At 42.5% G+C, this 288,358-nt stretch overlaps 4 protein-coding genes across 7 annotated transcripts; 3 read left to right on the forward strand and 1 right to left on the reverse strand.

Annotated features, from left to right (window-relative positions):
* Positions 1-12,301: 12,301 nt before the first annotated feature.
* LOC111153576 (transmembrane protein 131-like) lies at positions 12,302-168,471 on the forward strand. 4 transcript variants are annotated; one of them, XM_022512696.1, is made up of 35 exons: positions 12,302-12,433; positions 13,132-13,202; positions 21,177-21,220; positions 91,814-91,882; positions 96,866-96,989; positions 98,024-98,140; positions 99,014-99,124; positions 120,075-120,152; positions 120,362-120,515; positions 121,822-121,880; positions 122,197-122,305; positions 124,143-124,236; positions 124,740-124,893; positions 125,430-125,600; positions 126,925-126,994; positions 128,086-128,203; positions 129,571-129,715; positions 131,171-131,280; positions 132,317-132,389; positions 134,857-134,984; positions 137,253-137,395; positions 138,967-139,153; positions 139,365-139,550; positions 140,130-140,279; positions 140,598-141,223; positions 147,249-147,397; positions 155,847-155,971; positions 157,679-157,845; positions 158,917-159,099; positions 161,719-161,797; positions 162,949-163,031; positions 163,682-163,802; positions 164,838-164,929; positions 167,243-167,382; positions 168,060-168,471. In XM_022512696.1, exons 1-35 carry the CDS (start codon positions 12,310-12,312, stop codon positions 168,333-168,335), a joined length of 4,830 nt encoding a protein of 1,609 aa, XP_022368404.1. In that variant the 5' UTR covers positions 12,302-12,309; the 3' UTR covers positions 168,336-168,471. The 4 variants fall into 4 exon arrangements, with proteins under 4 accessions (XP_022368404.1, XP_022368413.1, XP_022368429.1 ...); XM_022512705.1 differs by having other exon boundaries at positions 164,841-164,929; positions 168,060-168,465; XM_022512713.1 differs by lacking the exons at positions 12,302-12,433; positions 13,132-13,202; positions 21,177-21,220 and adding an exon at positions 88,188-88,284 and having other exon boundaries at positions 168,060-168,465.
* Positions 168,472-177,400: 8,929 nt separating this feature from the next.
* LOC111152822 (transmembrane protein 131-like) lies at positions 177,401-200,768 on the forward strand. The gene is made up of 11 exons (XM_022511486.1): positions 177,401-177,536; positions 179,553-179,701; positions 188,149-188,273; positions 189,981-190,147; positions 191,219-191,401; positions 194,021-194,099; positions 195,252-195,334; positions 195,985-196,105; positions 197,141-197,232; positions 199,546-199,685; positions 200,363-200,768. The coding sequence occupies exons 1-11, from the start codon at positions 177,401-177,403 to the stop codon at positions 200,636-200,638; spliced, it is 1,551 nt and encodes a 516-aa protein (XP_022367194.1). The 3' UTR covers positions 200,639-200,768.
* A 25,742-nt stretch (positions 200,769-226,510) lies between these two features.
* LOC111154734 (toll like receptor 2) lies at positions 226,511-237,248 on the forward strand. The gene is made up of 2 exons (XM_022514615.1): positions 226,511-226,690; positions 234,752-237,248. Exon 2 carries the CDS (start codon positions 234,768-234,770, stop codon positions 237,123-237,125), a length of 2,358 nt encoding a protein of 785 aa, XP_022370323.1. The 5' UTR covers positions 226,511-226,690; positions 234,752-234,767; the 3' UTR covers positions 237,126-237,248.
* Positions 237,249-242,356: 5,108 nt separating this feature from the next.
* Positions 242,357-285,055, reverse strand: LOC111157537 (ring finger protein 175). The gene is made up of 9 exons (XM_022519039.1): positions 284,990-285,055; positions 278,565-278,602; positions 275,706-275,847; positions 261,374-261,528; positions 255,304-255,411; positions 253,782-253,902; positions 248,105-248,238; positions 244,892-244,993; positions 242,357-242,656 (listed from the first exon to the last, which is right to left on the reverse strand). The coding sequence occupies exons 1-9, from the start codon at positions 285,053-285,055 to the stop codon at positions 242,536-242,538; spliced, it is 987 nt and encodes a 328-aa protein (XP_022374747.1). The 3' UTR covers positions 242,357-242,535.
* Positions 285,056-288,358: the final 3,303 nt, after the last annotated feature.

A 288,358-nucleotide genomic window follows, 5' to 3' on the forward strand; every position in this document is an offset into this window, starting at 1 on the left:
AGCTTCTCTTGCAACTTTCCTGAATGAATGAATGAATGAATGAAGTGGTCATTTTATTTAAAATATTAAGACTACAAAAATCCGTGAGCCAATCATGACCAAATTGGTGTTTTTAGACTGATTCACTAATTCACAACAGGATCCATTTAATTAGGGCTGGCTTATAGGTTACCAAAGATCTGAAAAGAGCCAACATGGTTAAATGGCCAAGATAAAATCATAGCTTGAGTAGAAAAAAAGATAATGATTTTACCAACCCTTCTTCAAAATTAGAACTCTAAGAATTTGTAAAATCAGCTATTGATTTAGAGCTATAGCTAAAGAACACAGTGGCTCATTTTGCAATCTTTTTTGTCTTCTGTTTTGCTTTGTTTTGTTTTTTAGCGTGAAGCCCCAGTCTCCAAGGCTTTATAGTACTTAAAAAGCATTTCTCAGTTGGCAAAGCACTTCTGTACACATTATTTCAACGAATCTTCTTGGCCTCTTACCTTTTATTTATTTATTTATTTTTTAGATTATTTATTTATTTATTTATTTATTTGACAGACAGAAATCACAAGTGGGCAGAGAGGCAGGCAGAGAGAAGGAAGCAGGCTCCCTGCTCAGCAGAGAGCCGGATGCGGGGCTCGATCCCAGGACCCTGGAATCCTGACCCGAGCTGAAGGCAGAGGCTTTAACCCACTGAGCCACCCAGGCGCCGGGCCTCTTACCTTTTTGTTCTAAGATGACATCTGGGCTTCTTCAGAGGTGACCTGAAGTATTTGGTCTTATTATTTGAGCAACATTTTCCCAGAGTCTTGTCTTCATTGCATCAACTTCCTCTGACAACCTGAAAGACTGTCTTAGCCATTTCCTGCCCAGAGCCCTGTTCCTTTTGTGCCACTGGCCTGCGTACCAGCTTCCTGCTTTAGGGATATGTTTAGTTATCTGCTCACTCAAAGAACAGAGGAAAATTCAGTCATTGATTCCCCTTTCCCATTTAAGTAACCAGCACTGACTGGCCCAAAGACCTGTGCTGTGCTCTTCCAGTACTAACTGGAAGTTAGTTTTTTTTTTTTTTAAATCATTTGATAGGAGAAGGCATAAACTAATTGTTTATGACCATGGCTTCCCAAGGGCTGTTGGTTTGTGTTTGAATTGACCCAGCCCATCCTTGATCCTGACACTCACACCCCTTCCAAGTGGAGCTGGGTCTATCTTATCCTTTCGTGGGCCCCACATTCTGCCCAAGTACAACACAGTCCTCCACCGCATCCTAATCTCATTGCCTAGAAATCCTTTCTTTCCAGCATTATGTGTGCTTTTTTCTCTTTACAGCATTTAAAAAGCCTATCTATAGATATAACTATCATCGTTATTTTTGCCATTTCCACATTCATGGATTTATTTGGACTGTTTCCAGTTTAGAGCTATTAAATAACATTGCTGTAAATATCTTGCAAAATAGCTTTTATTTAAAATTATTTTCTCAAAATATATTTTAAGAATATTAGTGTGTCAAAGATTATGGTCATTTTCATGGCTCATAGTCTGTGTTCAGCTTGTCTTTAGGAAGAAGTCCCAACTCATCCCATCCCTAGCACTGTAACTGCTGGTTTCTTTGAATCCTTCCCAAACTGGGTTTTATAATGATTTTGGGTTTTTTGTTGTTATTGTTGTTAATGTAATCATTAGAAAATGATACTGCAGTTATCTTAATTTGCATGTCTAAGTGAGGTTGATCTATCAGTATAAAATTTCAGGACTGAGATAACTTTTAATAGAAAGCAAAACCAATTTCCAAGGGAGTGGGATTGATCATTCCTTCAAATCTATTGGGCATTTGGGGCATCTGGGTGGTTCAGTCAGTTAAGCGTCTGCCTTTGGCTCAGATCATGATTCCAGGATCCTGGGATCGAGCCCCATGTCAGGCTCCCTGCTCAGCAGGGAGTCGACTTCTCCTTCTCCCTCTGCCCCTAACCTCACTCAGGCTCCCTTTCCCTCTCTCACTCAAATAAATAAATAAAATCTTTTAAAAAAAATATCTACTGGGTATTTGCCTGCATGTTGGCAGAGGAGAAACTCTTGACTGCTATTTAACAAAATAGCTATAGTCTAGATACTTCTTTCCTCACACACAGATGATGATGATTGCCAAAGTCTTTTAACCAATTTAGTAACCTCCAACTCTCCAAGTTATTTACCCACAACTTCCAGTTTAATGTGCTGCTTACAGAGGACATAGGGGAGGGGGATGAGGGCACAGAGCCAGCTAGGACTGGACCCTCTGTCTCCCGAGTCCCAGACATTGCCCTTTTGCCTCCATCTTGCCCCTGTCACTTTTTTCTGGGACTCTAGGTATCGTGAAGAGCTGCTGGCTGAGGTCGGAGGCTGTCTGTACAGCTTTCTGCCTGCGGCAGTGGCAGCCACTACTTGAGGTTCACACACCCGCTGTTTGTGATTCTGCCCCTTTGCCTCCTGCCGGCCCAGAGTCCTAGGGCATGCTGGCCGCACTGCAGTTTGAGCTGTTCCTGCTGTTACCTCTGAGCTATTGTTGGCCGCTGACTTGCCTCAGGTTGTGTTCCATGCCTTCGGTTTGTGTCCCCCCCGCCCCCCCCCCCCGGTTTCTCTTCCGGAGCCATGGGACCTGCTGCCCTGTGTGGCCACCATGACCAGCCAGCACACTCCAGGGGGCTTGTGAGTTGCATGGAACTGACTCCCTCCGCTGGTGGAGGCCCTCCCTGATCAGGGGTCTGCTGCTTTTTTCCCGAGGGAGGTGCATAGGGGCCTAGAGTCAGCACAAGGCAGGCAGATGTCACGTTTGGTGCTCCATGCGAGTATATTTTTCAATGATCCAGCAGGCCTTCCTCTCAAGCCCTTTAGGGTGTACATTGCTTTCTTCTTCAAACACACACACACATGCACACTGAATATAGTCTGTGATGCAGCAAAATGCTATGGTTACTAGCCCATGGGGGCCCACTCTGGAACCAGACAGTTGGGTTCGAATTCTGTCCCCATCACCTAGCTCTGGGACCTTGGGAAGTTACTTCACCTCTACCTAGGTCAGGGTTTTTTTGTTGTTGGTGTTTTGTTTTTTTATAAATTTTGAACTTTCGCCCCCCTTTTTTTTTTAAGACCGTATTTATTTATTTGACAGAACACAAGTAGGCAGAGAGGCAAGCAGAGAGAGAGGGATAAACAGCCTCACCGCTGAGCAGAGAGCCCAATGGGGGCTCGATCCCAGGACCCTGGGATCATGACGTGAGCCAAAGACAGCCACTTAACAAACTGAGCTACCCAGGCGCCCCATAGGTCAGGGGTTTTGCCTATTATTGTTTCTTGAAAAGGGAGGGAGATCATACAGGAGCAAACAGATCAGAACTTACCCCAGATATTCCTTTTTTAATTGGTGGTCTGCTTTGCTTTGCCATTGGGGGAAAAGTAAGGCAGCCCTGTATTGGCTTGGGAGCTGAAATCTAACCACGTGTCTTAAAGGAAGAACTGAAGTGGGGGCGTTTTCACAGTATGAGGGCTCTAGTTTCACGTTGACCTGGCATTCAAGGTAATGTGGTAGAAGCCTTCTAGAGGCCATTGTGTGAGCTTCTCTCTTGCATGGCCATATAAACTCTTTGGCTTTACCTTCTTCGGGTTCTCATCAAGGTTCCCTTAATACAGGAAACAGGAATGAAACAACATTCTGTAGCATTTGCTAGGTGCCAGGCACTCTTCTATAGACTCGTCTCCTGGCCACAGCTCGTGAGGTTGATGATGATCATCGCCAGTTTATAAATGAGAAAGTAAGGCACAGAGAGGTTAAGTAACTTGCCCAAGACCCCATAGATAGAACACTAGATTCTACCAACAGTACACTTTGCTAAGTGGCCCTACACTGGCAAAACAGGCGTGCACCTAAGGAAAGGGTAGGTCACCCCTTCCTACTTCTTCTCCATAACATCTGGCTCCCTGCTGCTGACCTGGCAGCTTTTTATTTGAACTACAAGGTCCAAACTTAACATGATTGTGATCTCAAAGCATGCAAGTTCAGGAAGCTGTGAAGTTGCTTTACTCAGTGGGTTTTGAAGTAAAAATAAACAATGACCAAAAAAGTTCCAGCTTCTTGCTTCCAAGCTATCAGGTCTGGACAGAAAATCATATAATGTTAGACATGGAAAGGACCTTAAAGATCATATTGTTTTATGGCTTCTTTTTACCAGTAAGAAAGCAAGTGTAGGGAGGTGAAGTGCTTTGTTCAAGGTCATGGAGCATATTTTCTAAAATTGCAGTTAGATTGTTTAGGTGAGTGGGTCAGGTAAGTTTTATTGAAATACTACTGTTGAGGTTCTATCTGGTTATGGAAATTGGCAGATGGGATTAGTTTGTGAAGCTTCTATAGCCAACATGGGTTCATATAGCTTAGTTCATCTATCAAGTTTACCTCACCTAGACAGACCCATTTCCACTACTGGGAATGCCATTGTTTTTGGAACAATGACACATTCAATGACTAGAAATTGGTTATTCAGCATTGATGTCCTTTTAGCAATTTTTTAGATTTTTGGTGCCATGAAGGCCTTTATTTTCAGTGTATTCTACAGACGATTCTAATGATCACCAATGGTACAGAAGTGCTCATAACTAACCTCCCAATCACTTGAAGTTATAAAGCTGGTATTGCTCTGGTGGTCAAGAGCATGGATTCCAGAGACAGACTGAGTGGGCTTAAATTTTAGCTCTGCAATTTACTGGTTTGTGACATTGGGCTGCTATACCTTAAACTATCTGTGCCTCAATTTCTCCATCTGTAGAATAGGGATCATAATAATACCCCCCACCAAGGGTTGTTGGAAGGACTAAGTGACTTACTATATGCAAAGTACTTAGGATAGGGCTTGGCATGCTATAAGCACTATATTATTATTTCTAGAAAAGGAAGTTGAGTTACAAGGAATCACTTTGGACCATGAAATGCAACTGAAAAAGTACTCACTATTTCTGCTTCCCAGACTAAGGCTAGGCCTGCTTTTATAGCATAAGTGGGACCTTAAAAAATATTTTCCCAAGATCATCCATGGAGAAATTGACTCAATTTACAGAACTGTGATTCCTGCCAACCTTCTGAAATCTACTTCTCTGTCTTTTTAAAAACAAGGAAGAAAAAAAGCCAGAAAAGAAGAGAAAAATCAATCCTACTCATTGGTCTGCTTTTTGACTTCCCTAGTAGATCTTCCTTATAAGTGTAAACAAATAGGTTAATGAAGCCACTATTTTAGAAGTTTATACACATAACTTTCCCAAATAGAGTAAAAGTATGTACAGAAGTCAGAAGGATAAGAACTGAATCTCCAAAAGTGTAGAGACTCAAAAGAAAAATGACAGGTTTTACTGGATTTCATATTGACCTTAATTTATTACCTTGAGGGTGTCTAGGTGGGTATGTTTTGTAGCTCTATGTAGTAATAGTAATTTATACTTAATGACTATAGTTGGGCCTTTGTAGATTGTTCTAACCTTCCTACAAGCATCCTTAAGTAAGAAGTAGAATTAAAACATGAAAGAAATGGAAGTTTCCAAGTGAGTTCTCACTTCTTCATCTTTAGAGATAGTTTGGTACATTGGAATTAGAGTCCAATTTTAAGTCTGGATTAATAACGTACTCTTCTCAATCTCAGTGTCTAACATGTAAAATGGTGACAATAAGATTAATCCTTGTTGTGTTTTTACATAAGACATGCAAGTAAAATTAGTGTCCAGTGATAGCTAGTTCTCCCTTCTTCTTAGATATAAGAAATAATATTTTTATTAGAAAATGTTCCTCCCTCCCTCCCTCTGGGAGGACACAGCATAGGCATGTGGTTTGGCCATGGTCAGTGTTTTTGTGGCATCAGAAGGCAGCTCTTCTTACTCCAGGCACCCTGGAGCCAGAGCCCGTCTTGGTGACTTACAGAGCTGAAGTTAGGCCCTACTCCTCACACTCTTCACACACAGCCTACTCAGCAGCCCTAAGTAGATGATGGGAAGGAGCCAGAGGTGTGCCAATCAGACAAAGAGCTTCTCATGTGGAGGAAACAGCAAGTGTGAAGGCCTGGAGAAGGGGGTCAAGCCTGGTGAGCTTAGGGAACACCAAGGCTCCTGAGCTGAAGAACAGTTACCAAGGGGAAGACAGGTAGAAGATGGAAGTCAGAATGTTGAGGAGGGGCTAGATCTCACTTCCCTGCAGGACAGGGATAGGAGTTGGGATTTTAGTCTAATTTTAGAGGAAACCACTAGAGTGTTTTGCACATAATCTGAATTCTGATTTGTGTGTGTGTGTGTGTGTGTGTGTGTGTGTGTGTATTCCTCTATTTGCTAAAGGGAATGCTGCCCGATGAATTCTGCTTTAAAAAGATCATTTTGGCAGGACGCCTGGGTGGCTCAGTTGGATAAGCCGCTGCCTTCAGCTCAGGTCATAATCCCAGTGTCCTGGGATCGAGTCCCACATTGGGCTCCTTGCTCAGTAGGGAGTCCACTTCTCCCTCTGCCTCTGCCTGCCTCTCAGCCTGCTTGTGCTCTTTCTTTAAAAAAAAGAAAAAAAAAAAAAGATCATTTTGGCTATTGTACCACCAGATGTAAGGGGCAAGAATGGAAGCAGAAAGACAGGTAGAAGGCAACTGTCAAAGTCTACCTGACGGATGAGCTACTCTTACATCAGGGTAGTGGTTGAGAAAGGCTAAGTATGGGGAATATTCTGGAGGTGAGCACCCTAGGACTTGATCAATCTAAAGAGTATAAAGGAAAGAAGGATTAAAGATGACCTCTTGAATTTTGCCTCGAGAAAATGGGGAAATGGTACCGCAGTGGGCTAGAAGTTAGGAAGATGGGGGATGTGCAGGTCTGGTTAGGTAGAAGCAAGAGTTTGGGACATTAGGTTTGAGATGTTTATTAGACCTTCTGGTGGAGATGGAAAGTAGGCAGTTGGGAATATGAGTGTGAACTTCAGGTTAAGGCTAAAATTGTAACTTGGGACTCATTAGATGGTACTCCTACTTTTAGAAGTTGAACATTGAAAGAAGGGACTGCAAAGCCACTTGAAGAGGGATAGATGGGCACTCACAGCTGTATGTCACACGCATCATGAGGGCCATTCCCAATGACCTAACATGACATACCTGGTGATGACACTGTCCGTTGGAGAATGAACCAGTTTGCTGAGTGATAAGCATCATTTCTCTGGAGCCATCAAATCTTTTTTTTTTTTTAATTTTTGTTGCTTTTATTTATTTTGCTAATTTAACTGATATAAAATGATGCATCATATTTTAATGCACTTGTAAAATAAGCCACCTGCTTGTTTGCTATTTTTTCCCCTTGTTATATGAGCACTCTGTTAATATCTTTGCAACTGGCTATTGTTAGTGATGATTGCTTACTTTCATTTTGGTTTTGGTTGACTTTTTTTTTTTCACTTGGGACTGTTTTTAGCTACTAATAAAAGAAAACTTGAGTACAGTGAGAAGGAGTTACTTCTGCTTGCCCAAACAAGTTATCTAAAAGCAGGTGATCTAGCAATTCCATGATTCCAACAAGGCTCCATACTTCTGGGTTTCCAATCCATTGTCCTCAATGTGTAGCTTTCTTTCTCAAGCTTGCCTGATGGCTGCAGACCTCTGCTCATCACATCTATATTCCAGCAGGAAGAAGGACACAGAGTAGAAGACTTGTCCTAGCTGAGCCTATCACTTTTCATCATGAAAACAAGAGATTTCTTTGAAGCCATGCCAGTAGAGGTCTGCTTATATTTCATTGACCAGAAACAAGGCAAACAACCATGCCATGTTACAAAGGAGACTGGGAAGATGACAATTTTTGTATTTTTTTTTGTTATGTTTTATTTTGTTTACTTCTTTGTTTTTCACTCATGCATCATTCATTTAATCATATTTAAGCCTTTAGCATGACCACATTCAGGGTATCCTGTATAAATCACATTTTAATCTACCTTTAAAAAATTTTATCTTTAATTTCTTAAAAATGTATTATTTATTCATTCATTCATTCATTCACTCATTTGAATTGGGGGGAGAGAGAGTATGAGCAGGGGTAGGGACAGAGGAACTAGCAGACTCCCCACTGAGCAGAGAACCTGATGTGGGGCTCGATTCCAGGACCCTGGGATCGTGACCTGAGCCAAAGGCAGACACTTCACAAATTGAGCCACCCAGGTGCCTCCAAAATGTATTTTTTAGGTAAAAACTTTTATTATTTTTAACTTTAATTTTTGCACAAAATTTATCCTTTTCATTGTACAGCCTTACAAGTTTGGAAAACAAATCAGAAAATAACTGTTTTTAACTGTGAATACCACTGGTTGGTGTTTTCATAATGGAAAAGGACCATTACTGAACACAACAGAGTCATTTGAGCAAGGCGAGAACCCTTATTAATGCACCTAATCAAAGTTTCCTGAGATGAGATGAAATGGAATAAAGTTAGCGAACAATTGGTCCCCTTAGGTCAAGGGGACAATTTGCCTCTTAGGAGTACTTGATCATAACCACTAGGCTTCTGTATTCCTAAGAGCCATCCTTCTGGGCCTTTTCTCCCAGTGAAGATGAGGTTAGGATCCCAGCAATGAAGGTGGTGGTTGTTTGACGAAACACTTGGTTTTATTGTCATGATTGGATGAAGCCCAAAATGGATGTATAGCAAATAGTTGTTTAAGTACATTTTCATTAAGCATTCCCATTTCCAGTATGTCTAAGTGATAAATGATCAGTGATGATGAATAAGTAATTCAAATAATTGAATATCAGTATGAACCTTACCATATGAAGGAAAGGTCAGGCATGTCCTCACAATGTGAATACATGATAATATCATTACTAGCATTTATTGAGCACCTATACTAGATGCTTACCATATAGTATTTCGTTCAGTCTTCACAACCACTATGTGACCTGGTGTATTGAATCTTCTCTGGACTAGAGACAGATGATTTCGACTTGACACTTCACTGTCAATTTTATGTAAAATGTGTTGAGATGTAACTCACATTTATAGACTTGCTTGGTTTTCATTAATACTCATTAAGAAAAAACAAACAAGGGTGAATGAAGTCAAAAGCATGTCAATATCTTGTATATTTCAAAATAAGAGTAGATTTAGTGAGTTTTAGGTGTGCGTGTGTTTTAAGTTTATTTAATTTTTTTTTTTTCAAAGTTTTTTTTTTTATTTATTTGAGAGAGAGAGAGCATGGAGGGAGGGGCAAAGGGAGAGAATCTTCAAACAGACTCTATACTGAGCGCTGAGTCCAAGTTGGGGCTTGATCTCATGACCCTGAGGTCACCATCTGAGCCAAAACTAAGAGTCAGACCCTTAACTGACTGAGCCACCCAGGTGTCCCTTTTGTTCTTTTTTTTTTTTTCCTTTAAGATTTTTATTTATTTATTTTGGGAGAGAGAAACAGAGAGAAAGAAGTTTATTTAATTTTAAAGTAATCTCTACACCAAGTGTGGGGCTCCAGCTGAGAACACCAAGATCAAGAGTCATGTGCTCTTCCAACTGAACCAGCCAGATGCCCCTAGGTATATATTTTTTTTAATTTAACTTATGTGGATCTAATTTAAAATTGATTAACTCTAGTAAGCTATCTCCTTAGTGCCTCTTCCATGCTTTAGTTTTGTGTAAATAATTTGCATATTGAGTTAATTCATGTTTATAATAATTGTTTTTTTCAATTAGACTAATTTCTACATAGTTCTCCACAACTTTGCCACTAAAACTTGGATATTTCCAGGGGCACCTGGGTGGCTCAGTGGGTTAAGCCTCTGCCTTCGGCTCAGGTCATGATCTCAGGGTCCTGGGATCGAGTCCCGCATCGGGCTCTCCGCTCAGCGGAGAACCTGCTTCCTCCTCTATCTCTCTCTCTGCCTGCCTCTCTGCCTACTTGTGATCTCTGTGAAATAAATAAATAAAAAATACTAAAAAAAAAAAAAACTTGGATATTTCCAGCCTGACTGGGCTTCAGTTTCTCCTTCTATAAAATTAGGCAGTTGGGCTATTATTTCATGGCCAAAATTTTTCCAGCTCTAATATTCTGTGACAATTGAATATTTATTACCTACAGGCAAATAATGGAGTAAATGACAAAAGAGTCTTCTTTGGAGAACAAGTTTACTTCAAAACATGGATGCTACTCAATGGGCCCTAACTTTTCTGTTGTTCATGAGTCAGCATGAAAACTACCTCCAGAGAAGGCTAAGTAGGTCAGATTTATCTAAGAAGACAGCTGTGTAATTCCATATCCCTCTCCAGCCCCATGGCACTGTAGATACATACTGCTGGCTTTTTGAACAACAGTCAAAGAGCATTACCCACTTTGTAAAGTACACAAGACCACAACCTGAAAATGAAGCTGGCCTTCAAAAAATTTCAGAAGGAGAACAAAATAAAGCTCTTTTTATATATGGTCCACAGCAATTTTCCTCTATCTTTAAGGTATTTTCATTGATTCTGTGATACTGGTTAGTGTGGGCAAGACTTTAAGTAAAAAAAACAAGATAGTTTAAAAATCAGTCAAAAAGAAAAAAAAATAGTAAAAAAAGTTTTGTACCATGACTGCTTATTAAACCTGTTTCATAAAACCTGTTAGGTCATCAGTGTTTGCTTGCTTTCCTTTCTAAGTCCTAAGAGGACTTAAAAATACATATTGTAAATAAATAGGCCAATGAGAGAACTTTCATTTAAAAACAAACTTGGAAGGTGTAGTTACTGTCTACTTTGGCTATGCAATTTTTTTTTTTTTTTTTTGTCAGAAGAGGACCCCTTAACACAGTGGGAAAACCTTCAGAGCTCAAGGGGCAAATACAAACCTAAGAAGTAAAATGAAGAAAAAAAAGGACACATTAGAATGGGATTGAAGATCCTTGCCACAGAAAGGAAGATGCCAGCAGGAACACATGGAAAAGGCAGGGAACAGAGTGAACATTGGAGGTGTTGAAGTTGGATAATGCAAAGTGACTTTTTCCTTGGGAGAGAGAGGACCCATAATTGACTTAGTCCTTCTTTGGCATCTGTCCTGCTCTTTGACCACTGCTTTCCCATTGTCTGGACTGTAAGGCACCAGAAACAATCAGAGAATCAGCGTAAGCAGACAGGTGTGCCCCAGCCACTTCCCCGCTTTCTTCTACACTGCTCATATTCTCTACATTTCATACAAACCACTCTGGAAGCAGCAATCTAGTTAAAAAATCTTAAGACTGCAAATACTTCCAGGTTATGCAAAGCGATTGCTGAATAAACCTTTGTGATACCGTTCGCAAAGGCATGATCTTAAAAGAGATCTCAGACATTAGGCATACTTTTGGTTATAGGCATCAAAATACTGCGGCTAGAAAATCCATTCTCAAGGGTTCCGTGTTTCAACCAGTTAATGTTAGAAACAGGCAACTGACCACGTCCTCGATCTCAACCGTGTTTCAGAAGAGGCTAGCTGAATTTTACAATATGAATCTTCCGGGGAGTATCTGCAGGGTGTTTGAAGCTATCAGTGCCCTAGGAAGAGGCTTCCCCACCTGTCACAACCTGGACCGTCTCCACGGAGGCTGCCGGGCACACCACCGCCACGCCTCGCTGAGGTCAGCCTCTCGAGTCTTGGGAGAGCTCTTTTTATTCTAAATTACAGACTTTGCAGCCACCGGATATCCTCGCTGCATAACTGGCAGTAGCCATGTGGCTGCACTAGCGTTTCCTGACAACCACAGCATTATTTCCACTAATATCCTGTCTGAGGCCTCTGGCCGGGCGACTCCCCGCTCCCACCGTCCAGCGCTACCCTCTCGCTCGTGGATAATAACCCGACTGTGCCCGCGTGCCCAAACAATGAGGAAACCACCCGAAAGTTCCTCAGATCGCACTTGGCGACAGTGGCCTGCTAGTGCCTCTCGACAGTTCTTCAGAGACCCCGGCACGGCCGCAGACAGGGCCCGAGGAGCGCCGATCTGGGAAGGACGCTGCCGCTTGCTGAGGGGCGGGCCCGCAGCCGTGGGGTCCGCGCCCGGGCGGGGCGTCCTGGGCCGCCGCGTTCGCATTGTCCACGTCCCCCCGCGCCCCGCCGCGTTCCGTCCCTCCCTATCTGTGGCGCACACGCGCGCAGAGCGAGCGGCGCGCGCGGGGACAGAGCAGCAGCGCCGGCGGCAGCGGTGGCGGCGGCGGCGGCTGCGGCGGCGGCGGGGCGGGGCGGGGGCGGCGCGGGGCGGGGCGGCGCGGGGGCGGGCCCGGGGCGAGGCAGCCCCGGCGCCAGCGAGCGAGCGGCGAGTGCGGCGAGCACCCGAGAGGAGCGCGAGCACCAGCATGGCGGGGCTCCGACGCCCGCAGCCGGGCTGCTACTGCCGCACCGCCGCGGCCGTGAACCTCCTGCTGGGCGTCTTCCAGGTCCTCCTGCCCTGCTGTCGTCCGGGAGGGGCTCAGGGACAAGGTCAGCCTTGCGCCGCCTGTGCTCGCTCGCCTCTCCACCCCGCCCCCCCCTTCTCTTTCTTTTAGGGAACTGCTGAAATCTATAAGAGGGCGAGGGGAGGAAGGGGAAAGGGGCAGGAGGAGGAAGGAAAGCGGTTGCAATTCTCGGCTGATAACATTTTCTGACCGCAGCGTCCTCTCCCGCGCTCCCTGCCCCCAGACAAACAGAAAGCTGGGCAGTCGCGGAGCCTGGGGACAGCGGCGCGGACCGCTAGCCGCACGCGCTCCGGAGCCTTTGTGCGCGGGCCCCGGGCGCCCCGGGCGCAGCCCCCGCTTTGTGTGGCGCGCGCTGGGGCCCCGCCGCGGCCCGGCTTCCTGCAGCTTTGTTCCACGAGCCTGGCAGCCCGGGACCCATCCCGCAGACGCCCGCCCCAAATGCTGCGGGATGCGGAGCGCCGAGTGACCGGCGGGGCGGCTTCCCCGTCTCCGTATCCCCAGTACGAGAACCTCCGACCTTGCACGCTCCCCGCGACAGGGGGGCCGCCGACTTGCACCCGTTCATTGTGCTCTTGTCCCCGGCTGGCTCCTCTGGGGGCCGGCGCTTTAAGGAGAGGGTGACTTGTTTTGGTGAGGCGGGTGCTTGGGGGCACGGCAGGGAAACAGGAAGCGTTTCTTTTCCTTGCATTAAAACGCGCTGTATTTTTTTGGTTGTTCGTGCAGCGATTGAGCCCTTGCCCAACGTGGTGGAGCTGTGGCAGGCAGAAGAAGGGGAACTCCTACTGCCCACTCAGGTGAGGACGGCCAGGTGACAGGGCGGGTGTGGGTGTGCGAGGGAGGAGCGGCCGCGAGGGAGGCCGTCGGCCCCCCAGCGGCACCAGCGCTCGGGCCGCTTTGCAAGGCAAATAAACGGTCGGGCCAAGCCTGAACACCTGGCAACGGTGGCCTTCCCAGCCTCCTCCCGCGCCATGTGACAGGGCGTGAGTCACGCCCGCCCCAAGTTCAGGAGGTGGGAGCCCTGGCCACCTCAGCAGGGCCGCGGTCGGCCAGGGCAGCCTTGTGCAGGGGAAGGGTGGGCCTTAGGGCGGGCTGGGGGCCTGGGTGCGCGAGGGGCGTGTGCCCTGTTCCCTAAGTGAGCCAGAGCCCTGTGCCTCAGGACAACAAGGAAGACTGATTGCAGAAGTGTTAGTGAGTCGCACTTGCCATTCTCGTGAAGTAGCTTTGCAGTGAAGATGGGACTTTAAAAGGTTGTAGTCTTGGATTTTTTCCAAGTGCCTTTAATTCGTGTTAGAGACACCCTCTTAACAACTTGAATTTCAGGTTTTGGGGGTTCTCCCCCCATATGATACAATGATTGCATGTGGAAAAATAATTACTAGCATTTCAATGAGAATCCGTGGCATCATACAGGGTTTATTTAGGGCTGCGGTAGATACAGTTCTGCAAGGCGTTGTGTTAAGGTTTAACGTATAACGTTTGACTGCAAATGTGCACATTAAAATATAATATTGTCAACTGCTTTTCAGCAGCGACAGTAGTGACCCCTGAATACTCTTTTTTTGGAGAGGGGAGGGTTGAATTATAAGGGAATATTCAGCTTGTGTGGGGTAATTTTTAAGATGTTCATTACTTCCCACATTGGTGACAGCACTTAATTCTATGTTGTCTCTTGCGGCTCTTTGGAAAAACAGGATGTTTAGCTGTAAGTCCACGGCTGTGCAGTTTTACATTTGAGTTTCTCCCTCCTATGTGAAGTATTAGAGTGCTGGTTTTGAGATATTCAGAATATTCACTTTAACCAGGACTAATGAATAACAGCTTCAAGGCGGAGAGGTGATTTTTAGAGGAAAATTTTCCTGGACCTTCCCTGAAGGCCAGCATGCTGAATGAGACCAGTCCTTTGAGAAAAAAACCTCATCGGGATGGAGAGCAAATAGTCTGTCCTTCTCTTAAAAGTTTATTCCCAAATGGATTTTTTTTTCCTGATTATAAATAACAGATGTGTATTGTGGAAGGTTTGGAAAATACAGAAAGATAAAAAGAACCAAATAGAAATCGTTAATGACTCTGCTGAGAGATCCACATATAAAACTTGACGGTTTTACTTTTTAAAAATATAGTTATATTTGTGTGTATCAGAGTTGTTTAAAAGCAGCATCCGTGACATTCTGGGCTGGAGACTTGTGTCTTGCGGAGACTGTCCTGGGTGCAATTCTGTGTCTTGGGGGCTACGAGATGCCCAGCTGTTAAAGCATCTCCGTCTCTACCCAGTAGATGCCAGTGGCACTTTCTCCTCCCTCCCCACCCCGCCTTGTGACAGCTAAAAATGTCCCCAGACATTGCCAGATGTCCCTGGGGAGGAAAATTGGCCTGGTTGAGAAGCACTTGTGTATATCTATATGCATTTGCATTTTTTACTCAGTTTTGGTCTGTGCTCCTTACTGGTTGGTGTTGGAAGCCAACCCAGACAGAAAGGAGAGTAAATTATAGACACTTGTTTGTTGTAGCATTAGTTGAAGATGTAGTCACTGTGCTCAGAGATGGGAATGTCAAGGCCTATGATGTGATTAATGATTTTATTTATAGCCTTCAGAGTTATTTTATACAATTCTTAATTTGTGGTTTTGTTTTGTTTCATGTAGAACGCAGTTTGTTTTGGTAAAAAAAAATGCACACAATTTAGAAACTGTCTTTCTGGAATACTCACTATAGAAGCATTTATAACTAAGCTATTTTAATCAGAGCTATAATGAAAGTGAAACTGATATTCAAAAATAATTTTCTAAATACTTCGCCTCTGTCTGTATGTCTGTCTTTTAGAGACTGTTTTACCCTGCATGTACTTGGGTGGGGGGAGGGGATGTATATGGATCTATCTATGTAAACTGTGGGTAAACATGCATATGGATCTCTCCAAGCTGCATATATACACACGCACACGTATGTGTATAAACTGTAGAGGGTTCTGAAGAAAGTTATTTTTAGAGGATTCTCTTCAAAGTATTTTGACTTTTTTCCCCCCAAAACTCCCCTATGTGTCATGGAATCAGCTGAAAAGAGTATTTATAGGTGTTTTTTGAATTTGAGCATTTCTGCTTAATTAATCTGTAGGTTGGGCTCCTTTCAGTCAGGAAGACTCCAAGGCAGAAGCTAAGATTTGTCAGGGATAGGTGAAATGGGAGCACCAGAGAGCGTGGCATTAAAAAATAGAATATTAACATTTATCACCATGAATTATTTGAACAGTTGTTTATTTTGGAAATGTTTTCTGGTGATTGGGTCTTTTTTTTTTTTTCTTTTTCTTTTTCTGATGGGTCTTTAAGTGACCAAGGACTAGAAAAATGCATCATTAGTAAAACCAAATATAATAATTAAATTGTTATAACCTTCAAGACCCTCTGGATAGGCTTCCAGGTTTTGACTCCTGGTTCCATCCCTTTTCTCAGTTTCTTCATCCGGAAAATGGGGGTAATTCTCTTAAGATCAGTAGTGCTTGAAGTATCTGGAACTTAGTAAGCACTTCACGTATGTTACCTATTCTTTTGGTATATTTCTCAGCTGACTCCTAGATTTGGTTGCTGGAGGGCATGGGACAGCTTTCCTGCTTTCCAGGGCCGAGAGTTCAGTACTATCATATGTCTACAGGTGTATAGATATGTTATGTTATTTGTATTTTTTTGTTATGTGCTGTTTTATGTGGTCAATACATAGGACGTAGGAACATAAAACACTTTATCCATGATAATAATGAGAAAGAAGGAAAAAAATGTAGTTTTATTCTTAGATTTACAGAACTTTTCCTCTCTTCTGACTTTACTTATCCCATCCTTCAATACAAAGTGGTGATGGTTAGGAACCAGACAAATGTTTTCATTAGCTTATTATCAGGAAATAATGGCCTGTGTGCGAGACACTGCATTGTGTACCTGCTCAATTCACCTTCGAGGTACAAACCCTTCTGTGATCCCCTTAACCTGCTCTGACTCTCAGGCCCTTCCTGACCTTGTGTGTCGTTCCAATCAGTCCTCCGGGATGCTCTGGGATGCTCCCTCTAGCAGGCCCCACATGTATCTGTTGAATGAAAGGACAAATGCCCATTGGAGCCAGTCCTTCCAGACCTCTAACTCAGCAGTGGCACTGTTGTCATTTCTCTCTATGAATTTCTTGAGTGTCTGGATTTTTTCTTTGCCTTGCCTGTACCTTCTTGCCCTAACTGGATTCCCTGTAAGAGAGTTTGGGCTTCTAAGCTTGGTGGTCCCATTGTGGCCACAGTTGAGGAGAGCCAGTTATCAGTGTCTTGTCCTGTTTGTGAGGTTAATTTCAAAGGTGGCTTTCGGAATGCCTTAAGTGTTGATTTCCTACCGTTGTTCTTTGTTTTTGTTTTTGTTTTGGTGAGTGCTAGCAGCAAGAACGCAGTCTAGAATTTTTTCTTCTAATCCATTCAGACTTTGCTGAGATGAGAAGCCTCCTAACACCTCTGGTTAGATTTGGGACACTGACATTTTTGCTGAGTACAAGCAGCTGTTACCTGATACAGAATCGTATTGGTCTGGTTTGGGGTGGCTAGGCTTAGTGCTTTTCTGGCCTTGTTTGTTCATCTAGCAGACACTTAGCATGGGCCTGACCCAGTTAGGCCCCTGGGATACAGTGATTATAAGTAAGAAAGTCTCTGCCTTTAAAAATCTCATGTCTTACTCCCTTAAGTCTGATGGTATAGGTAACAGAAACTGGTAGAAAGTGAGACAGGGAATAGTACATTGAATATCTGAATTCTTTATTATCTCAGGTACTGTGTTATGTAATCGCATCTTGCTCCAGTCAGTGAATCATCGACTGGTATTTGGAAATCTTTTTGTCATAGAGATTTATTTTTGGTTTAATCTACTTCCACTGTCAACATAAAAAATAATACCTAACATGAGTTGAGTATCACTGGCATTGTTTCAGCACTTTATGCATTACTAATACTCACATTCATATACTTAAAAGTGTGAAGTGTTATGACCTGACTTTACAGATGAGGAAACTGAGGCACAGAGTCATTAGAAAAATTACCCAAGGCTGAAGGAATGGGCCAGTGGTATGATTTGAATCCAGGAGGCGCTGAGCTTCAAAGCCCATGCTCTTGGCTGCTAGGTCACTGTGTGAGTTTTTGCAGTCTGAACAGTATTGTGGTGGTAAAGTTCCTGGGTCTGAGGGAGATACCTTTGTGTTTTGTTTTGAATTAGAAAAATTTGTTTCGTGAAGTTTTTAAAAATGGTCATATCCACTAGTATTTTTGAAATTTTTGTTTAAAATTTTTTTTATGGAGGCATAATTGACATATAACCTTAGTTTACTTTCAGGTGTGCAACATAACAGTAAGTCTAGTTACCATCTGTCACCATACATAGTTATAAAACGTTTTTTTTTGGCTTATGATAAAAACTTTAAAGATTTATTCTCAGTAATTTTCAAATTTGCAGTATAGTATTATTCACTGGTTGCATGCTATACATTACATCCCCAGGACTTCTGTACTTATTTTATAACTAGAAGTTTGTACCTTTTGACCAACTTCAACCATTTTCCCCGCCACTCCCCAGCCCTCTTGGCTCCCCAGCAATCACTGGTCTGTTCTCTGCATCTGTGAGCTTGGTATTTGTTTTTGGTTTTTGTTTTTAAATTATTTTATTTATTTATTTATTTAGAGTATGAGCGGCCAGGGGTGGGGTGGGCAGAGGGGGAGAGAGAGAATCTTTGGCAGAGTCCATGCTAGCACGGGGCTCGATCCCATGACCTTAGATCATGAACTGAGCTGAAACCAAGGATTGGAGACTCAACTGACTGAGCCATCCAGGAGCCCCTGTTTTTGTTCTTGTTTCTGAAATTCTGTATCTGAGAGCAACCACAGGTATTTGTCTTTCTCTGTTTGACTTATCTCACTTAGCATAATGCCCTAAGGGTCCATCCATGTTGTTGCAAATAGATTTCATTTTTTTAATGACTGCATAGCATTTCATTATATGTATATGTACATATATGTTTATATACCGCATCATTGTCCCTTCATCTTTCAGTGTACACTTAGGTTGTTTACGTATCTTGGCTGTTGTAAGTAATGCTGCTATGAACATGGGGGTACAGATAGTTTTTTGAATCAGTGTTTTCAGTTTCTTCAGTTAAATACCCCAAAGTGGAATTATTAGATCAATTTTTAATTTTTTGAGGACCCTCCATACTGTTTTCCAGAGTAGCTGCCGCAGTTTGCCTTCCCACCAACAGTGCATGGTTGTTAATTCTTGTCTTTTTGGAAGTAGCCATTCTAACAGGTGTGAGGTGTATATCCACTAGTATTTAAGGAACAGCTAGACTGTACTTAGCTCTGCAGACATTTACTGAGCATGTACTGTGGGCGAAGCACTGGTCTAGGGGCTGCAGATGTCGTGTTGAACAAAAAAAACCCCTGCCCTAATGGAGCTTGCAGTCTGATGGAGGCATATAGATGGTAAATAAGAAGTAGAATAGATTATATGTTCTTTAGTCTGTTAGAAAGGCGTCAGTGCTGTATGGTGGCAGACCAGAGGAAGATTCAGGTGATGGGAGCTGGAGTTTTAATTTAACAAGTTGAAGCAGGTTGGTTTGAGAAGACCTAGAAAGCAGTGAGAGATTTGGAATAGCTAGTGCAAGGGCCCTGAGGCACTGCCAAGGGGATGCTTAGCGAAATTATAAGATTTGGCTCCCGCCCTTTGAGAGCCTGGTGGTGGTGGAGAGATAAGGCTGGTACTACCCTGAGATAACATTCAAGTGCTGAAATGTAGGAACTGAGAGGAGGGAGGAGGAACAGTGTATCTTGGAGGAGCCTATTACTGGCTTAGGGCTGGGAGGGCTGCTTAGAAGCCTGCATTAGCAGAGGTGTGAATGGGACCTCCTCTAGATCCTTACTGGAGTGACTGTTTTTAAGCTGATGCTTCAGCTGGGAGTCCAGAGCTCCTGATGAAGTGTGGCTGTAGCGATTGGGATGGGTATGTCAAGGTCATTTGACAGTTGCCAGGTTAGGAGCTTAGAGTACGTCTGTCTGACTCGCAGCAAGGGAGCGGTGGTAGGCTCTTGATATGGGATGCTGTGTCCATACCAAGTGGGTGGAAAGTCGTGACTGATGTTGCAGAAAATTGGTCATGCGGAGACACAAGGGGTGGACTGGAGGCAGCAGCCTTAAACAGAGTGAAGAGCCCCATCTGTGCTGGTCATGGAGGCCTGGGGTACTGATGGTGTGGGCTGCTTTGCTGGCAGAAAGGATGGAGAAGAAAGCACAGGTCTATACCGTAGTTCAGTTGAGTGAGTAGGTCTTAATGGCTGGAGGTGAAGGAAGGAGAGCAGTATAAAGTGACCCTAAGGTTTGTCCATAGGTCAAGGAGTGCAATGGTATCCTTGACAGAAGGAGACCTGTTAGAACAGAAACCACTTGGCAGGGGCCCCGGATGTTGCTAAGTCACTGTTGATCATTACTGTTTCGGGGGAAGACAAAATGCGTATGTGCTAGAGGCATTTGTGTTGTGGGGCACCTGCCGCGTGCTGGCCACAGCCTGGTGCCGGGCTTCCCAAAGCGGTAGGAGTCTTGCTTTCTGGAAAGATAGGCATTCCCTGAGCAACTATATTGATGATTGAGGAGGAGTTGGGTCCAGCGGTGGGGATTTGGGCCCCACGGTGATAAGCTTGCGTCAACATTGTGAGTGAATTGGTTAGGGAGTCTGGGCCCAGGAGAACTGGTAGTGACAGGTAGGAAGGCAGGGGGTGGAGAGTCAGTAAGTACCAAGAGCAAGAAGCTGGAGGACCAGGAAGGCTGGGTATTCCTGAACCCAGCAGTGACAAGCTTTGGGAAAGAATGGTCAAGACTGTGTCTGCCAGGCAAATACGTGTAGTATTTAATTGGATCTACCCTTGTGGTTCTGTTTCTTTTCTTTTCTTTTTTTTTTTAAAGATTTTATTTATTTATTTGTCAGAAAGAGAGAGAGAGAAAGCACACAAGCAGGCAGAGAGGCAGGCAGAGACGGAAAGAGAGGCAGGCTCCCTGCTGAGCAAGGAGCCCGATGCAGGACTCCATCCCAGGACCCTGGGATCATGACCTGAGCCGAAGGCAGCGGCTTAACCCACTGAACCACCCAGGTGCCCCTCCCTTTTCTATATTATCATTAAACTTTATTTTATGCGATTCAAGTTAAATGTTAAAAAAAAGGCTCTTGGAGAGAAGAGATGTCTAACTAGTTTTGAAATTATGTTTAGGTCATGACTTTAAGCAGGGAGAAACTTTATTTACACTATCTGAGGGATTACATGGCAATTTATGGCTTTTAGGAGTATCATTCTTTCAATAATCAATAAATATTCATTAATATACCTGCTGCTATCAATATCCATAAATATTCATTGAATACCTGCTGTGTTTCAGGCACTATTTTTATTTTTATTTCACTTTTTAAAAAATTTTTTCCAAGATTTTATTTCTTTATTGAGAGGGAGTGGGAAAAAGGGGAGGAGCAGAGGGAGAAGGAGAGAGAGAGAACTCAAGCAGACTCCATCCTGAACATGGAGCCTGATGTGGAACTGGATCTCACTACCCTGAGATCACGACCTGAGCTGAGATCAAAGGATGGATGCTTAACTGGCTAAGCCACCCAAGTGCCCCTAGGCACTAGTTTTAGACATTTAAGGATTGTTTCTTCTGGAGATTTTTGCGTTGTTTTGAAATAACTGTTAAACCATGTTTTTTTGTTTGTTTTTATCAATAGGGTGATTCCGAAGAGAATATGGAGGAGCATTCTCAAGAACAGAGGTAAGAAAAACAACAGGAGCAAATACCTGCATTCTGAACGTTGCTGTCCACTTTGGATGCTGTCTGAAGTCTTGGTATATGTACGTTTATGTTTACATGTTTAATAGATCAGTGATATACCTTGCTCTTTGGCGTTGGGGTGTCTGTGGTCTCTAATAATTAATATGTCTTTGTTTGAAAATAAGGTTGTACAGAAAACTGTTAGAAATATCTCCCCCATCCCCAATATTCAGCCTTGCATTTTCCATGGCGTACTTATGCTGCCCCCCTTTTCACAAATACCTGTTTAGCATCAGGCATAGTGCTGGGTGCTGTGTGTAAAATAAGGACCCAAACCTGTGTTGATTGTAGTGGTGGAGTCAGACATTACTGTAAATAAAACAAAATGGTTGTGATTACACTATCAACAATCACATTGCTGTGGTATAGAATAATGAGGAAGGTCAGGTGGGGCCCCTCTTAGCAGGTGATATTTGAGCTGAAGGCTGTGGAGGACTAGCCACGCAGCAAGCAGCAAACAAAGGGAGAGTGGTCTGGGCAGAGGGAGTGGCAGGTGCAAAGGCCCGGAGGTGGGAGGCACTGGCAGCATTCCAGAAACTTGGAGAAGGCCAGTGTAGTATGTGGGATACTAAGATAAGGTAGGACCTTAGAAACCACAGTAAGGAGGTAGGGTTTTATTTTTTTAAGGGTGGTATGATTTGTTAATGGATTTAAAGCAGGGGCTAGCAAATCTAAAGGTGTAAACTAGATTTTTAAGAGAATACTTTGGGACAGTTGGTTAAGAGTTTGCCTTCAGCTTCTTTCATGATTCCAGGATCCCTCTCCATTTGCCCCTCGCCCCTGCTCATGCTCACTCTGTCTCTCTCTGTCTCTCTCTCAAACAGATAAATAAAATTAAAAAAAAAAAAATACCTTGGTGGTGGAGCAGTCTCCGTCACTTGTCAGACTGGGATGTCTGGTCGCTTGGAGGTACACGGAGACTGGGCACAGGGATTTCTTTCGGAGAGTCAGCTTCTAGATCTCATTATCCATATAGTCTCCTGATACTGATCTGAGGTTACAAGTTATCCTTTTCTACCTCCTCTTTTGTAATCTCTCTTTTCCACTTTATAGGAGAAAGCCAGACTTCTTCCCCAGCCCCCATCTTACTATGTGCTCCATCTTGGGCAAACAGAGGCGTGATTTGAAATACTGGCATTGGTTAGGAGAAGCGATTAACTCTGACTCGATAACAAATTCTTTTCTAATGCTGGTGGTTTTTAAACCTGTCCACAAAATTGAAGGGCACAATCAAATCAGCAATTGATAGATCATCAGAAGTTATTTTTAATGATAGATCACTGTGCTTTTTGGGTAAACAGTGAGGGAGTTTAGAGACTATAAGGATAGTAACAATTCTTCCATTCACACCCATTTATGTGAACAAGCTTTTTCAGGGCTTACATTTTAAAAAAGAAGTAGACAAGAAAAATACTAGTCACATGAATCAAGGATGGGGGTAAGACACTTTCATCCATTTCTTTAAGGAATGCATTTTCAGTAAATTTGTTTCCTTATGTCTAATCACCTATTAAGATTTATAGAATTTGTTGGTTTGATCGGTTGTGTACTAACGAAAATTATACTGGTAATTCAGAAGAAAAAATATTTAACACTTAAACCCAGTAGTCACAGGAAATTTTTTTTTTTAAAGACTTTATTTTTTTCATTTGAAAGACAGAAATCACAAGCAGGCAGAGAGGCAGGCAGAGAGAGAGGAAGGGAAGCAGACTCCCTGCTGAGCAGAGAGCCTGATGTGGGGTTTGATCCCAGGACCCTGGAATCATGACCTGAGCTGAAGGCAGAGGCTTTAATCCACTGAGCTGCCCAGGCGCCCCAGCACAGGAAATATTTTTAAAAGCCCAACATTTCAGGTGAAACACATAGTTTTGTTTCAGAAGTCTTTCAACATAATGATGTACATGTTAGGTTAAAATCCTTGGAGGGAGGGGCTCCTGGGTGTCTCAGTTGGTTAAGCCTCTGCCTTCAGTTCAGGTCATGATCCCAGGTCCTGGGTTGGAGTCCCGCATTGGGCTCCCTACTTAGTGGGGAGCCTGCTTCTTCCTCTCCCTCTGCCTGCCATTTCCCCTGCTTGTGCTTGCTCATTCACTCGCTGTGTCTCTGACAAATAAATAAAGTATTAAAAAAAAAAATCCTTGGAGGGAATATCCAGCCATACAAGAATGCCTATTGGTGTGTTTAAAAATATGGACAATGATAGGACAGCTGGCTGGCCCAGTTGATACAGCAGGTGACTCTTAATTTTGGGGTCATGATTTGGAGCCCCATGCTGGGTATAGAGATTACTTAAAAAAAAAAAAGAATGATAGTAGATTTCATTGAGTAGTGTTCAGATTCCATTGCATATATATATTTTTAAAATATTTTATTTATTTATTTGACAGAGAGAGAGATCATAAGTAGGCAGAGAGGCAGGCGGGGGGGGGGGGAAGCAGGCTCCCAGCTGAGTAGAGAGCTTGATGCGGGGCTCCATTCCAGGACTCTGAGATCATGACCTGAGCTGAAGGCAGAGGCTCAATCCACTGAGCCACCCAGGCACCCCATCCATTGCATATATTTTTAAAAGTGATGGTGAGTTTTATTTAGAAAGCTGTTATTTATAATATGGCAGAAATGACATTCTTTGCAGCCATTTAAATTCATAATATAAATTTTTTTTTTTAAAGATTTTATTTATTTCTTTGACACAGAGACAGATCACAAGTAGGCAGAGAGGCAGGCAGAGAGAGAGGGAGAAGCAGGCTCCCGGCTGAGCAGAGAGCCTGATGTGGGGCTCGATCCCAGGACCCCGAGATCATGACCTGAGCTGAAGGCAGAGGCTTAAACCACTGAGCCACCCAGGCGCCCCCATAATATAAAATTTTAAATGTGGGATAAATATATGAGGCAGAATTCAGTGTTTGTCACTGTCTTCTGTTTGAGTGTAGGGGAGGGAGCAAGGAGAGGTGAGGATTGCTGGTGGTGGTTCAGACGAGGCTGGTGGGAGTTGGGAAGTTCTGAGATGGATTTTGGGGGTGGAACAGATTCATCGATTGCTGAATCAGTGGTAGAGAAGGAGGGGAAGTGAAGTCACAGAGGGCCTCTAGAATTTGGCTTGAGCATCTGGAGGGATGAAAACTGAGATGGGAAAGGAAGTAGGGGAGGGAATCAGGAACTTTGTTTGGTTGCCTCATAGGAATGTCAAACTTGATTTGACAAGTTCCTGAGGCAGTGGTACTGTGAGCCCCGAGCTAGGAAGCCCTGGGCAGCCTCTAGGGGTGGGCGTATCCAGCCTGTAGGCAGCCTGGTGTGCGCCTTAGCCTTTGTTCTCTTCTGTAGATTGCTGTGCTCTCTTCTTTCTCATCAGTCAGAATTGGTTACTTTCCTCCGTTTTCTGTCAGACTTGAAGGTATCAGTAGATGTTATCCCCGTGGGTCTTTTTACGTAGTGTCAGAGTGCTAGGGAAGGTGTGTGGGGTGGGAGGAGGCAGTTATTCAGCACAGTGGCTTTCGAACTTTCTGACAGTGACTCATGGTAAGGGATATATTTTACATCATGCGCACCTAGCTGCCCATACACATATATCTGGATGTATGAATATGTGTGTGCATGCTTTATTTATTTATAAAAGTGCTTACCTGTACTACCTGAGTCATACTCTTTTTTCTTTTTTTTAAAAAGATTTTATTTATTTATTTGACAGAGATCACAAGTAGGCAGAGAGGCAGGCAGGGAGGGCTGGGGGAAGCAGGCTCGCTGCTGAGCAGAGAGGCCGATTCAGGGCTCAATCCCAGGACCCTGAGATCATGACCTGAGCCGAAGGCAGAGGCTTTAACCCACTGAGCCACCCAGGCGCCCCTGTCATACTCTTTTCTATTTCATTTTTTTATTGTGATGAAATATATATAACAGTTCCCATTTAAACCATTTTTAAACGTCAGGTCTGTGGCATCGAGCTCATCCACACAGCTGTGCAACCATTCACTACCATCCATCCACAGACCTTTTCGAGTTAATTTTATTTCATGTAAAAAGAAATGCTGGTTACCTCTACAGGAATGGTTTTAAAATTTCTTAATCATGAATCCCATTTTGATCAGCCCTGATTTATATGTTTCAATCTCTCAATATTAACTATTTTGTAGTATTTTGCTCTTACATTATCGCTAGTTGCTTTCCTTTTAACTTGGCTTCCAAGCCTCTTCCTCTGTTTCTTCTGGCTTTTTTTCCCTCCCTCCCTCCCACCTTGGGATTTGTTCCTCATGTGTAAAGACTAGATCATGACATGGGTTGGATAGTACTGTTAGAGAATTTTCTTTGTGTCTGTTTCCTGAAGATGTAGGTTCTGGAGCTCTTTCCAGGAATTCTCTCTGTAAGTGTAATGTCCTGTGATAGGTAAATGAATCACCTAAGTACTTAGTATTCATTTACCTTTACTGCACTGTTGAGAAATTTTTTAAATGAAAATTTTAATACCTCCAAAGCTCATATAATGCCTTGCTATAGTTAAAGTAAAACTTCTGTTTTAGAATATATTTAGATTTATAGAGAAGCTGTGAAGATGGTACAGAGAGTTCTCATAGAGCCCTCATGCACTTTACCCAACTGCTGACATCTTCTGTTACGGTGGCACATTTGTTAGAACTAAGAAATCAACACTGGTGCGTTACCGTCAACTAAACTCCTCATTATTTGAACTTGACTTGTTTTTCCCTGATGTCATTTTTTTGTCCAGGATCCCATCCAGGATGCCGCATTACTTTTAGTTGTCATGTCTCCTTAAGACCTCTTGGTTGTGACAGTTTGTAATATTTTCCTTGTTTTTGAAACCTTGACTGTTTTGAGGAGTACCGCCTCAGCTCTTTTGTAAAATGTCCCTCTGTTTGGGGTTGCCTGATGTTCTGTCTCCTGGTTAGATTGGGGGTATGTGTTTCTGGGAGGAAGAATACAGCTATAAATTGATATTGTCATCACATATCAAGGATATCCCCTGTCAACGTGGCTTATTGCTTTGATATTGACCTTAATCACTTGGCTTTTTCATCTCTTCTAGTGCTACACTCTTTGGAGCCAAGTCATTGAATGGAGTTAAACTCCACCTACAGAAATTATTTGGAGTTCTTCTCTGTGGGAGACATGTTTATTTTCCCTCATTTATTCATTCAGTCATTTATTTATATCAGTATGGACATACTTATTTTACTTATTTTACGCTTTGGATTATAATCTGATATTAACTTTGCCCTGCTAGCTTAATGTCCTGCCTAAATCTTATTGTGAAGTTATTACTGCCTCTTTACACATGGTTTTAAACATTTTTGTGATTTTTGGTTTTAATTATTACCCCACATGCTAACTCTCAGTTGATAAATAAGACTCGAAGTCAGTAGAGGCAGTGCTCCGGAATTCTGCACCACAAATGCCTCGTCTCGAGAGGCACCATCTAGAGGACCACACTGCGACTCCAGATAGCTGTGGCCATAAAAGAGAGTGTCAAAATGTCCCAAGAAAAGTGGAGATGGCACTGACATCTATCCCTGATGAGAATCTGAATCTGAAGAGGGCTCTGTGTCTCAGTCTGCAGCCTACCCAGGGTGGGGCCCGAAGCAGACCACCATTTCTCTTGGGGTGGACGGTTCTGGAGTTGCCACCCTATGATCTCAAACACACTTTGGGAAAGCTTTCAGGGAAATTGGCCTCAGTGAAGATTTTGTTTGTATTAACTTGACTTAATCTTCTGTGAATGCTATGTAATTGCATTTGGTTGAAAGCCAGGAAAGCAATATCTGAAAGACTTTCTCCCCTCTTGCCTCTGAGTCCACGTTTTCCTCCCGGGTGTTCTCAAATACCAGCAGTAATCTGTTCCTTCGCTGAAAGTGAGAGATTGCATTTGGGACTTAGCGATGAGAGCCAGTGAGAGCAGACTTCAGCTCTTGTGGGAATCGAATGCTCTCTGGGAAGCTCGTCTGGCTCTCTGTATGTAGCTCCCACAAGCCTTGCTGGCGTACATTTGTTAGAATGTGAACAGTGTGAGCAATGGCGAGGCGAACAGTATAGTGTATCAGCGTTTAAAAATGGTGATATGAAAGTCGTAAATACCGACTGGTCAAGTACAGTGTGGGACCTGTCATCGTGTTGTGTTTTTTTGATGTGATTTTATATGATCAGTTAACAGCAGCAAACTGTGTTCTCCTGAATCCGTTTTTACATCAGGTAAGGGCTGAGCCTAAGAGTCAGGACATGAAGAAAGTCTTGTTAACCTTTCAGCAACATACTGAAAGATATAATTGCAGACAAAAATGACTTAATCGCTAGGGAAACTTCCTTTTGGCAGTGAAGGGGATTTCAGAGCCCCCACAGGGAATGGAACTGCTTTTCACTTTTCTTTGTTCTCCTTTAGAAGTTGAAAGCTGTTTTTTCAGTATAACCCCCCAGTTCCTTACCTGTTGACAGGATGCTAGCTTTTTAACCTGAGCATGCCTCCCCAGGGTTCCACTGTGGACATTATTCTCTTCCCATCTGTCGTTTCCTCCGAGGTGATCTCACCTGTTCTCTTGGGGCTTTACCTAAATAGAAAGAAGTTGAACTTCGATTGTACCTTCTAGCCAGGGGTCTTACCTGTCCAGCTGCCCACAGAGAACTCCTTTTAGCTTTCAGATGCTGCTAACTTACCGAGCTCTCAGGCTCAGTTCCTTCTCAGCCCTCCCCCCCCCATTGTGCACCATACATTAATTTGTGTAAGCCAGAAACCAGGATGCCCCCTTGACTCCTTCCTACTCCCCACCCTAGTGTATGACCAGGTCGTGGCTAGATCTTCAGATGGTCTGCTACCTCCATTTTATAGCTACCCAAACCTGTTTTCCACCTTCCCACCTGAGTAATGTATCTCAGTGATACCTCCTTTCCTGTCCTTACTTCTACACACAACCTTGCTCTTTGTGGCCAAGTGTAGACTTTGGAATATAGCATAGAAGGCCTTCTGTGATCTCGGCCCTGCTCACTTCTTCACCCTTCCTGCCCCTGCTTCTCCCTTCCCTCTTTCACATGGACTCCTGCTCTCTTCTCTTCTCTTCTCTGGCTAAGCCCCTTACCTGGCCAACTCCATATAGTACCGTCGCACTTGTAACACAGGGCCTATCTTTGTTTAAAATCACCTGTCTTGGCATTGTCCTGAGTCTCGTTCCACTAATTCCTTAGCACCCAACCTAGTACTTAACATCTAGGTGAAGAAATGCTAAATGAAGGGAGGCAAGCTCCTGATATAAATTTAAGTCTTTTAAATTGATAACTTGTATTGTTTCACACGTTCTTTGTATCCAAGCCCACAGACCATATTTGCCATCAAATTCAAAGCAGTGGTATTAGTATTAGAGGTTGTGGTTTTTAAATTAGGTCATTGCACTTGGTGTGTTTTTAAAGAAAATGGGTTATTAGCTTTATTGGTGCGTGCCCCGTGGTACCTTCTACAGAGTCATGTGGGCCCTGGGAAGGTTGCAGAATGAATGCATTCAGTCATGTTCTGCATGGCCCTCACAGTCTAAAGTAAATTTTCACTGACTATAAGAGAGCTGCTAATATAGATATTCTTAGAATTCAAACTTTCAACAGGGTTCTTGGTATATATTAAAATTGTTTTCAAGTCACAAAATATTTTTTTTGGTTTTTTTTTTTTTTGGTTGTTTGTTTTTAGGTTTTGAAATTTTCAGCAAAGCTTTTGAGACTTATTTATATAATTGTTTAGTCCTCAATTAGAATTAATTAGAAAAAATAGTATAGTAGGATCAGTATCCTAATTCTGATTTTCATTAAAATTATTACTTCTAGATTTATTTTTTACAGACTTTGGAGTGATTAAGCTTGTGCTAATTTATATCTTTATATTGAAAAAGATATTTGAACCAATTTTAATAATTACAGGTATATTTTAAAGGGTTATTCTAGATTAAAACTAAGCAAAACATTTCATTAATACTCACGATCCTGAAACCATAAAGTAGAATCAAAATCTCAAGAGTCGGGGCGCCTGGGTGGCTCAGTGGGTTAAGCCGCTGCCTTTGGCTCGGGTCGTGATCTCAGGGTCCTGGGATCGAGCCCCGCGTTGGGCTCTCTGCTCAGCGGGGAGCCTGCTTCCTCCTCTCTCTCTGCCTGCCTCTCTGCCTGCTTGTGATCTCTCTCTGTCAAATAAATAAATAAAATCTTTAAAAAAAAAAAAAAATCTCAAGAGCCTGGGTATGGTCCCTAAATGTGGCATAACTTGTGCCAGAAACGTCCCTAAACATGGTGTAACTTGTGCCAGAAACTTGATGTTCATTACCTTAGACTAGAAATTGCCTTTAGGCGGAGTGTCTTAATCCAACACTCAAAGTCTGACTCTCAGCTCGCTTCACAACTGTCTCAGCTCCTTGTCACAAATATTTCACAGTCAGGTGTCTTCTGAAGTCTGTTCAGTGGGTGTGCATCCTGAAGTAAGAGCTAGGCAGATTCAACAGCTCAGGAAGACTTGCCCATGGAAATGACAACATGGGTATTAAAAAGTACGTAAAAGATTTGTAAGGAGCTTCTTTCAGACCAGAGCAAAGTTACCACTGTGAGTGAAAGAGAGACTTGGATGTTTTGCCATTTCAAACCCAACCTCCATCTTCAAGAAAGCTTACAGCTGTATAGTTAGAGATGAGCTGACACTGTGGTTGTCTTAGGTTTCTTTGATGCTGGGAGAATTGTGCTTTGGTTGCTCTTTACTCATCACGATGTGCTGATGAGAAATAAAAGTACTTTTCAGAAGGATCCCAGTATACTGACAGCAGTATCCATCAATGCTGTGGAGGCATTCTGGATGTGCTGGGATACCAAACTTCATATTGTTTAAGAGGGTGACAGAGCTTGGGATTTCAAGGTTCAAAGGAGAAATAGAATTTCCCAAGGCAGTATTCTCTGTCTAGGAACATAAGTATTAAAATAAGAGGGTCTCCTGGGAGCTCGTTACTCTAGTTTTAAATGAATTGTCATCAGATTGTTTTGTTGTTGCAGTCTTCCACATATGAAATAAGAATCTGGAGTAATAGTGATTCCCACTCCCACTCCAGTAGGTGTAACAAAAGAATGTTGCCACTTCATAAATAATTAACTACAGTAGTCTAGACAGTATTTCACAGATGGTGTGCTCAGTAAAGATGCTTCTGGAACCATTGTTTTTGAATTGCTTTGCAAACTCATTTATGAATGATACAGGGAAAGTCTTGTTTATTGTAGCCTTTCCCAATGTTTTCTCCCAAGTAGTGGGGATGTAGTTTTAAAAAGTCTGCTATGAACATGAAAATTCTTTGAAATTAAAAAAAAATATATTTTTAATTCATTGAGAATTTTAAGTCATTTTAAAATTACTCACTGATCGCTCTTTTTTTTTCTTTCAAAAATCTTTTAGTAAAATGTGTGTTTTGGGAAGATTGCTGTATTTACCTCATGGGATAATTTTCTGTGCTACACACATACATATCCCAGTTGGAGAAACAAGGTTTTAGTACCATATATGTTTCTTCCCTCACGGCCAATTCCTGTAGTTTTTACCCAGTTTGTTCAGATATTTCAATCAGAAGACATAGCTCTGGATGGCATGTGGCTCTTGGGCTAAATCTAAACATTACCTATTAATAAACTGTGGGGACAACACCAAACTAAAAAGCTTCTGTACAGCAAAGGAAACCATGACCAAAACAAAAGGCAACCTGTGGAATGGGAGGAGATATTTGCAATGACATATCTGATGAAGGATTAGTATCCAAAATATATATCGAACTCATACAACTCAACACCCCCCAAAATGAATAATCCATTCGAAAACAGGCAGAAGACAGGCAGAAGAAGAGACATTTCTCCAGAGAAGACATCCAGATGGCCAACAGACACATGAAAGATGCTCTATACCACTTACCAGGGAAATGCAAATCAAAACCACAATAAGATCCACCTCACACTTGTCAGAATGGCTAAAATCAAAAACACAAGCAACAACCAATGTTGGTGGGGATGTGGACAAAAAGGAACTGTTGTGTACTGTTCGTGGGAATGCAAGCTTGTACAGTTACTGTGGAAAAGAATATGAAGGTTCCTCAAAAAAATTAAAATTAGAGGGGCACCTGGGTGGCTCAGAGGGTTAAGCCTCTGCCTTCAGCTCAGGTCATGATCTCAGGGTCTTGGGATTGAGCCCCACATCGGGCTCTCTGCTCAGCAGGGAGCCTGCTTCCTCTTCTCTCTCTGCCTGCCTCTCTGCCTACTTGTGATCTCTGTCTATCAAATAAATAAAATCTTAAAAAAAAAAATAAAATTAGAAATACCATATGATCCAGTAATTCCGGCACTGGATATTTACCCAAGAAAATGAAAGCACTCGTTTGAAAAGATATATCCACCCCATGTTTGTTGCAGTGTTATTTACAATAGCCAGGATATGGAAGTGTTCCATTGAGAGATGAATGAATAAAAAGGAGGTTTTATATCCATATCCATATCCATATACATAAAATGGAAGAATATTCAGCCATAAAAAAGAATGAAATCTTCCCATATGTGACAACATGGAAGGACCTAGAAGGTATTATCCTAAGTGAAATAATTCAGATAGAGAAAGATGAATACCATATGAGTTCTCTAATATGTGGACTCTAAAACACAAAACAAATGAATAAGAAGAAAACCAGACTCTTCATTACAGAGAACAAAAACAGGTGGTTGCTAGAGAGGAGCGGGTGGGGGATGGGTAGAAGAGGTGAATGGGATTCAGAGGTAAAAACTTCTAGTTATAAAATAAGTCACAAAGATGAAAAGTATAGCATAGGGAATATGGTCAGTAATATTGTCATCCTATTGTGTGGTGACAGATGGGGACTATACTTATTGTGGTGAGCACTGAGTAACGTATAGAATGGTGGATTCACTATGTTGTATGCCTGAAACTAATATAGCATATGTCAACTATACTAAAGTAATTCTTTTAAACTTCAGAAAAACTTCACCCCCCCACCCCAAAACTAAATTTTTTCTATAGGAAAGATGATTTGCCACCTGTGAAATGTCCAAAGACAGCCACTGCTGCATTTGAAGGTAGTTCCCGGAGAACAGCTTCAGTAAAAACCAAACATTGTGTGTGGCTCTCACGTTGACCATTGTGCAGATGTACATAGTAAATAATTCATGTTGATGTAATGCCTTGTACATTGTTAACTTTTTGGGTTGTACTACCTTGTGGCTGTTGGTTCCTTTAGCTGACACTAAATTACTGGTAACAGGTGAAGTCCAGTTTGAATAACAATCCATCGTTCCAATGAACAGTTATGGCAGATGTATGTAGCGTGAAGCTTTGGTGAGGTAATTCCTCTGGGATCAAGACTGATCTATCTCGCTCAAAACCAGGTCTTACTAATCCAGTTAATCCATTAAAACCTGGATTTAAGTGGTTGCCCTTGTATTATACTTTATAGTTCACAAAGTATTTCTACATGCATTGTCCTTAGTTAACTAGGAATTCCATTTTATAGACGAGGAAACAGATTGAAAAAAGTAAATCAGTTTAAGATTACAGAGCTACAAAGTGGCAGAAAAGCACATAGTCTGAGGTGTCCTCTCTCAAGAAACACTTGTTTACCTTCATCTAAAGTGATATAGGGGGTGCCTGGGTGGCTCAATCAGTTAAGCCTCTGTTTTCAGCTCCCTCTCCCCCTCCCCCCTTGGTGGGGGGAGACCTGCTTGTCCCTTTCCCTCTGCCCCTTCCCTACCCTCACCCTCCCTTGTGTGCTCTCCCAAATTAATAAATACAATCTTAAAACAAAACAAAACTGATACAGGTTGGAACATGATTTTCCCAATTAGTCTGATCTCTGTAGAAGGAGACCAAATCTAAGATTGATATGTGGGAGCAACTGAATTTTTTTTTTTTTTTAAGTAACTGAATTCCCTGGTATTATATGGTTCCTAGCAAACCGCTGAGAAAAATGAGTCTGCCTCTTGTAAAGGAGACCCAGAATTGAGACTCGAGTACAATAACAGTTTACTGTGTGTTAGAGAGTTTCTTTCATTTTCTATTCTTCTTTTTTAAAGAATTCTTAGAGAGAGAGAGAGAGAGAGAGATCATGTGCATGCGCACATGCACACACACGCACAGAAGTGGGGGGTGGGGGGTAGGGGGAGAGGGAGAATCTCAAGTAGACACCCTACTGAGCTTGGAGCCCTAAGCTGGGCTTGATCCCATGATGCTGAGATCATGACCTCAGCCAAAATCGAGAGCTGGAGGCTTACCTGTCAGGGCCATCGAGGTGCCCCACCATTTTCTGTCCTGTTCTAAGTGCTGCTTATCCCCTGACATTCAGCGGCATGGCTTTTGAAATCATTGGAAAATATAAATCTGGAATTTTAGAATTACTCTGTGGAACACATACCACTGTAATGTGCACGGAGCCGTCTTTAGCCCTCTGGATGGGCATGTTACCCTGTTTGCATTGCTTTGTGATTAGATATTTTCGGCTTCAAGTAACAGAAAACCCTGACTCAACCAGCTCAAACAATGAAGAATGTGTTTTGTCACCTAACAAGAAGCCCGGAGGCTGGGTGGGTCTAGACTGGTTTACTAAGCAGGTGAGCGTCAGCACCAGGCAGCTGGGTTCTTCCAACTCCCTGTTCTGTGGCTAGCTCATGGTGCTGTCTGGCTCCCTTCAAGGTTGCAGGAGGGCTGAGGCCTCACAGCCTCGAGTCCTCCCCTGGAATCACCAAAGGCAGGTTCAAAGAACCTTCATCCTGTGCCTCTTTCTCAGGAGCGCCCCTCAGCTGACCTCCCCTTCCATCTCACAGGTCAAAAAATGGTCCATGCTCACCTTGAACTATGCCTTGAACTACCCACCCTGGTCTGCAGGGTTTACACAGTCACCAGGGAGTGGTGCTTACTGACCCTGCTGAGGCTGTCCCTGCTGAGGCTGGCCCTGTGTGGGAAAGGGGGTGGATGGTGGGAAGGCCGGTGGAGGTGCCTGCTGGCTCCAGCCTGGGGCTTGTTGTCAGGGAGGAGTGACAGGTCTCGGGCAGTGTTTCTCAAAGAGGAGTTCTGGACCAGCAGAATCAGCTCAGCCTGGGAACCTGTTAGACCAGTTCCCAGAGCCTACCCCGGGGCCTACTGAATCAGAAGCTCCAGGGGAGGGGCCTGTGATCTGTTTTAACAAGCCCTCCAGATGGTAACACTGCATGCTCAAGTTTGGGAATCCTTGGTCCAGTGTAAGGCATCTGAGGAAGAACATTCCAAAATCCACTTTGGCTCAAGATTAAATAATGAACAGCAGAAACTGTCTTGTTCGTAAAACAGTGGGGTGGAAGTTGGGAGACAGAGGTTACTTTTTTTTTTTTCTCTCCAGCCTGGCTTACTGTTACTGGCTCAGTATTTGAGCAAACCTAGAATACATATTCTTTTCAGATGGTATCATGTTTCAGCCAGTTGATTCAATTTTTCTAAAAGAGCTCTATCATGGGTATGGGGCTAGAAGGTGGGGTTCCACTCATCGAGGTCTGCCATGCTCTGGCATGCCTAGTAAACAGGTGGGCGAGGCCATTGCAGGTCAGCTTCCAGGAGAGAACGGAGGAACTTTCTCAGGGATAATTCATTCATTATAAGGGAAGTAAGTCTGGCAGAAAACCTTGGCCCTGTAACAAAAAGTCTCAGTTATTGGATGGGAGTGGCCACTCACAGTACAGGCTGGTGTGTGTACTCAGATCTGCCTCCTGGCCCTGCTCCCTCTGGGCACGTGGCTGTGTGTGTGAGACAGTGAGAGTGTGTGAGCCTGTAGAGGGGATGTTGGGGCATGAGGAAGGATATTATTGAAGTAAAAACTGAAAGAACTGTGCTGAGAATTCTGTGAGAAACGGGAGTGGGTGGAAGCGAACCGGCACCGCCTACAGGGAAGGGAACTTCCCCACCGCTGGTCACGGACACTTGGACAGGAGCAGGGTGGCGCCCCAGGGACATGGTGGGAGCTGGAGGGAAGGAGTAAAGTCTGGATGAGGGCCTAGGATAGCGTCACTTGTCCTGTGACCCTTTAAGAGAGATTCCCCAACCAAACCACAGACTGGGGTTTCCCTGCAGCCCTTTCTTTCATGGTGCCATGGGAGGATTTGCCGGCTGAGGGGCAGATGGAGGAAGGCAAGAGAAGGAAACCTAAGTTCAGGTGCAGTGTATTCCTTTTCCTGGGACTGCCATAACAAAGTACCACAAACTGGGTGGCTTAAAACAACAGAGGCTTGTTCTATCCCAGCTCTGGAGGCCAGGAGTGTGAAAGTAAGGTGTTGGCAGGGCTGCGTTCCCTCTGAAACCTGCAGGGGAATTTTCCTTGCCTCTGCTTCTGCTGGTTTACTGGTAGCCTTCGGTGTTCCTTGTCTTGCTGTTTACATACATCATTCTGGTCTCTGCCTTTGTCATCACACAACATCCTCCCCATATCTCTCCATGTCCTCTCGTGGCCATCTGTTTAGAGGGACAGCAGTTGTCTTAAAGGAGGGGCCCCCTCTTCTCCACAGTGGCCTGATCTTAACAAATGTCTGCAGGGCCCTATTTTCAAATAAGGTCATGTTCTGAAGTACGGGGCAGGGGGTTGTCCACTTGTAACACACACTCATTTGTGGGCCCATGTAAGGGTCTCCTCATCTCCCTTTCCTGCTCTCCCTCAAGTCTGGGGTTCCTAGGAAATAACTGGTGTTGGGCTGGTGCTCTAATTGATTGGCGGTGATTTTTGGTTTCCTGGAGCTGCCCTTACAGACCTGTGGGAGCTTGAGATTGCCAGAGCTCCAGGGGCAGCAGCAGGCCCTGTGCGTTTTCTGACCCAGCTCATTGAACCTGGCCTTTTGGTCCAGTGGACTTTATTTCTGAGTCATTTTTTTTTTGCACATTTGCAAGAGCATATCCAGGGGAATTCTGTATGCTATTTACGCAGTCATGAGTGTCAGAAACAAGTATCTTCTCTAATGGATTTTTTTTTTTTTTTTTTTTTTTGCCTTATGGGAAGTAAGTGGGAAGATTGATGAGCATTTCAGTATGTACTGAAGCATCACGGGCAAAGCTTTGAAATCAAGCTGCACTCCTTTGATGAGAATCCAGAAACGTGTGGTTTCTGAGACCCCCTGGCAGGCTGTGCACGCTGTGCTGCGTCTGTGTGTGGCCTTGCCTGTGACCTGTTTCCTCATCGGTTTCAGCTCAGCACAGAGGAGTGTCTGCGGGTTGCCTCACAAGCCGAAGCAGATTCCCGGGACCCATTTAAGGGTTTGGTGGGGGAATCCTTTTGCTGTTTCCTGGAAGCCCGTGCCTGAAGATGAGTCCCTTTCTGCTTCCATGTATTTTAATGGCAGATGGCTGGGTGTCTCACAGTGTAACCCTGAGGAGTAGCTGTATCATCGTGAACTTAGACACTTCTGTCATTCACTTTCAGGTGGATGAATGGCACATCCAAATTGCCTGTGAGTTTGGCTTTCATGTAACTTAATTAGCAGATTTGTGTTTTGGGAAAGTCTGATCTGTGATCTTGAAATTGGTTATGGTTGGTGTAATTCATGGGTAATTGGGCGCCTTCACAGTGACTCCTCCCATCATTAGAGGGCTGGGGTGGTTTGTGGTGGCACTGGGAGAGAGGGAGAAAGCACTGGCTCCCCATGCCTTAATCTTTTAATCCATTTAACCTGGGTTGTCAGTGCCGGCTTTGTTTTAATTTGAAAGTTTGTTAAGGTAGTTGGGAAGGGGTTTCATTTACTCACCACATTTAGACCATAATTAAGGGAGGAAGGTTATCCCCAATTGCCTACATTTCTTAAAGTTACCGTGGATTCAGTAAGGGTCCCTTAAAGTTACACTTCTCTTTGTTGTAAACCAAAATTCTAGTTTAAAAAAAGAAATGAGGCTAAAAGCAAACAAAACAAGCATAGCAAAACCAAACCCCAGTTCAGAGATGTTACGTGGGTATGGTCCTCATGAGTTCCGTAGTGTATCCGTGGCACATGGACTAGGGTTTATGGACGCACAGATACCAAGTAACACACATCAGTTTCTTGCTGAGTTCAAGGTCTGTCACTTGAACACGCATTCTTTACAATGTCTTTTTATTCCTGCTTTTGAATTGGGGATAAAAGGGAAAACTGGAGAAGGAGAGAGATGCTCCAGGAGACCTGAGCACCTGTGATAGTGACTAGTAAAAGAGAAGGGGGAGTAGGTAGGAAGTAAGTGCATCAGGAAACTGGTTAAAGAAAAGGAGAGTCTGGATTGTGGGTGTTTTTTGTTTACACCCTTCGTTAGGGATTTTGATCAGATAGGTGGTGATTATAGTGTTAATCTTATGAAATTAAGTCACCAGTGTTTTGTGTTATTTTCTCAGTGGTCCATGTCATTTTTCTGTCCTCTGTAATCATTCAGGTGATTAGTAAAAATCACTTTTACTCCTCTAAATCTGTTGAGGGACAACTTTATAAATATTTTTTTCCATTAGTCATTTTATTCCAATTTGTATGGTTTGTGTATTTGTTTTTTTAATATAATGTGTTTTTTGGGGTGCCTGTATGGCTCAGTCGGTTGAGTGAGGTCAGGTCATGAGCCCATGAGTGATCAGGTCATGATCCCAGGGTCCTGGGATGGAGCCCTGCATTGGGCTCCTTGCTCTGTGAGGAGGCCAATTCTCCCTATGCCTCATTGTATCTCATGAATAAATAAATAAATAATAAAAATCTTTCAAAGAAAAGTAATGCTTTTTTAAAAGTTTCTTTAAGTGATATCTACACTCACTGTGGGGCTCAAACTCACAACTCCAAATCAAGAGTCATGTGCTTTACCAAGTGGGCCAGTCAGGTGCCCCAAAATCTTACCTTTTTTTCCCTCTAACCCAATCAGTTCAGTACCTTTTTTTTTTTTTTTTAAGGTTTCTTTTGGTCTTCTGAGTAAATACTTTTAATACCAAAAAATTATTTAAGCTATTATATAATATTAATTTTCTATACTAATACAACTTTTGGAGTATTTTTTCTTGTAATGGCTAGTTTTAGATATATTTGGCAGAACTCAATAGATGGCATTTCTACCATAAAGTAGAAACCTGATTAAGAGACTTTAGCATACTTATTATAGCAAATAAATGAGAAATAGCTAGCTTTTAATTTTTATGGAAATCGGAATCCTAAAATTTTCATAGACGTTGAAGCTCTGGAAAGTTAAGTCTGTTCTGTCCTTCAGGGAGGGGTGCTAGGAGGGACAGGCTGACTTGAGCATTTTGCTTTATGCCACTGAGCATGGGTTGTCAGACTGGCCTGCTGCCCTTGGGGTGACATCCTCCCAGAGAGGGTGTCTTACTTACATTTGTACAAAAGCACCATATGGGCCAGTCCTGAACTTAACTCTGCCTGCTCCAGTTTTATTATACTAAGCATGTGTTTCTTTTGGAGCCTAAACAATTCATTTAGAAATTAAATTAAAATGTTAATTATTAAAACTAAGTATGCCTTCACATACTGGGTTTTCTATGCAGACTAACTTTTTAGTTTAAAGCACATGGCCATGTGTTCTCATTTGCTCTAAGCTTGTAGATCGTATCTCATCTGGAAAAGGGGGATAATGAAACCAAGATTCTGGGTGTAGAAACATTTATTAACATTTAACATTTCTGTTTTTTTTTTTTTAAAGTAAGTACTAGCTTATTTCATTCATAGGAACCTCTCAAGAGACAATAGCCTTATTTCAATTTTACCCTGACTTTTGAGACTCATGCCTCTCAAGGTTTCAGTTCTCACCACGAATGAGAGGTGTTGGGGCTGAGACTGGAGTCCAGGGATCAAGGCACCAGACTTTGAATTTCTCACACTCATGGGTGTGATGTTAGTTGAAGTGATTAGAAAATTCTCACTTGCTCTCATTTCTTCCTTTAGTTTCCCTCTATTCTGAGATGAGTAGAAAGAAAAACAAGATAGAATAGTACCATCTAATTATATATACTGAAATGTTAATTCATGTAAACTGGGGAAAAGGCAGAATGGAGTTATGGAAACTTTGACCTAAAGGTTATTAAAAAGAACATTTTTTTTTTTTTAAGAGATTTTTTTTATGTGAGTGATAGTGCAGGTGCCAGCCAGGCAGGATGTGGGGGCGGGGAGTGAGAGAGAGAATCCTCAAGCAAACTCCAAACTCCCAGCTGAGCGCAGAGCCCTGACATGGGGCTGGATCTCACAATCCTGAGATTACAACCTGAGCTGAAATCGAGTTGGACACTTAACCTACTGATCCACCCAGGTGCCCCTAAAAAAGAACAGTTTTTAGTAAAAGTATATAAGTTAGCTCAAGGGGGCTGATCAAAACATCCATGATGATGGTAACCTGTAATTAACATGCTGGTTTGATTGTAGATAATTCTTAATAGTTAAATGACTAGTACTAAAATATTTGTCTTTTGAATTCACCCTGGATTAAAAATAGAGGGACCTTGTTGAAAATTTGAAATTTTTACTCACCCCTGTCCAAATCATTACATTTTCCAAATTAATGATGCTTCAACTGGAGAGATCTTCAATGACTATTTTGAATTTATATTAAATAATAAATATGCACAAAAATTTTGCTTAAATCATTGTCTGAGTCTCAAGGTTATGTATAAAATATCTCAAGCTTGCCAAATTAGACTGGGGAAAATGAATGTTATGCTGTAATTACTGATTAAAAGGCAATATGCTCGTAATAGGAAACTGGAATTGATGGTTACTAGAAAGCCCCCAGAAGCATATTGGTTAACTAGTAGCTTAAAAACACAGGCTCTAGTCTCAAGGAATGTATAGTTTGAAGAGAAAGAACACATGATTTTGGTGGCACATGTACTAATGTATGTTTATGAGCAAAGTTTTTAGTTTAGTTCTTTTTACTTGTCTTTTTTTGGGCTTCATACCTATAATGTTGGGTGAGGGCTGGGGGCAAGGTGGAAAAGAGCCGAAGAGAAAATGGGATGAGGATAGGTGAGTGGAAGAGTGGTAGATGGGAGATGAGCAGAAGGCAGAGGTAAGGAGGAGATGGCTGGACTGGAGTCCCTGTCTTCCCCCTACCCCCACTTCACAGGAAGCTAAAGAAATGAGCCAAGGTCAGGAACCTGAAGTGTTCACGTGGGCAGGGCTGTGAAATACTATGGTAAGACATAGGCAGATATGGTAATGTTTACCTGGGGTCAGGTATTTTTTCCAACCTCAAGGTAGGAAGTCACTCAAATGATGTGCAAAATGATGTGCTTGGGGCCAGACCACCTTGATCTGAATCAGACATCCTACTTCTCAGCTGGCTGCCTTTGGCAAATTGCCAACATGACCTGTGCCTTAGTTTCCCTTCTTTAAAATGTGGATATTCTTAGTAGTACCTGGTGGCAGAGTTTGTTATAAGAGTTATATAAAGATATGTAAGGCATTCAGGACGGATCGGGGCACAGAGCTGCCGTACACAGCTGGCGGTGGGACTGAGATGGCCCTCACCTGGTGGGCAGCGGCTGTGCTGGAACATCAGTGCATGGCTCTGGCCCACACCCTTCCCTGGCTTCCAGGAGAGACCGCTCTTTTCAGGAATTGTTGCATTTGAAAAGCTGGAACTAGTGTGGGGAAGGCCCTGGGCTCAGGGTGTGACCCCATCTCTGTAGTAGCTAGCTTCCCAGCTGCATGATCTTGAGCCTCTGTTCTCTCATCTGTAAAACCGAGCACCCACCTCACAAGATTGTGAGTATTCTTTAAAGGGGTTACATATACGTTGGCAGCACCTATCAAAGTGTGTGTGTGCTTTAAAGATACTATGCTTTCAAGAGTTTCTTGAGACAGTAGGATATGTTTACAAAGATGTAAATGTATATTTACATGGGGAAAAACACATTTTCCCCTATTTATAAAAAACTTATATAAAAATATATTTTCCCCTATATATAAAAAACTTATTTTCCCCTATTTATATAATCAGCCTACTTTATGTTGGGAAAGAAGTAGAAACAATTATACCGAGGACATCCATGTAGATAACATAATAAAGTATTGGAGAAAGATGTTCATGACACTGAATTTTTGACAGAAAAATATGGACAGATTACTGGGGTGATCATTTTGCCACGTGTACAAATATTGAATCGTTATATGGTATACCCGAAACTGATGCTATTTGTCAGTTTTATCTCAATAAAAAAAAAAAATCTTGTAAGAAATTTTGTCATGGCCCCTCTGACAGTTCCATCTCCAGCCTCCAGAACGTCTGCTAATGACATAGCCCTTCCTAGGGTTCCCTTCTCCAGACCCATAGTCACTCTTGTCCGAGAAGACCACTTCCCACTCTTCAGGTGACACTGCCCGAAGCAAGGGTAACAAAAGGAACTAATGTTGACCGAGCCTGGGCCAGGTTGTATGATAGAGTTCCCCACATACTGCTTTGTCTTGTCCTCATAATGGCTCCCAGGGACATAGTTCAGAACTCAGAATGACCGATATGCCACAGGGCACACGGGCAGTCTTCGAGAATGCCCTGGGCAATGGTCAGTGTTTTTGTTTGGGAGTAAAAGATTATTTTTATTTTTGCTTATTCTGCCATAAGGTACATTACTAAAAAAAAAATAAGATATCTTGAATTAGGGAAATTCACAATAAAAAGAGGAAACCGATAAAGAAATAATGACTTGTAATCCTTGATACTCTGAGTGCTGGGAGCCAGGGAGAGCCCCTTCCGCCAAGGTGGTGTTTATCCATGGGATGCCCTTGCTTCAGCTAGTGTGACGTGAAGACTGGGAAGTCATCTTCTTGGACATGAGGAGTGACTGTGGGGTGGGGAAGGGAACCCGGGGAAGGCCTACGTTGTTAGCGTTAGCAGGCATTGAGGAGGGTGGAGGTAGAGCTGTGGGAGGGGCTGTGACAGGGCTGACAGCTGTGGGCAGATTCTGGCGAAAGTCTAGACCCAGCTCTGAGCCAGGGTGCTGGGAGTAAGCGCAGTGTGGGGGGTGGAGCTCTGCCAGGTGTTTACCCGTTAGTTGCTCAATCCTGGGGAGGTGTGAGGGGGTCCTAGGAGAGGAGAAGTAGCTCCTTGGCAAACACGTTGGAAAGCATCTCAGCATGTTAATGAGGGTGTCTGGACCGGTGCTTAGGGAGTGGATGTTAGCCCAAGCCAGAAAAGAAGTCTGAAGATGAATTCCTAGAATGCCAAGCCAGCCTCACTGCAAGGGGTGTCCCTAAGAACCGGAGAGGTGGTTGATGGAAGAGAATCCCATGCAGAGTCAGGGTATCAAAGTAGATTAGGCTATAGATTTAATGGATAGAAGTTCTTTAAAAAGGATCAACCAGAACTTGTCCAGGCATTATTTCAGAAGACTGGTCTAAACTACAGTTTCAAAAAAGGAAACACAAGATTCTTAAATCACTGAACACTTTATTTAGGCCACTCTATTACAGTGGGGATGGGGAGACCCACTGAGCCAAAGGGACGGTTACCTTCCAAGAACCACCCCGCCCCCGCCCCCCCCCCAATCTTATTATTCAGCTGCAATGGCCATGCATGGCAGGGAGGACTAACCCTACCCCCAGCCCCAGAGATGTATTCCCGTTTAAGTCATCCCCTTTTGCATAGTTGTGTGTCTTGTGTGACCATGACAGTGTCATGATTGTCCCCTCCATTTTGCCAGCAAATAATTTAGGGTTAGATGTTTATGAATGACGGTTTTGAAGGCAGTGTTATTTAAGGACCTGAGGGAAAGTTTTCCTCACCTCAGCACCAGTGAGAGTATGCTGCCGAGGGGATGGCAAGGTGGGACATTCCCACAGCTGGACCTGCCTGTCCTAACTGTCTAGGACTTCATGTCCTAGGAGTCATGTGAGAGAAATCCTCTTATTTACCTTCTTCTGAGTTAGGCCTCATGCTGCCTGAAGCTGAAAACATCCTGTTACTCCTGTGTCTTAGGCACCCCTGTCAAGTCCTTGAGAGAAACCTGTGACTCTAACCCAGTTTAAAGCTTTTTGCTCCGTGGAATCATCGACCTAGAGAGTTAATTTCACTAAATTGGGTCTTCCATTTTGTTACTCATATTTTCAGAGACATGTTTTTAAAGTCTTTGTCTCAGGTAAAGCATTTTCCATATTATAGTTGAATTGCCGGTCTGTTGGAGCTGCTTTGTCCTGTTCTGGAAAAGAAAGTTATTTGTGTGCTGAACACACAGATTTGAAATTATAGCATGATGACACAAATACCTCACACAGAACAACCACCAAATGAACCACGCAAACATGTACATAGCAAGCACAGCACACACAGCCCACACTCACACAACACACGCATACCCACAGAAGACAGGCACACACCATGCACGGACAATAAACGTGCTCCCCAGAAAAACTGGCTCTTCTTGTCATGGACTTCATTCTTTCTACTCCTTTTTATTTTGTTGTTGTTGTTAGATTTTATTTATCTATTTGAGAGAGAGGGACAGAACATGGGCATATGAACAGGGAGGAGCAGAGAGAGAGGGAGAAGCAGTCTTTCCCCTGATACAGGACTCAGTCCCAGGACCCCGAGATCATGACCCGAGCCGGAGGCAGATGCTTAACAGACTGAGCCACCCAGGAGCACCTGTATTTTTTTCACTCTTTACTGTTTTCTCTGTTTTTACAGATACAGAAATACTTAAAAGTGTATTCTTTTTCTTATGAAACATTTCAAAAATAAAGAGAACTTGAAAGGACTATGCAGTGAGCACCCAGACACACATCTCCTGGATTCAGCTTCTCCTGACATCCTTAGAGCTTTCACGAGCAGGGGCCCATGTCTGAGCATTTTGAAGTTTTTGGCTAAAAAAAGAAAAACGTTATGTTGCCTTCTCTTTTCATTTTGTCAGCTTGAAGGCACAGTTCCCTTTCAGCCTGCCTGCCATTCCCTGAGTCTTTGTGAGTTTGAGGAGGCGGATGGGAGAAGGTGTAGGAGGATGGAAAATGAGCATCTTGCTTTCTTCACAGACATTGCTCAGTGGGTTGTGGATGGAGCCAGGAGTTTTGAGGAGTCCTGTGCAGGAGGCCCTTCCCTTCAGCCCTGTATATGGTTTTGCTGCTCCCCATGAGAATGAAGAGACTGAGAGGCCCTCCCCTGCTGGGAACTCTTCCTAAAAGTCCACTTTGGGTAGAGAAGCAGATTATAGCCACAGAGCCAAGAGGGCCGAGGCCAGCCTTCCCTGCTCTCCCACTCATTTCCGGCTCGCTGTTTAATTTGAAATCCTGGAACATGTGTTTTAGTGAATCGGTTCATAAAAATGTTTTTGCAGGATTCTAGAAGGCTAGAGGCTGTGCATTCTTTAGTACGCCATACATGGATAATTGCACTGTGTGAGTGTGTGTGTGTGTGTGTGTGTGTGTGTGTGTATGTATGTATGAGAAAAAGACAGAGACAGTGTGTGTGTATGTAGATTGTATTTTTGGAGGTGGATAGGGAGGTAGAGGGTGAAGACAGTTCTTTTAAACTCTCTCTGCACAAGATACAATATGTTTTTTCCCTTAGCACTTACACGGAGGGTGAACAATGAAGAGTTGAGATCCCTTGGCCCTCTGGAACCCCAGGGTCTTCTCACTTGGCCCTGCTGGGCAAGGCTGGGCCTCTTCTTTTTCTGTTTCAGTCCCTTTGGAAACTAGTTAGAAGCTGGAAATTGAGAAGTTGCCGTTTAGAAGTTTATACAACATATGCAAGAGAGAGTCTGTTCTAGACTTTGCAGTTATGTCCACTTTGAGCTTTTCCCAACCTCTCATGCCTACTGGAATTAAGTGAAGGCTCACCATACTGCATAGCATAGCTCATTCTGCATTGGTAGCATGTATGTGGTGTGTAAGTCTGGACTGGGTTGTTTTTTTGCTTTGAATGCAGTCTTAACGTGGAGAACTTGGACTTCCTCGCATTTTCTGAAACCTTTACCTGGCTTATCCTAGACACAACCCATTTTTTCCCTCCTTTAGTATTTAGAGAGGTGGGTTAGACCTGAACTCATTGTTTTATCTTCTGAGCCCTGGTCCTGGGTAGTGACTTTCCCACAGAGACAGCAGGGTTAGGTCAGGCTGTGGCATATCGTTCTCTGGTGCATCGGTCTGGACAGGAGTCATCTAGCCCTGCCAGTGAAGAAGTGGCGCCCTTTGATGACACCTTTCGCACTTGATTGATGATTCAGCTTCAGCTTGAATACTTCATGTGATGGGGAGTTCACCACCTTGGAAACTCACTTTCCATTTTGGAGCCTATCGCTTTGTTAAGCTGATGTTCGACTATGATTTCACATTTGCCATCAGAGGCCTTCCAGCAGTTGATTCTAGCCTGCCCTCTGCAGCAACACAGAACGAGTCCACTCGCTCTGCCATCAGACAGATGGCAGTTCCACACAGATCTGGAGACCATTATCAAATATCATCTCTAGGTTGATTATATCCAATTATTATTTTGATACTTCAGGCTAAATCATTCCTCACTTTTTTTTCCAGTACTGTTATTTTGATCTGAACTTTTTTTTTAGTGTAAGTTTGTCCAATACTGGATAAAATGATTCAGTTGAGATCAAAAGGGTGCCATATGCAAAGAATTCTTTTTTTCTTCCTTTTCTTTGGTCTCGACTCTGCTTATTTTAATGAGGACTAAGATTTCATTAGTACTTGTATTATTCTCTTCCCACAGGGTCTGTGTTGATTTTTTGGCCAGACAAAACCAAGAACAAAAACCAAAACAAAACAACTCCTTAAGACTTTCTTTTTCTCTTTCTTCTTTTTATCAGGAACTATTAGGTTCTCTTTCTCAACACAGACTTAAGTATTTGTCTTCTCAAAAAAAAAAAAAAAAAAAGCCTTCAAGTATTTACATTTGGTCTTGTTAGGATTCCATTTTGTTGATTCGGACCTACCTTAGCCTGTTGTGACCAAAGGAAGATACGCGCGCGCGCGCACACACACACACACACACACACACGCTTTTTTATTTCTCATTGTGAAATCAATTCCAGACTAACCACATGACTTAGTCTCCTCTCTCCCAAGGCCTCATCTGATATGACAGGACAGGAATTTAAAAGGTAGAAAAAGCTCATAATGAATAAGTGTTTGGGAGAGGAGCTCTTAGTTGTTAAGGAATGTCGAAAAAAATTCTGGAAGATCAAAAATGGGTGAAGATGATAACTGACGGGAGGAACTAGAGAAAAGCCTACAATGGGAAATATAAGGGGATCTACCAAGCATGACAGGATAAAGAGAAGATTCTCCAAGGTTTTAGGGGGAGAGTGGGCAGGGTTTGGCAGGGTGCAGTTCACTAATGAAGACACCACCGTGGGAGCTAGGTGCTTGACTGGGGATAGGGGCTTAGCACTCCCACCTCCCAAGGCTGTTGCCAATATTAAAGTAAATAATGTACGTAGTTTGTTTTCTGGCACATGGTAGGAACTCTAAGGATGTGTGTGCAGGTGTTAACGCCTCTCCTGGCCATACCTGCTACTACTACGAAGGTGAAAACCTGGTGGCATAAACAAGGTAGAAGTGGAGTGAATGGGAAAGGAGTTTGCTTCTGGACCGCTCATCAAGTCGTCAAGCTCCATGGTCCATGGTTGTCAAGGTTTGGCTCCTTCTGACTCCCACTTCAAAATGACTGCTCAACCTGCATGATCCTGTTCCTGTCACTTCCAGGAAAAAGAAAGGAGCTTCAGTGGCATTTGGCCTTCAACTTCCCTTTAAGGTCACGTCCTGGAAATAGCCCCAGAGTTCTAATACACATTTCATTTCCAGAACTTAGTCAACATGATGGCCTCTTCGTTGCAGGGTCGGCCGGGAAAAGGAGTCTACTCTCCCACCATGTGCCTGGTTTAAGAATGTAGGGAGAGGGTAGTTGGGTTATGGACATTGGGGAGGGTATGTGCTATGGTGAGTGCCTTGAAATGTGTAAGCCTGATGTACCCCTGGGCAAATAATACAATGTATGTTAATAAAAGTAATTTTTTAAAAAAGGAGGAAGGGAAAACAACTATTGATGTTGGCAGCTAGCCATTCCCTTTGTCACAACAAGCCTTTACTTACCAATATGTTAGGACCTCAACTTCTGGAATATAAGATTTGCTCCAACTCTTTGGGATGTAACACAAAGGTCCATTAACCCAGAAACGTAGACTTTGGTTGACCTGTGAATTATTATGTGTTAGACTGGGCATTGAACCGCAGGAGCTTTTAATATGGCTAACGTGCCTTTAAACGTACCCTGCTGAAAAAGCTTAACATTACTTTTGAAAAGATCTGCAGATAAAGGAAACACTGGAAATCACTAAGGCTATCTTGTGCGGCTGGTAATAGTCAGACATTCCTCTCTGGTATGGAGACAGTTCCTGCAGATTGCTTTGACTGCTAGCAGCATTTGGTGTTCATAGCTTGTTACTTGATCTCTCTGCCCTGAGAGTGCTAACGCTGCCGTCACTCCTGGGAAATCTACATCTTAGATTTTTCACATTATTCCCTTGTGTTTGGAGGATAGCTATGGGGTCTGTGACCTTATTCCTAGATATGAAATTTCTAGAAAGCCAGTTATTGTGAAGTCTCATCTTGCTGGATGATTTTTTTCCCCTAATCTTTCTGACCATGTTTATTTCTGTTGACCCAAATACTTGAGATTTATTTTTAGTTGGAACAACTCAGATGCCTAAAGGTTAATCTTAAACTCTATAAATTGTACATTAAAACAAAGACACAATTTCAGCTTCTCACACTTAACTTGGAGAATGCTTTCTCACTTAGGAAACTTTTCAAGAGGCTTCACACTTAGCAAATGTTCATGTGATGTTTTCCATTGCTGTAACTTTTCTTGTTTAATTCACTTTTTCCCATTAATCATTTTTAAAATGCAAGGGAATTTTCACATTTCAGGGATCTGGTTATTATTCCTTCCTGCCCTTGGAGCATAACCTAGCTTTTATTTTTATTTATTTATTTATTTATGTGTATAAGTATGTATTTATTTATTTAAAGATTTTATTTATTTATTTTACAGAGAGAGAGACAGAGAGATCACAAGTAGGCAGAGAGGCAGGCAGAGAAAGAGGGGGAAGCAGGCTCCTCGCCGAGCAAAGAGCCTGATGCGGGGCTCAATCCCAGGACCCTGAGACCATGACTTGAGCGGAAGGAAGAGGCCCAACCCACTGAGCCACCCAGGCGCCCCATAACCTAGCTTTTAAACATAAACTAGGATGGAATTAACTGAATTAAATAGGAAAGAATTAAGGTTCGGTGGCACAAATGGGCAGCTATTTGAAATATAGACAAAATAAGTAAATTCTATGAGTTACCATCATATTTCAAATTGAGACATTATGCAACTGCTGGGATACAGCTTTGAAAAATCTGTTAGGATGTCTTATTGGATACACCGAAAATATTAATAGGTAAGAAAAAAACTTTGAGTATATACGAAATCAGTGCCTTAGTTCGGTTTGTGGCCAGAGCCAGGACCAGGGGTTGGAGAACCTGGGTCCTGCAGGTTACTAGTTAAGTGGTTTGGGGCAAGTCATTTGACTTCTGAGTATTTCATTACAAGAAGCAAAATAAGGCTGATGTCTGTCCTGCCAGCCTTATTGCAAGAATGTAATAAGACACTGGTTGTAAAGTGCTTTGAAAATGATTAAGGTCATAAAATGTAAGGTTATGTTATCAAAGAGTCATAACTGAGGCTAGAAGCAAAACTTTAATAAGAAAACAGAAAACTCACTGCTTTTCAAAATACATTGTTTTCACTACACATATTGAGGCCTTTGCTTTTAAATGTAGAATGAAGGCTAAATGTTTTGATTCTTTGTGTTTTATCCTACCCAAGAGAAAAATTGGCTTATTAGAATGATAATTATTGTGTTGCTTGGCTAGTGTAATATAAATTTTCTTATTAATGATAACTTTTTTCATTTATACCCTAGAACTAGCAAAATGTTGTGATTCTTTTAGCTGGGTTATAAGATTTGTCTCTACAAAAAGGCCTTTTTTTTTGTAATGAATGAGTGAAATTTAGCATATATGAGAAGTAGAATCCTTGACTTTTTGCCTCTTCATCACTGGCAACATGCCACTTCAAGGATGGCTGCATTCCCTTGAATCTCAGCTAGTTTTTCCAGAGTGACCAGCTAGGAGAGGTTAGGGTTCAGGGAGCCGTGTGGGAGGAGCCGTTCAAGGTTGGCTAGGTGTAAGATATAAGGATGTAGGGTGAGTGTCAGGGACAGGATAAAGACAACTTAGGTGTATTTTGTGTGTTCATAGATATTTGCAAATAAAGTATGCTAGACTGTCATGAACTCCAGCACTATAACTTCAGTCTTAAACTGCAGTGTGAGTAAAAACATGTTTGTGCATCATTTGAATTAGTGTTTGAAAGCATATTATGTACTGAAGGGAAAAAGAAAAATGTCCTGTTTGTCAGTATTCAAGTTCATGTTCTGTTTGGAGGATAAGTTTTGAGCTCATGACCTGTTAATGGATATGGGATAGTACTACAATTTTATCACCCAGCTAAAATGTCTTATATCCCTGAAATGAGTTGGTGGTAAAATTCTAAGAATTCAGAAGAAGGGAGCCAGTTTGGGGTGAGAATGGTGAGTAGGGCATGCTCAGGATGTCAGGAGGGGTGCCTGGCCAGAGCACGGGGCACATTTTGTGGTTTCAAACATAAGTCTCCTGGAGAGGTCATACCAGATTTCGATAGCTTGAATTCTTGCCTGGGGAATGAAACTATTCCAGGAAGCAAAAAGGATCAGAGGGAAAGTGTTGGAAATAGAAGACGGTAACAAAGAAACAAGAACTTACGTATAATTGAGCTGTGAAGAAGAAAAATAGAATTGTGCAGTGGTACTCTTTTTTATTTATTTATAGATTGTATTCATTTTTAGAGAGAGAACATACACATGGGGGAGTGGAGAGGGAAAGTCATAAGCAGACTTAGCTCTAAGCATGGAGCCAGACATGGGGCTTGATCTCATGACCCTGAGATCACGACCTGAGCTAAAACCAAGAGTCAGACGCTTTAACCAACGGTGCCACCCAGGCACCTGAGTGGTACTAATATTTAAAATCCAAGAAAACGTTCAGAAAAGAAAAGAAGACTTGAATGCCCATGAAGTACTTGGGCAAATTAACCCAAAATGACCAGCTTGGAGATGCTGTCTAGATAAAGCATTAGACTTCAGAGAAAAGGAAACAATAGTCCCAAGGATTACTTGCAAAAAGATTAAATAATATGCAAAGGCAAAACAAATTTAACAGTCCTCACCTTCCTCAAAATGACTTTCAAAGTGAGGTCACTGTGGAGATGCCTTTTCAGAAGAGCTTATGGAAACTGATAACCACGCAGTTAAATCCAGTTAAATCCAGCCCACCCGGCCCTCAGTCCCTCAAGTATCAAGGCTAGAAAACCAGCTTTACACATAGGTCACCTCAGGGAAGAGTGTGCTTTGGAGCTGTTGTTGAGGAATCTGTTAGAGGATGGACTTCATTTAAGCAAGAATGACTAGGGAAACGTCAGCAAGGTGACTGAGCCCCAGCATTTCACGTTTTGTTTGCAGATCCTAAGACTAAAATCTTTGGAAGGGGGCTCCTGGGTGGCTCAGTTGGTTAAGCGACTGGCCTTCAGCTCAAGTCATGATCCTGGAGTCCCAGGATCGAGTTCCACATTGGACTCCCTGCTCGGCAGGGAGTCTGCTTCTCCCACTGACCTCTCTCCTCTCAGGATCTCTCTCATTCTTTCTCTCTCTCTCTCAAATAAATAAAATCTTTTTAAAAAATAAATAAAAAAATAAAAAAAATAAAATCTTCAGAAGGGCCAGGGATGGAAGAATGAAAACCTTCCCTGTAACTGTAATTGGCTTGTTTTCTGCCTCTGTGTGTGTTCCTTAGAAGCGGTTGCTGAGACAGAGTTTGTTGTACAGGATATTTATGAAGGATTAACACCTGGGGAAGGGAGGGAGCGGACGCAGGGTTGGGTGGATGGAGAGGTCAAATTGCAGTATAGGTCTGCAACTCTGAGTCCAGTACCATGGGGAGCTTTGGAGTATTTATGGCCCGTCAGGGCTGTCCAGTGTTGGGCGCAAATGGTTGGGCTTTTATACCCTTGTCTTCATCAGTCATTCAGTGTGGATGCCATTTGAAGGGCATGTTTTTGGGTGGGTGGCGGTCTGTGGCCGAGGCACACCTTGAAGGAGCTGCCTGGTAGAGGCTCTCTGCCCATAGCCATGTGGGTAGCACATCTCCAGGTCTGCCATGCTTGCTTTTTCTTTAGTAGGAAGACAGCTGTCAAAGCAATCATTCAGAAGATGAATTTCTTCTCATTGGTAATGGTAGCCACTCCCTTACCAGACCAGTTCTAAACATGATTCAGCCTTGATCCTAGGACTGGCTGTAACTTAGTATCCTGCTGCAGTGAATGCCTTTAAAATTTGTAGAATCGAGGGGCACCTGGGTGGCTCAGTTAAATGTCTGCCTTCTGCTCAGGGTGTGGTCCCGGTGTTCTGGGATCGAGCCCCACATCCGGCTCGCTGGTCAGTGGGGAGCCTGCTTCTCCCTCTGCCTCTGTCCCTCCCCCTTTGTGCCCTGTCTCTCAGATAAATAAGGAAAATCTTAAAAAACAAACAAACAAACATGCAGAATGGATTCTATGATTGGCAACTAAGAACTTGACACATGCATAGAACGGATTGTGTGGAAAACATCCTAGAGGCTGGGGAAACAGTTAAAAGACCACTGCATTGTCCGGGTAGGAACTAGTGAAGGCCTGAACTAGAAGAGGCTTAGTAGACCATAAGAATGCATTTAAGAAGAGTGTAAAAGAAGGAATGAATCACACTTAAAATGGTTAGGATAAGGAAATGGTGGGGAAAATCAGATCTCATTCAGCATTACCTCTGGGGGATGGGTTTGGGTGTGACATAGGGATGATTGGGTGTGTGTAAATAATAGGCAGACATACTTTTCAATTTATACCCTACCGTATGCTGTATTTATTATATGCTTAAAATATTTTTATGGTTTAAAAAAGCTCTAAGTTTTGAATCAGGAAGATTAGAAACATGGTAGTGTTCAGATATCAAATTCTGGTATGTATATTGTACGTGTGTTTGAGCCTATTTTTTTCTAATAGGAGAAGTCACAATAAGTCAGATGAAGGAAGGCTATGAAGACCAGAAATGTAAAGTTAGAAAATTAGATACATGTTCCATCTGAATCTTCCATTCAGAACTTGAAAAGCACAGTGTGCTAAGGTCCTTAAGTGTTTTCTTCTTACATCTGCATTGTAGATGATATCATCCACTAAACAGATTCCCAGTGGAGATTGAGGAATGTTATTTATTTAATGTTTGCTTTAGATGGCCTTTTGAAGCAGAATCAGGCCTATAAAGGCAGAGAACAAACTGATGGTTGCCAAAGAAGTAGGAACACGGGTTGAAGGGGAGTGGGAGATACAGGCTTCCAGGTATGGAATGAATTAAGTCACAAGAATAAAAGGGTACAGCCTAAGGAGTATAGTCGGTGACACTGTAATAGTGATGAAATGGGAGAAGTGGTAGCTACACTTGTGATGAACATAGCTTAGTGTATAAACTTTGTCAAATCACTAAGTTGTACACCTGAAACTAATGTAATACTGTGTGTCAACTCTACCAAAAAAAAAAAAAAAAAAGAGAGAGAGAAGAGGCCTCTTTTCATAAGTCAAAAAGATGGTGCATTTTATCTGCATAGAACTCTACCACATATAATGCTTTTTAAACCATTGGTAATAATATTGGTGGGAATGCAAGCTGGTGCAACCACTCTGGATAACAGCATGGAGGTTCCTCAAAATGTTGAAAATAGAGCTACCTACCCTATAGCTCTACCCTAGTAGAGCTACCAGCAATCGCACTACTGGGTATTTACCCTAAAGATACAAACGTAGTGATCTGAAGGGGTACGTGCACCCGAATGTTTATTGCAGCGATGTCCACAATAGCCAAACTATGGAAAGAACCTACATGTCCATCAACAGATGACTGGATAAAGAAGAAGTGGTATATATATATTTTCAATGGAATACTCCTATGCAGCCATCAAAAGAAATGAAATCTTGCCATTTGCAACGATGTGGATGGAACTAGAGGGTATTATGCTGAGCGAAATAAGTCAATCAGAGAAAGACAATTATATGATCTCCCTGATGGGGGAGGAATTTGAGAGGCAAAGTGGGGAGTTTGGGGGGTAGGGAAGGAAAAAATGAAACAAGATGGGATTGGGAGGGAGACGAACCATAAGAGACTCTTAATCTCACAAAACAAACTGGGGGGAGGGGGTCAGGGAGAGGGTGGTTGGGTTATGGACATTGAGGAGGGTATGTGCTGTGGTGAGCGCTGTGAAATGTGTAAGCCTGACGATTCACCGACCTGTACCTCTGGGGCATATAATACCTTATATGTTAATAAAAGTGTCTTGGTTTGGGGGAAAAAAAAATTAGTAATAGATCTTAAAAATTAAAATAGGTTAACCTTGAGTTAATCTATAGATCAGAAATAAACATCACTCCTCAATTAAAAACTAATTTTATATTTAGATAGTAATTAGTTCAGTGGTTCTCAACCCTTATCATACTATAGAATCACCTGGGAAGTTTTTTGTTTTTTGTTTGTTGGTTGGTTGGTTTGTTTTAATACTGATGTTACTGGCCGTAGCCTAAATTGATCAAATCAGAATATGGACAGTCAGAGTTGAGACTGCTGCATCAGATTGCTTTTGTAATAGACCGACAGCTGCTTCTATGGTGCCCTTGTTTTGATCTTGCTGACTGGAATATGATCTGTCAGGAAAGGAATGACAGTGTTCATTTTGAAGAAGGCCAAATTTTCATTTTAAAATGAAAACACATCTGATGATGTGAAAAGGTATGACAATACCTTTCGATATTAAGATTTTGATACCTGATTCTCATTTTTCGAAAAGTATGTGTATGAAACAGCCAAATTAGAATCTGGCTTTGCATAATTTTTTCTTAATTTTTATCCTGTGCTTCCCTGTCATTCCCATCTGCCTTTGACCTTGAGGTCTATCCATGTAGGAGTCTCAAGAGCAGTGGCCTTCAGATCTAAGACGATGCACATCTGGGGATACTTGGGGGCCTTTTCAAGGGAATATGCATGCACCTGTAATTGAAAGAGAATCCATTTCAGATTCTTAGACCTTGAAAGTAATCAGTCCTAAAATTGACCTGTGTCAGAAAGATGCTCTTGGCCAGGTGGTTTGCTGGTTCTCCTTTCATACCTCGTACCCTTTCAGAATTACCTGTCTTTAAAGGAAAGACAACTTCACACTTCCCCTAATCATCTAGGTGCCAAGCAGAGGAATGAGGAGAATATTGGTGTGGCTGCTGAGAAAGGGAATGACTCTAATAGAAAATGGTCCTTTTGCAAATAAGTTTCCTGTTCTTTACTGTCCATAAAATTGAGAGAAGATTTATTGAGTGTTCAGCTGATAAGTTATTAAATATCACACCCATGGATGCATATTATTACTCTTTGCTACAAAAATCTTCCACCTCAATCTGCCTATTTATGTGAACCCCTTTTCTCAATGCCTACATCTGTAAGAACTAAACATAATAGATTTCATGTGGAATCTTGTCTCAATCCAGTAATAATCTACAAAGAATAATCTACAAAGAATGAACTAATATGAGGGAAGTCCCATCCATGATAGACATTATTGATTATATATTGAATAATTATTTTCAATTATATTGAATAATTGTATTATTTTTTGGTCACTTTGGTGACCAATAGTAACTGTATCGAACTCAATTTAAAAGAAACTGTTAACATTGAATTTTATGGTTAAATACCCAAATCTCAGTTTGTTTACAGATTTTTGTTACAGAGAGGTAGGGTAGACTTAGGCATAAAAGTATATATAGTAAGACGATTGTAGGGAAAGTAAAACAGAAAGATGAGCTCAAGGAGAAAGGGATATGATACACAATTTCCAAGTTTTGAAGAATTTATTTATTTATTTTTTAAAATGAATGTTGGTATGTGAAAAATGCTGACGGAATTTAGACTAGAATAGATACTTTTAAAAGTGATGTAATCGTTTTATCTAAAACTCAGTATTTACAAAATGCCAGAAATTATATTCTTTGCATCTGTTTCAGCGTGCAGTTTTGAATGCTAACTTCAAATGGTGTAGAGTACATAGTTTTTCGGAAACCTTTTTGGGATTATGCAAACAAAAATGTGAAGAACCCTGGCCAGGCTTATTGTGGGGGCAGGGTAATGAGGAAGACAGGGTTATTTTTTTCCTTGGTTGAAATACCTGGAAAGAGGATATGGCTGTGCATTTTTAAGCCTCTCAGCAATAATTTTTTTTTTTTAAAGATTTTATTTATTTATTTGACAGAGAGAAATCACAAGTAGGCAGAGAGGCAGGCAGAGAGAGAGGAGGAAGCAGGCTCCCCGCTGAGCAGAAAGCCCGATGTGGGGCTCGAACCCAGGACCTGGGATCATGACCTGAGCCGAAGGCAGCGGCTCAACCCACTGAGCCACCCAGGCGCCCCGATAATTTTTTTTTTTTTTTTAAGATTTTATTTATTTATTTGACAGAGAGAGAGAGAGAGAGAGAGATCACAAGTAGGCAGAGAGGCAGGCAGAGAGAGAGGAAGGGAAGCAGGCTTCCTGCTGAGCAGAGAGCCTGATGTGGGGCTTGATCCCAGGACTCTGGGATCATGACCTGAGCTTAAGGCAGAGGCTTAACCCACTGAGCCACCCAGGTGCCCCATCTCAGCAATAATTTAACAAAAGAAGGTAGTTGCCAGATTCTAAACAGGACATCCAAAAATGCACTCTCTTTTCTAAAATCCCTTAACTTCTTAGTCTCACAGCCTTTAGGCCATTCCTGACATCTCCAGGTCTTCCGCCCTCCTCCTGCTAAAAGATGAATCTCTTTTAGAGGCCTTATTTAGATAAGCAGGCCATTTGTGTTATCAGTAGATGTTAATGGCTTTTGTTTTGTTTTTCTAAACAAAGACTTCATTTTTTTACATTTATTTTTGAGGTTGTAACACTGACACGCAATGTTATACTATGAGTTTCAGGTGTACCACGTAGTGATTCTACGAGCGTATCTGTCATGCTATGTTCACCACAAATGTTAACTATCAGTTAACGGGGTTTTAACTTACCAGTTTGTTATATGCAGATACGTCTTCCTGTTCTGCTAATTTCCATTTTTTATCTGTTGGTTTCAGTTATCAAAGAGTCTAGAGAGATTGGGAATGCCTAAGGAAGTAGCTGGAGCCCCTGGAGAAAGAATTCGGATATACCGAGGTCTAATTGTGGCTCTATTGCCAGCAATCTGCTTGAATTTACAGTTACTTTGCAGATTGTCTTGTTAGCCTAAGGGGGCGGAAATCGGCGTTTGCCTTTCTTGTTGCCTTGGCCAGAGCACATTTGTGTATTTATTAGGTAAAATTGCAAGTCTTAACTACAAAAGCTTATTTCTGTTGGTTCTAAGTCTCCACACACTGGGTAGATGAGGAGCTCTACTCTATCATTTTGGGGTTCACAGTTTCAAAGACAGAACCAGAAAATATTTATCGAATGAGTAGACCGAAGATTGAAAAATGGCCCATTTGGTTTGGTTTTTATATTTTGTGGGCAGATTAGGTATTGGGGAAACAGTATAGGTCATCTTGTTTTCTTATATTTATTCTGAATTCCTGTACTGATGTTTCAGTAGCTGTCGTAACATAAAAATATTTAATAATATAACCCTTGTAAAATTGGTCTCCATTCAAACATGTCTTCCTACTTAGTGTTAGCTTATGTTCACCGATTTCCCATCTGGTAGGTAGCTAATATCTTTGTGTTGGCAGTTGAAGACAAGAACATTGACAAAGAGTGACTATTTGATGCTTCAAAAGATAGCCGTTTAAATATCAAAACATTAGGAGATACCATTGTGAAAATTACTGAGGCCCTTAAATGTTTTAGCAAATGTAACTCCTTCTGTGTCCTGTCTTACTAGATTTGTCAAGAATTGTGCTAGAAATTCTCAACTCTTGACTCATTCTTTGTTCCTGTTGAGACTTACTTAGGGTACAGTTGGGATTATAACAACATTTGTTAAACATAAAATGCTTATTTTCATAACTTAGTTTTGTTTTTTAAGACGTGAAGCCCCAAATAATTCATAATTCTCTTCTCTCTCTCTCTCTCATACTGTTGTGGATTTTAAGTGGCTTCCTTTGAGTAGCTTTTTTTTTCCCCCCAGGTACTAATTTTCCCTCAAATACAGCACCACACAGGCTTTGGCACCATGTATGTTGGTTTGAATCCCAGCTTACCCCCTGGCCATGGGCAGCCTTGGCCGAGTAAATCTGTGCAAGCTTTAATTTCCTCCTCTGTAAAGTGACACTAGCTGTAGCTTTCTTGGAGTGTTGTTGAGAAGGTTTCCCAACAGCATGCGTGTAAGGCGCTTAGGGAGGGCCTATGTGATAGCCAGGGCTCCATGCTGGGACCGGAGGCTGCCATGAGGTATTGGCCATGTTACTTTGGTATCTCCGTCCCTTTGGGCTTGGCATTCGTCTCAGCTGTGGCGAGAATTGCTTCTTCTTCTTCTTTTTAAGATTTTATTTATTTATTTGACAGAGAGAGACATAGCCAGAGGGGAAGTGGGAGAGGGAGAAGCAGTCTCCCCGCTGAGCAGGGAGCCCAATGCAGGGCTTGATCCCAGGACCCCCGGATCGTGACCTGAGCTGAAGGCAGACGCTTAACGACTGAGCCCAGGCACCCGGGGAATTGCTTCTTAATGATGTGAAACAAATCAGGAATGCGAAGTAATGGAAGTAGGAGGGCATGTTTCTGTTTTCAAAGTGGAAATACAGTAGTTGTTTTATTTTAAAGGTTATAATGGCTAATTTTTGAGTGCTTGCTTTGTGCTGGATACTCTTTACAGCCCTCGACAAATGGAAGCTCATTTAACTCTTCAAATACAACTGGGAGTTAAATGCCATTACGATGGGTACCTATCACTAACCCCATTTTAGACTAGGAAGTCAAAGGGAGTACTTCCTCAGGCCCACCTGGCAAGTGTAATGCCTGGTGTTAAAAAAGTTTTCTCAGGAAATAATACATAAAGAAGAAAACTAAAGCCACCGTAGAGTACTGAGATCACTGTTTTAAAAAATAGCTGTATTTAGATAGAATTCACAGTTCACACAGTCCCGTGTAAATGTACCTGTTACAGTGTATACAGTTCAGTGGTTTTTAGTATATTGGCCCTTGTGCAACCATCACCATAATCTCAATTTAGAACAATTTTATCGCCCCAGAAAGAAATCTCATACCCACCTCCAGCCACTTCCCATTACCTCCACTGCAGTCCCTGGCAAGCACTACTCTATTTTCTGTCTCTCTGGATTTGCTTATTCTGAATATTTCACAGGCGTGGGATCGTACAATAGGCAGTCTTTTGTAACAGGCCTGTTTCACTTAGCATCATATTTTTGAGGTTTACCCACATTGTGACATATATCTGTACCTTGTTCCTATAAATTAGAAACTAATATGTCATTGTTTGGATATATGGATTTTGTGCATTTGGGATGTTTCCAGTTTTTTGGCCGTTATGAATAATGCTGCTGTGAACATTGATTGGTGTATAGGTTTTGGAGTGGACATATGTTTTCAATTCTGTTGGCTATGTATCTAAGAGTAGCTTTGCTGGCTCCAATGTAAGTCTCTGTGTAACATTTAGAGGAAGTGTTAAACCGTTTGCCAAAGTGTCTGCACCATTTTACATTCCCACCAGCAAGGTTGGGGAGGTTCCAGTTTCCCCATCCTCACCAGCACTTAATTACTGGACATTTTGATTCTAGCCTTGCTAGATGTGCTGTGAAGTGATCTCTCATTGTGGTTTGGATTTGCATTTCCTTAATGACAAGTCATGTTTAGCATCTTTTCATGTGCCTAGGGCCCATTTGTGTTATTTTCTTTGGAGAAATATCTATTCAAACCCTTTGCCCACTTTTAATTGGATTAATTGTATATTGTTTAGCTATACAGTTGACCCTTGAATAACTTGGGTTTGAAATGCACAGGCCCACTGATGTGTGGATTTTTTCAGGAAACCCAGTACAGTACTGTAACTATATTTTCCTTATGATTTTCTTAGTAACATTTTCTTTTCCCTAGCTTACTTTTTTGGTGAGAATATAGTATAATATATACAACATACAAAATACATGCTGATCAACGGTTTATGTTAGCAGTAAGGTCAACAATAGACTGTTAGTAGTTAAGTTTTTGGGTAGTCAGAAATTACCTGTGGATTTTCATTGTGTGGGAACAAGCCCCACATTGTTCAGGAGTTAGCCATATACTGTGAGGTTTTAATGTATCCTGCCAGAACTTTTTTTCCATTAATAGTGTGTATTGTTTTTACTGTATATTTTTAAATGGGATTATTTGACATGTACAGTTTTGTAATTTTTTCTTTTTTTTTTCCAGTTTTATTGAGAAGGAACTGACATATGCCACTGTTCATACAAATTCAAGGTGTGCAGCATGATGGCTTGACTTCTTTCTGTATGTTGTGATTACCGCAGTAGGTCTAATAAGTGTCCATCATTTCATGTAGATAAAATAAAAAGAAAAAGCAAAAAAAGAAGAACAAAATTTTTTTTCCTTGTGATGAGAATAACTTTAAGGATTTCCAATCTTAACAACTTTCCCATATCTTACTATACAGCAGTGTTGACTATAGTCATCACACTGTATATTACATGCCTCCTAGTTATTTATCTTATAACTAGAAGTTTGTATCTTTTAAACACCTTCCTCCAGTTCCCCCCACGTCTGGTAACCACAAATCTGATCTCTCTTTTTCTGTGAGTTTGGTTTGTTTTCCTGTTTTAGATTCCACATATAAGTGAGATCATACAGCATTTGTCTTTTTCTGACTTACTTCACTTTAGCATAATGCCCTCAGGGTCTACATGTGTTATCACAAATGGCAGGATTTCCTTGGGGGTTTGTTTATTTGTTTGTTTAAGGCTGAATCCTATTGCATTTGTGTGTGTTATGTGTGTCACAACTTCTTTATTTATCCGTCAGTGGACACTCAGGTTGTTTTCATGTCTTGGCTCTTGTAAGTAGTGCTACTAGGAACATGGGGGTACAAATATCTTTTTAAGTTAGTGTAACTTTTAACCTTAATATATTGTGACCATCTTTTCATGTCTGTATCTGATCACGTCACTTGTAATGACTGCTTTGTAGTTCATTATATGAATATTCCGTAATTTAAAGTCACATACTTTATATATGGGACGTATTTGAAAGGAAAAACAAAACAAAACCCACGACACTGCATCTCCCGCTTTGAGGACTTATGCAGTCATCTCTTTAGGATACCTTCCTTACTAGAACTAGAATTGCTGGGTCAAAAGGTGGGCAGGTTTTAAAGCCTTTGAAAAGTATTCCCTGAGGCACCTGGGTGGCTCAGTTGGTTAAGGGGCTGCCTTCAGCTCAGGTCATGATCCCAGGGTCCTGGGATGGAGCCCCTTATCAGACTCTCCGCTTAGTGGGTAGCCTGCTTCTCCCTCTCCCACTCCCCCTGCTGTGTTTCCTCTCTCCTCGTCTTTCACTGTCAAATAAATAAATAAAATCTTTAAAAGAAAAAAAAATTCCCTAAGTGCCCTCCACGAATGTTGGGTTCAAGTTTATACTCTGCTGGTTTCCACACAACCTTCCTAACGCTATCAGTATTTTTGTTAATTTTGAGTCTGAGGGCCCCAACTGGTATTCCATACTTCTTTAAATTTGCATTTATTTATTAATGAAGTTGGTTGCAGTCTTTGTTTCCCACCATTGTTCCCTGAGCCTGTGGATTTCCTTCTGTGCCTCTTCCAGATAGCTCTCTGCGTGGGCTCCCCGATCTATGAAATTTTCCTACCTCTTCCCCCACCTGCACAGACCCAAATACCTTCTCTCTCTCTTATTCTCATTTGCCCACGTCCTTCCCAAAGCCCTGGGAGGAATTGGAGGAAGGTGTTCACATAGATAATGTTTTTTAATTAAATTTTCAGAAGTGAGATATATTGTGTATTTTTTCTTCCTTGAACCCCTCCAGTAAGTTTCAAAACCCCATAAAAGCTGGATCTCCCTGCCTGGGACATGTTACATGTTCAATACAAAGTTGGGTTGAATGGCACCCATGAAGTTTAGTGCTCATTAGCTTTTTTAGTATTTGCAAGGGAACTTCGTTCATCAGAGAGCATTGGTTCCTAGTAGGGTCATGAAAAATATGGTAGTAGTGAAAGAAATATGCTCTGAAGGTTTTTAACAGTTAAGATTAATTTTGTGGGCGGTATGTGTGTTTATGCAATCATGTGTTCCCAAACCTTGTTAACCAGAAGTCAGATATCTATTTTGGTACATTCCTGATTTCCTGTGATAACCCAGTCAAATTACTCATTGTCCGTATAGCCTCTATCTTAACTCACTCTGATTCACCTCTTTTAAAGCCTTTAAACAGAGTAGGAATCTTTTAGAACCCTATTTTTTAGGTCTTGAAAATTTGCCCAACTTGAGTGATGGGGCTTCAATGTGATTAACTTTACTAGTTTTCCACATTTCCTGAACTAACCATGTGTGTGTATTGACTAATGGGGTGAAAAAAAACTCAATAAACTGTTTAACAGAAAGTTTCTGACTTGATTTCAGTGAGAGCTGAGACCTGGAGCTTGGGGGTAAACACCCAGGGCTTTCTGTGGACTCCAGTCTGGTTTGCTTTTAGAAGTGAGGTTGGTCAGCAGGTGTTTGAAATCTCACGGGTTCCCTAGAACGTGCTGTACCCTATGATTGAAGGATTGAACACATAAACTTTAGAATGTCTCCTCTCATTTTCCTGAACATCTCTGGGGAGGGAGCTCTGGTGGATCCTGCAGAGTATTTCAAAAGACAGTGTTTGGGGTATAAGAGAACACTGTGGCAGCCAGCAGCGAGGCGGGATGTGCAAGAGCAGATCCAAAGAGAAAACTGACTCAGAAGAAGCTGAGCCCATGTCAAAGTCTGTGAAAACAGGGAGCAGACACAATTAGCTGAGAAACTGTTAATGGAATAGAAGAGCTTGAAAACGGTGAATAAATTAGTTTTTGTTTCAGCACTAGATCCTTCTGGGGAGAAAAATGTACGTAACAAGTGTGACGTTGGAGGGTGAGGGTGTAGACTAGTGAGAATCTAGCGTGACACGTGGTAAGGGAAAATTGGGTAAATTATTAAGAGATTTCCTCATGATTAAAGTCATGTGTGACAGTTTCAAAAAATCATACCAGGCTTTGGTATATGTTGGCATATGTTGACTATAAAAATGAGTAGCCTCACTTGATGTTCAGACTCTCTTTTCAGTATTCCTAGGATATACCAGAGCTAGTTTTCAGCTTTCAGAAGGAAGCTGTGACTCCAGGGGACGCTACTTAGCTACAAGTCGATTGGGCCTCCTCTCTCTTTTTTGCTCCTTGCAGGGCGGGCACCTGGAAATCCTGGTTGTTAAGGCCCTTACGGATCTTGAGAGACTTTAACCTGTGGTTTACTTGTTATGGTTGAAACTTTTGAACACCCTTCTTACATTTCCTATGATCAGTTTTTAGCCTCCGTGTGTGGTACTCTTGTCCCTGCCCTCCTGGGGGGAGAATTCTATATGTAAAGGACTTGCTGAATTGGTGATATGGTCAGACAATCGTAGGAACACGTGAAGCATGTGCTGGTGAGTCAGAGAGGTGTTGTGGCTCTGTGGGCTACCTTTTGTTCTTCGTAGGTTGAAAGCTTTGGTAGGGAAAGTTCTTTGGGATTTCGACAGCAGTTGTTCTGATGTCATATGTAAATATTGTCTTTTTCAGTTGCTTGCTTGGGTCCAAGCTTTTGGTGAAAGTTGCTGAAGTGATAGAGGCCGCGATAGAAAATTATTTACTAGCATTGCATACTTATTTTTGAGCTTGAATCTGTATACATAGGTCTCTCACTTTAAAAAAAAAATATTTCATTTATACATTAGAGAGCGAGGAAGCTCAAGCAGAGGGAGAAGCAGACTCCCTGCTGAGAAGGGAGCCTGACCCAGGGCTCCATCCCAGGACCCCAGGATCATGACCTGAACCAAAGGCAGATGCTTAACTGACTGAGCCACCCAGGCGCCCTGGTCTCTCACTTTTTATTCTTGGCACAGGGAATGTAAAGTTTCCTCAAACTTCAGGTTACATTAATACTGTAGAACAAGAAAAGCTGAGATAAGATTATGCAGACACTTTAAATTGCCATGGAAGGAGTTTGAGTGTATGTACCTGTCCAGTTCTTATTAGCCAACACATTTAGACTATGGAGAATGAGTAATTTTAAACTTTTATCCTTGGCTCTACATAAGAGGGGAACAACAGGTGCATGGAATTTTAAAACAGATGCATGAATTTAGTACACACGTAATTTGGCCAGTTCCCTTTGGCAGGGACAAAGGAAAAAGGGCTCCATCCAACAATAGGGTAAATGGCTGTTCTCCCCCTCAGAAGTAAGGGGCTTATCAGGCTTTCAGACAGAAATTCAATGTGAGTCTCTAGGAAGATGGCCCATTGGCTCCTTACACACTTTTTTACACAAGGACCCTGGAGAGCCTGCTGTACTGGGACTCTGTGATGTGTCAGAAACAGGATTCAGTGTGGTGGACAGATAGGGAAGTTTGGCCTTCCTCGATCACAGGGAGTTTACACATTTATGCATGTGAAAAAAAACCCACCAGGGTAAAGCCCAGTCCGTAAATGCCAAGTGAATGATACAACTGCCATTTGCTCAGGGAGAGAGGTGTACGCTACGTGGGGGCCCACAGTGAGTGAGAACTCACATGGGGGACAACCAGGGCCGGTTTCCTCATCTGGGCTAACTCTGGGGCTTTTGGGGTCTCTGGGGGCCTTGAACATACATGGTTCATCTCTGTCTGTTGCCAGTTTTTCTTAAGACTCAGAAGGAAGGGGCGCCTGGGTGGCTCAGTGGGTTAAGCCTCTGCCTTCGGCTCAGGTCATAGTCTCAGGGTCCTGGGATCGAGTCCCGCATCGGGCTCTTTGCTCAGCAGGGAGCCTGCTTCCTCCTCTCTCTCTGCCTGCCTCTCTGCCTACTTGTGATCTCTGTCAAATAAATAAATAGAATCTTTAAAAAAGAAAAAAAAAGACTCAGAAGGAAGATTTTTAGAATAAAATAAACCCAAAAGTTCAGAGTATTGTGGTCAGTTTGCATCCATCTTAAAAATAGGGGCGCCTGGGTGGCTTAGTGGGTTAAGCCTCTGCCTTCGGCTCAGGTCCTGATCCCAGGGTCCTGGGATCGAGCCCCACGTCGGGCTCTCTGCTCAGCAGGGAGCCTGCTTCCTCCTTCTCTCTGCCTGCCTCTCTGCCTACTTGTGATCTCTGTCTGTCAAATAAATAAATAAAAAAATCTAAAAAAAAAAAAAAAATAGACAACTAGGGCACCTGGGTGGCTCAGTTGGTTAAGCAACTGCCTTCGACTCAGGTCATGATCCTGGAGTCCCAGGATCAAGTCCCACATCAGGCCCTCTGCTCATCAGGGAGCCAGCTTCTCCCTCTGCCCCTCGCCTCTTTCATGCTCTTTCTCTCTCTCTCATATAAATAAAATCTTAAAAGAAAAAAAAAATAGACGACTAGCCTTTAAACATTTGCACACATCAGGTGGGAGACTGGGAAGACCCTAGATCCCTGGTGCATTTCATTCCCCACTGTCGGGGTGGTTAGTGGGGAAAGTTTGAGAAGCGCTGATGAGAGATTAAGAAGGATCAGCTCCTGAAGTCTCCTCTCCTTTCCCTAGTGACTCAGTGGGTTTAGGGAGCAGTGGTTTTGGTTGGGTGATAGAGGACTCTGTTGTGCTGGGGTCCTTGAGCGAGATGGATTCATTATTAAATGCAAAGAATTCAGGGGCTCCTGGGTGGCTCAGTCGGTTAAGCGTCTTCCTTCAGCTCAGGTCACGATCCCAGGGTCCTAGGATTGAGCCCTGCAATGGGCTCCCTGCTCAGCGGGAAGCCTGCTTCTCCCTCTCCCTCTGCCTGCAGCTCCCCCACTTGTGTGCTCTCTCTCTCTCTCTCTCTGTCAAATAAATAAAAAAAATCTTTAAAAAAATTTTTTTATTTATTTGACAGAGAGACCCAGCAAGAGAGGAAACACCTGCAGGGAGAGTGGGGGGAGGTAGAAGCAGGCTTCCCACCAAGCAGGGAGCCCAATGTAGGGCTCGATCCCAGGACCCTGGGATCATGACCTGAGCTGAAGGCAGATGCTTAACTGACTGAGGCTCCCAGGTGCCCTGAAGATTGTTTTTTTTTTTTAATTATTTAATTGTGATAAAATATATATATACTATAAAATCACCATTAACCAGCCACATCACTGGGCTACCAGCACCATCAACTATCCATAGGACTCTCTTCATCATTCCCCCTCCCCCAGCCCCAGACAGCCACTTTCTATCATTATAGATGATACTCTAAGCCCCACATGTAAGGGGAGATTTATTTCACTTAGCATAATGTCCTCAGGGTTCATCCATGTTGTAGCATGTGTCCCTTGTTCTGATTGGTCCTTGTCTTTTATTCCTTATGCTAAGTACAGGAGAAATACACGTTTTCTTTACAGTCTTTCAGCAGTACAGAGAAGAAAAACGTTCCATGATTCTCCTACCCAACATAAATCTTGCTGTGTTTCAGTTCGTGCTTCTGCTAAGGCTGCCTCTTAAAGCAGAACAGTCTAGAGTGAAATCCTGCCTCTGCTGGGGCCTCTGGCCTCTTTGGATGTGAGGGAAGCTGTTGAATGTAAATTTGAAAGACAATGAGAAATGAAGCGTTTAAATGTCTGTGGAGCTGTGGTGACAGGGGGGTGGTGGGGGAGAATGTGGAGGGGTGAGGTGGGAACCCGCAACCACCTTTTATGAAATGGGACATTCTCATCTTTGAAGCTTCAGCTTGTGGGTTTTGAGTTCCTGTTTGTGCCCTTTAATTTCAACTTTCTAAGTTCATCAGTTTGTAATAAATAGATGTCCTGGCTTTCATTATGTGCAAATATGAAGGAGACCTCCTCAGAAGAGCAGTCTCTTCCCTGCAAGGTGGGCGGGTTGGGAGAAGAGCTCTGTGCTAACAAGCACGGGGAAGGGAAGAGACCCAGCATGGAAGGAAGGATATATGCAGTGCTGAGAGGCTGTGCTCTCTGGGTCCCCTGAGACTCAGCCCCCCAGTCGCTTCCAGGAAGTCCCAGAGCCTTGCTTCTTCTGCCAGAACTTCTGGTGCTCTGCCTGCCTGGTTCTCTAGTCTTTAGTTTGCCTCCACGTGGTGAGATGGAGTTCTTTAAGAGCACAGTCCTGTTACTTTCTTATTTTGGTGTCCCTGGTGTGCTTAGCTGGGTGCTAGAGCCGGAGATCGTCTTTCATGAGTGTTCCCTCCAGTGAATGGAGAGCCTGCCAAGAAGGTGTCTGCTCCTGGGTCTCACATGGGGCTCTGCTGTCTTGATTGTCACCGCAATTCTTCTGTCCCCCAGGGCTCCCTGCTCCCCCACTGCTCCCCTTCAGCACCAACTTTGTTAGGAGCCCTGCCTTTGGTGAGTTAAGTGACTTAAAAAAGGCGGAGGAAATCCCCGTCACCTCTACCTCAGGGCTGCAGAGATCCTGGGTTTCCCCTCAGCCCTCTGTGATACTTGGTGGTTAGACTGGGACTGGACAGGACTTAGGGATTGAGTAGGTTTTTGTGGCATCGTCTAATTAACTTAACCATCGTGTAATATTTCCATGGTCCTGTGTTTTTCTTTGGTCTGGAAAAGTGCTTAAAGGCCATGTGACTGTAGGATGACCTGTATTTTTGCCTTTTACATTTGTCGTGTCTTTAGCGTTCTATGTCAAATTAAGACCTGAAGTCTCCTGTGAGTGTAATTCCCAAATGTTATGGCAGGCATTGGCAAACCCTATTAATTAAAAGTACCAGAATTATGTTGCTTTTTAAGGAGTAGTTTTGAGCCTTAAGTATTTTCTGTGTTTGTCTCTCTTTTGCTGTCCTTTGAATGGAATTCCTTCTGTAAGATGCAAGGTTAGGAGCTTTGCCTTAGGTTAGGGAAGGGGGTATAGTTGTCTCAAGAATGAAACAGACAGCAGAGAGAAGCATAACAAAAAATTAAAAATTTGAAGGAAAACATCATTGCATTGTGTAGGAGGAAACAAAATCTGATGCACACGTGCTTGTGGCCAGGAGAAGCGGAAGTGTTTGAGGAAGAGGAATTGAGGCTTTACAAATGCAGAGGCAGACATTTGCAGAGTTGGTTGGCTGTTTTGCAGGATGTGCTGAGGAGAGCAGTCAAAGGGAGGTTGGCTGTATGCTTCTAACTCACCTCAGGTTTTGTAGTGGAGTTCTCAGGTGATCATTGTTTAACAAATTACTGTTGATAGGATTGTGGGAAATGTCTACAGTTAGCTAGTGTTAAAAGAAAATGAAAACTTACCTCCAAATCAGGACCACACCCATAAATGAAGCTATCACCTAGATTATAGGGAATGTTTTATTTGTTTTTTAACCCTGGCTCAGGGTGATACCCAAGGTTCCATTCAGAAGTCTTAGACAAGGGAATCCATTCTAGTTGAATATCAACCCTGCCCTTCCTTCATGACAGAATTTTCCCATTATATTTCTCATTACCAAATTCATGTTTGTAATAGCAAGCTTAGGTAATTCAGAAAAGAACAAAAAGGATAGAAATCATTCTGTGAGCCCCACTCTGCTCAGTAATCCTGTCTTGCCTGCACCTCTCACTTTAGGTACGCAAGGCTATCCTTTTGTCCTTCCCAGATTTCACTTCTGTTTGACTTTTTCTGTCCCTCCTGCAGAGAGTCTAATGGGGAGTTTGGTCTCTGGCTGCACAGGAGTGCCCTTCTCAACCTTTCTCAAAGCTTTGCACGCCAAGGACTCCCTTACAGTTCGCGTGGTCTGGGGAAGGGCACTATGAACCTGCGTTGGGTCACATGCAAGTCCCCGTGGCAGGGAAGAGTGGGTCTCTAACTGGAAGGAGGGAATGACCAAAAGTCATGGATCCTCTGGGTTAGCAGTTAAGTATTCTCCCACAATACTTTGTAAATTTAAAAAAGACCAAAAAAAAAAAAAAAAAAAAATCATTGTTAATAATGAGCACACAGATATGGCATCTTTAATGGCTGGCATTGTTTGCAGGTAAAATGTGTTATATGGGAGTTACACTTTTTTGCTTTATCGTTGTCTTATTTTAGATATAGCTTAGTAACAGTGTATGCTTCTTGTTTATGTTAAGGGACTTTTGTAAAGAAAGTAAGCTTGTGTGGTAGCACAAGGGTTGGTTAATAGGAGGTCCAGGTTTGTTTCTCAGTTGGCTTCTAATGACATTTCTGTTGTTGGGCAAGGCGTCATTTGGGTTTTCATTTACTGGCCGAGAGAAGGAGAGATTTAGAGAGATTTAACATCAAATTCCAATGCTACGGCTTGATTTTATCACTTTATATTATTTAGAGGGTTTGGAGTTGTGTCATAGATTTTGTGCAACATGGTCATTACTGTGATTTATTTGGTGTCTTTGGCCAGGATGTGACCCTTCGATTTTACTGCACTTCCCATGGGAAGATATGGTAGGCTTTATGTTATGGTTTCTAGGAATGTGCTGTGAAAGTAAAGCAGGGATTGTCTCTGGGTAAGAAACTTCATTGGGTGGCTCTTCTGATGAAGACAACAGTATTTGGGTAGTGACACACACTTAGCATGCTAAAACAGCATGGCTCTCCAAGTATTTGACAGGTGGCTTTTTATAGTCCCTTGTGTTAGTTTTTCCTGCCTTAGTGGAGCACCTTACATTTATTTCTCTCTAGTTTCATCTTTTTGGTACCACATTTTTATAATCTGAGAGGCTTTGATTTTTTATCTTGTTTATTTTAGGGTGTTAGCCACACCATTAGTGTGAGCAGCTTCTTTTTCCTGTGGTCTGTTCTGAATTTCCTGGCCATGCTGAAAGACATTGCGTACTAGGCCTGTGACGTCCATTCACTCATTGAGATTATCTTGTCTCTGTGAAATGGAGAGCATTGTGGCTACGGATGGAGCTGTAGAACTGGGAGTAAAATATTGTAGCCTCAGCTTACTTCGAGAATTTGGCATTAGATAATATAAGATGTATTGCAGCCTGCCTCTTTGAAAACTGTATTGTTGAGTTGTAAAAATGGAAATGTATTGATAGGGAGAATCTACTAGATGAAAACAGAACGGAGAGTAAGGCTGTATTTGAGCTCCTAGCAATTGGCATTGGTAGATTTGTGTGGGTTGAAAACATAAGTTTTAAATTTAGTGTATCCTCTTCCAGTGACTGGAGAAAACTATGTGGCATGTTTTAAAATACTGAAAAAAGAGGACCAGTCTTAAAATAAGGAATGTCCAGTCTGGTTGTAGTAATGCAGATAAACCCATCCACCTGTGGAAATTTAGGGGGAAACCTCTAGGTTTAAAAACAACAAGACAGTTAAAAACAAGGTGAGAACAAGTGTCAGCTTAAAGCAGGTAGAGGAGGAAAAGCCTTATTTTGGAACTTAAGGAGGAAATAACTGTCGCTTCCGTTTTCTCTTATGTTGTTCTTTCTTTAAAACACTGGTCTTGTCTCTGTGGGTTCCCTTCCTGGACCTGTCTCATAAAATGTTTGTATTGAAGTTGCTGTGTATCAAGCAAAGCAGTTGACAATGCACGCTTCAGTTTTAGAGTTTCCAAGACTAAGGGAAGTAGCATAGGGGAAAAAGGAATTGGTTTGGGCTTGGGGGAGCTGACTCCTCCCTCAAAGAGTATGGCCTAGAGATAGGTTAGAAACTCAAGAGAAATGATAGCCAGAGTCCTTATCTGATGATATGTGCTACAGGTCACACCAGGTATGGATTGTTGCTCCCTTTCTGTAGGGCAGCTTTGCATTTAGTCTGATCTGGGAGGATCACATCGTCTGGAAGTAGGGTTCTGTGAGGTAAAGAAGAACCTCCCATTGCTTTTACCCCACTGTCCAGACGGCTTCGGAGACCATTCATCAGTCATCTGTTCCATTATCTTTAGTGATCTGCTGGATAGTTTGTAATTGTACCTTGATGCTTATGAGGAATGACATTTAATCCAGTGCCCGTGAACTTTGACTTTCATCTATAGAAGGTGGAAATGTACTATATGTTGGCTAACTGAAAAAAAAATAATAATAATAAGAACAATAAAGTGGGACTGTTCTGTTCCATATTGAGTTGGTTGTATTTGCAGTAGTAAAAGAAATGATTGATGACGCTGTATTTTCTTTTTTTTTTTTTTTTTTTTTTTTTTTTAGATTTTATTTATTTATTTATTTGTCAGAGAGAGAGAGAGAGAGAGAGGGAGAGAGAGCAAGCACAGGCAGACAGAATGGCAGGCAGAGGGAGAAGCAGGCTCCCTGATGAGCAAGGAGCCCGATGTGGGACCCGATCCCAGGACGCTGGGATCATGACCTGAGCCGAAGGCAGCTGCTTAACCAACTGAGCCACCCAGGCGTCCCGATGACGCTGTATTTTCTATTTAAGGAAATTGCATACAGCATGCTTATAAAATGGGGAGGATGGGATGGAATCCTTTTACAAAAGAAATGGAAGTGAAGTTTCCACTTAAAACAAATTAGCAAGTTTATGTGGGTATGCCTCTTCTACCTTGAGCATAACTTGAAGAGAAACCTACTCTATGTATATGTTTCCACTTACTGAAAGTGAATGTGTACAGTGAGAAACTTATGTGCATTCCTTATTCAGAAACCGGTGCTGCTGCTTTGGAAGGCAGTAGGCCAAAAGATGTGAAAAGACAATGAGAAGAGAAAACTGAAACCCTCTGGGGGTGGGGGGGTAGGATCTTCATGTAAGCACAAATATGACACCAAGTTAAATCTAGGAGTACAAGTAGTTTGCTCACAGGAGAAAATAAATTAAAAAATTAATGTGCATCTTACACTATAGTGTGCTGTCTGGCCTGACTCCTTGTGTTAGGAATGATTTTATTTGCTTTAAAGCTCTCTCTCCACTCCTCACCCTGGCCGGGTAACTGTGGGAGATTTTCCATTATTCGACATATGCCCATGTTTTGAAGTCACACGGTGGTATTGTATTAAGTAAGATCTGATTGCAAAAATGGACACTGTGGGCTGTTACACAAGATGTTACCATATGTTCATTCCACGAGACCTCACACATGCTTTAAGAAGAGAACAAACGTTTTTCTTTAAAATCTGAGTAGTTTGTAGTTAATATTGGGGTCAAATATTTTAGTTTCAGCATCTAAAATTCTTGCTGTGTGTGCTGTTCTTTTTCCTTGGGTCTCTGCTGCTCCTCCGAGGAGAGCAGCTCCTCGTGGTCAGAGGCCTTTATCCTCGTGCTATGTTGGACATACGGTTTAGAAAATACTGCATGAAAAGTACTGGTTGAATTTGGGCAGATCTTGATGATGTGATTACTAGCGTTTTCTTGTGAAGGTGGTGGTAGCATATTTTTTGTTAATCCTATCCGCTTTGTTTAAGTGGCATTGATTTGGTAAATGATGGGATTTGGGGGCAAAGGTCCAGTTTTGGATGACAAAAATCAGGACCCTATAAAATACCTAGAGAAGGCTGCATTATGAGTGGAATCAGAAAAGAAGAAAGATACTAGGTTTGGTACTGGGATCTGAGTGAGCTGTCGTCCCCACAGGAAGGGGACATGGAGAGAAGAAAGGCCAGAGGAGGTCCTGTGGGTGAGGGAGACAAGAGAGTGTTGAGGACTGTGGAGTGGGGGAGTGCCTTCTCAGTTGGCTGTGGAGCTGAGGTCCTCTGCTCAGGGCAAGGCTGGCATGCTGGACTTGGCTCTGGTGATCACTGTTGACTGCAGTAGCATCAGAAGCACGTTTAGCTCATGGAAGTTGGCCTCTGGGGGTTAGCAAAAAGTGAATGAGTCTTCCCTACTTTGACTTAGGGGCTGTGTGGTGTAGGACCAACAGTGGTGGCAGAGATAGCTCTCAGGTCCTGTGATCCCAGCTGATGGGATGTTCCTGACTCGGTAGTCCTAGAACTGCTTCCTGGAGTGGTACACCTCCCCAGTGTGACAGGTGGCACACCTCCCCAGTGTGACCAGGATTCTTGCTGGGGCCGCTTTCCTCTTATTCTGGGAGTCCCTTCTAGAGGCCCAGCAGAGAGACTGCTCCCTTGAACCTTCCAGCAAGCTCATAAGCATCTAATTCCCTATGTGAAAATCTCTCTCTGCTTAAAATAGCTAGCTTATTTCCTGATTCTCAATGAGACCGAAGAATTTTATGATGAGAATGAATGAGCTGTATTGGAAACAGACGTTTCCCTGGAAGAATCCCAGAATGAGCAGCAGAGAGATGGGTAAATGGATCTGTGGTTCTGTCATGCACATGCGACTTCTGTTTTCCTAATGGGGGCAAGAAGACTGGAGTTGCCGGAGGGAGTTGTTCTAACAGTGCGGATTTCCAGGCTCTATCTCCTGAGATTCTGACCCAGGAAGAGGTGATGCAGTCCTGAAGTCCATATTTAAAAAAAAGCTGTTCCTGGTTATCTCTGAAGGATGCATAAATTGGATACCAGTGGACTAATTTCTTGAGTCTAGGAGCTATGCTCATGATGACCCCTTTTTTGGTTTTGTTTTTAGAATTATTTATTTATTTGAGAGAGAGCACACTTGCCTGTGCCCGCTGTGTGCTAGAGGGGGAGGGTAGAGGGAGAATCTTCAAGAGAGAATCTTCAAACTGACCTCTGCTGAGTTCGGAGACTGAGGTAGGTGGGGCTAATCGCACCACCCTGAGACCAGGACCTGAGCAGAAACCCAGAGTCCGAGGCTCAATTGATTGAGCCACTGAGGTACCCCATCATGATCCTTTTTAAAGATTCCACTGCTGAGGATTAACCTTTTCTTGAATTTAACAGGATTAATTCTGTGACTACCACCAGAATGTGGTAGTATTTCTAGAGTGGAGTGCACAGGATTTCCTTCTTTTGTTATTACTAGAGGAAAGAAAAGTACTTCTGAAGTGTTACTGAATATAGGATAAAAATTGAGTTGTTTCTAGCAAGAGTTAACAATTTAAGTGTGAAGTTTCCGTATTTTATTTATTGTATAACTATGGTATTTTACACTATAATACCACCGTTTCATTGTATAAAATACTATTAGTACATTTTTTTAATCTCTGTTTATAGTTAAGGGAAAGTCACAATGAAAGCTATTTAAAATACAGAAGTGCCTCCTCAGAAGAGAGGTCAAAGGATTATTTGGAGAACTGGCAAATTAGGAATAATTTAGTGGTTTCGGGGTTCACCGAGCTCTGTAGACCAGGTGATTTAAGGATCAGGGCTCACATGTCCACGTAGATTACTATGGGGATGGAGACAGCAGGCGGGTAGAGGACCTTTCTTGGTGTAAACAGTGTTCTGTTCTTCTTTGATTTCTTCACCCGGCACCCACCCCCACCTCCACCCCCAGAAACAAAAACACCAGTCCTGATTTCTGCACCTGTCCTTCATCCTCTCATGCTGGCTTTTGGAAGGTACAAGCTAACAGATGAAGCAGGAAGTCACCACTATTCTGTAGTCTAATAGTGCCCACTTGATTGGAATTGATTAGCCCTAGAAGACTGGAGTCCTCATAGCAGCGGGGGCTGTATGTCACATGGGCCTCCACGGACGGGCAAGACTGCTTTTCCTCTGCAGCTGCCGGGCTGCTCGAAATTAGGCAGAATGATTTGGCACTTGGATAATGGGCAGGAATTAACTGCAGCTCACCAAGTGCTGCATAATGATGGGAAATGTGGAGGGCGCTAATCAAATGCATCTGCATATGGCATTCTCATTATGTATAAGAGGCATCTGTGTGCACAGAAAGGCAATCAGCTTGGAGGGCTTGGGTGGGTGTATGTTGGGGAGGAGGAAGGGGCTTCCTCTTTCCCTTGCCACCCTGAATCCTGACGGAATGACTGAACAAGGACGCTGGCACTGTGCGGTTGCTTAGGTTCTTAACAAAAGCACAGCTTTATTGAGACATAATTCATATACAGTATGATTCAACCATTTAAAGTACACTATTCACGGTTTTTAGTCTATCTGCGAGACTAGGCAGCCATCACCACAATCTAATTTTAGAACATTTCTGTCCCTCTTAAAAGAAGCTGTTGGTTCTTTTGTAAAGAAAAGTTAGTTTGCACTTTTGAAGAGACACTTTTTTTCTGTTTTTGTTTTTGTTTTTTTTTTGTTTCTTTGGTGGGGATGCAGATGACGTTAGGCCCTCTGCAGAATCAGCGTATTTCTCAGAAAGCATGTGTTTTTATATATAGTCATAAAATAGATTTTAATGTTCCAAAGGTTACTTGCTTTTCTGACTTTTGGACCCAACCTCATTATGAGTTACATTTTAGTTACTGGGCTTGTCTAACTACTAGTTGGGACCTTTTCAGCCTCAGGTGACAGACTCCAATCATTAGGTTAAGCATCAAGGGAATTTGTTAGTCCTTTTAATCTGGTAGAAGGAGGGTTGTTGGCTCCAAGGAGTAAGTGAATTTCGGGATTCTCCCTCCCTCTCTTGGATCTTTTACCTCCATGTTGGCCTCATGGAGGACTAGTGTGGAGCTGGGGTGCACCTGGGTTCCCAACTGGTGCTGATCCAGGGCTGAAGCTGAGGGTGTGGTTTTAGGGCTCATCTCAGCTCGACTTGGGTTTTGTGTACCCGGTATTTATAAATACAGTAGGTTTTGATTTCTTCATTCTGGAATTATGAATCTACTCGTTTAAGCAGCGGGACAAAACAGCCATCTCAGGCATGCTGTGGTAATTAGTGATGCTGATTCGGATGGTGTCAGGGATTTGAAGCAGGCCCAGGCCCTGGATGCTGCCTTCTAAAAGATTCTGCCCAGCCACGGGTGAACAAAGCGGGTCTCTTATGTTACTAGCTTTACTCTTCCAAGATGTTCCGTGCCTGATCCACTGCCTTATTTTCCTCAAAAGGTTCACTATCCTGTTTTTTTAAAATTTCTTAGTTGTCTTCTTTTTATGATTTTATCTATTTGAGAGAGAACAAGAACAGGGGAAGGGCCAAAGGGGGAGGTAGAAGTAGGCTCCCCACTGAGCAGGGAACCCAGTGCAGGGCTCAATCCCGGGACTCCGGGATCATGACCTGAGTGGAAGTCAGACAGATAGATGCTCAACCTCTTAACCAACTAAACCACCCAGGTGCCCATTAAATTTCTTAGTTGTCTTGATATCTAGACATTTTGTATACCCTTGACATGACTAGGCCTGACTTTTTTTTAAAGATGAATAAAAAATACAACTTAACTGATTTCTAATACAGCTTAACTGGTTTCTAAGACTGTTGTATACATCGTTCATTCATTTGCTCTTTGTTTTCCTTAGAATGAAATTCGGTAAAGGTTTAAATTGAAATTTGGAATTTTTTTTTTTTTTTCATGATCCTGTGGTTCTGCTGTGTTATGGCGAGGCTGACTTCATACTGGATAATTAAAAAGGTATTCTGAGGCCTGAACTGTGATTTTATAAATCCGTGGCATCAGCTGAAAAGGTTTTCTTTTACTTACCAAATCCTATCCAGCAACTGTTCTCTTGGGACACGTTGGCCCACAAGACAGACCAAAATCCCTGTCCTGGTGGAACTTGCCTTCAGATCGGGGATGGGAAGGAGGCAGCAAACCTAAATACAATAAACAGCTGAAACTAATGGGTGTTTGAAGACCCTCCGTGGTATGGAGGAGGTTGGGCAAGGGCGAGGGAAAAGATGAGGACTGTGGGTGGGGTGGCGACTGTCATTAGAGTGGGGCGGCTCTTCAGAGGGAGAGATTTTTTAATACAGATTTGGAGGAGGTCATGGGGTTGGCCATGAAGTTGTGTGAGGGAAGAACTTGCTGACAGAAGAGCCCCTCCAGAGGCTCTTGACGGTGGGAACTTAGGCCCGGGAGTGCTCACAGAGCAGACCACCTACCAAGGAGGGGAAGGAATTGAAGGCAATGAGGGGGTGTGTGTGGTGTAGGGTTCAGGGGAGACATTAGCAGTGGACAGTCTTTGCGGGGGTTCTGAGCAGAACACAGTGAGATGATCTGAGTTAAATGTGTAAAGGCTGGTCTGGGGCCTCGACAGCAGGGAGAGCCCTTGAGGTCAGTTGAGGCCTGGCAGCCAGGAATCAAGACAGGGAGATGAGCATCCTCTGGCCATCCTGGAGGCGGTGAAGGTGGTGAGACTCTGGATATGCTTTGAAAGCAGAACTCATAAGATTTCCAACAAACTGATGTGGGGGGAGAGGCGGAGAACAGTCCAGGATGATTCCAAGAGTATTGGCTAGAACAACTGAGCTGAGATGGCTATCGACGAAGCCAGTGGGGTAAAGAGTTTTGTTTCAGACTTTTTTTTTTTTTTTTTTAAATGTCTTGTAGACATCCAGTTGACCTGGGGGTGCATAGCCAAGGGGTGGGACTGGAGAGAGGGCTGGGCTGGAGATGTAAGCTTGGGGTGATGTTTGGATCCTGAGATTGGACCAGATCAGCCAGTGAGGGCACATAGGCCGGAGAGAGAAGGCTTTCAGCCTGGGGGTCTCTGTCTTGATGAAGTAATGAAGGAAGAGGAGTCCCTGGGGGACTGTGGGGTCTAACTAGTGACTTAGGGAAGTAGAACAAAGTAACAACCAAGTGTTCTGGAATTGAAGCTTCTCTTAGTTTTAAAATAACTTATAAATGTGGAAATGTGTTCTTGGAATTGATCAAAAGAAATGATCATAAGTGATGTTTAAAAAGAATGCCTTCCTTTTGCTCTTGAGTTTCCTAAAACCACATAACTGAAAAATATTCACTTTTCTCAGAGACGTTAAGCCGCTTAACGGTTTTGGAGAATCGAGGGAGAGGGAGATGTTCCTGACATTGCCCTTAATTTTAGTCCTGCCTTCTCCTGTTCTTATGTGTATTTTTTTTTTTTTAAGATTTTGTTTATTTATTTGGTGGAGGCAGATCAGAAGTAGGTGGGGGGTGGAGGTGGTGAGGTAGGGGCTGGTGCTCAGTCCCAGGACCCTGAGATCATGACCAGGTGCCCCCTCTGTGCATTCTTTGGTTGTAATTATTGTGCATGGGACAGTTTTGTTTCTCGTTATTTGTTGGCAGCATTTTTTTCGTGGTGCTATTACTACCTGCAAAACACAGTTTTTATTAGGTCACTCCACTTTTTTGGGGATGAGAGCACCTTGACAAAAGGATGGAGTGGATCAAACTGTTGGCACTGGTTATCTCTGCTTTCCCCTCCCTTCTCTGCTGGGCCCTGGAGTCTGCTCTGGATTCATCCTGGGCTTTGTCTAGGGGTGGAGAATGCCTGAAGCAAAGGGGGAGATATTAGAGATGGAGCTGGGCTGCAGTGCTGGGGCCGGTTCTGACCAGTGGGAGGGTTAACAAGCCCGCAGGGCCAGACAAAGGGAGGGAGGGCCCATGAAGAGGGGCCTCTCTCCTGGGCTTGAGTGACCACAGGGCCGCTCTTTCTTCCTGACATCTTCAGCAATAACACTTGAGTGCCTCAGAGGTTTGAAAGAAAAATTACAATTTAAAAGGACAACCTCTCATGCACTATTTGCATGTGAGTGGCGCCTGTATAATTAAGAACAATTAAATTCCCTGGGCTGAAATGAAAGGGTGGCTGCAGCTACTTTTGTTGCTGTTCCAGGGGAGTGCAGCCTGGAGCTGTCAGCTCTCTTGAATTAAGTTGGAGGCATTCTGCCTGCCTGCCTCCCCCAGCCACCTAACCCCCCACCCACCCACACACACACAGACACAATAAATTCAATTCTAAAACAGACTCTTTTTTCACCTTGTCCTGATTTGTTTCTCTGGAGTCTATGGAAATCAGAATATCAGTCTTTACTATTTTGCTTTTCTTCGACCTTAGAACTGACACTTCTCGACACTTCTCTACTCACTGAGCAAACACTCTGCTGGGTGCTTTGCAAGCTCTTTAAATGTAAATTTCATTTAATCCTTGCAGTCGACCTACCTACCTATCTTAATTTTATAATAGTGAAAACTGAATTCTGGCCACAAGAACAGTAGGTGATCTCTTATACTCATCTTTCTGGTTAATTCCGCTCTTGTGTGTTGGTTTCTCATGGGGATCGTCACCTACCTGTAGGCCTTGGGAATGCAACAACCTTCTTTCATTGCTAAAACCTTCTTGATCCTTGGAGTCCTTCCTCCCAGGACAGAGTAGGAAGCAGGACACCATTATCTCTGTTCTTCCTCTTCTGGCTTTGCAAGAGCTCCACAGTTTGTCACAGGGTTGAAGGACTTTGGGTACAGCAGGAGGGTCGTTGCTTTCTGACCTGGGGCTCCTGACATCCATCCCCAGGGAAGGAGGCAGTGCATGTCAATAATTGAGTGTGTTTCAAGCAGTCTTTGAAAAGTAGGCTAGTTTTTATTCCTTGCCTTCATGGCAATGTAAGTGGTGTTGGGCTCTTATTGGCAAGGCCCCTTCGAGGACTTACTCCTAGCAGATCAGGTGGGGACAGCACCTGTGTGTTCCTTCTAGCACATCTTATATTTCTGGTGTGGTCACATCAGTAGGGACTGCCCTCCTACCCTGGGTTCCCTGAAGTGTATCATAGGGGTCCTTCCAGGTCCCTGCATGGGATTGTCCCTTCATGTGTGCTTAGGAGCAGAACGATAGGTTCTAAACTATAAGGTAGTTTCTGTGTGCCCAGTCCTAAAAGTGGTTCATACACAAGCATTTCTCATTTTACACCAGCTTGTGAACAAAGCTACCGAAAGCTACTACCACAGTCAATGACTTCCCAGTAAAAGGCGGCCAGGAGCTATCCTTTCTTTACTTAGAAGTTTCTTTGTTTTGCCATCAGATTTGGGTTACTTTTATTGCTTTAACTATGTAGCCTTCTGATTTATTAGGAAGCTGTGGTTCTGGACCACATGAAAGGGAGGCGGCACTGGGAGCCTGTCTCCCCCGGGGCCAGCAGAGGCTGGAAGGGTGGGTAAGTTACCTGGTATTAGTTCTGTTCAGCAGTGACTCCTGCCATTTCTGGTGTTTGAGAAGGGTGAGAAGCTGTTTTAGTTAGAATTAAGTTTTTAGGTAACAGAATTTTAAGATACCAGAGATTTAAAACAAGATGGATCAAAAATATATGAAGAACTTACCAGACTCAACACCCAAAAAAACCCCAAGTAATCCAATCAAGATATGGGCAGAGGACATGAATAGACATTTCTGCAAAGAAGACATCCAAATGGCCAACAGACACATAAAAAATGTTCCACATCACTCGGCATCAGGGAAATACAAATCAAAATCACAATTAGATACCACCTCATACCAGTCAGAATGGCTAAAATTAACAAGTCAGCAAATAACAGATGCTGGAGAGGATCCAGAGAAAGGGGAACCCTCCTATACTGTTGGTGGGAATGCAAGCTGGTGCAGCCATTCTGGAAAACAGCATGGAGGTTCCTCAAAAAGTGGAAAATAGAGCTACCCTACAACCCAGCAATGGCACTACTGAGTATTTACACCAGAAATACAAATAGAGTGACCTGAAGGGGCACATGCACCCGAATGTTTATAGCAGCAATGCCCACAATAGCCAAACTACGGAAAGAGCCCAGATGTCCATCAACAGATGAATGGACAGAGAAGATGTGAGATATATACACACAATGGAATATTACTCAGCCATCAAAAGAAATGAAATCTTGCCATTTGCAACAACATAGATAACTAGAGGGTATTATGCTAAGCAAAATAAGTCAGTTGGGGAAAGACAAATACCATATGATTTCATTCATACGTGGAATTTGAGAAACAACAGATGAACATAGGGAAAGGGAAGGAAAAATAAAATAAGATTAAAAACAGAGAGGGAGGCAAATAATAGAGATTCTTAACTCCAGGAAATAAACTGAGAGTTACTGGAGGGGAGGTGGGTTTGGGATGGGGTAACTGGGCGATGGGCATCAGGAGGGCACCTGATGTGATGAGCACTGGGTGTTGTGTACAACTGATGAATCACAAACTCTACCTCTGAAACTAATAATACACAATATATTGATTAATTGATTTTATATAAATTTTTAAAAATAAGGCAAAAAAAAAAAAGAGATAGTTTTATATCTTCTATGTGAGTCTGGACTTCCATAGCCTTTAGCGCCAGGAAGTGTTCAGGGACCCCTGCTCCCTCCAGATCATGCATTGCCTTCCCTAGGGTCCTGGGCCTGGTACTCAGGATGCAGGGCGAAGAGGCTTGTGTCCATGACAGCAGGTAGGAGGAAGGAATGAAGGAGAGGTCCAGAGGGTTCCTGGAAGCTGCTGCACAATACTCCAGCTTACCTCCCATTTGTTGGAACTTGGTCCCATAGCCATATCCAGCTGCAAGGGAGCCTGGGAAAGGTGCCCAGCAAAAAATGATATGCAAGAGGGAGAGAAGAGATAATAAGGGCTGAAGAACAAATTCCTGTCACACAGAACCCTGGGAAAGAAACCATGAAACCTTTACCATTATCTCTCCAGGGGAGATTGTTTTTGACATAACACATTTTTAAGCCTTCCCCACTCACCCGCTGCAGTCCCTAGGGGAAAAAAAATAACCCAGCCCTTCTGATTTGTAGTAAGGTGTACTTGTCTTTCTGGGAACATTCTAGTCTAGTTTCTCCAGTGTCAGTATTACTTGGGTTTCACATGAGAAAAATCAGCGCTTGAGACATTCTGACAGTGGGATTCTATCCTACAAGACGTGAGCTTGGCAGTCCTAAGCGATGCTCTGTGGGCAAGTGTGTGGTGTGAGCCATGGTGTTTCGTAGACAGCTTGACAGGCCAGTTAAAAGAGCTGCTGCTACATTAACAACAACAACAAAAACAAACCAAAAAATCAGAGGGCAGTTTCACTTTTTGTTTCACTTTTAAAGAAGACCTGACCTTGTTGGAGAGTGACTTGTTGTCCAGGTATTCTGAGAAACAGGAATGCCTGGACATACAAGTTAGTATTGGGCGAGACTAACCATCGCCTTGCCTTCCCAGTAAGCTGATGCCATGAGTCCTTCACTTGCTCTGGCCAAGAAGGCCGTGAGAAACAGTTAAAAAGTGTTGACATTTTTCATTAGAGTTTTCCAAAGGGATTGCTAATAGTCTCTGTAGTTGCCTGAAGATGATTTTGATATATTGCTCACATTGGGAATTAAAAAAAAAACTGGGGCACCTAGCTGACTCAGTTGGTAGAGCATCTGATTCTTGATCTCGGGGTCATGAGTTCAAGACCCACTGTTGGGTGTAGAGATTACTTAAGTGAATAAAACTTAACATTTTTTTTTTTTTTTAAATGAGTTCATTGTGTTTGAATTAAAGTGTTGCTCTGGGATGTGAAATGACATAGTATTATTCTTTCATTCTACCAAGAAACTAAGAAATTGCTTTGCATATGTCAGTGTTTTTCCTTCTTTGCCTTTCTGTGGTCTGTGTGCCTTAATTTCTGTTTCTCCCCTTGTCTGGAATTCCTCCTTCATTTCACCTGAAGACAGCACATCCAGCCTTCCAAGCCCTACTCTGTGCCACCTCTTCCAGAATACTTCCTAACCTGCTCCACACCCATTTTTTCCATCTCAGGGACTGTGCTCCACCTTGTCTTATATGCAAGACCATAAGCCTTTGGTTCAAACTGCTTTGGCTATTGTCATCTCTTAATGCAGGGAAACTGAAGAAATTAATGGCAGTGTGATTTGGCATTGCTGCTTTTATCATGTGAATAAGTATAGCTACCCAGTTGCTGAAAGGGTTGTAGATGAGCTTTAAAAAATAGCTGGGTCTTATGTTCAGAGAACTAATATCTAAAGTAATATGGACACTTCTGTAGCTCAAATTTGGTTTTCTAGAAATAGCCACAGTATTGCAGAAACTTGGATTGTCTGCCTGTGACTGAGAAAGATAAGTCCTTCATCCTGAGTCTCCCCATTCCCTTAGTGTTCTTGTGAATTTCTGCCTTGGCTTCCACTTCTGATTGTAGCATCTGGCCAACTCTTGCTGCTTAGAGACTGAATTCCTTTTTCATCCTAACTTGGTGTCCTAGAAATGAAAGGTAGTGCAAAATGCATTTGGTGTTCTGCAGATATAAAAGTTACAATTATTTTAACATATAGTAGAATCTAGGAAAATGTGTTATTACATCTTTAAACTGTAGATGGAAAGCCATAAATTGCACTAAGGCTTAAGTTGGAACAGGAGTTAGGAAACATGGGCTTAATTACTGGCCTCTTCTTTCATTTATTTATATATTTATTTTGCCTTTTCTTTCTTTCTTTCTTTCTTTCTTTTTTTTTTTTTTTTTTGCAAATTTAGTCACTTAGCTAAAGGAGTTCTTTATGACATGTGGATTGTGATGTAAATACAATAATATATTTTAAAATTATTTGAAATGAAAATACAGTGCTCTTTGAGGGTTACCAGACCCAATTCCAGTGTGCGTGGGTGTTCCCCCAAATATAACACCAAGCAATTCTAGGACACCAGCAGGATGTCCAAGAATTCAACTCAGTTCTGACTCAAAGATCGCATAAGTTAAGGGGTCAGACCTACAAGACAGCCCTCTCCGCTGGCCCCCACTTCAGATGCCAGTCACAAGCCTGTTGGCATTGTGACTGTTACTTGTGCTTCTGACTGACAGGTTCAGATTGGTGGTTCCAATGACCTTCTCCTTAGGTTTGATTAATTTACTAGAATGCTGTCAGAAATCAGGAAAGCACTTAGATTCATAAATTTTTTAAAGGATATGATAAAGGATATGAATCAACAGCCAAAGGAAGAGATGCATAGGGCCGGGTCTGGGGAAAGGGCGCTGAGCTTCCACGCCCTCTCCACACCTTCCACTCTTCTGCCTCCCTACCAGTTCACCAACCCAGAAGCCCCGGGAAGTAGTCTCTGGTTTTTTGTGGAGGCTTGCTTGCTTTCTTTCTTTCTTTCTTTCTTTCTTTCTTTCTTTCTTTTTTTTTTTTAATTTTTTATTTTTTAAATTTCATTGTAACAGAATTCATTGTTTATGCACCACACCCAGTGCTCCAAAATAAAGATAGACTAAGTCCTTGGCCATCAGCTGAACCAATCTCCAGTCCTATCCCCACCCCTACAAGAGGAGGTTGGGGCAGAGAAAGTTCCAAGTCTCTGATCACAAGGTTGTTTCCCCTGGCAACCAGCCCCCCCCCACTAGGTTGGGTTCCAACATTCATTAACATAACAGAAGACTCCTTTATCACCCTTAACACTTGGGAAATCCCAAGAGTTTGGGAGCTGTGATCCATAAACTGTGGACAAAGACCAAATATATATGAGAAATAAATAGTAACAAACGACAATATTGCAAATGCCTTTTGAACATAAGGTCCTGTTAGTGCCAGTAGAAGGCAGGGACAGATCTGAGGGGTGTGAATGTGTCAGGTCCCCACAGGGCCTTCAGCATCCATTGCATGGGGAGTTAAGAAGAGTACAGGAGTCAGAATCTCCACAAGTCTCCCCGCGGGCAGGTAGGCCATCAGTCACCAAGATGGGCACACCACAGCCCTATATCCACTGAGGATAAATTTCAAGAGCCCCCGTGGATGCCTGAAACTGCAAGTAGTACTGAGCCCTATCTGTGCAGTTGACCCTTGAACATAATGGGGCTGGAGGTACTTAACTCCTGGTGCAGCTGAAAATCCATGTATAACTTTTGATTCTTCCAAATCTTCACTACAGATAGCCCACAGTTGACTGGAAGCCTTATTGATAACCTAAATAGGCTGTTGACACATTTTGTAGTTTCTGTGAATTACACACTGTATTCTTACCATAAAGTAAGCTGGAGGGGGAAAAATGTTAAGAAAATCACAAGGAAGAGAAAATTCATTTACAGTATCAAATTTATTGAAAAAAAAAATTTGTGTACAAGTGGACCCATGCACTTCAAACCTGTGTTCAAGGATCAGCTGTGCTGTTTTTATTCCTAATCATACATACCCATGATAAAGTTTAATTTATGAATTAGGCACAATAGCAGATCAACACCAATAGTAATAAAATAGAACAGTTATGACAGTATACATAAAAGTTAAATGAATGTGATCTCTTTCAAAATACCTTATTGTACTGCACTCACCCTTCTTGTGATGATGTGAGATGTCAAATGCTGACCTAGTGAGATGAAGGAGGTGAGCGCTATAGGCTTTGTGACTTAGCCTGAGGCTGCTATTGACTTTCTGGCTATGTATCAGAAGAATGATTATCTGCTTCTGGACTGGGGTTGATGGCAGGTGACTGAAACCACAGCAAGGGCAACCATGGCCTGGGGGAGACTAGTGGGCGGTGCTGTGTGATCCGACGGGGGAGTCCGAGCCAGATGCTGAACTCTGCCATGGATTCCATTGGGACGGGGCTGGAGGCCGTCTGTGGGATGGTGTCTGGTACATTTGGAAACCCAAGGCAGGAGCTCAGCAGAGGGGTCTAGGCCACAGATACACAGTCTTGGGAAATGAATCAGTCAAACCACAGAAACCAGTTCTGGCTGATTGAAGCAGAAAAGGAATTTATTGAGAAGATGTTGGGCAGCTCTCAGAATCTCTAGGAAGACTGAAGAACCAGGCTCAGAAAACAAAGCAAGGAAGCGGGTTGTAGCAGATAGAAGCACAGCCAGGATTGTGCCATGGAAGCAGATGCCGAGGACACTGCTGTCCTTGACTCCTGCCCTGCTGCCTGGCTGCCGAGCTCATTCCCAGAATGATTCTCTGCTTCCTTCCCTTCCATGTGGCCCCAGCTCCCGATGCCCTGCTTCTGGCAGGAGAATCTGGCCAAGTCCCAGTCACATGTCAGCATCTTGACTACAAGCAGGGCTAGAAAAATGAGTAACTGGCCCTTTCAGAATCCAGGAGGGGTGACACTGGGAAGTCTGTGGTTAAAGTAAGGAAACCTGGATGCTGCACAAGGAGATGACAGATGTCATCATAGGAAAGTGTCACCTAGCTGGTGATAGCTGAAACTTGGGGGTAGGTGTGACAGGACAGAGGGAGAGTTTAGGGAGCACTGAGGGGACAGTGATGTGGGGGAGAGGAGTTTGACAGGGAGCTGAGAAGGAGCAGCACAGAGGAAAAAGGGAGACTGGGTGAGATTTTCTAGAAACCAAGGAGGGACCCTTCAGGAGAAGAGCCAGGCAGATTGAGTAACATCAGCACTTGCTGAGGTCACTGATGACCTCAGCAAAGCGTTTCTGGGAGAGTGAGGGGGCAGGACACCAGCGACTTGGATGGGAGACAGTGTAACACAGGGGCTTCTTCCCTGTCAGCCACCTGGCAGCGGAGTGGGCATTGGCTGGTTGTTTAAACGCCCAAAACGTCGGTTTCTTTGGGTATGGAAATGCAATAATAATGGTGTCCACACTGGGTTCTGAGGATTACATGGGACAGTGCTGGGCTCAGCATCTGGTACACTATGAGTGCTTAATAAGTGTACTTGCTGTTGTTACCTTTGCCCAGAGCTAAAGGGATGACGGTCAAAGGGTTTTCCCAAGTGACAAGAGCATGAGTCTCTCCTGTGTCTAAGTGGAGAAGGAGGAGAGCAGGAGGGGACGTTGAACATCCTGGAGAGGGCAGGGTGGGTAAAGACCTGTCATCAACCCAGGTTCCATCCAGAAAGGTGCCTTAGAACCTTAGTCTTTGAGAGAAGGAACGCCTGCCTCATCCATGGGTGGTATGAACTGGGAGAACGTCTTTGCAACTCGAGGGACAGATTGGTGTGCACAACTTTTGTCCTGGCCTTGGGAAGGCCTGCCCATCAACACGTGGATATCCCATTACCAGTGAGAGGGTCTCTGACAGACTGCTGCTGGTATTATTGCTCCAAGGACTTTCCTCTTGACTTTGACCTTGAAGTCTGAGGCTTTCTATAATAGAAGCTAGGAAAATCATGTCCAACCAAATGATTTTTTCCCCCCATTTTGGGAATTCCAGGGGGAAAATACTGGTTTCTGCCTTCACTCTCAGGTGGTTCTTTGCCAGTCATTACTTCGCCAGGAAAAATGGCAGTTCTGACCTTAGGAGATGTGCGTGTGTCTATCATATTTTTCTTCTGTAAACTTCTGGGAGAAGTATTTTTTAAGTTAAAAGTAAGAGCTGAAAGCAGTTTGTAGTACTAATATTATGATGTGGAATTTCATAACTCATGTAGTTCTAGAACTTATTTCATAAATCATGCAGTTGGGCTTTTTCACCTTGATCTGTAAAGCTGGGCACTATTGAATGAATCACAGGAGTGATCAGGGAGGGCCGCTTCTGGGCTTCCTTTCCGTGGGGACCTGTGGAGGTCTTTCGCTGGCATTGGCATGCTTCCGTAAGGGCTGCCCCAGGCAGGAGCTGCTTCTGTCTGTGCAGGGGTCCTTCCCAGTTCTGCTGTATAACGGAAAAGTACTGAAATCCCTCCAGGTTCATGGGAATAACAGCTGAGTCCTGAAAATACCTGCTATTGGCTCAGGGTCCAAGGGGACTGACAGTGCACGAATCCCTACCTTTGTGAATCTGTAGGTCTTTTCCAGCATTGGCAGTACTGGTCTCTGATGGGCACTCCCAGTTCTCGCAGCTAGGGAGAACAGCCCGGGAGGTAGCTCAATAGCGTAACAGGTCTTTCCTTGAATGTTTCAGAGTCTAGACAATAGTGTTATTTAGCTACAGTCTCCTTTGTTACCTTTCTCAGGCAGAGAGGGTTTTGCAGAACACGTGGGAAGCCAGTCCTCTTGTCCTGGTGCTCATCCAGTGGCTAAAGCCTGGTCATGGTCCTCTCTCGAGGGACTGAAAGAAAGAGTTTGCATGGAAAAGGCAGAGAGCTGTAGCTGTTAGGGCTTTGAGAGGCTAAGGAAAACCAGGCCATTTAGGAATATGGAAAACCAGACCGTTCCATCCTCCCTGGAGCTGGTCACCATTGTTTCTCAGATCCCTGCCAGAGGTTAATTTTTACCTGTTCAGCAAGGATGACAACAGCCTGTGTGGGCTGTTTCGGAAACAAGTTTGTCTTCTCCAGAAACTGATTAAACCTTCAGGTACCTTTAGGAATAAAGGCCCGGTACAGACCCACAGTGCACAAGACTGTTTTCAGGGCACATCGTGGCGCATGTTAGGCTCGTGTCCCCACCCAGCGTTCTTGTCCTCCAGCAAGGCCTCATTGTTGGCTGCCCCCCTTTCTGCTCCCTCCTGTCCTCCCTCTTCCTGCTCAGCACTCCACCATTCAGAGCTGCCAGCCCAACTGTCTAGTGTGTTTTCCTCGCTCAGGTGGTGTGCTCCAGATGTGGCCAGTGCTCTCCTTAGCCTCTGTGTCTTCCCTCCTGCTGTTAGCTTTGTTCAAGTGGCCTCCCTTCAGTTTCCATTCGAGGTCACTGTTCTTTGAGGCCCCTGACTCCTCCCACCCCCAACCCCGAGCTTTCCTGACCATTTCAGAGATTTCTGTTATTCTCTTTGAATTTTCTTGATCTTTGAGTTTGGCTTATTGGCCTGCAAGCCTTGTCTGGTGTCCTGGATCATAAGCTTGAGGGGAGAATCTTCCTCGAGCTAAGCCCCTGCCCCAGGGCAGCCAGTCCATACTGAGTGGAGGCCACGAGGCCCCGTCTGCAGCTGCTGGGCCCTGTTTCTCATTCCAGAGAGGTGGAGCACTGCATTTGCCCAGATGCGTTTGTTGGTCAGATAGCATTTCTGAATGGCCAGAACAGTTGGTTATAGTTAATCCATTTCCATATCGAAATCACTGGACTGAAATGTTTCAGTGGGTGTGTCTGATTTAATTTTCCTAGGAATACGGAGTCCGGGCATCTGAACGCTCCTGTAAGGATGTCAGAGCCGTGCTCCTGCAGTTTGCCAAAGAGGAAACTCAAAGCGGACCTGGGACCTGAACCAAGGTCATCTCTTTTCCACAGAAATTCCTTTGCTCTTATTCTACCCACTTTTTGGAACTGTTTTTGTTGTTGTTTTGTTTATTTTTTATAGAAAGAGAAAAGAGTTAGCTGAAGTTTCTGAAAAAAGAAGAAGATAAAAGAGGAAAAAACTCAGATAATCTTAGGCGATGATATTCTTTCCAAATATTATGTGTAGAATTCCTTGTCCACATGTCCTGCCAGTGAGGGAGGAGTCAACACTGGGGACGGCCAGTGTCCTCAGAAGGGCTAAGAGAGTGTGGGGGGCAGGGTTCATATAAACAAGAGCTCCCTCACCTCAAATAACCGTCACCTCGACGTCCTCTCCCTGTGCTCCTGTTAGGGAAGCAAAATGGCTCCTCATTTATTTTTCTCTTCTCATAAAGGGCTTTTCCTTAGAATTATCTTGTTGGTGGGACTGGGGTGAACATTAGAAATATGTGGCATGAATTTATCATTTGTTTTTATAAGATATCTGAGTTTCTTTTATGCCAGATGAGGGACATCCTAAGAGTGAAAGAGGGCAAGTGAGCTGTGGCGTAAAGGAAGCATTCACGCTATTGAGGGCACACATATGAAAAGTTTAATGCTGACTTTTTTAGTAAGGGAGAAAAAGGAGGGAATTCTGTCTTTTACTGCTGTAACTCCTAAGGCTTAAGTTACTTGGATGTCATCGAGTTGGAAATGAAAATGTTGGCATCTTTAAACACAGTATAATTTCTTTGCCACCAGTGATATTTGAGGATGGTTGTTGATGTCCACAGTTGACTTAATTTTGGCAGTTTGCTCTGTCTTTTCCCCCTTCAGTCTTTAACAAATACTTGAGGGCGTGTGTGCGTGAGTGGGTATTGTCCAGGGCAGTATCTACACTAAAGCAGTTTTATCTTTGAGAACTAACTTTTTAACTTAAGACAGTGATGTTAAAGCTCCTTATAACTTGATCTCCTTTCCAAATTGTCAAAGTCAAGTGAGCTGAAACTGACCAAAGAGAAAAAATAAATCTGTTCTGTGAGTTTTAGAGAGAAATAGTGACATGATTTTACTTCTCCATGATGAAATTAAAATAGGGTTTTTGTTTTCTGAAGTTAGGGAAATGCTGACCATGTGTAGTTTATTGCTTTAAGGTGGACCATACATAGCTGACTTCTGTTGGGTTTGTAAAACTTCCTGATTGCGGGATTTAAAAATCTCTGTTATGATATGAGATGGCCCAGGTTTATGTTTCATTTGTTCTATTCAGAGATAATTACTGCTACCCGTTTGGAACTTTTAATTCCCCAGGTCAGCTCTGACTCAAACTCGATCGGCTTCTCCATCTGCTCTCATTACTTTTCTTGTCAGGTGACAGTCTTCCTCTTAGTAACATGATCTAATATTTATTGCACTTTTAACTATGTGCCAGACACAAAGCAAAGGCATTATTATCTCATTTTAACCTCAGGGTAATTATATGGTAGATACTGTTGCCATCTTAATTTTAAAATCGTAAGGCTGGGACTTGTGAGAAGTGATTGACCTGCCAGGACTAGAGAGTGGTGACCTTGGGCCTGGAATTTAAGTTTGTCTGCATTCTGAAGCCCAAACCCTCACCCAGCCACTAGACTGCCTTGGATCCTTGGGTGGGTCCTGTGAACTTGGATAAGCCTGAACTATATACTAGCTTCAAGTTTCTGACCTCAACAGACCTGCATTGGAATTCTGGCTCTCTTAGTAGCTATGTGATCTTGAGTGAATTGCTTAAATCCTTAAAACCTTGTCTTCATTCTGAAGTTGGGTGTGAAATCCAATGTAAGTCTACTTTCGGTGCACAGGACAAAAGAGACTATAGTTATTTTGCTTAATACTTATGCAGTAGCCTGACTTTTCTAAGACAGTTTTTGGCATGTGAAGTTGCCTGTTTTGTTTTTCTTCTGGGATGCTGAGCCCTGGCCAGCTAGATCTGATGTTCACATTTCTTTACATCTGTCACTTCCTGGGATTCTCTGAAACATTTCTGGAGGCAACTAGGTGAGTTAGTGGCCTTTTTGTACACAAGTTATGGAGGGAGTCCTGGCCTTTTGGGGTTGGAGGGAGACCAGTAATCAGCATGCCTCTTCTCTGCTCAAGTTCAATACAAGTGGAGAAGTGGCAGAAGTTGGGCTGGTGAAGACTGAGCTGTCACCTTGATTTAGATAGGGGCAATGAAGTGGAGGGAGGAAGGGAAGATTGCAGCCAGGATTCTCCCTGTCAAATGAGGGTTTGGGAGGGGTTCTCTGGTCTCTGTGTTGTCTGCACCTTAAGGGAAAATGGGAGACCGGCTTGCTGAAGGTCACAAAGCTTCTATTGGCCAGTGGCTCTGAAACTCAGATGTCCACTCCTGGACCCAGTCTTGGGACCATGTTTGGTGGAGCGCTAGGTGGAAAGATTGTATTTTGCAAAGTTTGCTGGAGTTTTTGAAAATAGCTACACTTGTTACATTTTGGGGCTTCTTCGGTTAAATGTTTTTGGATTACATGGCTTTTAGAAGGGTATATAAACCGGGTACCTGGGTGGCTTAGTTGGTTAAGCGTCTAACTCTTGATTTTGGTTCAGGTCTTTATCTCTGGGTCATGAGATTGAGCCCCGAGTTGGACTCAGTGCTCAGCATGGAGTCTGCTTAAGATTCTCTCTCTGTGTCTCCCCCTCCCCCACCATGTGTGCATGCTCTGTCTCTCTCTCTCTCAAAGAAATAACTATTTTTTAGAAAATAAAATGTCATATGATGACTGATAGTTTCTTGGTGTATATATCACACATACACACACACATACATATACATGTGCTTTGAGTTTTATGTCATTAAGTGTATTTATGTATGTGTATTTGTATGTATATTGTGTTATTATGTTATACATATGTTTTTCTTCTGTTTGTTTTCTTTATATGTTTTTTGGTATGTTAATTTATGTATTGGTTCTAAAGAAAAATCATCGTAATGATTAAGAACTGCAGAAGAATATGACCTGCCATGTGAGGTTTTATGTAATGATTATTCTTATAAGTACAGATTTGGTGATGGTTTCAGCATTGAGGAGCAACCCTGTCTACACTCCCCCATCCTTTCCCTGTTACAAATAGTCTACTAATTTAGAGACCAAATCTCTTTCCCTCTCCAGCCCCTCACCCCCACCCACCTTACATGTATGTCTTGTCTTGATTTAAAGTTTATGAAAATAGTCATGTTATTCAAATGCATCCAGAAATGAAGCCTGTTAAAACTTATATGCAGTCCCATTTTTTGTTGAACGCTTACAGAATCTGTACATTTGATATGAAGTTACATTAACTATCATCTAAAAGTATCTTAAATTTTTGCAGCTGTAGAATTATATTAGACTTCTCATAACTCAGTTTTTACATTTAAAACCAATTTAGACTCATCTATAAGGAAGGAAAATTATAGGTCATGAGAACCATTGGCCTAAGTATATATTAACTCAGCATTTAAATCTCAAAACTACAACAAAATTAATCTGTCTTGTCTTTTCTTTTTTAGCTTTTCAGACAAACTATTCAGTGGAAAGGGCTTACATTTTCAGCCATCAGTTCTAGATTTTGGAATTCAGTAAGTATCTTTTCTTTATAATTCTTAATAACTTGTTTTATTTGCATTTTTTGTTTTCAGGATATCATTTATACATACTTAAATATATTAATATATTTAAAATGTATTTATATATAGCACATTTATATATCTATAAATAAAATGTTAAATACATTTTAAGTATATTAGTAATATGAGGGATATTGATCCTGGGACTTGTTCAGAGGAATATTTTTGTGGAAGGGAGAATGTAAGATTGTTTTAACCATTTCTTCAGTTTTTGTTTTGTTTTTTTTTTAAGATTTTATTTATTCATTTGACAGACAGAGATCACAAGTAGGCAGAGAGGCAGGCAGAGAGAGAGGAAGGGAAGCAGGCTCTCTGCTGCTGAGCAGAGAGTCTGACGCGGGACTCCATCCCAGGACCCAGAGATCATGACCTGAGCTGAAGGCAGAGGCTTTAACCCACTGAGCCACCTAGGTGCCCCGATTTCTTCAGTTTTTAATAAATACTCCTTATAATGTGATTGGAATTTAATAAGAAGTGATTGAAATTTAATAAGAAGTCAATATTAAGTGACTGGAATTTAATAAGAAGTCAGTATTGTTTTTCTATAACAAATCAAGTTATTTTATAGTGAAAAACACTAAATATTAATGGTTTTGGAATTCTTTGCCTTAGATCCATTTGCTTGTTTTTACTGCTTGTTATGCTTTGTTATGCGCAGTGCAGACATTAGTTACTCCATTCAAGACTTTGGAACGAAGTGGGAAAGACAGCATATAAGCTGCAGTTACTTACTCATCCTAAGTACGATGATGCCTTCATCACGTTCAGAACTGTGAAGACGAAGGGAACGTGACTTGATTGTTGGTTGAGGGACGAATCTGGGAACTTGGAGAAGTTAGAAGGGTGATGCTGAGCAGAAGGAAGAACTTAAGGACTCTCTTGTAGGCTGTAATGCTTACAGTGGTTGAAGTTGGAAACCTCGGGTGTTAAACGCCCTGGATGTAGAATGTCTTGGCTCTGAGGAGATACTGTGCCACGTTCGTAGAGTTTCAAGTATGGAAGTAAAAGTGTTTCAGGTGTCAGAGCCCCACTTGCTTCAGTAGCCTGGAACATTAATTTCATGAAGAGCTGTTTTGAGTTACAAGAAGAGTTAGGTGAATGAATTAGGCATGGTGCTGGGAGAGCATCTGGGGTGCCCTCCTTGACTCATCTGGATTGCCTTCTTTCCCTTTCCTTCTGGTCAGCAAAAGGTTAGAGCTGCAGTAAAGGAGAAGGAATGTTAAATGTAAAAGTAAGTACCTTGTTGAGTTTTTTTTTTTTTTTTTAAAGATTTTATTTATTTATTTGACAGACAGAGATCACAAGTAGGTAGAGAGGCAGGCAGAGAGAGAGAGGAGGAAGCAGGCTCCCTGCTGAGCAGAGAGCCCGATGCGGGGCTTTGATCCCAGGACCCTGAGATCACGACCTGAGCCGAAGGCAGAGGCTTTAACCCACTGAGCCACCCAGGTGCCCCCCTTGTTGAGCTTTTAATGGTGATTCTGTAAAAGGAAGAAGAGAAGAAAGTGGGAAGGGTGCTGGCTATCTTTACAATATTCTAGGTGTCTGCCTCATTGTGTTTGAATTTGCACATTTTTACTGTTCGGTAAAGAAGTGTTCAAAGCTGAATTTATGATAAAACTTCACTGGTTTGAGATTCTGAGAGATCGCTTTACTTAGGTGAAAAGTCTTTATTGTAAGTGGGAATTTTAATGCAGGACCTACTTTTACAAATACATAGCCTATTACATACAAATACAACATTAATACATACAAATACAACATTGTCTATTACACTGTATGTTAACTAACAAATTTAAATAAAGATATGGAAGAGAAAAAAGAAAAAAATATTACAGTCTGGTAGACATAGTAAAATGAATAGTAGTAAGTAAAGTTAGATGAGGGTAACAACTCCAGTTGATGAGACACTGGCTATGATATATTTCCTCTTCAGTAAGATAAAAGTCCTGAGAACAGTGCACATGGATGGATGGATGTCTTGGCTACAAATGTTAACTGGCTATTTGCATCCGTTTCTGGCCCTGATAACTGGAAGCAGGTTGAAAAGCAAATGTTTTAAATGTTTTATTTACAAAGGTTATCACACTTTAGCCTTGTCTCACCTTTGGATGATTCAGTTTTGTTTGTGTAGTACTTTATAGTTCTCAAAGTATAGTGTATCTCTTGTCAGCTGAGTCTTCTATCAATCCTAGAAGGATAGTGGAATAGTGGGGGGGGGGGCAGGCATTATCTGAGAGAGAGAGAGAGGCAGAGAGTTCTATGTGTGTCATTTTCAAATTGTACTTGAACATGAACTACAGATGCTCATGAATTTGGTGCTGAGCAGTAATGTTTTTTGCCCAAGGGCATTTCACTAGAAGTGACAGAATAAGTCTTCTCTAGCACATACCTTTTTTTTTTTTTTTTTTTTGGATGAGCTCTAGGATATGATTATGGGAATAAATTATTTTTGCTAAAGTTTTTTAAAAATCTCGGTAAGAACAAATGGTAACCTAAATTAGAATGCTTCTTTATTTTTTTTTTTAAGATTTTATTTATTTATTTGAAAAAGAGAGAACATGAGTGGGGTGAGGGGCAGAGGAAGAAGCCAGCTGCCCACTGAACAGAGAGCCCAATGTGGGGACTCAGTCAGGTCCTGGGATCATGACCTGAGCTGATGGCAGATGCTTAACCGACTGAGCTGCCCAGGCATCCCAGAACACTTCTAAAATTAGTCAAATTCTTCCTTACTTTTTACATATGGTCTATTTTATAGGCATTAGATTCAGACTTCAGCCAGAGAGTTCTCCTCCTGATTTCTTCACTACCTTTATTCAGCTTTTGCTATTGTTTATTTCAAAGTTGACCTTGGGCAAACCCGTTTCATCCCTTTTCATCACTGCAGTTTCCCTCAGGGATGCAGAATCAGGATCTTGTTACTCACCTGCGTTCTGCCCACTTCTTAGGGTTTATTATAAGGGTTAATATTCCGCTGGTCCGGAGATTAAAAGTGCTAATCATTCATAAGAGATTTTAATCATTCTTCTGTAGTATTAAATTAGTAGAGTATCTTCCAGTTGTCACTTGTGACTGAAATTCTTATCCTCATAACACTTTTAAAAATAGAACTAAAAATATAATAAAAATAGCACAGTGGTAACTAGGTCTGTGCTAGGTCTGGTGCGGTTTCTGGTGGATGCCAGCCATCATGGGGCTCTGTAGAATTACAGTTTGGGGTCTGATTTTCTAAGATGTTTTTGTTTGGGCAACATCTGTATTTTTTTAAACTAAACATCTTGTATTCCAATGATACAAAGCTTTGAGGTTAAGTAGTAATAACTTTGCTGATTGAGTCTATTATTTACGTAAAACCTTAAATGATGGAGTCTTTGTTTATTTAACTTAACTTAGTGAAGGGAGAAGGCAAATGTGAGCCCAGTACACCCAAAGCAGAGCTCTCAGAGGTGACCCCTTATGGTAATATAAAAAATTTTAGTTGTATTAGGTAAGAACATTAAAAAAATAATAATAATAAAAAGTTTAAAAATCAAGAATCACATTAGTGTGTATTTTATTTATAACTGGATGTAAAGGACTTATTTTTTAAAATACACATTGGTTGTATTAAATCTTTAATCACAAGTAGAAACTTGTGATTAAAAGTACGAAGTGTGGGGTACCTGAGTGGCTCAGTCGGTTAAACATCCGACTCTTAATATCGGCCTCAGGTCTTGATCTTGATCTGAGGGTCATGAATTCAAGCCCTGCACCAGCCTCTGTCCTGGGCATGAAGCTTACTTAAGAGAAAAAAAGGAAGAGGAATATGAAGGATTTGATGGCGGGATATGGTAGTTTGGAAATCCCATTGTCCATAAGACAACATGTACTTCATTTTCTCTAAAACACACAATTCTTAGTATCAGAGAAATCAGAATAAAATCAGAGAAATACAAGTATAATGTAGATGAATTTTTAATATAGAATATAGTTTTATTTCTAGGCCATGTTAAGGAGCGCGGTATATTTGGGTCTCTGCCTCTGAGGGCATTACGTCTGGAGAAGGGGCTTCACTGAAATGTGTGTGGCTCTCTGTGTATGACCATGTGAGTTAACTGGTAGGAATCCGAGGGGAAGGATTCCAGGGACCATGGCAGGGAGGTGGGCCCAGGTGGGCCAGTGATAGCTCCATTCCTTTGCAGTTCCTTTGCTCTCCTTGCAACGGGTGGAAAAGAGGAGGAAGGAAAAAATCAGCGTGAGCATCCTCATCAATGAGGGTGTTTGCTGGAAAGCAGATATCCTTACCTTAGTACGCGAATGTTTTGAAATTATCTCTGAAACTTCTGTGTGTGTCTGTCTGTGGAGGGAGGAGCCAGAGCTTTCATTGGAATTTTCTAGAAGACTCATGATTCAAACGGATAAGAGCAAGCACTGGAAAGTGCTGCTGAGTTTGGTTCTCAGAAGAATGGTCTTTAGCAACAGTTAAGTTTTCCTTTCGTGAGACAGGATAAAGTCTCTTTGTGAGTAGAAATCCATTCCCCCCCAAAAGCCTCTTTAAACTTATCACTCAGAGATGAAACTCTCAAAAAACCTGGATTTTTCTATGAGTACAGTTTCTTATCCAAACCTTTTTTCATTTGAATTAGAGCCCCATTAGGGGCGAGTACCTAGTTCCTACTCTGTATTTGCAAGCATTTAACGGCCTCTGCGGGTCGAATTCTTCCAACACCAAAGTCGGGGAGGTGTTACCATTGGTTGGCCTAAGTGTCTCATAAAAGACTTGTGAATTAAATGTTTTATTAATAGCCGGATTTAATCACTGCTGCTTTTAGCTTTAATGAACACCAACAGCTTTCTGGGTTGAAAGCATATACATGTTGCGTGGGTGGAGCGGTGGGTGGATGGCCGTATTTACGACCACACAGTCCATTGGTTTTTTTCTCCTTGTTCCCCTCCTAGGTTCCTGGGTCACCCTGCAGCAAAGATTCTCTATGCTTATAACCCTAGTAGGGATAGGGAGGTCGTGGTGAATTCAGTGTTTACAGCTGCTAGACATTTTCATGTGCCTCCTGTTCATTGCAGGGTAAGTGTTGATATACTCTTGGAAACTATGCTGTGGCAGGCTGCCAGACTTTCTTGCTTTCTTTGGCCTGCAGTTTTGACTTTCTGCTCCCTGTCTCCCCTTTTCCTGCTACCCACACTCTTTCCATCTGCGTGTTTGCTTTAGCGTTTATTTTTTCAGTTGTCCATAATTTTGGTGGCTCTTGATATCTCCATGGGGAAAAAAAAAGTTTAGAGTCTAAACAAGGTATAATATTGTGTATCTAATAGGACTTTTTCATGGTTAAAGAAACTTAATATTATGGATCTTGAAATGACGACAAATGCTGAACCCTTTAGTAATCATTACAAGTTTTAGAGTTGTGATCTCTGCCTGGCGAACCTACTAGAACAAGACTCCTTTCTAAATATAGGAATAGGAAGGAGTGAATGGCTCCTTATAAAGTTAATAGGCAGCAGAGAGCTACCCATCTCTGTTCTTCCTCGTTGTTTAGATTTCAGTGGTCTTTAACTTTGAGGGAAGATCCCAGTTACTAGAGGGTTTTATTTGTTTATTTAGCTTACTTATGTCTACCCGATACACTTTTTTTCCTTTTAAATATGGGACCAAGGAGATGGTGCAGCAGGGAGCCCAGTATTTTGTTAATGATAGTCCAGATACACGCAGCTCCTGACTTTCTTTAGGAATTGGCAAGTTTGTACATTGGTGGCTCCTTTTACTTAAGTGGAGTTAGAACTGTGTTTGGTAAAGGCCATTGAACACATGGGTGCATAAGAGGAAGGAAAAGGAAGAAGGTGAGGGCATAGGATTCCCAATCTGAAGTGAAAGGACTTGGCAGCTACCTTGTGGTCAGTCTGTGGTGTGTTCTTTGGTAACATTCTCTATGATTGTTGGATTTTGATCCATTTGGTGATTCTCAGGGATTCATGATACTTCTGAATCAAGAGTACAGAATAGGCATCTGTTAAGGGGAAATTGTCAAAAAAGGAAGTCTCTGAAAGACATTTTTTTACAGAGGTTCATTCCAAATGGCTAATTTGGTACCTTCCCCTCAGGTAATTCCAGCAATGGGGAAAACATCCTTCAGAATTATTTTCTTACCTACTGAAGAAGGAAGCATTGAAAGTTCTTTATTTATTAATACCTCCTCCTATGGAGTCCTTCCCTATCATGTAAGTAACTTTCCCCTCTCATCCCTTGATTTGGTTGTTGATTTAACAGGGGAGTTTGGGTATTTTATAAAAGACTTTTGTAAATGTTGCTGCCTGGTTTATGTCATTAGAATACAAGATTGTTAGTGATGTAAACTCATCAGCTTTCCTGCTTCTTCTACCTGCCATGCTATACATAGTTGGCTGTCTTGGGCCCAGAGCACAGAGCTGTAACTCTCACTATGGATCTTTGAAGGGCATTGGAACAAAACCAGGAAGTTCACCATATTATGTTTTTATTATAAAATCAAGTGGGCTTTCAGAGCTCTGCCCTGACCTCATGCCCAGTCCAGAGGGAGGAGCTATAAAGGCAGTCCCTAGTGCTTCTGCTTCCTTCTCTCTTGGGCTCGGGAATATTTCTGATCAGGGGATATGGATTTCATGTTTTGGGAGGGCCAGTTCTCAGGGAGCTCTCTGTTTATATCAAGGCACCAGGGATGGAGGGTGAAGAATTTTTTTGTTGTTGTTCACGAAGTAGTTAGGAATATTTATCTTAAGTGGTATCTGACATCTTTAATAGGATGTGACATCAAGCCAAGATCTATCATTTTTGTGGTTAGTTCTTACTGGTTTCCATTAAACACTTGGTTCCATATCAGAAAAATTGTTTATTTCTGCAAAGGTTTGCTACAGTGAGGAACATTCAGCTTAAATATAGCAACTTTTGTTGCTTTCTTTTGTAAACAAAAATACATGTAATAATCGGATTAATAGAGTCTTACAGGCCACAGTGGTGAATACAGATTTCCTTTCGAAAGGTATTTTAACATTACGGCAAATATGTTTCAAAATGAATAGGGAAGTAATTAACTTTCCCCCCCCCCCCCCCCGAAGGTATCTGGAATTGGCACTCGAAGAGTCTCTACAGAAGGGTCTGCAAAGCAGCTACCAAACGCTTACTTTCTGCTTCCACAGGTCCAGAGCATTCGACTTTCACAGACACAGGTAATTTTAATAGATTTATTTTGAATTATGGTATGCACTAAACTTCGTAGTCCTCTAAATTGAGGTATCTTTTGCTGCCCCTTTTATATAGGATTGTTAGAGATATTAAACTCACCAGGTTGCAGAATTGGGATTTTACTATTTTTTGCTTTTTTGGAAAAAAAATCTGATATATATTGAAATAATATACATATGTGAAGTGTTGGTGGAATCCACGTACTTCTTGTGAAAGGCTGTATAATCTATGGTGTTGCTTTCCCATAGTTAGCTTAATCTTGTTTTAGATCATTTGAAATGTTTCCAGTTTCTCATTATTATTACCATTAGGCCATGTACAAGTTTTATAAGTTTCTTTAGTTCCTTTTTGGCTTACCTATTTCCTTGGGGTATGTTTTGTAAGGAGAGATTCCGTAGTTAAAGAGTATGAACCATTTTATAGAGCTTGTTAAATCTTGCCAGGTTGCTTTTCAGGAAGACAGAACCTCTGTGGTCACCAGTAATGGTATTTTTTCAGGAATGTCTTACTGTCTTCCCCCTCTCCCTGCTTCCAGTCTTTCCTGAGTGGATCTTAGTGGAAAGAAACGTTGTCGATGTTTTAGAGTGTGTATCCAGTTGACCCTTGAACAGTGCAGGGGTTCTGGGGGCCCACCCCCTATGCAGTTGAAAATCTGTGTATAACTTTTGACTCCCTAGAAACTTAACTACTAATAGCCTACTGTTGACCAGAAGCCCTACAGATAACATAGTTGACTAACATGTTTTCTGTGTTGTAGATGTTATATACTATATTCTTACAAAAAAGTAAGCTAGAGAAAATGTTATTAAAATCATAAGAGAAAATCCATTTACAGTACTGTACTCTATCAAAAAAGAACTTGCATATAACTGGACCTATATAGTTCAACTTCTGTTGTTCAGGGGTCAAGTGTAATGATAATTTAATGTTCTTTCAATATGCATTTCATTAATAGGGTATAGAGTTTGATCAGTTTTCCCCCTTGACTTATTTCCTGGTGACTACAGATAACTTCGGAAATGGAGAAAACTCTTGAACCAATGTAGGATAAACTTTTCCACCTTACCTACCCTTTTTTTTTTCTGATTAGTGAATAAAGAACATTGCTTAGAACTTTGTGTGGGTCACAGTAGTACCTGAGACTTTCCTTCATTCAGTAGTCTTCTTGAGCCTCTACTATGGGCATGCACTGTTTTAGCATTTCCATCTTCCTGGAGCTTCCATCCCAGTGGGAAGACAAGCAAAACTAATTTACCTGTAATGGAATGTCTGGGAGATTTGTCATCATTTTAGATAATTCTTGGGGATTTTTAGTATTATTTTTTTAAATTTATTTTTTTTAAAAAGATTTTATTTATTTGACAGACAGATCACAAGTAGGCAGAGAAGCAGGCAGAGAGAGAGGGGAGGAAGCAGGCTCCCTGCTGAGCAGAGAGCCCAATGCGGGACTGGATCCCAGGACCCTGAGATCATGACCTGAGCCGAAGGCAGAGGTTTTAACCCACTGACCCAGGCGCCCCTATTATTTTTATTTTTATAAAATTGAATAACACCCCTTCCTAGGATTTTAAGGACAATTACTTAAGGTTTGCAAATTTGGATTTGGTTTAAATCCTAAAACCAGTGGGGATCTATTGAAAGGTTTCAAGCATAAGAATAGCATGATCTGACTTGCATTTTTTGTAGGGGTTGAAAGGCTGGAGTAAATGTAACGTGCATATGCTGATAACGTAGGTTTTTCCTGCTGAACATTTTTAGCCTTATCTCAGGGCCCTCCTTCAGCAAAGGGGCCTGCGAATGGCCAGGTTTCTCTGGTTACTGAGACTGGAAGCTTTGAATGCCAGATTCCGTATTAGTGGTTATAAAAGTATTAAGACAGAGACAGGTGTTCAGATATCTTAGTTAATAGGGGTTAAATTGAAGGAAGACAAGGGGGTAAGTAAGGGAGAGAGGCAATGACCCTGGTGGTCTCTCCACGAGATCTTCTGGAGACTTTGTTATAAAGAGAGCTTGCACATTAGGCGCTGTACCTGGCAGACCTTGTCTGCTAGCTATGATGCCACTGCCCTTTCTTGGGTCCAGGCTGTCATCATCTCTCTCCCAGGCAACTCTGATGGACCCGTAACAGACCTGCCAGTGTCTACTCTGGCCTTTTCAAAAGTCTCTATCCCCCAAATGCAAATTGGACCACACGTGGGATGTGATAAAATGCACTACATTTAAGAGTTTGTAGCTAAAACTCAAATTTGGGGGGGGGGGTGATCTTTTGTTAGAAACCAGTTATTTTGAAGATCTGAATATCAAAAAATATCTTTTAAAAGGCGACTATTTTAATCTTCTATTTTTACAGTGATTCAGAAAAAAGGAAACTATATTTTTCAAGGCTTACTATATCAAAAAAAACAAACAAACCCTACAACATTAGACTAAAGAAATCATTATGGCACTCCTCAGAAAAAATTCTGACTGTGATATTTCTGCATGGAAACTGCATACATATATTTGTGTGTTGTGTTTTAAGTGGGCATAAAATTGCCAGCTAACCTTCCTCAGAAAGAAACGTCTTCATTTTTATATTCTGTCTGTCTCAAGTTTTCTTCATTCTGTTTTTTTGGTCGAGAACCCAACATCTGGGTAGTGGTTGAGTTCAGCTTCCTTCAAAAGGGAATAGAGGGTCTTTTTATGAGAAGGTACTCATAAAATCACCTCTGGCTCAGTTTAGAGCTGGAAGGTAGATCTGCTAGAAGGCTGGGGAGTAAGAAGGCTTAGGCAGAAATTAGGATGTCCTCAACTTTGCTTTCACTTGCCTCCTTTGCTCCAGATGAAAAGAAATAACTTTATTGTGTTTAGGAATAAAATTTGAAGTTGAGAAAAGAAATACAACTGCTTCATGTGAGTCCATTGAATCCTAAGAGAACTGAGACTAAGGTGATAACAACCATTTAAAAGAATTCTCACTCAAACAATAAGAGGGCCAAATAACTTTTAGATTTCTTTGTTTGAGTAAAAGGTACAACCTGCTTATACGTTCCGGTTCATATCACATCTGAGCTTAAATAGAGTTAGATTTCAGTTTAACTGCGTATTAAAAAAAATTACCTGGCTCAAACATAGGTAACAGGAGACAAAGACATGCACACAAGGATTCACCCAAGGATTCCTGAATATAAAGTGTCTAGAAGGTGAAGGCTCCAAAATGAGCAGATGCTGCTTGATTCTGCCGAGCTATAGACTTGCTGATCAGAGAAGGAAAAACAGCAGGAGTATTTTACAAAGCTAGGAGTGTTGTTCAGCAAATGCACTTCTGGTGCTATGTGGAGGAAATACAAATGAAACGGCATTTTTAACATGACCATGAGCTATTGCTTCAAAACGTCAAAGAAATTTGAGTTGTCAACATCCTGAGTTGTCAGGAGGATCACGGAAGGCATCAGCTGTTTTGCGGCTGCAAACCCAACACAGTTCCATGGTGAGAAATTAGGTTGAAAGTAATCAAGAGACAGCTGTGTATAGTTGCAGATCACTGTAACATGTGTATGGCTTCACACACCTGATGCAGGTGCCTCCACTGTAACTCAGACGTCAAGAAGCAGAATGAGGTTTTGGTCATGTGCCAGGATGGCTAGGAGCATGGGGAGCTCAGTACGAATAGTGAAAGCTGTTCGTGCCTGTCCCTCACTTAGAACCTCAGCTCCGCAGGGCAGAGACTATTGCTCTACTGACCCATCATAAGTGCTCAAATAACAGGCATGGGCATGACTGTGTGAAAGTCATTTTTACACATCCAGGGATAAACAGGAAAATTCTTACCAAATAAGATTATGGAGTACAAAAATGTACATAGTTTCAAGGAGGCTTTAGGGAGATCGCTAGAAAAAAGTATTTAAATAGGTCATTAATGGAGAGCTAGGGCTACACAGGGAGGCTTCTGGAACCTTTGGGTTAAATTGCATGATTATAAACCATTTTTCCCAGGATGCTGTGCATTACGTCTCCAGGACTTATTCCTTTTATAATCCTTTTATAAAGGAGTTTGTACCTTTTCACCACTGTCACCCACTCTGCTGCCACTGCATATCCCACCTCGGGCAATCTTGAATCTGTTCTCTCTGGGTTCAGTTGCATGCGTGTGTATGTGGTTTTTTTTCCCATAGAGTCCACATATAAGTGAGACCATATTTGTTTTTCTCTGTCTTATTTCACTTAGTATAATGCTCTCTGGGTCCACCCATGTTGTTGCAAATGGCAGGCTTTCCTTCTTTTTTATGACTGAATAATATTGCATTGTATATACATATCACATTTTCTTATCCATTTATTCATTGACAGACACTTAGATAGTTTCCCTGTCTTACCCATGATTAAAAAAAAAAAATGCTGGGGCGCCTGGGTGGCTCAGTGGGTTAAGCCGCTGCCTTCGGCTCAGGTCATGATCTCAGAGTCCTGGGATCGAGCCCCGCATCGGGCTCTCTGCTCTCTAGGGGAGCCTGCTTCCTCCTCTCTCTCTGCCTCTCTGCCTGCTTGTGATCTCTCTGTCAAATAAATAAATAAAATCTTTAAAAAAAAAAAAAAATGCTCAGGTGGCTCAGTCGGTTAAGCATCCAACTCTTAATCTCGGCTCTGATCTTGGTCTCACAGTCATGAGTTCAAGCCCCGTATGTTGGGCCCCACCCTGGGCATGGAGCCTACTTAAAAGAAAATGCTACAATGAACATGAAAGGGCAGATATTTTTTCCCAGTTGGTGTTTTCATTTCCTTTGGATAAATACTCAAAGTCGAATTGCTGGATCATAGGGTAGTTCTGTTTTTAGTATTTTAGAGAATGGTTGTATTGTTTCCATAGTGGCTGCCCCGTTTCACATTCCCACCAACCACCAAAGGTGCACTAGAGCTCCCTTTTCTCCGCATTCTTACAAACTGTGTATATGTGTATGAAGAAGTGAATGTTGATGGAAGACAGGGGAGCTCTTTCCACTGGGGATCTGCTAGCTATACTGAGTTTTTCAGATACAGGAGGTTGTCACGGCTCTTCTCTCACACTTCCTTAAAATTGCTTCGTGGGGTAACAACTAGAAATTTTATGGCATCAGAACACCTTCGCTCACATATCCTTGCCAGATTACCTCATGCGAATATACTATGACGGCCGTCAGTGTTACTCTCACCAAAACCATGGAAAGATTCAGGTAGCTGGGGCAACTGGGTGGCTCAGTTGGTTAAATGTCCAGCTCTTGATTTCAGCTCAGGTCTCTTGGTCGTGAGTTCAAGCCCCAGATTAGGCTCCATGCCCAGCATTTATTTATTTATTAATAAATTAATAAATAAGATTCGGATAGCTGTGACAAAAGTTAAATTTAGGTAATGCCCCAAAATTATGGATTTACTTTAGGGATACAAGCTGGAGGAAAAATTAATTTCTTGTATGAGATCAAAAAGCCAATCTTATACCTCTGTGTGTTTCCAGGAAGCCTTGGATCTTTCCACTGAGCCACACCACCGTTTTTGGAAGCATTAAATGAGCGTCTGTAAAGCATACAGGATAGAGCTTAACCTCCAGAGTATAATTTTATTAAAGTACTCTGAAAAGGGCGTTATTTGGTATTTTATTCTCCTTTTCTAAAAGAGCGTATGTTTAGGAAAATTGGTCCAACTGTCCATTTTATTTAATCTTCTCTCTACTATTAGGGGAAAAACAGTGTTCATATTTGTATTGTCATATAGATCATAATTGCTTCTGCCCTCTTTTTTTTTTTTTGAAGATTTAATTTATTTTAGAGAGAGCAAGACAGTGCAGTGGGGGAGGGGCAGAGGGATAGGGAGAGAGAGAATCCACCAGCAGACTCACTGCTGAGTGTGGAGCCCGATGCAGAGCTCAGTCCCATGACCCTGAGATCATGACTGAGCTGAAACCAAGAGTTGGGTGCTTAACTGAGAGTGCCACCTGGGGAACCCCTGCTTCTGCCCTTCTAATATGAATATCCTAAGCTTAAGATACCAGTTTGTTTCTTGGAATAACAAAAAAATGGGTCTATCTCATGGAATAAACTAGGGTGTCAGTGAACAATTATTACCTCATTTTTTTTGCAATATGGGCTCATTTTGGTCTTTTTTGTTTGTGTCTTTCACCTGTTGGTATCTGACTTTTGCATTTTTCCTGCTCAGTTGAATCAGATGAAATGGCTCGCTCACTTCTGGAAACAGAAGTGTGTGTGTGTGATTCGTCTTCTCTCTAGATTCTTACTGGCCTGGTGTGTGGTAGTGTCTGCCGAGTTCGTGGAGAGGAGGGTGTATGTTTCTGTCAGTCTGCTGCACCTGTGTGTCTGTCCTTAGGAAGAAAGTAGGGGAACATGAGGACTTGAGATTGCTTTTAACTTTTTAAACCTTCTCATCTGGCCCTTCTTTTTCATTCATTTTGCCCTTTATGAAGTAAGGGTTCCTAGCAGGTGAGAAGTCACTGTTACAGTGGGTCCCAGTAAGAGTCTGACGTTCCTCTCCTTTTGTTGTAGTTTTGTCGTTATTTGGCCCTTGGCTTTTTCTGGTCATTCTCCGCTCCAGTGCATGTGCCACACCGCTGCTCCAGCATTCTCCAAAGCAATGTCTCTCAGTGCTTCCCTGGGCTCTGTACTAGCTGACTCCTGGAGCTTGGCGTAGGAGGCCCTTGGCCTCTGCTCCAGCTTCCTCAGCAGCACCAGATGTCCCCCACTTTCCTCCTCCATGCTGGCCTCCACAATTTCACTGTCAGAATATGCCATCCCTTCTTACATACTGCCTTCCCTTCATAAGCTCTCATCCCCTGTAACTCTCACAGTCCTTCTCATTCCATCCTTTGAGACTCAGTTCGGGTATCACCCCCTCTGCAGGCTTCCCAGGGTCCCAGGTGAACCCGTGCTCCAGGCCCCACGGCACTTTTTTCAGGCCCATGCTTGAACATTTGGGGCCCTGGCCCTCTATCGTCTCCCTCCCATGCTTTTCCATGAGGCTGTCTGGTATAGGGCCTGTTTCCTTTTCCTTTTTACAATCTCACCATCAGTGTAATGTTTAGTACACTGAGGGCCCCAGAGTTTTTAATAGATAGGTGAGTCAGTGGGCATCTGACTTGAGATCCCCAAATAGCGTATCTACCTGTTGTTCCCTGTAAGATTTGTATGACTTCACCTTTTCACTACATCAGCCATGCTGACCTTCACCAAACTTACTCCTAGGGCAGGTGGTAATATTCTTATTTTAGAAATTGTAGAAGAGACTCAAGAGTTTAAGTTACTTGGTGGAGGCTGAGAGCCTAATAGGGATCCATAGCACAGCTCAGTCTGCTGTAGGATTTTCTCAGATGTAGGAAGCATCGTGATGACTCTCATATCTATGGAGTCTTTAATTCATGGTCCACAAAACACAAACAGCAAGTGAAATGTGGTTTTGGGCCACATTTTTGTAATGGTAATAAAACCGTAGAAACATCTTAAAGGCTCAACAATAGAGGGAGGATTTGATGAATTTGATTACATCAGTATGGCAGACTATTTTTTTTCTTTTTAAAGATTTTATTTATTTATTTGACAGACAGAGATCACAAGTAGACAGAGAGGCAGGCAGAGAGAGAGAGGGAAGCAGGCTCCCCGCTGAGCAGAGAGCCTGATGTGGGACTCGATCCCAGGACCCTGAGATCACGACCCGAGCCAAAGGCAGCGGCTTAACCCACTGAGCCACCCAGGCGCCCCAGTATGGCAGACTATTAAGTGATTCTTCTAAGTTATAATCATGGTGCTTAATCTGACAAGTGAATAGTAGAATAGAAGGTAGGCTCTACTTGATGATTTTAACTGTAAGATAGAAGGTGGGATAGAATACATAAATAGAGTTGTGTTAGGCTTGTGAAAAGTGAAAGTTTTTATTTTTAAATTTTTTTACAGTGCTATTTTGGTTCTAAACCACTGAGATTTGAGGAGTGTTTCTGTGGTTTATTTGGGCATAATTCAAATAATATTTGAAACTGGCATTGTCTCAGAATCTAGCCTAGAGTCTCACTGTTGCAATAGGCTTGTCTCCGAGATTTACAAGGACTTAAGTTATTGTTATTAGGATCATTGTAAAACAATGTTTATTGCTAAAAATGAAATGGTAAGTCAAACTGGGAAACCCAGAGAAGTTTTGAAGTGAGAGGAAAGCCCATGACACACAGTCTCACCAATTAAAGGAGTGTATCCTAACATGGTATCATATTACCAAATTATCTAAAAGTGAGATTGTGGTTACAGACAATTACATGTAATCATTGGATAAGGTGGGGGGGACCAGAGGACTGAAAACTTAGAGGTAAGACCCAAGACCACGGTCATCCTTGGCAACGAGAACCAGGACCAATGTTTTATGATCTGCTCTCAGTGTGCTTTCTGAGTGTGCATGCCTGTGATAAGGGTTCCCCTTCCCCACCACAGTCTAGTGTTGCTGGACGGTGTGAAGGAGAGCTTCTCTCTGGGTGTGCAGTGTGGTACCTAATGTGCTTCAGACCAGGAGTTCCTAGCCTTTTCCGATGGACACAGCCCTCACTTTTGGAGTGGTGATGTCAGGCCCTTGTGCCTGCCTGGGACAGGTGTCGGGCAAGTGTTGCTTGGAGCCCCATGCCTGCCAGGCTGGGGGAGGGTGCCCCGGGGTGCTTTCCTGCTTCTCGCCTCCAAGGTGCTAAGCCCTGTTAATTAAGTGTGGCAATCTGAAAGGGAATCTGAAAGAGAATCTAAAATCACCATGGGGAGGGGACCAAGGGAAAGTCTTTTCAATCACAACTCCACAAAAAAGAAGGGGGCACATTTCTCACTAAGTTGCAAGAGTCTGATCTAGGATTTGGAGATGGAAGATAGAGAACCAGGAAATGTAACCTCTCTAGTGGCCCTGTTTTCTTGATGGGCATCCGTAATTAGTTAAATGGAAGAAACAGATTTTCTGAATGTGATAGCTGAGAATGCGTACAAATCTGTGTGTCATCAATAATGTATTTAGTACTATTTCTTTGTGTGATAAAAGTTATTTGATTTTTTTTTTTAACATAATACGATACAGTGTTAGTCTCTGGAAAAGTATTACTATGTGTTAGGTAAATGCCATTACTTAATTTTTGTCTGTATACTTGCCTCTGAATATGGCTTTTATTTTGTTTTTATTTTTTGGAAATAGAATCTTTATAAGGGATGTGTGCATTTTTAAAGTTGATACTGGACATTAAGAGAAGGACAAAAGAGTATTAATATATCAATAATGAATACAGTGCTTAGAAAATAGTACATATAGGGAGCAAGTGAGGAGCATTTGCATGAATGAAAATGGCTTTTAAAAGCAAGGGAATTGGGGGAAAAAAAGCAAGGAATTTTCCTCTTTTTCATCTCATCTCAATGAGGATGATTCAAGGGGGTGGGACTGTGGGAAGTGGAGAATAGGGGGCCGGTGAATGGAAGGAAGGGGAGGGAAAGACTGGAGGGAGAAATGCCTAGATGTGTGGGGGTGGGTATCTCTTCCTTCTATTCAACAGAGCAGGGAATGCCTCCCCTCCGTCTTCTCCCTGTTGTTTCTCTAAAATCTCTGCTGTCTTGGAAGGAGCGAACAGTGTTCTTGGAGAGCAGTTACCTGGTCGATTCTTTAACTCGGTGCTTACCTTGTTTCTTTTCTGCCTCCCAGGAGAATTGGCTGGCTCCTTACGGAAAACCCCGAGAGATCCCTAGCATAATAAATACAGTATTCAGAAGTTTCTGTTTTTAAATGTGTATTTTCCTTCGCCGAGATTATAAGCTCCTCAAGAGCAGGAATCCTGTCTTAGCCAGTATTTGTTTTATTACCTAGCACAGTTTGGCCATATAACACGTGGTGAAAAAATAACCTTCAAAGGAAAAAACTATAATTTCAGCTATTTATGAACTTAAGAGACAAGAATCTTTTTTGACTTCTTTCAAACATTCATTATGTTAGAATATTCTAGAAACTTTTGTCGGGGTATTTGAAGATGCCCAACAAATAACGCCTGTATTCCTGGCCAAGTTCTAAACTAGTGGACGTGTAGTTAGGGGTGGTGCCTGGGTGGCTCAGTAAGTTAAGTGTCCAACTTTTGATCTCAGTTCAGGTCTTGATCGCAGGGTTGTGAGTTCAAGCCCCACACTGGGCTTCATGCCAGGCATGGATAATACTTAAAAATAGAAAATGAGAAGTCAGGGAACCAAAATGCCACTGTCATATTGCTGATAAGCCACATTCTTGTGTATCAGCTGAGCTCAGAGAGCAAGTTACCAACTCTCTGTTCCATTGGGTAGATCACAGCGTGGCCCGTCAGAAGGGGGTTTTGAGTCTGAAGGACAGACACTCTTCTTGAGAGTAGAGAGGAAAGAAACCAGCTCCTCTGTGAGCCCCTACCCTTCTCTGTGCTGTCCTCAGCACAGCATCATGTTCTGTTGCCCATGACAGGCATCCCCCCTCTACCTCCAAGGGGAGAGGAAGAAGTTGGGGCAACAGGACAGGTGAATTTAGGGAAAGAGAATCCTTTCCTTGTAACATTCCTCAGTTTTTGTACCTGTGACCCACTGGGCTTGCCTGTTATCAAGATGGGGTTCTCCTTTCCTCTGGCAAGGAGATCAGCAGACTCCTGGCAACTGTGCTCCCACTGTCCGTGGTCTGTTCCTCCTCCCACTGGAACCAAACCCCCATTTCTTTGATCCTCCTCAGACTGTTGGGGAGCATTGCTGAGTTTGCCTCTTGAAAGCTCTGAGACAGATTAGAATAATTCACTAATAGTCCATTCCAAAGGCACACTGCAGTCAAGGTTGAAAGTTCATGTCCTCATCTGTTTCCCATTCTGAATTCTTTTCAAGTATGATATTGAATACAGCTTATCAGAGTTTTTGCAGTGGTATCAAATAACAGAATTAAGATACTCCAATTAAAAAACACCAGCCATATAAGTATGTCCCATCATAGAGATTATAGTGTAGTGAATAAGGTGAATTCTAAAGCCACACCACCTGGGTAAAAATCTTGGTCACCTCTGAGTGACCTTGGCCAAGTTACCTAACTTCTTTGTGTCTTAATTTATCTAAAATAAATAATAATAGAGTACTTCATAGGATTGCTGTAGCTGTTGACTAAATTCATGCTTATAAAATGCTTAGAACTAGTACCTTGAACCCTAACTAAAATTTGCATTCATCACTTAACTTAAAAAAAATTTTTTTTTTTTACTATAAACCTTCTCCTATTGTGATACTCTTGGAGAATTTTTAAATTCAGAGATTCAGTCCTCTGGCAAGATGTGAAAATTCAAGTCTATAGTCCCATATCAAATTATTTTGGCTTGTGAGTTAACATTAAAAGAATTTGAAGCCCTCCCCAGTTTCTTATTTTTTTGGTCTTAGTCCGAGAGGTTTTCCACGCCTGTGTGAGCTGGGGAGCCTTCAGCAGCTAGAGCCCGGGCCTGCTCTTGCTAGAACGCAGGAGTCTTCCCCAAGTTATACTGACTTAATATTAAGTCACCCCGGGCTCCTGGCTGGCTCAGTCGGTAGACCATGCGACTCTTGATCTTAGGATTGTGAGTTCGAAGCCCATGTTGGGTGTAGAGATGGCTTAAAAATTAAAAAGAAAAAAATCTCAAAGTGTATCAAGTCTCTCTTGAGCCTTCCTTGAGTCTAGACTCTTAAGATACACAGGAATATCAGATATCAACCTTCCATCCACCAGATTTGGAAAACATGCCTCCCATCCCAGCCCTCAAGGGACTAATTCTAAGCAGAATGATTCCCAACACTTCTTTTTGCCAAAAAGAGAGATGGAGGATGGAGAGCATCACCTTGGTTTTGGCTTCAGTTTATGCCAGTTGTTTTGATTCCAAGACCTTTGTATTTAAACTCAGTGAGGAGAGATTGCCCATCAGGAGGCTGCCTTGGGACCTCAGGGGCTTGGGGAAGTGCCACTTGCACAGACCACTCCTCTCAGGAGGGAGCCCCAGAGGCACTCTGGTCTTCCCTCAGAGTGAGCACTTGGCAATGGTGGCAGCCTGGTGACAGGTGTGTCTTTGTTCTCCTTCCTGCAAGAAGCCCTTGTTTCTGGAACCTCTGTGCTGAAAGGTGGGGACACCCTGTTGAGGACGGAGGGCTGCAGTGGCTGGGCAGGGGCACTAGGATCTGTGAGCACACTGGTTTCCACAGCTTCTTACAGTAGACTCACTTAGGCTTCTGGAACCTACTTCTTCTTCTTCTTCTTTTTTTTTTTTTCTAACAAGCCAGTCATAACATGGTGGGATTCCAGCATTAACTTGTTAGTCGTGGCAGTTTTTACTTCACAATGTGAGTTTGTTTTTTTCTTTATTAACATAGAATGTATTATTTGTTTCAGGGGTTCAGGTCTGTGATTCATCAGTCTTACACAGTGCACAGCTCTCACCATAGCACATCCTCCCCAGCGTTCATCACTCTGGAACCTACTTCTTAGAGAAGGCTTTTCCCTTTCAGCCCCACCTGTTTCCAATGGAGCATTGTTCTCACCTGATTCCTGGAGGGGAGCTGCTACTGACATTTAGGAAGCTTGGGGCCTGGTGGGGATAGTGTGTTGGCTGTGAGCCACTCACAGTCTCCCCCAGGTTGTGAGCTTGCCCCTCTTTCTCTGCCATTTGGGGCTATTCCTCCAGAATGTGCTTGGCTTCTTCTGGCCCCTCTTCCTCTCAGGAAGGCTCAGTTGAGTTTCCAGCTATTTAACCAGCTTCTTTTGTTGGTCTTTTTCTTTCTCGAACATCTGTAAGGCTGCTACTGTTTTCTGGAATTGGCTAAGTCCTTTTTTTTTCCTTGTTTTTTTTGATCTGTATTTTATATATATACACATATACATGTACATGTGTGAATATACATATATATGTATATATATATATACACACACACACATATATATATATATATTTTCCCCTCTAGATGTTTCTTTAGATATTTTCTTGTGAGTTCTCCTAAAGGAAGAGAGATGAAAATCAATGAGTTCTGGGTCTGCTAAAAGCATCTGCTGTTCAAACAAATCTTCTCTTCCCTGTGTTGGAGAGTCTTCCTCCGAAGATGCTCCTATCATACCAACATCTAAGTCAAGCCTGGGGGTCAGTCTGTCTCCAAAGTCTTGCCTGGCTCCCCTTGAATGGGTTTCCTCTTCTTGCTATGCCTTCTCTTAGACTGAGTCCTACTTCTATGAACTTCACAAACACGTTCCCCCAGGGCATGGGCCGTAGCTGTGTCTCCACCTTGTATTCTCTGAGCATTCTGCTCTGAACCTCCTGTCCCCTGTACCCCTGAACCTCTCCAGGTCTTATGTAGTCCTCCTGGGTATAGCTGTCTCAGTCCTCAGCTGTTCTTACTGGGATTCTGCACCTGGCTTTACAAGTGCCTTTCTCCATACCTCCTGTAATGGAAGCCTGGTTCCTTCAGGGGGAGCAGTTCCTATCTGCTAAGGTCTTGCTTTTCTTCTTTTATTACATTTTTTATTTTTTAATTTTTACTTTTTATTATTAGTATTTTTTAGAATTTTCTTTTTAAAGATTTATGTATTTGAGAGAGAGAGAGAGAGCAAAAGTGAGAGCGAGCGCAAGCAGGGTGAAGGGCAGAGGGAGAAGCAGGCTCCCCACTGAGAAGGGAGCCTGATGTGGGACTCGATCCTGAGACCCCGGGATCATGACCCAAGCCGAAGGCAGATGCTTAACCAACTGAGCCACCCAGGCACCCTATTCCATTTTTTAAATGCTCCAGTGAGCACAAAGATCTCTCTCCCTCACTTCAGTTAGCTACCAGGCTATGTCCATCTCTCTGTATTCTGTTGAGCTGGACTTTTGAGGCCTTGTTTTCTCAGTCATGTTCTGTCTAATTGTTCTCTAAGAGGTTAGTCTTTCTCTTAAGGGGAGCTCTCTCTCCCGCCTTCTTCCTCCATCTGCCTTTTTTGTTCATCTTGCTCTGATAGGAAAACTAAATCATGTGTCCCTAAGCTTCCAGCACTTCTCTGATGTCCAGAGTGAACCGGATTGTTCTAACCTTAGTGGTTGCTTTCTTTGTGCATGCAGTTAATTCTGTCAAATTGCTTGTCTGCCTCAACCCAGGATGAGAGCATCTCTTCTATCTGATTAGTTTATTGCTTCTTTATTTATAAAATCTGCCATCTGTCTGTGTATCTGTCATTTTGGATCTTGAGCATCTAAAACAGTGGTTAGCATTTAGATGATTAATAAATCTGGAGCCAGTGTGATGGGGAGGAACTTCTGAGTCTGTAGACTGGCCCACATGAATTTAAATGAGAATTTAAACTCTTTCATAGTTCCAGCTCTTAGCCACGAAGATAATGCATAAAAAAGGAACAGAATTTGGAGCAGCCTGTCTGTACTGTCTGCCTGGAGTTGGACCCAACAGTTTCTTCAAGATCTGGCAATAAAAGCAGATGGTCCAGCTCTGGGAGCGCTCTTTATTGTGAGAGGAGTCCTCACTAGGACATCTTTTCCTTTCCTTTTTCCTTCTCCCCTTCCCTTTCCCTTTCTAGTGGTGAAGTATATGCGCCATAAACTACCATTTTAAGTGTACAGTTGAGTGGCATGATGAAATACATTCACACTGTCATGCGATCATCACCATCATCCATTCTAGAACTTTCTCATCTTCCCCAACCGAAGCTCTTACACCCACTACATAGCAACACTCCATTAACCTCTCTTCTCAGTCCCCCCCAGGACCATTAGTCTGCTTTCTGTCTCTATGAATTTGACTATTCTAGGCCCCCTCATATAAGTGGAATCACAGAATATTTGTCCTTTTGTGTCTGGCCTATTTCACTCTGTTATAATGTTTTCAGGGTCCATCCGTGTTCTAGTATGTGTGTCAGATCTTCCTTCTCTTTTAAGACTGGGTAACATGCCATTGTATGGATACACCATGTTTTGTTTAGTCATTCATTCATGGATGGATTTTGGGTTGTTTCAACTTCTGACTACTGTATGTAATGTAGCTATGGATTTGGGTGTACAAATATTTGTTTGAGTTCCTCCTATCACTTTTGGGCATATACCTAGAAATAGAATTACTGGATCACTCAACAATTCCATGTTTGATTTTTTTGAGGAACCACTATACTGTTTCCCACTGCGTCATCCTTTCTTCCATAGCCATTTGCCATGGCTACTCCTATTTAGGTAAAAGCTACACCCACATTGCTCAAGGTCTAGCTTCCACCGCCTGCATCATGAAAGTCCGAACTTCTGCAGAACCTGGGCCCAGGGTCAAGGCCTGAGCCAGGCCTTCAGGACCTGCTTGCCATTTGCTCAAGGCCCACAGCATCCAATTGTATAAAAATAGCTGCTTGCCTTTGGATCAAGTCAACATATGCCACATGACCTACCAAGGTGAAAATCCCACAAAGCTCTCCTGAAACTGCCAACCCAGCTTATAACAGCGAAAAGCCAGCTACCCAAGTGCAAAAGCTGGAGTATTGCACCATATAGGCCACTGGCACTTGGTCCAATTAGATACTGAGACTGACAAGTCTCAGTATCTAAATGCTAACTTGCTTTCCACATTGCTTTTTGCTAACTTGGTTTCACAGTTTCTGGCGCATTTCAGGAGGGTGGAAGCTTGTGGGCAACACATGGCTCTTCTCTTTTCTTGGGTTCTAAACCAAATGTGAAATAAGACAAAAAGAACTTGAAGTGTTTTAGAAACAACAACAACAACAACAACCCTCTTCTCTTAGAAGCCAAAAGAGTGTGGAAGAGGAGTTTCCCCCTCTTACAACCTTGATGTGGGAAAAACCACTTCCCAGAAACATTTAAGTTATTTTCTGTGAAGTTTTACTCATTTAATGCATTAATTGTGAATGACCAAGTGAAAACAACAACACTCCCTTTGGAAGGTCTACCGTGTGCTCTTTGTGTGTCCTGTGGGTCTCATTTAGGGCTCATAACATGGCTGTGACCTCACTAACTCTGTTTTATTGAAGAGGAAGCTGAGTCTTAGGCAGGGTAGAGGATGCCCCTAAGGTTTTTTGTTTAAGATTTTATTTATTTATTTGACAGAGAGAGGTCACAAGTTGGCAGAGAGGCAGGCAGAGAGTGGGGCGGGGAGGGGGGGAAGCAGGCTCCCTGCTGAGCAGAGAGCCTGATGCAGGGCTCAATCCTAGGACCCTGAGATCATGACCTGAGCCAAAGGCAGAGGTTTAACCCACTGAGCCATGCAGGTGCCCCACCCCTAAGGTTTTGTGGCCGGGGTTTCATCTCCAACTGAGTTAACAGCAAAGCCTTTTCTGGAAAAGATGTGGATAAGAGAAAATGCAGCACATGTGCTTTCATCCCTCTTCCCTTAAAACAAAAATGAATTTCAGCCATTTCCTAGGTTTTTACAGATATTTTAGCAAGGGGTCTGGCAGGGTAGGTGAATTTTGTTTCAGTGGTTAAATATCTGAGGATTAGCAGGGCAGTGGTTAAGGGGAGGGCTGAAGCCCAGTTGCTAGAGAGGAGAGAAAGCAACCCTACAATGCTGACTAATAACTCCACTGAGGCCGGCTGTTGTACAGGAAACACTAAATTAGGAGTTGGGTTACAGAGCGTGGCTGTTGTGTGGAAGGGACCCAAGAAAAGGCCTGTTTTATGCAAACTCACTTGCTGTATAGATTGTGTTGTACCTAGCACTATAGATGGGGCCACTGTCTGGAATGGTCACGTGGCTTATACAGAATCTGGGTTCCTGCTAATAGACATTTACCTGGAAAAGAACCTTTAAAATTTAGCATTAAAAATTGTAGAAGGGGAGAAAAGTGAGAACTAATATTGGAATTTATCTGTAATTCTTTTATGTATTCCTCAAATATTCCTTAAATGCAAGGTTTCTGTGTGTGGTCATTACTGCGAACGCCCTGATTTCAAGGCTCTTGATCACTCTGTCCGGATCAGTGTATTATAGATTCTCATATATTTTTGCTATGATATTGGTTTATTCTTGTTAGTAGAAGTCATCTAAGAGGGCTGGATTTGAAGTCTATCATTTCCTTTCCTCTTTACTTGTACACGATACCCCCAGATCACACTCTGCCCAGGCCTGCTGCCCTAAGACCAGTTTCTTAGCTAGAAGAGAACTAGGTGATTTCTTCTCTCTCAGATCCAGTCAGCTAGAGTCATAACACAAAACCATGGGAATATAAGCCATGACAAAAGGGAGTTTTTAACCCTGCCATTTTCTGGACTGTTGCATTTTCTCCTGGTAGGGTTTTCTAATACCTGTTTCCATGGTGAAGAACTTTCCAACTTTTAAATTTAGGAGAAGTATACTTGGTCTGTTCTGATTTACTTAGAAAAAAGTACTGACCTGTATTAAAGACCTGCTTTTTTTTTTTTTCCCCCCTGGTTTCCACTAGCTAACCTTAGGACCTTTGATAAGTCATTTAACCCCGCCAAACCACATTCCCCCCGCCCCCCGGCTTCTACAAGGGAATAATACTACGAAACAACCAAGAAATTATTCTGTTTTTTGGCTGTGAAATTTATGAGCTAATTTGTTAAAGTGATTTTGGAGGGTTTGAAAAGTAAAGAAGTAGGTTTCTCTTTTCCTTTTATAATCTGCCCAGGCCCACTCTTGAATAAGGGGATGTCCCACCGTCTTAACACATGTGCTCAGCTGGGGTCCTTTCAGAGAGAATTTAATCCGTGTGTGTGTGTGTGTGTGTGTGTGTGTGTGTGTGTCTCCCAGGTGGCTCATGTTTTGATTATAGTTTACTTTCTTAAGTCAGGATTACATTAGTTTAGTTTTGTTCTTTTGATGAAGACATGAGCCTTTAAATTGCTCTTTGAGAAAAATTGGCCTGCTTCAAGGACAGTTTGGAGGTGTTGGGACTCCCCCTTGTGGGACTCTGAAATGTTCTACAACAAATGAAACAATACGGGAGTTTATTTTTGTTGCCCTTCCAACTAAGAGAGGAATCTTACTTAAAATGGTAAATAAGAAATTCATCCAGAAACTTACCAAGAATGACCAAATACTGGGCTTTATATTACATCAGATCACTCTGCAAATTGGATTGTTTCATCGTGTTCAAAAATCCTAATTCTGAACTTATAATTTTTCAACATTTGAAAAAATATTTTAGGTAAGAGAATTACCTTGTGAGGTTAAGGCTTATAGTTAAATTGCTGTAAGTTTTCAAAAAACACAACTATTATAAATGCATATGTTGAAAATGTGTTGATACGGGTTTTTCTTTAAACTTTTTTTGTGGAGGGGAGTTTTAGGTCAGAAGTACATGTCAAGAGACAGGTTTTGGTATATTCTTTTATTTTGTAGCCATTGTTTATTATTTTTCATTTCTTGCCTATTTCAAGCTTACCTTTTTCAAGCAAGCATCTGTGGCTGTGTGCCCACTTCTCTTTATTCACTAACTGCATATTGAATTTAGTGGTAGGCTCTCTGGTAAAAGCATCAAACAAGGTGCTTGCAACCTTCTGGGGAAGACAGAGCTGGGCAGGTTGTCAGGGGAAAGGTGCTGTGGGTGTAAGTAATGGGCAGTTACCCCAGCTACGGTGTCAGGGAGAACCTTGGTGAAGGGGATGTTTAAGCTGGACATGAAGGTTTAGCTCGCTAGAGGAAGGCTGGATTTGGGGATGTGAGTTCACAGCAGAAGGATAAATTCAGAGGTTGAAGGCAAACAGCAGAAAGTAGACTAGTGAGGCGGGAGCATAAATAAGGTGGTGAAGACTGGGGAGGTGCCTGAGTTTTGAGGCTGCAGTAAAGTATTTGGTCTTTGATGGGCTTTGAGCAGATAGTGGTGTCACCTGATTTGCATATTTGTAAACTCACTCTTGATGCAATGTGGAGACCGGAATGGAGAGGACAGAGGTAGACACAGGGAGAACACTAGCCCACCTGTCTCCTCCCTCCCTCCCCTCCCTTCCACGAGGACAAGTGTCCCTAAACTTTTTCTGTAAAGGCCTAGAGAGTAAATTTTGGCTTTGCAGGCCATGTGATTTCTGTTGCAAGTAGTCATCTCTGCAGTTGTAGCATGAAAGCAGCCATAGACGATCCACAAAAGAATGAACATAGCTGGCTTCCAATAAAGCTTTATTTACAAACACAGGCAGTAGGCTGGATTTGGCCCATGGGCATAGTTTGCCGACCCTTGATCTCCAGGGTGTTAGGAATGAAGAGAAGTGAATGGATTCAAGGGTACTGAAAAGGTGGGGTCAGTATAACTTGGTTATGGGTTTGTTTGAGAAGGGTAAGTGAGGAGGTAGAGCGAAGTTGGTGTTCAGGTTTCTGTCATAAATAACTGTATGAATAATGGTGCAGGACAACACTGTGCACAGCAAGGTAGCTGTCTTGGCGAGTGTGAGCATTGAGGAGGAGTGGACATGGGTATGCGGAGAGGGCTGAGCTGGAGAGAGAAGTGCAGGCAGCTTCTGTGTCTCTTCCCTGGGGGGAGAGAGTGAAGAGGGTGAAAGACAGAATCCAGAACAACTCTAACATCTTGAGAGGAGAGAGGGAAGAGCCTCAAAGAGGAAGGAGAAGAACCAAGAGATATGGATAATGGGGTTAAATTAGCAGAGGAGTTGGGCAAAATGAAAAGTGTCTATTGGATTGGTGTGTGAGCAGGTCTTTTATAACTGGCTAAAGCAGTTTCAGAAGTGGTGGGCTTTTTCTTTTTATGTCTTTGATGGTGGGACTCGTTTACAGAAAGACAAATTCAGAAATCTAGTTCTTAAGATTTTAGGTTCCATTTACAAATGGTATTGTTCTGTTTAAGTCTAGCAGATACTAGCAATTACTTTCTAAAAGAACTTCTGGTTAATATTTGGTCCCGCTTACAAGCTTGGTTAAACTTCTTAACTATTTTAAAATGCATTATGCATTTAAACTATTTTAAAATGCATTTTAAAATGCATTATATTTGGCTCCAGTTTGGCTACTTTAATCGCTGAATGACAATTGCAGTTGTTAAATATGTGTTTTTTAACATAATAAACTTAAATAATGCTTAATAAATCTGACAAGTCAAACACCACTGTGGTTCTTCTACTTGATACTGAATCTTCCTGGAGTGAATAAATGCTTACCCACAATTAAGTCAGCCACGGATTTGGGGAATGCCTCTTACTGTACTGAGATTTCTTGGTGTCCTGACTGTGGCTGCCAAGCCGAGTGCCTTTTTAAATTTTATAATCACTATGCCAGACACATCAGACCTAGCAAAGCAGGAACTCTCGCAGCCCTTTGGATATACATGCCTCACTACCTGACTGCCCTGTGCCTTCACTGTCTGCAGCCCCCTCCCACCCACCCACAGGGCTGTATTCCTGGATTGGGGTTTGCATTTCCTCCTCTTAAAGATACATCAGTTATCATCCCAAGCAGCTGTTACAATCTCTGAGCTTGATGAAATTCTGCATTCTTTTCCTTTGCTTTGGTCTCTTCCATCGTAGCTCTTTCACATATTAAAAAGGATGATGATGGCCAGTGGAATGTTAGACCCCTCTGGGGGTCTTGTTACCACTTGTAACGTCATTCCACTAATGGAAGGCAGGCATAAGAACAGTAATTGGCTGGTACTGGGTGAACCTACTTTGAAATGAAAGACTCCTATGTTGAAACAGAATGTTCAAAAGTATATGAAATGCCAAACTACAGTGTTCCTGTGTATATTTAGAACATATTTATCTCCTTACTGCCTTAATAGGAATTTTCATGTTGCCCAAGGGAGAGCTTATGATTTCCATTAGAATGTAAGCTCAGTGACAGATTTTTATGTCTTATTCATGTTCATTTCCAGCTACTAGAATAATACCCATCATTTAGTAGATACTCAAATATTTATTAAATGAATCAATGAATTTCCTGAATAAATGATAGATTGCTTACTGTGAATATGAGATTGAACTTTTTTGCCTCTTTTAAGTTTTTAACCACCTTCTTCTTTTAGGCAGAAACCACTAATACTAGCCTCTTGCAAGTGCAACTGGAATGCAGTTTACATAATAAAGTGTGTCAACAATTAAAGGTAAAATAAAAAATTCAGTGTTTTTATCTTTCCTTTCCTAATTTTTGGTTTGGAAACCAAAAAGAAAATGACACATTCTTTTTTCAGAAATACACATGTCCTTACCATAGTGTTTTTCTTTTTCTGAAATTTGAAATCACAAAGCTTTGGATGATTTTTTTTTTTTTTTTTGAGTTCTTCCTTTTTTTTTTCCATCCCTCCAATATCAGAGTTGTTATATGGAATCCGATGATGTTCTACAGCTACAAATGAGCATAATTGTCACCATGGAAAACTTCTCGAAAGAATTTGAAGAAAACACACAAGATTTGTTAGATCATCTTTCTATTATTTACGTAGCTACAGATAAATCTGAGACCTCAGGTAAGGTGGAATCTTTTAAAATTTTAATATGGTACATTTTGATTAGCCTGCATCATCATTTACCTGAAGATTGTATCATTGCAGTGCAAAACAAAGAGCCTTTGCTTTCACTCTTAAGAGGTTGAAACAATAACTGATCCTCAACCTGCAGGTGCTAGTAAGTCTATATTATTTTGGAGTACATTAAGTGGCAACCGGGAATCATTCTGAATTTCCTTGGGAATAACTTTTTTCGGCATTCTGGAGATCGTGAACAAGTTAAACAGGCACAACAATCTAATATAAATATTCACAGAGTATTTTAAGTCTCACGTCTCGCGTTCCATTGTTACTGATTTGCAGAAGCTCAGTTAAATCACGCCGTTTCATTCTTTTAATAGTTGATTGGGTGCTGGTTGCTCCTAGATGCCTGGCAAGTTAGGATAGTGTGAATTTTAGTGTTCATTTCTGTGAATTTTGTCTTGGAAAATGTGTGTCCTGTGTACCAGAAGTTGCCTAGTTCATCACTTTAAATTTCTAAGAATTTTGTTAGGCAACACATATTATATGGTCCTTGACATTTATATTATCCATTGGTTAGCAAGGCTGTGCTGGTATATATGTATATATATGTACTTGTCTGTATATATATATACATACACACATGCACACACATATAAACACATACCATATACATATTTGGAGAAAGAATTGGTAGCAAAGCGTGCTTTTATTTGGGAGTCTTAATTGTCGGTCAAGCCTCATTACTTTCCATTCCTCAGAATTGGTTATAGTAGTAATGGTTCAGCAGGAAAGCTGCCCTGTCCTTGGGTTCATAGTTTTGGTGATTCTCAGAATGGCCAGGTGGACAACAATGGAGAGAAGACCCCTGTCCCATGGGAGCACTTTTGATGAAGGTGAAAAGGAAGACTGTGCTTTGAGATCTGAGGGTTTTGCTTTTCCTCAAATGTGACCATCTAAATAAGGAAATAAGGGGCTAAGCAACAGAAGAATATAGCTTTTTTAAAGCTGTCCAATTAGTTAGTCTCATCTACAGGAGTAATAGTATGACCTAATTTCTCCACTGGCAGTTCATCATTTAGGGATCCTGTATTGGTAAGTCAGTCTTTTTGTGTAGATCTTTTTCTCTTGTGACTTATTTATAAGGATACCCAACAGAAAATAGCTCCCAGTTTCAATTGTAGTGTTGAAAAGCGAGTCCTATTTTGTATAGAACTGTGTAATATGGTATTTGAACTACTATATTAAGGTGCGAGAATGAGTTGCCTCTTTGTTTTAATCTCGTCTCTCTGATTCTTTTGGACAGATGATTCGGCAGTAAATATGTATATACTACATTCAGGAAACAGCCTTATTTGGATACAGGTAATTGTAAATGCTTACAGAGAGTGAACTTTAAACTGAGAAGTGTGTGTTTAATTGCAGAATGTGAGAATTTTTCAGGGACAGATACAGGAACACTTGTTTCAATTCTCCTTTGTTTTAATTTACACCCATTTTCCCTTGCTGGACCCCATATTAGGATGAAGGTTGTCAGCACCCTCTTCATACTCTTATAGACACATATGCTGAGCAGTTGCTCATACGCCAGTCTGAGCTACTTAGCTCTTTGAACAGATTTGATTCAAATTGGATAAATACCCAGCTGAGAATAGTAACTTGGATTTTTTTTTTCCTGTAGGATGTACATCATTTCTCACAGAGAGATGCTCTGTCCCTGCAGTTTGAACCAGTCCTCCTACCTACTTCTACGACCAACTTTACAAAAATCGCCTCTTTCACTTGCAAAGGTACAGTTTTTAAGAATATCAGTGATTGTCTTTCTTATTTTCATTATCCAGTTATGATCATTCTTTCCGGGAAATGACTTAGAGCTACAGAGTAATAAGCGAGGTTTTCAGAAAGTGAATGGGTTTGATTAAAATACTGCAGCCTTCAGAGGTCTAAGAGAGAGAATGACGGAAAAAATGATTGTGGATTCAACTTTTATTCTGCCACACGTGTAAGATTTTGCATTTAAAGGTTAACTGAGTTGGTGATTTGAGAGAGCAGGATGTACATGTGTTTGGTGGAGGGGCTGCTTTCACAGATCGAGAGTTCTGCTGCCCTTGTTGTATTTCTTGGTGTAGAATGCAATACAGATCTAGTGAGCATAAACCCAGTCCTTGCTTTGGGTTCTTATTTATTTATGGCAGAATTCTGTAAAGAGATGCAGATGGTTTTAAGCATATGAAAACATGCCCTGCTTCACTTATATTTCAAGAACTGTTAATTAAAGCAGCAAGTGAAATATAATTTATTACTTAGATCAATAAAGATAAAAACATTGTCAGTATTCTGTGTTGGTAAGAGATTAGTGGAAAAAACAGATATTTTTAACAAGAGTAAAAACCAACACAGGCTTTTTTGGAGGGAAAATTGACAATCTGTGAACTTTTAAAATGCACATAGATGCTCTTTGATCCTTCTCCATCAAGGAACCATCTACAGATACACTCATGTACGTATGCACAGCTGTACCTGCAGAAATGGGCACTGCCAGGGAAGCAAAGCAGTGTCACCATCCATCGGTAGGGGGCTGGTGAAATTGTCATGCATCTCCAGGAGGGTGTGCTCCGCAGCTTTTAGGAGACACACGTGCAAGCATTTTGTGCACACTGGGTGTTGTTTAAAGGGTGTCTGTGTACTTGTGTGTGCGCAGAACACTGGGTGAATGCATGAGAACCTGCTAGCAGTTGTTTACAATGATTGGGGCCTCAGGGGTGAACGGTAGACTCTACTTTCACATTTTTGTTAGTGTATGAATACTTTTTGGAGCCATGTATGTAACTTAAGAAAAGAAAAAAAAAAAAAAAAAGACCGGGGGATCCGGGGTGGCTCAGTCGGGTAAGCATCTGCTTTCAACTCAGGTCAAGCCCTAAGTAGGGCTCCCTGCTCAGCACGGAGTCTGCCTATCCCTCTCTGTCTGCCCCTCTCCCCCCTTGTGCTTGATCTCTCTCTCTCTCTCTTGTCTCTCTCAAATAAAGGACTTGAGTATTATAAGAATTCTGTACCAGTGCCTTACTATTACAGCCTAGCTCATGGAAAGCTTAAATGTTGTTTTGATAATTCACAATGTTTTGGACTTCATTCCTACTTTCACTGTGAAGCTCCTTCTTGCTATTTTGGTTGTCTTGCTTTCTTGCTCATGTCACCACGTGCTTCTCTTCACCCCACCCAGCGGAGCGTCATTTCTCACTTTTGTCATCCCTGGCAGAACTACTTTCCTATATTTAAGGTGAATGCAGAGCTTTGTAAAGAGAAGCCACAGTGTTCACTCTCTCTCTCTCCCTCTTTCTCTCTCTCTTTTTTCCCCCAAAAGAAGAAATGAGAGGTTGGTTTAAAAAACGGGTGGATGTGGGGGGAGGGTGGAAAACACCATGTTCCAGACGATTGGCAACAAGCCAGTGGAGAAAAAGGAGTGTTAAGAAAGGATTTTACCACTGATATCTGATGCACGGTTTTAATGGAGGCTGAAAAGTGGAGTAATTAGGAAGTTATAAATAAAACATAGATATTGTTTTCGTTCAGGGTAAGGAAAGAAAAGAGGGTTACACTTCACATTTATTTCTTTGTGTCTCAAAACAGCTACGTCATGTGACAATGGAGTTAAAGAAGACATGAAGAAAATAAAAAAGACTTCAACACTAAAAGCATGTCTGTCCTCTCCTGTGGTTCAAGGGTAGGGTGATTCCACTTTCCCTCAAATCATATGTTCATTTGTTTGCTTTCATCTCACAGGAATTTGAAAATGTAACTCATAAGATGTGTATGATTCTCTCTCTCGGGACTTGCCTTCCATGCATTAACCCTGCTAACAAGCAGTCGGGGGGCTGGCTGCAGAATGGGAGAGAGGAAACGAATGGTTCAGTTTGCGGCATAGGTCCTGGGCCAGGGAGCCAGGTGTGGGAAAAGGAAGAGGATGTGCCTTTGGGTCCTGGCTTTGCTCTGGCGGCCTCCATGAGCTGGTCTGGTCCTGGCCTGCTCCCTTATCCTCTGGCCTTCGGATGCTCCCCTTGTGGGCATGAAGGTTGAAGAAGGCCATCTTGAAGCTTGTTTCCTAGCACTCCTAACCTTCATTCTCTGACATTTTATGATGCTCTTCTTTCTGCACTCAGAGGCACAGTGAATGCTGATGGCTGTCTCACACTCCGGGCTGATGGCATGCATGTCCTGTGTTCACAGGTATTTTAGAATGGACTCCTCTGCAACCCAGTTTCACATAGAGGCTCACGAGAACACCTCGGGAGTTTGGTCAATGTGGTACCTCAACCATTTTGACCGCAGTGTTGTATTAAAGGATGTGTTTGTTTCCAAGGAGACCAAGCATGTTGTAAAGGTATGAATGGTATTTTTATCCAGGTTTTATCCTATCTGAAGCTTTGTATAAGGTCAGATGCTGTGGAATTAATATTTATAAAAGACCATTTTACTTCTGATTTTTAAAGCAGGTATTTTTCTTTTAATGTTTTCAGAGTTACTTCTGGGATCTCCTTTATTTTATTAAACTGTTGTTCAAGATATATTCTGAAATGATATTCGCTCTTAGCATTGTTCAAAAAGATTACAATGTATAGCTTATACTAAAAAGATTATATTTATTAAAAGTAAGCCTAATTAATGACAAAGTAAACTTTTTCAAAATACCACACATGAAAATTTCAAAATCGCTTTCGTGAAATTTAAAAATAGTAGCATATAAAACATTTAAAACCTGTCATTTGTATAAAAAAAAATTTCAGTCTTTGACCCCGAAATAAGTGAGTAAGATTATATTTTTAAAAGTACAGAAGAACTTTAGTATCATGCTTTCTAAGGGTCTTAACATAATTAGTGTTAGGAAAAGTAATTTCTCTTACTTTTTTTTCCTTTTAGATTCTGAATTTCACTGGCCCTTTATTTCTACCTCCAGGCTGTTGGAATATATTTTCTTTGAAACTTGCTGTTAAAGACATTGCCGTAAACCTATTCACCAATGTGTTTTTGACTACAAACATAGGTGCTGTTTTTGCAATACCTCTACAGATTTACTCAGCCCCAACCAAGGTATCGTTTATAACACTATGTGTTATAACTTTTGTAATAATTACTGTCTGTGAACTTAACGGTGCTTGGGTTTTATTGGCAGAGTCAAGCTTATGTTCTCTAAGACTATCTAAGAAATTTGAAGGGTAGTACCAGGCCATTTTTAGATGGTCAGTTGTTTAGATAGGGAACTCTTTATTTGGAAAAAGTTTCTATTTTTCATAAAGTAATTTGAGGTTTTTGAATAAAATAAGATAATACAAATAGACAAATCTCATTTTCATTTGTTTCCAAAATTTGAAGAGCAAGAAATTTATGCTTGGTATAGAAGGCACAGTTGAGCTTTTATTGCATATCAGCAATGAATTCAAGCAAACTAGATGGTTAAATGCTTTAGTTGGGCCTCTGGTAAGTGACTCCCAGTTGCTTGTAATCCTTGCATTTCTTTAGTGGGCCAAGCCTAAAACCTGAAAGGGTTCTCAATTTAAATGCTTTCTAAAATCTGGGTAAGCCTATTTAATTTAGATCTTATCTTAAACATGTCTCATTTTTTTCTTAATGTTTATTTATTTTCATTTGGTTACTGTTATTGCTTCTTTTTGATCCAAGCTCTTACTGTATAACGCTGGGTTCTAATTTTTCACTATGAGACATTCACGCAACCATCTTTATGTTTTTCTCACTTATTAGCATTGGTGTTTCATAGGTAGAGATACCTCATGCTTAGCTACAGGCTTAAAGGTAGGACCTTAAACTACACAAGATGTAAGGTTAATTCCATTCATCTGTATTTCGAGCAGGGGAGATTTCTTAGAAACTTCCTTTTTCCTTAGAGTCGTATTTTAAGAAGAGCTACTTGTGGGAGAGAGGAGGCAGGTTTCACATATATTTGGAAGTAGCAAGTCTGTGCTTTCCCAACCTGTAGGAAGTGAAACATCAGTTTAAATGTCCCAAGTGGTTTAGGAATTACTATAGATTGTTATACTGCTTTTCAGAAGATTACAGTTTCAAAAAACAAAAAACAAAAAAACAGAAAAGCCTATCAGGAGTGTCCTGAAATTAACCTCTACTTCAGAAGGCACCTTTGTGTTTTTGGGACCCAAGGATTGACACTATGGGCATTGATGTCTGTGCAGAATCCCCTGCTGTGATCCTTCCTCTAAGAGGGAGTTCACAACTCTCATTCTAGCAGAAGGGAAGCCAAGAATTCACTTTCTTGTTTGGCTTCCAGTTAAAGAGAAATTCGCCGAGGTGGAGGCCATTGTCTGCTTCGCATTTGAGTGCATTAGGATTTTTATGTTTAGTGTTGTGTTTTAAGTTATTCATATATTACTTTTCAATCTAGGAAGGGAGTCTGGGTTTTGAAGTGATAGCACATTGTGGCATGCATTATTTCATGGGAAAATCAAAAACAGGTAAGTATTTTGCCCTTAGGCTTTCTGTAGAAATCTAGTTTGGGGCTGGGTGGGAAGTAGTGAGAAAAATAGCATTCGTAGATGGAATAATCAATACTATAAACATAATTGTATATTTTATGCTTAAAGAGCATGATCATTCATGGAATGACTTGAAATTGTTAAGAATCCTCTAAAAAAATCCCCCAACGTACTTGGGTAAATGATGTCCCCTTCAAGAGCTTGGATTTTTTGTTTAAGGGATTTTTTCCCCACACACATAATTTGATGGTCACAGCAACCTTGTGTCTAGGAAAAAATGGAAGGTTCTGGTTCTTTTATAAAAGGTCTGACTATAAGTTAGTAAAAATAACCTGTTGGAATTGTGTTTGAAAACTTTAGTTGTAGGAGCCTAAACATCTCGCGGGCAGTGCTAGTTGTGGTGTGGGACTGAAATGCACAGTGTTGATATAGAAGCTCTTTCTAAGCCTTTTCCTGCCTTCTGGTTGATTAAAATATTTAATGTAAGGAGACTGTTACAGTACAATACAAGATGTCTTTGGGGAGATTCCCACTTGTTCATCCTGGTACGATCATTAGCACAGATCAGACAGAATGGATAAGCAGAGAGAGCGAGGTGAATGGGAGGCCAGGTTGTAAGTATAAACACGCATCTTCTCCAGGCCCAGCCTTTGGTCTGTGCCCTTCTTTAGGAGGACCGCCATTGGTCCAGCAGTACTGATCATAGTAACCGAAACACTTGGGTGACGACCAGCTCTGTTTGCAGGGAAGCAGTTTAGCCTGTTAGACTGAAAGCTGTTAAAAATGTTCAAAGAATAATTTTAACTTGTTTCAGGCTGTATTCATGAGCCATGTGTCTTTTATGTTATTACCTTTACATAATTCGATTTAGTTCCGTTTTATACATGTTTGTTTGATTTGATATATCATCTGCCATTGGGTTAGAGGGACTCCTAGTAAACCAGTCAGAGGAAAGGGGTGGGTGTTGATTTGCTTGGCAGTCTTCTCAGTTTGAGAAGTTTGACAGCATTCTTTCCTAACTGAACTGCATTTCCTGTACATCTAAATATTACATCTGATCTAACTTGTAGAAAATCCTAATTGGGAAGGGAGTCTTTCTCTGGATCAGTCTACTTGGGACGTGGATTCGGAACTTGCCAATAAATTGTATGAAAGATGGAAGAAATTTAAAACTGGTGATGGCTGCAAGTATGTCTTCTGTGTTCACCTTTCCTTCAGCACTGGGTTGGGGAAGAGGACACTACTGTATAGTACGTCATTGAAATTGCGTGACTGAGTTTTCAGTAATTAGTATTTCTCTCCAGCCTTTTATTTTGACAAATTTCCAGCCTCAGAAATGTTGCAACTATAGTGCTGTGAATACTCAAATATTCCTCATTTGGATTCAGCCATTGTTCACATTTTACCACTCTTGTTTTATTTCTCTCTCGACCTCTGTATCTTTGTATACACATATGTTTTCTTTTTGCTGAGTCATTTGAAAGTAAGCTGCACATACCATACTTCAACCCTCAATAGTTTATTAGGGACTATTTTATTTCCTCAGGAGAATATCCTCCTACATAGAACTACACTACCATTACATACCCCACAAATTTAACATTGATACAGTCAAATTACCTAGTTACACAGTCTGTATTCAGATTTCTCTGTTTGACCCACAGATATCCATTATAGCTGTCTTTTTCTTGTTCCTTTTTTAAAATCCAGGACCCATTCAAGGGTCATGCATTGCATTTGGTTGTCATGTTTTCTTAATTTTCTTTAGATATGTATCTTTGCCCCCCCTTCTTCAATTTCATAATGTTGACACTTTAGACAGAGTCTTAGCCAATTGTCTTATAGAACCTTCAGCACCGTGGGTTTTGTGAATTGTTTCTTCAAGTTTACACTCACATTAAACAGTTTTGGGGAAGAGTGTTGACTACTTGGTTGGTCTTGGAAAGGACATACACATCAATTTGTCCCACTATTGGTGATAAGTTGAATCACTTGACTCTCCCCACTGTATGTGTGACAGAGCTCTCTCTGTTATAGATGGATTTTTCCTTTAATAAGTAATTAATAAGTAATACATGCTTTGATAATTTAAAATCATAAATTTCCTGTTCCCTAAGAGCATGTCACTGATAATTCTTGTGTGGATTCGGTAGTTGTTAGAGTGATGGCTGCAAAATGGTGATGTTTCTAATTATTTTGTTTATTCTACATTCTTTTTGAGCATCCCTGTAGATTCTTTGTTCATTAACACCATCTACCACAATTATTATTTCTGCTGCTAAGTTGTCCCAGATTTGGCCGATGAGAGCCCCTTTAGGCTACCTTGTGGGTCCTTAAACATTCTTATCATTCATTCTTTGAGCATTCCCTTACTTTCCAGTAAGACAGGATGTTTTAGGATCATTTTGTACTTTCTCTTCCCCAGACTCAGAATAAGCCCTGTTTTCCCCCCAAGAGCCCTTGATCCTTTTAGTGGGATTGATATTTAGTGATTTCATTTTTTTCTATGTCAGAATGATTTTTCAAAGTAATTTCTTTCTTTATGAATTATACAGGAGGACTGTTTTAGGAATGACTCGGTTTGGTCGCTTGAAGAAATCCAAGGAGTCAGCAGAACCCTTTGTTTTCCTTCTGCCTCGTTTGATTGCAGAGCCCAGCCTGGTGTTAAACTTCAGCGCAACTGCCCTGAGGAGCACCGTGGTGAGGGTCGCGGGTCTCGTCAGGGACACCTCAGCTCTTGCGTTCTTGAGTTACCAGTCTTTCCACCTTGAGAATACTGTCCCAGAACCAAAGATAATTTAAATTCATTTTAAGCGGCACACGTAAGCTGTTTAGTGCATTTAGTAGGGAGATACCAGAAGAACAAAATGAGTAAAAGTCGAAACAGACTGAAAATGCATGAAACAAATACGCTTTCTGAAATTTGTTTTCAATTCAAAATCTATCTGCCCTCTTGGTGTTCATAGTGTTCAACTATGAACAACAGAATAAATCTTTTTTTAAGACTTTATTTTTTTTTATTTTAAATTTATTTTTTAAGACTTTATTTATTTATTTGTCAGAGAGAGAGAGGGAGAGAGAGAGAGAGTGCAAGTAGGGGGAGCAGCAGACGGGGAGAAGTAGGCTTCCTGCTGAGCAGAGAGCCTGATGCAGGACTTGATCCCAGGACCCTGGGATCATGACCTAAGCCGAAGGCAGATGCTTAACTGATTGAGCCACCCAGGTGCCTTTTTTTTTTAAAGTAATTTCTCCACCATCATGTTGCTCTCTGTCCTTAGTGTGCCGACTCCCTCCCTCGTGTGTGTCTCCCTCGAGGAGCTAGGGAGGCCCAGAGGAAGGCCCAGGCAATGAAGGGACAGCAGCAGGCTTCCATGTGTGTCCCCAGTCTCACTGCCAAAGAGCTGCCTGCGTCACATGTGGTCTGGGTGATAATTTCCACGCTGTAAGGCTCTCACTGGGTTTCTTAGGGGTGGCATCTGAAGACTCTCAAAAAGATGTTCATTTTGAAATCATTTCAACTTAAAAGTTTCCAGAATAGTACCAAGAACTTCTGATCGTGCTTCACCAGGATTCACAGTTTTCTACGTTTGCCACATTTGCTTTATCATTGCTTCTCTCTCTCTGCACATACATACCACACGCACTTTTGTGAGCCACTTGAGAGTGTCAGATGCTGTGCCCCTCTTACCTCCACTTCCATGGGATTTTCCTAAGGACAGGAGCATCTTCCCACCTGCCAGAGTGAAATTATCAGAATCGGAAAATGTGACATCAATCAGCATAATTGATGGTCTGCATCAATATTCACTGGTCTGCAGTCTATATTCAGATTTTCCCAATTATCCCACTCACATACTTTATGGTATGTTTTTTGTTTTTTTGTTTTTTTTCCCCCAGTTCAGGATCCAGTTCAGGATCTTGAATTGTGTAATCGTGTCTTTTTTGTCACCTGTAGTCTTCCTGAACCTTTTGTTGTCTTTCATAGCAGAGACGTCGTTGAAGAGGGCAGGCTCTTTATTTTCTAAAATGTCCCTTGATTTGATTTACATGATGGTGCCTCATGAGCAGATTCAGGTTATGAATTTTTTGCAGGTTTATTTCAGGGGCAATGCCATGCCCTTCTCTGGGTTTTGATTTGCCTTTCCCCGTATCTAGGTGAAGTACTTTGTGGTGAAGAATCCTTCCTCTTGGCCAGTCTCCATGCAGCTCCTGCCTCTCTCCTTGTATCCTAAGCCTGAGGCTGCAGTGCGTCTGCTCCATAAATGGTAAAGCGTCCGGTAGAAGACTTTCTGACAGGGTTTGGGAAATGCTGTTACAACTCAGGATTATTCCAAGTCCTTCACATTTTTTACCTGGAACCTGTATGTGGGTGTAAACAGTATTAATCCCGGTACCTGGATCCCCACCTCCTCGGGGCATAGGCCTCAATGGAAATGGCCACTTCCCTTTGTCAGCTTGTGGCACCATGTGGCAGCTTCACTGTTACTATGTCAAGGCTAGTTCCGAGCAGATACTATTTTCTTTGGCCAGGGAATCTTTACAACTGTGATTTTCCCACATATACTCCTAAAATTTAGAATCTAAATCACAATGATCTCTGGGCAATTCAAGAAAATGGGTGTAGCATGTGAGTACATTTTAATCGAGCATTAAAAAAGAAAAGATGATAATCCTTTTCGTTCATGGCTGAAAGATGTTAGATATTCACATTCTACGTGATTTTTACGAAGCAATCACAGTTTCACTTAGAATGTTTCCTTCCTTGGCTTAGTAGAACCTACTCTGATCCCAGAGTTTCTCAGTTTCAGCACTATTCACATTTTGGACAAGATGATTTTCTGTTTGGGGGAGGAGGGGCTGTCCCGTGTTTCGGAGGATGTTTAGGAGCTCCCCTGGCTTCTCCCCAAGAGGTGCCAGTAGGACCTCCCCAGCTGTGGTAAACAAAAATGTCTCCAGATACTGCCAGTCATCCCCCGGGAGATAAAATTGTCCTTGGTTGAGAGTTACTTCCTATCAGGTTCCGAATGGACCATTTGGAGAAAGAAAGTGCTTCATATTTAGAACTTTTTTTTACCACATGCTTCTTTACTTTCTGTGCTGCTAAAGTTATTCATTCAACAATATTTATTGAGCACTCACAGTACACCAGGTACAGTTCCGGGGGTGGGACATGGTAGTGCCAGGACGGGGTGAATTATGTATGTAAATAGATGGGCTCACATAATAGGTGTATGTGTACACATCTTAGTCTTTCTTTATTGGCAATCTGAATGTTATTTCAAACGTTTTTTCTCTTTATAGGTTTGGCACCGATATGCAGATGATTAATTTCACAACTGGTGAATTCCAGCTCACCAAAGCTTGCCCTTACCGGGTAGGATGTCCTCTTTAAATAGAAAAGGAATGCTAAACAAACTATACACATAGTGTATGGGCTTTACTGATTTGTGTTTCAAGTGTCTTTAAATAATATATGCAGCTTTCTTATTTTTATATTCTAGACATTAAGCATACATAGCAGATTTTTCCAATTAATGACTGCAGCAGGAGCTGCACGGTTCATGTTAGCCTGTAACTTATTTTAATTTGATAGTTTGGATTCATGTGACTGAAGAAATAACAATTGAATCAGGGCTATGTGGAAAACCATAAAACTTGAGACCCGGGAATTTACAATTCTTTTAGATTCCCCATCCAATTTTTTTTTAGGGCCGCATAAGGTAAAAATACACTTAAAAAAAATCTTCTTCCACCAAACTGGCTTCATGTTTTTAGCAAGTCACCCAGTTACTGTGATGTTCACCTCATCTGTAAAAAAGGATTTCTCTGAAATACTTAAGCCCCTGGGCACTCATGAGGTCTTGCACAAGTACTTAGGAGGAGGAGTAAACCTGTCACATGGTGAGGATGTCGTCTGGGAACTTGGCAGCTTGTTTCTTAGTTTCCACTCAGTAAAGTTCCATGGCTCTTTGTACGGACCTGAGTGTTTCCTTACAAGTATCTTATGTGTGAGATCAAGTCAGACACAGAGCATCTGTTGAATGAGTACAAACGCACATGCAAGCACACACAGACACACAACTGTATCTCTAACACACACATATTTAAATGCCTTGGGTATTTGCTTCTTTCTCCTCACTTAACCCTCTGAAGATAGACTGTTGGCTCTAGGTGACCTTGGATAACAAAAAGAGGGAAAACAGATAACCTCCAACTCAGAGTTAAAACTCATCAAAGCAAGTTTTTAAGTGGATTTTTAACAGAGACTTAAAATAGGAAGTACATTACAGCAAATGTTCTTTCTCTTCGTAAGTGGTCTAGGCGGCAGCACGGTCTTGTTTTTGTCAGCAAGCCTGCCGGTGCTCATTCCCTCTCATTCTCTTTTCCACCGAGCAGTCTCCCAGAGCCACTGGGAGGTAAATTTGTCCAAAATACTAAGACATCTTTTGCCCCAGTGGTTGAACCATATATAATTTAGGATTCCAAAAATGATGCCAAATTTCTTTTACATATAAATGTTCTGTTCCAATTTGAACAAATGGTGCAATTCATTTGGAAAAGGTTTTCCATCTGTAATCAAAGGTTCCCCAAGGAAACAAAAGGCACACCTTTTGCCATCAAGGACTCTATTACCATCAAAAATAATAGGAATGCCTTTGAGACACTTAGAAGTTTACTCAAAATTCTTATTAGAACTCTGTCATGTAAAGAAAGGCACGTGTTTTTATGATGTTGGTGTGCTTTTAGAAATGTAATGCCTTTAGTGAAAAGCAGGGGGAATTGCAGTCAGGATTCTGTACCCAAGGTCATAACATGGGCTTGCTATGTGACCCTGAGCAGATTCCTTAACCTCTCTATAGCCTCCTCTCTCTTGCTTACAATAATGCTAGAAGATTCAGTAAGGTTTATGGAATGTTCAGCATCTTACAGACCTTATCATATTCTCGTGCCCAGCATATAAGAACTATTTAATAAAGAATGTTTTTATTAGAGTTTTAATACTAAAATTCAGCAGCTTTTTATTCAATATTTATATTAAATCTATGTAAAGCCGGGTTTCTCCCCTCATGAAGTTTATAATTCTAATGGACACGAATCAAGTACCATCACTATTTCTTCTCTCAGATAGCATGGGGACATGCCAGCAACAGTTTCAGGATAAAACACATTGAAAAATGAAGAATACATTGTTACCGTGCAGATTGTATGATTGTAGCCCTAAGAAACTAATAAATTATATTTAGTGAGAAGGAGCTGGGGAAAGCAGTGGAAAGAAGAAAAATAATGAAGAACTCAATTTTGGATGCTAAATTCAGAACACAAGATCTAGTCAGAGTTAATCTTGGGGAAAGTCTAGGAGGATGTGAAGAGAGATCTTTCTCCTGAGTGCGGAGACCGAATGTAATAAAAGATGGTTTCTGTATAAACTGAAGCTCAGTATGAAAGAGAAATGTAGGGGTGTCCAGCAGCAGAGAGGTATCTGGTCCGCTCCCCGTAGCGTTCAAGCAGGGGCTGTTTGGTCTGTTTTCCGAGGGATGTGTTACAGTCAGAGCATCTTGGCAGAGAAGGCTGCTTCTGACCACAAGTCCCCTCTGAGTCAGGAAGCAAATCCCCTTTTGGACATCCATGGCCAGTTGTCCTGCAGCCTCTTCCTATACTTCTCAGCTGTGGTTCGGGAGTGCTTATTGGTGTGAGCTCTCAGGGTAAACAAGCTCAGTAGGTCAACGGGGGTAGTCTCATCTGGACATTAAAAGAAGAGCCGTCACGGTCATCCTCAAAAACGCATGTAGACAGAAGCTTGTCTTACAGGATTCACTGACTTGTACGTATTAAATTTGCAGGGCATGCATTCTGAGGAGTCCAGGGCTGGTATACTCCACTTAAATTTGCAGCCTCTGGAGATGAAAAGGGTCGGTGTTGTGTTCATGCCAGCTGACTATGGGAAAGTTACATCACTCATACTAATCCGGTAGGTGTTTCCCCATCCCGGAGCCCGTTTCTTTCCCATCCCTTCATACATCCAAGTCTCGTCTCAAGAATACGTAGTCTCTGGGGCGCCTGGGTGGCTCAGTGGGTTGAGCCGCTGCCTTCGGCTCGGGTCATGATCTCAGGGTCCTGGGATCGAGTCCCGCATCGGGCGCTCTGCTCAGCCAAGAGCCTGCTTCTCTCTCTCTCTCTCTCTCTGTCTGCCTCTCTGCCTACTTGTGATCTCTGTCAAATAAATAAATAAAATATAAAAAAAAAAAAAAAAGAATACGTAGTCTCTTTAGTTAAGGGCTGACATTAGTCTCTTAGTCAGGCAGGTAGGGATGAGGCCATGTTGCAAGGCAGGAAGAGTAAAGGCTGCCTGAGGCTCTGTGCTTACTTCCGTGGGGCCTCTGGCCTTGTAAGGTAGAGGCCGCATGCCCTTCTCCCCAAGAGTCACAATGTATTTTGCTTACCATCTCCTCTGCTGCTGTCTCCAGGGGCAGAACACACACATACATAGACACACACACACACACACACACACACACACACCTCTGACCTTAGCTTGGAAAAGTAATTGAAACACTGCTGCGTACGTTTTCATTCCACAGTGTTTGGATTTACTCCACTCTCATTGCTGCCTTGCTTGTGCAATTCTCTGTAACCCCGAAGGACAATGGACTAAGGATTATTGAGCCCATTGGCTTTTTTTTTTTTTTAAGATTTTATTTATTTATTTGACAGAGATCACAAGTACGCAGAGAGGCAGGCAGAGAGAGGGGGAAGCAGGCTCCCCGCTGAGCAGAGAGCCTGACGTGGGGCTTGATCCCAGGACCCTGAGATCATGACCTGAGCCGAAGGCAGAGGCTTTAATCCACTGAGCCACCCAGGTGCCCCCCAACTGGCTTTTTTAAACTTCTTTTTCTTTCTTTTAAATGACAGAGGTTGCTAACTGATTTAAGCACCTAATGTTTTTCATTGTTTAATCTTTTTCATCTTTAGGTAGTCTGTATTGAGAGTCTTCTTTCAAAAATTTACAGTAAATACAGATCTATGTTGATGTTCTCTGCATTGGTGAGAAGTCTAATTTTTAATAAATGACATTTTAGTTTCTTTTTAAAGCTTTGCTAGTATCACATCAGCTGGCAAAGACTTTTTTTATTCTGAGCTTCCTTTAATATATCACATGAGTTTTTTCTACAAGTGAGTGCCCTGAAAAAGGAAAATGTACTAAAGTTTTTAAAGGAGTGTATTCTGTTAAGCATTTTAACTTCTCATGCTCTGTAGTGTCTTTCATTTTAAACCCATTCTTCTTTGAAAATCTAAGGTCTGGGGAAGTGCAGAGGTCAACTTTACCTCATCCCAGGTTAAACTCTTCCTGGCTTTGAAAAGTCTAAATTATTTAGAGTACTTAACTTATTTTTGATGTTTCTGTATTGATAGTATTTTTCTGTAGACAATAGCATAACGTAACTTAAAGCCTTTTTAATGGTGGAAGATTCTTAATTCTTTAGGTAAAGATAAGATATTGGTGTATTTTGCATAATTAGGCATGAATTCCTTCTCTGCGTCTACAGTATTTATGTTAATGAGGACTGGCTTTCACTCTAGTCTGCATCATTTAAACATCTGTCCATTTAACTTTTTATGTCCTAGCAATCATGCTTTGAGTTACTGAGAAGGCAAAGCTAGTCTGAATTTGTGTTTGATGACTAAGAACTCGAGTAGTTATAGGTTATTTATGGGGAGGCATTATAAATCTTTGGTTCAATAGAAACAGTAGGATTCTATTTCTAGAATTATCCCAAAAGCAGAATTTCCTATAGTCACGATTACAGTGTAAACTCCTTCATTCACTCTTGTAAGCACTTTTGGTCAGTTAGTCTAAATTTGGTATTATTTCTCAGAGGTCTCCAATTTTTCAGGTTTTTTTTTTTCCCCGCCTCTTAGAAGTCCAATCACCACCCTGGTAGCTGATTATTAGAAAAACACGGCTTTGCATTCCTGGGCCAGGGTAGGAGAGTGATGAAGAGCATTCACTCATTCTTACTGTGGGCAGCCTCAACCTTCCTGGTGTTCGGGCAGCTTCCATTGCCCATGGACACCCTCTAATTCCAGGAGATAGCCAGAGGTATCACACTATTTAAACTGATTTCCTCTTTGACAACAATACAACTGTTCATGTCAGCAAGGAATGTTTAAGTCCAAATGCACTGTGTCTTATGATTCTGTTGTAATGCCTTTGTGTTTCTATGTGTTGCCCTAATAGGAATAACTTGACGGTTATTGACATGATTGCTGTGGAAGGGTTCGGAGCCAGAGAGTTACTGAAAGTGGGTGGAAGGCTTCCAGGTGCAGGAGGTTCACTCCGATTCAAGGTGCCTGAGTCCACGCTGATGGACTGCCGGCGACGTGAGTTCATGCGCGTGGCCCTCCAATGGGGAAGGCTTGGTGCTAAAGGCAAGGGCAAAAGGATTCCATAATTGACAGTAAATTCATGGCATTGATCCAGATAATTAAATCAGGCGAACATTCGAGCATATATGATAGGCTAGTACTACTTAGAAAAATAGCCTTAGATATTTAATCCAACTTAAATGATATCTATATAAGAAGTATAATTGCTAAATCATCAGCATAGTGATAGATATTTAAGATAAATAGCATGAAATGTCAGTTTGATTATCAGCTACATCTTCATAAAAAAAAAAAAAATCACACCAAAATGATGAATGTCAAGAAGAGTAAAGATCTGCTAACTGGTAGAATTTATGCAGTAATGCAAATTCTCCTTATCTGTGTCACCCAGGACAGCAGACATGTGTGGTTAATGAGCATATAAAAATATAGCTGGTGTGAGCTGTTAAATTTACTTAATTTTAATTTTGGCCATGTATATCTAGTGGCTACTGTATTAGACATTGCAGATTTGGAAACTTATCTAAACATTGCATTAGAAATTTCCAAATTGTGCATGTATTTAAATCAAATGCTTCTAAATTATTTATATTAGTTTCAAGAACTTCCTCAGGAACCAAGACAAAAATCAAACAATAGATGTAAAATGTTTTTGGTAAATTCCTTGTATTCCTATTATTATCTTGAATTTCTGGAACACACTGAAAACATTTTAGTGTAACAACATGCATCCTATGGAGAAAACTGGTTGGTGAAAGTGTTGGATAGTTTGTAGCACTATCTAATGCCTGATGGGAATTTCTTTTTTAAGAAAACTATGCTAATTGAGCATTGAGTTTGAAAAGATTTACTGACCTTTTGCATTCAAAATTCAGAGTATTTACTTTTTTATTCATTCATTCAGTAATTTAGAGTTGACCTTGAAAGATGATATTAAGGAAAATTATAAAAACTACAGACCTAGATAAAATTTTAGTTGTTATATGGAAAAGATTGCAGGTTATAAATTTATAGGAATAATTTAAAATTGTGGTAATTTTTTTTTTAACTTCCCATATAAAATATGGTCTCACTTTTTTGCAGGGACTTAGTGACTTACCCTCTGAATGTAGTGGGTATTTGAACTGTGTTTCTAGAAGCACAGACCCGTGCCCTTAACCGGTCCCTGTTCAGTATGAGGATCCCAGGAGTGAAGTATGCATGGTGTCTAGGGGTATCCCAATTACTTGGCTTCTGAGAAGAATAAACTTGTAACCTTAACTTTTAATAAGTACAAGAACAAAGAAGAAATTCTGATTACTTTTGGTACCTAGGAAGGTCTTTTAACTTAAGAAAAATCTTAACTTGTTAAATGTTTTTGTATCCTGGTAGTGTTCTACCAGTTGTGTTCTATCAGAGCAGTTCTATGACTGTTCTAGAAATTAGATAGAAGTCATACTTTGAGCTTACATTGAATTTTTTTTTCACATTTTAATAATATAGGTCATGGTTTATTGATTCAGTAAATTATTCTGAATAAATTTTGCAGTTCATACATACTAAATATCACTTTTTGTCCTCACTAGAACTGAAAGACAGCAAGCAAATTTTATCTATTACAAAGAACTTTAAAGTTGAGAATATTGGACCACTTCCTATAACTGTGACATCTCTGAAAATTAATGGGTATAATTGCCAAGGTTATGGATTTGAAGTGCTAGATTGTCGTCAGTTCTCCTTGGCCCCAAACACATCCCGGGATATCAGCATTGTGTAAGCATTGGGTTTTAACCTCATTTAGGTTTTGTGGTGCATTTAATAATGTGGGGGAAGAAAACCTTTTTTTACATTGGTAAGACATGTTAAGTTGTTTTTATATAAGCGTTTATTGTAAGTAAGGAATATGGCTGCTGTTGCGACTATTTTGTTTTGTGCCTAAAATTAAAACAATTTAAGTTCATAAAGATGCATCTTTGCTTATCAGGTTTACTCCAGACTTTACCTCTTCCTGGGTCATCCGCGAGCTGACGCTTGTAACGGCAGCAGACCTCGAGTTTCGCTTCACTCTCAATGTGACCCTCCCTCATCACCTGTTGCCCTTGTGTGCAGATGTGGTTCCAGGACCCAGCTGGGAGGAGTCGTTTTGGAGGCTTACGGTCTTCTTTGTCAGGTACGCTACAACCTTCAGGAGCGTCGCATGAAAATGCATTTTGCTTGGGTGTAAAAAGCATATGAATCATCAAACAGCATATTCAAAGACTGTGAAAGTGAGTGGAATTCACAAAGAACCTCAACATATGTGAAGTAGAGTAGTAATCGATGAGCTTTAAGACAATAGTAAACTTACTGTAGGAGAGTCACAAGACCTTGAAGTGTAAGAGATCATTGTGCTCCCTATACTTCTCTTAGCAGTTGCAGTGAAAAATATGGATGTTACTGCTGTTGGCTTGGCGCAGTGGCAATTTGAGATTGGAAGACTAGGATGACCTTTCTGGATTGATTTTATCATGAAAATGCCTTTGAAAATGGAATTGGAATGTCAGACTTACAAATGTGCACATTTTTAGGAACTCGGAGCTTTTTAAATCTTTAAGTCATATCAGAATTATGATGTGATACATTTTATGGAATTCAGTGCTCTATTTTTAGATCTTTGCATCAACCACTCATTGCTCCTCTGTAAAAGAGCTGTTCTTTCTAATGTCGGTCAGGACCATGCAGTAATGAACCTCCTTGCTTTCTTCCTCAGTTTGTCCCTGTTGGGTGTAATTTTAATAGCCTTCCAACAAGCACAGTACATTCTTATGGAATTCATGAAAACAAGACAGAGGCAAAATGCTAGCTCATCTTCACAGCAAAACAATAATCCGATGGATGTAATTAGCTCCCATTCTCACAAGTAAGAATTCTTGTTGTCTGTGTATGTGTGTGTGTTCATCCTTTGATATTACTTGGTTCTGATTTTGAGATAATATAAATAATACTCTGATTCCAGGTTTGTCTTCATAAAATTTTCTTGAAGTCATGGTGTGGCAGCTATAACCATTTTTATAATAAGATAGACTTCATAGACAGACTTAGTTTGTTAAACTCATGGGCCTTTGGAAGAAGGAGAGCTAGGACCCCTTAATATACTTCTTTCTCCTGGGTCTCGAACCAGAAGGGTAGCGTTTGATTCCATTTGGCTTTCTGTTAACTGTCTTTCTTTTTAATTCAGAAGCAACTGTAAGAACTTTCTCGATACCTACGGCACCTCCGATAAAGGCAGAGGAAAAAGCTGCCTTCCAGTGAACACTCCACAAAGCAGGATCCAGAATGCCCCAAAGAGGAGCCCAGCTACCTACGGTCATTCTCAGAAGAAGCATAAGTGCTCAGTCTATTACAGCAAACACAAACCCAGCCCATCCATCACCAGCAGTGCCAACGCCACTACTGAGGAGAAACAGACTCCAGCCCTGGGCAGCTCCCTGTCTGCCCCGAAGGAGGACGTGTGCACTGAAGTCATGGGTGAGAACTGGATCAGCCTCAAGTATGCAAGTAGCATCAGCGTTGACCTGCAAAAGAATTTAACCCTTTCTAAAAACTTACTGAATAAAGAGGAAAACACACTGAAAAACACAATTGTTATCAATAACACTTCTTCAGAATGTCACATGAAGGAGGGAATACAGACATGTATGTTTCCTAAGGAAACAGACATTAAAATTTCAGAAAACATAGCTGAGCTCAAGGAACGAGAGCTCTGTCCTCTGAAGACCTCTAAGAAACTACCTGAAAATCACTTGCCAAGAAATTCACCTCAGTACCAGTCAGACTTGCCAGAGATTTCCAGGAAAAATAATGGTAATCTTTTCATCCTCCTGGATGATTCTTTTTTCCCGGTTTGTCTTCCATCTGTTTGTTACAGAATTTGATCTCACCTGTGACTTTAATTTTAATCCCAAATGCTGCATTTTTAGTTCACGCACAAAGTTTTAGCAAAGGTAAAAATGTTGAAATACGGTTTGTAAAATGAGAAGTTGAGGACGAGGCACCACAGTTTTAGAATGTCGTGGGTAAAGAAGCTTACTTTTTATTTTTAGTACATATGTTGAGAGTGATGTGAATGTCGTGTTTTATTGTTGGGAGACTATGGACGCTGTTTTTAATTATTTTCTATCATGGATTTGCAGACTCTTGGTGAAAATTAATCAGCCCATAAAATATTTCTGACCGAACAAAACTTACCAACTTTCTATATTTAACAGCTGCTACCATCTCATGTTTCCTGGCTCTGGTGCTTCTCTGATTGTGTCCCTTGGTTAAAAGAAGACAGATGTTCTCTCACAACAAATACAGTTAGTGAAAGCATAAGCAGGACGAGACTCAGAAAACCACCCACATGTAAAATCGTCATTAAGCTGTAACTGACCCCTTTGGCCTTTGGCATAAGAGCTGATGCTTATTTTTCTTGGCCATTCTGACCATTTTAATACTCACACTTCTGCACCCATTGCAAGATTTGGGGAGCACCTGGGTAGCTCAGTCATTTAAGCATCCGACTCTTGATTTTGGCTCAAGTCATGATCTCAGGGCCTTAAGATCAAGCCCTATGTCGGGCTCCATGCTCAGTGGGAATCTGCTTGAGATTCTCTCTCTCCCTGTCCCTTTGCATCCCCCCCCACAATAAATAAATCTTTTTTTAAAAAGTCAGATTTTTGACACTTTTTAATCTGGAACAGGCAGTTACCTTTGCTCTTATTTGAAACATCTAAGTATAAATAGCTTCGTATTTATACTCCCTGTTATCGGAGAGAAGGTACAAAAGTGTTAGAGATGGGCCAATTCTGATGAGCTGTAGGCATTTAACTAAAAACCCAAACTGAATTGCAAGTGTTCCATAAGAGGACCTCTCTCGTTGGAGAGAAAGCTGGAGTGCCCTCAGCGGAACGTGGTTTAGGCAGCGGCGCCTGTACTCCTGGTGCCTCTCGTTCCATCCGGCTTGCACCATTTCCCCAGCCTCAGGGTGTGCGGAGGCAGACTCCCGTCTGCGAGTCAACAGTGCCCCTCCTCCCTCGCCCCCACCGTGTTCTCTGCACTCGGCGTGGGAGGACACACTCGGAGTGATGCTTTCAACCAGATCTTCAAATGACATCCTATCGTACGTTGTCCAGGCATGTTTCACGGTGGGGCACACAGAGTGCCTCTCATTCCATTTCTGTAGGGCCCAGACCACAAAACCTTTGTGAAAGGGTGAAATTAGGGGGCGAATCCTACAGGGTTTTTCCTTGTTTTCTGCCATTGAGGCCCAAGCACAGTATTTGACCTCAGCTGCCTTGACACAGACTTAAAATCACAGTTGTTTGGGGTGCTCCTCTGATCCATTGCATCCCTGAGTTGTCTGCATAAATGTGGCCCTGAACACCATGGCCTTGGCATTGTGGACAGATTGGGGGGAAGGACCTTCTGCTGCATCGTAGTACGCGGAAGTGGTTGAAATGTAGAGGCGTGGACCCAAGTTGCAGGCCCGAAGTGGGTCTGAGGGTTTGAATTTGTGCTTTAAAACTTTCCCGTCCAACACCGATATTTAATGCCCAGAGTCGATCCTTGATGACCCCATGTATTAGCACTTCTGCAAGTGTGAGTAAACTTAATATGGAGTCCAGAAACACAGGATTTGCTTTTATCACCATAGATGGTGGTTCTGCCCAGAATCTACCCCTCCGGCACAGATTACTAGCCTCTTTGTGTTTTAAACAGAAACATGTATCTCCCCATACGAAGTCTTAAAATTGCTCTTTGGTGGGATCGGTAGCACGCTAAGTGCTGTCAGAGTGGTTGTTGATCAGATCAAATAAGAATCGTTGAAAGAACTTTGGCTTCCTACCAGGTTCAGGCCAATGCATTCAAAGGTGCTAATTCACAGGGCTGTGTTTCTCTCCAGAATGAAAGTGTAGGCAGGAGAGTCCTCACAGGGAAAGCCGCTCACTGACATGCATTTTGTTCTGTTTTCCATTCACAGCACTAGTCTAGGAAATATCAAAGAGGTTAAAAAACTAAACATATTGCCTGCCATCATTTTACAATTTAAACATTTTAAAGAATTGGCAATGTTAAAAATAAGAAAGGACTTAATAGAGGAATAGTTTGAAGGCAGGATGTGGAGGAGTTTTTCCTTTTTTCTTTCTTTCTTTCTTTCTTTCTTTCTTTCTTTCTTTCTTTCTTTCTTTCTTTCTTTCTTTCTTTTTCCCCAGTAACATCAAGGGTCTGGGGTTCTTTTTTCACATTTTAAAGGAAAACATTGTCATAAACTGGCAGATGGTGAACAGGCATATATAATCGGCAGGGAATCCATAATGTGTGAAGAATGCTCAAGGATGAGGAAACCGTTTATACATGAGAACTTTCCAAGTTTTTGCTTCCAACTTTGAGCTTTAGTTCTTTTTTTTGAGAAGTGTTTTACTTTGTGAAAAACGTGTTTCCATCTTAAAATCATTCTAGAATCTGAAGAAAATAGCTTCAGCCTTAGTAGCTGAACTTCGCCCAGCCGATGGCAGGAATCCTCAGTTCCTGCACTTCGTTTTCCGTGTCCACCACCAGAACGGGGATCTTCACTTTGCTCAGGGGAAACCAGCCAGCGTGTTCGCCACATCCTAGCTGTTTCTCCTAAATGACACAAATCTTCCCGTAGAAACAAGTCTAGTGATAAGAAAAGGGGAAGAGGGCAGGCGGTCGGTTTCCTACGAGTGCCTGAAGTTATTTTATTAACCTGACAGATGTCCTTGAGCACTTGAGGAATTGTGTCTTCTATTCTGAGGCTTTTTTATTTTTCCTGACGGTAACATATCATGTGAGAAAAAAAATGTTCCAAAGCATGTATTACTGGGCCCGGTGCTACTTGCTCATTTTTTTTGTTGAGAAACACAGAATATTTTCTGAATAACAGAAATGTGCTTATCCCTTTCCTATGCTTTCTCTGCCCTTCTTCTGAGAGGCCTGTGATAAATCATAGATTAAAATTCCCCATAGAAATGAAGTCTGTTGACAGATGCTTCAGAGCTCTGTTTTCACACACTTGTTTTTGGCATCCACCTGTCAAACAACAGTTCAGTTTTTCAAACATTTGTTACACATTCCAGAGTCTCTTGAGCATCTGACAAGAGTAAAACTTTATATGTCATGTAAATGATCATTTAAATATGTCTGTTTTCAAATACTTATTATTTTCTAATTGTACAATCAGAATTCTAGATCTGTATTATTCTGATCACATAATCAAAGAGTAATAGCTCTGGAATTAAGGCTAAAGATAAGCAGCTGGCCTCAGCGTTACAAAAGAGGAACAGAGGAATAGATTATTTTCTTGCTTTCTGCTTATATTAATGTGAAGGATAATAAACTTTTAAATTTAATAATGCCCTAAGCCTTGGAATTAATACTACATGAAAGATTTCACTGCATTTGATAGATACCTCCAAATTCTGAAATACCAGTATTTGAGAAATTAAAAAAATATAGCCTCATTGTCTTATAGATACTAGTAACTTGAAGATTAGCAGTTTGCTCAAAATAAACTTGATTGGATTTGATACCATAGAAATTTAAGCAGGATTCTGGTGAGTTCACTTGTTATTTGTTTTATTCCCTTTTTTATCTTTATGGCTCAAACACAGATTCTGTGAGATGGGTGTGAGAAAATTATATAACACCATAAGTAATCATGCTTAATAAGACGACATGGCTTGGCTTCACGAAATTTCTAAATTCTTAGATATTGTCATGCAAGAATTTGTCAAAGACTTAATGAAGAACTTGTTAGAATTCCTTTTACTATTGGTCCTGATTCCCAGCCCCATGGAAGGCGTTACTAAGAGTTTGTGTTTTACCGCTTTTGGGGGTAGTTCAGTATTGGATATTAAGTTTAGGTCCTTCCTGAGAAAGTTTAATGATTAATACTTTTACTGCTGTTCTTGGCCTGAAAAAAGCTCAAGGAAATACATTTTTTCATGAATCTAGGAAATTTAGTGGCACATTTTGGGGGAGAATATATGTGTTCTGTTTCATATGTATGGTTTCCAAAATCCAAAGAGATATCCTTAGTTATGATTTATTTTTCTGTTTCGGACCCTGTCACTTTGGCTCTTGGCTCTTTCCTTTACCACTTCATCATGGTGGATATTTTCCTCTGTAGGTGTCTTAACACCCAATTTGTGTCATAGAGGAATTAATGCTTCCCAGTGTTTTTATAGTTACGTAATACTTACACAATTTTCCATTAACAAAATAAAAGTGTGCTTACTTGTCAGTGTTATTGGCAAAATGTATGGATCTTGCTTTGAGTGAGGTCGGCTTCGGAGTTTCAGAATTGGAGGGGATTTGACTGCTTTCATTCTGTGGGCAGAGACCTTCCCCACCCCAGGGCCCCAAGCAGGGCCAGATTGGAGCCTCTGCGGAAGGTCCAGTCAGGCGGGCATCTCACCAGAGCCTGCAGCCTGCTTTGCTGTGAAATCTTTGTACTGTGGTCATCTAAACTTTCTTAGACTGCACAGGTATGGTAAGGGAATTCTCAGTTAAAGAAAAAAGGAGCAGGTGTTGCAATACTTTGTTTCCTATTAGGACCCTGAAGCCAGTTACTGTGGGGTGGGGTGGGGTCAAAGTTTATCTGACTTTATTTTGAAGTAAGGGATCGAAGAAGAAATACACTGATGAGTGAAGTCACTTGAAAGGAAAGCGGGAGAACATTGTTTTCAGGTGAAGTTTCTACCTGCACCAGCTTTTGCCATGTGATTGGCCTGCTGGTCATTGTCAGCTTGTAGGCACTGGTCACCCAGGGCAGGTGAGCACAGACTTTGGAAAGAGGGCCTGCCCGGAAATAGGTCCTTTGTTTTTGATGGGGCCCTTTCCGTGTATATGTCCTCTGGTTCCATCTTTGTAACAGTCAGAGTAGGCAGAGAAGGTGGCATTTGCATCTTATAAATCAGGAAACCGAAGCAGCTCAGTGAATCTCAGCTTGAGATTTACTTTGAAAACTAATTTGTAGCTATGTAGTCATGTAGTCATTACTAGAAGGCAAGTCCTTAGCCCCTCTCCCCCCTCCAACTTTAAAAAAAAATTGTGATAAAATAGACATAACATAAAATTTGCCATTGTAACCATAAAGCTCAGCGGCATGAAGCACATTCACAGTGTTGTACAGCCATTACCATCATCCATTTTCAGCACCTTTTTGCCATCCCAAAAAGAAACTCTGTACCCATTAAATAGTAAGTATTTGTATTTCCTCCCCCCAGCCCCTGGTAACCACCATTCTACTCTTCATCTCTCTGATGACTCTAGCTCCTTCAAACAAGTGGAAACATTCAATGTTGGTCTTTTGGGGACTGGCTCATTTCACTTAGCATAATGTCTTCTGGGTTCATCCATGTTGTGGCATGTCTCAGAATCTCATTGCTTTGTCTTTTCCATCTCTGTCATTTTTGAGTGTCCAGTTCAGTAGTGTTAAGTATAGTCATGGTGTTGGGCACTGATTTGTTCCTCTTTAAGGCTGAGTGGTATTCCATTTTATGTGTACCACATTGCTATACTTCTCTCCATCCATCCATGGACATTTGGGTTGTTTCTACCTTTCGGTTGTTATGAATAATGGTGCTGTGAATAATGGGGTACCTCCTCACCTTTTTTCCTTGACCTCTTTTAAAGACTGTTTGTAGAACTCTTCAGATAAGCACATTTTTACTGGTAAACATACCTAGAACATCATGAATGTCAGGAACAATCCTCAAATCTAAATATCACTAGGGTAGATGGCTTGGTGTAGGAAAGAGATTTAATTATGGAAACATGAATGGAAATAATTAGCTAGAGATTCAATCATTTTTATTTATTTAAGGGAATAACCAGCAAGTGCCTGTCAAGAATGAAGTAGACAACTGTGAAAGTTTGAAGAAGGCTGACACAAAGTCTTCCTCAGAAAAGAAGATTCACAAAGCATCGAAAGAAGACATTTGTTTTGAGAAACAGAATGTACCTTCAGTCGAGGTCTGTATTCCTTTTTCTTGTGCCTCTTAGAACAAAACCCATATTTAGGGCTGAGAGTGCAGTTATCGGTCTAGTAATTGTACATGTGTATTTCATACCTCTCAGAGGGGGCTAGTTATCATGCATTTGAATCTGTATTTATAAATTGTGAGTTTGAGGTGCTTGGAAAGTTTTATTTATCTTCTAATTATATAGGAGATACTGAAATAATTTATAGTAACATCAGATAGCTTTTATTCTCAAAGGAAACTGTTCTTAAGCAAATGGGTTACCTCCTGGCAAAGATGGTGGAGTAGAAGCAGATCACCTGTCTCTTCTCTCCAGTTGTCACCCAACACACATTTTAGGGCCTGCTCTTGCTGAGTTGGAAGCATAAGCCAAATGCATAGGAGAGGAATGCCTGTCTGGCTCAGGTGAGTGGGCCTTAGTACAACAGAATCTCAGAAGAGAGCGCATAGTTGGACACAGAGTTGCACACTGTGCTGGAGAGCAGAACCGAGCCCTGTATCTCGAAGGTGAAAGCAGACAGGTCCACAATCAAGGTGGGAAAGGTATTTAGGAGAATTTATCTAGTTTACATCAGAACAGAGGTATTCATGTATTAGTATAAGCCCAGTGAAAAAAAATAGGATTCTAACTATGCTGATATTGATACATACCGTGTACTACACACACACGCGCGCGCGCGCCGAGTAAAAGTGAATGAAAGGAGTAGAACACGGGAGACAGGGAAAGATCCTAATCTAGAAGAAAGCCTAACTTTGAGAATACTTTATACTACAGATAATGTACTCAATAAAATAAGAGTTTTTTTAAAAGGCAAATTAAGATTCTAGGATGAGATTAAAAGAGATCTTATAAAGCTAAGTAACTAAATGAAGACCCAAAGGACATTTTACAGACAGCTGCCAAAAATGGAATTGCTGACCCTGAGAAAGGCTTTGAGATCATCAGGGTGATTGTGAAGGAAAAAACTGCAGAGCTGGAAGCATTTAGATATGGGACAAAGAAAGACAAAGCAGTCCAATGTAAGAATAATGAATGTTTCAGTAAATGGCCCAACAAATGGGTCTGAAGGTATTCAGAGAGGTAGTAGAAGAATACTGTCCTGGTAGGAGAGCAGAACTGAATTTATGGAATGGAAGGGCACACTGTATATAGAGGAAAAATTGATATGTCATAATGGATATAGGCACAGCCTGGCTAAATTACCGATCTTAAAACATAAACAATGGTGCAAAGTTAGGAAGATGAAGAAACACCCACTCAGGCTCACTCCGACTTCGTGGAAACATCTGATCCAGGGAACAGTGGAGCCATACCATTCAGAGAATAAAAAATGTGAACAGGAATATTTCAGCCAAGGAAACACTCAAGTACAAAGGCAGCAAGGAAGAGGCATCCTTAAACACAAGTGAACTCATCATGAGCCTTTCTTAAAAAATGAAGTTAATGAAATTTAGCTGACCAAGACAGATATAAAAATAAAGACCCAGGACTACAGAAGTTGTGTTAGTGGTCTGTTGTTGAGATTTCTCTCCATTTTATATCCAGATCTAAGACGAAACAGTTGGCAATTATAATTGCAGAACAGATTGCATATATTACAACTTTAATAAAGCAAAAAAGTAACATAAGCTGCAGAAACAGGAGGTGGTATTGAATGGTAGGTGACAATGAGTTTTAATTCTATTTTTCTTGGTAGAGAGTCAATACTGTGTAAAACTGAACATATCATTTAACAGGGTGAAAACGGGAAAATGTCTTTCATGGTCTTTTGCCTAACCTTAGAGAGATCCTTAAGGCACTAATATAGCATGTGGAGAAGAAACAATTATTTGAAAGTTGGCAGTTCCCTGGATTCTACTTCAGTTTCTTATGTTAAATTCAAATAAAACTGAACATTAAACTTTTATTTAAAAATAATACATTGTCGTGTTCGCTTCAGCAGCACATATACTAAAAAAAATAATAATACGTCGTCCCAGTATTATAAATTATTCCCATCATCTGTCTTGCCATCTAAACGTGTCTGTAGGTTCATAGAGAGATGGCAAAAACAAGATCTGCCAAAAAATCAGTGGCAGACTGTGGTTATTCTGAGTAGTGGTGTTTGCAGTGCTCTTTTTCCTTCTTTATATTTCTGTATTTTTGCTTAAACTTTATAACAAACACCAATTTTTCATTTAAATAACATGAAAATGATGCAAAATAAATATATCCTAGATATCTCAAACTGGGAATTTGTAGTCTTTTAAGGACAAGACATGTCCAGTAGTTAAGTGCCCCAATCAGTACAGAGTGGAAGGGATTTCAGAGAGCGAAAAGTCAGGTGAGCCTGCAGCGGGCACAGGAAGCTCCTAGAGGAGGAAGAAATGCGGACAGGCAGAGAAGGGAAGGTGGGCAGTGGCCCCACTGAGCCCCATGGCATAATCAGGAGGAGTAGGAAATCATCTTTGGGAAGAGGCTCAGTCAGGAGTAATGTGAGGGAAGAGTGGGAGTCATTCCCAATGGCAAAGGCCTTGGCTCACCAATTTCAAGTTTGGACCTTCTCCGCTCTTTCTCGGCTGGAAGCGCTGACAGTGAACTCGGCAAGCCCAAGAGTCGGAAGTGACGATGTCTGTAGAGAACCAGAGCATGGTTGCTTGTCTGCTAAGGAACTTCAGAGTCCCAGTCTTAAAAGCACGTGTGTCCAAACAGAACATCTTTTTGGAAGATTTGGCTTCAGGGTGGCCAGTTTAGGGGACTCTGGTGCAAAGGACAGGGAGTAGGGAAGGTTTCTGGACTGGGGGGGTGGATGGAGTGAGGGTGGGTAAAAATTGGAAAACAGCCTTGAGGCTGAGATTTTCTTGAAGGTCATAATAATGTTTTTCAATTCAGGTTTTCAAAGATGGGCAGAATGCCTATTACAGAGATTATACAGCGCAGTTTTGTAAATGCTTGAATGAATGTGTGAATAATGGATTTTTGGAGGATCAGTGTGAACGTTTTGGAGGCTGGGCTGGAGGGGGCAGGAATGGACACCAGCTCTCTTCTAACAAGGAGGCTGTTACTCTACTGGGAGGTGTGACGTAAGGCTGCGCTTGGGCAGGAGCAAGGGGGAAGGACAGGAAGAGTAGGTAAGAGTCTAGAAGAAAAACTAACAGGATTTCCCTGTCCCTAATTGCATAAGGAGAGGAACTATCTTCTCTTACATAACTGTTTGCAAAAATAACTAAGTTTTAAGTCCAGCTAATGAGAAGATGGAGAATTCTGACTTACACAAGGAGTACATTTTTCTGTTTACCAAAGTCGTGTTGCATGTTAAGAGCATGGACTTTGCAGCCAGACTTGTTGGGTTTGAATCCTGGTCGTCATTTATTTGCTCTGGAACATTGGGTGAGTTACTTAATGCTGCAGTTTCCTTATCTGACACATGAGGGTACTAAGAGCATGCCTACCTCCTAGGGTTGGGAGAACGGCTGAGTTAACGTGATAAATGCTTGGAGTAGCTCAAGTACCAAGCGCTGACAAGGGGTCAGTCCAAAGGGAATGACTGTGTGATTGCGACCAACAGCGGGAGTTACGGAACCAGAGAACTGGGTCTTACATGGCAAACTTGGGCCTAGAGCTTGAGATGTGGGAGCCGTGGAGGTTAGAACTGAGAGGCAGCACCGAGTTCTCTGCGGTGTGTGTGCACAGGGAGAGCGGGGCCTGAGCATGATGCTGGGTGGTGGTGAAGCTGCAGGTGGCCTGAGGGTGCAGGTGTAGCAGATGTACAGAAAGCGAGGCCCTTGAGACTATGAAGGGCCATGCTCTTCAGAGCAGAAAGCAAGTCTGTGAATTTGGGGGAGGAGGGAATGGGTGAAGTAAAGAAGTGAACCTCAGCAGCCTCTTGCCAGGGACTTCAAAACTTCCATGTGGCCCTGCTGTGAGATGGAAACCAGCCGTGAGATGGAAACCAGCCCTGAGATGTGACCGTGCGGTGGCTGACGGCCTGCATGCTGGGCGGAGCAGCCAGGACTCGCGCCAAGTCCGCAGGTCCTTCTGAGGGCCCTCAGGAGGTGGGGGGCCCAAGAAGCCCTGCCCTGTGGTGCTTCCATGAGTGGGCGCCATTCCTGGACTTCAGACACCGCCTCCTACCCCACCCCCACGCCAGACTCAGCCCTCTACGCTTGTGCCCTGACTCAAGGCACGTTTCTTAATTTCTTCCTGTTGTTTTCTTCTCTGGGTATTGTCACCATTCGATCTTTGGGGTCCCGGGCCTTGGCTTTTCTCTATCCCAGGAGCTCAGACATGGCTTGTACACAGTCCCAGTGATTGCGTAAGCTCCTCCTTCCTTTTCTGGTCCGGAGCCCGTACATCTAAAGATGGCAGCCAGCCTGCAGGAAAGCTGCGGGGAGTTGGAGGATCTGGGGGACCGTAGACCTCATCTTTTTTTTTTTTTTTTTTTTTACTGTCTCTGTGACTCACTCCCAGTTTTGCTAAAAGCTCTTCTTTAAAACCCTGCGAGTATGCTTTCCATTTCATTGTTCATTTGGAGAAATCGTTCTCAATAAACACATTCCCAAGGGCAGTACTCAATGTTTGTTTTTCTTGTACATTCTTAGGGCCTAACTTTGCAGCTTAGAAAATTACATAAATCTGTCTATAGTATGTGGAAACATTCCGCTAGATTTATTGGCAAAGAAGGTTGAAGCCCAGATTTGAGAGCTACAAACTAAATTTTAACCTTAACCCTGCTGTTTTATTTTTTTAAAGCAGATTTTTCTTTCTCAGAAAAGGAACTCATGATTATTACAAAAGCATAGAAAAGGGGGTGAGAAGAGTCTATACAAAATGAAATACTTTGTACATTTTTCTGTATTTTTCATGCAACTTTTTAAAAAACTCAGGACCATCATTATGTATAGGTAGCTTTCTTAATAATGTTATAATTCTACACTTTCTCATGTTCAGAACAAGGGGAACTTTGTTTCCAGTGGTTATATAACATTCCATCATTTAACTATGCTCTAATCCTAAACCATTCTCTTGCGGTCAGACATTAAAGTTATTTACAGCTTTTTATTTTCATAAATAGCACTCTGATGATTTACATTGTTCTTAAGTCTTCCCTATATACCTGAAGAATCCTTGTTAGAGATTTCTAGAAGTAGAATTGAAGAGTGTCTTCCTGCGTGCCCCAGATTGCTTTCTGGAAAGGTGGTCCCAATTCTCATTCACATCAATGCCGTGGGACAACGCTGGCTTCCCACCAGCACTGTGCATTGTTCCTTGCAAAGTCTTGGTCAGTATGATGAGAGAAATTTTCATTTTCATTCCAATTTGCATCTCTTACCAGGGAAAAGTGAGTGCTTTCCTTCCTTTACTTTTTTGCAAAATTCTAAAAAAATAAGTAAAAAAATCATCCATCCAAAATCCTACCCCTGAAATCTCTCTCCCTCACACCCTTCTTCCTTACCTTCTTTCTTTTTTATAATTCGGAACTGAATGTCTTACCCAGTTCCACTTTTGCTGCCCAGAGGCAGACTCTGTTAAGAGCCCTGTCTCCCCAGCCCTCTCCCTCCCCAGACCTCTCCTAGTGTCTACAGACACAAATAGGCAGTATAAACACACTTGTGTTTTTTAAAACCAGCACGGAAAGATGAGCTACAAGCTGATCTATAATTTTCCTTTCCTAAAAGCATACTTTATTATTAAATATTTTGGATGGAGTCTTCATGGTTTTTAGCCTTTTATATTTCTTTTGCAAATTTGCATGTCATGTCAACCCACTTTTCTGTTGCCCATGTTTTTCTTATTTTCCGTCAGAACATATGGCACGGTATTGACTGCCTATTAGAAGGAGTGTGTGGTTTTTTTCCTTCGTCTGCCCTTCCCTCTTATTTTTTATTTGCTGTTACTTCTGTGCAGCAGCTCGAAGAATGTTTTGTGGAGTCAGTGATTTCTCTCCTTTGATTTCTTTGTTTGCTTTTATTGAAGTTTCAGGAAATCTTTTTATTTGCCTGCCGCGTAATCAGTGAAACTGTTCCTTCTAGCAGGGATTTCCAAGAACTTCACGAATTCAAGTAATTCAATAATGTGAGAATAGGACATCTTCTATAAAGTGCTGGCTCTGTGTCAGGTTGTTTGCTTCTCACAACAGCCTATTGAAGAAGATGCAGGAAATGGAGGCAGAGAGAAGCTGAGTGACTTGCTCAAGATCGCACAGCCAGTAAAAAGTGTGGGGTGAGCTTCAGTCCAGGCTGTTTGACCTCAGAGCTGCAATCTTACTTGCAACTCTCCCTGGGCTCTTCCCCTGGTTGGGCCCGCCTCCCCCTCTGTGAAACTCCCTCTCCTCCAAAAAGCAAAGAGCCAGAGTCTCCTTTTATTCTCCCTTTCATTTCTTGACCGGTCTTTTGCTTTGAGTCTCTGGTGTCCTCCCCTGCCCACCCCCCCGCTCCCACCTTCTCTACGTCCAGGGCTGGCCTGTTCACCTCGAGCCCAACCGGGGCCCTTCTTCCTCACTGCTGTTCTTCCCTCCCTTGCTTTCCCCTACCACACGCACGTGTGCACACACACACAAAGGCCATTCATTCGTTTTTCATTCCTCTATATGTCCTCTGTCTCTTCCCCCTTTTGTCCACACTCTTTTCTGTGCCCCACTTTGTTTGCTCATGGATGTTGCTTCTCGGTCATTCCACACACCCAAGTCCAGCGTGCTGAGCACTCTTGGGGTAATTACTCTGGCTCATATTCAGAGACAGCAGCCATGCCTCGGACCGCCGTGTTCCACATCTCTGTAGTCCCTCTAGTTTGCACAGAATGGCATCTCTCGCCAGACTGATCGGAGAGAGGCAGCCAAGTGTCATAGCGGCCGCTGACCAGTTCACTCTTTCTCTGACCCCTCTTAGAAACAGATCCTTTCTTTGTATGTGACTCTCGATGGACAGAAAGGCTCAAGGACTTCTGTGATGAACAGTCTTTCTTGGCCCCAGGAGAGGGGAATCCTTTTCTCTCCCAAAGCTGGAAATACACAAGGACCAGTATATGAATAAATATGGTAGATAGCCAATGTTTAACTTTGGAGAATGTCTGATCATACGTTATTAATGTGTTTGTTGAGCCTCAAACTTCAGCAGTTAGCATTAAGATCCTGTAAGATGGGGCTTTGTGTGTTTAACCTGTCTTGTTTTTAGAATACCTTCAGAATCAGAAAAAAGTTAACACATACTGGGGGAGAAACTAAAGGAGTATTAAGGAAAAAACGAAAATCCCATTAGTCTGCCACATGTGCAGTACAATTTCATTTTCAGTCTAGTGTGTATTGTAGTAAGCCTCCTGCTTTAATAGATACCTGAGGCTTTGGGTACCTCAGATCTGTAACATGTAGGCATTTGAAACCTCTTATTTTTCTTCTTCCAAGTCATGTGTGTCAGGCAAGTTTATGTTAGAACATCCTGCATTTTCCAGCTCTGATTCTTGGACCAACCTTCTCAAAAGAGAAGGTAAAATGAGCTGGGCTTTATTCTTTATGAAATGTGAATCCTAAGGGTCCGTAGGAATATACTCACCGAGTTGGGGGATTTGCTTCTGGGAGGTCCCCAAGGATGCAATTTTCGGGGTCTCCATTTGTGAGCTCTGTACCACCTCCCACACGACAACAGTACCTGAGCTTTAAAGGGGCAGAGGGGTGGAAGGAAGCGAGGGAGAGTATAAGAGGACTCCAAGGCAGGAGCTGCTTCAGAACGCTCTTGGGCAGGGGACTTCTCCTCCCCTTGGGCCAGTTAACAGACTGTGCCTAACATAAAAGGAAAAGGCCCAAATTAAAAAAACAATTATGTGTGTGTGTGTGTGTGTGTGTGTGTGTATGTATAAATATGCATGAATATATACATATGTAATTTTTTAAAATTTGTGTACACATAGAATGGATAGATATATATGTATTTCATGCTAAATTAAGATTTGCAAAACCACATTTAAAAAACATCAAACACATTCTTATTTACAAAAGCTTAAACTATTTGACGCACTCAATGGATATCGGCTGTCTCCAAAAGTTTTTCCGTAAACAAATAAAAACAGCACTGGACGAATTATCCCTCCATTGAGTTTTTACATGACTTTTCTTCCGTAGTAACTCATGTGAATTGCACATACCAAATTAACAGGTGAAGTCGGAGAATTTATTGCTGCCGAAGTTAACAGCAAGCTGACCCTAAATTGCTAACAGATGTTTTTCCTTTTTAGCCCCCTTTGGAATTCTGTAGGCAACAATTGTTTCTTCTTTTTGCCGGGAAGAGAGGTAGAGAAGGCAGGGGAATGAAAACAGACTGGAGATTGAGAAATGTATGTCTCCATTTTCACCAGTGTTGGAACATTCTGAATTTGTATAGAGTTGGTCTTCAAAAGTTTAAAAAAAAAAGTTTTTTAAATGTACATAGTCAGTTAAAACCTTTATTTAAGGTTTCTTTTTTTTCTGTAGCAAGAAGATCCTTATAGGAAGAAGAAGCTTCAGGAGAAAAAAGAAGGAAATTTACAAAATTTAAGTTGGAATAAAACTCGAACGTGTAGAAAAAACAAGAAACGGGGTGCTGCTCAGGTCTTGAGGTGTGTTCATTTTTACAGTCCCTTTAAAATGTTCCTCTTTTTTTTTATTCTATAATTTTACACTGTTAGCTGTTATCTTTTGGTCTCATTTTGGTGATGTTGGATGCTGAGAATAGAATATTGACGAAAAAGTCTGTTATTAAAATTAATATGTATTCTGGTTATATTTTCCTTTATATTATTAACTACCTGAAAGTGAATAGATTTTTTTGTGTTTTTAACCTTAAAAAAACACTCAAAGCTCTAGGAGGTTTTAAAGAAAGAGCACAAGGCCTCCTCTGTGCCCCGGCTTTCACCTGGCCCATGAAGGGCTGGAGCGTTCCTGCGGCAAGGGAGGGTGAGATCAACTGGGTGCCAGCAGGCCTCCCCTTTCCCGCGTTACCCTCGCCCATGTAGTGAAAGAGAAGAGTCACCATTCCCAGAACCTGAGGTTCAGTCCCGCAGAAGCTAGGTTCTTACACAGTTGGTAAGGGACAAGCTGGAATTGGTATTCTCCTTTGGAAACCTTGCTTCCTTAGGTCACTCAATCTCCCTGAGCTTTTGTTTGCTTATCAGTAAAATGAAGGCACTGGGTAGTGTTTATGCGGGAATCCCCTGTATTTTTTTTTTTTCAACAGGTTAGCAGTACCAACATTTTTTTTAAAGATTTTATTTACTTATTAGAGAGCACAAGTGGTGGCTGGGGAGTGGGGGGAGTCACAGAAGAAGGGAGAAGCAGACTCGCCGCTGATCAGGGAGCCCTGCCCCTGTTCCAGGCTCCATCCCAGGGCCCTGAGATCATGACCTGAGCCGAAGGCAGATGCTCAGCTGACTGAGCCACCCAGGCGCCCCAGTAGTGCACACATTTGGACTTCAAATCCCCAGACTATACCTGGGGTATAGTCTCTGAATTTTGATTTCTTGGGTTAGACTTCTAAACAGTCAACATGTGCCCAAGTTGAGAGACTCCAGTAGAGATGCTTTCTCCTGCCTTTTCCTCCCTGAGTCCACGGATGGAGCTTTTCTGGTGTCTCTTGCACTGACAGTGCCTCCTTCAAGAACCATAGTTTAATTTAGGAAAACAGTTCTGTCTCCCTGACTCCTGTGTGTGACTGTCCTTCAGCAGGGAATTAAAACCTAGCCTCTGGGCTTGAAAGCCTCTTTCCTCCTGAATAGTCCCTCCATCCTCACTGCTCTGGCTTTTGCTCCTTTTGAGTTCTGTCATCTGGGGATTTCTTTCTTGTAGGCTCAGCTAGGTATTTGCACGTGTTTCTGCCCAACTGTTCTCTAGTGGACCCAAATCTTCCTGTGGAAGGGGGGGCCCCACCTTGCTACAGTGCCGCTTGTCGTGGGAAGGGGACTCCGCAGTGCAGCCCACGTGGAGGCAAGGACCACCGCATGGGAAGCACATACGGTGCTGCTCACGGGGCTGTCCCTAGGTCCCGAGGCGGCTGCAGCCCAGAGCTGAGAGCCAGTGATTCGGCGTTGTCATGTTGTATGCGCTGCTGGCGAACAGTCAGCAGCTTCAGTAAAATCTTTAAAAAAAAATAATAAAACAGCAAAATCTTAGTCTTTTTTTATCCCTAACTCAGTATCTTCTCCCCCAAAACCCTAAGAAAAGAGGTCTTGAGTTGTTCTAGGTTCATATTTTCAGCTCTGATAAGTCTCCTGGATATCAAGGATGGATGGATGATAACATTCGGATGTGATCCTTTTTGATTCTTGTAGGCCTTCTGAGCAGAGTGAATTAAAACTTGTGTGTAGTGAATTTGAAAGGTCTGAGCTGAGCGGTGACATCCATGTCAGAAACTGGTGTATACAGGAAAATCCTGGGGAAGTCTGTAAGCCCGATGCTGGCATTGGAAACAGCTTACCGGCTTCACAGGGAGAGGCAGGTATGTAACTACAGCGAGCAGTGAATGCTTCTGTCGGAAGTTCGGTTCCTCCAGGAAGTATCCAGTGTAAAGCCGTGGGTGTTGAGGAGATTATCACTTTACAGGCATCTTAGCTTATGGAAGCCCGAATGGACAGCTGTCAGGATGAGACTGGAAACCTGATATTGTTTTGAACCTGGACAGCCTCGAGTGTTGCCTCCTCCTACCTCCTCCTTCCCCTAAAACCTGGCCATTCTCCACTCTCCCCATGCAGAGTGCTGAAGGCACAGTGCTTACTTACTCTCAGGGGTTGACCAGGAGAGAACTGTCTTCTCACACACCTGAGCCAGGTGGTTCCTATAGACCAGGCTGCTGGCCCACCCAAGAACGGCTGGGCAGTGTCTCTGGGAGTGGGAGGTAGAGGGCCCCCAGAGCTAGGTCCAAGGTAGGGCAGAGAATGGTGGGAGGCTCAAGGGCCATTGAAACTGACTGTACATGTGGAAGAGGTGGTGGGGAAGTTGTCATCCTCCCGGCTAGCACCTGTGTCTCCAGACACACGACTGCATCAGTGCGAGCAGGCTGGCAGACACACAAGCTGACAGAGTTAGTGAATTTCTCTCTCTGTCCTCTCATTCATTCCCTTGACACACCTGTGCCTTTTTGGTCTTACTGGAAGTTCTTTGTACCCACACATAAATAATACTTGGAAGCTCTTCGTGGAAATCTTCATAAAAGCGAGGGGGATATTACCTATAAATTTCCAATCTGGTTGAACAGCTGTTTGCCTCCCTGGAGTGTTTATTTCCAGAACCATCGTTAAATCATGGTTATCATTGATATGGACGGCCTGAGCCCCGGACAGGTAGGAGTGTCCATCCCTTAGGCAGAGTACACAGAGCTCATCACCCACCGTCCCTTCAGGTCCCCTCATTGGTCTCAGGTAACTTCTTCCTTCTCCCTGGATGAGCAGAGGGAGCCAACCCCGAAGCTGAATGTGGCCTCTGTCATAATGTCACCTCTCTCCTTTGAGGAGACATGGCAGCTAGAGGAAAATTGTTTAAATGAACGTGGTGTCTCTCTGCCTTCCTACAGAGAGCTACTACCCAAAGCCTGGGAAGAAGTGTGTGGAAAAGCCTTGCTCTGACTCCAGCTCGGACTGCGGCAGCTCCTCAGGCAGTGTGCGGGCCAGCCGGGGCAGCTGGGGCAGCTGGAGCAGCAGCAGCTCTGATGGGGACAAGAAGCCTGCGGTGGGCCCTCCGCACTTCCTGCCAGCTGGTGAGTCCTAGGGGCCGCCCAGGCCCTCCAAGCAGCCCTCCCCGCTGGCCACCTCCCGCCCTGCCCCTGAGCCCCGTACCAGGCCTGGATCTGCCTTCCAAGCCTGGAGCCCACGCAGGACCGCTGACTGGAGTATTGACTTAGCTGTGGATTTGATTCACTCTCTTGTTTTTTCCTCCTTCCTTTTTCTCCCCTCTGCATCCCATCATCATCATCATGGTCATCATCGTCATCGTGTCTGTCATTGAACTGGTTCAAAGAACATCCACATTTGTTTTAGTACTTGCACATTTTTATTATGGTAAAATAGTTGTAACAGAATTTACCATTTTTAAGCGCACCATTCAGTGGCGTTCAGAGCACTCCTGATGTGTAACCACCACCACCATCCATTCCTGGATCTTCTCATCAGCCCAGACAGACTCCACACCTTTAAATAAGGGCCATCCGGTCCCCACTCCCCCAGCCCCTGAAGCCTCTCCACCACTTCCTAGCTCCTGTCTTCCTGTCTCCAGTGATTACTCTGCTAAGTAGAATCACACAGTGGTTGTCCTTTTGTATCTGGCTCATTTCACTTAGTGTAATTTCTTCAAGGTTCCTCCGTCATTTCTTTTTAAGGCCCAGTAATATTCCATCGCAGGTACATGCAGCATTTAAATTATCCATTCATCTGTTGATAACCACTTGGGGTGTTTCCACATTTTAGCTCTTTGAACAATGCTGCTATGAACATCGATGTCCTCTCTTATTTTTGAGAAATTTGAAGATTTGGGAAAATTCAAAGAATTAACTTACTTTTGTTATATTTACCCTCTTTTTTTTATTTTTTAAAATTTAAATTCAATTAATTAACCTAGAATGTATTGTTTGTTTCATGGGTACAGGTCTGTGATTCATTGGTCTTCTATAATACCCATTCATTGGTTTTTTTTTTTTTAATCCTTATAGTTTGTCCCACTTTGGCCTCCTCAAGAGAATCACTGTCCACTCTCATGAACTTGGCATGTATTCTTTTAGTCCATACTTTGTTTACCTGCATACGTCTATCAACAGAGTATAGAACGTTTGTGACTTACATAAAGGAAATCATACTTCAGTATATCATTCTGCATCTTGCTTCTTTCACTCGGTGTTTTTTTAACCTCCATGACCATATAAAGATGGAGTTCATTCCTTTTCACTGTTGTTTTCAAAATAGTAAACTTAGTCTTTGTGTGAGGAAACGGTGTTGAGATTGAGAAGCTCACAAGTGTGAGGCCTTCATTTGCCTGTCACACTGGCATGGCTCCCAGACAGCCTTGAGAGGGAGAGCCAGTGGCCCTGGGCTCAGAGGGGTTGGCAGCTTGTTCCACACCCCAGTTTGCTCACCACCCAGAAACCCTGCCTTCTCTCCCAGACAGGCTGCTTCAGGCCACCAACAGCTCCCTTTGGCAGCCTCGGGGCTGTCTCTCTTCTCTGTCTCCTTCCAGTGGTGAGACCAATAAAAGAAGGTCTTATCTGAGAGATGGGGCACAATAGCCATAAAAAACCTACACGAGGCACCCACGTGTGTCTTCAGGCTGTGTTTCATTATCAGCTTCCCCACCCCCCAGGAGACTTTGAGACATTGTTTTCTTAATGATCCTCCATAAAATTTTAATATCACTGATACTCACTGTTTATTACTGGGTACTGTGCTTTAGGCACAAAAAGATAAGATATTGGTGCCCAAGAAACACAGCAGTCCTGCCCCCTCTGGAGGACGCTGCCATCACCCACAAGGAGACACGCACAGACTCAGATGAAGGCAGGCAGGCCCACGTGCTGGGAGAGCGGGGATGCATGTGGCCTGAGGGAGCTTGGTTTTCACAGCCTACACCAAGCACAGCTCCATCCACCACTGAAGACAAAGGTTGCCAGACAAAGCATAACTCAAGGTTTTTAAAAATCAGTCCTCAGTAACAAAGAATAGAAGTGCTGCTTTAGCTTGAGGAAGGCCAACGGGAGCAAGATGATAATAATTATTGATGGTGTTGCTGTACAATGGCTTAACGTGTAGTTTGTAAGTTGTCTGAAGGTTATGTACTATCGGGAAAATGTCCCCAGTATAATTAATGGTGTAAGGGACCGTAAAGACAAAGTATGTATGAAGCATGACCCCAGCTTTCCACACATGTGTACACACAAAAGAGTTTGTAAGGAAATACACCTCATGCTGAACGGCAGCATGATTGCAGATGACTTCCATGTTTCTTCTCTAAACTTATGTTTACTTCCATAGACTTCCTACAGTGTCACTTAAAAACTGCAGGGGTCAATTTATATTGCAAGATCTCTTTTATCAGAAAAATCCCTATGAGAAACTTACATAATATTAATGGTTTCAGCTTGTTTCCACAATTAAAACACTGTGAATCCGAAACTCATAGATTTAAATGTTGAGTTTTTAGTAAGTTTTCAATGAAAAGAGAAATATAATAAAGATTTTTAAAAAAGTGAAATTACTGAATATGAAAATCAGTCAGAAGTGAGAAGTCGCTCATTTGGGGTTAGTGATATTAGCAGTGTGCACTTTTAACACATAGTACAGTTGAATTACACTTACAAAACCTTGTGATAATTGTTTTTGCTTTTACACAGGAGACAGTGTTCCGCAAAACGACTTTTCTTCAGAAACTCCCATCTCCTTGAATCTTTCTCCTAACATCTGTAATCCCACGTAAGTTTCTTACTCTCTTGTTTTGACAGTGCGTTTTATATACTTAATGCTTTTTCTGTCATTGTGCTGCTGCTTTGTAGTTAGTTAGCAGTGGAAATAGGAAAGATTTTTAAGAAAGAAAGTAACTTCCAATTTTGCTATTAATTCAGCAAGCGGGATCCTTCTGGGTACATATGTTCCTTGTGGAGATGTCTCTGGGAGCCCCATTGCTGCCAGTGATATAGCCACATTAGAACACATCCCCTTTCTGGGGGGCCTAGATGGCACAGTCGGTAAAGCGTCTGCCTTCAGCTCAGGTCATGATCTCAGGGTCCCAGGATCGAATTCCGCATTGGGCCTCCATTAGGCTCCAGGCTCAGGCTCAGCGGGGAGTCTGCTTGTCCTTCTTCCTCTGCCCCTCCCCTAGCTCGAGTGCCGGTGCTCTCTCTCATACAAATAAATAAAATCTTAAAAAGAAAAAAAAAAAAAAAAAGAACCCATCTCATTCCTGAAAGCAGAAAGAGAAACAGCAGTTATTGTAGGGATGGGCATCGTCCCCTCCTCTGGGACTTGAAATAAAATGGAGCCCTGATGATGCAGGGAGTTTTACAGGACCCAGCCAGGTACTGACATCGTTAGGACTCCACTGTGTGATGGTTGCTGCCCCATCAGACAGAATAGGCAAGTGGCTCTTACTGAGCAGGACAAGAGGAAGGGATGCAGTAGCAGAGGGTTTTCGAGGGAGAACGTGATCACATTTCCGTGGGCTCCAGTCACATGGTGAGAGGACGGGGGCTGTCGTTACCATTAAGTAGATGCACGTGTGAAAAAGGAGGTTCAGCAGAGGGGGCGAGGCAAGCTGTCTGCGGGCTGTCTGCAAGCAGGGGCCTGCGCTACCTCAAGACTCACGCCAGCTGCCGGCTGGTGCTGGGCAGACGGGAACCTGCGGTGGGCCTCAGTTACACTGATTTTGTTGTTTATTGAAAACAGGCTTTGCTGGGTCTTGGAAATTTGGTAACCTTAACCCTTTTCTGGCCATGTGCCTTTGTGTCTCTAGCATTTATGTTTCTTGACGGAAGAATTCCTGTAAAACTCAAGACATGGTTGAATAGAGTTGGTACATCCTTTTACAGAAGAAATCGTAGATCTTCATTTTCTGGCTTTCTCCACAGAAACATGAATGATCTGCCACAGTATGCAGAACCTCCCTGTCCCAGCCTTCCTGCCGGGCCTACAGGTGTTGAAGAAGATAAAGGTAGGGCAGACTCTCACTCCAGACACAAGCCAGGGGTTCCTCCACATGGCAGGACAGGGAGCTTGTGGAGACGAGTAGGTTGGGGGCAGGGACTGGGCCCGCTGGTCCAAGCCATGTCACTGGGCTTCCGTGCACCGGCCCTCAGGGCCCGTGTCATCAGGGGCCTCTGACTGCACTGCCTCTGCCTGGTAGGCGAGGCTCTTGCATCTCCTGTCTCTTCTAGTGCCTGCTTCCCGCATGGCTAAGGTCAGGGATTGTGGCAAGATCAGCCTGGTGCTTACTCCCGATGGCATCACTGAGCTCTAATACACTTGTTTTTGCATGTATAAATTCTGCTAGATGTGAAAACTGCCCTCCATCTTGGAGCCGACTTTGAGAGCATGGGCTTCTGTGCCGTTCTTTGGATACATTTTGGACTTGCTATGGTTGAATTGTCAGTGGAACAGTGGCATTCTCCTTAGACCCCATCTTCCTGCTGTATATCCTATAAGTATATCCCAAAAGGGATCAGGAAAGGCAGAAATGGTCAGCATGTGTGGGAGACTTGCAGGAAGTGTTTTCTAGAAGTAGAGAAGGAATGTTGTAGGAAGGGTGGGATGCGGGCTGAGGAGGGAAGAGGGTAGATTGAGAGGACTTGTTCTCTTCCTCAGGTCTTTACCCAGCTGGAGACCTGTGGCCCACGCAGCCTGTGTGTGTGACAAGCAGCTTCAACTGTGCTGTGGAGAACAGCGTGCCTGGCGTGATGCAGGGCCCGGCTCCCATGCATAATAGGTACGGACTCCCTTCTCTGGTCATTGCCTTGCTTAGCCCAAGGACTTGCCGAGGGGATTGGAGTTCAGTCTGTTAGGTGGGCCTTACAAAACTGGGGGCCAGGCTTCCTTCCCCAGTGCACCTTAGCTGGATGTCTCCATCTGCCTCTTGGAGTTGCACTGTGATGTCTTAGAAAATAACAAAGCAGGAGGGAGAGAAACATGAAAGGAAAGAAGAGCAGAGCTGTTGACCACATCATCACTTTCCTCAGGCTGAAAAGATGGTCTGTTAATAGAGGCTGGTTTGAAAACGCAGTCACTCACAATTCCTACCACCTGATGGAGCAGTGCTTTCCACTTTTCCATGGCATCCATCATGAACACATTTAAAACGTTAAGAAAGATCAGATAGTTTGCGTATTGAAAGGCCGTTCCACTCGAGCTATTTCTTTAATTCGCTGTTGGAAGTCAAAGACGTTCAGCAGTGAGAACGTGAGAAAATGTTGGCATCTCTGTCTCATCACAGAATCTGAAGTTTTCTTTTTTGGTTCCTTTATTACAGTGGTATTTACTCTTTTCTATCTGTCATGAGACTCCAGTTTGTAACTGTGATCAAAGTATCTGTTGTGAATCAGTCTTGATGGTTGTGGTTCCCCCCCACCCCCTGGAAAAACAACGGCCCTGCTGGGGGGTGGGGCACTTTAGAGCAGTACCTGCAGGTGTTGGCCAAAGAGCCTCGGGGTAGTGCAGTCCTCTCCCAGAGTGCTCCAAAAGCCACAGCCTTGGATCTGCCTTGGGTTAGAGTTAGCCCACCCAGGTGACCAAGGAAGCAAGCTCCTCGCCTGAGCCGTCCATCCTACCAGGCTGAGTCATTGGTGGGGAGCGTTTGGTCGGTCGGGAGGTCTTTGATCCCATGACTCAAGAAAGTACATCTTTTCTCTTCCAAAACTGAGGGATGAGCAGTGATTAGGGTGCTGGGTCACAAAATCGTTTTCCTCTTTCTTTACACGGTCTTTTGACGTCCTGTTTCTGAAACGAGACCTCTTGTGTTTTATAGCAGTTTCATTGACTGGAGCGCAGCCTGTGAAGGCCAATTCCCCAGCGTGTACTGTCCGTTGGAACTGAATGATTATAATGCCTTTCCGGAAGGTAAAAGCTACTTGAACGATCTGATGCCGTTCTTTTACTCAGAAAAGTCAAAGCAGGAAGCGTGTGGGCCTGAGGCATTAACTGCAGAAGAACGTACTTTCTTAAAGCGACTTAGATGTAATTGACACAGAACGTTGTATTAGTTTTAGGTGTACGACATAATGATTGGCCTTTAGTACGTACTGGGAAGTGACGGCTGCAGTCTAGTCTAGTCATCACCCATCCTCGAACATGGTCACAAATGTTCTCTCTTGTGAGGAAAACTTTTAAGGTCTCTCTTAGAGCATTTTACAAATACATGAGAGGATATCGTTAATAACTCTGCTCACCACGACCTTACATTATATCTCCAGTCCTGACTCATCTTATCACAGGGAGTTTGTACCGTTTAAGCACCTTTGCCCATTTTGCATACATCCCACTCCCCTCCACCCCGACCCCTGCCTCTGAGAACCCAGTCCATTCTCCATATTCATGAGCTTCGTTTTTGGTTGTCCTATGTCTGCTAGGAATGTGCCTTTAAAAACAAAACAGATGAGCATAGGGGAAGAGAAGGAAAAATAAGACGAAATCAGAGAGAGAGACAAACCATGAAGACTCTTAACTCTAGGAAACCAACTGAGGGCTGCTGGAGGGGAAGTCGCTGGGGGGATGGGGTGAATGGGTGATGGCATTAAGGAGAGTGTGTGATGTGATGAGCACTGGGTGTTATGTGCAGCTGGTGAATCACTAAATTCTCCCCCTGAAACTAATCATACACTGTATGTTAATTACATTGAATTTTTTTAAAAAAAGAAAAATGCGCCTTTAACAGTGAGAACCTTTGAGAATGACCTTACAGGCAGCTGCCGAGTAGCTTCATGTGGGTCCAGTTGTGCAGGCCTGCTGTGTGAAATTCAGATGGCCTCACAAAGACCTCTCAGCCTGGCTGTCTGGGAGTTTCTGCAAGCAACCCCGATCTATTTCGTCCTTTGGATTTGGTAGACCTGGGTCCCTTGGATTTCCAGGGACCTAAGATTGTAAATTATCCTTTGGGAGGCTGAGGCTTTAGATGTTTGCTATACTTTCCAGGCAGACAAGTCCTGTGTGAAGTGGAAACACGCACGTGCTTATTCCTCAGCGGGGTCCAACTCTTCTGACCCTGAGTGGTGCCGCAGAAAGATGGAGTGAAGAGCCAGGAGGGGAAACTGGGGGAAATGGCTGGTGCTTGGGCTCAAGCATCGGTAATGATAAACAATAATAGCTGTGAGATTTCCCTGATAAGCTGCAGAGTGTTCTTCTTATATATTACAGAGTGATCACGGTTTCTCATAGTGGGGCTACCTGTTCAGGGAAGCTCTAAGTGGCCTGAGGAGATGGCGCTCACTGGAGTCTGATACCTGCCTTGCTCCATGCTAACCACAGGGGTGTTGTGGTGACTTCCTTCCCGGGCTTGGGAGGCTCCTGTGTATCACAGCAGCTCCCCGTTAACCCCAGGTTGTGTTTTCTGTGGTTTTGGTTACCGCAGTCAGCTGCCTTCCACAACAGATGAATCTCCTGCTCATGTGTTGTCGGAAGGTCTCTAGTAGCCTGATGCTCTGTCACAAGGTCTTTCCTTCACCTCCCCTCACCTCCTCATGTAGGCAGTTTACTATCTCTCAGCATCCCAAGAAGGGTGGGTGTGGTACAGGATACTCTGAGAGGGAAAGAAAAGGAAGGCACATTCCCATAACTTCTGTTACAGTGTGTTGTTATTTTATATTTTATTAGTTAATCTCTTCCTGTGCCCACTTTATAAATTGCACTTTACCCCAGGTATTTATGTATAGGAAGAAAACATAACGTACATAGGGTTCAGGAGGGTCCGCGGCTTCAGGCATCCGCTGGGGGTCCTGGAACATATCTCCCGTGGCTAAAGCAGGGACAGCTATACCTTCCTACTTAGCTAAGAAGTGCTGGTTTCATATTGCTCTGGTATCCATACAGTGTACGTTGCAGGAAGCTGAGGTCGGCCCAAAAGGTAATAAAAGCAAATGTTAAGGGCTGGTAAGAATCCTGACACGGGTCCAGTGCGCAGGAGTCTTGATTAGAAGGCCTGTCTGTCAAATCATCAAATACAGAACATCAAGCCCAGAGGAAGGACCTTCCTTCCTGAGGGCTTCCCAGGTAGCCTATCTTATCTGCTAAATAGTTTTAACCTTGAGAATGACAGTGTAAACTACTCTGGTCTTTACCTCAGAGGTATGGGAAGGCCTTGAAAACTTTTGGCCTGAGCGTGAGAATTCAGATCTCACCGTAAAAATGTTTACCTGTGTTGTCTTCCACTTTTTGTAGAAAACATGAATTACCCCAATGGCTTCCCTTGTCCTGCCGAAATTCAGACAGACTTTATGGATCACAGCTCTCCATCTACCTGGAGCCCCCCGCCCAACATGCCGACTGCCTGGGGACACGCAGGTCTCCTCAATTCTCCGGTCAGTGCTGTGACCCCGGGGCAGCTCCAAGTTCTTTCTGGTCCTTCTTTAATCCTGGTCTCACTTTACTTCAGGGTCAGGTTCAGATCTGCCAAAGCCTGGCTTGTGTCCTTTCAATCGCAGAAGCCAGGCTAGCCACCCTCTGAAAGAGCCTTAGGTGTAGTCAGACAGGTGGGGGCTCGCAGACATGGGTTGTCTAGCTGCCCTGAAGAGAAAGGCCACCCAGAGGACACGGAGGAGCAATGATGGGTCGATAAAATTGAATTCGGGCTTGGAAGCCCTCTGTGACCCAGCTGTGTCTCTGTGGTCCTGTTGACATTTTCCTCTGTGCTCAGAGAGGGTCACTCACCGGTCCATGAGTGGGTCCTGAGGGCTTCCTGCCTGTCAGCACCCAAGAGCCCATGCCTCCTCACTCTGGCATCCACTCAAGACATGTTTTACAGATCAAGGGCATTTGACCTAAGGGTTCTTTCTTGGGTTGAAAATAAGTTTATCTAGGAAGATGAAGATTTCACAATACTCTGAGAAAAATGGCTTTGAGGCAACCCAGAGGGTTGAGAATAGTTTAATGACTTTCCAGTGACTTGGATGGGTAGCACTGTGGTGTCCAACTTTGATGTTGCCTTTCTAAAATTTCTAAAAATTTCTCTTTTTCCCCCTCCTCATGTACACCTCAGCCCTACCTCACAAGCACCCGAAGCTTGTCTCCAATGTCTGGACTTTTTGGTTCCATCTGGGCCCCACAAAGTGACGTATATGAAAGTTGCTGCCCCATCAGTCCCACCACGGAACATTCGACTCACATGGAAAATCAAGCTGTCATGTGCAAGGAATACTACCCAGGGTTTAATCCGTTTCGTGCCTATATGAACCTGGACATATGGACTACCACGGCAAACAGGAATGCAAGCTTCCCACTGTCTAGAGACTCAAGCTACTGTGGGAATGTGTGAAAAGAATTTGATTTTTAAACAATGTGAATAAAGAGGCTTGTGTTTTGATTACTAGCGTAAACTGGTTGTTGAGATAGATTATGACATTGGTGGATATTTTGGCACTTTTATATGAAAATAAATTTTTTTAATGAAATCTGGGTGCTCTGGTTTTTTTTTTTTTTTGACCATTACAAGTCACTGGTAGGAACTTCAGCATCCATATGTCATAATTTCTTCATAACTCAAGAAGGGTGACAGATATGCCAAATGTTTTAAATTGGGAAAAGGGGGACTTCTAAGAAGGTAAGAGTTGAGAACGGAGGGACTGCTATGGTTCTCCCTCCTTGGGCATCAGAATCCTTCCCCCACCCCCCCACCCCCGGGGAACTTCCAAAATAACATTTATCTGGTGACATTCCCAGAGATTCTGATCGAACTGACCCAGTGCTCGAGCCACCAAGATTTGGCTTCAAGTTCTCCACGGACTGCACCGCGCAGCCGGATCGGGACGCCCGCTAAGCAGCTTGTTCCACTGCCCGGACAGACCCTGCTCTGGGTGGACGGTGGCTCTTTCCAGGCCCAGTGGTCATGGCAGCTGGGCGAAGCAGAGAACCAAGCACTGCCTTGCCTGTTCAGCAGAGCGAGAATGTTCCCTCCCCTCCGTCCTGCCAGTGTGGGGGCAACAGCAGCAGCGGGCACATTCTGGTAAGTGTTTGCTTCCCCCCTGAGTGAGCAGGCTTTTTCCAAATGCAACAACAGGAGAGTTAGGTAACCAAAGCAGGTTTGCCAGGCCAGTGTGTATCTGCTTGTCAGTGATTTTAGAAATCCATAAGATGGTGAAAGAGTCTGTGTGCATGTGTAAACTTTGGAAACATTTTTAACTTTTAATAAAAACTTCTGATTTTTCATTTTGTCTTTATTGGAAATTTAGTAGGAGAGTGTTTCGAGTGGAGTGCTGGGTATGCTGGCTTTGGAGTTCTCTTGGCCATGGCTGCCGGGGCAGGGGCGGGGAGGAGTGTGGTGGGGGAGGGCTGGGACAAGGAGGGCAGGCGTACTGCAGACCTGGGACTGCCCTTCCATGAGACTGCTTCCCGGCATGCACAGCTGCCAGAGACTACTCAGGTGGCCAAGTTCCTAATTTGGGTAAAGCAGACCTCCCACCCCCAATGGTGAATAATGTTAAAATAATTTGGATTCTAGGTATATACCCAAAAGAATAGAAAGCAAGGACTTAGAGAAATATTTACATACCCATGTCTATAGCCACATTGTTTACAATAGCTGAAAGGTAAGAACAACCTAATTGTTCATTGACAGATGGAAAATCAAAACATGATATATACACAGAATGGGATATTCAACCTCAAAAAGGAAGACGATTCTGATCCATGCCGTAACGTGGAGGGACCATGAACACTCGACCCTCAGTGAACTAAGCTGGTCACAAGACAGCTACCGTCTGATTCTTCTTGAATGAGGTTTGTAGGGTGGTCAGATTCACAGAGACAGTAGGATGGGGATTCACAGACTGGGGCTGAAGGGAGGGGGTGGGGGGTTGTTGTTTCATGTGTACACTTTCCGTTGGGGAAGATGAAAATGGATGGATGGTTGGTGACAGTTGCACGACAACATGGACATCCTTCGTGCCACTGACTTGCACGCTTCAAAATGATTAAAATGGGAAGTTTTGCATTAAGTCTTATTTTCCTACATACAAAATAATTGAGGTTGATGAAAAAGCCCCAAAGCATTTTCAGAATCAAATTCAAAACTGTCAGGGGAGAGGGAGGGAGATGTTAAAAGTACATTCTGTTCAGTGTGATTGCTGATCTACTTTATTTTTCTACTTTCATCCATCCCCCAATTCTCCATCAGGAAAATGTGAGAAACCAAAGTAAACTTTTATTTCACTCCATATGAGGAAAAACTGAAAGTCTTCATTTTGACTGGAAGATTATCTTTAGCCCTAAGACCAAAATCAATGGCTGAGTGACATGTGCACAAGCATGAGAAGCCAACTCAGGGGTGTGCCCCTAATGGAAGGGGCGTGCCCCTAATGGAAGGGGCGTGGCTTTCTCTTCCTTTGTTCTCCCATGGGCATCATGGCTTGGACTCCTGACTCAGCTAAGGGTCTGTGTCATAGCATCAGACCCAACATAGCTTTCCCCACTTGTCTGGTTCCCTGTTGTCTCTAGCACCTGTTACGGGATCTGGTATATAGTAGGGAGTGTAAAGGAAAAGGGGAAGAGGGCTTACAATTACCTGGCAGTTGGAGTGAGTCTTAATTAATAAAGAATAATCCAGTTCTTCTGTGGTTGAGAGAGAAGCGAGGGCCACCAGCAAAGCCGCCAACGGAGGAGAAAATGTTACCACAATTCTTCACATATGAGTGAACTTTGAGATGTCAATCTCCATGCCAAGAGCTCTTCATGACCACTTGTTGTCACCCCGGATTACAGTAACACTGGGGAAGACTTGATAATCACTTGAGTAATCAAGGAGGTAGAGGGGTAGACTGAGCCTGCCTTCCAGGACCTTCAGTTTGAATGGAGAGCTCACCAAAGAGCTGGACCTTTGGGGCCAGGCTTCCTGGGGTCTAATTCCAACTTCACCACATTCTTAGCTCCTCCATGCCTTAGTTTTCTCTTCTGTAAGATGGGGATAACAGTGGTAACATACCTCCTAGAGTAGTTGTGAGGATTAAATGAGTGTTTAGATAGTAAACCCTTGGCTGGCTGCAATTATTTGGTATAATTACTATTGTCAATTTCAGTGAAACAATAGGATGCATAGGAAATGAAGTCTGAGGGTTGATGGGGGCAAGTGAGGCAGGCATGTTTCATGTTGCTGATGTGATTATAAAATTGTTGGCAATGTATATCAGGGAACTTGAAGACTCTTCTAGGAATCGGCTCCTACAAAAATAGTAAAAGATGTGCACAAAAATCAGATGTTAGTTTTCTCTTGCTGCCATTAAAAATTCCCACAGACTTGGGGCACCTGGGTAGCTCAGTTGGTTAAGCGTCTGCCTTCAGCTCGGGTCATGACCCTGGGGTTCTAGGATCGAACCCCACATCGGGCCCCCTGCTCAGCGGGAAGCCTACTTTCCCCTCTCCCACTCCTCCTGCTTGTCTTCCCTCTCCCACTGTTTCTCTCTCTCTCTGTCAAATAAAGTCTTTAAAAAATAAATTCCCACAAACTTAGTTGCTTAAAACAACACAAATTTATCATCTTACAGTGTTGTAGGTCAGAAATCCAACGCAAGTCTCACCAGTATAAAAGCATGTCGGTGTCACTGTATTTATTCCCATGTGGAGGCTCTAGGAGAGAATCGGCCTTCTCCCTTGACCTCTCCAGCTTCTTGAGGCCACCCACGTTCCTCTGCTCATGGTCTCCTTCTCCATCTTCAAAGCCTGCAATGTAGCATCTCTCTGGTAACTGCTTCCATTGTCACATCTCTAATATGAGCTTAACCGGGAAAGATTCTCCTAATTTCGGAATCCATGTGATTAGATTGGGCCCACCCAGATCATCTCCCATTTCAAGGTCCTTGATTTATCCCGTCTTCAAAGTCCTTCTAACTGTTTTTACAGGTTCCAGGGTGTAGGATGTAGACTTCTTTGGTGTGGGGGCCATTTTTCTGCCTGTCACAAGTGATGTGTGAGATTACAGTGTTTAGAACAGTGAAGAGTTGGAAATAAATACTCAGGAATCTTTAAATTACAGTACCGATGTTAGAATTCTAGGAAACCTCTAAAAATTGTAAGACAATGACAGGCAGTGAAAGAAGTAGGATACAAAGTTATATACAGCATGACTATGGATAGTTGTTTACTTATGAATATGGATATTTTATACAGTATGAACATGATAGTTGTATATAGCAGAATATGGACTTGGAAAGAATGGTGCGCCATCTGGTGAATGGGTTTGTGAGTAATTTTTTTTTTGAATTTTTTTTTGTATTGTCTATTATAACCATGTTACTATTAGTCTATCTCCCAAAATTTTAATTAAATCTGAAGGGAAAGTATTTAACAATGGGGAAAAGTAAGCATATTAAAAACAAATGCTAAAGTCTTAATAAAAGTTACATCATGCTATAAAAGGATATAATTTTAAGGCAAAGGCAAAGTGAAACTTTCACTAAGCATTCCCTAATAAAAATCCTATAAAGTAAGGTATGTGGTAATTACGTGGGCTACGATTAAAGGCACGTAAGATTGTCTTTAAATACTTGTATAGCTAATATACAAAATGCAAGGCAGTCTGATTATGATGAACTGAAATACTAGACAAGTATTATAAAAGTTACCTTTAAAATACAACTGTTAAAATATACATAATACTTATACACACTCAAATTAACATTTCAGAATAACTTCTGTGTGACTTAGATATTTGAGCCATTTAATCCTCCTCCTAGAGTACCGAGAAGATGTCAGTAAAATAGAATGTATTATTTATGGATGTAGAATGTACTCATGACTTATAAAAGGAAACTCTTACTTTAGAAATTTAGTAATTTAGTAATTGAAAACTTTGCCCAGTGTCCCCTCATCTGGCCAATCGGATGTGTATGCCTTCCCTGTAGATGTAGAACTTACTTAAAATCTTGAAAATGATGGAAGAAACGAACTGAGCAGGGCGGCCTCAGGCTCAGTGGGCTTCCCCACCGGAGTGGAAAGGGACCCCTTAGGCTACGATTCCACAGTAAAAGAAAAGGTGCAAGTAGTCCTGGGTCAGGCCAGGCTCCCCAGTCCATCGTGTTCTCAATCCACAGTGCTGCAGAAGCCAAAGTAACTACTTGTTTGCCCTCCTGCTTTCCTTCAGAAAATTTCATTACATCAAAATGGGTAACATTTCAGAACTGAGTTGGTATTCGTTGGGACAGGCTGAGTTATAGGCAGCAGTAACCGATCCCTGCGCGTGTTCAGAGGACCCGGCAGGTCAGAGGCCCTCTCGTGTGACTCTCATTCAGGCTGCTCTGCTGTCCCCACAAGAGGACTCCCTCATGTCCACCCTGCAAGAGAGCGCTGGGACGACTCAGCCCACTCTCCCCTGCGCGGGCCAGGGGCAACTCACCCAGCTTCACTTCTCACAGTCCATTGGTGGGATCTGGTCACATGGTCCGACATGGTGGGGTGGGGGTATAGGGGCCTAAATGCCTGTGGTGCCCAGTACCCACCCCTCCAGGCTTCCATATTGGGGTTGGGGGTGCTGACGCTGACCATAGCGAATGGGCATCATTGTGCCAGGCCAGGGGGCTGACCTGGTTCCAAAGAACGGTGTGTGCTCCCTACGTGGCTTTTATTTCAGAAAAACGTAAATTTTAGTAATGGGCACAAATGTATGTCAACTACTGAGGAGCTCTTCAAACAAACAAACACTTTACCCTACTAACTTGAATGCCCAAAATCTTGGGAGCCATGAAAGGGGTCATTGCCAGATTAATTCAAAGTAGAACTTTGAAAAAGAGGTTGTAGTTAACACTGTGGTAAAATGTTGGCTTCCTGATGGGAAGTGGAAGTCTAATCAGGTTCTGCTGGGGGCTGGGAGAAAGGCGGGAGCTGTCTTGAAGGCCCTGGTTTCTCATGAAGGCTGCTCTGAGGAGGTCGCAGGGAAGGACACTGGCAATGACACTGGGAATGACGCGGGGTGGGGGGGCAGCCTCTCTGTAGGGGTTGCAGGTGAGGCCGCCTCCAGGGGCTGTGAAAGCTGTGGGTGTGAGAAAAATAAAGGCTAGGCTGGTGTGGTAGCAGGAAAGGGACTTGAGAGGCAGGTGGAGAAATGTTTCAGAGCAAAATGGCTGTCAGGATGGGCCAGAGTGAGCTCGGCAATGTGGACGGTGGCCATACCATGATAGCCAGGACCAGATGTTTGTGTTCCTACCCAACCAGAAGTTTTGCTTTCAAAATGAGGTGGGATGATGCCCTCAGCAACCACTGTCCTCCCTCCTCTCCTCACTGGGTTATAACCTTCATCTCTGTATCTTTAGTGACTTACATGAGACTGATTTTTAAATCCATCATTTCCCTGCTTTTGAAGCAGAAATACTGTTGTTGGTTGTCCTTTCTGTAGAAAATATGCTTAATCAAAAGGAAAAAAGAAAAAAAAAGAAAATCATAATAATCCGACCACCCACCAAGAAGCACTTAACATTTTGGTATGTTTCCTTCCAAACTTTTGTGTGTGTGTGTTTAAAAAATGGGATATACACACTATTCTGTTTTTCTCACTTCAAAGGCTACAATTATTTCTAAGTGCCTATTAGACAAAATACTGGCATTTCACGCTCCTTGTGTCCATACCAAGCTACCACTTACAGTCTACAGCCAACACAAACTTCTGCCTCAGTTTGTGCACTGACAAACTTACGTGTTCAATATGTCTGCATACAGTAGGGGCCTACGGACTCCGTAGTTCAAGATGAGTCTGCCCAGCATCTCTCTGTTTTCCTAGCCCTCCTCACATTTAATTAGTCGCAACATCACTTATGATGTTTTTATTTCATTAGCCCTGGTACACTCTGTAGGTAGCCTGTGACCTCTTGGTCTGCTCATTCAATGAAATCGAGCATCTCACATGGGCCATATTTTGTGTTTTGCTCTGGACATACCCAAGTGAACAAGGTAGGCATGGTCCCTTTCGCCAGGGTGCAGACACTCCAGAGGAGGAAATAAATAATACATCTGTGTATTAATTATTATCATGTATTAGTTATTTATTGGTGCACCCCAGAATTTAGTGACAACATTTACTACCTCACGGTTTCTGTGGCTTAGCTTGGGACTTCTGCCTCACAGTTTCTCAGGGGCCACAGGCAGGGTGCTGGCCAGGACGGCAGTCACATTAAGGCTCCGCTGAGGGAGAACTTGCTTCCAAGCCCATTGGTGTGGTTTCTTGCTGGTGGTTGGCTACTGGCTGCTTCAGTGTTTGGCCACATCCACCTCTCCATTTGGGCAGCTTCATCAGAGCAAGCAAGTGGCTGGGGGGCGGGGGTGGGAATTAACGTCTTTTAGAACATAAGCTCAGAAGTGACGTCCCGTCACTTTGCTGTATTCCATTTGCTAGAAGCAAGTCCTTAGGTCCTGTCCACACTCAGGCGGAGGGATGACACAAGGACATGAATATCAGCAAATGGGGATTTGGGAAAGCCATTTTAGAAGGCTCCAACCATATTCATAAACAAGACAATTCCCAATTGTGTTCAGCACTAGGAAGGAAATCAAATAGGCGCAAGACAAGCCCCCTGGAGCATTGGGAGGTCCTCCTGAGTGAGTGGTCAGGGAAGACCTCGGGAAGAGGTAACAGTTCAGCAGAGACCTGAATGACAAGAAAGAGCCCATCTGAGAATATGCCTTCCAGACAGAGGGAACAGGAAGTGCAAAGTGGGAGGGTGGGCTCTCTGTGTTGGGGGAAGAAAGTGGTGGCCAGTGTCACGGAGCAAAGTGAGGTGAGAACTAACGAACCCATGAGGCAAATATTATTTACATTTTTTTTTAAGATTTTTATTTATTTATTTGACAGACAGAAATCACAAGTAGGCAGAGAGAGAGATTGGAGGAAGCAGGCTCCCCGCCGAGCAGAGATTCCCCAGTAACATCAAGGGTCTGGGGTTCTTTTTTCACATTTTAAAGGAAAACATTGTCATAAACTGGCAGATGGTGAACAGGCATATATAATCGGCAGGGAATCCATAATGTGTGAAGAATGCTCAAGGATGAGGAAACCGTTTATACATGAGAACTTTCCAAGTTTTTGCTTCCAACTTTGAGCTTTAGTTCTTTTTTTTGAGAAGTGTTTTACTTTGTGAAAAACGTGTTTCCATCTTAAAATCATTCTAGAATCTGAAGAAAATAGCTTCAGCCTTAGTAGCTGAACTTCGCCCAGCCGATGGCAGGAATCCTCAGTTCCTGCACTTCGTTTTCCGTGTCCACCACCAGAACGGGGATCTTCACTTTGCTCAGGGGAAACCAGCCAGCGTGTTCGCCACATCCTAGCTGTTTCTCCTAAATGACACAAATCTTCCCGTAGAAACAAGTCTAGTGATAAGAAAAGGGGAAGAGGGCAGGCGGTCGGTTTCCTACGAGTGCCTGAAGTTATTTTATTAACCTGACAGATGTCCTTGAGCACTTGAGGAATTGTGTCTTCTATTCTGAGGCTTTTTTATTTTTCCTGACGGTAACATATCATGTGAGAAAAAAAATGTTCCAAAGCATGTATTACTGGGCCCGGTGCTACTTGCTCATTTTTTTTGTTGAGAAACACAGAATATTTTCTGAATAACAGAAATGTGCTTATCCCTTTCCTATGCTTTCTCTGCCCTTCTTCTGAGAGGCCTGTGATAAATCATAGATTAAAATTCCCCATAGAAATGAAGTCTGTTGACAGATGCTTCAGAGCTCTGTTTTCACACACTTGTTTTTGGCATCCACCTGTCAAACAACAGTTCAGTTTTTCAAACATTTGTTACACATTCCAGAGTCTCTTGAGCATCTGACAAGAGTAAAACTTTATATGTCATGTAAATGATCATTTAAATATGTCTGTTTTCAAATACTTATTATTTTCTAATTGTACAATCAGAATTCTAGATCTGTATTATTCTGATCACATAATCAAAGAGTAATAGCTCTGGAATTAAGGCTAAAGATAAGCAGCTGGCCTCAGCGTTACAAAAGAGGAACAGAGGAATAGATTATTTTCTTGCTTTCTGCTTATATTAATGTGAAGGATAATAAACTTTTAAATTTAATAATGCCCTAAGCCTTGGAATTAATACTACATGAAAGATTTCACTGCATTTGATAGATACCTCCAAATTCTGAAATACCAGTATTTGAGAAATTAAAAAAATATAGCCTCATTGTCTTATAGATACTAGTAACTTGAAGATTAGCAGTTTGCTCAAAATAAACTTGATTGGATTTGATACCATAGAAATTTAAGCAGGATTCTGGTGAGTTCACTTGTTATTTGTTTTATTCCCTTTTTTATCTTTATGGCTCAAACACAGATTCTGTGAGATGGGTGTGAGAAAATTATATAACACCATAAGTAATCATGCTTAATAAGACGACATGGCTTGGCTTCACGAAATTTCTAAATTCTTAGATATTGTCATGCAAGAATTTGTCAAAGACTTAATGAAGAACTTGTTAGAATTCCTTTTACTATTGGTCCTGATTCCCAGCCCCATGGAAGGCGTTACTAAGAGTTTGTGTTTTACCGCTTTTGGGGGTAGTTCAGTATTGGATATTAAGTTTAGGTCCTTCCTGAGAAAGTTTAATGATTAATACTTTTACTGCTGTTCTTGGCCTGAAAAAAGCTCAAGGAAATACATTTTTTCATGAATCTAGGAAATTTAGTGGCACATTTTGGGGGAGAATATATGTGTTCTGTTTCATATGTATGGTTTCCAAAATCCAAAGAGATATCCTTAGTTATGATTTATTTTTCTGTTTCGGACCCTGTCACTTTGGCTCTTGGCTCTTTCCTTTACCACTTCATCATGGTGGATATTTTCCTCTGTAGGTGTCTTAACACCCAATTTGTGTCATAGAGGAATTAATGCTTCCCAGTGTTTTTATAGTTACGTAATACTTACACAATTTTCCATTAACAAAATAAAAGTGTGCTTACTTGTCAGTGTTATTGGCAAAATGTATGGATCTTGCTTTGAGTGAGGTCGGCTTCGGAGTTTCAGAATTGGAGGGGATTTGACTGCTTTCATTCTGTGGGCAGAGACCTTCCCCACCCCAGGGCCCCAAGCAGGGCCAGATTGGAGCCTCTGCGGAAGGTCCAGTCAGGCGGGCATCTCACCAGAGCCTGCAGCCTGCTTTGCTGTGAAATCTTTGTACTGTGGTCATCTAAACTTTCTTAGACTGCACAGGTATGGTAAGGGAATTCTCAGTTAAAGAAAAAAGGAGCAGGTGTTGCAATACTTTGTTTCCTATTAGGACCCTGAAGCCAGTTACTGTGGGGTGGGGTGGGGTCAAAGTTTATCTGACTTTATTTTGAAGTAAGGGATCGAAGAAGAAATACACTGATGAGTGAAGTCACTTGAAAGGAAAGCGGGAGAACATTGTTTTCAGGTGAAGTTTCTACCTGCACCAGCTTTTGCCATGTGATTGGCCTGCTGGTCATTGTCAGCTTGTAGGCACTGGTCACCCAGGGCAGGTGAGCACAGACTTTGGAAAGAGGGCCTGCCCGGAAATAGGTCCTTTGTTTTTGATGGGGCCCTTTCCGTGTATATGTCCTCTGGTTCCATCTTTGTAACAGTCAGAGTAGGCAGAGAAGGTGGCATTTGCATCTTATAAATCAGGAAACCGAAGCAGCTCAGTGAATCTCAGCTTGAGATTTACTTTGAAAACTAATTTGTAGCTATGTAGTCATGTAGTCATTACTAGAAGGCAAGTCCTTAGCCCCTCTCCCCCCTCCAACTTTAAAAAAAAATTGTGATAAAATAGACATAACATAAAATTTGCCATTGTAACCATAAAGCTCAGTGGCATGAAGCACATTCACAGTGTTGTACAGCCATTACCATCATCCATTTTCAGCACCTTTTTGCCATCCCAAAAAGAAACTCTGTACCCATTAAATAGTAAGTATTTGTATTTCCTCCCCCCAGCCCCTGGTAACCACCATTCTACTCTTCATCTCTCTGATGACTCTAGCTCCTTCAAACAAGTGGAAACATTCAATGTTGGTCTTTTGGGGACTGGCTCATTTCACTTAGCATAATGTCTTCTGGGTTCATCCATGTTGTGGCATGTCTCAGAATCTCATTGCTTTGTCTTTTCCATCTCTGTCATTTTTGAGTGTCCAGTTCAGTAGTGTTAAGTATAGTCATGGTGTTGGGCACTGATTTGTTCCTCTTTAAGGCTGAGTGGTATTCCATTTTATGTGTACCACATTGCTATACTTCTCTCCATCCATCCATGGACATTTGGGTTGTTTCTACCTTTCGGTTGTTATGAATAATGGTGCTGTGAATAATGGGGTACCTCCTCACCTTTTTTCCTTGACCTCTTTTAAAGACTGTTTGTAGAACTCTTCAGATAAGCACATTTTTACTGGTAAACATACCTAGAACATCATGAATGTCAGGAACAATCCTCAAATCTAAATATCACTAGGGTAGATGGCTTGGTGTAGGAAAGAGATTTAATTATGGAAACATGAATGGAAATAATTAGCTAGAGATTCAATCATTTTTATTTATTTAAGGGAATAACCAGCAAGTGCCTGTCAAGAATGAAGTAGACAACTGTGAAAGTTTGAAGAAGGCTGACACAAAGTCTTCCTCAGAAAAGAAGATTCACAAAGCATCGAAAGAAGACATTTGTTTTGAGAAACAGAATGTACCTTCAGTCGAGGTCTGTATTCCTTTTTCTTGTGCCTCTTAGAACAAAACCCATATTTAGGGCTGAGAGTGCAGTTATCGGTCTAGTAATTGTACATGTGTATTTCATACCTCTCAGAGGGGGCTAGTTATCATGCATTTGAATCTGTATTTATAAATTGTGAGTTTGAGGTGCTTGGAAAGTTTTATTTATCTTCTAATTATATAGGAGATACTGAAATAATTTATAGTAACATCAGATAGCTTTTATTCTCAAAGGAAACTGTTCTTAAGCAAATGGGTTACCTCCTGGCAAAGATGGTGGAGTAGAAGCAGATCACCTGTCTCTTCTCTCCAGTTGTCACCCAACACACATTTTAGGGCCTGCTCTTGCTGAGTTGGAAGCATAAGCCAAATGCATAGGAGAGGAATGCCTGTCTGGCTCAGGTGAGTGGGCCTTAGTACAACAGAATCTCAGAAGAGAGCGCATAGTTGGACACAGAGTTGCACACTGTGCTGGAGAGCAGAACCGAGCCCTGTATCTCGAAGGTGAAAGCAGACAGGTCCACAATCAAGGTGGGAAAGGTATTTAGGAGAATTTATCTAGTTTACATCAGAACAGAGGTATTCATGTATTAGTATAAGCCCAGTGAAAAAAAATAGGATTCTAACTATGCTGATATTGATACATACCGTGTACTACACACACACGCGCGCGCGCGCCGAGTAAAAGTGAATGAAAGGAGTAGAACACGGGAGACAGGGAAAGATCCTAATCTAGAAGAAAGCCTAACTTTGAGAATACTTTATACTACAGATAATGTACTCAATAAAATAAGAGTTTTTTTAAAAGGCAAATTAAGATTCTAGGATGAGATTAAAAGAGATCTTATAAAGCTAAGTAACTAAATGAAGACCCAAAGGACATTTTACAGACAGCTGCCAAAAATGGAATTGCTGACCCTGAGAAAGGCTTTGAGATCATCAGGGTGATTGTGAAGGAAAAAACTGCAGAGCTGGAAGCATTTAGATATGGGACAAAGAAAGACAAAGCAGTCCAATGTAAGAATAATGAATGTTTCAGTAAATGGCCCAACAAATGGGTCTGAAGGTATTCAGAGAGGTAGTAGAAGAATACTGTCCTGGTAGGAGAGCAGAACTGAATTTATGGAATGGAAGGGCACACTGTATATAGAGGAAAAATTGATATGTCATAATGGATATAGGCACAGCCTGGCTAAATTACCAATCTTAAAACATAAACAATGGTGCAAAGTTAGGAAGATGAAGAAACACCCACTCAGGCTCACTCCGACTTCGTGGAAACATCTGATCCAGGGAACAGTGGAGCCATACCATTCAGAGAATAAAAAATGTGAACAGGAATATTTCAGCCAAGGAAACACTCAAGTACAAAGGCAGCAAGGAAGAGGCATCCTTAAACACAAGTGAACTCATCATGAGCCTTTCTTAAAAAATGAAGTTAATGAAATTTAGCTGACCAAGACAGATATAAAAATAAAGACCCAGGACTACAGAAGTTGTGTTAGTGGTCTGTTGTTGAGATTTCTCTCCATTTTATATCCAGATCTAAGACGAAACAGTTGGCAATTATAATTGCAGAACAGATTGCATATATTACAACTTTAATAAAGCAAAAAAGTAACATAAGCTGCAGAAACAGGAGGTGGTATTGAATGGTAGGTGACAATGAGTTTTAATTCTATTTTTCTTGGTAGAGAGTCAATACTGTGTAAAACTGAACATATCATTTAACAGGGTGAAAACGGGAAAATGTCTTTCATGGTCTTTTGCCTAACCTTAGAGAGATCCTTAAGGCACTAATATAGCATGTGGAGAAGAAACAATTATTTGAAAGTTGGCAGTTCCCTGGATTCTACTTCAGTTTCTTATGTTAAATTCAAATAAAACTGAACATTAAACTTTTATTTAAAAATAATACATTGTCGTGTTCGCTTCAGCAGCACATATACTAAAAAAAATAATAATACGTCGTCCCAGTATTATAAATTATTCCCATCATCTGTCTTGCCATCTAAACGTGTCTGTAGGTTCATAGAGAGATGGCAAAAACAAGATCTGCCAAAAAATCAGTGGCAGACTGTGGTTATTCTGAGTAGTGGTGTTTGCAGTGCTCTTTTTCCTTCTTTATATTTCTGTATTTTTGCTTAAACTTTATAACAAACACCAATTTTTCATTTAAATAACATGAAAATGATGCAAAATAAATATATCCTAGACATCTCAAACTGGGAATTTGTAGTCTTTTAAGGACAAGACATGTCCAGTAGTTAAGTGCCCCAATCAGTACAGAGTGGAAGGGATTTCAGAGAGCGAAAAGTCAGGTGAGCCTGCAGCGGGCACAGGAAGCTCCTAGAGGAGGAAGAAATGCGGACAGGCAGAGAAGGGAAGGTGGGCAGTGGCCCCACTGAGCCCCATGGCATAATCAGGAGGAGTAGGAAATCATCTTTGGGAAGAGGCTCAGTCAGGAGTAATGTGAGGGAAGAGTGGGAGTCATTCCCAATGGCAAAGGCCTTGGCTCACCAATTTCAAGTTTGGACCTTCTCCGCTCTTTCTCGGCTGGAAGCGCTGACAGTGAACTCGGCAAGCCCAAGAGTCGGAAGTGACGATGTCTGTAGAGAACCAGAGCATGGTTGCTTGTCTGCTAAGGAACTTCAGAGTCCCAGTCTTAAAAGCACGTGTGTCCAAACAGAACATCTTTTTGGAAGATTTGGCTTCAGGGTGGCCAGTTTAGGGGACTCTGGTGCAAAGGACAGGGAGTAGGGAAGGTTTCTGGACTGGGGGGTGGATGGAGTGAGGGTGGGTAAAAATTGGAAAACAGCCTTGAGGCTGAGATTTTCTTGAAGGTCATAATAATGTTTTTCAATTCAGGTTTTCAAAGATGGGCAGAATGCCTATTACAGAGATTATACAGCGCAGTTTTGTAAATGCTTGAATGAATGTGTGAATAATGGATTTTTGGAGGATCAGTGTGAACGTTTTGGAGGCTGGGCTGGAGGGGGCAGGAATGGACACCAGCTCTCTTCTAACAAGGAGGCTGTTACTCTACTGGGAGGTGTGACGTAAGGCTGCGCTTGGGCAGGAGCAAGGGGGAAGGACAGGAAGAGTAGGTAAGAGTCTAGAAGAAAAACTAACAGGATTTCCCTGTCCCTAATTGCATAAGGAGAGGAACTATCTTCTCTTACATAACTGTTTGCAAAAATAACTAAGTTTTAAGTCCAGCTAATGAGAAGATGGAGAATTCTGACTTACACAAGGAGTACATTTTTCTGTTTACCAAAGTCGTGTTGCATGTTAAGAGCATGGACTTTGCAGCCAGACTTGTTGGGTTTGAATCCTGGTCGTCATTTATTTGCTCTGGAACATTGGGTGAGTTACTTAATGCTGCAGTTTCCTTATCTGACACATGAGGGTACTAAGAGCATGCCTACCTCCTAGGGTTGGGAGAACGGCTGAGTTAACGTGATAAATGCTTGGAGTAGCTCAAGTACCAAGCGCTGACAAGGGGTCAGTCCAAAGGGAATGACTGTGTGATTGCGACCAACAGCGGGAGTTACGGAACCAGAGAACTGGGTCTTACATGGCAAACTTGGGCCTAGAGCTTGAGATGTGGGAGCCGTGGAGGTTAGAACTGAGAGGCAGCACCGAGTTCTCTGCGGTGTGTGTGCACAGGGAGAGCGGGGCCTGAGCATGATGCTGGGTGGTGGTGAAGCTGCAGGTGGCCTGAGGGTGCAGGTGTAGCAGATGTACAGAAAGCGAGGCCCTTGAGACTATGAAGGGCCATGCTCTTCAGAGCAGAAAGCAAGTCTGTGAATTTGGGGGAGGAGGGAATGGGTGAAGTAAAGAAGTGAACCTCAGCAGCCTCTTGCCAGGGACTTCAAAACTTCCATGTGGCCCTGCTGTGAGATGGAAACCAGCCGTGAGATGGAAACCAGCCCTGAGATGTGACCGTGCGGTGGCTGACGGCCTGCATGCTGGGCGGAGCAGCCAGGACTCGCGCCAAGTCCGCAGGTCCTTCTGAGGGCCCTCAGGAGGTGGGGGGCCCAAGAAGCCCTGCCCTGTGGTGCTTCCATGAGTGGGCGCCATTCCTGGACTTCAGACACCGCCTCCTACCCCACCCCCACGCCAGACTCAGCCCTCTACGCTTGTGCCCTGACTCAAGGCACGTTTCTTAATTTCTTCCTGTTGTTTTCTTCTCTGGGTATTGTCACCATTCGATCTTTGGGGTCCCGGGCCTTGGCTTTTCTCTATCCCAGGAGCTCAGACATGGCTTGTACACAGTCCCAGTGATTGCGTAAGCTCCTCCTTCCTTTTCTGGTCCGGAGCCCGTACATCTAAAGATGGCAGCCAGCCTGCAGGAAAGCTGCGGGGAGTTGGAGGATCTGGGGGACCGTAGACCTCATCTTTTTTTTTTTTTTTTTTTTACTGTCTCTGTGACTCACTCCCAGTTTTGCTAAAAGCTCTTCTTTAAAACCCTGCGAGTATGCTTTCCATTTCATTGTTCATTTGGAGAAATCGTTCTCAATAAACACATTCCCAAGGGCAGTACTCAATGTTTGTTTTTCTTGTACATTCTTAGGGCCTAACTTTGCAGCTTAGAAAATTACATAAATCTGTCTATAGTATGTGGAAACATTCCGCTAGATTTATTGGCAAAGAAGGTTGAAGCCCAGATTTGAGAGCTACAAACTAAATTTTAACCTTAACCCTGCTGTTTTATTTTTTTAAAGCAGATTTTTCTTTCTCAGAAAAGGAACTCATGATTATTACAAAAGCATAGAAAAGGGGGTGAGAAGAGTCTATACAAAATGAAATACTTTGTACATTTTTCTGTATTTTTCATGCAACTTTTTAAAAAACTCAGGACCATCATTATGTATAGGTAGCTTTCTTAATAATGTTATAATTCTACACTTTCTCATGTTCAGAACAAGGGGAACTTTGTTTCCAGTGGTTATATAACATTCCATCATTTAACTATGCTCTAATCCTAAACCATTCTCTTGCGGTCAGACATTAAAGTTATTTACAGCTTTTTATTTTCATAAATAGCACTCTGATGATTTACATTGTTCTTAAGTCTTCCCTATATACCTGAAGAATCCTTGTTAGAGATTTCTAGAAGTAGAATTGAAGAGTGTCTTCCTGCGTGCCCCAGATTGCTTTCTGGAAAGGTGGTCCCAATTCTCATTCACATCAATGCCGTGGGACAACGCTGGCTTCCCACCAGCACTGTGCATTGTTCCTTGCAAAGTCTTGGTCAGTATGATGAGAGAAATTTTCATTTTCATTCCAATTTGCATCTCTTACCAGGGAAAAGTGAGTGCTTTCCTTCCTTTACTTTTTTGCAAAATTCTAAAAAAATAAGTAAAAAAATCATCCATCCAAAATCCTACCCCTGAAATCTCTCTCCCTCACACCCTTCTTCCTTACCTTCTTTCTTTTTTATAATTCGGAACTGAATGTCTTACCCAGTTCCACTTTTGCTGCCCAGAGGCAGACTCTGTTAAGAGCCCTGTCTCCCCAGCCCTCTCCCTCCCCAGACCTCTCCTAGTGTCTACAGACACAAATAGGCAGTATAAACACACTTGTGTTTTTTAAAACCAGCACGGAAAGATGAGCTACAAGCTGATCTATAATTTTCCTTTCCTAAAAGCATACTTTATTATTAAATATTTTGGATGGAGTCTTCATGGTTTTTAGCCTTTTATATTTCTTTTGCAAATTTGCATGTCATGTCAACCCACTTTTCTGTTGCCCATGTTTTTCTTATTTTCCGTCAGAACATATGGCACGGTATTGACTGCCTATTAGAAGGAGTGTGTGGTTTTTTTCCTTCGTCTGCCCTTCCCTCTTATTTTTTATTTGCTGTTACTTCTGTGCAGCAGCTCGAAGAATGTTTTGTGGAGTCAGTGATTTCTCTCCTTTGATTTCTTTGTTTGCTTTTATTGAAGTTTCAGGAAATCTTTTTATTTGCCTGCCGCGTAATCAGTGAAACTGTTCCTTCTAGCAGGGATTTCCAAGAACTTCACGAATTCAAGTAATTCAATAATGTGAGAATAGGACATCTTCTATAAAGTGCTGGCTCTGTGTCAGGTTGTTTGCTTCTCACAACAGCCTATTGAAGAAGATGCAGGAAATGGAGGCAGAGAGAAGCTGAGTGACTTGCTCAAGATCGCACAGCCAGTAAAAAGTGTGGGGTGAGCTTCAGTCCAGGCTGTTTGACCTCAGAGCTGCAATCTTACTTGCAACTCTCCCTGGGCTCTTCCCCTGGTTGGGCCCGCCTCCCCCTCTGTGAAACTCCCTCTCCTCCAAAAAGCAAAGAGCCAGAGTCTCCTTTTATTCTCCCTTTCATTTCTTGACCGGTCTTTTGCTTTGAGTCTCTGGTGTCCTCCCCTGCCCACCCCCCCGCTCCCACCTTCTCTACGTCCAGGGCTGGCCTGTTCACCTCGAGCCCAACCGGGGCCCTTCTTCCTCACTGCTGTTCTTCCCTCCCTTGCTTTCCCCTACCACACGCACGTGTGCACACACACACAAAGGCCATTCATTCGTTTTTCATTCCTCTATATGTCCTCTGTCTCTTCCCCCTTTTGTCCACACTCTTTTCTGTGCCCCACTTTGTTTGCTCATGGATGTTGCTTCTCGGTCATTCCACACACCCAAGTCCAGCGTGCTGAGCACTCTTGGGGTAATTACTCTGGCTCATATTCAGAGACAGCAGCCATGCCTCGGACCGCCGTGTTCCACATCTCTGTAGTCCCTCTAGTTTGCACAGAATGGCATCTCTCGCCAGACTGATCGGAGAGAGGCAGCCAAGTGTCATAGCGGCCGCTGACCAGTTCACTCTTTCTCTGACCCCTCTTAGAAACAGATCCTTTCTTTGTATGTGACTCTCGATGGACAGAAAGGCTCAAGGACTTCTGTGATGAACAGTCTTTCTTGGCCCCAGGAGAGGGGAATCCTTTTCTCTCCCAAAGCTGGAAATACACAAGGACCAGTATATGAATAAATATGGTAGATAGCCAATGTTTAACTTTGGAGAATGTCTGATCATACGTTATTAATGTGTTTGTTGAGCCTCAAACTTCAGCAGTTAGCATTAAGATCCTGTAAGATGGGGCTTTGTGTGTTTAACCTGTCTTGTTTTTAGAATACCTTCAGAATCAGAAAAAAGTTAACACATACTGGGGGAGAAACTAAAGGAGTATTAAGGAAAAAACGAAAATCCCATTAGTCTGCCACATGTGCAGTACAATTTCATTTTCAGTCTAGTGTGTATTGTAGTAAGCCTCCTGCTTTAATAGATACCTGAGGCTTTGGGTACCTCAGATCTGTAACATGTAGGCATTTGAAACCTCTTATTTTTCTTCTTCCAAGTCATGTGTGTCAGGCAAGTTTATGTTAGAACATCCTGCATTTTCCAGCTCTGATTCTTGGACCAACCTTCTCAAAAGAGAAGGTAAAATGAGCTGGGCTTTATTCTTTATGAAATGTGAATCCTAAGGGTCCGTAGGAATATACTCACCGAGTTGGGGGATTTGCTTCTGGGAGGTCCCCAAGGATGCAATTTTCGGGGTCTCCATTTGTGAGCTCTGTACCACCTCCCACACGACAACAGTACCTGAGCTTTAAAGGGGCAGAGGGGTGGAAGGAAGCGAGGGAGAGTATAAGAGGACTCCAAGGCAGGAGCTGCTTCAGAACGCTCTTGGGCAGGGGACTTCTCCTCCCCTTGGGCCAGTTAACAGACTGTGCCTAACATAAAAGGAAAAGGCCCAAATTAAAAAAACAATTATGTGTGTGTGTGTGTGTGTGTGTGTGTGTATGTATAAATATGCATGAATATATACATATGTAATTTTTTAAAATTTGTGTACACATAGAATGGATAGATATATATGTATTTCATGCTAAATTAAGATTTGCAAAACCACATTTAAAAAACATCAAACACATTCTTATTTACAAAAGCTTAAACTATTTGACGCACTCAATGGATATCGGCTGTCTCCAAAAGTTTTTCCGTAAACAAATAAAAACAGCACTGGACGAATTATCCCTCCATTGAGTTTTTACATGACTTTTCTTCCGTAGTAACTCATGTGAATTGCACATACCAAATTAACAGGTGAAGTCGGAGAATTTATTGCTGCCGAAGTTAACAGCAAGCTGACCCTAAATTGCTAACAGATGTTTTTCCTTTTTAGCCCCCTTTGGAATTCTGTAGGCAACAATTGTTTCTTCTTTTTGCCGGGAAGAGAGGTAGAGAAGGCAGGGGAATGAAAACAGACTGGAGATTGAGAAATGTATGTCTCCATTTTCACCAGTGTTGGAACATTCTGAATTTGTATAGAGTTGGTCTTCAAAAGTTTAAAAAAAAAAGTTTTTTAAATGTACATAGTCAGTTAAAACCTTTATTTAAGGTTTCTTTTTTTTCTGTAGCAAGAAGATCCTTATAGGAAGAAGAAGCTTCAGGAGAAAAAAGAAGGAAATTTACAAAATTTAAGTTGGAATAAAACTCGAACGTGTAGAAAAAACAAGAAACGGGGTGCTGCTCAGGTCTTGAGGTGTGTTCATTTTTACAGTCCCTTTAAAATGTTCCTCTTTTTTTTTATTCTATAATTTTACACTGTTAGCTGTTATCTTTTGGTCTCATTTTGGTGATGTTGGATGCTGAGAATAGAATATTGACGAAAAAGTCTGTTATTAAAATTAATATGTATTCTGGTTATATTTTCCTTTATATTATTAACTACCTGAAAGTGAATAGATTTTTTTGTGTTTTTAACCTTAAAAAAACACTCAAAGCTCTAGGAGGTTTTAAAGAAAGAGCACAAGGCCTCCTCTGTGCCCCGGCTTTCACCTGGCCCATGAAGGGCTGGAGCGTTCCTGCGGCAAGGGAGGGTGAGATCAACTGGGTGCCAGCAGGCCTCCCCTTTCCCGCGTTACCCTCGCCCATGTAGTGAAAGAGAAGAGTCACCATTCCCAGAACCTGAGGTTCAGTCCCGCAGAAGCTAGGTTCTTACACAGTTGGTAAGGGACAAGCTGGAATTGGTATTCTCCTTTGGAAACCTTGCTTCCTTAGGTCACTCAATCTCCCTGAGCTTTTGTTTGCTTATCAGTAAAATGAAGGCACTGGGTAGTGTTTATGCGGGAATCCCCTGTATTTTTTTTTTTTCAACAGGTTAGCAGTACCAACATTTTTTTTAAAGATTTTATTTACTTATTAGAGAGCACAAGTGGTGGCTGGGGAGTGGGGGGAGTCACAGAAGAAGGGAGAAGCAGACTCGCCGCTGATCAGGGAGCCCTGCCCCTGTTCCAGGCTCCATCCCAGGGCCCTGAGATCATGACCTGAGCCGAAGGCAGATGCTCAGCTGACTGAGCCACCCAGGCGCCCCAGTAGTGCACACATTTGGACTTCAAATCCCCAGACTATACCTGGGGTATAGTCTCTGAATTTTGATTTCTTGGGTTAGACTTCTAAACAGTCAACATGTGCCCAAGTTGAGAGACTCCAGTAGAGATGCTTTCTCCTGCCTTTTCCTCCCTGAGTCCACGGATGGAGCTTTTCTGGTGTCTCTTGCACTGACAGTGCCTCCTTCAAGAACCATAGTTTAATTTAGGAAAACAGTTCTGTCTCCCTGACTCCTGTGTGTGACTGTCCTTCAGCAGGGAATTAAAACCTAGCCTCTGGGCTTGAAAGCCTCTTTCCTCCTGAATAGTCCCTCCATCCTCACTGCTCTGGCTTTTGCTCCTTTTGAGTTCTGTCATCTGGGGATTTCTTTCTTGTAGGCTCAGCTAGGTATTTGCACGTGTTTCTGCCCAACTGTTCTCTAGTGGACCCAAATCTTCCTGTGGAAGGGGGGGCCCCACCTTGCTACAGTGCCGCTTGTCGTGGGAAGGGGACTCCGCAGTGCAGCCCACGTGGAGGCAAGGACCACCGCATGGGAAGCACATACGGTGCTGCTCACGGGGCTGTCCCTAGGTCCCGAGGCGGCTGCAGCCCAGAGCTGAGAGCCAGTGATTCGGCGTTGTCATGTTGTATGCGCTGCTGGCGAACAGTCAGCAGCTTCAGTAAAATCTTTAAAAAAAAATAATAAAACAGCAAAATCTTAGTCTTTTTTTATCCCTAACTCAGTATCTTCTCCCCCAAAACCCTAAGAAAAGAGGTCTTGAGTTGTTCTAGGTTCATATTTTCAGCTCTGATAAGTCTCCTGGATATCAAGGATGGATGGATGATAACATTCGGATGTGATCCTTTTTGATTCTTGTAGGCCTTCTGAGCAGAGTGAATTAAAACTTGTGTGTAGTGAATTTGAAAGGTCTGAGCTGAGCGGTGACATCCATGTCAGAAACTGGTGTATACAGGAAAATCCTGGGGAAGTCTGTAAGCCCGATGCTGGCATTGGAAACAGCTTACCGGCTTCACAGGGAGAGGCAGGTATGTAACTACAGCGAGCAGTGAATGCTTCTGTCGGAAGTTCGGTTCCTCCAGGAAGTATCCAGTGTAAAGCCGTGGGTGTTGAGGAGATTATCACTTTACAGGCATCTTAGCTTATGGAAGCCCGAATGGACAGCTGTCAGGATGAGACTGGAAACCTGATATTGTTTTGAACCTGGACAGCCTCGAGTGTTGCCTCCTCCTACCTCCTCCTTCCCCTAAAACCTGGCCATTCTCCACTCTCCCCATGCAGAGTGCTGAAGGCACAGTGCTTACTTACTCTCAGGGGTTGACCAGGAGAGAACTGTCTTCTCACACACCTGAGCCAGGTGGTTCCTATAGACCAGGCTGCTGGCCCACCCAAGAACGGCTGGGCAGTGTCTCTGGGAGTGGGAGGTAGAGGGCCCCCAGAGCTAGGTCCAAGGTAGGGCAGAGAATGGTGGGAGGCTCAAGGGCCATTGAAACTGACTGTACATGTGGAAGAGGTGGTGGGGAAGTTGTCATCCTCCCGGCTAGCACCTGTGTCTCCAGACACACGACTGCATCAGTGCGAGCAGGCTGGCAGACACACAAGCTGACAGAGTTAGTGAATTTCTCTCTCTGTCCTCTCATTCATTCCCTTGACACACCTGTGCCTTTTTGGTCTTACTGGAAGTTCTTTGTACCCACACATAAATAATACTTGGAAGCTCTTCGTGGAAATCTTCATAAAAGCGAGGGGGATATTACCTATAAATTTCCAATCTGGTTGAACAGCTGTTTGCCTCCCTGGAGTGTTTATTTCCAGAACCATCGTTAAATCATGGTTATCATTGATATGGACGGCCTGAGCCCCGGACAGGTAGGAGTGTCCATCCCTTAGGCAGAGTACACAGAGCTCATCACCCACCGTCCCTTCAGGTCCCCTCATTGGTCTCAGGTAACTTCTTCCTTCTCCCTGGATGAGCAGAGGGAGCCAACCCCGAAGCTGAATGTGGCCTCTGTCATAATGTCACCTCTCTCCTTTGAGGAGACATGGCAGCTAGAGGAAAATTGTTTAAATGAACGTGGTGTCTCTCTGCCTTCCTACAGAGAGCTACTACCCAAAGCCTGGGAAGAAGTGTGTGGAAAAGCCTTGCTCTGACTCCAGCTCGGACTGCGGCAGCTCCTCAGGCAGTGTGCGGGCCAGCCGGGGCAGCTGGGGCAGCTGGAGCAGCAGCAGCTCTGATGGGGACAAGAAGCCTGCGGTGGGCCCTCCGCACTTCCTGCCAGCTGGTGAGTCCTAGGGGCCGCCCAGGCCCTCCAAGCAGCCCTCCCCGCTGGCCACCTCCCGCCCTGCCCCTGAGCCCCGTACCAGGCCTGGATCTGCCTTCCAAGCCTGGAGCCCACGCAGGACCGCTGACTGGAGTATTGACTTAGCTGTGGATTTGATTCACTCTCTTGTTTTTTCCTCCTTCCTTTTTCTCCCCTCTGCATCCCATCATCATCATCATGGTCATCATCGTCATCGTGTCTGTCATTGAACTGGTTCAAAGAACATCCACATTTGTTTTAGTACTTGCACATTTTTATTATGGTAAAATAGTTGTAACAGAATTTACCATTTTTAAGCGCACCATTCAGTGGCGTTCAGAGCACTCCTGATGTGTAACCACCACCACCATCCATTCCTGGATCTTCTCATCAGCCCAGACAGACTCCACACCTTTAAATAAGGGCCATCCGGTCCCCACTCCCCCAGCCCCTGAAGCCTCTCCACCACTTCCTAGCTCCTGTCTTCCTGTCTCCAGTGATTACTCTGCTAAGTAGAATCACACAGTGGTTGTCCTTTTGTATCTGGCTCATTTCACTTAGTGTAATTTCTTCAAGGTTCCTCCGTCATTTCTTTTTAAGGCCCAGTAATATTCCATCGCAGGTACATGCAGCATTTAAATTATCCATTCATCTGTTGATAACCACTTGGGGTGTTTCCACATTTTAGCTCTTTGAACAATGCTGCTATGAACATCGATGTCCTCTCTTATTTTTGAGAAATTTGAAGATTTGGGAAAATTCAAAGAATTAACTTACTTTTGTTATATTTACCCTCTTTTTTTTATTTTTTAAAATTTAAATTCAATTAATTAACCTAGAATGTATTGTTTGTTTCATGGGTACAGGTCTGTGATTCATTGGTCTTCTATAATACCCATTCATTGGTTTTTTTTTTTTTAATCCTTATAGTTTGTCCCACTTTGGCCTCCTCAAGAGAATCACTGTCCACTCTCATGAACTTGGCATGTATTCTTTTAGTCCATACTTTGTTTACCTGCATACGTCTATCAACAGAGTATAGAACGTTTGTGACTTACATAAAGGAAATCATACTTCAGTATATCATTCTGCATCTTGCTTCTTTCACTCGGTGTTTTTTTAACCTCCATGACCATATAAAGATGGAGTTCATTCCTTTTCACTGTTGTTTTCAAAATAGTAAACTTAGTCTTTGTGTGAGGAAACGGTGTTGAGATTGAGAAGCTCACAAGTGTGAGGCCTTCATTTGCCTGTCACACTGGCATGGCTCCCAGACAGCCTTGAGAGGGAGAGCCAGTGGCCCTGGGCTCAGAGGGGTTGGCAGCTTGTTCCACACCCCAGTTTGCTCACCACCCAGAAACCCTGCCTTCTCTCCCAGACAGGCTGCTTCAGGCCACCAACAGCTCCCTTTGGCAGCCTCGGGGCTGTCTCTCTTCTCTGTCTCCTTCCAGTGGTGAGACCAATAAAAGAAGGTCTTATCTGAGAGATGGGGCACAATAGCCATAAAAAACCTACACGAGGCACCCACGTGTGTCTTCAGGCTGTGTTTCATTATCAGCTTCCCCACCCCCCAGGAGACTTTGAGACATTGTTTTCTTAATGATCCTCCATAAAATTTTAATATCACTGATACTCACTGTTTATTACTGGGTACTGTGCTTTAGGCACAAAAAGATAAGATATTGGTGCCCAAGAAACACAGCAGTCCTGCCCCCTCTGGAGGACGCTGCCATCACCCACAAGGAGACACGCACAGACTCAGATGAAGGCAGGCAGGCCCACGTGCTGGGAGAGCGGGGATGCATGTGGCCTGAGGGAGCTTGGTTTTCACAGCCTACACCAAGCACAGCTCCATCCACCACTGAAGACAAAGGTTGCCAGACAAAGCATAACTCAAGGTTTTTAAAAATCAGTCCTCAGTAACAAAGAATAGAAGTGCTGCTTTAGCTTGAGGAAGGCCAACGGGAGCAAGATGATAATAATTATTGATGGTGTTGCTGTACAATGGCTTAACGTGTAGTTTGTAAGTTGTCTGAAGGTTATGTACTATCGGGAAAATGTCCCCAGTATAATTAATGGTGTAAGGGACCGTAAAGACAAAGTATGTATGAAGCATGACCCCAGCTTTCCACACATGTGTACACACAAAAGAGTTTGTAAGGAAATACACCTCATGCTGAACGGCAGCATGATTGCAGATGACTTCCATGTTTCTTCTCTAAACTTATGTTTACTTCCATAGACTTCCTACAGTGTCACTTAAAAACTGCAGGGGTCAATTTATATTGCAAGATCTCTTTTATCAGAAAAATCCCTATGAGAAACTTACATAATATTAATGGTTTCAGCTTGTTTCCACAATTAAAACACTGTGAATCCGAAACTCATAGATTTAAATGTTGAGTTTTTAGTAAGTTTTCAATGAAAAGAGAAATATAATAAAGATTTTTAAAAAAGTGAAATTACTGAATATGAAAATCAGTCAGAAGTGAGAAGTCGCTCATTTGGGGTTAGTGATATTAGCAGTGTGCACTTTTAACACATAGTACAGTTGAATTACACTTACAAAACCTTGTGATAATTGTTTTTGCTTTTACACAGGAGACAGTGTTCCGCAAAACGACTTTTCTTCAGAAACTCCCATCTCCTTGAATCTTTCTCCTAACATCTGTAATCCCACGTAAGTTTCTTACTCTCTTGTTTTGACAGTGCGTTTTATATACTTAATGCTTTTTCTGTCATTGTGCTGCTGCTTTGTAGTTAGTTAGCAGTGGAAATAGGAAAGATTTTTAAGAAAGAAAGTAACTTCCAATTTTGCTATTAATTCAGCAAGCGGGATCCTTCTGGGTACATATGTTCCTTGTGGAGATGTCTCTGGGAGCCCCATTGCTGCCAGTGATATAGCCACATTAGAACACATCCCCTTTCTGGGGGGCCTAGATGGCACAGTCGGTAAAGCGTCTGCCTTCAGCTCAGGTCATGATCTCAGGGTCCCAGGATCGAATTCCGCATTGGGCCTCCATTAGGCTCCAGGCTCAGGCTCAGCGGGGAGTCTGCTTGTCCTTCTTCCTCTGCCCCTCCCCTAGCTCGAGTGCCGGTGCTCTCTCTCATACAAATAAATAAAATCTTAAAAAGAAAAAAAAAAAAAAAAAAGAACCCATCTCATTCCTGAAAGCAGAAAGAGAAACAGCAGTTATTGTAGGGATGGGCATCGTCCCCTCCTCTGGGACTTGAAATAAAATGGAGCCCTGATGATGCAGGGAGTTTTACAGGACCCAGCCAGGTACTGACATCGTTAGGACTCCACTGTGTGATGGTTGCTGCCCCATCAGACAGAATAGGCAAGTGGCTCTTACTGAGCAGGACAAGAGGAAGGGATGCAGTAGCAGAGGGTTTTCGAGGGAGAACGTGATCACATTTCCGTGGGCTCCAGTCACATGGTGAGAGGACGGGGGCTGTCGTTACCATTAAGTAGATGCACGTGTGAAAAAGGAGGTTCAGCAGAGGGGGCGAGGCAAGCTGTCTGCGGGCTGTCTGCAAGCAGGGGCCTGCGCTACCTCAAGACTCACGCCAGCTGCCGGCTGGTGCTGGGCAGACGGGAACCTGCGGTGGGCCTCAGTTACACTGATTTTGTTGTTTATTGAAAACAGGCTTTGCTGGGTCTTGGAAATTTGGTAACCTTAACCCTTTTCTGGCCATGTGCCTTTGTGTCTCTAGCATTTATGTTTCTTGACGGAAGAATTCCTGTAAAACTCAAGACATGGTTGAATAGAGTTGGTACATCCTTTTACAGAAGAAATCGTAGATCTTCATTTTCTGGCTTTCTCCACAGAAACATGAATGATCTGCCACAGTATGCAGAACCTCCCTGTCCCAGCCTTCCTGCCGGGCCTACAGGTGTTGAAGAAGATAAAGGTAGGGCAGACTCTCACTCCAGACACAAGCCAGGGGTTCCTCCACATGGCAGGACAGGGAGCTTGTGGAGACGAGTAGGTTGGGGGCAGGGACTGGGCCCGCTGGTCCAAGCCATGTCACTGGGCTTCCGTGCACCGGCCCTCAGGGCCCGTGTCATCAGGGGCCTCTGACTGCACTGCCTCTGCCTGGTAGGCGAGGCTCTTGCATCTCCTGTCTCTTCTAGTGCCTGCTTCCCGCATGGCTAAGGTCAGGGATTGTGGCAAGATCAGCCTGGTGCTTACTCCCGATGGCATCACTGAGCTCTAATACACTTGTTTTTGCATGTATAAATTCTGCTAGATGTGAAAACTGCCCTCCATCTTGGAGCCGACTTTGAGAGCATGGGCTTCTGTGCCGTTCTTTGGATACATTTTGGACTTGCTATGGTTGAATTGTCAGTGGAACAGTGGCATTCTCCTTAGACCCCATCTTCCTGCTGTATATCCTATAAGTATATCCCAAAAGGGATCAGGAAAGGCAGAAATGGTCAGCATGTGTGGGAGACTTGCAGGAAGTGTTTTCTAGAAGTAGAGAAGGAATGTTGTAGGAAGGGTGGGATGCGGGCTGAGGAGGGAAGAGGGTAGATTGAGAGGACTTGTTCTCTTCCTCAGGTCTTTACCCAGCTGGAGACCTGTGGCCCACGCAGCCTGTGTGTGTGACAAGCAGCTTCAACTGTGCTGTGGAGAACAGCGTGCCTGGCGTGATGCAGGGCCCGGCTCCCATGCATAATAGGTACGGACTCCCTTCTCTGGTCATTGCCTTGCTTAGCCCAAGGACTTGCCGAGGGGATTGGAGTTCAGTCTGTTAGGTGGGCCTTACAAAACTGGGGGCCAGGCTTCCTTCCCCAGTGCACCTTAGCTGGATGTCTCCATCTGCCTCTTGGAGTTGCACTGTGATGTCTTAGAAAATAACAAAGCAGGAGGGAGAGAAACATGAAAGGAAAGAAGAGCAGAGCTGTTGACCACATCATCACTTTCCTCAGGCTGAAAAGATGGTCTGTTAATAGAGGCTGGTTTGAAAACGCAGTCACTCACAATTCCTACCACCTGATGGAGCAGTGCTTTCCACTTTTCCATGGCATCCATCATGAACACATTTAAAACGTTAAGAAAGATCAGATAGTTTGCGTATTGAAAGGCCGTTCCACTCGAGCTATTTCTTTAATTCGCTGTTGGAAGTCAAAGACGTTCAGCAGTGAGAACGTGAGAAAATGTTGGCATCTCTGTCTCATCACAGAATCTGAAGTTTTCTTTTTTGGTTCCTTTATTACAGTGGTATTTACTCTTTTCTATCTGTCATGAGACTCCAGTTTGTAACTGTGATCAAAGTATCTGTTGTGAATCAGTCTTGATGGTTGTGGTTCCCCCCCACCCCCTGGAAAAACAACGGCCCTGCTGGGGGGTGGGGCACTTTAGAGCAGTACCTGCAGGTGTTGGCCAAAGAGCCTCGGGGTAGTGCAGTCCTCTCCCAGAGTGCTCCAAAAGCCACAGCCTTGGATCTGCCTTGGGTTAGAGTTAGCCCACCCAGGTGACCAAGGAAGCAAGCTCCTCGCCTGAGCCGTCCATCCTACCAGGCTGAGTCATTGGTGGGGAGCGTTTGGTCGGTCGGGAGGTCTTTGATCCCATGACTCAAGAAAGTACATCTTTTCTCTTCCAAAACTGAGGGATGAGCAGTGATTAGGGTGCTGGGTCACAAAATCGTTTTCCTCTTTCTTTACACGGTCTTTTGACGTCCTGTTTCTGAAACGAGACCTCTTGTGTTTTATAGCAGTTTCATTGACTGGAGCGCAGCCTGTGAAGGCCAATTCCCCAGCGTGTACTGTCCGTTGGAACTGAATGATTATAATGCCTTTCCGGAAGGTAAAAGCTACTTGAACGATCTGATGCCGTTCTTTTACTCAGAAAAGTCAAAGCAGGAAGCGTGTGGGCCTGAGGCATTAACTGCAGAAGAACGTACTTTCTTAAAGCGACTTAGATGTAATTGACACAGAACGTTGTATTAGTTTTAGGTGTACGACATAATGATTGGCCTTTAGTACGTACTGGGAAGTGACGGCTGCAGTCTAGTCTAGTCATCACCCATCCTCGAACATGGTCACAAATGTTCTCTCTTGTGAGGAAAACTTTTAAGGTCTCTCTTAGAGCATTTTACAAATACATGAGAGGATATCGTTAATAACTCTGCTCACCACGACCTTACATTATATCTCCAGTCCTGACTCATCTTATCACAGGGAGTTTGTACCGTTTAAGCACCTTTGCCCATTTTGCATACATCCCACTCCCCTCCACCCCGACCCCTGCCTCTGAGAACCCAGTCCATTCTCCATATTCATGAGCTTCGTTTTTGGTTGTCCTATGTCTGCTAGGAATGTGCCTTTAAAAACAAAACAGATGAGCATAGGGGAAGAGAAGGAAAAATAAGACGAAATCAGAGAGAGAGACAAACCATGAAGACTCTTAACTCTAGGAAACCAACTGAGGGCTGCTGGAGGGGAAGTCGCTGGGGGGATGGGGTGAATGGGTGATGGCATTAAGGAGAGTGTGTGATGTGATGAGCACTGGGTGTTATGTGCAGCTGGTGAATCACTAAATTCTCCCCCTGAAACTAATCATACACTGTATGTTAATTACATTGAATTTTTTTAAAAAAAGAAAAATGCGCCTTTAACAGTGAGAACCTTTGAGAATGACCTTACAGGCAGCTGCCGAGTAGCTTCATGTGGGTCCAGTTGTGCAGGCCTGCCGTGTGAAATTCAGATGGCCTCACAAAGACCTCTCAGCCTGGCTGTCTGGGAGTTTCTGCAAGCAACCCCGATCTATTTCGTCCTTTGGATTTGGTAGACCTGGGTCCCTTGGATTTCCAGGGACCTAAGATTGTAAATTATCCTTTGGGAGGCTGAGGCTTTAGATGTTTGCTATACTTTCCAGGCAGACAAGTCCTGTGTGAAGTGGAAACACGCACGTGCTTATTCCTCAGCGGGGTCCAACTCTTCTGACCCTGAGTGGTGCCGCAGAAAGATGGAGTGAAGAGCCAGGAGGGGAAACTGGGGGAAATGGCTGGTGCTTGGGCTCAAGCATCGGTAATGATAAACAATAATAGCTGTGAGATTTCCCTGATAAGCTGCAGAGTGTTCTTCTTATATATTACAGAGTGATCACGGTTTCTCATAGTGGGGCTACCTGTTCAGGGAAGCTCTAAGTGGCCTGAGGAGATGGCGCTCACTGGAGTCTGATACCTGCCTTGCTCCATGCTAACCACAGGGGTGTTGTGGTGACTTCCTTCCCGGGCTTGGGAGGCTCCTGTGTATCACAGCAGCTCCCCGTTAACCCCAGGTTGTGTTTTCTGTGGTTTTGGTTACCGCAGTCAGCTGCCTTCCACAACAGATGAATCTCCTGCTCATGTGTTGTCGGAAGGTCTCTAGTAGCCTGATGCTCTGTCACAAGGTCTTTCCTTCACCTCCCCTCACCTCCTCATGTAGGCAGTTTACTATCTCTCAGCATCCCAAGAAGGGTGGGTGTGGTACAGGATACTCTGAGAGGGAAAGAAAAGGAAGGCACATTCCCATAACTTCTGTTACAGTGTGTTGTTATTTTATATTTTATTAGTTAATCTCTTCCTGTGCCCACTTTATAAATTGCACTTTACCCCAGGTATTTATGTATAGGAAGAAAACATAACGTACATAGGGTTCAGGAGGGTCCGCGGCTTCAGGCATCCGCTGGGGGTCCTGGAACATATCTCCCGTGGCTAAAGCAGGGACAGCTATACCTTCCTACTTAGCTAAGAAGTGCTGGTTTCATATTGCTCTGGTATCCATACAGTGTACGTTGCAGGAAGCTGAGGTCGGCCCAAAAGGTAATAAAAGCAAATGTTAAGGGCTGGTAAGAATCCTGACACGGGTCCAGTGCGCAGGAGTCTTGATTAGAAGGCCTGTCTGTCAAATCATCAAATACAGAACATCAAGCCCAGAGGAAGGACCTTCCTTCCTGAGGGCTTCCCAGGTAGCCTATCTTATCTGCTAAATAGTTTTAACCTTGAGAATGACAGTGTAAACTACTCTGGTCTTTACCTCAGAGGTATGGGAAGGCCTTGAAAACTTTTGGCCTGAGCGTGAGAATTCAGATCTCACCGTAAAAATGTTTACCTGTGTTGTCTTCCACTTTTTGTAGAAAACATGAATTACCCCAATGGCTTCCCTTGTCCTGCCGAAATTCAGACAGACTTTATGGATCACAGCTCTCCATCTACCTGGAGCCCCCCGCCCAACATGCCGACTGCCTGGGGACACGCAGGTCTCCTCAATTCTCCGGTCAGTGCTGTGACCCCGGGGCAGCTCCAAGTTCTTTCTGGTCCTTCTTTAATCCTGGTCTCACTTTACTTCAGGGTCAGGTTCAGATCTGCCAAAGCCTGGCTTGTGTCCTTTCAATCGCAGAAGCCAGGCTAGCCACCCTCTGAAAGAGCCTTAGGTGTAGTCAGACAGGTGGGGGCTCGCAGACATGGGTTGTCTAGCTGCCCTGAAGAGAAAGGCCACCCAGAGGACACGGAGGAGCAATGATGGGTCGATAAAATTGAATTCGGGCTTGGAAGCCCTCTGTGACCCAGCTGTGTCTCTGTGGTCCTGTTGACATTTTCCTCTGTGCTCAGAGAGGGTCACTCACCGGTCCATGAGTGGGTCCTGAGGGCTTCCTGCCTGTCAGCACCCAAGAGCCCATGCCTCCTCACTCTGGCATCCACTCAAGACATGTTTTACAGATCAAGGGCATTTGACCTAAGGGTTCTTTCTTGGGTTGAAAATAAGTTTATCTAGGAAGATGAAGATTTCACAATACTCTGAGAAAAATGGCTTTGAGGCAACCCAGAGGGTTGAGAATAGTTTAATGACTTTCCAGTGACTTGGATGGGTAGCACTGTGGTGTCCAACTTTGATGTTGCCTTTCTAAAATTTCTAAAAATTTCTCTTTTTCCCCCTCCTCATGTACACCTCAGCCCTACCTCACAAGCACCCGAAGCTTGTCTCCAATGTCTGGACTTTTTGGTTCCATCTGGGCCCCACAAAGTGACGTATATGAAAGTTGCTGCCCCATCAGTCCCACCACGGAACATTCGACTCACATGGAAAATCAAGCTGTCATGTGCAAGGAATACTACCCAGGGTTTAATCCGTTTCGTGCCTATATGAACCTGGACATATGGACTACCACGGCAAACAGGAATGCAAGCTTCCCACTGTCTAGAGACTCAAGCTACTGTGGGAATGTGTGAAAAGAATTTGATTTTTAAACAATGTGAATAAAGAGGCTTGTGTTTTGATTACTAGCGTAAACTGGTTGTTGAGATAGATTATGACATTGGTGGATATTTTGGCACTTTTATATGAAAATAAATTTTTTTAATGAAATCTGGGTGCTCTGGTTTTTTTTTTTTTTTGACCATTACAAGTCACTGGTAGGAACTTCAGCATCCATATGTCATAATTTCTTCATAACTCAAGAAGGGTGACAGATATGCCAAATGTTTTAAATTGGGAAAAGGGGGACTTCTAAGAAGGTAAGAGTTGAGAACGGAGGGACTGCTATGGTTCTCCCTCCTTGGGCATCAGAATCCTTCCCCCACCCCCCCACCCCCGGGGAACTTCCAAAATAACATTTATCTGGTGACATTCCCAGAGATTCTGATCGAACTGACCCAGTGCTCGAGCCACCAAGATTTGGCTTCAAGTTCTCCACGGACTGCACCGCGCAGCCGGATCGGGACGCCCGCTAAGCAGCTTGTTCCACTGCCCGGACAGACCCTGCTCTGGGTGGACGGTGGCTCTTTCCAGGCCCAGTGGTCATGGCAGCTGGGCGAAGCAGAGAACCAAGCACTGCCTTGCCTGTTCAGCAGAGCGAGAATGTTCCCTCCCCTCCGTCCTGCCAGTGTGGGGGCAACAGCAGCAGCGGGCACATTCTGGTAAGTGTTTGCTTCCCCCCTGAGTGAGCAGGCTTTTTCCAAATGCAACAACAGGAGAGTTAGGTAACCAAAGCAGGTTTGCCAGGCCAGTGTGTATCTGCTTGTCAGTGATTTTAGAAATCCATAAGATGGTGAAAGAGTCTGTGTGCATGTGTAAACTTTGGAAACATTTTTAACTTTTAATAAAAACTTCTGATTTTTCATTTTGTCTTTATTGGAAATTTAGTAGGAGAGTGTTTCGAGTGGAGTGCTGGGTATGCTGGCTTTGGAGTTCTCTTGGCCATGGCTGCCGGGGCAGGGGCGGGGAGGAGTGTGGTGGGGGAGGGCTGGGACAAGGAGGGCAGGCGTACTGCAGACCTGGGACTGCCCTTCCATGAGACTGCTTCCCGGCATGCACAGCTGCCAGAGACTACTCAGGTGGCCAAGTTCCTAATTTGGGTAAAGCAGACCTCCCACCCCCAATGGTGAATAATGTTAAAATAATTTGGATTCTAGGTATATACCCAAAAGAATAGAAAGCAAGGACTTAGAGAAATATTTACATACCCATGTCTATAGCCACATTGTTTACAATAGCTGAAAGGTAAGAACAACCTAATTGTTCATTGACAGATGGAAAATCAAAACATGATATATACACAGAATGGGATATTCAACCTCAAAAAGGAAGACGATTCTGATCCATGCCGTAACGTGGAGGGACCATGAACACTCGACCCTCAGTGAACTAAGCTGGTCACAAGACAGCTACCGTCTGATTCTTCTTGAATGAGGTTTGTAGGGTGGTCAGATTCACAGAGACAGTAGGATGGGGATTCACAGACTGGGGCTGAAGGGGGGGGGGGGGGGGTTGTTGTTTCATGTGTACACTTTCCGTTGGGGAAGATGAAAATGGATGGATGGTTGGTGACAGTTGCACGACAACATGGACATCCTTCGTGCCACTGACTTGCACGCTTCAAAATGATTAAAATGGGAAGTTTTGCATTAAGTCTTATTTTCCTACATACAAAATAATTGAGGTTGATGAAAAAGCCCCAAAGCATTTTCAGAATCAAATTCAAAACTGTCAGGGGAGAGGGAGGGAGATGTTAAAAGTACATTCTGTTCAGTGTGATTGCTGATCTACTTTATTTTTCTACTTTCATCCATCCCCCAATTCTCCATCAGGAAAATGTGAGAAACCAAAGTAAACTTTTATTTCACTCCATATGAGGAAAAACTGAAAGTCTTCATTTTGACTGGAAGATTATCTTTAGCCCTAAGACCAAAATCAATGGCTGAGTGACATGTGCACAAGCATGAGAAGCCAACTCAGGGGTGTGCCCCTAATGGAAGGGGCGTGCCCCTAATGGAAGGGGCGTGGCTTTCTCTTCCTTTGTTCTCCCATGGGCATCATGGCTTGGACTCCTGACTCAGCTAAGGGTCTGTGTCATAGCATCAGACCCAACATAGCTTTCCCCACTTGTCTGGTTCCCTGTTGTCTCTAGCACCTGTTACGGGATCTGGTATATAGTAGGGAGTGTAAAGGAAAAGGGGAAGAGGGCTTACAATTACCTGGCAGTTGGAGTGAGTCTTAATTAATAAAGAATAATCCAGTTCTTCTGTGGTTGAGAGAGAAGCGAGGGCCACCAGCAAAGCCGCCAACGGAGGAGAAAATGTTACCACAATTCTTCACATATGAGTGAACTTTGAGATGTCAATCTCCATGCCAAGAGCTCTTCATGACCACTTGTTGTCACCCCGGATTACAGTAACACTGGGGAAGACTTGATAATCACTTGAGTAATCAAGGAGGTAGAGGGGTAGACTGAGCCTGCCTTCCAGGACCTTCAGTTTGAATGGAGAGCTCACCAAAGAGCTGGACCTTTGGGGCCAGGCTTCCTGGGGTCTAATTCCAACTTCACCACATTCTTAGCTCCTCCATGCCTTAGTTTTCTCTTCTGTAAGATGGGGATAACAGTGGTAACATACCTCCTAGAGTAGTTGTGAGGATTAAATGAGTGTTTAGATAGTAAACCCTTGGCTGGCTGCAATTATTTGGTATAATTACTATTGTCAATTTCAGTGAAACAATAGGATGCATAGGAAATGAAGTCTGAGGGTTGATGGGGGCAAGTGAGGCAGGCATGTTTCATGTTGCTGATGTGATTATAAAATTGTTGGCAATGTATATCAGGGAACTTGAAGACTCTTCTAGGAATCGGCTCCTACAAAAATAGTAAAAGATGTGCACAAAAATCAGATGTTAGTTTTCTCTTGCTGCCATTAAAAATTCCCACAGACTTGGGGCACCTGGGTAGCTCAGTTGGTTAAGCGTCTGCCTTCAGCTCGGGTCATGACCCTGGGGTTCTAGGATCGAACCCCACATCGGGCCCCCTGCTCAGCGGGAAGCCTACTTTCCCCTCTCCCACTCCTCCTGCTTGTCTTCCCTCTCCCACTGTTTCTCTCTCTCTCTGTCAAATAAAGTCTTTAAAAAATAAATTCCCACAAACTTAGTTGCTTAAAACAACACAAATTTATCATCTTACAGTGTTGTAGGTCAGAAATCCAACGCAAGTCTCACCAGTATAAAAGCATGTCGGTGTCACTGTATTTATTCCCATGTGGAGGCTCTAGGAGAGAATCGGCCTTCTCCCTTGACCTCTCCAGCTTCTTGAGGCCACCCACGTTCCTCTGCTCATGGTCTCCTTCTCCATCTTCAAAGCCTGCAATGTAGCATCTCTCTGGTAACTGCTTCCATTGTCACATCTCTAATATGAGCTTAACCGGGAAAGATTCTCCTAATTTCGGAATCCATGTGATTAGATTGGGCCCACCCAGATCATCTCCCATTTCAAGGTCCTTGATTTATCCCGTCTTCAAAGTCCTTCTAACTGTTTTTACAGGTTCCAGGGTGTAGGATGTAGACTTCTTTGGTGTGGGGGCCATTTTTCTGCCTGTCACAAGTGATGTGTGAGATTACAGTGTTTAGAACAGTGAAGAGTTGGAAATAAATACTCAGGAATCTTTAAATTACAGTACCGATGTTAGAATTCTAGGAAACCTCTAAAAATTGTAAGACAATGACAGGCAGTGAAAGAAGTAGGATACAAAGTTATATACAGCATGACTATGGATAGTTGTTTACTTATGAATATGGATATTTTATACAGTATGAACATGATAGTTGTATATAGCAGAATATGGACTTGGAAAGAATGGTGCGCCATCTGGTGAATGGGTTTGTGAGTAATTTTTTTTTTGAATTTTTTTTTGTATTGTCTATTATAACCATGTTACTATTAGTCTATCTCCCAAAATTTTAATTAAATCTGAAGGGAAAGTATTTAACAATGGGGAAAAGTAAGCATATTAAAAACAAATGCTAAAGTCTTAATAAAAGTTACATCATGCTATAAAAGGATATAATTTTAAGGCAAAGGCAAAGTGAAACTTTCACTAAGCATTCCCTAATAAAAATCCTATAAAGTAAGGTATGTGGTAATTACGTGGGCTACGATTAAAGGCACGTAAGATTGTCTTTAAATACTTGTATAGCTAATATACAAAATGCAAGGCAGTCTGATTATGATGAACTGAAATACTAGACAAGTATTATAAAAGTTACCTTTAAAATACAACTGTTAAAATATACATAATACTTATACACACTCAAATTAACATTTCAGAATAACTTCTGTGTGACTTAGATATTTGAGCCATTTAATCCTCCTCCTAGAGTACCGAGAAGATGTCAGTAAAATAGAATGTATTATTTATGGATGTAGAATGTACTCATGACTTATAAAAGGAAACTCTTACTTTAGAAATTTAGTAATTTAGTAATTGAAAACTTTGCCCAGTGTCCCCTCATCTGGCCAATCGGATGTGTATGCCTTCCCTGTAGATGTAGAACTTACTTAAAATCTTGAAAATGATGGAAGAAACGAACTGAGCAGGGCGGCCTCAGGCTCAGTGGGCTTCCCCACCGGAGTGGAAAGGGACCCCTTAGGCTACGATTCCACAGTAAAAGAAAAGGTGCAAGTAGTCCTGGGTCAGGCCAGGCTCCCCAGTCCATCGTGTTCTCAATCCACAGTGCTGCAGAAGCCAAAGTAACTACTTGTTTGCCCTCCTGCTTTCCTTCAGAAAATTTCATTACATCAAAATGGGTAACATTTCAGAACTGAGTTGGTATTCGTTGGGACAGGCTGAGTTATAGGCAGCAGTAACCGATCCCTGCGCGTGTTCAGAGGACCCGGCAGGTCAGAGGCCCTCTCGTGTGACTCTCATTCAGGCTGCTCTGCTGTCCCCACAAGAGGACTCCCTCATGTCCACCCTGCAAGAGAGCGCTGGGACGACTCAGCCCACTCTCCCCTGCGCGGGCCAGGGGCAACTCACCCAGCTTCACTTCTCACAGTCCATTGGTGGGATCTGGTCACATGGTCCGACATGGTGGGGTGGGGGTATAGGGGCCTAAATGCCTGTGGTGCCCAGTACCCACCCCTCCAGGCTTCCATATTGGGGTTGGGGGTGCTGACGCTGACCATAGCGAATGGGCATCATTGTGCCAGGCCAGGGGGCTGACCTGGTTCCAAAGAACGGTGTGTGCTCCCTACGTGGCTTTTATTTCAGAAAAACGTAAATTTTAGTAATGGGCACAAATGTATGTCAACTACTGAGGAGCTCTTCAAACAAACAAACACTTTACCCTACTAACTTGAATGCCCAAAATCTTGGGAGCCATGAAAGGGGTCATTGCCAGATTAATTCAAAGTAGAACTTTGAAAAAGAGGTTGTAGTTAACACTGTGGTAAAATGTTGGCTTCCTGATGGGAAGTGGAAGTCTAATCAGGTTCTGCTGGGGGCTGGGAGAAAGGCGGGAGCTGTCTTGAAGGCCCTGGTTTCTCATGAAGGCTGCTCTGAGGAGGTCGCAGGGAAGGACACTGGCAATGACACTGGGAATGACGCGGGGTGGGGGGCAGCCTCTCTGTAGGGGTTGCAGGTGAGGCCGCCTCCAGGGGCTGTGAAAGCTGTGGGTGTGAGAAAAATAAAGGCTAGGCTGGTGTGGTAGCAGGAAAGGGACTTGAGAGGCAGGTGGAGAAATGTTTCAGAGCAAAATGGCTGTCAGGATGGGCCAGAGTGAGCTCGGCAATGTGGACGGTGGCCATACCATGATAGCCAGGACCAGATGTTTGTGTTCCTACCCAACCAGAAGTTTTGCTTTCAAAATGAGGTGGGATGATGCCCTCAGCAACCACTGTCCTCCCTCCTCTCCTCACTGGGTTATAACCTTCATCTCTGTATCTTTAGTGACTTACATGAGACTGATTTTTAAATCCATCATTTCCCTGCTTTTGAAGCAGAAATACTGTTGTTGGTTGTCCTTTCTGTAGAAAATATGCTTAATCAAAAGGAAAAAAGAAAAAAAAAGAAAATCATAATAATCCGACCACCCACCAAGAAGCACTTAACATTTTGGTATGTTTCCTTCCAAACTTTTGTGTGTGTGTGTTTAAAAAATGGGATATACACACTATTCTGTTTTTCTCACTTCAAAGGCTACAATTATTTCTAAGTGCCTATTAGACAAAATACTGGCATTTCACGCTCCTTGTGTCCATACCAAGCTACCACTTACAGTCTACAGCCAACACAAACTTCTGCCTCAGTTTGTGCACTGACAAACTTACGTGTTCAATATGTCTGCATACAGTAGGGGCCTACGGACTCCGTAGTTCAAGATGAGTCTGCCCAGCATCTCTCTGTTTTCCTAGCCCTCCTCACATTTAATTAGTCGCAACATCACTTATGATGTTTTTATTTCATTAGCCCTGGTACACTCTGTAGGTAGCCTGTGACCTCTTGGTCTGCTCATTCAATGAAATCGAGCATCTCACATGGGCCATATTTTGTGTTTTGCTCTGGACATACCCAAGTGAACAAGGTAGGCATGGTCCCTTTCGCCAGGGTGCAGACACTCCAGAGGAGGAAATAAATAATACATCTGTGTATTAATTATTATCATGTATTAGTTATTTATTGGTGCACCCCAGAATTTAGTGACAACATTTACTACCTCACGGTTTCTGTGGCTTAGCTTGGGACTTCTGCCTCACAGTTTCTCAGGGGCCACAGGCAGGGTGCTGGCCAGGACGGCAGTCACATTAAGGCTCCGCTGAGGGAGAACTTGCTTCCAAGCCCATTGGTGTGGTTTCTTGCTGGTGGTTGGCTACTGGCTGCTTCAGTGTTTGGCCACATCCACCTCTCCATTTGGGCAGCTTCATCAGAGCAAGCAAGTGGCTGGGGGGCGGGGGTGGGAATTAACGTCTTTTAGAACATAAGCTCAGAAGTGACGTCCCGTCACTTTGCTGTATTCCATTTGCTAGAAGCAAGTCCTTAGGTCCTGTCCACACTCAGGCGGAGGGATGACACAAGGACATGAATATCAGCAAATGGGGATTTGGGAAAGCCATTTTAGAAGGCTCCAACCATATTCATAAACAAGACAATTCCCAATTGTGTTCAGCACTAGGAAGGAAATCAAATAGGCGCAAGACAAGCCCCCTGGAGCATTGGGAGGTCCTCCTGAGTGAGTGGTCAGGGAAGACCTCGGGAAGAGGTAACAGTTCAGCAGAGACCTGAATGACAAGAAAGAGCCCATCTGAGAATATGCCTTCCAGACAGAGGGAACAGGAAGTGCAAAGTGGGAGGGTGGGCTCTCTGTGTTGGGGGAAGAAAGTGGTGGCCAGTGTCACGGAGCAAAGTGAGGTGAGAACTAACGAACCCATGAGGCAAATATTATTTACATTTTTTTTTAAGATTTTTATTTATTTATTTGACAGACAGAAATCACAAGTAGGCAGAGAGAGAGATTGGAGGAAGCAGGCTCCCCGCCGAGCAGAGAGCCCGATGCGGGGCTTGATCCCAGGACCCTGGGATCATGAACTGAGCTGAAGGCAGAGGCTTTAACCCACTGAGCCACCCAGGTGCCCCTATTATTTACATTTTAAAATAAAGAGTAATTTCTCTAAGATCACACAGCTTGGAAGTCCCAGAGCGCACAAATGGATCTGAGGTTGGGTCTACCTGATGTGTTAACTTGAAATCCAGGTTTTTGCCACACCAGTACCTTGCAGTTCATTGCAGAATCTACTAGAAGAGATGATGGTGAGTGATCAGCCATCCCAGTGGCCCAGGATCTAAAACCAAAATAGTCCTGAAGGAACTGGGATAGTTGGTCATTGCAAAGGGAAAACATGGCCAACAGGCCCTTTAATGTGGCATGAAACCCAGGTGAGCCAGCAGCTGTGAGTCAGCTGGGTAAGACTTGGCTGTGTCTTTTGTAGCTAAGGGAATAAACTGAGTCATAACCCCACCTTGTTGCTAAAATCAGAAGTTTATATACTGCTGCTTTGTTTCCTTTTATTCTTCAGTCATTCCTGTGAGAGGAGCTGGCCTAACACACAGGCACCATGAGGGAATCTTCAAGTAGGGAGAGGCCCAGGCTGGTTTGTGTCGGTCCTCAACCACTGAGCAGGACCTTAGGTGTGGGGCAGGGCTCCTTGCTCCCTTGGACAGTTTCCCCATGGGGCCTTCTGCTTTGGGCCTGGGTCCTGATAACTTGAGTCCCTTCCTGAATCACACCTCTTTCTCCTCTTGACCAAAACGCTCAGTCCAGTGCCTGGCCTGGAGAAAGTACTTCATGAAAGTTCAATGCTGAGTGACAGGACATTTACGTGTACACAGCAGAGCAGGATGTGTCTGAGAAGCAGAAGATGGAAGCTAAGCTGTAGCTGTTTTTTTAGAAGATTGATTATTTATTAATTTGTTTTAGAGGGAGACAGGGAGAGAGCCAGTGCACACAGGCAAGGGGAGGGACAGAGGGAGAGCATGAGAGAAACAGACTCTCCACCCAGTGGGGAACCCAATGCAGAGCTCAGTTCCACCACCCTGAGATCATGACCTGAGCTAAACCAAAAGTTGGATGCCTAACTGACTGAGACACACAGGTGTTCCATATTTATTTATTAGGGAGGGAGGAGAGGTGGGCAAAGGGAGAGAGAGAGAGAAACACTCTGCTAAATGGGGAGCCGGACATGGGGCTCAACCCCACAGCCCTGGATCATGATCTGAACCAAAAACCAAGAGTCGGACTCTCAACAAACTGAGCCACCCAGGTGCCCCTGAGTTGTAGCTATTTCTTTGCTGTTCACGTTGCCATATGCTGATGACCTGAACCAGGAAGTCAATGACTCTAAGATATCCCCTGTGGGACTTGACATCTCTCATCAAGGCAGTGGATTCTCTACTTCTTCATGAGATCTGACCCTACAGACCAGCCCTCCTTTTTGAACCTCTCCTACTATAAATTCTCCCACTGGAGGTTTTCCTCTGCTCCCCATTACTTCTCCTTTTCAAACTCCTCCCCTGGCCTCCTTATTCCCCTGTGAGTGAATGACAATAAGACTGGGCCCTGGGCCTTCTTCTCTCCCTCTCTAGAGGACGCCACACTCAGCTGTAACTTTCACTTTCAGTCTATGCTAATGACCTGCTAAGAGGTCTCAGACCAGACTGATTTCAACTGGACATAGGGTAGATCCCATCCACTATCTCCCCTGGGGTGCACAGCACCTCTCTGTGGGCAGACTATACTTCTTTGTCCCATCATCAGGCTTGGCCTAATGTCTAGTTTTGGCCATAGAAGGTGGGCAAAGTTGACAATGTGCCAATTTCTAAGAGGAGCTCTAATAGGGCCTCTGTCCCAGGATATGGCAGGTAGACCCTAAAGTGGTCCCCATGATCCCTAAATCCTAGTGTTTATGCCTTTATATAATATCCTCCTGCCAAGTGTAGGGGGACCCATGACTTACTTGTAACCAATAGAATATGGTGAAGGTGATGGGATGTCTGTCACTCTCATAAATAAGTTACTTTGTATAAGACTCCATCTTGCTAGCAAACTCTCTCTGTTGCTGTCTTTGAAGGGGAAAGCTGTCATAAAGTAAGGGGTCATGTTGGAGAAGCCCAAGTGGCGAGAAACTGCAGGTGGCTTAGTCTAGGAGCCAGCAATGACCCCAAGCAAGAAGCTGAAACCTCAACTCAAAACGTAAGTAAATGAATTTGGCTGAAACCAGGAGGGATCATGGAGGTGAATTTTTTCCCAGTTTAGCTTGTGATGAGAGCCCTAGTCGGTACCTGGATTTCATCTGGATAAGAGCCTGAGTGGAGGACCTAGTGAAGCCATAGCCTGCTATGGTGGTCTCCTCCTCTTCCTGACAAGAATTGAGCTCACGAGGGTGGAGAGTTTTGTTCTGCTCACGTGTATTTCTTCAGCATCATTGCTTAGCACATAGTGGGCATGCAATAGATATGAATGAAAAAATGGGAAGGAACTTTTTTTTGCTTAACTTAAAAGAGAGGTAGCTGCCCATAACAAATTCATTACATAAAAGATACACGCATAGTAAATGCATTACATATACTTATCACATGTATTGGAATGGCTATAGCAGTTAAACTTTGTCACAGGATTATGATCGAATTCCAAGGTGCATTAGGCACCAAGCTGACAGGATTTGATCCATGGTAGAATTAACTTTATACTAAAGCAAAAAATAGGATCATACAAAATGAGTGTTTCTTTTTTTTTTTTTTAAAGATTTTATTTATTTATTTGACAGAGAGAGATCACAAGTAGACGGAGAGGCAGGCAGAGAGAGAGAGAGAGAGAGGGAAGCAGGCTCCCTGCTGAGCAGAGAGCCCGATGCGGGACTCGATCCCAGGACCCCGAGATCATGACCTGAGCCGAAGGCAGCGGCTTAACCCACTGAGCCACCCAGGTGCCCCAAAATGAGTGTTTCTTAATCCATATCAACAAAACAAAATTTCCACTGGTCTTAACCTATGTCATGAGAAAATGGCTGTCAGTATTTTCACCAAACATGTCTGGAATGGTCTGACGTACAATTTAGGCTGCATAATGTATTTGAAGTCATTTAGTGGAATCCGGTGTTTTAAATATGAACCTCAAAATGTGTATCATGAGGACAGGCCTCAATTTGGCGTAGAACTGTTTCTCTCATAGGCAACTTCATAAACATATTATAAGTATTTATTCTATGATGGTAGTTAAAATTCTCCTGAGAAATGCAGGAGATGAGGAGGCAGCCAGAAATCAGACACGTGGATGTTTTGTGGTAAATGTTCTACCGCAAGGTGGCTTCCTTCTATCAACTATCAAATTTCTGGATTCTTTTCTGCACAACTTGTGGTAGAAATACGGTCCCCCAAAGATGTCCACAACTTCACCCCTGGAAGCTGTGAACATATTATGCTGCAGGGCAAAGAGGAATGAAGGTTGCTGCCGATGGAATTCAGGGGGCTAATCAACTGGTTTTGAGGTGGGGAGATCATTCTGGATTATCTAGGTAGGCCCAAGGTAATCACCAGTGTCCTTATAAGTGAGAGGAGGCCGAGGAGTCTGAGTCCTAGAGAGAGCCGGAGGGGCAGTGCAGCCGGCTTTGAAGATGGAGGAGAGAGGCAGGAGCCACGGAATGCAGTGGCCTCTGGAAGGCAGAGAAGGCACAGGAACAGATTTTCCCCTAGTACCTCCAGCAACATGCGGCCCTGAGGACACTTTGCTCTTACTGCAAGGAAACCAATCTGGGGTGTCTGCCCTCCAGCTCTCTGTCAGATAGAAAACCTGTGTTGTATTAAGCCCCTGAGTTCGTGGCCATCCGTGAACTCAGCAAGGGGAGACAAAGACAGCACTGTGAGGATTAACGAAGTACTGGAGATTTTGCTCTAATTGCGAACTAGCCCATCTCATTTCCATGGATGCTGGCAGAACACATGTGACCCCAGAGACAAAGAGAAGCTTCTCATTGACTGATGGCAGAACAGCTGCTGGCAGGTCAGCACTCTGCATGGCTCACCGAGCCCAGACTCCCACAGGGCAGCATGAAGACGGTCAGGTGACACTGCTCAGGGGCTCGTGTCATGGGAGAGGAACCTTGACACTAGGGAACTCAAATCATTCACACTGGGCAGCAAGCACCACTGCCCTTTGCTCCAAGGGAGGTGTCCTGTCTTCCAAGCTGAAAAGCTGTAATAGTAATAAGCATGAGGACAGCAGTTTGAGTTTACAGATGCCTTTTCACCTCTACCATCTAATTTAACCTTTATTTTAAAGATTTCATTTACTTATTTGAGAGAGGGAGCACATTGGGGGGGGGGCACAGAGAGAGGGATTCCATGCTGAGCAGAAAGCCCAACGAGGGGCTCGATCCCAGAACCCTGGGACCATGACCGGAGCTAAAGGCAGACGCTTAACTGACTGAGCCACCCAGGCACCCTTAATTTAACCTTTCAATAACCCCTTAAAGAGGCAATGTTCCCAAGCACCTGAGGCCCTGAAACATTGAATGACACACTTGAGGCCACCCACCCAGTAAGGGCCACCCACCCATCCACATTTCCTGTGGCTTCCCATTCTCATACTCCCGGTAAATAGATCCATTTGTGCAGCTCTTCTCCCTTTGAGGGTATGAAAGTCTTGTAAAAGAATAAATTGTTATTCATGCTCTCACGCTGGTGACCTACAAATGGCAGATCCTCAACTCAACTCAATAGAAAGAACATGGTCTGTGGAATTAGATATCCGTGGTTCAAATCCTGACGATGCCTCTCTAATGTCTATGAGCCTTAGGCTGCCAGTCTGCAAAACGGGGTCATAATTCTTTCATAGGGATGTTAAGAGACTTGTGCCTCATGAGTCATGTTGTTCAGATTCAGGTTGTTCCTCCTGGAACTACTCACTCTATTTGTCTCTTCCTCACGACTGCAAGCTTCTTGAGGTCAGGGGCCACAGCTTTTGTGTTGGTGGCCCCTACCAACCAGCACTGTGCCTGATGAAAAGACATGCTAAATAAGCATGTGTTGACTGAAAGAGTCTACCTGGCCCCCAGTGGGAGCTTGATAGTTGCCTCTTCCCACTTTCCCTCCACAAAACCTTTCTGAATCTGCTTCCTGGACAGATGGTGGCATGCCAGACAAGGGACAATTTCCATACCAGAGGAAGTCTGGGTTTTTCCACAGTCACTTTCGTTTCCTAAAACTGAAATTTCTGTGATACATATTATGCAAGAGCGAATAACTTAGCTGCTCACTGGACAGCCGGAGCCAAACAGAGTCACCCGTCCTGGTTCCTGGCATAGCTGGTGTGGGCCCAGTTGTGCAAGTTTCTGAGGTTTGAAAAGAACAACTCTTCTAGTGTTTCTGCGAGCACCAGGGAAACATCTCCTGGCAGACCTATCCTTCATTCTTGGAAATGAGAGCCATGCCCCTTTCCTTCCCAAAGCCAAGTCCCATGGCTCTCTCCTGTGAAAAGGAGTAATGGTTAAGTCACCGTTGGGCCCACACACTAGGCCTGTAGCCATCCCATAATGAGAAAGCAAAAAGCCTCCACAAATGCAGGTTTCATGAAGTGGGTTCCTCCCCACCTCCTTTTTCTGTCCCCTCCTATTTCCTGGACTCGATTCTCTACTTCTGATGGGATTCCCCTTCTTCCCTTTTCTGTTCCAGCTGAACCTGCAGGAGGCAATGCTCTGACCTCTACTCATTCCAGCAACACCCTTACTTTCTGAGGGAAACTGAGCTCATCCCATTGACAAGAAGGAAACAATGTTCGTTTCAAAGTCAGAAAGCCCAATAATAATTGCATTTCTTAGTATATGTACTTTTTATCAAAGGGGCTTATTAGTACAAACAAATGCTGTTTCCGACACAATTTCCATAGAGAATTGTTGGCCAGTTTGTCCTTTCCGGGTCCCTCAGGAACAATTCTTGCTTGATAATGTCTGCCTTTTTTAAAGTAAAGTAATGGGGAGTGTTATAGATTTTATATTTGGTCTACACTGAATCAAGTGTCTCCTTGCCCTCTGGGTTATAGAGTTCAGTGGGTCAGAGACTAGACGGGTTTGGGGGCTGATCCTTTGAATAGTAGTCATCTATCTGATAATCTCCCTAGCAGTTTTCTTAAGATCAGAAACAAATGCTTTTTAGGAGAGAGTGAGGGAAAAAATTTACCCAGAAGTCCATATCCATTCACATTGTTTAATTTTCTCTTTGAATTTTTATTATTTGTCAACACAGCTTTGAAGCTGTGTGATTTTTTTAAAAGAGATTGTATTTATTTATTTGACAAAGAGAGAGACAGCAAGAGGAGAGAGGGAACACAAGCAGAGGGAGTGGAGAGGGAGAGCAGGCTTCCCACCAAGCAGGGAGCCCACAGCTGAGCTTGATCCCAGGACTCTGGGATCATGACCTGAGCCGAAGGCAGCAGCTTAACTGACTGAGCCATCCAGGCATCCCTGAAGCTGTATGATTTTATGTCTAAAAGTTCCTCAGTCAACTGACCAACAATCCCCCTTTATCTTCTCAATTCCCCTATGGTTACCTACTTTTGCCTAATGTTTGTGCTCAGATATTTACAACAGCTGTGCTTCTCCAGTTGATTTTCCATAAAACAAACACATTTATTCATTTGGCTCTACTTACCAAGCAACCCATATCTCGCGTTTATAGATGCTGGTACCACGTGAGTCCTGCCCGGGCCTTGCCTGATTTCCATGACTCTCTGACATTCACTTCTCAGGGACAAGACTCTGGTGCAGTGGTGCAGTTAGCAACAGGACTTACCATCTCTCGTAACCACTGCACCACACTGCCTTCCTGTGCTATCTTCCTGATGTCAGGAAAGTTTTAAAATCACTCTGAAATATTTTTCTCACAACAGACAAGAACTATTGCATCCTAACTTTTAATAGACAGTCTGGACCTTTTGAAAGATGAACAGTTAAGGTAGGACTCGAACCCACTGTACCCATAGCATGCTCACACTGGTGAGGTGGTATTCCCGCTGTTCCCTCCCTACCTGAGGATGTCATCAGAAAGCCCACAAGGTTCTTGGGGGGTAAGGGTAGGAGCTCCTTGGATCAGGAAATTAAAGGTGACCAGAACCAGAAGTGACTATGGGATATTCATTTCCCCAGGTCAGATGTCCTCATTATTTGCATCCTGCCTTGTCAGCAACTTGATTTGACTGTCCCAACCTCCAGCAAACTAGAGTGGTCGAAGTTCCCGTAGTCTAAATTCTAGGGCCTTTCCTAACAAGAACATCTAACACTGAGCCTTTACCAGGTTCTGGGTGCTGTCTTCTGGATAAGTATCGTCCCGTCCCCCAACCCACGCCATTTAATACATGTGAAAACTAGGACTTTTGATCTGCTGGGTCATAAAGCTAACATGTGCAAGAGACACAGCACCGACCCTCAATAGGCCCAGTCCCCATCAGGCTGTGGAGGTGGGGCACAACCAGGTGCCTGGAGCCCTGGAAATCAGTCAGTTTAGCTTTGGGCATGTGCTGCCTGGGCCACGGTTGGTGGGTGCCCTGGATCACTCCAGGAGCTGACTTATGGCCGCGACTCGGACGGAGTCTTTCAGAGCCAGCATCGCATATTTTTAGGAACCTGTATGCTTCTGTAGGACAGGAAGTGAAAAGCTCCAATGATAATGATGATAATAATAGCTAATAATTATTGATCTCTCTCTGGAGACCAAGCATTCTGTTAGCGCATTGGATACATGACCTTGCTCAAACAGGACAGAAAATCAACTGGGGTTTCAGTGTCCTGTACTCAAGCCATCATTCATTTATCGTTTAACTTTCTTCTTGGACTTACCAGAGCAAGTGACATCATTGTAGGCAACGTTGATTCCACTTACGATTCTCCCATGTGGCAATCATCCTTGAATTGTGCCATGCATTTGGGCCACATCTGTGTAAAGAAATCTTGCAACAAAAAGGGCACACAGACAGACTCTCATTCCACCAAAAATTCAGTTTTCTAGTATTTGAGTGTTTACTAACATTCTCTTTGAATAAGTGTAGCAAGATTATGAAGCATAGGAACCTGTCTGTGGAGATCTAGTGAAATGCGTATCATGTGGGCCTTGAAACCAGACCAATGGTGGTTCCAATCCCAACTTCATTACTTAGCAAGTTCCTGAGCCCTTCTGAGCCTCCTTGAATTTAAAAGGAAGATAATGCCCCCCTCACAGACTTGTTACAGGATTAAACAAACACACATAAAACAGTGAGCAGAGGTCTTGGCACAAGACAGGGTCTCAACAGGAGTAATTTCCTCCCACTCCTCCATCCCCAAATTGGATTCGACTAACCAAACTTGATAGTATTCCCTGACTTCTCCTTCTGTACCCCAATTTATAGTTCCTTATTTCTTGATTATCTTGATTTGCTCATTTATTTATTTAAAGGTTTTTATCAAATACCTATTGTGTGCAAATTACTGGATAACCATTGAAGATACAATGATGAACTAAATTTAAAAAAATTCCTTTTCACTTCCTGGTGAGAGAATCAGACATTAATCATACAAGTGGGTGGGTAGTTAGAAAGGGAAATAAATGCTGTGAAGGAAAGGAACACATAACAAGGCTTTAGAGTACGGGATGTGAAGAGTTGTTGAGACCAGAAGAAGTGAGAACATCTATGGCAGGTGGTGCTCAGGCGGGTGGAGTGGACAGTGATGGTGAAGGGCATATGGTAAAGGACAGCATTCACGAAAGGGATAGGCAAAAGATGTCGGTGGGTGCAGAAACTCTGTGTATCTGAGAACCTGAGAGACCAATGTGGCTGGCACACAGGTGATGACAGAGAGAAGGGACAGAGACCAGAAGTTTAAGCAGAAGCCATTCCACAGACTCTGCCAGGGTCTTAAGATCCTCAAGCTAAAAGCAAGTCAGAAGTCTCAGAAGAATTTTTAATATGGGGGTAGTGTGACACGATCAGATTTTGCCCTGTAAAAAGATCATTCTAGATCTGTTTTATCCAATAATGGTAGCTACTAGCTACATGTGGCTCTCGAACACTTGAAATGTTGTTGGTCTTAGTTGGGATTTACTGTAAATGCAAACTATGCACTGGGTTTCATAGACTTAGGATGAAAACAAGAACATAAAATATTTCATTCATTTTAACATATTGATTCCATATTGAAGTGATAATATTTTGGGTGAAATAAAATGTACTTAAAATCAATTTTACCTGTTTCTTGCTGTTTGGGGTCATAGGGGTAGAAACTGGACGGAGAGGAGTGCAGACTGGGCAAGAGGTGAGGAAATAGGGACATTGAATATAAAACCTCTTTCCAGAATTTGAACTATAAGTGGGGAGAGAGGGAGAGAGAAAGAGAGAAGCTTGAGGGAGATGAATTTTTTGTTGTTTGCTTTTTTTTTCTATTTATTTTTTAAAATTTTTATTTATTTAATTTCTTTTCAGTGTTCCAGAATTCATTGTTTATGCACCACCCCCAGTGCTCCATGCAATACATGCCCTCCATAATACCCACCACCAGGCTCCCCCAACCTCCCACCTCCCTCCCCTCCAAAACCGTCAGATTGTTTTTCAGAGTCCACAGTCTCTCATGGTTCATCTCCCCCTCCAATTTCCCTCAACTCCCTTCTCCTCTCCATCTCCCATGTCCTCCGTGTTATTTCTTATGCTCCACAAATAAGTGAAACCATATGATAATTGACTCTCTCTGCTTGACTTATTTCACTCAGCATAATCTCTTCCAGTCCCATCCATGTTGATACAAAAGTTGGGTATTCATCCTTTCTGCTGGAGGCATAATACTCCATAGTGTATATGGACCACATCTTCCTTATCCATTCATCCATTGAAAGGCATCTTTGTTCTTTCCACAGTTTAGCAACTGTGGCCATTGTTGCTATGAACACTGGGGTACAGATAGCCCTTCTTTTCACTACATCTGTATCTTTGGGGTAAATACCCAGTAGTGCAATTGCAAGGTCATACGGAAGCTCTATATTTAATTTCTTAAGGAATATCCACACTGTTTTCCAAAGTGGCTGCACCAACTTGCATTCCCACCAACAGTGTAAGAGGGTTCCCCTTTCTCCGCATCCCCTCCAACGTGCATTGTTTACTGTCTTGTTAATTTTGGCCATTCTAATTAGTGTAAGGTGGTATCTCAATGTGGTTTTGATTTGAATCTCCCTGATGGCTAGTGATGATGAACATTTTTTCATGTGTCTGATAGCCATTTGTATGTCTTCTTTGGAGAAGTGTCTGTTCATATCTTCTGCCCATTTTTTGACATGATTATCTGTTTTGTGTGTGTTGAGTTTGAGTAGTTCTTTATAGATCCTGGATTATCAGCCCTTTGTCTGTATTGTCATTTGCGAATATCTTCTCCCATTATGTGGGTTGCCTCTTTGTTTTGTTGACTGTTTCCTTTGCTGTGCAGAAGCTTTTGATCTTGATGAAGTCCCCCAAATTTGTTTTCACTTTTGTTTCCTTTGCCTTTGGAGACATATCTTGAAAGAAGTTGCTGTGGCCAATGTCAAACAGGTTACTGCCTATGTTCTTCTCTAGAATTCTGATGGATTCTTGCCTCATGTTGAGGTCTTTTATCCATTTTGAGTTTATCTTTGTGTATGGTGTAAGAGAATGGTCGAGTTTCATTCTTTTACACATAGCTGTCCAATTTTCCCAGCACCATTTATTGAAGAGACTGTCTTTTTTCCACTGTATATTTTTTCCTGCTTTGTTGAAGATTATTTGACCATAAAGCTGAGGGTCCATATTGTTGTTTTGTTTTAAATAACTGGAAGAGACTTGAGCAGGTGTAAATATTGGTAGGAATGGTCTGGTTGAGGTGGAATGGCAGAAAGTACAGTGAGAAGCCATTATAAGCAGGGCATGGGTTCCTGAGAATGCAGGGAGGGACAGTGTTCCGTACTGGACTGACTGGGGGTATGTATGGGGGGGGGCAGACCGACTGCACTCCAATAAGGGCTCCCCCTTCTACTGTGGCAGAGGGAGGATGGTGGGTGTGGATGGAGATTCAGAAGTGGGAAGTTGAAGGGATTTCTTCAGATGGCTTTACTGAGCTCTGTGAAGTAAGAAGGAAAGTCATCCCTGAGAGGATATGAGGGGGCATAGATGGTCAATGGCAGGAGCAACGTGGTGAAAGGGTCACATATGGTGGAGAGTGAGGGTACCTTAGTGAGAGAAATGGAGTAAAAATGACTGCTGTCCTCTAAGAAAGCAGGCGGGAGGGCACTCTTAGGTTTGGGATTTAATGTCGTATAGGAGAAACAGAAACATGAGGAGAAGAGACAGTGGTGGGTCTAGAATTTCTGTTTGGTAGATCAATCTGATTCAGGGGAGGCAGGGCTTGAAGCTTTTTGTGTGGGATTTTACATGCTGTTCTAGTGAGGAAACTCAAATTGTTCATACTGAAGAGCAGGGAAGCCTTATGGAGATTGGGGAGGTCTTTGGAGGTAAAGCCCTGATCTTCAACCCCGTGTTTGGCAATATCAAACAAAGGTTTTACAATGATATGATTATGAACGAGAGGGGCTATGCACACCCAGCACCCCACCCCTCCACCCCCAGCAGCTGGCAGGAAGTTTCTGACTATCTGGTGGCCATGCCCAGCTGGGTTTTTCCCCTATAAAAAGAAGGAAGGAGCTCTTTCCTGGTGAATCCGGAGTTTTGGGGTAAAGTACAGCTCTCCATATGGTGCTGAACCCCTGGGGGCTGCTGACGCCTCTGCCTGTGAATGCCAGCTTGCAGCAAACATTGGCCTCAATCTGTACTGAATGAGCAAGGAAGAGAAGGAAGGAGATGACGAAAGGATTGGGGAAAGAGGAAGGAAATCAGTGGACTCTGAGCAAGACGCAGGAGGCCCGAGTTAATCACTGAGAGCTTGGATGACTGTTAAGTAATGACCAAGTCCAGGAGGGGGCTGAGGTAAAGCAGGGAATCTTCTGCGAGGAGAAGGTAAAGGGGTGGAGAGGCTTCTGGAACAGTGAACCCCCCCTGGGCTACTAAAAGGTCTTGGGAAGAAGAATTTCTATGGGCTGGTGCCAAAGCCTTCAACAAATGGGAGGAAGGGACTAAGGGGTCAGTAGATGGGGACAGACATAGGAGGCCAGAGGTCAAGTGGCGTGCCTGGAGCCCTTAACCCCAGAGAAGCTGGTGTTCTTACAAAGGATTGGGGAAGTAACAGACTGTGATTCTCAAGGAATAGAGTTCCTGGGTCTGATGATGCTCTTTGCAGAAAACCATGGAACAACATCAAACAATGGATTTAATCCCATCATATGAACTGGGATTTTAGCACAAATCATTTTAGTGATCAATGTGGGCTGGAACTGACAGATGGTAAATAATATATTCACCGTTGGGTCTTTACCAGTGACTGAAAGCTCACAGGAACCATAGCCAAAGGAAAAGCAGAAAGGCACTGACAGGACACACCTGAGCAGACTGACATCGTGGCCAAGGCTGTCTCAAGTGACAGAAAGTGATGGCGACGGGCAGCCAAAGAGGAAGAGCAGCAGTTAACGTGGGGAGGAAGGAAAAGACGTGGCAATTTTTTTTTTATTGACTCAAATTAAATTTTGTTAACGTTGGCTTTTTAAAATGTCCTTGAAAATTTTTATCTGCAGAGATAATTCAGAAGTTCGCTTTGGCTTTATGATTAATATCGAGATTACTAAATTCACAAAGTTAGAAACCTTGTCTTTCCTTAAGGTTTTAGGTTTCATCAGCTGTTTATAAATCTATCAAAATTTATAGATCACTTTAAAAGAGACTTTGGCTTACATTTGTCCTATTTACAAATGTAGCTAATCTTTAAAACAGTTCAAGCGAGGGTCACCTACGTGGCTCAGTCCTTAAGCCTCTGCCTTTGGCTCAGGTCATGTCCCAGGGTCCTGGGATTGAGCTCCACATTGGGCTCCCTGCTCAGCGGGAAGCCTGCTTCTCCCGCTCCCCTTGCCTGTGTTCCCTTTCCTGCTGCCTCTCTATCAAATAAATAAATAAAATCTTTATAAAAAATAGTTCAAGCCAATCAATATAAATAAATAAACAAAGGTTCAAGCTAGATTTATAAGTGTAAAATACTTCATGTCCTCTTTAAATGTCTCTGTTGTTTGAGTTAATAAAACTATCCTGAGTTCACAAATAGCTCCCATATAACTAATACGCTTATAAATATGGTGAACTTTGAACTTTCTTAAGCATTTCCATATATAGCAAGTGTTCAATCCATGCTTCTTACAAACAAAAATTTCAACTTAAAAATCACAAGTATGAATAGTATATATTTTATTTTATTTTTTAGTAAGGTGTAATTGACATACAACATGATACTAGTTTCAAGTATTCCACACTTGTATGCATTGCAAAATGGCCACACAATACTTCCACTTACTGTGGAAAATCACCTTACAAAGTTAATATAATATTATTGACTGTATTCCCTATGCTGTACATTACACCCTCATGGCTTATTTCTTTCATAGCTGGAAGTTTGTACTTTTCAATCCATTTCAACCCTGCCTCCAATCCTCCCTGCCTCCGGCAACCACCAATCTGTTCTCTATGAGTCTGGATTTTGTTCTGTTCTGTTTGTTTGTTTTGCTTTTTGGATTCCACATACAAGCGAAATCATGCGGTATTTGTCTTTCTCTGCCGTATTTATTTCACTTAACATAATATCCTTAAGTTCCGTCCATATTGTCACAAATGCAAGACTTTGTTCTTCTTTATGGCTAAGTAGTAGGCCATTATGCATATAGATAACACATCTTCTTTATCGATGCACCCATTGGTGAACACTTAGATGGTTTCCATGACTGGGCTACTGGAAATTACACCGCAATGAACATAGTGATGTATATATTATTTTGAATTAGTGTTTTCACTTTCTTTGGAAGATACCCAGTAGAGGAATTGCTGGAACATGGTATTTCTATTTTCAGTTTTTTGAGGACCCTCCATACTGTTTTCTACAGTGGCTTCACCAACTTACCATGCCAGCGACAACACGTGAGGGCACCCTTTTCTCCACGTCCTCGCCAACATTTGTTATTTCTTGTCTTTTTGGTAATAGTCATTCTGACAGGTGTGAGGTGATGTCTCATTGTAGTTTTGAACCACAGTTATATAGCTCATATCCCTGGGATTGTGTCATATCATGACTTCACTTTTTCCAACCACATAGAGGTCACTCCCTCCACCCAGCCTGCCACACAACAGAGTCAGATTTAGCAATTATTTGATTTCAATATATTTTCCAAGGAGTTCCAAAGAAGTTGGAACTTGATAAAAAAAAAAAAAATCCTGCCTTCTTTTCATACCCTTCCTGCCCAACGAGACCATACAACCCTTACAGATAGCCAAGTAATACCACTTGTTCACCCATGGTTTTCTTTAAGTTTGGAAGTCAAGCACTGTATTTCTTCATATCCATCTTTAAAAGAGGTCTGCTGGGGCACCTGGGTGGCTCAGTGGGTTGAGCCTCTGCCTTCGGCTCAGGTCATGATCTCAGGGTCCTGGGATCGAGTCCCACATCGGGCTCTCTGCTCTGCAGGGAGCCTGCTTCCTCCTCTCTCTCTCTGCTTGCCTCTCGGCTCACTTGTGATCTCTCTCTGTCAAGTAAATAAAATCTTTGAAAAAAAAAATAAAAGAGGTCTGCTGTTGTGTGGCATGGTTAGGAAGTCAGGGCAGACTTCTCTCCCTTGAAGTCACATTGCGTGTCTTCAACAGCCACTTCAGGTGTTTCTACTCCATTTCTCCAGACCTAACCGATGTCCTGAAAATGCAAGTGAATTCACCACTTGACAACTAGTAGTTGATTAGTGCCTACTTTGTTGTAGGGATGGGAGATACTTCACAGCAAAGGGAGAAAAACATCCACACCCTCATGAAATGTACATCCAGCTACATTCAGTGCACATGTGCAAATTTGGAGTCTCCTTTTCTGTCACTTAATGGAGTTCTTGAATAGATGAAAGTCATTGGCCTTGTCTTTGATAGTCTTGTGTGTTTGGTCTTATCCTATAACAACTTACCTCGTGTATTATCCTCATGATTTGGTCCTTTGTTTCTGGGACAGTCCACCAAACAACTTGGAGGGAAAGTCTCTCTCTCTTTCTTCTTTCATTTCCCAAATAGTTCCTGAAATATTTATAAATTCTCTACATTAAAGAAACAGCAAGACTTTTGTGGACTTTCTGTTCTGAGTTAACTTAACATCGATGCTTCTAATCCCAAGATACATACCAAGAAGCCTGAAATCAACGTAGATCAGCCATTTGGGCCAACATATGAAATAGTCAATTTTATTTGGAGAGGCTTTTGTTAATCCATCTTCCCTCCCTCTCTCCTTCCCATCCCTTCTTCCTTCCAGAACGGACACTGAAATTATTTTCCCAAGAATATCTTATTTTCTAGAATCATTACAGGATGATGAGTTTATTCTCTGAATAGACTTCATGGAAGTTGGGTGATGAATTGCCCTGAATAGGCATGGAGGGATATTAGGAAGATGGCAAGCTGAAAATGAGCATTACATAAGGGATAAAACTATCTGCATACAATATTAAAAGATTTTATGATATTATATTTCTAGGTCATTTGGAATTTCTGAGTTATTTAAGAAATTTAATTTTTTTTCCATCAATAAATATTTTAGAGCTCTTTTGGTTATGAGAGAAATCAATGTCAACTTATTAAGGAAAAGGGAGATATTTTATAAGTGAGTATATTTATTTTATGACTACCTAGAGAAATTAGGTGTTTTCTCCTTCCTTCTCTCAAAGGGCTAGCAAAAAGCCAGCCCCTCTTTTTTGGAGGTCATTGAGAAGGCCATCCCCCAACAGGAAGTATCTGAGTTGAAGAATAATTCTAGTTTTTAAAATGGTAATATTCATATAGTGAAATATTCTCAGTTTTCAAAACTTTGTTCTGTGTTGAATTAGAATTTTATTTTGCACAGGCAGTATTAAGAACATTCCTCAAAAATTACAGATGTTAGTGAAATCTTTTCAAAATAGAAAAATTTTGAAGAATGGGCATTGTGTTTACAAGGGTATATAAAATAGTGCAGGGATTATACTAGATTTTCATTAAGTGATTTTTTGACAAATGTATTTCTTATTATTTTATTTAATTATTACAAGGAACTCTATATGAGAAAGATGCAGACTCTGAATTTTGATAGCTTCATTTTAGAATTTCAGTCAGATGCTCAAAAGTATAAATATCTCCCACAAGTTAGCCTTTCCCAAACACCTTTCCATACTCTGTGCTCTTTTTCTTTTTTTTTTTTTTTTAAGAGTTTATTTTTTTATTTGTCAGAGAGAGAGAGCACAAGCAGGGGGAACAGCAAGCAGAGGGAGAAGCAGGCTCCCTGCTCAGCGGGGAGCCTGATGATGCAGGTCTCAGTCCCAGGACCCTGAGATCATGACCTGAGCTGAAAGCAGACGCTTAACCGACTGAGCCTCCCAGGCGTCCAACCTGTTTTCTAACCTTAAAAAATAGGTTTTGTAATGAGTTGTAGGAGGTCTTATGCCAAACAAAATGCAGATTGACTGACAAGTCTTGGAATCTAATCTAGATTTGTCTCCATGTGATTTGAGATAAATTCTCCAATCACTTGAGCTGGAGGGATAATGATATCAGAACTATTTATTTCATGTATTATTATGAGATTCAGATGAAAAGATATATTTGAAAGGGCCTTGAAAACATTTATGAGTCTTTATTATACATAGATGACACTGGTAGTAACTTGTGGGTAAATAAATGATTTCTACCTGACAGCCAGAATATTCTAATTGGCTTTGGGATTACAAAGCAATAACATCAATCTAGACAGCTCAACTAAAGACATATAGAATTTTTTAGATTTGGGGAAAGGTACTGGAAAGAAGTTTTCTTAGGTACGCAATTGAGAACTCATGAGGAAGAGAGGTGGGGATTTTGTAGTAAGAAGAAAACCTTTTCAGGGAACTGCAGAGCCTGGATAATTAGGGGGAGAGAGAAATGTCCGCATAGTCAGTAACCTGTATAGAAAATTAGACTCCACCCTCTCAAGTTCACATTCATGCCTTTTAAGTTTGCCTAATATCAGAACCTTTAATGAGGATTAGGAATGTGAAATAGGGCAAAAGAAGAAACCCTGGATTTACGGTAAAATTCTCATTTCAAATCTCAGTTGTGTCACAATTTACATGGCATTTCCTCCTTTTTAAAAAGAGAAACAAGAATGCTTTCTCAGCCTTTATCTGTTAAGATCAAATGTAATTATGAATATAAACTGTACTGTATAGATATTATTAAGGCAGTTTTTTTTTTTTTTAAGATTTTATTCATTTACTTGACAGAGACACAGCAAGAGAGGGAACACAAACAAGGGGAGTGGGAGATGGAGAAGCAGGCTTCCCACTGAGCAGGGAGCCCCAAGCCAGGACTCTGGGATCATGACCCCAGCCGAAGGGGGACATTTAACGACTGAGCCACCCAGGCGCCCCAAGGCAGTTTAAGTTTTAAAAGGTAGTTTGTTTCCCTTATAAACATTCTTCACTAGTTTCTGAATGAAACTAGTTTTCTGGCTATGAAAAAAGTCAATCTTCGACTGTTTTTGGAATTACTTTGAGATGGAAGTTCCAGGGATGGAACAGAGCAAGATTAGGATTTGGATTCAAAATCCTCGAGATAAGTGGAAGACCCCCATCATTCATAGTCAGAATATGGACGCGACAATAGGTGCTCCAGTCACTGAACCACCGGGGACAGCCTCAGGATTGGACGAAAAAAAAAAAAAAAAAGTCCTTTATTGCTCCTCAGGCGAAATTTTGCTCTTTTGGTCTGGATAGTGACTGGTAAGCTATTTTAATATCGGAGAGCATAGGCAGATGGGAGCGGACCCTGGAGATAACGCGAGCTGGTGATAAGTGTTGGAGCCCGGCGCGGTGAGAAGCATGAATCCGAGCTCCCACGGATTGAGAGGAATGGAGAAGGGGAATTAAAGACTGCGTTTCCGGGTACGGGAGGCTTTGTTGCCAAAGCTTCAATAAAATACTGGTTGGGTACTAGCCACCGATTGTGAAATCTTCCTCCGTGCTCCGGGAATTCACCCCTGGGGCCGCTGGCAGTCTCGGTTCTCTTTTCTCCGCCTCTGACCTCCAACAGCCCCAGCGCCCTCCTGGGACCCTGGCGGCCCCGGGTCTCCCACCGCCTCCGTCAAAGTCATCTGACGCAGCCCGGAGCCAAGGCGGCGGCGGCGCTGGTGGCGCGGACCCTGTGGCCTCGCCTCCCCCGCGCGGCGGCGAGCGTAGCGGACTGGCGGTCCCCGCAGCCCGCGAGGAGGGACCACAGGCCCGCGCACTTTTACTTTCGCTGCCCTCCTAGAACGGGGCGCGTTGCGTCCGCGCGCGGCAGAGTAGGCGCGGCCGGACTGCGGCTCGGTGAGCTCCCAGGTACGTCGGGCCTTTCCCATCGCCGCGCTCCAAAGCTGCCCCCGCAGCAGTCCGCAGGGGTGCGCTGGACGCCGACCCGGTCGCGGGGGATCCCCGCTAAGCCATCGTCTGAGCGCGGGGCTGGAGGCTGACCGGCGGGCGGGGGTGGGGGAAGAGCCCCGGGACACCAGGACCCGACGCTCTCGCGGCCTGGGTCTGCGCGCCTCGCTTCTCCCCGGACGAGGGCGACGACGGTCTGGTAAGGGCTTTCAGGTGGCGCGTGCGTCCGGCTGGGGGAACCCCGCAAGTGGGAGACCCATCGCCGCGAGAAGTGGGGAAGGGTCAACTGCAGATCCGCGCGGGACTCTCGCACCCTAACCCCGAGCCCGGCCTCTGCGCGGGGGTGAGCTTCACGGACCCTGCGTGTGCCTCCATCCTTAAAATATCTGATGAGAAAGTAACTTAGAGCTTTTAAGCTTGAGTGAGTTCTTGAAATAAGAATGCCCTGAAGTTCCCCCTTCTAACTTCAACTTATGTAAATGAGAACTTGTGTTCAGAACTTAGATACAAGCCAGGATAGAGTTTTTTACTGCTTTCTGGGAGGCGGGGGTTGATTGACTGATGTGTAAACAGCTCAGCTGGCTGAGATGATGCTACTCTTACTGAAGGTCTTGTCTGCGCTTGTTACTAACTCAGATCTTTACCCAAAAGCAACTGGTGGATAGGGTGGCCTGACTTGAAAGCAGAGACCAAAAAAGGAAATGGCAAACATCCTATTTGAAAATGGCTTATTCACCGGTATTTTAAGTTTCTTCCTGTTCTAAGCAGAGAACATTTGCATCTTTAAACTTTCATAATGCACTCATTTTATGAAAATTGCTAGAAGTTTACAGCATGTTTTGTAAGTTTCTAAGCTATCAGTTAAATTTTTTTGGATTGTTTTCTTTAAGAATTTGGCTTGGTTGGTTAAATATCTTATTTTGATTTTCCTGATTGAGCATAATTTATGGTTAAACGGCATCATGGGGGTGACCTTCTTATCAAGATCTCCTAACAAATATAAGTTGTGTTTACTCCTTATTAATAAGAAGCTTGCTTTTCCAGACACCTGGGTGGCCCAGTGGGTTGAGGCCTCTGCCTTCGGCTGGTGTCATGATTCCCAGAGTCCTGGGACGGAGCCCCACATAGGGTTATCTGCTCAGCAGGGAGCCTGCTTCCCTCTCTCTCTCTCTGCCTGCCTCTCTGCCTACTTGTGATCTCTGTCTGTCAAATAAATAAATAAAATCTTTAAAAAAAGAAGCTTGCTTTTCAAAATTATGTTTTCCCCCAGAATAGCATTTAAAATTTATATTATTTTTCCTCGTACCAAAAAGCCATGCCTGAGTCTTTGAATGCTGTCTTATCAATTATTAAATTTAAAAAAATGCAATCATTACTTCTTGCTGCTTACTCTTACCAAATTTATTTATTATTTATTATTATTATTATTTATTTTCCAAATTGTGGAAGAACATATGTTTCAAGGTACTTCTTTCAATGAGGGACTATGGATAAAAACTATTTTTTTTGCTTTTGAATGTCTCAAAATGTCTATCTCACCTTTGCTCTTGAATGATAATTTTTTTTTTTGAATGATAATTTAAATGGGTCTCGACGTCTAGATTGACAGGTGTGTCTTCCCTGCCCTTTGAGGATATCATTACATTGTTTTCAGGCTAGAGGAGGAATTTTTATTCTTTTTTGCTGAGGATTCAATATGTATTTATAATTTGGCAACTTATTTTTTTTCCATTTGAAGAAAATGTTTAGCTATTCTGTCTTTTAATATTTGGATCCACAGCAGTGTACATGGTAGGCCTGGAGTTCTGATTTCTTTTTTTTTTTTTTTAAAGATTTTCTTTATTCATTAGAGAGAGATTACAAGTGGGCAGACAGGCAGGCAGAGAGAGAGGAGGAAGCAGGCTCCCTGCTGAGCAGAGAGCCCAATGTGGGGCTCGATCCCAGGACCCTGAGATCATGACCCTAGCCGAAGGCAGAGGTTTAACCCGCTGAGCCACCCAGGCGCCCCCTGGAGTTCTGATTTCTTACAGGAGATTTCTAGTAGGCTGGATTTCAGCTAGGACCAGAGGGCAGAGACTTTTGAGATCCCTGTTCAGATAAAGGGTAGCCTTTTCCCTGCCTGTGGCTTTATGGAGAGTACACTTTCAGTTCCCAATGGTGCATTGGGCTCTCCATCCCTTCTCCACTCCGGCTTCGTGCGACCATTACAGCAGTAGCCTTGATGTGGGTTATCTGGTCATGGCTCGCTGGGGACCACGGGGCTTCAAGTTCCTCTCAGTTCTGGATCCGCAGATGTGCACAGCCTAGGTTGCCGCTCCCGCCAGGCTTACCTGTCAGACTGGCATCTTTCCCTGGGTCTTGGGCCAGTAACGCTTCACCACTCTGTCAATATTATGAATTCTTTAAGCAGATGATTTTATACTTTGTATAGAACCCACAACCCTCATTAGATAGGCTCCCACTCTGGCTAACTGTAGCCACTGCTTTTCCCTTTCTCAGTGCCTTACTCCGCAGAGCTCTCAGCCCCATGCTGTAATGTTGAGGGGAAATGGGAGGAGAGAGATGTGACTGTCATCTTCAGTGTCAGGTTGTGAGTGGTCCTTTTGGCATCACTGGTAATTGTTATTTGTTGAAAAGTCACCATGCCGTAAGTACCACATAATATTTGTATGAAACAGTCCAAGATCCCTGCTGTTACGAATTTTACAGTTGAAAGACAGAAGGCTAGGAAACATTTTAAAAATAGATGTATTTGACCTTTAAGTCTCAGCTGAAAACTAGTATAGATTTCTTAAAATTGGTGCTATTTATTATAAAATGGAATTGATCAAGTGAATTTTGGTTGTCCAGTACAGTTCATACTAAGATGATTTTTTTTCAATAACTGATTCAGCAGAAAGACAATGGGATAACTATGGTACCAAATAGTAATCTCATCTCATCTTACCCCTGTCAGTTTTAGGGGTAGGGACAATACTGGATCTATAGTCCTTATGGGTTAGTTTCTGTTGCCTGCTTTTCTGCTCTTCTGTACTCATTATCTTTGCTTCCTATAGTACCTGGTTGTCTTTTATGGTGTACTGGACATACACTTTGAAAACTGTTTGTAGGAAGAAATTTGAGGCCCAGATAATATTAGTCTCTTCTAGAGAAAATTTCCCTTAGCTTCTGCAGCTAGCTGTGAGCACTAGCATTCCAGAAATAATCTTCATCCATTTTCAGAGACAGAGACTGTCTGAACCATCCGGATAGATCAGAGCTGTGCTACGGTCTACCTAAGGGCTTAGTTTCCCCTGGTTTAGCTTTACCTTTCCATCCATGATTGCCCCAGACCTTAACCTTAAATGTTCCGTCCTTTAAGGCTGTCAGAGTGTCACGCAGCCTATCAGATGAGGCTTACTGTGTTCAAGGTGATGAAGGATGAGGTTGAAGATTTTGGCAGAGAACTGGAAACTGTAAAAAATGACATAGCGGATGGGGAAAAGAACCAAAGAGAAGTTAAATAGATGAAGATGCAATAACTGCAAAATTTAAAAGCCATGGATGGATCCACCGATAGATTAAACACAGCTGGAGAGAGAATAAACTAGAAAGTACATCCGAAGAAAATATCGAGACTGAAACTTGAAGAGACAAAATATGGAAAGAACAGAAGAGAAGGGTCCTGGAAAATAGAGCTAAACTAGTGCTTAGATGAAAACGTCTGACCGTAGATGAATATATTAGAAATGAAGAATGGCTGAAGATTAGTGACCAAGCATCTACCTTGAGAAATTAGAATAAGAACAGTAAAATAAATTTAGAGGAAGCAGAAGGAAGGAAATAGTAATATAAGAATCGAAATTAGTGAAATAGAAAAGAAATAGAGGATCTATGAAGTGAGAAGCTGGTTTTTGAAATGCTAGTAAAAAATGATAAACTGCTGACCGTCAAGACAATAAAAAAAAAGCAGGCACAAAGAACTCCAGCTAAGGGATAAGACAGGACATTAAAATAGTAAGAGGATGTTCTGAGTAACTGTGTCAATAAATTTGAAAATTTAAAAGAAAATGATAGATCCCTTGAAAAACACAATTTACCAAAAGCTGACAGATAAGAAAAAGAACATCTGAATAGTTCCATAGCTGTTAAGTATATGTAATGTATTTTACAAAAACAAGATAAATGTACAGATAATAACAACAAAAACTGAAGGCTCAAAAGGCAGCATTGGTGAATTCTACTCAAGGAAAGGAAGGGAAATGTATAAGGCAATTTTACTCTGAATATAGATGGAAAATTCTAGAGAAAATATTAGTGAATAAAAATATCCAGTAAAATATAAAAAGGATAATATATCCAGACTAACTTGGGTTTATTCTAAAAAGACAACATTGTCTCAGCACTAAATCAATTAAAGTAAATCACCAGTATTCTCAAGGTGAAGATGGAAATCCATGTAATCATCTCAATGGGTACAGGAAGATAAAAAAGAATTTGATAAAATTCAACATTCAGTAATCAAGAAAACAAAATAAAGATATACAGATTGGAAGAAAGAAAAAAGAACCCATTACATCTGGGTGATATGATTGTGTACATGGAAAATAAAAATAATCTACAAACTGGAATTACTAAATCAGTTTAGCAAGGTTGCTTAAGTGCGTGGTAAATACATAAAATTTAATTGAATATATATGTATGTGTGTGTGTATTTCCAAATAGTTATATATATATAGTGTTACCAGTACAAGGATAAGACAAATAGATCAGAATTGAGAGCAGTGAGACACACTCACTCCTATGAGGACATGTGGCTAATTGGCAAGGGTAAATATTGTTGATTGTTTCCCCAAAATGATCTTTTTAAAAATGGTGCTGTGTCGATTGAATATCCATATTGGAAATAAAATGAATCCAATCCACTACTTCAAATATTAATCCCTAGGAATAAAAGGCAAAGCGATAAAGATTTTGGAGAATAATAAAGAGGGGCACCTGGGTGGCCCAGTCAGTTGGGCATCTGCCTTCGGCTGGGGTCATGATCCCAGGGTCCTGGGATTGACTCCTGAGTCAGGCTCCCTGCTCAGCAGGGAATCTGCTTCTCCCTTTGCCCCTCTCCTGCCAGCCCTCCTTGCCCTCTCTCTCAAATATAGAAAAAATAATAAAGAGAATATCTTCATGATACTATAACAAAGGCTTTTTAAATAGGCCACAAAAGTGACTACTAAGAAACAAAATAGAACACATAAGAACGTCTGTTCATCGAAAGAGCTCATGTAGAAAGTGAGAAGGAAAGGTGTAGAGTGGGAGAAGACAGAGTCGTACCTTGTTTTGTTGCCGGGGGGTGAGTTCCGGATTTTTTACAGATTTAAGTTATGTAGCAACCCTGCATTGAACAAGTCTGTTGCTGTCATGTTTCCAACAGCACTTGCTCACTTTGGGTGTCTGTGTCACCTTTCGGTAATTCTGGCAATATTTCAAACTTTTCCACGATTATTATATTCATTATGATGATCCGTGATCAGTGATGATGACACACTGAAAGCTCGGATGATGGCTAGCCTCCATTAGCAAGAAATTGTTTTTATTTTTGTTTTATTTTTAATTTTTTAAGATTTTATTCATTTATTTGACAGAGAGAGACACAGTGAGAGAGAGAGAGAGCACAAGCAGGGGGAGTAGGAGAGGAAGTAGACTTCCCGCTGAGCAGGGAGCCCGACATGGGACTCAATCCTAGGACCCTGGAATCATGACCCGAGCTGAAGGCAGACAATTAACTGCCTGAGCCACCCAGGTGCCCCAATAAATCATTTTTAAATGAAGGTATGTGTTATTTTTTTAAAGACATTGCACATTTAGCAGACTACGGTGTAGTGTAAACTTAGCTTGTGAGTGCACTGGGAATCAAAATTCATTTGACTCTCTGTATTGGGATAGTTGTTTTATTGTTGTGGAACTGGAGCCGCAGTATCTCTAAGGAATGCCTGTATCTGTAACACATGCGTCTTCTATTCTGAGAGTATATATCTTTATATATGTGTATAAATTATTAAATTAAGTATTAAGTATATATGATTTAACATTTATAATAATTGTTAAAATAATGACAATCCAGTAGAAAACAGTAGGTCAAACATCGAAACCGTGCACATTGCAGGTGAAGATGTTCAGACTCAGTAGTAGTCCAGGAAGTGAGATTCAGATTACAGTGAGATGACACCACCTCCTACCAGAATTGCTGAAATGAAAAAGACTGGCCGTGCACAGTGGTGGCAAGATCTAGACAGCCGGGCTCTCATACAGTGCTGATGGGAATGCCAACTGTGGCTTATCCATACTATGAAACACCGCCACTCATTGGGAAAGAATCAGAAATGTCAGGGGCACCTGCGTGGCTCAGTTGGTTAAGCATCTGCCTTGGGCTCAGATTATGGTCCCCGGGTCCTGGGATCGAGCCCCACATCAGGCTCCTTTCTCAGCGGGGAGTCTGCTTTTCTCTATCCCTCTGGCTGCTTCTCCCTCTCCTTATGCGCTCGCGCTCGCTCGCTCTCTTTCTCTGTCAAATAAATAATTTTAAAAAGGAAAACCTATTTTTTAAAAAAAAGGAATAGAAGTGCCTCTCTGTGTGGAAGTAGGAAGATGTCAAGCTACATTGTTAGGTGAGAAGTGAAAGTCCAAAATAACTCTGCATGGTGTGGCCCCATTTATCTAGAAGAGACAGGAGGCGATGCCAAGCAATTGCATTGGGGCGGCCATAAAAAATCTGGCAGCAACTATTAAATTTCCAAACCAAGTTATGTATTAACATTATGTATGTTTTAAGTCTCTGTGCCTATAAATTATATAGACTGTGCTTTGATAATCTCTCATTCTGTGAAGGTGGGAAATTAGTTTTACCTATAAAAAGTGTCGTTGGGGTTAAATTTTTAAAAACGTTTTGTGCAGTTTATGTAGTGAGCAAATACAGAGGAGTGCAGGCACAAGGAATGAGAGAGCTGAATCAAGGCAAAGAGGGATACACGGCCCAGAAGGAGGACAGAAAGAGGGTGCTGGATTTATGGGTGTAGGGAATCTCCTGGTGGTGGAGAGTGTGTGGACCGCTTTACTTCCCCTACATTCACCCCAACAGCCCATCCAGACCGAGCACTGCTTCTGCACTTCTCTGCAGGAAGAGAACGTTCTGATGGTCTCATTGTCCATCAGCCCAGCAACCACCTTGCTGTGGCTGGCATTCCCAGCATTCCTCCTGCCTGCCAGTAGTAAGAGCCAGACAAACTTGAGGAGCATGGGACCTTTGTCTTTTGGTGAAAGCTTGCTACCACTGGAGCTGTGTTCAGTGAATAGTTGTCCAGTGAGAGCTGTGGCTGGGCTCTGTGAGATCTCTAACTCATAGGGGACATCGAGGCAGGGAGGAGGCATGCTTAAATACAAGAAGGTTTGAAGTGCAAGAGTAGGTGATTGTAAATCCATATGGTTAGGCCTAGCTCATTTATTTCTTCTTTCTTTCTTTCTTAAACATTTATTTATTTATTTTAGAGAGCGAGAACGTGAGCATGAGCAGGGGGTGAGTGGGGGAGAGGGAGAGTAGCTCAGCAGGGAGTCTGATGCAGGGCTTGATCTCAAGACCCTGAGATCATGACCTGAGCTGAAGCCAAGAGTTGGACACTTAACTGAGCCACCCAAGCCTAACTCATTTCTTCACCTGCTGGCTTATTCGTTCCTCCATTCATTCATTTGCTCATTCTTTCAGCTCATGCTTAGTGAGACGTGCTCTGTATTCCAGATGGTATTAGGCTTTTAGGTCATGGCATAGGGGCAGAAATCTCTGTTGGTATTGCTAGATGTGTCAGGGAACTCATTTGTCATCCTCATTCATACATTTCATTTGCCTCTGTTTTCCTGGTACTCTGTGTGTGTGTGTGTGTGTGTGTGTGTGTGTGTGTGTGTGTGTATGTTATGCCTTACAAAATGTTTCTCAAGAACAGGAGTCATGATAAACTGTCAAACACAACTGCTCATTTGAACCTCTTTTATTTGTAGGTTGGACCCCTGGACGATGTCACGTGTTTTGTGGACAGTATGGGTGTTGGGGGCTGTAACCAAACTCTCCAAGGAAGAGGGCCTTGATCAGGCTTCTTCTCCATCCTGTGACCCCATGGGTGTCTGTGATGGCCGTTTCAGATCTTTAAAGTCCATCCCGTCAGGGCTCACGGCCGCTGTGAGAGGCCTTGACCTCTCCAACAATGAGATCACCTACATCCGCAACAGGGACCTGCAGGGCTGCGTGAACCTCGAGGCTCTGAAGCTGGCGTTGAATGGAATTAATGCCATAGAGAAAGATTCTTTTAATTCCCTGCGGAGTCTCGAACATTTGGACTTATCCTATAATCTCTTATCGAACTTATCATCCTCCTGGTTCAGGCCCCTTTCTTCCCTAAAGTTCTTAAACTTACTGGGAAATCCTTACAAATCTCTCGGGGAAACACCTCTTTTTTCTCAGCTTACAAATTTGCAAATTCTGAAAGTAGGGAGTACTGACAGCTTCACTGAACTTCAGGAGAAGGATTTTGCTGGGCTCACTTTTCTTGAGGAACTTGAGATTGATGCTTCAAATCTCCAGCGGTATGAGCCAGAGAGTTTGAAATCAATTCAGAACATCAGCCACCTGGCTCTTCGTATGAAGGAGCCTATTTTCTTGCTGGAGATTTTTGTAGATCTTTCAAGGTCCTTGAAACATTTAGAACTGAGAGATACTCATTTGAACACTTTCCAGTTTTCGAAAGCATCCATCAGGGAAACAAATACGTTGATTAAAAAGTGGACGTTTAGAAACGTGAAAATCACTGATGGAACTTTTAGCGAACTTGTGAAACTGCTGAATTGTGTCTCTGGAGTGTTAGAAGTTGAGTTTGAGGGCTGTACCCTCGATGGGCTTGGTGATTTTGACATATCTGATGTGGACAAAATTAAAAATATACTTGGGATAGAGACCTTAATAGTACGGAGGTTGGCTATTCCATATTTTTACTCATTTTATGATATGAGTACTATCTATTCACTTACAGCAAACGTGAAAAGGGTCACAGTAGAAAGCAGTAAGGTTTTTCTGGTTCCTTGCTCACTTTCACAACATTTAAAGTCACTAGAATATTTGGATCTCAGTGATAATTTAATGGTTGAGGAATCCTTGGGAAACTCAGCCTGTGAGCAGGCCTGGCCCCTCCTGCAAACCTTAATTTTAAGGCAAAATCGTTTGAAATCATTAGAAAAAACCGGAGAGACTTTGCTTACTCTGAAAAACCTGACTAAGCTTGACATTAGTAAGAATAATTATGTTTCTATGCCTGAAACTTGTCAGTGGCCAGACAAGTTGAAATACTTGAACTTATCCAACACGAGAATATACAGTGTCACCCGTTGCATCCCCTGGATGCTGGAAATTTTAGATATTAGCAATAACAACCTCGATTCCTTTTCCCTGATTTTGCCACAACTCAAAGAACTTTATATTTCCAGAAATAAGTTGAAGACCCTACCAGATGCCTCCTTCTTACCCACGTTACGCGTCTTGAGAATCAGCAGAAATACAATAAGTACTTTCACTAAGGAGCAACTTGATTCTTTTAGCACATTGGAGGCTTTGGAAGCTGGCAGTAACAATTTCCTTTGCTCCTGTGAATTCCTGGCTTTCACTGGGGAGCAGCAGTCGCTGGCCCAGATCCTGACCGACTGGCCAGACAACTACCTGTGTGATTCTCCATTCTCCGTGCATGGCCAGCGGGTTAAGGACACGTGGCTCCCGGCCTCTGAATGCCACCGGGTGGCTCTGGTGTCTGCTGTGTGCTCGGTCCTCTTCCTGCTGATACTGCTCACGGGGGTCCTGTGCCACCACTTCCATGGGCTGTGGTACCTGAAAATGATGTGGGTCTGGCTTCAGGCCAAGAGGAAGCCCAGGAAAGCGCCCCCCAGGGACCTGTGCTATGATGCCTTCGTGTCCTACAGTGAGCGCGATTCCTACTGGGTGGAGAACATGATGGTCCAGGAGCTGGAGCACTTCGACCCTCCCTTCAAGCTGTGCCTTCACAAGCGGGACTTTATCCCCGGCAAATGGATCATTGACAATATCATTGACTCCATCGAGAAGAGCCACAAGACCATCTTTGTGCTCTCAGAGAACTTTGTGAAGAGTGAGTGGTGTAAGTATGAGCTGGACTTCTCCCATTTTCGACTTTTTGATGAGAACAACGATGCTGCCATTCTCATTCTTCTGGAGCCCATTGAGAAGAAGGCCATCCCCCAGCGTTTCTGTAAGCTGCGGAAGATAATGAACACCAAGACCTACTTGGAGTGGCCCACAGATGAAACTCAGCAGGAAGTGTTTTGGTTAAATTTGAGAACAGCAATAAAGTCCTAGATTCCTTCATTAAAGGCCAGTCTGGGTCTGCTGGTGGTCTTTGTATCACTAGTGGTAGCTTATTCTGACATGGTTGTATGGAAACTGTTTGCAGACTTGCTTATTAAAACCAGTAAAACTGTTGGTATTTTGTTTTGTTTTATAAAAACTACCAGCGTAAAAATAAAAGTTTCTTGGTTTTTCTTTATCCTGTCAGATAATCATGATCTAGTTCATTACTGACATCAGGATTATCTGTAGCTTAGTTCATTAGGAAATAGCACAAACGAACAGATCTCATAGGAATATGTTGGTCAGTTTTCTGCAAAGATACTCATTTGTGTCTGCAGATGGCATTCTCTGCCCCACTTGGCTGTCTCCTCTGTGTGACTACTCTTGAGAATAACAGGGCAAAAGGTTGGGGAACTCAGCCAAACTTGTTGCTATTCCTAGAAAAAAAGTGCCTTGAAAATTTATCAGGATGCAGAATACCTACATGGTGGTGTCACGTGACCTGGGTCTGCCTTTCTGGGTGTTGGATGGGTTTCTTCAGTCACAGTTACTTGAGAGAGACCCTAGAACACCATATACAGTAAATTTTATCTTTCCATGGAAATGACACTGGTGAAGAACACCTGACCCTTGAACAATGCAGGAGGGGCAGTGATGTATCCTCTCCCCACTGTGCACTTGGAAATCTGTGCATGTGACTTTGACTTCTCAAAACCTTAACTACTAGTAGTTTATGGTAGACCAGTAGCCCTGCTGATAACATAAACAGCCGATTGACACACATTTTGTATTTTATATGTATTATATATGGTATTCTTACAAAAAAGTCAGCTAGAGAAAAGAAAATGTTAAGAAAATCATTAATCTGTGCATAAATGGACCCACACTGGTCGAACCATTGCTGTTCAAGGGGCAAGCGTAAATAAAATACTCCATTTAGAGGACTTCAAAGGAAGCTCCCATATCCCTGACTCTGATCTTCCTTCAGCCTTTAACTCTGTGTGAAGTTCTAATGAGTTCCTAGTTACCCAATCTTCTAATTCATTTCCTCTGGAGCATCTTGCTTTTTTCTTCTTGTGAAAAAGCCTTATTTCTGATTCTAAAAAGGTCTCTTTCTTCCCCCTCTGAACATGTGAGCTAAATAGATTTTTAAATTTATTTTAAAATCTCTATACCTAGATATTTCTCAAAATGACCCAAAAATAGTTGATACACAACAATTTAACGACAGACACTACTTCTGCATGTTAATTTTTAAAAAGATTTTATTTTTAGTTTTGCAAGATAGAGCATGAGCGAGCATGAGGAGGGGGGATGGGCAGCAGGAGAAGCAGACTCCCCACTGAGCAGGGAGCCAGATGTGGGGCTCAATCCCAGGACCCTGGGATCATGATCTGAGCCAAAGGCAGACGCTTATCTGTCTGAGCCACCCAGGCACCCTCCATATGTTAATTTTTATAATCTAGGGTTAATACTACATTTAATGCAATTAATTAAGCTCAGAGCTATTTACTGATTCATTCCAAATTTCTTCCTAAACTGGGAGCCACTCGTGAAAGAAAGTGAACTTCACCTGACCTGCTCAGTTCTTTTTTTTTTTTTTTAAGATTTTATTTGAGAGAGAGAGAGAGTGAGAGAGAACACAAAAGGGGAGAAGGTCAGAGGGTAAAGCAGACTCCCCACGGAGCTGGGAGCCCAGTGTGGGACTCGATCCTGGAACTCCGGGACCATGACCTGAGCCGAAGGCAGTAGCTCAACCAACTGAGCCACCCAGGCACCCTGTAACCTGCTCAGTTCTTAGCCAGAACCGGGTTTGTGTGGTTGATTGGCTCTGGAGTCTGAAAAACCTGGGTCCATAAATGTGTATCCTTGGGCAAGTCAGTTAAGTGACCCCAAATATTGTTCTGCCCTTAGGATAGGAACACTAATATATACATCATGTAGGTCTGAATATACAGTAATTTAGGTAAAACACTGTGTGTGTGCCCCTTGATTATCATTCCCTCTGGAGGGGGGAGGAGGACAAGGGGACCAAGCCTCTGAGAAAGGGAACCATTCATGCTCACAAGGGGTGACAGTGGTGCCTATGTAGATATTAGCTATTATTATTATTTTTTTCTCTGAGAAGTGGTTTGTCTTCTCATAGATTATAGTTTGTAAATGTATATTTTTCTGTTATGGGTTCTCTCAGTGATCTAAGGGACCCTGTTTTTTGCAGAAAAATACTGCAGAGAAATAAGCTCATTAAGTGCAAAGCAGTTTTAGTCCTGAGGAAACTCAGATAGTGTTTCTTCTCTCTCATACCAACTCCTGGGAAAGTGTTATGGAAGAGATAGTAGCCAGCCTAAGAAATACAATGGACAAGTTCAGGAGAAGGAAAGGTGTTACAAAAACCAAAGACAATAATGGATTTTTGCTTTATTTTTCTGTGCCCTACATTTAAGCACGATTTAATTATCATGAGAACCAGACAAATTTAACATAGATTTGGTCTGTAGATTTATTTCCAGTAATTTAAACAGCAAGAGAAAGAGCTCCATAGTTAGTTGGTAGATTGAAAGTAATGTTATAAAAATAACCTTTATTTTTCTCATTGCAGATGCTAAACATGTTCACCATAGAAATTTTGGAAAAGAGATAAGAGCATATAAAGAAAGTAAGAATCCACTCTTATCCCTTCACCTTGTGGTGAAGGGATACTAGTGGTTCTTCTAGTCACTGTGTAGTATATAGCTCTCCATAATTTTTTCAATGTGTATAAACATACTGCTTCACAAAATTGGAATTAGATTTTAAATACCTAAACTATAAAGAAAATAGCATCTTTTTTTTTTTTTTTGCAAGTGAGGTTTTTAGTGATTATCCAACATTTCTGAACTCTGAGGATCATTCAGAATTCCACATAGATACATACTGGTCTACCTGCCCAGAGTTCTAAAGGATTCTAAGGGCTACACTCATGCAGCTGTCCATGAAAGATAAATGGAAGGGGCACCTGGGTGACTCAGTCGGTTAATAATCTAACTTTCGATTTTGGCTCAGGTCATGGTCTCAGGATCCTGAGATCGAGCTCCACATTGAGCTCCTCACTCAGTGCAAAGTCGGCTTGAGATTCTCTCCCTCTGTCCATCTCCCCTGCTCTCTCCCTCTTAAAGAAAAAGTAAACCGGAAATACATCAGAGGTCAATTTAAGGGCTCATTCAAAAACTTAGTTAATCCAACAGTGAAGACTTTTGTCAGTAGACTATAAACTCAGGAATCCTGTTTTGTGTCCTTAATCTTTGAATATGCCTGGTATATAGTATGTATTAAACTACTGAAATATTTGTGGAGTAGAGAAATAAACCAGAGTTAAATCCAATAATCTGGTTGAAGCCATCATAATACAGAAACGCGGCAGTTTCAAAAAAAAATGACCAACAGGTAAAAATCTTAGCATGAGTTATCTTCATTATAGCTGTGATGGGACTTCAAAGAGCATTAAGTACATTGCCTATGTTTTTGACAATCGGTGTATTTCCTTTCTACTTCATAGAAAATGTAATGTCTCCAGGTATGCATAATAGATGTCTGATATTAGGTATACAGTGGTGGCCCTTTAAGAACTCACCAACAATTTAAAACAAATACATTTGAGAGGCCAATGTGTCGCTCGAGTTAATTCTTTCTGACTTTTCTTTCCTATTCCATTAATTCTGTCCCCTCCTGTGGGATTAATTCATTCTTTAAACAAATATTTATTGAGTGCCTACTAGATGCCAGGCACTACTCCAAGTGCTGGAGATACAATAGGGAACTAGATCTATAAAATTCTCCGCCTTCACGGAGGGGAAGACACACAATAAAAAAATAAACAAATGTATCATAATGATTTCAGGTACTGAGAAGCGCTATGAAGAAAATAAAACCAGAACACAACGGAAGAGAGTGGTTTTCCTCCCATTTAGTGCAGCCCTTGGATGGGTCAGGTGCATTTGGCGGGCCCAGGAAACAGTGGACCTCTGGCCTGTTGAATGGGCTGTGGTCCCTAATGCTAGACATTTCCAGAATAACACCCTCTATGCCAAAGGGCTTTCTGGCTGATGCTGCCATGTGGTGACAAGCACACAGAGCAGGAAGACCATATTGTTAAACTGTAGATTACATAACAACTCTGCCTCCTTCTTTGAAGACGTTGAACTCGTCAGAAGATATTAGCTATCACTAAAGGTTGTATGTAAGAAGTACATTATCAGGAGCACCAGGGTGAATCAGTGGGTTAAGCCTCTGCCTTCGGCTCAGGTCATGATCTCAGGGTCCTGGGATCGAGCCCCACATTGGGTTCTTGGCTCAGCAGGGAGCCTGCTTCCCCCCTCTCTCTGCCTTCTGCTCTCCCTACTTGTGATCTCTGTCAAATAAATAAAATCTTAAAAAAAAAAAATACGTTATCAGCCAAATTAGAGATTGGCTGTCCAGGATGGGTTGTAACAAATGTGTTGCATGGATTAGAAAATGATCACGGTGGGAAAGATGCAAAGTAGGCTGTATTTGTTTATGTTGTTGTTCATATTAAAATCAAACACAAACAGAGACCAGACTTGAAATTCCCTGAGCAGACAAAACCAGTTTTTTTGTTTTGTTTTGTTTTGTTTTTGTTGTTGTTGTTTTACAGTTTTACTTACTCATTTGAGAGAGAGAGAGTGAGCGAGATAGAGCACAAGCCAGTGGGGAGAGGCAGAGGGAGAAGCAGACTGACTCCCAGAGTGAGGAGTCCAACTCGGGGCTTGATCCTAGGATCCTAAGACCATGAGTCCAAAGGCAGATGCTAAGCTGACGGAGCAACATAGGTACCCCAGAACCAGTTTAGTCTTACAAGCAAAGCTTGATGTAGCTTATCTTGCAAGACAAGTGAGGCTAACTGACCTGGGTACTTCTTTGCTTAGGCCTCTGAAGATCATAAGCAAAACTTAAATTGTTTTCCTAAAATTGATATGAGGTCATCACTAACCACGTCCCTTTCGTTTAAGAAAATTCAAGTATTTTAACCAATCTCTGTGAAGAATACACAGTCCCTGTCTCCGCACTATGTAAGCTGTTGCCTCACATATACCCCCGAGCTTCGTTCTGTGTTTTGGTCTGAGTGCCCTCAGATGGTCTGCAAACGATCTTTTTGCTGTGTGCACAATAAACTTTTACTGATGACTACTTTATTGATTCATTGGCTTTACTTCTGTTTTCCTCTGAACTTTTGACATTCAGCTTCTCTTTTAAATTCTTTCCACATAGACAGATTGCCTTTTGGAGGTCCCTTTTATTCATTTCTCTAAACTCTTGGGCTCATCTCTGAAATTGAAAAAGAAGTATCAATAATAAAGATAGGATCAAGGATTTAAGAATATTTCAACATGCTGCAAGCTGTTTCTGGAGTAGGAATAGTATACTATTCCAGTCCTAGGGAGTAATTAATGCCTTGAACTATTCCAATCACCACGGGTTGCCAGGCCACCAAATAACGAAGCCAGTCAAGGATTTGTCCATAGAGAAAGTGTGTGCGCTCCCAGCTAATTCTCAGTTAAGGAGGTTGCTCTCTGGGCAGTCAGGTAGCAGAAATATTCATAAGTCTCATTTGCAAATATAATAAGCAATGCAGCGAGTGGGTATCTCCTTTCTTGTTAATTCTATGTGCCCACTGAAAAGCCCCTTCCGTGATTTTTACAACATTTGGTCATCATTGTTATTTACGTGACACCGAATTTCCAAAAACAAATAAAAATGGCTTACAATAAAATCCCAGACTCTGAAACAAGAACTAAAGGCAAGGGTCACTACTAAAAGAGAGCAGGAAAGGGAAATGACTACCCTGGAAAACAAGGATCATGGAAGCATTTGTAAGTGAGCCAAGACAGCCTTGGGCTTTGCTGTAATTGGCTCATCAGAGGGAATGCATTGGGTATTCCAAAGAAAAACATCACAGATCAGATAGACTTTTCCCAGATTCCTTTGATAAATTCTGCTAAGGGGATATCATTAATACATAATATCTCTGATAGCAATGTTGTGCCCATAAAGACAAATATTCCCCAAATAGCTTTTTTTTCTTTTTTTACTGAGTCTCAGTAAAAAGAATACATGTATTATTCAAAAGCTTATGCTCTCAAGACAATATAGAGTAACCTGTTGTCCTTTGTTATTTACGTGATCGTTTAAGGTGACATTTAGGATGATATTATCACCAATTTTATAACAAAGACATATAGTTTTGTTTCATAAGGGATTAACCAAAAGTGGTTCTGGACGCGGTATCCCCCTATTAGAAGGGAACTTCAGGGAGGGTGCATGAGAAGGAAGGAGAAGCATCACAGGCCATGAGTGTGGTTGTGCTTGAATTGCACTGACTTCCTGAGAAAGCTCAGGCCTGTAGATGGAGCTGGGGGCCCACAGAGGTGCTCTCTGCTGCCCAGGACCTAAGACACCCATGGTGTTGCTGCCTCTCCTGCCCTAATGGCAACTCTTTCCTTGGTCTGCCATTCTCAGGGATGGGAGCATTGCTGCCAACAGCCATTGTTACATCTGAATATTTAGGGCTGGTGAAGAGTAGGGGAATGGGAAACAAGGGAGGGAACTCCTTTAGCATGGTAAAATGTGGCTAACCGGTACACAGGATGTATAGAAAGGCTGGCTGTCCCTTAGGAGAAGAGAGAGTACTTGGTAGGTTGATGCCAACCTCTCAGTGTTTTCTGCTTAAGGTCAGGATATGTTTTAATCCCATTTACTACCACCACCCCCGCCCCTGGAAGAGAAAGATTATGATCTTGGGCCAGTGGGGTTGAGGACTAAGTCTTTGTAATCAGCTCTGGATGGAGCCATTGAGGCTCCCCGTGGTCTCAGTTGGAGAACATTGGTATCTATAAATATCCTGATTGTTGCCATAAGCTGTCTGTAGGTCCTCATTTTCTTTCAGTATTATTATCCCTAGGGTTAAGCCCAAGACAAGATGAGACATGGCAAGGAATTTAAAGGCCAAAATACAGGGGGTAAAAAAATTTCTCTCTGGAAATAATAAAATTTAGTACAACTTAAAATTTATTTTTTATATTCTAGTTCACATTTGGGGCTTTTAAACTTTCTATTCTAGGGGCACCTGGGTGGCTCAGGTGATTATGCATCTGCCTTTGGTGCAGGTCATGACCCAGGGGTCCTGGGGTTGAACCCCACCTGGAGCTCCCTGCTCAGTGGGGAGTCTGCTTCTCTCTCTCTTCCCTGCTTCTCCCTCTCTTCCCTGCTCCTCCCCCTCAAAATCTCCCCACCCTGTGCTCTCTCTCTCTCTCTCTCAAATGAATAAGTAAATAAAATCTTTTAAAAATTTCACTTCTATTCCAGTCTATATGTTTGTCTACCCACCCACTCACCCCATCCGTCATCCATCTATCTGCCTAGCTACCCATGCATCCACCCATCCATCCATCCATCCAACCATCATCGATTTATATATTTATCACCTCTCTAATCCTTCCATATTTACCTAACTCTGGCAATATCCCATCACATTTCCACTAAAGCGCTTATAGTGGAATATGAAGAGTAGAATGTTTGTTTTTTGGCATTTAAGTTCCTAGCCAGAGTCGTAACATGGGCCCAGGGTAGAAAAGAGACCATGGGGTCGTTTTGAAATAATTGGCTAAGGAAAACAAATTTTTCTGCTAAAACTGTAATGAAGAAAATGAAAATTCAGGTTGAAGTCTGCATTACCAGAAACATTTAAGATAACACTTGACAACTTTTTAGAGAAAGGATACGGGTTACTGATCATCCTCTTCAAATCAACCTTCTCTTTGCAGTAAGGGCAAGTCTGCTTTTTACCAACTATACACCAGCCTCGGATGCAGAATTCGTGAAAGCTTAGGCATCTTGTTAAGGAAGTTTCTAGATATTGAAGGGCAAGGTCTGCTTCATGATGACATAATGGAAATGACCCCATCTGCAGGGAGGAAGTAGAGGGTGAGAATGGATGTCAGTCATGACCTGACTGTACACATCACCATCTAAGGAAGCTTGTACAGGGCAATGGAACCCCCAAGGACTGGGAGCTGGCAGTCAGAGCTGCCATAGCTCTAGGACACTGAGGAGTTTCCACAGCTCCTTGGCTTTATTTTTTCTTCTTGCTTCACTCGATCCTCCCAAGATTTAAAGTAGATAAAGAATATGAAAATTCTTTTTTGCAGTAATATTTTATGTATTTTATGTAAATACGAAAGTGCTTTTTTATAGTAATTTTATGTAAATTTATGTGCATATCTTATGTAAACGTATCAGGGCAATTCTCTGCCTTGCTGATTGTGCGCTTCTCATGCATTCCCCTTAGTATTTCCCTATTCCACTTTCTGTGCATTACTCATGACCTACTATGTAATCAGACTAGTCTTAGACACTTAGACAAGCTTCAGTTATTTGTAGTCATAAACCACCAACTTATGGATATTTCTATTAGCCTCATATCTCCTATCTCAAGTTTTTTATTACTGATAAGGAGACACTTATTTTTAATAGACTATAAACCTAATAAAATTCTGAAACTCCAGGCATTGACAGATTCATTAGTACATATCTCTTTGTCTGGAGAGTTTGACCCTTTGCCCCTAAAGTTGACAGCGCATCTGATGTTCTCCCACCGCATCAGGGGAATGCTCTTGTCAGAGTTCATATCACATTGTGTCATGACATTCTGTGCGCATGCAGGTCTCTCCTGGCCCACCTGCTAGCTGTGGGACCATGTCTCATTCTCTGTCTTCAGTACCTTAAGCAGTGCCTAAGGGCCTAATGATGAAATAAATATTTGAATGAATCACTCAAAACCAATTACTTTTGCAAATATATTCTCTTGGGTTCCACAACATTGTAGATCTGAGCAAAGTGACGAACAGTTATGAGATCCATCCTAGAGGCTTATTTCTATAGCTGTTGATCCCAACGTGGCTTTCTGGAACCAGATCCCATGATTTTCTGACTAGCCTGCTGTCACCCATGTGAACAGCAATGATGTGGAAGTCTCCTCCCTAAAAAATGGAGAGCAGTGAAGTATAGACAAGTTGAGGCCATGTGTAAAACTCCTCAGTATAGATCTGTATGCAACTAAGAATTTCCACTATTTATGTTCTTGGAATTGGGTCATTTTTGCAATAGGCTTGGATTAACATAAAGTGGTGTATTGTAACAAAAATTTTAAACCCAAAGCCCTTATAGCCCTTTATTCAAAGCACTGGAGTAAGGCCCCATCTTCTAGATAGGTACAAAGGTCAGGGGTCATGAAGACAGCGTTGAAATGGCTACCTCCTCCTTAATATTCTCTGCCTCATCTTCAAAATTCCATTACTGAAAAGTCTCCAAGCTAGCAGAATTGCTTCCCCTGCCCCACCTTGTTCATGTGAGTCATGTTTGCCCACTTCTTGCTCATATGACTCATGCTAAAGTGGGCCAATAGTAATACTCGCTGCAAAGCAAATTTAAGGGTGACTACATTTTAGATTACATACGCACACATGTACAACAATCCCTAAGCACTTTTAAAGGTGGAGAGAGAAAATATTTCCACTTGCAAATGGTAGAAGGGGCTCTGGTCCAACATTTGAAAAGTAAATCACATTCAAAACCAGGGCCAGATTGGGAAAATTTCTTCCAAAGATGGATCCTTTTTTTAGGAAAGGTATCACCCTGAAAAGCTACCATAGAATTCCATATGGGAAATCTTTGTGTCTCTTATCTTAAAATAGTAAGGCTTAAAGGTTGGAGTAAGGGGTCCTATTACATTTCAGGTGAAGTTAGTCCATTTTTTTTAACTCTCAGGATTGAATAAATGGAATCTGTCCAGATTAAATAGAACTGAATCATAGGCACTGCGCCTCTAGGGTATTACTAAGTTAGGTGGGCTTCAAAGGCAAAAGACCGATGGTTTAACCACCTCATCATGCCAGAGCTTTGAACTGAATGTAGAGCAATATTATCAAGTTGATGTTGTGCTATAGAATAAAGATAAATGATACCTTCTTTCCCCTTGTATTTAGAAAAGAGTTAAAATACCGATCGTCCGCCAACCCAAACACAACTTTGGTCTTCAGAGTTCTCTACTGGGACAGCATGGGCTGCTTTGCTTGGGGCTCTTGATCCCAGTATCTTTCTGCATATTGAGGTCTTCCTCCACAGTGACTGGAATTCCCAAAGAATGCTGGTTTCCAGGCCCAGGCATGTCCTAACACCTAAAGATCCATCAGCTATTTGGGGCAGAACTCCCAGGTAGAGAACCCCAATGGTTCAAGAACTGGGTGCTCAAGCTCTGGTCTCTCCTTCTATAATCGAAGGTGTCTTGCTACCCATGGCGTTGTCCTATTTTCAAGACCAAACCTAATACTGGGCTGCCTCCACACCCACTGCTGACACAAGCAGTTTCCCGGGATTATTCCTAGGCAGAGCCCACTGTGTTGTGCTCAGTCCCGTGAGATTCAGACCCAGGCTCCACCTGCTTTAGTCCTGAGCTCCTCCCTGCACCCGAAACTCCACTTTTTCTCACACCCAGACCCTTCTCTCCCTGGTCGTTCTTGGCTATCTGTTCACTTAAAGCTTTGCCAACTTTCCCAGCCAGCGCCTTAGGCACATACTGCAGCTTTTCCGTCTGTGTGGCATTACGATTCAGTTTTAAAAAGGAAATTACGAGCAAAAGAGTAAATTATTCAGCAGGGATTATCAGAACAGAGAGAGATGGCCGAGGAGGATCAAGGCCTGGGGTTTGGGGGATGGGAGCTAGCTAAGGGAGGCAGAGGAGATGGTGAGAGGGGGAGGAGGAGGGAATGAGGGGGAGGAGAAGGGAACAAGGAGGAGGAAAGGAGGTGACAGTGCTCCCTGACTGGCCATCTACCATGACCCACACCGAGTATATGAAAGTTGCCTTCCATCACTGGCTTGATGAAGCCCACGTGGTTTCATCCATCCATGTGGATGAAGCCACGTGAAAAGGATACACATGATTGCAGGAGAGCTGGTAGGTGTTTTCAATGAGCCCTTCTTCATCAAGCTCCACAATGATCTTCTGGCCACAGACGGCGCAGATATTGTCTGACAAGCTCCTTGTGGGCATCCCACTGACGCTGTAGAACTGTTGGGGGAGATGCACAGAGCACTGTTGGAAAGGAGGGCAAGTGCCATTCATTCCCTGAACACAGCAACCCAGAGTCCTTACTGCTTCTTCCTTGGTTTAAGAGCACTCTTCCCCACAGGAATGCTTCAGTGGGGCTGAGGTCTTCAGGCAAGAGCCCACTGAACCCCACATGGACCCAAAGCACACGGCTAACTATAACCTTCAATTTAATTTCCTCAAGGTGAATCCTTCAAGGGGAAAGGTCTCTTATCCAGGGCTATAGTTCATAGCTTTTTAAGGAAGCTTTTTAAGGTTACCCAGATGCTGACCCTTTCTCTTATTCTGGAGATTGATTCACAGGTCTGGAGTAAACTGAGGCGTTGCTATATTTCTTAATTCCCATGTGACGAGAAGGAACACATGGATTAATCCCATTGGGTGCAATGTTTTTAGAATTCTAACTCGGGATTCCGGCATCTTTTAGTACTACAGATGAAGACTGATTCCAATATTGGCAGTGTATTAGAGTCCCTAAGAAGCTTGTTTTTTAAGATTATTTATTTATTTGAGAGAGAGAGCACAAGCAGGGAGATGGGGAGAAGGAGAGGGAGAAACACTTCTCTGCTGAGCAAGGAGCCTGATGTGGGGCTCGATCCCAAGACCCCGAGATCATGGACTGAGCCAAAGGTGGATGCTTAACTGACTGAGCCACCCAGGTGCCCCTCAGAATCCCTAAGAAGCTCTTTTTAGAAAATAAATATTCATTTAATAATTGTTTTAAACTTAAAAAGATGTGACAATAGTGCAAGCCCCCATATATCATGTCCCCTATTTTTTTTTTAAAGATTTTTATTTATTTATTTGACAGAGAGAGATCACAAGCAGGCAGAGAGGCAGGCAGAGAGAGAGAGGAGGAAGCAGGCTCCCTGCTGAGCAGAGAGCCCGATGCGGGGCTCGATCCCAGGACCCCGAGATCATGACCTGAGCCGAAGGCAGCGGCTTAACCCACTGAGCCACCCAGGCGCCCCTCATGTCCCCTATTTTTAACATCTTACATTAGTATGGTACCTATCACTCAATGAACCAATATATTGACACTTACTGTGAAATAAAGTACATACTTTATACATATTTTATTCAGATTACTTGGGTTTTGTGTTTTTGTTTTTTTAAGATTTTATTTATTTGTCAGAGACACACAGAGAGAGGGAACACAAGCAGGGAGAGTGGGAGAAGAAGAAGCAGACTTCTCACTGAGCAGGGAGTCCGATGCAGGGCTCGATCCCGGGACCCCGGGGATCAGGACCTGAGCTGAAGGCAGATGTTTAACAACTGAGCCACCCAGGTGCCCCTGTTTTTTGTTTTTTTTTTTTTTCCCTTCTAATCTGATATCCTTATTCTATTCCAGAATCTCATCCAGGATACCACTTAGGCTCCTCTTGGTTATGGTGGTTTCTCAGACTTCGATTTTTTTTTTTCAATGACTTTTAAAGTTTGGCAAGTATTGTGTGGAATGTCCCTCAAATGGAATTTAGCTGGTGTCTTTCTCTTGAAGACACTGATGTTATGCGGTTTAGAGAGGTAGATAAGAGAGGTGACATTCTTATCACACCATAGGGCGTGTACATGCTTTCAACAGGACTTACCGCTATTGCTGTTAACCTTGATCACCAGGCTTGTGACAGTGTTTGTGACGGTTTTCCCTTATAAAGCTACTCTTTCTTTTATTCCTTCCTATTCTGTACTCTTTGGAGGAAAATCACTCTGAGCAGCCCATTTGTAAGGAGAAGGGTGTTGTGCTCAGTCAGTGAGGTTTCTCCAGAGAAAAGGAAACAATAGGGGGCGTGTGTGTATCTAGACTAGTGTTTGGGTGTTCAGTCAAACAATTGAGCACCCTAGCCTACCCAAGCTGACACAAGAAACTTGACCATACAGCCTTCTTAAGGTTGGAGTACCTACATAAATTATGTGGAGTTCTTCGGCATAAGAGATTTGTCTGTTCTCCTCCACTCATTTATTCATATCAATACGGACTCGTGATATTTATTTTAGAATTGGGTTATAACCCAATGCTCCTGCTACTACTTCTATTGCTGCTATTTTGTTGCACAGATTATTCCAGCTTTGGCCATTGGCAGCTTTTTCAGTTGGCTTCTGTATCTCTCTTGCTAACCCTTACCATTGTGGTATTTTTTTGTTTGGTTGGTTTTTTGAGTCCTTGCTTAATTTCTGGCAGTACAATATACTCCAGGCTCATTTGTATGTTCCCTACCAAGACCTAGAATCAACCATTTCTTCAAGGAGCCCTGGTTCCTTTTGTTGTAGAATGGTATTAGAAAAGATCTGGGCTCGGGGCACCTGGGTGGCTCAGTCAGTTGAGCACCTGCCTTCGGCTTAGGTCATGATCCCGGGGTCCTGGGATTGAGTCCCACATTGGGCTTCCTGCTCAGTGGGGACCCTGCTTCTCCCTCTGCCTGCTGCCCTCCCGTTCATGTTCTCTTTCTTGCTTATCTCTCTTTCTCTCTCAAATAAATAAATATAATTCTTCAAAACAGAAAAGAAAAAAAGAAAAGATCTGGGCACGAGGTGTGCTCCTTGTTACTAGGGTGTCATTGCTTCTAGTGCTTCTTAGCTAACAGAGCCAGGAAATGTATCTGTATATACTAACCCATGGTGTTTAACATAGCAATAGATAGCCCTGTATGTATCCATCTATATACATATTTTTAAGATTTTATTCATTTATTTGACAGAAATCACAAGAAGGCAGAGAGGCAGGCAGAGAGAGAGAGGAGGAAGCAGGCTCCCTGCCAAGCAGAGAGCCCAATGTGCTCCATCCCAGGACCCTGGGATCATGACCTGAGCTGAAGGCAGAGGCTTTAACCCACTGAGCCACCCAGGAGCCCCTGTTTGTAACCCCTGGAGTATGCTACTTATTGTTGCTTCCAAATAATTATTTTATTTAAAAAGAGGCCTTTGGGGGTGCCTGACTGGCCCAGTCTGTACAGCAGGCGACTCTTGATCTCAGGGTTGTGAGTCTGAGCCCCACGCTAGATGCAGAGATGACATAAACATAAATAAATAAATAAATAAATAAATAAATAGATGAGATGCCTTACTTCCAAGTGAGAGTGAGAGACATAGCTCCCACCATGGGTCCTCCATGTGCTTAGTTGTTCAGTTCTGGAATACATGGATAGCAGTATCAGAATTGTTAACCCATAGCCTCGAGGGAAACCACTTTATGAACTAGAGTACAGCACTTATGTTTGGTTCCTTTGCTTTTAATCTTTGATCTCTACTCATTTCAAAGGTATTTAAGTCAGCACTTTCTTCTCCTACTCCCTGCATTGTGGTTATCTCATATATTTGTAATACAGTTAGATTCTTTTGTCACAGTCTACACTCTCTCCTGGCATTCTCTCCCATCCTAAATGATTTTCTAGATTTGTATACATTGTTTCACCCTTTCTGCTACAAAGCACTATTGATTTTTATAAATGTACAGTGTCATGTATTTACCATTACAGTCGTACAGAATTTCACTGCCCTCAAAAATTCCCTGTACTTCACCTATTCAACCCTGTTCCCCCCTAAACCACTGGCAACCACTGATCTGTTTACCATCTCCATAGTTGTGCCCTTTCCAAAATGTCATATAAATGGAATCATATAATATGTAGCCTTTTCTCATTGCCTCCTTTCACTTAGCAATATGTATTTGCAATTCATCCATGTTCTTACATGGCTTAATAGCTCATTCCTTTTCCTGAGCAGCTTTTAAAACGAAGCAGATGCATTGGCTCCGCTCCCAGAGATTCTGACTTAATTAGTCGGCTGAGGGGCTTAGGCACTGGTGTGAGAATGGAAATTGCTCCTCCTTTCCCTCCTCCCTATCTCTGTCATAAGCATATGTACACGCATGCATGCACGTGCACGTACACACACACACACACACACACACACACACCTCATCAGTTCAAGTCAATGTTGGCTGTGCCAAGAGATAGCTTGAAGCAGTGGGTTTTATATATTTGGTAGATGGAGTTAAGATGACAGAGGATGATAAAAAGTTGAAGACTTCTGAGGTGGGATCAGGTGAGAAGTCTCTAGAAAGCTGGAGCTTAAAAACTTGTCTTATGAGGTTGAATCTCTTCTTCCTGGTCCACTGGAGGACAGAGAACATACAATTCTTCTCCTTGTCTCCTGTCCACAGACAAGCACAAGAGACTTTGGGAAATTTTTAGGGAATACGGCTTCTGGCCTTTGCTAGAGGAAGTAGGAGTGGAAGTGTTCCCTTCTGTGCTCACCATAAACATTAGAAAAAAGGCAGTTGTCCCATAGATGATGCTTGGTAGAGAAATTCCCAAAGGTATCTTGTTCTAGCATTATACCACAGAAGTGGATTCCAGGCTATAGGAAAAGAATATACAGAAATGGAGAAGGGCAGATGGGATGGGGATGAAGTCAAGGTCATGTCTACTTGGTCCTGCCGCATAAATGGAGAGAGAGAAGAATGGTCCTGAATTACACTCTTCCCTTGCCACTCTCACTAGCTTTTCCACTTCATATCTGGTGTGTACCAAGAGAACGGTAGAGGACAGAGACAGGAATTCTTGAAACCACTGGGTCATACCTGGAGCCTCTGTAAGTTTTTAAGAGATATGCACGTCTCAGACATAGATGAATGCTCCTAACATTTGAATCTGAAATCCATCTAACCAGAAAGTATGTCTATTTGGAGTTTTAAAAAAAGCTATTAGGAATATATATATTTTTAATTCTAGAGAACAACATGCAGTCAGGATACATTTAGCTCAGTTTTTGTATCTTCTACTTCTTCTAATGCTGTGTAAAAACTGATCTTTATAAGGAGTAACCCTGAGGCACTGATGGATTCCAAAGTACTTTACGTGCATCAGATATGACTTTCTGTGTTAGGCAGATGGAAAGATTTTTGTTATTATTGAATTTTTACTAATCCTTTTCTTTTTTTTAGAGAGATGGGGGAGGGGCAGAGGGAGATGGAGATAGAGAATCTTAAGTGGGCTCCAAGGCCAGCAAAGAGTCCAGTGTGGGACTTGATTTCATAACTCTGAGATCATGACCTGAGCTGAAATCAAGAGTCGGATGCTTACCCAAAGGAGCCGCCCAGGCATCCCTATTAATCCTTTCAGTTGGAGTATGCTACTTATTGTTGCTTCCAAATAATTATTTTATTTAAAAAGAGGCCTTTGGGGGTGCCTGACTGGCCCAGTCTATACAGCAGGCGACTCTTGATCCAGGGTTGTGAGTCTGAGCCCACGCTGGGTGCAGAGATGACATAAACATAAATAAATAAATAAATAAATAAATGAGATGCCTTACTTCCAACCACTTTATATAAGTAAGAAGTATATTTTCTAATCAATTAGCAAAGATAATTTTTGATGCAAGGAGATTCAGGGAGCACTTGGCCTGGGAGAACCAAAAAAAGACCAACATATTTCTGAAAACAGATGCAGATGTGTAAGATGAGACCATTTCTTCAAGTGGTTTCAGAGAATGAAAGCAACACTTACCCCTATTGTAGAAGCCATGTAATCTGAACAGATCTCTGCAAAGTCTCTCCCCATCACACCATAGTAGAGGCCATAGAACAAGGATACGATACCAAAATCCATGGAATCTCTGGCCTTGATTCTGTTGAAAACAACAGTGTACCCAAATAAGAACGTGGCATTCGGGGGGCTTGGGAAGGGCTCCAGCTTAGAAGACACTTCTTGCCAGAGTATCTAACAGAAATTTGGGAGCTTTTTTTTTTTAAATTGATTTTTTAAATTTCCTTCTTTCCTTCCTTCCTTCCTTCCCTCCCTTTTCTTTCTTTCTTCCTTTCTTTTCTTTTCTTTTCTTTTCTTTTTTCTCTTCTTTCAGAATTTTAAATTCTCTAAATTCCCCTTGGATTTTATTACTCAGTGGCAAGTGGACAAAGTAATTCTTGAGAAGGTACTTCTAATGAGTGGTTCTCAGGCTGGGCTATGCAGAGAAAGGCCTGGGCGGCTTGTAAAACTGCCCCCTGCATCTGGGCCCCCCAGGCCAATGACATCTGACTCTCTGGGGGTGGGGCCTGTGCAGCAATATTTTTGGAACCTCTCCAGACCCCAGGTGATTCCAGGGGGCGGCTAACATAAAGAACCTCTTTAACTGAGCTGTGGTTCTCAGCCTGAAATATAGATTAGTGTCACCTGGGGGGAGGTTTAAGACTCTGGGGATCAGGAGCTGTAACGTATGTGGCCTGGGGTGGATCAGCCCAGCAGTGCTTTTTATAAGTTCCTCAGGCTTGGGAATCTCTGCTTTCAAATACTTTACTTAACGGATACTCCAGATAGATAGGATTATCCCCACTTTGCATTTGAAAAAATGGGGATATAGAAGAAATGATTTGCCTAACATGACAATTGGTCCCAGGGATCAAGCTCCAATTTTGAGACCCTTTGGTACTGTGCCACTGTTGCCATGTATTAGAAAAAAAACCCAAAACGAAACTGTGCAAGTTGGATCACATTTCAAATATAATAGGATTCTGGGGGCACCTGGGTGGCTCAGTGGTTAAGCCTCTGCCTTCGGCTCAGGTCATGATCTCAGGGTGCTGGGATCGAGCCCCGCATCGGGCTCTCTGCTCGGCAAGGAGCCTGCTTCCCCCTCTCTCTGCCTGCCTCTCTGCCTACTTGTGATCTCTGTAAAATAAATAAAAATCTTTAAAAAAAAATAATAGGATTCTCTAGGATAACCCCACCTCATTTTTTAAAAAAAGATTTTGTGTATTAGAGAAAGAAAGGGCACACAAGCAGGGGAGAGGCAGAGGCAGAGGGAGAAGCAGGCTCCCTGCTCAGCAGGGAGCCAGAATTCAAGCAGTGAGCCCAGGACCCTGAGATCATGAACTGAGCTGAAGGCAGCTGTTTAACCACCCAGGCACCTTACCCCCACCCCATTTTTAAGGGAAATATTTCTTTAAGAAATGAACAATTGGCCCCTAATTTAATTAGCTCCTAATTTAATGAATCTTAATCATTAGGTACTAAGGTCTTAATTGGAGATACTTACCTGAAAAGTAAATTGAATCCACACATTGTAAACATGATAGCCAAATAACCCACAACACCAAATGCATAGCTGAGTTTGTAGATTAGAAGAAACCATTTGTAGACCAATCTGTGAAGGTTAAAGTGGGGATAAATACAGAACATGATATATTATAAAGTATTTTACCTTCCTCAAACATTTTTGTAAGTCAGTTTTTAATTTCTAGAATTCTATTTTTTATGTAATATATGTGAGTAGATTATATCAGCTAAACTCAATAATAATCTACAGTTTTAATATATCAACAAAGTGTATAAATAGTATGCACACACATACACAAATTCATTGTAACTTATCTATATTCTTCATGTAAGAGTGATCTTCAGGGATGGTTTCTCTGTCTGGGACGCTGCCTCCCCTTCTCTTTTTTGGCCCTAGGGTTATCTTAGAGTGGCTTTGGCAGGAATAGCTTAGAAGTAAGCAGAAGAGGAACAGAGAAGTCAGGAGGAGGGAACCTCCTCTCTTGGGAGTTTCTCCCCACTCCTGTTCCTGCTGCCCTTCCACCCCTCCCCCATCCCCAGGGCAGATGTCATCAGTAGTGAGCTCAGCCTCATCCCAAGTCCTCTCCACTCACAGAGCCCCTCCCCTAGCCCTGAGATGGAATCGGAAGTGAGCCTCGGGCTGGTTTTCTCCTGCTCTGTGGATAGGTCCCAGTATGTACCCTGACCACTCTTAAAGCCTTTCCTTCTTCCCATGGGGTTGAAATGGAGAAGTGGGAGATGAGGATAGAGAGGAAGGGTATAGCTGATCTGGCAGGGAGCCCCATACCCTGTTTGTTTCCCTTATCCCTGGCAGTAAAATCCCTTAGAAAAACTACAGAGGGGGCCACGTGGCTGCTTCGTGCCTGGTAGGATGTGGGAAGAGGTCAGGAGCCCAGATCCCCTGGGCAAGTACCACAGAGCAAGGTTGTGCGTACTGGAACAAGAAGAGGTGGTAGAAGGAGAAGGGGCAGCTGGGTGCTGTCCTTGGGTCCCAGATTAAAGAAGCAGGTGGCTGGACTGTTGCTCCCAAGTAGGAGGCCTTGTTTGCCTCTCAGCTTGTCCCTCTGGTTCTCAGAAGCCCCTGTTCCTGCCTTTAACAGTGCTCTTCACTGTTAGAATGAGTGGAGAATGAGTGGAGAATCACACTCCAGAGACTACCATGCCGTCTTACCTTCAGCCCCTAGAGCCCTGCCTCCAACTCTCTCACCTCCCCCAGCTTCCTCTCTGTTGGAGCCATTGCTCCCAATGCTTAAGTTCTATGATATTACTGATGCAGTGTTTTGAAGTTATTTTAAAGATGTCCTGCTTCACTGACTTCTAGTCAGGAAGGACCTTCTGAAGCATGACGCTTTACATGGGGTTGGTGGGCTGGCTTGAGACACGAGTTGTCATTTACATAATTTCTCTTTTTTTTTTTTAAATTATGTTATGTTAGTCACCATACAGCACATCATTAGCTTTTGATGTACTGTTCAATGATTATCTGCATATAATACCCAGTGCTCATTACAACACGTGCCCTTCTTAATACTGATCACCCAGTTAGCTATCCCCCCACTCCCCTACCCTCTGAAACCCTCAGTTTGTTTCCTGGAGTCCATAGTCTCTCATGGTTCATCTCCCCCACCACCGATTTCCCCCCCTTCAGTTTTCCCTTCCTTCCCCTAAGGTCCTCCATGCTATTCCTTATGTTCCACATATAAGTGAAACCATATGATAATTGTCTTTCTCTGCTTGACCTATTTCACTCAGCATAATTGCCTTCCGTTCCATCCATGTTGATGCAAATGGTGGGTATTCATCCTTTCTGATGGCTGAGGAATATTCCATTGTATATATGGACCACATCTTTATCCATCCATCTGTTGAAGGGCATCTCGGCACCCTCCACAGTTTGGCTGTTGTGGACATTGCTGTTGTGAACATTGGGGTGCATGTGGCCCTTCTTTTCACTACATTTGTATCTTTGGGGTAAATACCCAGTAGTGAAATTGCTGGGTCATATCATAGCTCTATTTGAAAGAAATTGAGGAAGATGAAAAAAGATGGAAAAGCATTCCATGCTCATGGATTGGAAGAATAAACACTGTTAAAATTTCTATCCTACCCAGAGAAATCTACACTTTGAATGCCATCCCTATTAAGATACCATTGGCATTTTTCAAGGAACTGGAACAAACAATCCTAAAATTTATATGGAACCAGAAAATAACCTGAATTGCCAAGGGAAGGTTGAAAAAGAAAAACAAAGCTGGGGGTAGCATGTTGCCTGACTTCAAGCTATATTTCAAAACTGTGATCACCAAGACAGTATGGTGCATACTGTCTTGTACAAAAACAGACACATAGATCAATGGAACAGAATAGAGAGCCCAGAAATGGACCTTCAGCTCTGTGGGCAACTAAAATTTGACAAAGCAGGAGAGACTATCCAATGGAAAAAAGATAGTCCCTTCAATAGATGGTGTGGGAAAATCTGGACAGCCATACATAGAAGAATGAAACTCGACCATTCTCTTACACCACACACAAAGATAAACTCAAAATGATGAAAGACTTCAATGTGAGACAGGAATACATCAAAATCCTGGAAGAGAACATAGGTGGTAACCTCTTTGACATCAGCCACAGCAAACTCTTTCAAGATACGTCTCCAAAGGCAAGGGAAACAAAAGCAAAAATGACCTTTTGGGACTTCATCAAGATAAAAAGTTTCTTTACAGCAAAGGAGACAGTCAACAAAACTAAGACGCAACCTACAGAATGAGATAAGATTTTTGCAAATGACATTACAGATAAAGGGCTAGTATCCAAGTTCTATAAAGAACTCCTCAAACTCAACAGTCAAGAAACAAATAATCAAGTAAAAAAATGGTCAGAAGACATGAACAGACACTTCTCCTGAGAAGACAAACAAATGGCTAACCGACACATGAAAAAGTACTCAACCTAGCTAGCCATCAGGGAAATACAAATCAAAACCAAAATGAGATACCACCTTCCACTAGTTAGAATAGCAAAAATTAACAAGACAGGGAACAACAAATGTTGGAGAGGATTGCTGTTGGAGTAGATGAAATATTGGAGTGGAGAAAGGGGAACCCTCTTACACTGTTGGTAGCACATGCCACTCTGGAAAACAGTGCAGAGTTTCCTCAAGTAGTTAAAAATAGTGCTACCATTTACATCATTTCAGAGATGAAGGGCCAGGCTATGTGGGCCACGCCTCCTCCTGCAGCTTTAATCCGCCCATGGGGGTGGTCGCCCGTGGGGAATTCCATGGAGCCGGAAACTCTAACAGGACTGCACAGGGTGGGTCAAGTTGCTCTGAGCCTTTGTCATCTCTAAAACGGTCAGCAAGGGCTTTGAGGGGGGTCTTTCTGCCAAAGTGACTCCTTGGTCTTTTGATCCGTTTGATTTGCCAGTACCTAGCAGTTTTGATCACTGCTCAGGGCAGTCCGGTGGAGGCTAAAGTCTGGTGTTGCTAAAAGGGGTGATGGTGGGGAGAGCGGCCAGTTCTGAGAGGGCCTCCCTGTCTGCCCTCACAGCACCTGCCAGCACCAGAGTGGGGGTCCTAGAACTCCAGGTATACTCCAACTCGATGTACTTGAGATGGGCCCCTCAAGGTTGTGCCAGCACCACAGGTGTTCCTGACTCTTTAAACTTTGGGGTTTCTCTGCTAAGCGATTTGTTGACGTCCTGAAGGGACAGCATGCTGGTGGGAGGAGGGGTTTTGCATGCTGCTTGTCCTTGGTATGATTCTGGGCTCCCCTTCCCCGTCACTGCCTGTGGGACTCTGGCCATCTTACTCTGGCATTTCTTCCTGGGAGTGCCCCATTTATAAAGTGGGGGTGACCACACTCGCTCCTGTGGTAGTCTTGAAGATTATGTGGGACAATGTTCAGAAGCCTTGGCACATTCAATACTCAATATGTCATATAATTATTACAGATGTGTTAGATTTTTCCAAATCCCCCACCCCCAATTCTTCCTGCTTATTGGGGATACATGTTTCTAGAGCGCTAGAGTCCAGAACTCCCTTGTTACTTAGATTACAACTGGAAGACAGAGAAACCGGAGTAGGACTCGTGCAGCCTCCACAAAGACAGATGTGGCCACGCCTGGCTCTGTTGGCCTGTTTGTGGCCTGTTTTTGAGCCTGAACTCTACTGCAGTAGAGAGGAAACACCCCTTCCTTTCTCTTACTCTGACCCACCGGTCAGGGCTTGGTATATTCTGGGGGAGGAACAGCTGGTTCTAAATGGTGTTGGGGCAGGGGACCCCTCCCCTTGGGTTTGCCTTTGCACCTTGCTGATTTGCTCTGACCAGTTTTCCCAGTCTGTAATGAAATCCTGTTTCCAAATGGAATATGGCTAAGAAGTGATTTACCTATGACATGATGATTAAACAAAGATCCATAAAGATCTTTAGGGCCTCCTACCTCTCAAAAACAGGAACTTCTTTTTCTAGGCTGCTTTTCTAGGAGTTAATGGGATCCTAATTAGCCTCTCCCATTGTCCTCTCTTCAAATGGTGGCTAGGTCTTTCCTTAAATGGTAGTGAGGCCTTGTTGGCTGTCAGGCTCTGTCTGCCAGGGCTCTGAGTGTGGAGGCAGGAGAAGCTGAAATGGGTGTGTGGTGGGCACAGATCCCTGGCCATCTGAGACAAATGAGGCATGGTGTATAACGAGGTAGCATTTGCATATTCTTTGTCATGAAGTTCCTCTGCAATGAACGAGCTAACGTGCACAGAAATACTGTGTCTAACTACGTTGATTCATTCTATACTGGAGAAGTGAACTAGTCTCACTGAAATACAATATAGATTATATCCAGGGAATGGAAACAAGTACATTTTGGTTCATCCAAAATTTGGATTACTTTCACAAGTCTTAAATAACTGGCAATATTTTTTTAAGGAGAAATTGTGCCATATGTCCATGTGCTGATGGGCAAGTCAGGCCATGCAAAGGCTGTCGCAAACCCCAAACTCCCCAGTTTGGGAGGTCTCCTAACACCACCCCAAAGCTCTTCCCAAAGTGGGATTAAGTTAAACATCAACCTGAATTTACTTATTTGAATGTCAATCTTTTTAAAAAATTATTTATTTTTTAAAGCAGTCTGTGCATCCAAACGTGGGGCTTGAACTCATGACCCTGAGATCAAGAGTCCCATGCTCTTCTGGTTGAGCCAGCCAAGAGGCCCTCAAAGATTCATCTTTATCATTACATTTATTTATCTGATTTTTCTCACCGCATATTTTTTCTTCTCCAAAGTAGAAGGAAAAGTTGGTATTCGTCTCTCACTTTTTTAGAGGATTAAGAACAAACATCTGAATGGCTAAACAATCATAAGAACATTCCACAGGAGCTGAGGATTTATTCTTCAATAAAGATCAAAATTTGACATTGTCTTATTACACATTTTTTCCTTATCCCATTTCAATTTTATCTAGACTCAGATTCAGATTTTATCTAGAGAACAAAGAGAGCGAAAGCAAACTTGGGGGCGCATTATGAGGTTAAAAGCACTTTCGAAAGATTTGCAGATGATATGATGGGAATTATAGAAATGTCAAGATGTTGGCCATGGTAATTAAGAAGATCATTGGAATATGAAAGTCTCATTTGTTATGAGAGGAGTAAGTTGTCCATTGCTTATGATTTGTCTGACATAAAATACATACATAGTTGTTAGAAATGCCAATGTCGAACTCTTGTCCTATTATAAAATATGTGTAACCCAACTTACAATGGAGTCAAACAAAATGCTGAGCTAAAAATAAAGATGAAAATGGTGCTCTAGAAAGTTTAAACTTTCACTTTTCTTTCTTCTGGCTTTCATCTGAAGCAATAAATGTTATAGGTATGTCCAAATCGCCATTAAATAATGAACATGTACAGCAGTACAGCTAATCTGTAAATAGTTTGGTTACTGAAGGCAAAAGAAGTATAATGCTTTCCTTCCCCATCCAGGAAAAAATGGAATTAAAGTATACTTCTTAGTGGTTACAGTAAGGAGGACGTCAGGGAAGGAATGAAGGGAATACATACCGTGGTGTTCTCCCCGAGAGGGGTTTTCGGGTAGCTCTGAAGAGGATGTAACTGGTAATAACCGAGAACATTCCCCACAGAGACAGAAACCGCCACCAGTAGAGTTTTATCGTGAAGTAGAGAGGGACGACCCACATCTGCAACAGTGTCACCAGCTGTCAGAAAAATGAACAGAAAGTCTCTATCAATGACTGAAGACCCAGAATGACAAGTCCACTAGTAAATGATTCAGAAGGTACTCTGGGGGGAACCACCTCTACCACCCTGTCTGTAACATGCAACTGGCTCACCATCTAGCTGTAAGCTCTTCTGTACATGCAAAGTTTTGAGGGACTTGGTTTGGTTATCTGAAAATTCAAATGGGAAAGAACCCCAAATAATCATTTTCTTTTACGTCTTTTTGCCTGGGTATTTCAGACAAAAGCAACTTTGGGCTTCAAAAGCTACATGACTTTGGACAAATGAGCCTCACTTGTGTTGTAAAATTGAGGGTAATAATGCCTGTCCTGTTTGCCTGTGCTGACTGAGGGAGGCTCAGACCATCACAGATAGGAAAGTGTTCTGGAAACAGTATGTAATAACATGGAGCCAAGCGACTGTTTTTCCTATCACGAGCACATGTACAAATGCACAGTGATGGCAAAGGAGGAAGTGACATCACAGCAGCTCCTGGGACCGCTTTTGTCTGCTGCCCCAGTGCATTGTGTAGGGTTAACCTCTGTGTCCCATCTGTGGGATCCCCTCATCCCCTGACTATTCAAGACGAAGCCCATCGTTTTGCTTCTTGCTTTGCCTTTTTAGGTACTGGTGGCTTTTCCAGGCAAGCCAAGATGTGAAGCAAACTCTTTCCTGTTCATCTGTGTGTAACTCCGTGTGGCCTATACCACTGACCCGAGTGCGAGTGACCTTAGAGGGTTAAGTTGCCTGGCCCCAATCCCATATGGCAGAAGCAGGAGGGACTGAGCTGCTGGCTTGTGGGTCAGCTTGATACCATTACCACACTGACAGGCGCATTCTTTAGATCAGGCCCGATACCAGCTATCACCTCTCCTGGGAAAAGCAGACAGGCTTAAACAACAGCCATAACCTCTGATCTTTTATGTTTGATCACATGCACACTAACCACCTATGATCTGCTCAGCACCAATGTAAGAGGGGGATGGCAAAGACAGTTTGTCTCAGGTGAGGACGTTCATTGGTGGGCACCAGGCAATGTTCTGCTGAGGTGAATTCTGAACCCAGGGCTTTAGTTTTCCATCCTACCTTGTGAGTATGGTTATAATGAATACACGAGTTAGCAGCTTTATTTAGGAAATCAAGATGAATATCTCTCTAAATAGGACAGACAGGCTTTGCCTAAGGAAGTAGAGTACTGGGACACCTGGGTGGCTTAGTCAGTTAAGTGTCTGCCTTCCGCTCAGGTCATGATCCCAGGGTCCTAGGATCGAGTCCCACATTGGGCTCCTAGCTCAGAGGTGAGTCTGCTTCTTCCTCTCCCTCTGCCTGCCACTCTGCCTGCTTGTGCTCTCTTTCTGTCTCTCTGTCAAATAAATAAATAAAATCTTAAAAAAAAAAAAAAGGAAGTGGAATACTGTTCCTGAGGGCCAGAAACTACATACTAAGTAAGACTTGCTATACTTTAGCACTCAGCAGTAGCCAACGTGACCCTCTGCTATTGATAGTAAACGTGGGAGGTGCCCTTAAAGAAAATCACACGAGTATTTGGGTCATTTACTTCCTACAGCTGATTTTGGAGATAGTTATCTATGATAAATGACATGTTTTCTGGCTTTTTTAGTTTATTACTTCCGATATTGAAAAAGGAAATGGACATGATTTCCGTCTTTCAAAATCTGATCATCTACCTTTTGCATTTTTCATCTTTCTGTCTTAATAGTTCGATTTGTCTTGAGCTCTGGGTGTTATATGTAGGTGATGAGTCACTGAATTCTATATTGGAAACCAATATTTCACTGTATGTTAACTAACTAGAATTTAAAAATTTGAAAAAAAACCCAATTTGATCATTTTTACATTTCCCCCATAAAAATGCTGAATTTTTAAAGAATAATGACTCAGTTCATTTTAATTCAGCAAAACTACCATACCTCTATATTTTATACTTTACCTCATAAGCCAGAATAGGTTAGACTAATCCATTTCCTCAAGTCCATGGAATTATTATCATCTATAATACTTTGGAGTAATGATTGGGTTATATTTTTATAATACCAGTTCTCCTTGTGAATCAACCCATTTCTAGATCTCAAATTTCTCTTACTCGATGCCTGGGTTTAATTAGCAGTGAATAACCATGTTCAAATATATAGACATGCTACTTTTAAAAAATAGGCCTGAGAGATCAGAAATAAAAGAAAAGCGAAAAATCATCATAGCAGGAATGCAACTGTGTAATTTCTTAACTATCTTTAAAGTGTAAACCCAGTGCCATATTTTCTCAACATGCACAGGGCAAGGTTAGAAATGTGCACTACGAATTCACTAATTGTAGAGGTCATTTTGAAACGAGGGCCACATTTCGTATCAATTTAGAAGATTCTTTATCAATTTCCAGAGCAGTTCAAACTTCTCATTTTAATAGCAACTGCCACATATGAAATGTAGGAATTTGGTGCCTCATAAATAAATACACGAAATCTGTGAAATCGAGGTGCATGCTTGCAAATGAGGAGGCCTGGCAGCTGGGACACATTAATAATGCCAGAGGGGTCACCATCTGGGCACGTGCATATAAAATACAGCTGCATTCCTGGCCAAGGGCGGCCTGCGCATCTGGATCCCATCACCAAATGTTCTCCCCACCCACATGTTGTGGCAGAAGGAATTTCCTGACGAATCAAATGCTGCCCAAAGGTACCATGCTTTTCCTTGGAGCTAGGCACATCATAAATCGAAAAAGAACAGCAAATCAAGTCAAAACAAAGAAACTTTTTATTGGCCTAATTATATAGAATGATGATTGGATCACACAACATAAAAGAGAGAGAAGGAAAGGGAGGTGGGAGAGAGAAAGAAGAGAGAGAGAGGAGGCAGGAAGGGAGGGAAGGAGGGGCAGAAGGAGGAAGTTATGTGATGCTCATTTCCTTTGCACTGCAAATCCCTAAGTATTTGCAGCCATTTGTCCATGTGTCTCTGTGTATTTGTGCAGGTGGAGGTGCAGCAAGAGCAAGGAGATGCCAGAGGTAAGCAGAAAATTATCATGTAAATAAATGACTCCAGGAAATACTGCTGCTGTGATCAGTGCCAAGGCAATGAAGGAGCGTGGACATAAATCAGACAAGGAGAAAGACGGAATCTTGGCATACGAAGGGCCATTAGATTTTCACTTGGTCCTTACTTCTATCTTCAAATCAATTCAGACTGTTGATTTTGCTCTTCAAATTCTTCAAGGAGATTCTGCAATGTTATGTATGTATGAAACTGTATCTATTTGTGTGTTGCCTCATTTAAAAAAGATTCAAGGAGGCAGAAGGCTTTACTGGTATGGTAATACGTTCTAGTGTATCACAGCTATTAATAGGCAGGAAGTTGATTTAAATAGAGCAATATTTCAATCTGTGGCAAATTATTTGCCTGTGTGTGGAGGCAAGTTAACAGTGTGTCTGAAGTCCAAGTTTTGTGTACATAGTCATCAGGCCTTCTAGTGATCTGAAGGGAAGTACAAGTATTCTTTTTTGGCCCTTTCCCCCTATTTCCTGCAGATATGAAAAGGAGGATATATAAAAGGAGGTGGAGAGGGTGCTGTTGAATGAGATTTTATTTTTTAATTAAATGCTGTTTAAAAAATGCTGTTAAAAGCATTTGGAAATAATTTAACTTTGAAGTTCTGCCAAGTCCATACCATATCAACACTATAAGCTGAAAAGAGAAAAATTCAAATATCCAGATGCTCTATCTTGTACTAAAACTGTGACCATTTGGAAACATCCAGGTATTTAGTAGTATTCCAAACAAAATAAGAATTTTCCACTTCTCACCTACTTTCTCTCTTCACTTTTTGACATCACACAGGAGCAGTTAATGTTCTATTTTTAAATGTTGTTTTCTAAATAACATGTTTCCTTTGCTCTAGGTATTTATAATAAGCTGCTCTGACACACATACAATTCCTACAGACCATGGAACAGAATCTAAGACAAATCAGTCACTTCAGAAGCTAGACATTTCTTTTTTTTTTTTTTAATTTTTTTTTAATTTTATTTTTTATAAACATATAATATATTTTTATCCCCAGGGGTACAGGTCTGTGAATCGCCAGGTAGAAGCTAGACATTTCTTAAAAGTTGTAATCTGAAAATGTTTCCAGCATTTTGGATTAGTCCCTTCTCCCCTGAAATCCAAATTGTTCATGAAATGATGTGAAACTAATACTATTTTATATGTCGTAGATAATACCTTCAAGGTGTAAATAAATAATAAGTGATCTGGCTTCCACCATGTGCCATTTATTTCTTAATTGTTCCCTTCCAGGATACATATGGAGCAGTATGGGGTTTGCCATACTCCCATGGGACACTTTTTATCAGTTGCTCATGTGCAATTCCCACTGCCTTACTGGTATAGACTCCTCTGATTTCCAAAGGGACTTAGAGCAGCACCTTTCCCCCCTAATTCCCTTCAGTGAAGTTGTTTCATACATTTGTAATGTCACCATCTGCATTTCCTGGGAATTCTCCAATCTCCTAAATGAATTTTTAAAAATTGGCATGCCTTAACTCCCGCTCGGTGTCCTGTACTGTTCAGTGGGATTTGACAAACGCATACGATTTTGTATCCACAATAACAGTATAATGCAGGTCAATATTATGGCCCTAAAGTCCTCATTTCACTTGTTTTTCCTTCCCCTTTCCCTCCTTGAGCCACTGATAGCCAATGGTCATATTATGATCATGCCAATGATCATTTTCTCAGAATGTATTATTGGAATCCTACAGCAGGCAGCCTTTTCAGATCAGCTTGTTTAACCAGGTTTCTTTCATGTCCTTTCATGGCTTGATAGCCTCTATCCTTTTACTGCAGACTAATATTCCATTGTATGGATATACCACAATTTGTTTATCTATTCCAATTTTAAAGGACAGCTTGGTTGTTTCCAGTTTTGGGTAATTATGAATAAAGGCACTATTAAATATTTGCATGCAGGTTTTTGTGTCAATGTAGACTTTCAGTTCAACTGGGTAAACACCTAGTAGTGTGATTGCTGGATCACGTAGGAAGACTACGCTTTATGGGAAACTGCCCAGGGGACTTCCAGAGTGGCTTTAGCATTCTGAATTCCCACCAAGATTTCCTGCTTTCTGTATCCTCATCAGCATTTGGTATTGTCAATTTCTTTGGATCCTAATCATTCTAATATGTATGTATTAGTATCTTGTTATTGTTTTAATTTGCAGTTTCCTAATAACATATGCTGATGAACTACTTTTCATATGTTTATTTGCCATTTGTATATTTCCTTGATGAGCTCTCTTTTCAGATCTTTTGGCATTTAACTTATTTTCTTATCATTGGGTTTTAAGCATATTTGGGGTAACTGTCCTGGGATGGAAGTTTGTTTTGCAGTTATTTTCTCCCAGTCTGCTACTTGTCTTTTCATTCTCTTTCATAGTATCTCTCACAGAGCAGTTTAATTGCTATAAAATCCAACCTACCAATATTTTCTTTCATGTATCATGCTTTTGGTGTTCTAAATTCATCAAGATTTTGCCCCCATGTTATCTTCTAGAAGTTTATAGTTTTGCACTTTACATTTAGACCTGTGATCTACTTTGAGTTAATTTAACGTTTTAAAAGATTTTATTTATTTGTCAGAGAGACAGAGAGAGAGAAAGAGCGTAAGCAGGGGGAGCAGCAGGCAGAGGGAGAGGCAGTCTCCCTGCCAAGCAAGGAGCCCGATGCGGGGCTCGATCCCAGGACCCCAGGATCACTACTTGAGCCGAAGGCAGATGCTTAACCAATTGAGCCACCCAGTCATCCCAAGTGGGATATTTTAGTGAAATATATGTTCCAGATTTTTCTCTCTCTTTTTTTTTTTTGCATATGGGTGTCCAGTTGTTCCAGCACCATTTGTTAGAAAGATTATTCTTTCTTCATTGAATTATCTTTGCCCCTTTGTCAGGGATCAGTTGACTGTATTTGTGTGGGTCTATTTATGGGCTCTCTGTTCTAGTCCATTGATCTAAATGTCTACTCTTTCACAAATGTCACACTGTATTGATTACTATAGCTTTACAGTAAGTCTTGAAGTTAGGTAGTGTCAATCCTCCAACATTGTTTTCTTCAGTGTTGTGTTGCTTATTCTGGGTCTTTTACCTTTCCATATAAAATGCAGATTTAGTTTGTTGATATTCACAAAATAGCTTGCTATGATTTTTGATTGGGATCAAAATTGAATCTATTGAATCTATAGATCAATATCTTAACGATATCAAATCTTCAATCAAAATTGAATCTATTGAATCTATAGATCAATATCTTAATGATATCGAATCTTCCAATCCATGAAAATGGATTATCTTTCCATTTATTTTAGGTCTCCTCAGTTTTTGCATATACATCTTATACATATTTTGTCAGATTTATACCTAAATATTCCCTTTTTGAGTGCCATTGTAAATGGTATTGTGTTTTGATTTCAAATTCCAGTTGTTCATTGCTAGTATATAAGAAAGCAATAGACTTTTGTATATTGACCTTATAACCCGCAACTTTGTTATAATCAGTTAATAGTTTCAGGGTTGTTTTTGTTGTTGTTGATTCTTTGGGGTTTTCTACATAAGTCATGTCATCTGCAAACAAAGATGCTTTTATTTCTTTCTTCCCAATCTGTATTTATCTGCCCCCCCCCTTTTCTGTCTTATTGCAGTAGCTAAGACTTACAGTGCAATTCAGATAGGAGTGGTGAGAGGAGATTTTCTTGTATTCTTCCTTATCTTAAGGGGAAAGCAACCTGTTTCTCATCATTAAGTGTAATGCTAGCTGTAGGGTTTTTTTTTTTTAAAGATTTTATTTATTTGACAGAGATCACAAGTAGGCAGAGAGGCAGGCAGAGAGAGAGAGGAGGAAGCAGGCTCCCTGCTGAGCAGAGATCCCGATGAGGGGCTCGATCCCAGGACCCCGGGATCACGACCCAAGCCAAAGGCAGAGGCTTTAACCCACGAGCCACCCAGGCGCCCTGCGTAGGTTTTTTTTTTTTTAATAGATATTCTTTATCAATTTGAGGAAGTTCTCTATTTCTAGGTTGCTGATAATTTTTATATGAATGGGTGTTGGACCCTGTCAAATGCTTTTTTCTATATTAACATGATCATAGACTTTTTTCTTCTTCAGCGTCATAATGTGATTGATTACATAAATTCGTTTGTAATTTTTGAACCAACCTTACATATTTGTAGCAAATCCCATTTGGCCATAGTGTATAATTCCTTTTATACATTGTTTAATTTGATTTGCTAGTATTTTGTGGGGGATTTTTACATTTGTGTTCATGAGAGATATTGGTATGATTTCTCCTTTTTGTAATATCTTCATCAGATTTTGGTATTAGGGTAATGCTGGCCTCAAAGAATGAGTTCTGATGTTTTCCCTCTACTTTTACTTTTTGGAAGATTGTAAATAATTCTTCATTAAATGTTGTAGAATTCACAATTGAAATCATCTGGGCTTGGTGCTTCTTTTTTAGAAAGATATTAATTATTGACTCAAAAAAATTTTTTTTTTTTTTTGAGAAAGAGCAGAGTTCGGTGGGGAAGAGGGAGAGAGAGAGTCTTAAGCAGGCTACAGGCCCAGTGCAGGGCCTGATGCGGGGCTTAATCTCATAGACTTGAGAGCATGACTTGAGCTAAAATCAAGAGTCCAATGCTTAACAGACTGAGCCACCTGGGTGCCTTGACTCAGTGTTTAAAAATAGATATCCACCAGAGGCAGGAAGTATGGGGAGGGTTAAATAGGTGATGGTGGTCAAAAGGTATAAATCTTCAAACTTCAAGTTATACGATTAAATAAGTCTTGGGGATGTAATGTACACCATGGTGACTATAGTTAACAATAATATGTATTTGAAAGTTGCTAAGAGAGAAGATCTTGAAAGTTCTCATCACACACACAAAATTATAACTATGTGTAGTGATGGATGTTAACTAAATTTATTGTGGTAATAATTTCATGTCATATGCATAGATCAAATCATGAAGTTGCACACCTCACCTAAAATTAATGCAGTGTTATATATCAATTATATCTGAGGAAAAAGAGATATAGGCCTATTCAGATTATTCATTTCTCCTTGTGTGAGTTTTGGTATCGTTTATGTTTTTCAAAGAATCAGTCTATTCTATTTAGGTTATCCAGATTTGTGGGCATAGAGCTATTCATAATAGTCCATTATTTTCTTTTTATGTCCATAGGATCAATAATGATGACTCCTCTTTCTTTTCTGATATTAGTAATTTGTGTTCTCTTATTTTTCTTGGTTTGCTGGCTAGAGCTCTATCAAATTTACTGACCTTAAAAAAAAAAAAAACAGTTTTTGGTTTCACTGAGTTTCTCTATTGGTTTTCTGTTTTTAATTCAATTTTTGCCCTAATTTTTATTATTTCTTTTCCCTAATTTTTATTATTTCTTTTCCCCTGACTGCTGTGAGTTTAAATTACTCCTTTCTTTAGTTTCCTAAAGTAGATGCTTAACTGATTTTAGATCTTTCTTCTTTTCTAATATACGAATTCAATGTTATATATTTCCCTCTAAGCACTGCTTTAACTTTATCCCACAAATTTTGATATGTTGTATTTTTATTTTCACTTAGTTAAAATTATTTTTTAGTTTCTATTGAGTCCTTCTCTTTGTCTCTTGTGTTGTTTAATCTCTAAATATCTCAGGACTTTTCCAGCTATCTTTCTGTTATTGATTTCTAATTTAATTTTTGTGGTCTGAGAGTATACTTTGTATACTTAAATTCTTTAAAAAATTTTTTGGTGTGTTTTATGTCCTGAATGTGGTCTATCTTGGTGAATGTTTTATGTGAGCTTGAGAAGAATGTGTTGTTGGATGAAGTATTCTATAAATATCAATTAGGACAGATCGATGAATCGTGCTTTTCAGATCAACTCTATCCTTACCAATTTTCTGCCTTCTTGCTCTATCAACTGCTGAAGGAAGCTGGTGATCCAACTAAGCAGTGGATTTGTCAATTTCTCCTTGCAGTTCAATTAGTTTTTGCCTTGTATATTTTGATGTTCTCTTGTTAGGTATATACACATTAAGAATTGTTATTCCCTTTCAAATAACTGACTCTTTTATCATTATGTATTGCCCCTTTTTTCTCCCTGATGGTTACATCTGTATTCTTATGAGTTTCTTGTCAACAACATATAATTGGGTCTTATTTTTAGTTTTCATTTGTTTTATTTTTTATTCACAGTGACAATCTCTGTCTTTTAATTGATGTATTTAGACTATGTACATTTGAAGGGACTGTTCATATAGTTGTTATAGTTAGATATAGATATAGATATAGATACTATATTTGTAACTGTGTTCTGTTTGTTGCATAATTTTTTGTTTCTTTCTTTTCCTCTCTGCCCCACCCCCTTTTTTAGGCTCTCTGGCTTTAAGTGAGAATTTTATGATTCCATTTTCTCTCCTCTCTTAGTATATGTATTTTTTAAGAAAGAGAGAGAGAGAGAGCACGGGCATGCATGCACACAAGTGGAGCTGGGGAAAGGGGTAGAGAGAGAGGGAAAGAAAGAATCTTTTATTTATTTATTTATTTATTTTTGGAAAGAAAGAATCTTAAGCAGGCTCCATGCCAGCACAGAGCCCAGCACAGGGATCAATCTCATGACTGAGATCATGACCTGGGCCAAAGTCGAGAGTTGGACGCTTAACTGACTGAGCCTCCCAGGTACTCTAACTACCTATTTTTAAAAAAGTGTTTCAGTGGTTGCCCTAGAGTTTGCAATATACATTTACAGCTAATCAAAGTCCATTCTCAAATTATACTATTCTGTTTCACTGGTAGTGCAAGTTTCTTATAACACAGAAATCCCAATTCCTCCCTCATGTTTCTTCTAACACTGCTGTCATTCATGTCATTTACCCATATACTACAATCAACCAGTACAGTAAAGCCTTGAACAACATTGATTTGAACTGCATGGGTCCGCTTATATGTGGATTTTTTGACAGTACTGTATCATAAATGTATTTTGTCCTCCTTATAATTTTCTTTTTTTTAATTTTTTTTTATTTTTTTAAAGATTTTATTTATTTATTTGACAGACAGAGATCACAAGTAGGCAGAGAGGCAGGCAGAGAGAGAGAGAGAGAGGAAAGCAGGCTCCCCGCTGAGCAGAGAGCCCGATGTGGGACTCGATCCCAGGACCCTGAGATCATGACCTGAGCCGAAGGCAGCGGCTTAACCCACTGAGCCACCCAGGCACCCCCCTCCTTATAATTTTCTTAATAACATTATTCTTTCTTCAGTTTACTTTATTCTAAGAATACAGTATATAACATATAACATATCAAATATGTGTCAACTGACTCTTTATGTTAACGGTAAGGCTTCTGGTCAACAGGAGGCTATTTAGTAGTTAAGTTCTTGGGAAGTCAGACGTTATACGCAGATTTTCAACTACGTGGGGGTTCAGCATCCTGCACCCTTCTGTTGTTCAAGGGTCAATTGTACATTGTTACAATTACTACTTTGAACAAATAGTTATCTATTTGGTCAATTAAGAATAAGAAGTATCTTATTTTATCTCCATTTATTCCTTTTCTGACACTCTATTTCTTTATGTGGACTTGAGTTTCTGACCTATATAATTTTCTGTCTTTCTGAAGAATTTCTTTTAACATTTCTTGCAGTCAAGTCTACTATTAATGAATTACCCCCTTTTTTTTTTTTTTTTGTTTATCTGAGAGAGAAATTATTTCACTTCCACTTTTGAAAGATAATTTCTCTGGGTATAGAAATATAGGTTGGTGGGTTTGAAAAAGGATTCTTTTATTAGTCAACTGCTTTTACAATGTATGGCTAAATTTGTGAAACTGTTTTATATACATCAATTTCTCTTGAATGCACTCAGAGTCAACTAATGGTACTGAACATTCATTATATATCAGTCACCAAGCTAGAAGTTCTCACAGGAAAATGTTTCTGAATCACAATAACTTTGGAGACAGGTTCCTTTCTTCAGTAGTTCCATTTTGCAGATTAGGAAACCATGGTTCAGAGATATTTAAGGAACTCATCCTTGATATGAAAAAAAAAAACAAAAAACCTAGTGAGGTTGTATTCTAGTCTCTACTCCACAAATAATTATTTATATAAACTTGACCAGGTTATTTAATCTCTCTGAACTATAATTCACAAAAGGAATAAAAAATAATTATCTCCCAGGGTAACTTAATGTATAAAAAGCTCATTATCACAACTATAACAGTAACAGTAATTTGTATATAAATTTTTATATTTAGTAATTTATATATAATGGTAATTATAATTAACATGTTATAAATATTAATATATTACTAAGATACTGATGGAGATTACAAAGTTACATAATAGAAATAAATCCTCGTATATGGCCCCTTGTAAAAAAGAGCCAGGAACTCATGAATCTTGTAACTGTGTTCAAAGCTCTCTGTAGCTCTGCTAGGTGTCACATAATCTTAGGTGCCAAGAGAAACAATTTAAAAGTTAGGTTCTCCCTGGATGATAAGGCTGCTCAGGTCAGCATTTGTGAAAACATGAGCATATCAAATTCCATCCCAAAGTTGAGAAGTATGTCAGGCAAAGGGGTTTTTTTTGATATGGTTCACGCAGGGTACGGTAAGAATGCTGGAAACTGGTGCTAGAATCAGCTACTGTTGCTCTGGAAATCATTTCCAGATTCAGGGCTTGCAGGTACCACCAAGAGTTCCTGAAATGGCTGTGTTCTGATGCCTGGATCTGGCACTGAACCCTTAAGAATTGCAAAGTATGGGGCAAATCTGAGGCAGCAATACAGGAAAGATCAGCCTCATATGCTGGTTCTCACTTTGAGCCAAATATTATCAACAGAGACATGCAGGGGAAAGGGACTGCTCCACTCATTCCTTTGGGACATGCAATAATAGATATAGATGGACTGATGGGCAAAGGAGTACAAAATATTCTAGAAGCCAAGCATGTCTATGAGCTAATCTAGGAGAGTCCCAAAGGGCCACCATGAGACCCAAATAGTCCTTGACCACTGTTGGGTATCTTTATCTAGGATCCTGGCTTCGCTAACATGCCGGGCAGGATCACTCTACAAGAGGCTTCTATCACAGGCATCTGGTCACCTGCAAGGGGTTCGCAGAGCCCCTCTGGGTAACCATAAAACAGAGGAGCTGTGTGATAGAAGAACACAGAAATAGCAACCTTGGAGAGCAGAAGTTGGGGGATTAAGGGAGTCCAGTTGTTGGTGGGGGATGGGGTGCAAGCAAAAGTAACAAGCCCAGAAAGTTATTTCAGGCAGCACAACTTGTGGCAGTGAGCGACAGGAAACAATTTGGGAAGACCAGCTACCCAACACTTGTTAAGCTCAGGGATGTCTACCTGGTGCCAGTGTAGCTTGAGTTATCAAGGGTTCGAACCTCCAAAGGCAACAAGTCCTTCAAGTGGCCTCTGATTCACAGGCTGATCTGTCTGTGGCTAGGTAGAATCAGTGTGTGAGCCCAACATTGACTGGTGTTGTGAAATACGTCTTCAGAGAATTGACAGAGGGGCAATTTCTCCAAATATAAGACAGGGACAAATTCTTCTTGGCATAAGCTACCTCGAAAATCATCAAATAAAAATGGTGGAGGAGTAGTGGGACATAGTGCAGGTCAGCTGGCTCACGAGGCATTTTCTTTCAGGAGGCTTTCTATATAAAATTTACACCAGAGTTGTTATGGAAACTGAGCATATTTTGAAATATCTAATCCAGAGATCATTATCAGTTATAAAGGAATAATGGAACAGGGCTATGAATGGTTTCCTTAAGAATCCAGTTTTCTTCTTACTTAAGGACTAGAGAAATTCTGAATATTAGGTTATTTCCATTTTGCAGATGAGAAAACCATCGTTGTTTTATTTAAGAAGCTTTTCTTTGATATGAGTGAATAACTTATGAAGTTTTATTCCAGTCTTTTTCTTTTAAAAACGATTTGTTCAAGTACTATATAGAGGATGTTTATTTTAATTGATAAGACAGTGGTACATAGCAGAAAATTAGTGTTTGCTTAAACAACAAAAAGACAAGATTTCCCTTTCTAAATAAAATGTGTAACTTGTCTAAACTTAAACATTCTACAGAATTCAAAAGAATCCCTTTAGACCCTGTGCTACACAGGGAATAATTTCTATAATGGATAAAAATAAAATACAATAAAATACTGGTCTAAGCCAGTACTTCATATGTCACAGCCAAGTCTTCTTATATAATGACCAGTCTAAGACCCAGAACCAGGTGGAGTGTTAAATGAGGACCTTCTTTCTTTGCAACATACCCAAGTCTAAATGATTGGTTCTCAAATGTGGTCTCTGGCCAAGAGCATCAGCACCACCTGGGAACTTGTCAGACACGCAAATTCTTGGGCTCCTATTGAATCAGAGACTTTGGGGATGAGACCTGGGAATCTGATTGACAGTCTGATTCACCTCTCCAGGTGATTCTGATGCACCTTAAGATTTGATAACCACTGCTGGAAACATTACAATGGCAAGATCTCAGGCTATGATCCTGAGGCCCCAAGATGGTAAGGTTCTCATGGACACGCTCAAGTGGGATTGGTCCTTGCCAACGGGATCATGCTTTGTGTTGCTGAGGTCAGTATAACATTTGCATTAACCCATTTCCATGGATATGCCAACTATTGATGCCAGTTGAGTTTATTGCTAATTAAACAAAGTTAGCCTCAATCTTTTGTTGCTGCAGTTCCTAATCTGCCTTTTCCTAGGCCACTCGCAGAAGTTGATCATGCTAAAGGAAAACTAATTCACTTAAACCGAAGTTTCTTAGTCTTACCACTAGTGACAGGAGGAGCTGTCCTCTGCAAGTTTAGTGGCATCTGTGGCCTCTACCCACCAGATGCCAGAAGCATCTCCCATCTGCCTCTCCCCTCCCACTAAGGTGTGACAACTGAAAATGTTTCCAGATGTTGCCATGTAACTCCTGGGGGCAAGACTGCACCCTGTTGAGGGCCACTGACTTAAACCAAAGGGTTTCCTTCAAAGCAGTGAGAAAGAAAGGATGCAGCAGGAAGAGGAGCAGGCTTCCAGAGGCCCCTGGGGGCAACTCACATTGTAGGACCGGCCATGCCTTTGTCTCCACTGTACCAGCACTATCTGGGCGATGACCAGGGTGCAGAGGAAGATCAAGATCATCTCCACGTGCATGGACTCATGGCCCCGGTGCGTCTTGTGTATCCTCTCCTGCTGCAGGCTGGAACCAGCAAATGACGTCATCTGAAAAAGCCTTCAACCCTTGCACTGCACATTTAGGGGAACAAAATGTCTGGGCTTGTGGAAAGCAACTGGAGATTTCAAATGTAGGGGGTTTTAAGTTTGAGTACAGTTTTCCTAAGGTTTTCTTGGTTTTGCCTTTTCTCTCAGGCTTGAGGAGGGGGCAGCAGAGAGGAGAAGCTTGAGTTCATTAGGGAAACCAATTCCTCTCACCCCTTAGCTAGCCTGTGTGGTTTGGGCTTTAGCCTTGTCCTTTTAAGGGAAATTATGGGGCCAAGAAAGTCACTGATGGGCTCTGGAAAGACCTGGGTGCCAGTCCCCAGTCCGGCACGTCATCGTCATACAGACTCGCAGAAGTCACTCATCCCTCCTGCACCGCGGTATCCTCCTTTGCAAACTTAAAATCGTCATCCCTCTGTACCTCACAGGATTGCTCTAAAACTCTAAAGCCCATGTTATTTGTTCTTAAATGAGGAATAATAATGATTATCAGGTTAAATCATATAAAATTACCATTTTTGAAATTCAAAACAGTAAAATAGTGGTAATTCCAAGTAACTTTAAATATTCTTAAGTAAAAGGATATACCGCAATGGTAACGATGAAGAGAAACTTATCCAAAGGACTCCAGAAAACTCCTCAGTGAGCTGTATACATTTTTTTTTTCATTATAAGGGGAAAGAAGAAGCCCATGTATTATCTTAAGCAGGTACAAACATTCAGTTGATGGCTGAATGTCTCAGTTTTTAGATGAACTCTTGGCTTTGCATAAAGGTAGAGAAAACATGATTATAATACGTCATCTGGTTTAACTTCCCATTGCCGAAGTATCTTCAGAGGAAACCTAGAGCAGTGGTTCTTGTTGTTGGCTGTAAACTGAAAATCACTGGGGAGCTTTTAAAAGTCCTAAGGTCCGAGCTGTGACCAGATCAATTAAATGACCTTTTCTGTGCCTTACATGGGCTGAACCGTGCCCACCCCCATTCATATGCTCAAGTCCTACCCCCCAGTTCCTCAGAAGGTGACTGTATTTGGAAATAGGAACTTTAAGGAATTAGCTAAGGTTTAATGCTGTCCGTGAATGGGCCCCAATCCAATCTGACTGGTGTCCATCTAAGAAGATTTTTATATATAAACTCACATGGAGGGAAGAGTGTAAGGCAGCTGCAAGCCAAGAAGGGTTGGGAGAAACCAGACCTGCCGATACCTTAAACTTTGACTTCTTGCCTCCAGAACTATGAGAAATGAAATTTTTGTCATTTAAGCCACCAGGGCTGTGGTACTTGTTATGGCAGTTCAACTTCCACATGCGATTTTCAGGTGCAGCCAAGATTGAGAACCACTGGGTTAGAGGAAGAGAGAGCAGTCCAGGGTCAGGATTAGGGAAAATGGGAAAATTATGAATTCTGCCAATCAAGTACTTTATAAATAGTGGTTAGCATTACCTTTCGCTCTGGATGGGGCACCATCAGTCACGAAATCTCTTGAAGTTTCACTTATGACTGGATATAGCGTGCATTTCCTGTACTGATCAGAAAACACTGCAGGGTACTATTCTGTGCTGTGAGACTGTGACCTTTTAAAGGCACTCACTGGGTATGTGGGCTGGGTTCTCCCCCTCTACCAGTAATTTCCACCACTACTCTGAAGAGTGAAGTACCAAGTGCTTCTGAAAAGGGCACTGAGGGTGCCCCCTGCTGGACAACGTGTAGCAATGAGCCTGCAGAGCCTAGTAAATACTGCCTGAGTTCTCCTTTGAGATGGAATCTTAGAACCTGGATGCTGGGAGGCACATTAGATGTACTCACACCCCTACCTTTATCAAATGAAGAAGCTAAAGTCCCTATCAGGTAAGCAACCTTAATAGAATTACATTGTTAATAGTCTCTGTGCTGGAAGCTGAGCTTAAGAGATAAGAATGATTTTCAGAAACTCATTAAAAAAATACACTTGTTCCTTTGAAGAAATGGGAAGTGAAGAAAAATTAAAGGGTACAAGCACTTACAGTTTTTACAGCCCCCAATCCTAAGTAACTATTTAATATTCTACTTAGTGAACAAACTTTCAACTTTGGGCAGGGAGACAGAAAAGTGACTTTATAATCGTTCTAAAATAGGGCTTGCATAGACATAAACTATGCTTTATGACATGCATCGACTTTGTGTATATATATAATGAAAACCTATCTCAAATGGTTAACCTGTGTAGAATTACTTTGGAAAGTATAAAATAGTGTGCAAATATAATAAGTATTTCCTATTTTGATTAGGAATACACTCATCATTGATTACCATAATGCAAAAAAGGAAGAACTTTTCATTTTTATTTTATTTCTTTTGGTGCCCACAGGGCCCTAATGGCCCTATAGTAAGTACTAGAACACAGGTGAAACAGCATATATAGAAAACCAGATGTATCTTATGCCTAAAATAAATACTAACTTGACATTGCCCTATTTTGAAGGACATACAAATCCAGTTTTGGGGGACTGTGTGGGGCACACTGTAGGAAACAGATGAAATCCAAGTGGTTCAAGTTCATCCTATCAGTGCACATGCATGCTGTGCTAACCCACCTTCTGTAGCCTGAGACATTTACAAATAAATCATAGCTTCATTTATTTTCTCCAACTGTTAAGGTTGAGATGGAATTTTTAGATAACAGCTGTAAAAAAAAAAAAAAAGACTCATTACTTACTTCCACTCATCATCCGCAGAAAGCTTTGTGTGAGAGATCTGAAAAAAAAAAAAAAAAAAAAAAAAAAGAGCCCTTTTCAGAATTTGTTTTTTTTTCCAGCTTGTAATGTGCAGAGAGAAAAAATGAATACAATGATAATGATGAGGATGAGGATGATGATGATATTTTCAGAGACATCTCTTTTCTAGTAGTAGTTCCCTTATTTTACAATATTTTTCTCTAGGGTGAAGTCTACTTTTTGACATTTTTTTTTTTTGGTATGTTACTAGGCAAGCCCATTCAATATCTTACAAGAATTTATTTTGGAAAATAAAGTGACACTAAAATTCATCTGGAAAAATAAGCATATAAGGATAGCCAGGAAAACTCAGAAGAGTAAATACCAGAGAAGTGGCCTACCAGACACTGATATACATAATAAAGCCACAGAAATTAACTTCCTATTACTGGTCCAGGACTAGAAAGATAGATGAGTGGACAGAACACAGACAGCATCCAGGAACAGACCCAAGTACATATGATAAATGAATCACTTCAAATCAGTGAGGAACAAAAATGGATTGCTCAACGAATGTTGCTGAGACAAGTGGTTTTGGAAGAAAATATAGAACTGTATCCAAACCCCATCTCAAAATAAAGTCTATGTGGATCAAATATTTAATCGTAAAAAAGAAAGTCTTGGGGCACCTGGTGGCTCGGTTGGTTAAGCGTCTCTTTTCAGCTCAGGTCATGATCCCAGGGTCTTGGGATCAAGCCCATATCAGGCTCCCTGATCAGTGGGAAGTCTGTTTCTCTCTCTGCTCCTCCCCTGCTCATTACTCTCTCTCTCTCAAACTCTCAAATAAATAAATCTTAAATAAATAAATCTCTCAAATAAATAAATCTCTCAAATAAATAAATCTTAAAAAAAGTCTTAAAAGCACTAGAAGAAAATATGGTAAATGTTTTAATAATCATGTAGTAGACAAAGTATTTCCAAGTATGAGGTAGAGACCAGAAATTATAAAGTTAAAAAAAGCAACAGATTTTTTTTTTCTAGGCAGAATGAAAGTTGGAGCTTTATTTTGAGGATGACGGTGGTTAGCCAGGAGGAGCTCAGGGTCAGAGCCTTGCCTAAAGGGATGGTGGAAAACTTGTGGGACTTTGGGGAATTTGGTTGGACCAGAGACCAGGTTGGGGTCACAAAGACAGCCTCAGGGGGTCCATTGAGAGGGCTAGTTGAATCTGTAGACCTCAGGGTCCCCAGCACCACCTTCTCTTAGGGACAGTGAGGTGGCTGCCTGGGCTAAGGGACAGGCAGGCAGAGATAGTAGGGGAAAGGGTACAACCCTTCACCCCATAACCAGTGTGGCAGGGAGGGGATGGGGCACAATCACTTTCTTACTGTGGTAGGTGAGATAAACGGGGTGGGATGCGAGGTGGTCCCTGCATTCTCCTGCTTCTGAATTTACCCCACCCCCCCGGAAGGGCTGAGGGTGAGAGGGGGCATCCGTGGCATTGGGAAAGATAAGGTCCTATGAGCACTGGAATCTTCTGGGAGCTCGAGAACCCCAATGCCCTGATGTTGAGCGCCCCCTCCCCCACTGGGAGGGTCCACCACCAGTTCCTGAGAACAGTTGAAGGTTGCTGCCTCTGGAGAGTGGGAAATCAGGAATGGGAAAAGGTGGAGTGGTGACAGGGGTTCCATTGTGTTTTTTTGTTTGTTTGTTTAAGTCTTGTAGAACTATTTGACTGCTTAAAATGTGGATGTACATAATTTTAATACAAATTAACATTAAAAAGAAAAAAAAAAGTAAGATGATAAGGGGAAAAATGTCTAGCAGCTAGTGCCGATGAGGGAAAATGGCTTCCTCCTGTCCTTCAGATGCACTGTATACATTAAGACAGTTTCTCTGAACAGATTAGGTTAGGTATGTCAAAATTTTAAGTGTTCACTTATCCTATGTAGAATAGTCTAGGAATATTCTCTCACAAAATGACGTGAAAAATGCACAGGGAAAAATGACACAGGTGTTTGCATAGTTTTATTTATAATATTGAGAAATTGGCAACAATCTATGTGTCAACCCACGCGGGATCGGTTAATGAGTTCTGATATAATAAAGGAAATCTATTGGGTCTTTAAAATGATTGTTCAGATCTATATTTCTTGATATAGAGGTATCTCCATGACATATTGTTAAGAGAAAAAGCATGCTTTAGAAACAGTTGTATATACTGTAAACCTATTAATGTAAATACAGAGTTGCACCGAATCAATAAACATCCAAAAGAAAGAGGTGTCCAGAATGATCACCAAAGTGCTAATAGGAATGATCTATGAGTGCTGATGTCTGCCGGACTACTTACTCCTTTTTTATACTTACTTTTTTATAATCTGCATGAACATATGTCACTTAAATGAAGAAGTCATTTTGAATCTGCTTCTCCTTTCTCCTTCTTGTCTGTCATTGCCAAATCCTTTTTTCCCTGCTAGCACATTCTTATTTACCTCTCCTCCCCTTTTTGTTCACTTCTGAGCTTCAGATTCTTCTACCCAAGTGCCTTCTACAGATTTCCACTTGGATGTCCCTCAGACACACAAACTCAACCTGACCCAGACTGAACATATTTGTTTCCCCCCAACCTACTTCCATTTCAGTTCCCCTTCTCACTCAGCAACTCCATATCCCATCTATCCGATCATTCAAAACAGAGATAGGGGGCACCGCTCTTGACCCTAACCCTCCACCACCAACCCAGTACCCTCCTGCTGACCTTACAAAAATACCTGGCAACCCATTTCTTTCCACCTCAGTGGCCTCTGTGCCAACAATTTTCTTCATTCATCCAACCACTATCTATTTACTACCTCCTGGGTGCCACACACTGGGATAGGACCTGGCATATGATAAAGGTGAGTAAGACAGAAAAGGTTTCTGTTCTCATGAATTAAGCCTTGTGTTCTAGAGAAAGTATGGACAATAAGCAAGTAAGGAAAACAATGACCTAATGCGGTAGATTCTATGAAGAAACAAAATGTTGTGTGTGGTAAAGAGCCAGAACAGGAAGGGGCTCTCACTCTTTAGACTGCTTGGCAAGGGAAGGCCTCCAGCCTGGTGTGCAGTGTTCCCTCCCCACCCCGGAGGTGCTTATGCCTTTACTCCTTTTCTCCCTTCAAACAGTGAGGGTGATCCAATGACAAGCAGACTGGTCCTATCTGATCCCCTGCTCGAAACCCAAGTGGCTGCCCTTGTCACTAACAGGACTCCTGCGGTCCTTGTCAGCTTCATTTCTCTCCACAGCCCCTGAACAGCCTCTGGTCTAGTCAAGCAGAACCTTCCTTCCCCTGAATGCTCTTCTCTGTCACCCAGACATGCTTTGGGGATGCCCTAGATTCCACTTCCTCCAGGAAGCCTTTGGGGTTAGGTACCTCTGGTAGATCTACTGTCCACTGAACACTGCCACCACAATGCGTGGTCACTGGTGATTTATTACTTGTATTACCCCACCCTGAAAACCCCCATCTGACACAGCACACACTCAATCAATATAGAGTTGACCTTTGAACAATGTGGGGACTAGGGGCACCAGTCCCCCATATAGTAAAAAATGTGGATATAACTTCTGATTCCCTAAGGCTTATCTACTAGTAGCCTGTTGTGGACTAGAAGAAGCCTTCCCAATAACATAAAAAGCTGATCAACACATACTATGTATGTGATGTGTATTATTACTGTATTCTTATAATAAAGTCAGCTAGAGACAAGAAAATGTTACTAAGAAAATCATAAGGCAAATGCATTTACAGTACCACACTGCCAATAATCCGTGTACCCGTAGACCTGTTGTTCAAGGGTCAACTGTATCTGAAAACTGCCTCCCTCCCAGCGCCAGCCCTCCTCATTTCTCACCTCAGCTGCTGCCTCCAAATGGGTCTCCCCACTTTCAACTCTTCCCTCACAAAAACCCATCTGTTAGAAAAATCTTGCTAAAATGCTTGGCAAAACTGGAAGAGTGAACTCAAACTACTGGTGTCCCTGATACATAAGTGAGGGAGGTACGGGTGTGTCAGACTTGGAGGGCCGTGTTTAGTGATACGGAATCCATGTCACTGGATGGACTGGAGTGGGAGGAAGGGGTTGTGTCAGGCCTACTCTAAGGCAGAGAAGATGTTGGGGTAGAGGTGGGTCCTCTGGGGGAAAGAGAGGTTGCAAAGGAGGCCTCAGACAAGAGGAAACTGATGAATCCACTCTGCCTGCTTTCTTGCACCCCAACTTCGAGGAGTCGCAGGAGCAGACATGGTGTAGCTGGCTTGCTCTTGTGACCCCACAGGGGGTCTAGCTGGGGAGGAGGAGGGTTTTACTTGTCACAAAGGGGTAACACAGGGAGCTGGGCAGACTAGAGTCCAGATCATGAGGTTTTATGTTCATTACTCACTCACATATTTGTCCAATAAACATCTCCTGAGGCTCTGCCTTTTGCCAGGCTCTGTGCTGGGTTCTGGTAATACAGTAGCCAGCAAAGCAGATCAAGTGCTTGCTCTGCTGGAGTCCAAGGGGATGGAGGTTCTCAGAAAAACAAGTACACAAAGAAATACGCTTCAGGGGGTGATAAGGATGTTGAATGAACCTTAAACAGGGTAACGTTTCGAGTCAGGGTGCTGTCATACACAGGGTGCTCCATAAATTCTTATGGGGTTGGGGTGCTCAGTAACCATATCTATTTCTCCTTTATTATCCGCAGCTTTTGCAAAGTCCGTTTTAAACTAGCACTTCTCAAACTTTGATGTGCAGTCAGCCAGGGGTTCAGTTAACACACAGATTTTAAGCCAGCAGTTTTGGGGTGGGGGACTGAGACTCCATTTCTAATTGGCTCCCAGGTGACACCTTGGCTCTTGGTCCCTGGACCACAAGGCTCTGCCATGAGGGATTAAGGGAAAAGCTGTGAGTTCCCCCTAGGAAAGAATTAACAGGGGACCATGCCTCCTGAGGGCAGCAGGCAAGGCAGCGATGGCAGCCTTAAGGGGACAGCAAGTATCAGCTGCAGAACTGACTCTGCCAGACTTCTGTCCTTCACAGCTTTTAGACTTCTTCATCCATAACCTGCTGTGAATGATATGATCTGGTTCACAGGAGAGTGAAACCAGCAAGTCAGCCAGGGAGTTCCCTTACAGCTTCCCTATTTTAGAGAATAGATCCCCAATGCATAGTGTGTTACAAGATTTGTCATAACCCAGCTCTCTCTGCCTACAAGGATTCATGAACCCTGGATTTCTGCCAGGATCATAGAGAATATTTACTCCTACCCCTACCTTTCTCCATGCTCACCTCCCAGCCCCCACCAATTTTTTTCACCTCCATGTAATTTCATATTCCTGTTTCCTCCATGGAGAATTCTCATTTCCCCTCATGGCCACATGGAATCTCATCCATTCTCCAAGGCCCTGCTCCCAAAAGCCATGCCATCCCTCCCTCCCCCATCAGCCCTCCTCACCCTCCCTGTCAGAAGCAGTTCCTTGCTTCCTAGAAAGCCTACAAAACTTCACTCCAATCTCTTATGGGGACAGTAATCTCTTCCTATCCTCTATGAGTTATTTTATCCTTGTTATACTTTCTTCCCAGGATGCGAGCTCCAGAGGAAAGGTCTACCTCTAACTGCTTCTCCTTTACCCATGCACAGTTCCTGGTACGTGATCATGGCCTAAGAAGAGTCCATAAATGAAATATAGTAATGACTTGGATTTGAAATCACCGAAGGGCTCAGGGGAGGGCAGGATGTGAGTAGAACAAAGTGCTAGCCCAGAACTTCTCTAACCTTGAATGAACATCAGCACCTCCTGGTAACTAGTCAGACTTGCAAATAAATGATCAGCCACTATCCCTGATATCAAGAATTAGAAACCCTGGGCATAGCCCAACTATCTGCTTTTTAACAGGCCTTCCGAGTGATTATGATGAACGCTGAAGTTTGAGAACCTCTGAGAACCATAAAGTCAAGCCTAATGTACACCCAGCACCCTTCAGCTGTCGTCTTCCAATGCCCACGGCCTTCGCCTGGGCCCTGGGGCTTCTGTCGGGGAGAGGGTGGAGAGAGGGGCAGCCAGTATGGAGGATAGGGAACGGATAGGGATGAGTCCAACAAGGGTCCTTCTGGAGGAGACAAGTGGCGGCGGGGGGACGAAGTTGGAAGAAGGAGGGGTAAGGGAGAAGAAAGGGGAGAAGAGGGAGAGGGAAAGAGGGAAATGGAGAGGTGGAGAGGGGTTCGACTCCCATGGGGTGGGGTAGGGTGAGGCGAAGCAATGAGCACCTTCCAGAAAGGTCATCCGTCCCTCCATCCCGCGCCGGGGCGAAGGACTCGGAGACCTGTCCGCGCGGCCACGCAACCCCCGCGTGATCCTCGAGACTCTAGCCCCGTGTCCTCAGACTGCGCCCCGCGCCTCATACCTGCTCGTGCTGCGGAGGCGCCTCCAGCACCCGCGCCGCCTTGCGCACCGCGGACCCCGCGGCCATACCTCCGCCGCGGCGCCCGCCCGGGGCCGCGCAGTCCCTCGCTAAGCGCGGGCCGGGAAGGGTCTCCTGGAGTCCGCGAGGGGGCGCTCTGCCCTGCGAGCGCGGGGGGCGAGCTGTGCGTGCGGCGGCCCCGCCCCGGGCCCTGCGGCAGCGTGCGCAGACAGCCTCCGGGAGCACCGCCCCTCCGGCCGGTGCCCGCGCCCCCGCCGCCCGCAGAGGCGCGGGCTCGGGATCCTCCTTCGTGTTACTGCCCGGGAGATCCTTCAGGGATCTTTCCCTCTGCGGTCCGGCAGTCGTCGGCCACCGTGGCTCTTGTCGCGTGCGGCGCCTGGCTCCTGCCGGCGGTTTTGTCACCAGGTGGCAGGGCTGGACACCCCGCTCAGAAGTAAGGTGGGAAGAGATGTGGGGAGGACCGAGAGTGGGAAGTGGAGAGGAGAGAGAGGGAACGAAGGGACGTTTTCTCCCGGCTCTTTCCTTTAGAAGCCTTTATCTCAAGACGGGAGTTCAGGTGACTCTCCAAAACCTGGGAGGCTGAACTTCTGTTGCATCTCCGGTTGCGTTTCTGTTCCTGGGCCCATCGGCCCTTCTTCACTGTTAGCTGCAGTTTTAATAATCTGGAGAGGTCCCTGTTGAAGTCACACTTGCCTCCTCCAAAGATGACAAAGGAGAGAAACTCAACTGTGGGGAGAGAAGGCAGACACTCTGGGCCTTTGTGCTGCTCTGCTCCTGCACTTCCGGGTGGGAAATCATCCACAACTTGCCTTTGTCTCCTCCACCTTCAGGGGGCATTCTCCTTCCCCTCAGCTGTAGACCCAATATGGATTCATGGCTGGGAACAAGCTGGAACATTGGTGGAAGCCTTTAGGAACGCATTGGTAGAGCAAGAGACAAAAAGGGAATATGTAAGTAGATAGACTGACTTACAAAATATGGCTGGCTCCTTTCCAGTTTGTGGTGGCTCACAGTTTCCAGGAGCTACAAGGAGCTACCAGTGGAGGCTTACCAACAGATGGATACATCTCTGCCCTTGTAGAACTTCTGGTCTAGCATGGCATGGAGACAAACATCCAGGACGATTACCTGGTAAGTTAGTAAGTGGTAAGTGCTTCCTCCTCCAAGTGCTTGACCTGTGTCAACTCATTCAGTTGTCACAACAAGGCCACCAGGTAGGACCAGGTTTTACAGGAGAACATTGAATCACAGAGAGGTGCAGAAATCTGCCCAAGTTTCAAAGCTAGTAGGTGGTGCAGTGGGAATTTGCTTTTTGGCTTCAAGGGTGGGCAAGAGGGCTCAACTATGGCTCAAGCCAGAAAGCTGTTGCTATAGTTCAGTTAAAGACAGCATGGCGTATGTGAGTAAGTATGTGCAGGGATGGGGTGGAGTGGAGATGGAGAGATGTTGATAGAGTCAAGAGATCTAGGTGATAAAATCTGTAAGACTTACTGATGGCTTCCAGGCTTGTGGCTCCAGCAGCCTGGAATTTGGGCAGGGGTGCTGAGAGCAGGAATATTGAAAGAGCAGCGTATTTCTGGGAACAAAGATAAGGAATTCATTTGGACATTTTGCCTCCCTTCCCAGCTCTTGGCCTGTTTTCCTGTGGCAAAGACCTTTTTTTTTCTCCCCAGTCCCTGATGTCCTCAAATTCATCTGGGTTCATCTAAATCAGCTCCCTCCGCACCCCCCCTCCGCTGGTTGGTCGGAAATAGAATTTCCCTATCCTATAAAATTCTGGCTCATTATCGTTATAGAAGTTCTGACTCTGTGGTATGAGATTCTCTTCCCTGGTTGACTGACACCAGAAACATCTACAGGTTTCACTGGAGACACATGTGAGCCCACAGGGAGTCATCTTCCTTCTGATTTCAGCTCAACAGTCATCAGGGAATAAAACTCAAAAAGTCCATTTCTTCCCCACTGGTAGTGATGGACTTGCTCTGGTCTACTGTATCATATCTGGTTCTCTTTCATGACTCATTTCCAGATATGGAACTAATACCTTGTTTCCCAGAAGGGTAACCGCCGCTTTCTGAAGGGGTTCAGCCAACCAGAGTTAATTTCTTCGCAAATTTGTTTCCCAAATCAAATGCTTGGCAACTGACAGTCATAAATCCTGGAATAGATCTACAGCCTTCTTCTCACTTAGCACTAATATCTTCAACATATTAGCCATAGCTCATGCATCCCCCTGTTCTGTCTTGATGTAGAGCCCTGAGATGATTGTAGTGATGTAATGAAAGAAATGAGCTAATGCCATAAAGGTGTTTGAAAAACAAGGTGGATTCAAGAATAACTAGAAAACTAAGTATGCTATTTGGTGCAGGAATAGTGAGATAGAACCATGGAGCAGACCAGAAAGCCCTCCAAATAAACACATGGATCTATGGGAAACTAGTTTTAGGGCAGGAGTGCTAAATCAGCAGGGATACATAGACTATTTAGCAATTAGCTTGCCATGCCAAGACAAAACAGGTAGTTTAACAAGCAAAACTTGTGGAAGACAATTTAAAAGAATAGCTTTATTATCTCAAGATAGTGAAGAATATATTAAACAAAACTCAAAAAGAACAAATCATAATGGAAAAGATTAGTAAAACTGTCTATGTTAAGATATTAAACTTCTATAAAATAAAGAGTTGACATTAAAAAGATGCAAACCAGGATGCCTGGGTGGCTCAATTGGTTAAAGCCTCTGCCTTTGGCTCAGGTCATGATCCCAGGGTTCTGGGATCAAGCCCCACATCAGGGTCCTTGCTCAGTGGGGAGCCTGCTTCTCCCTCTGCCTGCTGCTCCCCCTGCTTACGCTCGCTCTCGCTCTCTTTCTCTGACAAAAAAAAAAAAAAAAAAGATGAAATCTATTAAGAAAAAAAATAAAGCAAGCCAAGGACCAAGAGAATTTATTTGCCTATATCTAGCTGTCAAAGAATTAGTGCTTGAAAAAAATAGAACTGTAAAAACATTAATTTTAAAATGTATAAATCAGGGGCCCCTGAGTGGCTCAGTGGGTTAAAGCCTCTGCCTTCGGCTCAGGTCATGATCCCAGAGTCCTGGGATTGAGCCCCACATCAGGCTCTCTGCTCAGTGGGGAGCCTGCTCCCCCTGCTCCCCCTGCCTCTCTGACTACCTGTGATCTCTGTCAAATAAATAAATAAAATCTTAAAAAAAAAAGTATAAATCAGTAGAATGTGGGCAAGGGATAGAATCTAATTTTAAGAAATAAAATCATGAGACATTTTGTAATTTTAAGGGAATTAATTACTGCCTTTATGTATATGTGAGTTACTCTAGAATGCACTTTACAGGAAT

The sequence above is a fragment of the Enhydra lutris genome, unplaced genomic scaffold, assembly GCF_002288905.1.
Source record: "Enhydra lutris kenyoni isolate GAN:26980312 unplaced genomic scaffold, ASM228890v2 scaffoldscaffold3, whole genome shotgun sequence".
Lineage (NCBI taxonomy): Eukaryota > Metazoa > Chordata > Mammalia > Carnivora > Mustelidae > Enhydra > Enhydra lutris.

Bases quoted from the DNA above. Each gene is read 5' to 3' on its own strand.
- LOC111157537 (XM_022519039.1), bottom strand. From the start codon at position 285,055: ATGGCCGCGGGGTCCGCGGTGCGCAAGGCGGCGCGGGTGCTGGAGGCG. The intron at 275,848-278,564 runs GTAAGTAATGAG...TGCTGGTTCCAG, and splicing joins TCTGCGGATGATGAGTGGAA to CCTGCAGCAGGAGAGGATAC. The intron at 261,529-275,705 runs GTGAGTTGCCCC...TTTTTCTGACAG, and splicing joins GGCATGGCCGGTCCTACAAT to CTGGTGACACTGTTGCAGAT.
- LOC111152822 (XM_022511486.1), top strand. From the start codon at position 177,401: ATGGCTTGGCTTCACGAAATTTCTAAATTCTTAGATATTGTCATGCAA. The intron at 191,402-194,020 runs GTGAGTCCTAGG...GCTTTTACACAG, and splicing joins TCCGCACTTCCTGCCAGCTG to GAGACAGTGTTCCGCAAAAC. The intron at 195,335-195,984 runs GTAGGGCAGACT...TCTCTTCCTCAG, and splicing joins AGGTGTTGAAGAAGATAAAG to GTCTTTACCCAGCTGGAGAC.
- LOC111153576 (XM_022512696.1), top strand. From the start codon at position 12,310: ATGGCGGGGCTCCGACGCCCGCAGCCGGGCTGCTACTGCCGCACCGCC. The intron at 139,551-140,129 runs GTACGCTACAAC...TTTCTTCCTCAG, and splicing joins CTTACGGTCTTCTTTGTCAG to TTTGTCCCTGTTGGGTGTAA. The intron at 147,398-155,846 runs GTCTGTATTCCT...TTTTTTCTGTAG, and splicing joins AGAATGTACCTTCAGTCGAG to CAAGAAGATCCTTATAGGAA.
- LOC111154734 (XM_022514615.1), top strand. From the start codon at position 234,768: ATGTCACGTGTTTTGTGGACAGTATGGGTGTTGGGGGCTGTAACCAAA.